We start from the raw sequence: 226,247 nt of genomic DNA, 5'->3' as shown, positions 1-226,247 counted from the left end.
CAAATTAACAATAATATGACAAAACACGAATCCTGACTTTGGTTTTCTATTTTGTGGTTAAATTATAAACCACTGTAAATTTTATTGAGTCATATCATAAGATAAATGGCGTTATTAAACTTTTTCTAAATTTGAAGCATTACAGACATGTCAACTTTGTGGAACTTCGAAATAAATTATACCCAATTTACGGCACAAGCGAACCTGCTAATGGTGAATGCTAATATAACACTGAGAGCCACGATAGTTATATACACCAAAAATTATTTCCATGATTGGAATCTAAATTAATGTAACAACCAGTTGTGCTACAACGACGTAGGTATTTTTTTTCATATTTTAATGAAGGTGACCCGGTTTAAAAGTATATATGAGAGGAGCGCTTTGACCTTCATGACATTGTGAAGAATTCATCACCATGACAAAGGTTGAAACGATCTTCGCATTCTACCTTGTGATCATCGGCGCTAAAGCACTCAACCTACGTAAGTTACAATAAAGTCAGTATATTTAGATTAATGTATAGTGAGTACTTCAAATGAAACTTTTTAATGGAATTTTTATAATGATATTATTTGTACTGGAAGAATTTTTACTCTTGTCAGTAATCACATAAAACCTATCAAAACAAATGACTGACTGATTAAATAATTCTTTGGAGCAAGATACGTTTACAAGCATTCAGTACCGGAGTACTTTCCCGGGGAAGAAGTAAGTCCAGGTCGTAAAGCTGACCCGCATCTTATGCCGAAGTTAAAATGTGTAGGGTTTTTGTACTCTCATCCCAAGCGCCTACATGACGTGTAGCGAGAGAGCTTCATGATTTTATTTTTTGTATCTATTATATTTTACAACAACAAAGATTTTTCTAGAGTCGCCATATATTTAGCCGGAAAAGTGAATTTTGCTTCACAACAATCCTACTCCTTGAATATCTTTTGCCGCTTCCGAAAAGGAAAAGCCGAACTCATCTACTCACCTATCCCATATCATAGTAAATGGGTACAAACTACCTAACAGGTTTGGATAAGACTCGATATAGCAAATATACATTAAATATCATGGGTCAGTTTCGATTTTGAGAGGGGGAACTCTTTATTTACGACTTTACTTAACTGTTTTCGTCCATACATCTTGGTGAAAATATTATAATATATAGCACGTCCATAATACGGATATTATCATTTATAAGATTCTTTATATTTAAGATATTTTAAGGACCACCTTGTAATTAGCCCCAAACTGAGATCCAAGTTTCTATTTTGAATCCTCTGACACATTGGAACAAAATATGACACGCTGGTCACTCTATAAAAGGGAATAATTGAATTTTCGTCACTGTGAACAGCATTTTATTAAACTAAATGCAAAACGTTTCTATTATAATGGTATTTATCTTCATGAGGGAGGCAGCAGTCTCACCACCTGCTACTCTGAAAAAAGGGCAAAGAATCCTAAGTGACTAGGATGTAATAAACGGCCAGAAGGCTGTAAACCGTTCGCTGTGATGATGTTAATTACCATGTGTCAGTTTTAATAACATTATTCGTTTTAACGTCTCTCTATACACTGCCAAAAATGTCTAGTGGATTTACAACGCATTACGTAAACACAAAAAGAAGACAGACAATAACGATGCCACTAAAGAAAACTGCATTTATCCATACTTTTCAGTCTGGTTCTCTTATTTAATCAGGATAGAACTTCTAGGGGTTTGATGCCAATATGTGTCCACTGTTTCAAAGTTAATTCCCTGCCACCAACAAAATCTTCCTTCACTGTAACTTGAAACTTGAAGTAAAACGATAAACAATTTTAGCTGAAATAAAGGGAGTTTTGCGTATTTTCCTCGATACGAATGCAGGACATTAGAATAGTTATTTCTGGAAGAAAATGTCTTTCATTCGACTGACGTGTAGGTTTTCTCGCCACTTTATGTGGTTCGAACCACATGAATTGCTTCACATGAAATTATATTTCTTTAATATATTACCCGATACCTAATTTCTATATTACACAAAGTGAAATGAAATTCACGCACATGGAGTCCATAGTGTCACAAAAAATAAGTGCAGAATGTTAAATAACATATATCCTGGGACGCTTAGTTTTCGAGATGGACGTCACCGTCAATATGGTTACACGCTCTTCTTCTGCTTCGCCTTTTTCTTATAGCGTTATAACCCTGTGTGGGTATTAGCTTGTTCGATGATTTTTTTTCCATTCTCTCCTATCATTTACAATTCTTCTCCATCCTCTCACTCCCATCGTCCTCAAATCCTCCTCTACGTCGTCTATCCATCGTTTCCGTGGTCTCCCTCTCATCCTTCTTCCTATCGGTCTCCATTCCATCACTCTTCCAGTTACCTTGTTTCCCTCCATTCTTGCAACATGTCCAAGCCTGCCTAACGTTTTGCTTTTAATTAGCCTCACAATATCTGCTCCTGTATGATATAACCTAGTTCATGATTCATTCTAATTTTCCAGGAGCCATCACTATTCTGTATTTGACCATAGATTTTCCGTAATATTTTGCGTTCAAATATTCTGAGTTGTTGCTCGTCAAAGCTAGTTAATGTCCAGGCTTCACACCCATATGTGACTACTGGTCTTATCAGAACTTTATAGATTCTCAGTTTAAGTTGTCTCCCCAGTATTTTAGATTTCATCAAATTCTGATAGGCATAATAACACCTATTACCATTCACAATACGTGATTTATTTCATTACTTAAGGAATTTATAGTATTAATCTGTGAACCCAGGTAATTAAAAATCTGCACTTGTTCAAAATTGTAATGTCCTATTCTCAATTTATTTGTGATATTTCTTGCTGCTGTTGTAACTTTCATATATTTTGTTTTCATTTCATTTATTTTTAGCCCCGTTAATTGTGTTTCTCCTATCAATTTTAATACTGTTTCTTCCAGTGCAGCTTTATTTCTGCTAATAATAGCTATATCATCTGCATACGCACTCACTTGTATTGATTTTATGCCTATATGTCATGATATCTCAAGTTTCCGAATAGATGCTTCCAGCGTCAGGTTGAAAAGTATTGTTGAGAAAGCGTCTACTTGTCTAACTCCCATATTAACATTAAATGGTTTAGTTAGCTCACCACCTACTCTTACTAGTCCTTGGAGTCTTTCAACGTTTTTTTAATGAGCCTGACGTATTTTGATGGTATCCCTAGTAGGAGAATATCGTTTAACATTTGGTCCCTATTGAGACTATTAAATGCTTGTCTGAAGTCAACATATACGTTATGTAAGTCAATATTATATTCATAGGCTTTCTCCTGAATCTCTCTCAATCCAAATATCTCGTCTATCGTTGATCTATCTGCTCTAAAGCCACACTAGTACTCACCTAACATCTCTTCTACATATACAATCAATCTATTACATAAAATACTGGACAAGATTTTATATATTACATTCAGAAGTGTAATTCCCCTATATTTGGTACACTCTATTTTATCTCCTTTTTTATGTATAGGTTGTATTACTCCTAGGGTCCATTCTTCTGGAATTTTTTCTTCTTTCCAGATTAACAATATCAGATAATGTATTCTCTCCCATAACTTGACTCTCCCTTTTTTTAGTAGTTCAGCAGTAATTCCATTACTTCCGGGTGCTTTACAATTTTTCAAACATTTGATTACTTTTTGTACTTCTTCAAACATAGGATCTTCAATATAATTATCCACAGTATATTATGTCGGATGCTCTGTCTCAATTATATTTCCGGTCAGGATACCATTAAAATACTCTTTCCATCTATTAACAATATCACCGTTCTCTGTCAATAAATTCCCTTGACTTTGAAGATATCCGTCTTCTGGGTTGTTGCGCTGTGTAGTTTGGTCGATGTTAACCAACGTTTCAGAGGTCATACTACCTCCGTCATCAGGGCGATGAATATGCCAATAGCCCACCGACCAACCAACCAACCAAAAAGCTAACTGAGGGCGGAGGTCTGCGCAAGCGCAAGCATCGTCCCTACCTAGGTGACACCATTCCTGCGCTCAAGGCGCATTGCTGGAAATGGTAAACGGTCTTAATATAAAAAACGGAAATTTTGCTGACGCTAAATGGGTTACGCCGTGGCTGGAGCCTCGACCATTCAAACTTGGATCTGTTGCTGCTGATGGGAGGTTATCCCGTCAGGCAAGTTGTCCGAAGGAATTTGGTTGGTTGGATCTCTGGGGTTTGAACCCAGAGAGGGATGGGCCCTTTCGGCTGAAGGCCTCTGCGGCATGGGGTGTAGATCACTTCAGCTGATGGCTTCCAAGATCGGGGAGGTGGCGGGTCGTATCCCTATTAAGTTATACCCTGGCATTCGCCTTACAACTGAGGAAAAGCACGGAAAACCTCAGTCAGGGTAGCCGAGTAGTCTAACCACTCGTTGTGCCGACTTGGCCGTCGTTTGGGGACGGCCTCGGCTGGCCTGCTGAAAATCGGTCGCCCTCGGTTGCCCTTGGGCGACCTCTGGCAGCCCTCGTTCGGCACGAGTGCCTCCCGAGTTGCCGGACTAAGGGGTTCCCCACACCAGCTAACCTCGAGTCAAATCTCTCAGTCAGTGCTCTGGTGTGGTCGGCAAAGAAAGCGACCCCCAGATCCTCATGTATTTACCTGTTACTAACGTACCAGGGCGCGTTAGTAACAATGCGAAAACACTTGGATTGCAGAACTTGTAGCTTCCGGACGTGGCTGCGGGCAGCTGACCTCCAGATCGCACATGCGTAATCCATCATGGGACGGATGAGCTGCTTATAGAGCAGCACACCGTTCCTGATGGACAGGCCACTTCGCTTATTGATGAGCGGGCCTAGCACACCTAATCGTTGCGCCGCCTTCTTTCCCACCTGGTTGACGTGCGCCGACCAGGTAAGCCCGGCGTCAAGGGTGACCCCCAGATACCGAGCTCTTTTGACCCATTCGATCGGCTGTCGGAGAAACTGCACCGCTCTGGGCTGTTGGATGCGTCTTCTCGCCGAAACGAAGAGAACCGCGGTGCTCTTCGAGAAGTTTATAGCAATCCTCCAGGCCCTGAGCCAGAGCTCAGATCTACTGAGGTAGGTCGCCAGATACCTAAAAGAGAAGCTACGGGACGTGGCTACTAGAGCCGTGTCGTCCGCGTACTGTGCTAACTCGACGAGGCGGGACGGGAATGTCGTTGACATACAGACTGAAGAGCACAGGGGAGAGAAGTCCGCCCTGCACAACTCCAGCCCGCATGGCTCGACGTGTGGACGTGGCCGACTGGAAGGACGTTTGGAACGTCCGGTCAGCGAGGTAGGAAGAGATGGTTTTCACCAAGTACGACGGGAAGTTGAGGACGGTCAGTTTGCATAGGAGGAATTGGACCCAGACTGTGTCGAAGGCTTTGGCCACGTCCAGGAAAACCGCGCCGGTTAGCCGCTTCTCATCAAGGTTTCTGTTGACCCTTTCGACGAGGCGAGCGGGCTTCAACGACGTGCTGTGTCTGGGTCGAAACCCAAACTGCTCGTCGCGCAGCAGCCCGCGTTCGCTGACCTCGTGTAGGACCCTCGTTAGGAGGATCTTCTCGCAGAGCTTTCCGACCGTGTCGAGAAGAGTGATGGGTCTATAGGAAGAAGGTAGCGTAGGGTCCTTCCCCGGTGTCAGTATGGACACCACGCGAGCGTGTTTCCATGCCGAGGGGATGTGCTGCCTGCGGAGGACCGCGTTGAACACTTTCGTGAGAAAGGTTACCGTGCGTCGTGGGATATGTCTCAGGACCCTGTTCGGTATACCGTTGGGGCCCGGAGCCTTGCCAAACTTGAGTCCCTTGATGGCCTGGGCGACCTCCAAGGGACTGGTTAATTTCGGTTCACTTGCGGGGGCATACTCGTATACTCGCATCGCCTCGTTAACCATGTCAATTGCAGCCGGGTCCGACGGGTTGTCTACCGGCTGGAATTGGACCTCAAGGCTGTCGGCCAGGGCTTCTGCCTTCTAGGGGTTCGAGAGAGCCAGTCCTCCCGGCACTATCAAGGGGGGCGACGGAGTGGGGACTCGCATCACCCGCTTGGTCATCTTCCAAAGCGACTGGTCCTCGCAGTCCAAGGATTAGAGCGTGTCGCTCCACTGTTCGTTCCGCCACTCGTTGAGACGGTAGGTCACCGACCTCTGGAGTCGATTAACCTGGGTCTTAAGAGCGGGGTACCTCGTGACCTGCCACCGCCTCCTCAGCCGGTTCATCAGGCGTATTTCATCCCGAATACTAGCGGGCAGAAGCGGCCGCCTGTCAACGCGGGGTCGAAGCTTGGGAGCGGACGCTGCTGTGGCTTCCAGGATAGCACTGGTCAGCTCCTCGACGCACTTGTCGATTGCCTCCTCGTTGTTTACCACGGGGTTCCCCGGGAGTCTGCTTTCGAGGCAAGCCTGGAATGCAGCCCAGTCCATTCTCGCGAATTCCGGGCGATCAGGCAGGTGTTGAAAGGACGATCGGCACGTGGTGTCGATGAGGACGGGCAGGTGATCTGAGCTGAGTGCGGGGCATACAGTCAGGTGAACCGGTAGGACGAAGTCCTTGATGAGGACAATATCAAGGACGTCGGGTGTGGCGTTGTGTGTGTAGGGAGCCGTGTTTGGGGAATCCGGCCCGTAGATCAAGCAGGAATATCTGTTGGCGTAATCACGCAGGAGCGAGCCCCTAGCAGAGATCAGCCTAGAATTCCAGTCCGTGTGCTTCGCGTTGAGGTCACCAGCCAAGAGGACCGGGAAACCCCCGCTCAAGCACTCGGTCAATTCCGACTCAATCCATGGCCGGGTGGGTGCGAGATATGCCGCCACGAGCTTGACTTTCCTGGTTGCCAGCACCAGGTGAATGGCGGTTGCTTCCAGTTGCTGCAGACCCGAGACCGGCACAGGGTATTGATCAATGCCCCTGCGGACAAGGATCGCTGTGCCGCCCCCCATCGTCGGGCGGTCCGTACGGTGGCAAACGTAGTTTGCGAACCTCAAGGCCCGACCCGACGTGAGGTGCGTCTCGTACAGAAGGCAAACATCGACTCCGTAGTCACCGAGGAACTGCTCCAGCTCCAGCTTCCTGCCGCAAACACCGTCGGCGTTCCAGTAAGCCAGCCGCAAGGCTTTACCACCGTGTCCTCTAGGCCGTGCAGTCATTGTCGGCCATGAAGAGGAGAACGGTTTTGAGGAGGGCTCGCGGACGAGACCCCCCGGATGGGAGGGAATGGATCGCGGCGAGGAGACGGCGTGTCAACTCGACGCAGACCCGTGGTGAGAGGGTCTCCAGGATGTCTGAGATGTCCTGGAGCGGCGACTGGCCCTTGGGTGGGGTGGGGTCTGTCTTTTTGGGGGCAGGTGCGGGCTTGTTGGGAACAGGTGCAGTGGGATTTGCCACCGGCACCACAGGACGAGCGGGCTTGGCACGGCCGGCCTTAGAGACGGCCTGCCGCTCTGTCCGTACAATGGCGCCAGATGGCGTTGGGGCGGAGTTCCTCATGGCCGCAGCCTTGACGACGCGGCCACCACGGACCACGTGGTTCCACCCAGGGCCCAAGTTCTCCTGGTCCAGAGAAGGCTTAGCTGGCGCCGATTTGGGCGCTGGCAGGCGCGTGGAGACGCCGTCCTTTCTGCCGCGATCCCCTTTCGCACGCTGTGCAGCGGCCGCCTTGGCTTCCTTCCACTTGCTGCAACCTCTATAGTTCGCAGTGTGGTTGCCTCCGCAGCTGCAGCACTTAAGCTGCTGCTTGGGGTGGCACACGACCCGGATGGGTGGGCGTCCCCGCAGGCCACGCACCTAGGTGCATAGCCGCAGTTCCGCTGCGTGTGCCCGAAGCGTTGGCACCGCTTGCACTGCGTGGGCCCCTTCGGTGCGACGTACGTCTGCACCTTGACCCGCAAGACCGCAGATCTCGTTAAGGGAACGCACTTTCGCCACGTCGTGGCCCCGTGCTACCGACACGATGAAGTGCGGCGTAAGGGGACGATCACCGTCCTGGTCCATGGCCCGGCGCGTCGATCGGAGTTGCAGGACACCCTGCACAGCAATGTGCATGGCGGCCAGCTCCTCGCGTATCTCGGCCTCGTGCATGCGCACGCCCAGGTTTTTAATCACCAGGCGCACGTACCGATCCTCGGGGAGGGAGAATGTGTGAAAACTTACACCCTCGCCCTCACCGAGGGAACGCAGGACCCTGACGGTGGCCTGGGACCCGTCGGCGGTCTCAGGCACAAGGGTCAGGTTTTCTCCCTTCATCTGCGCCACGATCCCGCAGGCCGACTCCGTGCGAATGCTATGCAGGAAACCGCGTACGTCCTTCACCCCATAGACGTACGCCGGGGTTTTGTTACGGCGCTTCCCCGGAGCCGTTTTGTCCACTTGAGCGTGGAAGGAAGAAGCGGCGTCAAATGACATGCCAGTGAGCGGCCCGGACAGGTCCCCGGAAGCCCGGGGAGGCCTGCGCCCAGGTGCCTCCTCCATCGAGGAAGCGGGTCCCGGCCGGGAGCCGGGACACTTGGCTGCGGGCTTCACTGTCCCGCTTGGCGGTTTCAGCGCGGCGGGGTGAGCGAGGGGAGGTCCGCGGGACGACTTCACGTCCCTCACTCCTTTAACCTCTTGCGAGGCCCCGGCTTTAGTGGGGAGCGGTGCCGAGGAATCCACCCCAGCAGTCGCCGAGCCATCGTGCCGATGAACTTTTGCCGGTGCCGGCAGAGGAGTGGACCCGGCTCCGGACAGTGGCCCGGGCGCCGGGCGCCTAGATGCGGGTTCCGTCGAACCGCCCGAGTTGGACAAGTCCAACTCGTTGGCCTTCCTCTTGCCAGCGTTGGCTCGAGTAGGCCCTCCGACCACGACTGTTGCTGCTGCTGCTGCCGCCCGCTGTTTCTGCTTTTCTGCGTCGATGGCGTCCAGAAGCTGCTTCCGCACCTGCTGAAGCAGCTCAGGGAGGTGGGCCTTCAGAAAGGCCAGGTCACCTCCGTCCATACCTCGCCGAGCGCTGAGGGTGTTGAACCAGACAATTCTCTCGACCAGTGTCGAAAAGTGAGATCCAATCCTTCGCATCCTCTACCCTCCTTCTCTATCTAACCGTCCGTGGACCCGGTGTGAGGAGTTGGATTTATAGGCAGGGAAGTAATAGGTGTAGCCTGCCCCGAGCCAATGGGAGCAGGTTTGGGAGTGGACCAATGGTAGCACGTGGGCGAGAGTGGGAGAGGGAGAGAAAGTAGAGAGAGAAAGGTGAGTTTGGTTTTATGGATAAGGGCCCTGAAAAGGGCCAAGTTAGTGGTCTGGTTGGTTCTGGCGGCGCACTCTTGCTCGTTCTCGGAGTCCTCGGAGTGTGTGAATAAGAGGCTTTCAGGACCGGCTCAGGTGAAGTCCATCTTCCCTGTTAAAGTTATCAGGATGAAGTTCGATCTCGATGGCTTCCCTGATTAACCGATCCATGTAGGCGGTTTTTGAGGAGAGGATAGAAGTGTCCTCTAGCTGTATGTTGTGTTCCAAGTTGAAGCGGTGTTCAGCAACCGCAGATTTCTCGGGCTGCCCGACCCGGATGTGGCGTTTGTGCTCCTTGATCCTGGCCTCAACGGAACGGCCTGTCTGGCCGATGTAGACTTTTCCGCACTCGCAGGGAACTCTGTATACGCCAGGCGTCCCTTGACTTTCTTTACATGCTACAGCTTTCGGTCTGAATTCTTGTGTTACTTCTTTAAGCTCCTTTTGGAATTTTCTACTTTCATTTCTACGATGGTGTTTTATCATACTGTCGATCTTTCTTCCTAACGCTTCTCTTTTCTTCTTTCTACATATTCTGGTGGCCAATATCCGTTTTTCATTATAAAGATTTCTATTAGCTTTCGTATTTCTTTGTAAACATTTCATTTTAGCTTGCTTCTTCTGTTCCAAGACAAATCTACATTCATCATCATAGCAATATTCATTTCTTGATCTCCTTGTATCTCCAACAGTTATATGTGCTGTATTTAAAAATGGCATTCTTTATGCAGTTCCATTCATCTTCAATATTAGGCCCTTTTTCTATCTTTTGTACTTCTAATTTTAAATTATATTGATACTCCTGTACTGTGCCATTATCTTCTAATTTCTCTACATAACATCTTATAATTTTTTCCAGTTTCCCTTTCATAACCATAGATATTTTTGGCTTCATTCTAAACCCAACTAAATAATGGTCCGAATAAGAATTTGCCCCTCGGAATGTGAGCACATTTTCCACTTCTGTCGTCCATCTCCTAGATACCAATATATGATCTATTTGATTAAAATTATTTGTTCCACGAATTTTCCAAGTACCCTTATGAATACCTTTCCTTGGGAAGTATGTGCTCATGACCCTTAAATTATTCGCAGCTGCAAATTGTGCTACTCTTAGGCCATTATTATTGATTTCTTCATGTAGACTATTCCTTCCAAATAGTTTGACATAGACTTCTTCTTTCCCAAGCTTCGCATTATAATCATATAATCACCAAGTACTTTTATCATGTCATGTTTCGAAATTTTATCACATACAGACTGCAATTCATCATAAAACCCATCTACTGCCACCTCTTCTGTCCCCTCGATTGGTGCATAGACATTAACAAGGGTTATATTATGGAATTTACCTTTTACTCTAAGTGTACATACTCTTTCACTTACTTGCGTAAAGGCTAGCATAGTCTTACGCATTTGTCTGGTAACAATAAATCCTATTCCACATTCTCCTTGTCTAACGTCTTTCCCAGAATAATATATGGAGAATTTTGCCTTATTAATTGCTCTTTTACTTTTCCATCTAAATTCTTGTATAGCAACAATTTCCATTCCTTTTTTCATAATTTCATCAGCTATACCATTCATCGCTCCTGCTTGTAACAAAGTGCGCACTTTCCACGTTCCAATATTTAGTACCATATTTTTATCTTTGTTCCTTGCTAATGTTCGTCCTCGTGAGGACAGTCCGGCTTCAATCATCAAATTATTCTCAACATTAACCTTTTTTACGAGGCTGGGTTGTTGGCCCTGCGCTTAACCCCCAACTTGGAGGACCAGGGACTCTTCTGTCTGGGTTACCATACCATAGCCAGAAGAACAGACTGCACGGATGACACCCAATGAAGACGTCATACTTGCAGCTGTGAATTGACAGCCGTGGAGAAGGTCACGCTATATCGCACAAGGATTCGGTCTATCCGAATCAAGATTCTTCGCAGTACTTTAAGAAGAGCAATTGCATCCAAACGATTACTTGCGGAGAGCACATCTGATTCCAAATAATCGTCCTCTATGCAGTTTTAGCGCTTTTTACATAATATTCCGTGGGCAGACGAAGAGTGTTTTCTGAAAATGTATAGTATGCCCCCACGTTCATAATATTTAGTTCCTGCAAGTACTTCTTTAGTATCAAAGAAAATATTTTTTTATTTTTCTGTGTGATAAGTATACGCATCATTCATTATTTCTAAATACTTGTTCATTAACGGGCTGGGTGTCTGGCATTCGATCCCCGACGGGGGCAGAAGATTTTTCCTCTAGCCTCTACGTCCAGACCAGCTCTGGGGCCCACCCAGCCTCCTGTCTAATGGGATTGGGGTTCTTTCCCAGGAGTAAAGCGCGGCCGGGGCGTGATGCTGACCACCTCACCGCCCCTAGTGCCGAGGTCAAGAAATAGTTGAAGCTGTACCTCCACTCCCCGCAAACACCTAAATTTTGTGTATCAGAAAAGCTTTACTTCACTTTTACCTGTTCATGAGCTGCAAAGCTAATAGTGTTAGATCTATTAAATAACTCAAGCTCAGTAGAGCAAACATATAACATGGAGGAATGCCATGAGAAAAACACGTTCTACATTTTTGTTTAAAAAATTCAGGACAAAACACCATTTGAGAGATCTAGGCACAGAAGGAAAAGTAAATAAAAAAAATATAGTTTGACTGCATAAGCTGGATTTAACTATCAGGTTAGGGTCGGTGGCGGGTTACTATGACCACGATTACGGATCTTTTGGTCCCATAAAGACAAATACTTTGACTAGCTGAAATTTTTCGGATTTTCAGAATGACTATGAAATATGGACTTCGTTACGTATTCCAGCATGTGGTGAAGGATTTGAGGTTATCACAACTGCACCTACGAAAATGGGTGCCTTTCGATTTGTAGTTCCGTGAAGTCTGTTAGAATTCTTCCGAAGATTCACAAGTACCTGCTGCCTCAATTATCAGCACTATTACTACGTTACAAACCACAAGACAGCCATCTTCATTATAAATATATTAATTGTTTATATTATAGCAATTTTATTCATAGTGAGGTACACTACAATTCCTATGACAGCCATGACAAGAACCTGTCGATATTTAATTATTTAAATAGCATTTTTAACGACTAAGAAAGAGCAGTTTAGCTTATAAAATAATCTTTTTCATTACACTAAAGAAAGAAGTTCCTTGAGGTGCTTCTAAACCCTTAAAATTCATCGAATAGAATTCGCGAAATTGCGTAGGACTCCGGTACTCATTGGGCAGGCGTTTGAGCGTTTCCAAAAGCGGTCTTGATGAAGATACTAGAAAAAACTCCCTCTGTCGTGGATCGAAACCCGGATCGCCCGGCCCGTAGCCACTGACTCACATAACAAAGCTGTACCGGTAGTTTAACTGAAACATTATGTCGCTCTTTTACTACTACGACTTCCACATAAAGCCCGGGCGATATATTTGCAAAATGCCACAAACATTGGTCAGGTAGTTGAAGGCTCCTTTTCGGAATAAAGCTGGAAATAAGTTTATTCTTCCTTCTTGTCTCAACTTTAAGCTAATCTTTGTTCAGACGTTAAGTGTGTTTATCATATCTTTTTAGTCTTCTTTTTCATAACCGTAAAAGACTTGGTGTAATTTCTCAAGCTGTGTCTCAGAAGTTACGCATTCAGTGTACACGCCTGCATTTAACAACGCTATTTCAGTTTGTAACGCTGCGTCCCACAGTATCACTATAGCGCCCCCATACCGCGATGTTTTGAGAGAGTCTTCATTCTGCTCCAGAGTCTCCTCTTCACAAACCATCAGAGAAACAGTCCCACTTAAAATATACGAGAACGATGAACAGTGAAGGAAAGTTTGTTATCGGCATGTTCTTGAGCAGATGTTTGTTATACTGAATTCTTTTCAGCGGACTACATTAAGCCATGTTCTAGAAATGATCCAAAGTTGAATGAATGGGCCCTAAGGAATGGTAGAGCTGCTATTCCGAGAATTATCAAAGGTGAGTTACACTGCAACACTTCCCAGCTGCAGTGATCATTATGAGACACTATATTTCAGATTACTTCCCAATATGGATTCTATTATATACGTCATAATAAATGCAAATAATTGTTTTCGAGGATGAAAGATTAGATAATATTTAGTCTTTCAAACACGTTGCAGCAGAATACGAAAAATACCGTTGCTGTTTTAAAGTTAAAGATGTTTTAAATTTTTCATATGTATTCATATAATAAATTTGGATTGCTCATTCAGAATATGTAAAAGTGTATATACTTAGTACAGCTGTCATATGTGTGAACCCGTGCTTCTCTTCGTCACAATCTGTAGGTAAGTTGGCAGGATTACAACTGGCCTCGGTAAGTTACTTGGACCAAGCTTCTAGTTCGTGACCTACGAATGTGGTTTTGTGCGTGAGGAATATTTAGCAATTATTCGTAGATGTCGAGGTCGCTGATACAGTGAAGCCCCTCTAAGTTGGACACTTGGGGTTCCACGAAAATGTGTCCAACTTACAGAGGTGTCCAAATTAGAGGGAAAGAGAAAAATCAGATTGTGTTCTAATGACAATATAATCTATTTACTTACATACACTAACTACTGTAGGATTACTTGAATTAAATATAACAGCCAAATAGAGGCAAGCCCAAAATTTAAACAATATTATATACAAAGAAAAATAAATGAGAAAATATAAATAATAACAAATAATCCACCTAGGAATACTAATATAAATGTGAAACGTTAAAGAAATACAAAAAACAAATAACCAAGCTAGATATCTATCAAGACAATAGTATTAATAATAATCTTCTAAAGCCCATTCTCATGCATTGCACATTACAACCCAGCCTCAATAACATTTTCTAAAGTTAATTCCACCAATTTTCACTTTCCCATAGCTGAACTCAAATGCAAGCACAGTACTGATGGAGTTAAAGCTGTGTCTTCTGCAATACTATAGTCCAGTTAAGGGTTCAGCAAAAGAATAGTTAAACACTTGCAACGCATTCCAATGATGGGTTCAATGTCCATAAGATAATCATCCAGAGAGGAGGCATTCATCAGTCAGAAATTCAAAATAACAAAATATGTAACTGAGAACGTTTCCCTGAAAAGCATTGAAGCTAAGTGCATGAACCTGTCCAACTTACAACAAAAGGGGTATTCAAGTTCCAGGATAAAGGAGTGTCCAAGTTATAGGGTACTGTGTACATGTAAAATTAAAGGATATTCGCCGGTTCCAATTAAAAGTGTCCAATATAAAGGGGTGTCCAGGATATAGGAGTGATCAACTTGAGGCGTTTTACTCTATCTGTTTCAAGATGATTGTTCATTTCTCAGGAGATCAGAAGTATGACATCCCTGTCTTGGATCCACTAGTGGTCGAGAACCTTTCTCTGACATACTCCGGTATAAATGCATCTTCCAGCAATTACACCATCGCGGGAGTAAAGGATGCCGTTATTGAAGATTTCAGGTAAAATTTGAATTATACACTGAAGAGTAAATGAATAAATATCTAGAGATTACTTTCCTTTCAAATCTTCCTACACACTTCAGAAATATCTGTTCTTTGGCTATACCAGGGCTTGTCAACAGGTCCACAGATGTTTTCTGAGCGTCGTGCGTATGCTTTTAATAACACTATGACAGCTTAAGTCAAAAAGACCGCTTTGTCATTTTGCGAGTGTTTCGCAGTAACTGTTGGTGTGAACAACTGATAAACTTAATAAGAAAAGTCAAATAGAAACAACAGTAGCTGTTATCGAATTACGTGCTTCGAGGCTACAAGAAATAGTACAGCACTGTAACACGAATATGGGATCCCAGGCGAGTCACTACAGCGCAGCACTCGCAGCGTAGCAAAGAAAAATATTTCTCTATTGATCACTTAGAAATGCGGGGTAGACATGTGACGTACTTTGCGGCACTGAAGCATCCAATTTGGTGACGGCTACTATAGGACGTATCTTACTTTTGAACTCTTTGAAGGGTACAACCACAAAAATTAAACCTGATACTGAAATAATTCACATGAAAAAGCAGTGTCAAATGCCTCACCAAAGATGGACACTGTCACAGAAAACTGAGTAAAATGTGAAACTGTCTCCAACAATAGGACTAATTTAGTAGCAGTTTTAAATAACCAACATTAACGATGGAGGCCGACTTTTGAAAGCCTCTGTTTATCTATTGTCACTGCCGTCGTGACACAGTCAGCTTCAGAGAGTTTATGTACAAATTATTCAGTTGCTTCAAGCGTGAAGCAGCCACCATTTTACATATATTTCTTTCTCTGCGCCACCTGTCTTCGTTCCCGTCGATCTGCACAGAAATAGTCGATTATCTGTCCAGATTAAACGGCTTGGTGTCCCAAATAAGCGAAGAAAATTCAGGTACCGTTCTCGATTTGTTTTGTTCATTAAGATTTCTCCCAAATTAACGGCTGCCCCGATTAACAGATGGCCCAATTAATCGGAATCTACTGTACATAACGAATTCTTTAAAGGCTACCAGCCCTGTAAGGTGTTTTCTTCATTAAAACACATAGTCGCCGTGAAAGCTTAAGATCACCAGTCAAATATACGATTATAAATGTGGTTTAACGTAAAGCTGAAAATAATAATACGTTGATTCAATTCAATTCGTTTATTTAAGTGCCTGACAGCAGCCGGATAATACCAATAACAGTCAAGCACTGAACAACAGTACAGGATGATGTATTATACAATAATTACATTCTTTTCGATAACAATAAAAGTAAAATATTTAAAATACTAAATCAAACAAATGAAACTAAACATATAAATTTACCATATTAATAATAATTTAATTTAATTCCTTTATTGAGTGATAATTCACAAGTAAATGAGCTAAATAATATGCCTAACTAATATAATAATTCAATTCATTAATTCTAAAAAAACAAAAAACAATAAAAACTAGAAAAAACTTACAAGATTAAATACCATAAAATATGGACAAAATGAAGTATTTTGAATATTATAAGTTCCTTGATTTCACTGTTAACAATTATAATTATTTAAAAACTTGATTGATATCGGTAAGCAAAATACAATCTTTGGTAAAGATGTCGATGTTCCTACAGACTGCTTTGGCAGCAGATACGCGTCTGCTTGAGGGACTGGCCTTGAAATTACGTTGTACATTAAAGGTAGAGTAGTCTCTGATAAACCTAGTGGATATGCGGGGACTAACTGTATCGTATACCGATGAGAAACTAATTTTGCCTTTACAATCATTAATGAGGGAAAGCGCATCTAGAAGCCTCCTCCTTAAATTTAGTCTGACTAAGATATCTTCATAAATATAAGCACACACGCCATTAAAATCAAGTGTAACATAGAGCTACAAATTTCCTTTCAATCCTTTCCAATTTACAGGAGTCAGTATTAGGAATAGAGTTCCAAGCAACGGATGCATACTCAATTTTAGAACGGACTAGGGCACTGTACAAAACCAAAAGTCTATCAAAGGTGGGGAAGGAAGCTTAAATTAAAGATATAGGTTAACAAGGGTGTAAAAATACCAGAACAACTCTTAATTACTAACGACGGAATTTCATCTAAACCCACAAAAAACAACAACTGGAGTTCGGTAATTCCTCGATAGGGCAGCCTCTGAATGGAAGTGAGGGAAATGGAAATAACCATGTATGTGTTACCAACAAACCGAACCCTAAATGCAACACTGTGTGTCACCAGATGGTGGAAAGGGGAATTCCCAGTAGATATACTGGGAAACTGTGAATTTACTGTATCAGCAGTCACGAATTAAGTAGGGAACCCGGCAAAAGGTATAAAGTACTTCTATAAGTCAACCCCGAAAGGAAAGATCCTAGAACCTAAGCTTTCCTACGAAATAAGCCAAAGTGCCTGGAAAATAATTTTTAAATTTTTATCGTCAGATTTTATCAGAACTTTCTCAACCAAGTAGATACCACTGTATTTTCTTTTTAAAATATCTGGTTCGCAAAATAAAACTTTAAATATTTAACCTTTTAAATTGTTTATTCAATATGTTGGCGGATTAGAAGAAATGACTTCGTGTACACCAAACAAATACGTTGACCGGATTGGTGTGTAGCCGCTTTCAAATAAACTATTTACTTTACTAATTCGAACATTGCCTCCAAATCTGAACTTTAATTTATAGGTTCATAAAGTGTTTCCTAAACAAATTTTACAAATTTTGAATCTGTGAACTCTACAGGTTTTATTCCTACCGTTCGGTGCTTTTTGTTACGACAATTACTAAACAATTTTAGAAGGATGTCAAACCATTTATACTACACTGAACAGAAAACGTTTTCCACATTTTCTCCTTGATTGTCCTATTGAATCTTTCGCAGATTGCAGCTTCTTTGTTACTAAATGTTGAACATTGGTTTATGTCACACTTGTTCATTAATTCAGACTCCTTCCTTTATTTATTTAAAGATGATTTTCCGCTCATTAAAATGATTTTCGTAAGCTTTTACGATACTCTGTCAGGATTTAACTTTTAGTTTAAAAACGTGTCGGTTGTTGTTAACATGTACTTGAATCCATTACTTCCTGTAATTTTAACCAAATCAGAATGCCGTCTATACTATTGTAATATTAGCTCCTGTAGGGTAATTTTTCCTTATCGGTAAATGTAGTTCGTTAACTATCTTTTCCTTGTTTATACATATATTTTTTACAGCGCGGTGCAGTACCGTCACTCACGAATTGACGTTTAGTCTTACCGCATATATTGCAGATACGTTTACGAAATATTTTACCGTTCTTAGTCGTTTCGGTATTTCCAGTACCCGCTTCTGTAGTAGTTATGTTTTTCATTTTACACAATGAATATATTTTTTTAAATAATAAATACTAAGAAAATATTAAGTTACAGGATTACCTTGTAACATGTCTCGAGGCTACATAGCAAGAAAGAGAAGGTATTTATTAACAAAAAAATTTCGTCAGCAACCTGTAATCGATGCGACACGAAGTACAGAAACCGAAATTGAGTACACACTTAAGGAACAGAAACAAGTTGATCCAGTCTACTTTACAAACCTGCGGACGCTGATGGGTTTATATATTATCACGAGGATAGTGACGTTGGTTCTGCTACCGATAAACGATAGTAAGAATATGTTATTACATTAAAATTATATATAGCTTACCACCAAAATTCTGGATAGAAATGTATGGAAAGGATTTGTTAACGATAACATCAATGCTGTTCACAACAAACTTCTTGTTGCCAGATACAATTTTCTAGGCCCTGGTCCCAAATTAAATGAAAGATTAGAAAGATGTGACTAGGGGATACATCCGTTAGATAATGCTGCAAGAGTGTATGATGTAGCTTACAGAGATTATAAGGATCTAGAATTGAGACCTGAAGCTGACATAATTTTAGAATACAATGCCTGGGGTAGAGTCTTTAGTAAACAAACATCGTTTTTAAAGAAGTAATTCAAGCTCTTGCAACGTAACTTGCTATAAACAAGAAACTGAAAATTGGATGGGGGTTTAGGTTTTTAAAAGTTGATTCCTTATAATAAAAAAGAAACTAAAATAATTTACATTCAAAATCGGACATAATAAACTAAAACAGCTCATAATATATTGCGTTTTAACAGATAAACAAAGTGAAGAGAATGATAAAAACACTGGTAAAGAAACTGGAATGTCGTTGAAACTAACATATATCCATTTTAAGAAAATTAAAAACATCCATGGAGAACATATTGGTGGATTTATTTTTACGACTCCAGCTATTCTAGCTGCGTTAGGCGCAATTAGTTCTTTAGCTAGAGGTGCTGCGGCTATTTCAGTAACAGTAATTGAAGCAAAAAAAATTAGAAGAACTAAGGAATGAGAAAATTCATAAACTTGCAATGGAAAATAAAATGTCGGGTTCAGTTCGACACCAGTAGAAATTAATATTGATTCTGTTGAAGATTGGAATCTAGATATCGATGATAAAACCCCAAAACATCAAATAAACTTATTTTTCGTTTTATTGCATGAAATAAAGCATGCTTTAGAAATATCTCACTCAAATGATAATACAGAGTGATTCTGAAAGGACTTTACAAATTTGAAAGTATATAGAAATTTATTCAGAAGGCTTACAGAATCGGTTGAGGTGTCATTTTATAGAAAAATAAATCACGTGTAACCTCAAATAGTCATTTTGGTTAGATGTGACTACTATTGGTGATACGGCAGACATCCCACCTGAAATCAATTTCTTGCCAAACACGATACAACATATCCGGTGTCACTTCTGCAACTGCGGCGGTGATTAGAGCTTTGAGCTCAGTGGGACTGGCAGGCAAGGGTGTAAAAAACACACGATCTTTAATGAAACCACATAAGAGAAAGTCGAGAGGTGTCAAATCTGGAGAACGAGATGGCCATGCTATCGGCCCTGTTCGACCAATCCACCGACCTGGGAAACGGTTATTGAGAAAATCCCGGACTTCTGTGAGGTAGTGAGGTGGTCCGTCGTCTTGCTGGAAGTGAATGCGTCCTTCTTGATCATCTTCGTCTAATTGTGGTATGAGAAAATTTTCGAGCATATCCAGATACACGATACCGTTGATGGTTCTCTCATGGAAAAAGAACTTTGCTAATGGCACAATACACATTCACCTTTGGGCTGTCACGAACATGTTCCAGAGATGTACGTGGATTTTAGCTGCCCCAAATCTTGCAGTTGCAGGTGTTCACCTTATCACTGACATTAAATGTCGATTCATCACTAAAGATTATGTAGTCCAGTAATGTTTCGTCTTCCCCTATCCGATGCAAACGTTCTGTACAGAATTCCTGACGAGCCACTTTATCTTGCACAATGGTAAATCTGTACGGTTTTAAGTGCAAACGTTTTCGTAACACTCGCCAAACGGTCGGTTGTGGAATGCCAGTCTCACGAGACGCACGTACCGCTGATTTCGCAGGACTACGGACAAAGCTCTCCCTCACTCGTCCAACGAGAGCATCAGAAACACGCGGGCGACCTGGAGATTTGTCATGGCGAACAGAACAACCAGTCGCAACAAAATTCTTGTGCCAAGAGTAAATTGTAGGACTACTGGGAGGATCCTTGTCATACTGGGTGCGAAAATTCCGTTGAACCATTGTCGCAGTTTTGGGTTCTTCAAACGAAAGCACACAGCAAACGCGCTCCGCACCTGTGAAAGAAGTCATTTCAAAATGCACTGCCGCTTGCGCTCGCGGTGACGGAATTCGATACTATAGCACAACGTTAGTGAAACTTGATTTGTTTTGCTACAAAATAACACCTCAACCGATTCTGTAAGCTTTGTGATTAAATTTCTATACACTTTCAAACTTGTAAAGTCCTTTTAGAATCATAATGTATATATATATATATATATATATATATTAGACTTGTAGTGTATAATTTAAAAAAAGTAATTGCATTAAAATAATATTTGAGCTAAATGGACAACCAGTTTAATATTGAAAGTCTGCCTCCGGAACCAATACGTGGTCTAATAAACAATGTCAAATGCCTTTAATCGTCAATCACCTTATGTAAGAATTTCACAATAAATGAGTTTATTCTTCTTTCTTCTTATACCCGTTTTTCTCCTACGTAGAATATAGGCGTCTCCTTCCGGGGCTGACTGATCTATTTTAGACATTTGGTGGGGACGTTTTGGAAGTTTGACCAGATACATGGTTGGGAAATTGTCGCTTAATTTTGCTTACGAAACATCTCGTTCATGCTCGTTAGGTTCATTTACATGCCGTAAATCTATGACATGGGACAGCCTGCTATACTTCCCAACCATGTGCAACGGATTTTTATCACCCTTAAAAATCCTTCGACCTCGGACGGGTTTGAACCCGCAAACCTTGTGTTTAGTTACAAGCACGCTATCACTAGATCACCGAGAGCGATAATAAATGATTTCGGATAGTAAATATTCAGTCACCTACATATAATAAACCACAACTTATTGCTGATTGTTATTACTTTTGCCACGTAATCAAAGATCTTCTGGCAAAATTCTGTTTTTCATACAAAATGCCATTTACGTGATTGAGTATCCTAACTTAGGACTAGAAAGTGGTTATCCGAAATCTACTAGTATGTTAGGAGTTGCATCAAACGCAAAAATACCTGCTGCGTTTAACACCTATTCTGGTAAGACTTCTGACTTTTACAATGTTGGATATTTCATCGAAATACACGAATGTCAGTTTAAAGATAATCTTTACCTGTCGAGCTATACAATATTTCCTTGAATATCATCAAATATTAAATCAGCTTATGCAGACACTAACTGTGTGTTATATTTTTGTCTCCTTAATAACACTTCCTTTGAATTTAATGAGTTCACCAAAGCAGTAACTAAAGTAAACTGACAAAGTCCTTCAGTATTTGGGATAAAATGCACTTCCCTCATAGAAAAACTTGAGAAATTGGGAAAAAAACTATTTTGAAAATAATTGGCATTAAAATAAAATTTATCTTTTTTTTTAACATTCTTCTATAATTTTCTTTTCACCACATCTAGTATAGTTAGAATCGTCCTGTCACCCACTGTTACTGTTGTACGTTTGCTGGTTTCCATAACATACATAAGTCGCAAATCTTTAAATTCATGTGGAATATCAATAAATTTTCCATCACCATCTCACCCGACCCTCTTGGAAGAAATACAAGATTCGTACATTTTTAGAAACACATTATTTGCGATATCGAAGTTCACCGACTCTACTATTTTTAAATGAATGTCCCTCACATTACAGTGTTCAAACTCACTGAATTTTTTTATCTTCAATCTCGTTCTTTCCCGTTTGGGAAAGACTATAACAAAATTGGGAATGCCAAATTGCCCTGAAGTATCTGTTTTTTAACATCAAACTCTAAATATTTACAAGTAAAGGTTTTTTGGTGGCACTAGTATATGTTAAATGCATAATTACATTCTGCTTTGAAAAATATTAAGCTTTAAAATCAAGTGCGTAATTCATATTGCACTTAACAACAGGCATTCTAATTGCGATAGTTGAAAAATTACATGTCCTTGATGTATTTCTTTCTTATTTTTCAATATAACATTTTCGTTGGTGATGTTACCCTTTTCTAAATATAATAAAAAAACATATAACGATATTATGATTGAAACTTAACAAAGTTAAGGATGAGTAAGTTTTGACCTTTAAAGAAATGTCAAAAAAATTTCCAGAAAGAAAATTTTAAAAAATATTTAACATTATTAATTCCCCAAACATTATTATTAAGAATGGAGAAATTGTTGAACTTAAAGATTTATATTTGGAGAAAAGAATTGCGGAAAATTGAAAAAATTGTACTGTGGTGGAGAAAAAGCTCTTTGTGAGAGTCTGGAAGGAACTGTTGTACTGGACGGACGTATAGACTTCAGAACTTTTTATCTGCCTGTGTGATCTGTTTTCGATCAAGCGACCCTTGGGTCGAATACACTGAGAAGCAGAGTAATCCGATTCGAAAAGCTGGAACGGTTATAATGGAGAATATACGTTCTAATGTATCATATAACTTCTAAAACATGCAGTTATCGGGTCTGACTCAATCGGCATACAGTTCTTTGAATGGAATCTTCTTGGAGACGTTCGAAAGAATTCTGTGCACTATGCTGCCTAAGGTGTAGAACACAGACTTGCCAAGGTCATCAATGACGAGATGTCAGTTTTCATTGAGAAATGTGTTCATGTTGTCACCTGTAAAGACACAAATATCAGCAACTGACTTCTCTCTGTTTTTACAAACCGGCCTATTTCACTAATTACATAATTGCTATAATATGATTTACCCTTAATTATATTAGTTAACTAAGTCCGCATTTCGCATTTAAACAAATAATATAAATCTTTCGTTAAATAAAATGAATTAATACTGCAGAACAGAATGCTAAATCCAAACACCCAAAGCCATGTATGTGTTTTCTTCCCACCATTAATATATGTTTGGGTGTCTATGTGGTACATTTAGATCATTACAATAAACATTGACTGGGAATTTAGTAACGAAACACAGTTACTTCGAACATGACGTCCAAGTACAAGCTACCATTACCTCAAAAAACCATTATTGTTTTTTGAAAGATTTTTCTCAGTCGAAGGGCCACATACATTTAAATAATGATTCGGTTCACATAGGCTGTATTTCCTGTAGTATATCGCGTCCATTTCCAACCCTAAATTTTCAGTATGATGTTCTTCATTCTGTTATGTATCCTCTTCGTGCTTTCTTCATTGCTCTTGTTGTCTAGACTCGTTCTTGTTCTGTATTATCTCTCCCCCTTTCCCACTCTTTATCAGCTCACTTGTTCCTGTTCAAAATATTCGTTTTGATTTCAGTTAAAAAGAGTATCCCATGGATTCATTCCCTGTATTAGCTTGAAAGACGTTCCGCAGTTGAATTGGAATTCCCTAATTAAATTCCTATATGTTGTCATAGTTATAAGTATGTTCTAGTTCAATATATAGGACCTCACCTAGAAATTTATTTCCGTTGAAAAGGTTTTCTAAGTGCAGTTTCATCAACTTCAAATTGAAATCCACGTCATAAGCTTGCGGAATCAGGTACACTTCACCGTCCTGTAACGTGTTCAGGGTGTAGTTTGTTGAATAATTGCCACTGAGCCCATCTGGAAAAAAAGAACTTTATTAACAAAAACAGATATTGTAGGCATTTAATAAGCCTAATAATTAATTCTATGGTTAAGGATCTCCTTATGCCCATCAAGAAGTTGAATCGTTGGCTATTAATGATATTGTTTAAGTTCAGAAATTAAAAATTAGATGAATATATAATTAATGTGAGTAAGTAAGAGCCTGAATGGAAGTGATCGTGATCAATTTGACATTTCTGTCCTCTATTCCTTTGGACAGAATGAGGAGGATAGAGGTCGCCAAGCCTTTTTCGATGATGGGAAACTAGGATAAGCTTAGAATTTGTATCCTGAGTGATATTAATAGAGAATAAAAGCGTTCTGAGTTGATTAAATTACTAATATTTTTATATAACTTCTACTGTTTTAACAAGACCTTTTAAAATCATTGGGCGCCCTCCATCTCACAAAAATAAGCCAGCTAAAAGTAGGTTACCTGAGTAATTTCCTCAGGAATGCAATTAAAATATCTTTAGACTAAGAGCAGTTTAGAAAAGAAATAAAGATAAAAAGTGATCTTCTTAACACGCACACCACGTACGTACATAGGACCACCGATTGAGAGATTTGTGCTATTACCGCTCTTCATTAGAGCAACCACCAGCAATTTTAAGCCAGTCCATTCCTTTGGAACCCAGGCTTATAACAACTTTTCACCTTATTTGAAGTTCTTTAGTCAGCTTTTGGTATAGATTTCTTGAAATCGCATTTCACAATTAACTTCTCTCTTACTTTATTCGTCCTACATAGAGCCAGCGCGAGGTGTAGGCAAGCATGGCTGCTGCTGAGAGCCTAGCGACTGATATTATTTCTAATTTCTGCACCGTATTACGTAAGTCGTTATTGTACTAATAGAATCGAGGTATTGATGCGCCTGACCTCCACGGTGGTGGCTGCTCCGGTTTCTCCGTGGCATCTGAACAATTACTCCATACTCCATACACACAGAAGAAGACAATGGCAAACCACTTCTGTATCACCTGCCTAAAAAACATATATGAACAGGTCTCAAACCCAGAAAATAATGGAAGGATCCTGTTCATAATATATCGCCAAACTCCTTTAAAGGAGGCGGCTTAATTAAGAAGAAGAATGATGCGCTTTATGTGATTCTTACACAAATGTCGCAGGTCATTGTTGTTATTTTGGTCATTTATGCACTCAATTTATGCTATGAAATTCTGGCACAACAGTGACTTCCGGTCAATGTTCTTAGGTAATATTTGCACTGATGTGATCCCATGTCCCATTGTTGCCTCACTGGAAACTTTGGATCCAATTGTTTCTTAGTAGTGGGTTTCATCAATGGCACCTTCGGTTTCAGTGTTTAGAAAGCGCTTCAGACAGACGGACCACAAGAAATTTCATTTGCATGAAAGCATGGTATATTCCAAGATGGAGTCTCGATATTTTACTAGAAATGCAGTAGCATATCGGTCAGATTAACCATATCTTCTTTTGAATTTCAAATCCGGATGCTTCGGAGAACTAGCAACATGTGTCTGTCAGCGGCAGTGAGAATAGCGGTAGGTACCTAAAATCACACTGACAGCAAAAGGAAATATTGTATTCGAGAGTTAAGGAAGTTCCTGTGACGTAGACAACCTGGTAGGCAAGTGATGATTTGCGGGCGAGTAACACCTTATACCTGTGTGGAGAACGTTGGTATTTTGTAGAACGATATTTCTCGCACCTCTTTGCCACCATTCGCTGACTATAGTATCCTCATTTATTTATTTGTTTTATAAAGCTCACTTTAATAACTTACAGCGTTTTGAAGTATTCCCAGCTAAGTTTACATCAATTTAGAATAAGCACGACGTTTTTCGGTCTGCTAGAAGTGCAGTACACTTAATTCTCGCGTACATTATATACTAGTAACACTAACCAAAGGAGCCATATATCGGCAGTCCTACCAACGTCCCAGCCATTGAGTAATTTCCATTCAGCATAGCATGCGGAATTAGGAACGAAACTCGGATGATCTGCTTCTCGAAGTCAATGCTGTCGACAGAAAGACAGACGGTGGTCGTTAGGAAAACACCTCATACGGTGTAGTAAGATTGAAAAAGGTTATCAAGTGAATTGTACAAATGAAAATTGTATTGTAACTGGTATAGCACTGATTACACATCGGTTTTTCATGACAAGAATTACAGGTAAATAGCCAATTCTAACGTATCCATTAATTTCAGCCATACATTTCCACATTACAATTGCTAAAATTGAAGCCGTGGTTGTTTCTGAAAATTCCGATTCCAAGAAAATGTCAATATGAAAATCGCCTACCAATTTCTAAGGCCGGAATATGACAAAAAAAATTTTATTCAACCATTCTCAACATTTTTTGCAGTCACAAAAAGTCCTTCTGATATATAGTTATGCAGAATTAAAATATTTTCTAATAAAGAATACAAATCATGTGTAGCAAAAATTCTCTTTCACTGGCATCTACTTTATTAAACCATTTCATAGGAATGAATAGCCGTGCCTCTAGGATGTACACCTGCATTCACAAAAAACTCAACAGCTGTGTCAGTCTCTATACATATGCACCATGTATACTCTCTTAAGGGCAACTCCACAATACTAAAATTGAGAAAACAATATCATGACCTGCCCACGCGGCCTTCCTTCAAAAGAATGACTAAAGTACAAAAAACACTTTGAAAGAATGTAACATTTGGGATTTGTGAAACTCATTAATCTTGCAAGTCATAGATGGCAAACAGATGCCAGACATCACCAATAACAGAATCCAGAAATCAGGAACTACCACATGTCACAAGTCATGAATGTCTAACTATTATAAAATACCAACAATAGAAGAGAAGTGAGCGCACGGACACCAAAATAAATTTTGCCCCGTTATACCATATGTATGTTATGTTTCCAATCAGGAACAATTATTTTATGACTGTGTCCATATTTAACAATATCACATTTCCTATTACAGAATTCAAATACGCTGGTGTTAATGCAGACCGTCTGTTAGAATACAACTGACTTTATGCAGAACAAAATTTATGGTTGACTAGAGTTTGAAGTTCCTTGAACTGATTCCTTTACTGGAAACAACATATAGAAGTTTTTATATTATTTTAATATGTGTATTCCTATTTCCTCATGTTGTTGCTAAGCTAAGTATTCTTAGATTGTTATTTAACAGCTGAAGTAAGTGTGTGTGTTCGTACATGCATGAACGTTTGTGTGTATCTACTAAAAACCCTAGTTATTCCTCTCATTGACACATTTTGTCTGTAATATGGAAGAAATGCGTTACAACATATGGCGAGTGGATGACGTCATTTTAAAATGTGAAATTCGAGCAACTACGACAAATGGCTGCTTGTTATACCACATACAGGGCATAAGATGTTTCTTACTTTAACTACCACTGCAAACTAAGTAAGAAAGCGTATATAATTCTTCGTTTGGATGTTATCCACGGCCAAAATGTTGTTCAATTACAATCACAGTGTTTCGTTAGTTGGTTCACAAATGTGTCTTCAGATGGTAGGACAACACCGCACTGTGTTGGGTGCCGTGGGGTAGCAACTCTCAGCCATTATCTCCGTGAACAACAAAGTATATTTTGTTTACCCAATTGAAGACAGGCGTAGAACCAACTGGTATGGATTTAATTAAAATACTGACATGGAAAAAGTAATAAAAACACCTCACTATCGTTATAAGCCGTTAGAAATATATATGTAGGGCTTTAGATTTTTCACATATGTTAAGATTACTCATGCATATAAAATCATGTATAAAAACAAAACTCATATAGATATCTATTCGAAAGTTGAATGTGTCCTGGGTGTTGAACCGTGTAGTCTGTTAGACGTTTAATGACGTTTCAAAAGTCTTGCTGCCTACCTCACCGCCTTCTGAAACGTCTGTAAACTCCTATAAGTCTACACGGCACAACAACCCAATAGAAACAATTTCTGGTCACACCAGCTTAAAAACCGCAAATATTACGATATTTATTCATTCCGTTCACAACAAAGAATTATCTTTAAAAAATTAGCGCCCCTTACATAAGGTCTCCGGGTAAACAAGTGTTCTTATACCAGATACTATTTGTATGATTGAATATATTAGTTTTAAATTCATAAGCCGATATCCTAAACCTGGTACTGTGATAGCAATCACATCAAACGTCAAAAAGCAGGCTGTTTTAACACCTATCTTGTATAAACTTTCATCATTTACAATTATGAATAAGTATCTAACTAATTAAATGGCTTATGAATCGCGAAGGTTCATCATCGAAATAATTAAAGCCCTCCACAAGTCTCTGTTCTCGGCCAACAAAATCCAGTCGCCTTCAACTAATACCTTCTATAGATACCGCTGTATTTTATCCTCCCATATGTACATCTAAATAGCCCGGCGGTCTTCTCTTTTCAGGCATCCCGACCTTTATCCGGTGTACACCTCTTGTCCCATCTGTAACCGCTCATTAATCACCTTGCCGGGTTATCCTATTTTTCTTTTTGTACTTGTCAGAAACCCAACTTTTGTCTGCTAGGTAATAAGGTTTTGTATTATCCACTTATTGTCCTGCTTCTCTTTTCTTAGTTTATGATTCCTGTGTATTTTATTTATTTTTATTTTTATTGTTCTGTCTGAAGACAGGTCCATATATTATGAACAGGATCCTTCCATCCTCTTCAGGTTGTCAGGGACCTGTTCATATATATATATATATATATATATATATATATATATATATACACACATATATAAATACATTCTTGGCAGATGATCCAGAAGTGGTTTGCCATTGCCTTCTTCTGTGTGAGTGTGAGTGGAGTAATTGTTGGGATGCCACGGAGAAACCGAGGAAGCCCCCAGAGGAAAATTCTGTGATGCCTTGCCCAACACAAGTTATAAATCTGAGCACCACCGGGAATTGAACCCGGGACCCCAGGATTACAAGGCTAGCGTTCTGACCGCTAGACCACCGTGGCGGCTTATTTTATTTATACACAGAACTATTGTAAGCTTGGGATCGACTGTGGACAGCCGATACTGAGTAATGCAGCGGTACTTGAAGTACGTGGGAACGCAGAGTCTTCCGAGTTCCTGGACTTGGATATTCCCTTGTGTCTGAATTACCTACATTTAGCCTAAGTGAGTTTTGTCGCTAGTTAGCGATGACCCTTTGGAAGTAAAAGTGTGGGAGGGATTCCCTGAGGATTGGGTGAAAAGGAGGAGGTATTTCGAACCTAACCTGGACCCACACCAATAGGAGTTGAGGTTACATTTTCTTTTGGGTAAAGCTGGGAATTTTGGTTGTGTAAAATTAAGGGGGCTTACGGTATAAAATGGACCATTTTGGCCACAGAGAGGGAAGGTCACCCAAGGGAAACCGAGGGGGACTGAAGTTCAGCAAGCCAGCCGAGGCTGTCCCCAAAAGACGGCCAACTAGGCGCAACGAGTGGTGAGTCCACTCGGCTACCCTGACTGAGGTTTTCCGTGCTTTTGTAAGTCGAATGCCAGGGTATAACTAATTGGGGGCACGGCCCGCCACCCCCCGAACACGGAGCCCTCAGCTGAAGTGATCTCCCCCCCCCCAAGTCGCAGAAGCCTTCAGCCGAAACGGCCCCTCCCACCCTGGGTTCAAACCTCAGAGAACCAACCAACTAAATTCTTTGGAAAAGTTGACTGACGGGATAATCTCCCATCAGCAGCAACAGGCCGTAGTTTGAATGCCCGCCACGACGGAACCCTGTTAGCGTTAGCAAAAATGTCCGTTTTTAGTTATAAGGCTCTGTTTACCATTTCCAGCAATGCGTTTCCTACGCAGGAATGCTGTTACCCAGCAAGGGACGATTTTTGCGCTTGCGCAGGATACCGCCTTCAGTTAGCTTTTTGGTTGGTTGGTTGGTTGGTACAGAGAGGGAGATCTGCTGTGCTCGACTGACTCTGCTTCCTGCTGACTGCATTTGGTGGTGTTGGAGAACCGCAGCGCAAAGGAAGGAAATGAAATGACAAAGTTGCGTGCTCTAAACGAGATGTGCGGCCTGTGGGTCAAGATGGAAACGTGCGTCGCACCGAAGGGGCCCATGCAGTGCAAGCGGTGCCAACGCTTCGGACACGCACAGCGGAACTGCTGCTATGCACCCAGGTGCGTGGCCTGCGGTGACGCCCACACATCCTGGTCGTGTGCTACCTCCAAGCACCAGCTGAAGTGCTGCAGCTGCGGGGGCAACCACACTGCAAATTACAGAGTTTGCAGTAAGAGGAAAGAAGAGAAGGCGGCCGCTGCAAAGCGTGCGAGAAGGGAACGCGGTCGAGAGGATGGCGTCTCCACACGCCTGCCGGCGCCCTCATCGGCGCCAGCTAAGCCTACTCCCGAACAGGAGAACCTGGGACCTAGCGGGAACCACGTGGTCCGTGGTAGCCGCGTCATCAAAGCCAAGACTACGAAGAAACCCACCCCAACGCCGTCCGGCGCTTTTGGACGGGCGGAGCGGCCGGCTGTCCCTTAGTACGGCAATGCTAATCCCGCTTGTCCTGTAGTGCCGAAGGTGAATCCCAACGCACCCGCTTCCAAGAAGACTGGCACCATCCTACCTAAGTGTCAGTCCCCGCTCCAGGAAATCGGAGATCTGGAGAACCTCCCGACAATAGCCTGCGTCGAGTTAACACGTCTTCTTCTCGCCGCGGCCTCTTCCCTTCCACCAGGGGAGACCCGTCCGCGAGCCGTCCTCAAAACCGTTATATTCAACAGGGCATAGATCATTACCCTGTGCCGATCTCCGCTCTACAGCAACTGGAGTCAACCGCCATTCATCTGGTGCTGGCAACCAGGAAAGTGAAGCTCGTGGTGGCATACCTCTCTCGGACTTGACCGATTGCTTGAGCGGCAGTATCCCGGTCCTATTGGCTGGTGAACTCAAAGCGTAGCACACGAACTGGAATTCTAGACTGAACTCTGCGAGCGGTTCGCTCCTGCGGGATTATGCCAACAGAGAATTCTGTTTGATCTACGGGCCGGACTCCCCGACCACGGCTCCCTACACATACAACGGAACCCCCCATGTCCTTGATATTTTACTCATCAAGGACTTCGTCCTACCGATGTATGTGACTGTCTGCCCTGCACTCAGCTCAGATCATCTGTCCGTCCTCATCGATATCACGCGCCGGTTATCCTTTTAAAACCTAACTAACTGCCCGGACTTGGCGAGAATGGACTTGGGTTCATTCCGGGCTTGTCTCGAAAGCAGACTTCCGAGGAATCCCATGGTAAAGGACGAGGAGGCAATCGACAAGTGCATCGAAGATTCGACCAGTGCCGTCCTCGATTCCACAGCGGCGACCGCTCCCAAGCGTCGACACCGCTTAGACAGGCGACCGCCTCTGTCCGCTAGTATTCAGGATGAAATACGCCTAAAGAATTCTTCTGATGAGGCGCTGGCAGGTCACGAGGAACCCCGCTCTCAGGCTCAGATTAACCGTCTCCAGAGGTCTGTGACCTATCGGCTCAACGAGTGGAGGAACCAACAGTGGAGCGACACGCTCTAATCCTCGGAATGCGGGGACCAGTCGCTTTGGAAAATGAATAAGCGGGTTATGCGAGTCCCTACACCGTCGCCCCCCTTGCTATTGCCGCGAGTACTGGCTCTCTCGAACTCCGAGAAGGCAGAAGCCCTGGCCGACAACCTTGATGTTTAGTTCAAGAAGGTGGACAACCAGTCGGACCCGGTTGTTATTGACATGATTAACGAGGTTATGCGAGCTTATGCGTATGCCCCCGCAAGTAATCTGAAATTAACCAGTCCCTCGGAGGTCATTCAGGCCATCAAGGGACTCAAGGTTGGCAAGACTCCGGGCACTCTCGGTATACCGAACACGGTCCTGAGACATATTTCACGGCGTGCGATAACCTTTCTCACGAAAGTGTTCAACGCGGTCCTCCGCAGGCAGCACCTCTCCTCGACATGGAAACACGTTCGCTTGATATCCATCCTGAAACCTGGGAAGGACCCCACGCTACCTTCTTCCCACAGATCCATTAGTCTTCTTGACAAGGTCGGGAAGCTCTATGAGAAGATCATATTAACAAGGGTCCTACACGAGGTGTACGAACTCAGGCTGCTGCGCGGCAAGCAGTTTGGGTTTCGACCCAGACACAGCACGACGATGCAGCTGGCTCGCCTCGTTTAAAGGGGTAACAGGAACTCTGACGAGAGGCTGTTTTAACCGGCGCGGTTTTCCTGTATGTAGCAAAAGCCTTTGATAGAGTCTGGGTCGAAGGCCTCCTATACAAGCTGACCGTTCTCAACTTCCCGTCGTACCTTGTGAAAACCATCTCATCCTACCTCACTTGCCGGACATTCCAAATTTCCCAGTCGGCCACGTGCACACGTCGTACCATGCGGGCCGGAGTTGTACAGGGCGGACTCGTCTCCCCTGTGCTCTTCAGTCTGCATGTCAACGACATACCAACACCTTCCCGTCATGTCGAGTTGTCGCAGTACGCGGATGACACGGCTCTCGTAGCCACATCCCTTAGTCCAACGCTTCTCGTTGGGTATCTGGAGGCCAACCTCGGTGGACTGGACCTGTGACTCTGGACCTGGAAGTTCGCCATCAACGGCTCGAAGAGCACCGCCGTTTTCTTCATTAATACTGGGAGTCGAATCCTACATCTCGGAGCGGTGTACTTTCTCGGACAGCCGATAAAATGGGTCAAAACAGAGCAGTATCTGAGGGTCAAACTCTACGCCCAGATTACCCGGTCGGTGCACGTAAACCAGGTGGGAAAGAAGGCGGCACAACGGTTGGGTGTGCTAGGTCTGATCCTTAATAGGAGAAGTTGCCTGAGCTTCAGGAACAGTGTGCTGCTCTATAAGCAGCTCATCCATTCCATGATGGATTACGCATTACCGATCTGGAGGTCATCTGCTTTCAGCCACGTTCGGATGCTGCAAGAGTTGGAATCAAAGGGTCTTCGCATTGCTAATAACGAGCCTTTGTACGTTAGTAACAGGCATGTTCATGAGGATTTGGGGATCCCGCGCTTTGCCGACCATATTAGAGCACTGACTGAGATATATCAATCGAAATTTCAGGTGTGGGGAACCCCTTAGTCCGGCAAATATTTAGACAATTGTCCCGAACGAGAGCTGACAGACGTCACCCAAGGGCAACCGATGGGAGATTAACTTCTGCCCTAAACTAGTATTAAAATTGATGTGTTCCGCGGGCAGCAGTAACGAAAATGTTACGGCTAATGAAGTGAATATCAAAATACGAATCTTCTGAATATGACCTGTGGCCATACGCAGTTTTCCGTCCACTTCTTAGGACTGTGTTGTCCTGTAACTTCGATGACCATTGATATACATGATTTTGCACCGCACACTTCTAGAAATCCGGATTCGGCCTGTGTATCTAAATTCCGTTTCGATTCTGTGGCGTTTAGCTCTCTGCTGTTGGTCCGCCTGTGGGGGCGCCCGCTGCAGAAAGTTCTTTATTTATCTTATAAAACTGTGTGCGTCTTACAGTGGAACTCGCTCAGGCGTATATTTTGTTTATCTCTTTTATTATCTCTTGTGTATGTTTCTCAGTGTATGATAATATATTAAATTGAATATTTTATGATCTTGCGCCTTTTCCTTATTGGTTGATCCACGCCTATACACATAGTTGACAAATGCATATAGAAGATGTAGCAGAGCGTATTTTATTATGTTCATGCGTTTTTAAATTATGGAAGCCTCTTTTATATCTGAAAGCGTACTTGGCCCTTATCCCAATGGTGGGTTGTTATGTTACATTTTTACTTGTTGAAGTTATTGTCCAAATATTATTTAATTATGAACCCCAATTACTTGATAAATGAGGAGGTCGAGTACATACTGCGTACCCGAGGGATTCAGAGTGATGTAGATTTGCATTTGCTCAGAAAAATATTTCGTTCCGTTATGTCGGTAGCTATCCCTATTAAGTTCGAGAACTTGGGAGAAGTTAACTTGCAAGGACTTTGGTGGACCATCTCATTTAACCGAGCGTAAGATAATGTGTGTGTTTGCTTCTTGACATTCCACTGAAATTTCAGTGCCCCATTTTGTAATTCAGCGAATCGACGATGAGCAACCGAGGCTAGCTATCTATCTTACCACCGTCTCTGTGCCACTACCTGTTGTAAGTACTGCGACTGTTGTACAGTCCAGCCCAGGTGTTTTATTCCAGCCTTCACTCATGATTTTCCGCTTCCTCCACTAGTGGGTTCTATTTCATCTACCCCTTCAATTTTTCCGTGCTTACTTAGCTTGCTCATCCACTTAAAATTATTTGTTTATCTTTATCAATGGTCATTTTTTTAAAATTCACGACGTTTCGGAGGCTGGTTCTGCCTCCGTTGTCAGGTGAGAGGTACCTACTCTGTTTGGTCTCTTAGAAAGAGCTAGTCTCTGTCATTGGACTAGCTCTTTCTAAGGGACCCAACAGCGTAGGTACCTCTCACCTGTAGACGGAGACACAACAAGCCTCCGAAACGTCGTAAATTTTAAAAAGTATTAATAGAAAAAGTCCTGACAATAAATAATTTTAAGTGTAAACTACCGTCGTCAAAGCCCTTTAGAATTGAATTGATCATCCAATTGAGAGGCTGTTACAGGAATTACCTGTAGTGGATGGTCTGAAAATCAATGTTTTGTTGGATATTTTGTGAACTGTAATCAAAATTCGTAGTTTGTTTCCAATCCCAAACAGGACACTTTTTGAAATTATTTATCCGTATAGTCGAGAACCTTTGAGTGCGCGTGTTAATGCGGCGTTAAATTCCGATTTGACCTTTGGTAAATTTCAAGCGAAAGAAATTTTTTTCTAAAACGGATGTTCGACTCCTTAAGACGGGATCTGTTTGGCCATCTTCAGAGGAAAGACGAATGTTTCTACTCGTATGTTAGTAGTATAAAGGACGCAGCGATTATATAAAAAACTGTCTGTGTTGGAAAAGGAATTTGTGGCAAATATTCAGGAAGGACTGAATTCCACGCAAAAATTCCGTCTTGTTTTTCAGGCCATACAGTCTAGAAGCTTTATACCATCCATGTTTCCATGATCAAAATATTAGCTTTTCTGATCAATTGAGGCCTAGGGGCGTGACAAATCTTGTTTCCTCTCCGGGAGTCTATTTTGGTGTTAGTAATAAACGTCAAGTCACAAAATCTTCCATTCCATCTGCAACTAATACTCCACCCGTAACAAAGACGCTTTTTTGTGTGTGTAAAAAGAACAAGACACATAAAGGCCCGTTTCGCACTGTCGACCAGCCGCTGAACGACCAAAACCATCAGTGAACAAACGAGGAGACCAGCAGGACGACCAGCGCAGACAGTGGCCTCAGCCTCAGTACTTTGGAAGCAGTCAAGCAGTATGGACGTCGAGGAGATCACTATAATGATAAAAATTCGTCAAACAATTCCACAACCTCTTCCCAATGACTTTTTTTCAACTCCCTGTTTGCATAATCGGGACTTGCAAGTTCCGAAATGGCTCTTCGTGACTCTACGGCCGAAATAAATTTTCAGTATCAAAACTCATGATATACTGTTCACTTGAGTGACATGAACAAGACGGGAGAAAACAAGAAACAATGGATATGTCACCTCTCTGAGCTCTGGTCGCTGACTGAGTCGCCCGCAATGTGAACACGTGATTGCCATCTATGTATCCCTTGCGTCGCTCATTGCTTGTTGGTCGACGGTGGTCATTGGTCGCGGTCGCCCTCGTGTGTAAGCTCATACTTTGCTTTTCTACCTAGTGGTCGTTCAGCGACTGGTCGTCGGCGACCGGTCGACAGTGTGAAACGACCATAAGAAACACTGTCGTAGGAGGCTGATTGACACGCCGGCCTGTGACCCAGACTCCGGGAGTTTCGTAATGACTAGAGGATCCTAATCGGAGTATAGTGCGTGAGTCTACCTTCCAGACGTTCCGCATCCAGGTCCAAGTGGCTAATCATTTGCTTCCGGCTGTATTAGACTTTTGATCGTTTAGGTCTTTGATTTGTTTACAAACCTTTAGTAGAATTCAGGAGGGGGTCACAGCAGGAGCGTTAAATATCGCGATTTCGGTCGAACCCATGTGCTGATGGGTCTTGCAATGCACACCATACTGAATGGTGTGTACTGGATACGAAAAAGAAATAGAATGCAGGATGTGATTCCTAATCTGAAAATGTCTAATATCAGGTATATGTGTGCTACTGCCTCTAGGAAACTTACGGAAGTGCTCGGTGAAGCATTTTGTCGGTGAAGGTCCGAAGTTACTCGTGGAAATTCCCCTTTATGGTAATAAAAATGTTAGTTGTTCCCCTTATTTTCGGGAACGAATTTTTTTATAAATACTGGTCTCGTACTGGATGTTGTGAAACTCAGGTGTTATTTTCATTTCGCGCCGGATACATACGTCCCGTTTTGTTCAATGTCAACATCGGATTTTGCTTTGAAGGGGATCACTCAACCGATGAAGTTCTCCGAAAATTATTTCAATTTGGGGCAGCTTTCGTCCATCCACCGTAGGCTTTTTTCAGGCTTTATTGGTCTGTACCCTGACGTGCTGAGTCAGAAGCTAGGACTGACCCACTTACTAGAATACCATATTCTCCTAACGGATTCCAAACCAGTGAGGTTAAAACAATGCTGTTTAGCCCCTACTAAAATGCAATTTCTGAGAAAACGAATCAAACAACTCTTGGATGTGGAAGTTATTGAACCCTCCTCATCGCGATACGCAAGTACTAAGTTTCTTGTCCCGAAACCAGATCAGACTTATAGAGCAGTGGTCGTTTTAGTGCTCTTAATGAGCGCATCGAGATTGAATTTGTGCCAATAGCAGACATCAATTCGGCTTTCAACTAGTTTTCAAAATCTACGTACTTCACGACATTAGATATAAATCAAGGTTATCTTCAAATTCCACTTTCCAATTCGTCTAAACATCTAACCGCCATTTGTACAGATTGAAATTTGTATCAATACCGCCGTGTTACTGGAGCCCAGGTGGAGCATTGGTCCCTGTCCTGGGCCAACAAAATCAAATCCTCTTCAACTCCTATCTCCCATACATCTCGCTTGATATTATCAGCCCATCTACATCTACGTGGTCTCAGCGGTCTTCTCTCTTCAGGCTTCTCGACCAATATCCGGTGAACACCTTTGCCCCATTTATGCACGTCACTTGCCCCAACAAGTAATTTTTCTTGACTTCATCACCCTGAATATAATTGGGGAGACTGCAAATTTTTAAGCTCATCATTATGCAGTTTTTCGCCGTACCCAATCTTCTTTCCTCCTAGGCCCAAATATAGTACTAAACATCTCATTCTCAAACACCCGCAATCTATTTTCCTCCCTGAGAGTCAGAATCAATGTTTCACGCCAGTTTAAAACAACAGGCGAATTACTTTACAAGTTTCAAACTTTCGGTTCTTCAGAATCAGACAGGAAGACAAAATATCTTGAACTTAGTAGTAACAAGCATTTCCTGAATTTACTCTCTTCCTAATTTCCTCGTGAATATCATTTTCATTTGTTATTGTTGTTCCCAAATATTTTAAGTTTGCCACATGTTCAAAGGATTTATTAGCCATCCTGAATTTCTTTTGCACGCCTGTCTGCTTGCGGATTAACAACTTATATTTATTTATGATTTTAAGCTTTCACGGTGGCTAAGTATAATAAATTCCCCTCGAGCTACCAGGCGTGTAAGGTGGCTTAATTAAGAAAACACCGACAACTCCTACAAATACAGTACCTGTGGACGATGACTATCATAGTTCTCTAAACGTTTGCGTTTTCTTCAGTAAGGGTACGTACAAAACGGAGCTTAGAAGGTCGCTGTTAAACTAGATTGTTGCCTTGCATTAACAATGAAACAGTGTAATTTAAATATGAATGAATCCGGCCGGTTGCTTGCCAGCTTGTGGTCACCGGAAGAATGAAAACTTTCATTCGTTCGGCCGCTTGAAGCGACCAGCTCGGAAGTCACGCATGCGCAAAGCATCTCAGTGCGATTTGTATTCCATGCGGGTAATGAATTTTGTATGTCAGTTAAGGATTTCGTGCAAAATGTACTTGGAAAAACTGATCGCCTTTGCGACTTGCAGACCACCTATATGGAATCACGCACACTCCACACTCCAACCACCAGACTAGATCTGTAATATTAAAACTGTGGAATGAAATCATAGCCGAAATGAATACCAAATGCAAATAAATCATATAAGTAAGCTCACAATAATGTGTCCATCCTTTGTCAGATTGACGTAAATTATGTGAGCGCCATGAAGCAGCGATGCTCACCAGTCGTAGACAATGAAATTTATTCGATTTATTTTTAATATATTGTTACAGAAGATACTGTACAAAAGAAGTGGAAATATTTAAGGGATTATTTCCGTGTGGAACATGTCGAAATTCCACAGTCACAGTCAGGAGATGCTTCCAACAATGTACGGCCAACATGACCATATTATAAACAACTGCTCTTTCTGAAAGACCAGATTAAGAATAGAATTTCACAGGCAAAATTACAAGCCACGCAGCCAGACAGCGAATCTAACAACTGCAGTGCATCTTTTGTTGTTGATGAACCTTTTCGTCCAGAGACACAGGAAGAGGTTCCTGTGTCGCCAGCATCTACAAGTAAATTTACTGGTGAACAAGTGGAATGTGAGCCACGTGTTTCACTATCGCAAGCGGTTCAAAACAATACTAGGAGAAGCATTGATAAACGTCGAGCAACAGAGACTTGATTTCCTTAAAGAAGTAATGGAAAGAAACAGCACTAGTTTTCCAATGAAAATGTAAGCTTTTTCGAAAATTTACTGCCTCAAGTTGGCACAATTACGTCGTGGAGAAAATTGCTTTTTTGGTGCAAGGTTCAAGACTTGTTACATCCGTTTGTTTATGAAAGACCTAAAAACAGCCCGACGTGCACGACGAGCATCCCTTCTCCCGAATTTACCCAGCATGCGGATTCATTGTCTGCGCAGCCATCTGGAACAGTACATGCAGAACCAGTTTAATTCGACCCTCTGGTCACAGGTTACAGTGGCGAGTCATCTTCGCACACGAAAAGTTTAAACTGAGATTAAATTAAGACTCATTTTACAGTTTTCAGTTGTTCAGTAAGCTTACATTTCCGTTTACCACAAGCAATCTGAGTTTTTAACAATTATTAATGTTCTGTAACTCTGTTCAGATAAATGTAAAATACGATTCCCGTGTTCAGCATTTCAGTATTTACATTCGGTTGAGTTATACTATAGTCGACAAATACCAGTCTCTGAAATGAGTAAGCTGGTATGATAAGCCGGAAACAAGAGTCACTATGTACGTCCTCTGTTTCTGCCACGCTACCTTCCAGCGACCTGCTAGGCTACCTTCTAGCCTCCGTCTTGTACGTACCCTAAGCCACCTGGCTGGTACGTACAGAAGAATTTATTTCTAGGCCCACCCTTCTATTAGCTTCTAGTAAACCTTGTGTGCTCCTCATTATTGTATTTATAACGTCACCAAATAAATGAACATAATTAGCATATATCAATGCCTGATGTGTCCCACTAACTTGAAAACCCTTTCGCTTATTGTGGACTTCCCCGGTGGCCATTCTAAATGGAAAATGAGACAGATAAATATTTACCTATACAAATTTTGCTACAGGATTCATTTAAGCACAATTTTATTAGACGTCTGGTGAAGTTAGTAAACGCTCAGCTATTCCACACCCTGTCTTCTAGTTTTATAAAAAGAATAAACGGCCATTAATGTGTTTAGGACATATTCCTACTGGTCCTTCCGCTTAGCAAGATAAATGTAATCATAAAGTTACTGATATCCTACTTCTAAGTGTCATTCGAATATCATCATTTCACCTATGTTTCTAGCTAGTGGTCCTTTTCGTCCATGGTTTAAATTAAGTCTTCTTAGTCTTTTTATTTCCTAACTCGCCATTCATGCTACATATCCCATCCATCACATTGTAATCGTTCTCTCTTTTATCTGTTTTTGTTCCGGTTATTTGTTGGGCGTCAGTAGACCTCTTGTTATCACCAGAGATGGTTGTTCAAGGTGGCTCCAGCCAGTAGAACACGTAAACTGTACTCTCAGGTTAGTGTAACGGACGGACTCATACAATATATACAAAAGTAATAAACACAAAGCCATCATTAACGAACAAAACAGTCAAGATTTTAACGTATTATTTAACCTGGAGTTAAACAGGAGAAAGTAAATTTTCAATAGTTGGCCACTCTGATTTCAAGCTTATATATACCCACGCATTCCAACTGATAGTCTCTCACCCACCGTTTTGAAGTTCACAGGTACAGACGACGCAACTACAGCTCGCCGCAGACCAGCTACGGCACCGGACCATCGGATAAATAAAGAATCTGAACGGGGAAAAAATATGAGTTTAAAGACAAGGTAATAATGTAAAATATCGACGACAATGCCGATGAATTAGTAAATATATAAATTAAGGAAAACCTGAATGTTGCAGTTTGTTTTGAGATCGGACAATAATGAGAACTTTAGACGGAGACCTACGTGAGTGTTTTATGTTATAGTGACAGGGATTCCCCTGTCCGGGAATCCGTCACTCACCAACAGAGGTAAATTTTGGCGAATTCTTCACAACTGAAACGCCATTCATGCGATTCCTCACTTGTTATCCTCATTTCTTCCCCCTTCTTTCCCCTGCGACTAAACATTTCTGGGAATTTAACACTTCTACTTCTGATTCAAAACTTCAGTTTCGCCCTTTTATCAATGCGTCATTTCCATGTACTAATCATCATCAACAATTCCTAAAGGCCAGGCCTTGTCGCTGCAGCCACATTCTTGGTCGTCCCCTCGGTTTTTTCCTTAACACCTTACCTTCAAAAATGTTTTGGAGGCAGGTGTCGTATCTCAATATGTGCCCAAGGAGCTTCGTTCTTCTCTTTCCTATGGCCTTCAGTAATTTCCTTTTCTCCTTTATTTCTTTTAATATTTGGTCATTACTCATCTTTTCGGCCCAACTTGTTCTTGTTAGCCTTCTCCGAACCACATTTCTGCGGCCTCAAGTCTTGTTTTTTCTTGTTGTCCTAGTCAAGTTCTCACATCCATACGTCAGCACACTCCAAGCGAAGGTTTTAACAGATTTCTTTCTAGTCCCTATACTGATGTGTCTAAGTAATTATAGGTTCCTGTTATTTTGAAACACTTGCTTTGACCTCGGTAAGGCATTTGTTTTCGGTGCCAATCACACTCCCCAGATAGCAGAATTCCTTGACTTTTTCTAACCTTGTTCTATTTATTCTTATATTTGCCTTCATTCCAACTTTCTGTTTGTCTACTACCATGATTTTTGTCTTCTTTGTGTTTACTTTTAGCTTCAACTTCTCTAAGGTTTTGTTAAATATTCAAAGTATCAAGTTCATATCGTGAGCCGGGATAGCTCAGTCAGTATAGTGACTAACTACAGGCTGGACAACCGGTGTTCGATCCCCGAAGGGGGCAGAGGATTTTTCCTCTAGCCTCTGAGTCCAGACCGGCTCTGGGGCTCATCCAGGCTCCTGTCCAATGGGTACCGGGATACTTTCCCGGGGGTGAAACGCGGCCGGGGCGTGATGCTGACATTCACTTCCCCCCAGGCGCCTACATGGCATAAAGTGGGACAGCTTTACTGTTGCAACGTATAAACTGAACCTAAAGAGCTAAACTATACTAATGAGAAAGTTACGTAAGATGTTTTCACTCTTTCACAGCGCATGTTACAAAACCCTCTCGGGCGATCAGCCGTGTCACTATTGAGCTAACAACCAACGTTTCGGAGATTAACCGAGTAACCATCATCAAGGTAACAGGATTTTATAAAATGAGGAAGCTATACACAATTTTCTAGTTAACGAAAATCAGGTACGAAACTTACCAACACGGAACACACACGCGCGACAACATGGCGTACGTTTCCGTTCTGACTTAGGAAACGTCCCTCAAAAATATTTTTAAAATATTCAAAGAATCGAAAAACGATTTCAGAATTGACACTCATCAAACTAATGAACGTTAAGTGTTGCGTTATAATTTCTTTGGTTGAAAGAAGGGCACGTTTTATCAATTGTTTCCAGGAAGTAAATTAGCAAACAAATAAAAAATAAAGTATCATAAATGGCAAACCTGAAAATTAAAGTATACAAAACAATAATCGTGCCTGTTGTTTCGTATGGGTGCGAAACATGGTCTCTCACTCAGAGGGAGGAACATAGATTGCAGGTGTTTGAGAATATGGTGTTGAGAAGGATATTTGGGCCTAAGAGGGAAGCCGATGGGGCATGGAGGAAACTGCATAATGATGAGCTTAAAAATCTGTACTCCTCCCCCAGTATTGTCAGGGTGATTAAGTCGAGAAATATGAGATGGGCGGGGCATGTAGCGCGCATGGATGGGACAAGAGTTGTGCATCGGGTATTGGTTGGGAAGCCTGAGGGGAAGAGACATCTGGGGAAACCAAGACGTAAATGGAAGGATAATGTCTTATTCTTCTTCATCTTAAAGTGTATATCCGTTCGGGATGTTGGCGATCAGCATAGCAATTTGAACTTTACTGGCTGCTACTTGAAACAGTTCTCCAGTAACATCTAGAACTAAGTTTTTAGGTTCTGAAGCCAGGAGATTCTTGGCCTCCCAGGTCTTCTGTTTCCGAATATTTTTCCCTGGATTATCAGCTGAAGCAGCCCGTATCTATCACTATTTCTGACCATGAACTTCGTTTCTTTGATGTTAAGATCTAAGCCGTGGTTGGTACTGGCCTTCACAATACGATCCATTAATTAAGAGGAAATTTGAAAGCTGTTTAAAGCTGTTTTTGCACATGAAATGGCTGCCTGAATATACAGGTTATTTAGTAATACATACTTCAAAATCAAATCTGTAAAGTATGATCTAACAAATTGTTTTAAAGAAATGTTATCAACAAGAACAAAGGCATATAACTAAAAGGTCGTGAAACTGCATTCATTACATTCTATTCGGCAAACTCAACATAAAATAATCTATTTAAATTTATATTTAAATCTTTTTTAACTTTCTGAAATGTTCTTTGGATTCTTCATGGAGATGATACATAAAACCTTTATGACTGTGACAATACAGAAATGTTTGTCATTATGTTTAATCCAAGATTATCAATTAAATGTAAAATAGTTACGGTGCTATAATATCTTTTGAGGTTCTATGATAGCTTCAAAGAATGTGTTTGGAAATCACAGAAAGGTGTTTAGCGACGGATGACAGGACCATCAATGAAAAATTACTTGGGAAGGGCATGGAGGAAGGCGTTTGTGGCCTACTTTTAAGGAACTGTCCTGGAATGTCTGAGGGACTGAAAAAAATCACGAAAACTCTCAGTGAATTTAGCCGATTACCCGGCTTCTATGTGAACGTGAGACCTCATTAATTTTGCAGTGGAGTGACATATAATTGCCCACGATATTTGATTGAAAGTTTTGAATCATACTGTAGTTTTCATAAGGCGATTACGCTGTCTAAAGAAGTCGTGTAAATTTATGTTAATTGTAGTGCAATGTGCAATGTAATGTGCATTATTTAAGAGGGAAGGAACAATGTAGAATTTAACAAGAAGTTGCTTCGCAAAAATATAAATGGGATGTCAGGAATGACCTTGAACTCAGTACACCGAATCACCTTGATAGCCCAGTCTGGCCACTACGGCGCTGCAGTGATTATGAATCAGAAAGCAAGTTTTTATACTTGAAGTGCTATTTAATGTCGTCAGTCTAAATTATCTCCTTGTATAGACGGGTCTTAACAAATAGCAGGTTTTCGCGTCTGGAGTTCAGTTTACAACTTCGGCTTTCCGAGGTTGAGCCAAGTTCAGTTTTGGAAACAATTCAGCATTTTGTGAAACATTACCGTTGCCATCATCAGGGTGAATATGTTAATATATTGGCCAAATCGAACAACCAGGCAGCCAAAAGCTAAATGTGGCCGGAGTCCTATGCTAGGTTTCACCATTCCTACTTACCGGACAGGTTGCTTCTATGGTTAAATTTCTCCGTATCATCCCCTGCAAAACTCTGGGACGGCTTTTGAATAATATGTTCTGCGAAAGGTCCTTTCGAGCCATAATGGGAAATTGTTGGAGCAGACAAAGACAATTATAGAACGGCTTACCACAGAGCTCCGTACTGGCTCCTACACAGTTTAACCTATACATTTCGGACATGCCACACACACACAGTATCGAGAAAATTAGGATATGCGGACCACCTGACACTGGCAACCTAACACAAGCATTTTGCAAATACAGAGACAATCCTCTCAAGAGACCGTACAACGCTTGGCACATACCTCAAGAATTGGCGATTGATCCCTAGCCCTTCCAAAACAGAAACCATGTTTTCACCTTAATAATAGGATGGCCAACAGAGAGCTCAATGTCTGTTATAACAACACTCTCGTTCGGTATAATACTTATCCAAAATACTTGGGTGCCACTCTTGATAGATCACTATCCTTCAAGAAACATCTACATAATACTGCTGCAAAAATAACAACCAGGAACAGCATTCTACAGAAACTATGCAGCAAAACCTGGGGTTTTTCAGCATCTATCCTACGGATCTCTGCATTAGGCCTGGTTTTCCCGACAGCGAAATAATGTGCTTCGGTATGGCTTAATAGTCCAAATGTCTATAAATTAGACTCACAGCTCAACATCACAATGAGGACTATAACGGGCTGTCTCACAAAGAGATCCTAATTTCCAAGCGATCACAGAGAAAGTGTAATGAAATAGCTGAGAACAGTTTCCTTTTAATTTTCGTCCGACGTTTTTAGTTCATAATAAACAGGCCTCACATATTTGTACACGTAAAAAATGACTGATACGACGTCGTTATAGTAGTAACCTGAGGATGGTAAATTCGAAATAAAGGAAAACTGTGTACATGTAATAGGAAAAATCGTCCATATTTGATTTTTAGTAGTAATTTCAAAAATTAAAAAATCAAACTTTGTCCAAGTATTATTTATAAAACGAACACCTTATTAACCGAAATAGCATATAATGAAGACTCCGAGGCAGTAAGTTAGTCTAGATCTGTGTAGTAATGCATATCAATCAAAGTTAGTCTATACAACTTGTTCTTGAATACATATATTATTGCATATTCAAATCGGTACATTCTGTTTTCAGAATACATTACAATCTTAAAACTCTACTCATGTTAGATGAATTATTGTATTGAAGAAACAGAAGGTGAAACATATTATTCCTTAACAGGAGTTGAGATAATCACAGCGGTAAAAACGAAATTTGCTTTCATCTGGGTTGTAGCTCCGTGCAGTCTGGCTGAATTTTACCAACGTTCAGAGTCTCTTCCTGCCTCCATTATCAGGGCTACAATTACTTCCTGCTGGCATCTTCAACAATCACCTGAAGTATGCTGCCTTCCAATCCTTGCCTTAAATCGAGTAATAATACGTATAGCGAACGGCAGAGGGTAATCGGAAAAACGGGGAATCGAACTCGGTTAAATCAGGGCGGGGACAAGGTGGAGAGCAACTACAACATGCCTGATTACACTGAACAGTATTTACGACTGGCTCAGTCCACAAGAACATTCGTGAATTAATATGAACTAAGTCGAAAGCAACATCACAAGTAAATAAATGTTCGATCGACAATAGAATATGAAATCTGAATGTTAGTTCCAAAATAACACCAGAATTGTATTAACGTAGACGCAGAAACGAAAACAAAAAAATTAATGCAAATAATAAAAATAATCGCCGAAGTGACCCTGTCAAATGAGTTTAATACAGATAATTAACTAAAAGCAGCTGACCCTCCGCCACAACCGTGACCTTGAATACTTGCTCAATATAATCATGAGACAACCTGTGTTGTGACAGTATCCCTAAGTATCTTGGAACGGCAGAGTTACTTACCATTGCAGCAATAATTTCAAAACCACTGATAAAATGCACACAGAAATTTGGGCCGAATAAGATGGACCTGACCGCGCATTGTCAGATGCCCCGAAGTACTACAATAAGAAATCTGTAATAGTGTTCTGAATTTCGTGATAGTGGAAAATTAAATTAAATGTTCACTTGTATTTATCCTTTCTTGCTGAAGAAGTCCAAATTCAGATTATCTTCAACTAGAACTGACTGACTTACAGCGTGGAGAAAAATTGAAGAAAAAAATCCTAACTCTGAAGTGAGTCAGTTTCTCTTGGCTCTTGTGTTATAGCCAGAGAGAAGAACAAAGCGAAAATAAGAAAGGTATAAACCCTCGTGCTGTTAAGTAAATGGGTGTAGTGACACTCTTCTCGGTTATGTTTGCAACTGTTACAGTGTTAAGCTACACACAGATCTGTAAAAGCTGACAAATTTTCAGAGAGTGATTTTAACATATAGCACCTGGCACATTAGTTTTATTTTGTAATCAAATTTCTTTGGATCAGGTCACCACTGCAACTAAGCTTGAAATACCTATTTTTCATTCACCAGGTAAAGTACAGGCAACTCTCGGTTTACGAACGATTTCCGTTCCAAGACGTTGTTCTTTATACGTTTCTGTTCGTTATGTGTATCTTGCACTCCTTAGCTTCTACGATACGCATCGTGTACGTTAGGAGTCATTTTAAAGCATTTAAAACCATATACTAAACATCAAATGGTCTATACCAGTGTTTTTCAACCTGGGTTACGCGAACCCTCGGGGGTTCGCGAAGACAACATAAGGGTTACGTGAAATTTAAAAAAATATTATTTTATGATAAACACTGAATAATCAATAACGTAATTTATGTAAGTTATTATAGATGTAGATTATATACTGTGCATAACTTGAATTATACATCAACAACTTTGGGGGTATAAATTTGAAGAGAAATTATATCTAGGGGTACGCGAATAAAAAGGTTGAATACCACTGGTTATACAATACGTTTCATTATAATGTATGTATGGGTCATGGTTTATCGTATACGATACGTAACCACTACTATGAGCACCAGCACTACTATTTCGCTTTGGACTCATGATCTCTTAGATTTTTAAAAATATATTCTTAAGTCATCAAATGCAGAACTACACTTGACCGTCTAAGGTAACCTAGGCAAAGCAAGTGATGATCCTATTATAATATAATTGGGGAAATCACCAATTTCTTTCCCACGAGAAAACTTTCTACGATGCGAGGCATGTAAACCAACTTTTTTTTCTGGCTTCATTAGTTTTATTAACCAAGAACAGTTCAGTATAATTATCATACATTAATTTTCTGATAATGATTGTAACAAATACATTTTTCAAAGTTTATTTATTTATATCTTACAATTATGTTTACTATACGTTTGGCATTTCGTTTCATAAGGGACTCTATCTATTGGCTACTTCAAGAAATTATGAATTAATTGCGTCGATCGTTATATGGAATTTTCGTAAATCGCACGTTCTTAAACCGAGGGTTGCCTGTAAATGAGGAAATTATAGTCTTTTGAGATACCTGCGGAAGGCCTTGGAACATCAAACCATTTGCAAAATGAATTTTCCTATAAAGAAATAGCCTAAAATATTAGTATATTGAAAGTTGACATATGTGTGAATGTACTTGATCACTTCCCTGTTATGGCTCACAACTTCATCCCCTCAGAGTTCAACGTAACATAAGATATTACCCACAAACATGTCTTCAGAACACCAGTATATTTTAATTAATTGCGAAAAGTAATTTATAAGCTTATATGCTTACATGATGCTTATATTTCTAAGTTAATACAATAAAACTACGTATATGACCTTCTCCATCGGAACAGCATTCATGAAATGGTCCCTCTTTGTCTGATTTTTAGTCACAGATTAGTAAACATAGCCATTTTTATACAGCATTCCCGTTCACTTAAAATACATAAAACACTTAAATATTCCAAGATATATTTAGGCACATATTTATCCAATTTCAGTTAAAAGCTTCATACTTGTCCACCTAGACATCGAAACTGTATTTGATAGCCTATCAACGTTAAAGAAATACAGAGATTAAAGAAAAGAAAATTTATCTACTAAAAGCATTAATATTTATTGTTAGTGCTTGGCTGTTATTGGCATTATTTGGCTGTTGTCAAGCACTTAAATAAATGAATTGAATTGCAATATTTTTGCACATATTCTTAACAATGAAGTTTCTTCTTTACTTATTATATACCATACTAAGAATGAGCTGTGGGAGCTTCAGTGATCAAGTCAACTAGCTTATGGACTGTTCTTCTACAATGCCAGCTTGTCCTCAGCTTCTGCTCCATTCAATCAGAAGATGGAGGTAATGGCCAGCCAACACAGCCACAAAAGTATGAAGAAGAAAAAGAATTTCACACACTGATGGAGCCAGTACAGCCTGTAACATGCAAGTAAAATTTAATCTTTACAAACATAGCCTCCAGTTTGACTCCCTAAAAACTTTTAGAGTTTTAATTATTTTCTAGCAGCTTTTAATTTCTTTATGTATACTCAAAATATATTAACATCTTTTAAAATTTTCAAGGAAATTGTCTGTGACACACATATTAAGGAAGAAAGGCAATATACCTGTATCTCTTCCTGATAGCTTCTGGGAGTGTCTTTGGGTCTTCCTTGAGCACAAATGTACGAATGCCCATGAGACCACGGCTCAAGTACAGATCCCAATTCAGGTTACTGATGTTAAAGTCAAATATCTTTTGGTCTTCTTCACTGAGATTTCTCCATACATTCATCATGTTCTGGTTAGAAAACGACCACTGTCTATTGCAGAAGAATGTAGTGATATCTAAAAGCTTGTGCATTTTCTTGTAAGTTCTCATCAACCTTGATCAAAAACAAATATACATTAATTGCTCTTCAGAATAAACATTCAATTCTGGGTCTAAAATTTCATCATATTTATTCCAATTCTAGTTACAATTCAACGCACCTGGGCTTTTGTTGCAAGACAAGCAGTGCAATGTCTCCTATTAGTGCCGGAATAAGGTGAATAAACAATGCATACACTTTGTAAAAGAAGCGTGTATGTATCTCGATGAGAGTCACCATCCACACTGCATTATCAAATGGTACCTGCCAGCTAAGCTTAATGTTCTTGTTCAAATAGTCACCCCAGCTTATCGGATTCTCGCAGGACGACACGTAATTGTATACAGGAATACCTTCAGTGCCTGACCTGCTGAAGTTAAGTAAAAAAATTAGCTTTTGTAAAAATTATTATCTTGCAAGACAACTATTTAATGAAGGTATATGAAAAGTGGTGTATATTTATGTATTCTTAATCTTGGTTCAAGACGGGGGGATGTATTTAAAGTTGAGGTCGTATTTTATTGGGTAACAATTCGTGAATGTTATTTGTCCATTATCGGTGTAATGAAAAGTCATTGCTAGCAAAATGGAGAGAAAACGTTTACCGTTTCGGACCAATGGTGATAATCCAAGGCAGTACCGCAAATGGCTAGACATATACAGCATCCTTCAAAAAAGATCACTAAGAATTACAAATATATTACGACGTAGAAAGTTTCACAACACATCAGCAGATTGTTCATTGCAGAAGAAAGAAGAAATCTTGTGCTGTGTAAGATTTGAGGTTTTTCACAATGGTGAGTATGAAGATTTCTGTCTTCTGGGTTGTTACGCTGTGTAGTACGGTAGATATTTACCAAAGTTTCATCACCCTGATGACGGAGGCAGTATGACCTCTGAAACGTTGGTTAACATCGACCAGACTGCACAGCGCAACAACCCAGAAGACAGAAATCTTCAAATCTTGTGCTGTTGGTTGGACTCACTTGATGAAGTGTCTGATTATAAATGATACTTGTGCCTTTATATAAGATTTACCTTCGCTGCTCATGAATGTGACAGGCAGAAGTCACGAGGGCATTAACTGCCATGTCACAGGGAACCATGTCCCCCACAACTTTTCCGTTGAAGTTTATGGCGCGAATCCACCCAAGAACTACACCAATCATTATTCCTGTCGGTCCATACCAGTTGTCAATCCACCCCGGCAGAGGATCACTCCTAATACAGTAAACTAAAAGAAGAAATTATATATCATTAAACATTTACAGAAACAAAATCAGCAAAGATGCTGCAAGGCAAATTTCCCTGCGTTCTAGAATATTACACAATACGTATATCTGGTAGATGTTGATCGATATTTCAGGGGAGTTTACTAACTCTACCACCAGTGTAAGAAGTAGTTAATTTATCTGCAATGATAGAAAGTATTTATCAATAGATCACATTATCTTATAAAAAAGCGGAATTTATTCTTATTGCTGTGAAGACCTCAATTTTGAGTGTATCAAGGAAGCTTTAATTCAAAAATACATCTGTTCCATTCAACAGAAGTTAAGATTGTTAGATTCGTAGCTTGAATTGTTCAAGCAAGTAACAGCTTGAAAATAATTTGTAGTAAATGTTTTCTTTTCTTATAGATGGAAATTGGATATAAAAATGAATTTAGATAAATTTTTAGACAGTGAACTATATAGAGAAATGGTTTATTTCTGATAACAGTGCTGAAATCTTCACAGGCCAAGCCAATATGTAATAGCTAAAGAACTTATACACTGTAAATATTCTCTAGAAATCTTTTTATTATTTTCTGTAGAAAAGCAGTCTGTGTTTGTTTTCTTCGTGTATCCTAAATGTCCTGCTCACCAGAATATTAATAATACTTACAGATCTCCTGTCTGTGTAATTATTTTCATTCCATTGAAAGTAAGTCCGCCTAGATCACAGAATTAGTCACTGTATTATTCTGTGTTATAAATTCAACTCACTGACGGAGGGTCTAAATACTCCAACAGGAAGATCCTTGCCAACGGTCCTCACTATATCTTCAGCTATTGCTTTTGTGTAAGTGTATGTGTTCGGCCAATCACCCAAAAGCCTGTGGAAATGATAGCAGGAAGCAAATTATTCAGAGCTGTATAATTTAAAACATAACCACGAGGCTTAAAGATTAATCAAACACTATTAATATTAGCCCATTATAAAAAAGGGTAAAACAAGTTTTTCCTGAATGAGTATATTCCTTCTCATCAACTTATTATTGAAGACTTCTTATTCCTTTGGCAGGCAAATAATCTCAGACGATATCTTATAACATACGTGAATATAATTTTTATTTTAAGTTTAATGGCTTAAATCACAGTGCCGCCTGCATGTCTCCTGTTTTACATTACATTGTCAACAAACGGAGATTAATAACGAATAACGAATAACGAATAACGAATTCATCTTTGTATAGGAGACACAATGTAATCATATCCTTTAAAGTACAAAATAAAGTTCTTAAAATTATTTAGATGAGCTTTGTGTATTTTTGGAAAGTTCAACTCTAACCAATTTTATTCCCCAGATGACCCCGTTTTTCTGCAGCTAGTTCACGGGTTTTGCCTATGGATGCAATGCCCTCTGATGCTTCTGGATGTGATGATGGGGTGTGTGGAGGAGGCGCCTCTTCCTGTTTAGTCGACCATCTCTCATAGGGGTTTCAGTATAGAAATGCCTTGTGATGACGAACTTGACATTTTTTATCAAAATGTGCGTGGCCTCAGGACTAAATCATCTGTAATTTATGATAATGTGTGCTCTTTTGGATTTAAAATTATTTGCCTAACCGAAACCTGCTTAAACGATTCATTTGCTACCCATATTCTTTCCCTGAAACTTACATAGTTCACCGTGCGAACAGAGTCTATGGCTCCAATTTACGTGGCGGTGGAGCATTAATCGCTATCTCCGACTTAGCTATGGGAGTCAAGCGTCGTGTCGATCTCGAATTATGTGAAGAAAGTGTATGGGTTTAGATCGTAATGTGTGATGGTCATAATTTACTTAGTGGTAATCACTATTTTCGCCCGACACAAAGGTTGATAAGTTAATTAATTATTTCAGCTTTTTAGAAAAATTCTTAGATACTTTTAACTTTCGCATCTTGTTGCTTGGAGACTTTAATGTCTCTGGTTTCGATTGGAACTGCAGTTTGTCATCCGCAAATTGTTATTATTATGTCAAGTTGAAAGGAGATATGATGTACCCCTCTATCTGTTTCCTTGGCTTAAGTCAATACAATCACTCATATGACGGCATCAACTTACTTAACCTTGTTTTTTTTTTTTCAAATTTTGCAAATATTACTCTTAATCCCGCTGAATATGGCATTGTTCAGCCGGATCACTACCATCCTCCCGTAATCATAGTTCGTGTAGTGCCTTCGCGTAGTTCCAAACAATCCACTAATATTCCTTTTAAAAGATACACCGTTGGCGACTACCTAATGTAATATGAGCCCTTATCCAATCATGACTGGACTCCTTTGTATAAAGAAACTTGCGTTGATACTCATGTTGCTAGGCTAAATTCCCCCGTATCCGATACCATGGATTTAGCTATCCCGTCCGGAATAATTAATAACAGTCAGTATCCCTCTTATTTTTCTGCCAAACTTAAATTTTATATCACAAAGAAAGATTATTTTATAGACGTTTTAAAAATCTAAGACTCAATATTTTTATAATATATTTCCTTCGTACCGTAAACTTGAGAAAAAAACTATAAAGTCCGACAGACTTGCATAACTCATATTTATTGATGGAAACCTTAAATCAAATCGTAAGCATTTTTGGAAATATATATCTAATTTTAGGGAGAAAGATGCTGGTTTGTTGCAATTAGAAGTAGACGGTGCTCTTATAACTGCACCGTATGAAATTGCCAATACTTTTTCCAAACATTTTCAATCTGCACATACAAATTCTTGTTCTGGGATTTTCCCTCCATCAGTTCCACTTTGGATGTGTCACCTTTATCTTCTGTCTCGGACATAGATGTTCATAATGCTATTAAGATTTTGAGGCCATCAAAATCTGTTGGACTTGATGGTATACCAAGTTTTATTATTAAGGGCTGTTCTGAAATCCTTGTTCCTATTCTTAAATTTATTTTCAATCTTAGCCTTTCTCAGCAACAATTTCCAACTTTGTGGAAGCAAGCAGCTATTGTCCCAGTTTTCAAAAGAGGCAAAACAGCTTCTATTAGAAACTATAGACCTATTACCATAATTAATAAATTCTCCAAACTATTTTAAATTATTGTACATGACCGAGTTTCTTATTATTTTAGGTCGAAATTAAACCCTTCTCAACATGATTTTACTAAATCCAAATCCAACACTTCTGATGTGGTTACGTTTCTGGACTTTGTTACCCCTTTACTTTGTTCCCGGTCTCAAGTTGATGCCGTTTATTTTGATTTTAACAGTGCCTTTGATGTTGTTTCGCGTGCCTTACTTTTGCACAAACTTGGTGACTATTGACTATCTACTGGTTATGTGAATTGGTTCTGTAGTTACCTAACCAGCAGACATTCGCAAGTACGTTATTCTGAAGCTTTGTCACTACATTTTGAAATATTGTCCGGTGTCTCTCAAGGATTTGTATTAGGGCTTTTGTTGTTCAATGTGTTCATTAATGATTTGTGTAATGTTATTAAATTTTCGAATTACCTGCTTTTTAAGGATTACATAAAAAAATTTCGGGCTCTTAAAGTCTCCTCACGATTGTTCTTTACCTCAAAAGGATATTGACTCCTTATGTGGCTGGTGCGCATCCAACCACAGGAAGCGTAATGTTAGTAAAACTAATGTTATTTCGAAGATTTCTGTCTTCTGGGTTATTGCGCTGTGTAGTCTGGTCGATGTTAACCAACGTTTCAGAGGTCATACTGCCTCCGTCATCAGGGCGATGAATATATATAATGTTATATATATAATATATATATATATATATATATAATGTTATTTCATTTACTAGGAAAACCAACACGTTTTGTTTTGAGTACCAGCTTTGTGGATCCCGCATTAATCGTACGGATACTATTAAAGTTTTGGGAATCATCCTTCATTCTAAACTGCATTTTCACCACCATGTTAACTTTGTATCTTCTCAAGTTTTGAAGTTATTGGGCCTTATTCGTACCATAACATTTTCTTTTTCAACCTCGGACAGTCTTTATATGTTATATTTTAGCCTAATAAGATCTAAGCTTGAATATAAATGAGTTGCATGGAATTCTTTAACTTCTGCTGACACTTGAAGCTTGAACGCATACAGAGCAAGTTCTTATTCTTGTGTTACAATCGTATCTTGTTCCTCATTCCCATTACCACTAAGCCAATGCCTTAGAACACCTACATTTTCACACTCTTGGCACTAGGAGGAGTCACCTAGACGCCCTGTTTCTTATTAACGTATATGGCGGATATAAATTTTGTCCCTCCTTAATCGAGACTGTTGGTTTACGTGTCCCATTTGGTAATTTTAGATATTTTACTGTTGGCCCAGCATGCAAAGGTTGTCCATCTGCTAGATGCGCATCAGATGCGAATATTCCGTGCAATGATTTTTACATCTTTAATAACCATGTGCTTACTCTTAGGCATATCCTAAAGTAGATGGCATTGTTTCATCTATAAATAATATTGTTCTATTGCTTTGTTTTAATTATTAACCTGTCTGTTTGCTAGGAATTTACTGCATTACGGAAACCTCGCTTAATGACTCTATATTAAGTTATAATATTTTCCTGAATCATCTTTCGTGTTTCCTGTCGATAGAGATTACTTAAGCTCCGATAAAGAAAACGGGGAGGCGGAGTGCTGACTGCAGTCTCAAAGTCTTTCCGTGGCGTTAAACGAAGGTATGAACTGTAAACTATTGAAAGTGTGTGTGTGTTGAAATTCCTGTTAGAGACAACCATGGTCTTCTTATCGGGAATCATTACTTCGCTCCGGATTGTGATACAAATGTAATTGAAAATTATCTACACTCTTTGAAAGTAAATCTATACTCGCAACTCTATCGGGTGGTCATGTTAGGAGATTTTAATGTCCCCAATTAAGATTACGTAAACGGCATCCCTTTTTCTAATTCTTACTACTATAATAAAACTAAAGGAAATTCTCTTTACGCCACCTCGTGCTTTATTTTCCTAAATCAGCACAACTGCGTTCCTAAGAATGCTCTGCTCGACCTTGTCTTTACAAACATCAATGATCTCAGCGTTTCTCTTTCTACTCACTCGCTGATCCTTCCTGACCACTATCATCCGCCTTTTTCCTTAATATTAAATTAATTCTTGACTGTCAATATACTTCGATTACACCTCGACACAATTACTGTAAAGGAGACTATTTATTACTTTACCATACCTTAGAAAACTCGGAATGGTCTTGCGTTCTTAATGAAAACTATTGATGCTGCTGTTAATAATCTCACGATTACTATGTCGAAGGTTATCAACCTAGGTATTCCCTTTGTAAAACACAAAATTTATGCCTATCTTTTGTTTTTCCAAAACTCTTGTCTATTACATTAGAAAGAAGAATGCGTTACTAAGAAATCTAAAAGTCTAAGTTGATTATCATTATAGCATTTTTAATATTATCGTAAACTTGTTAAAATGACTATTAAATCAGATAGATTGATTTGGTTAAAAGCAATTGAAGATAATTTGAGAACACAACCAAAGTAATATTGGAAATATATTTTCAAATTTAAAAAAAAAGGCCAGTCTATTACACAAATTAAAGCTAGAGAGAGATTTGTCACGGAACAGCAGTCTATCGCAGAGACCTTTGCAGACCGCGTTCGTTCTGTTTTTAACTGCTCTTACGACAGGTTCTGACTTTTCATATTCTGATATTTTGGATATTCCACGTAACCCTGCTGATGATGATGTTACGCGGGCAATTAGTCGTCTCCGTTCGTCGAAATGCGTCGGACCCGATGAAATCCCGACTTTCACTATAAAAAGTTATTCTGAGATATTAACTCCTCTCTTACGCCACATATTTAATCTTCGTTTACTTAGTGGGAATTTTCCTTTATCATGGAAGCAAGCGGCTGTAGTGTCTATTTTTAAGAAAGGCAACAGCGCCATAGTTTCTAACTACAGGCCTATTTAGATTTTAAATAATTTTTCCAAATTTTTTTAAAGTATTTTTCACGATCATATTTCATTTTATTTGAAATTCAAATCACATCCCAGTCAGCATAGTTTTCGTAAATCAAAATCTACGGTAACTAATTTAGTTACCTACCTTAATGATGTTCAGCTCAGCTGTCTGTTTGTTCACAGGGACAGAGCGACTATGTGTATTTTGATCTTAGGCAGGCCTTTGATTCAGTCCCGCATTCTATTCTTTTGAAAAAGCTTAATAATTTGGACTATCTTCTCCTTATGTCAAGTGGTTCCAAATTTATTTATCATCAAAATCTGCCTTTGTTCTTATTTTAGGAGAGTCTTTGACAAAATTAATTATTCTAAATTTCTCTTATTTGCTGATGACTTGAAATTATATCGTGATATTAAATCTGTGGAAAACTGCAAATCTCTTCAAGGAGATCCTGAATTCGTACATCAGTGCTGTGATGATAACAATATGCAAATTAACATAGATGAAAACAAAACTGTATCGATCACACGTAAAACCAACAGTATCTATTTTAATAAAATTGTTATTGACTTTTTAATAATGCGTACTAATTATATAAATGATCTTGGTGTTTTGTTAGATAATAAACTATATTTCAACTTTCATGTAAATTGTGTTCATTCTTAGTTACTAAGGACGATAGGTCTTATTCGTTTTATTACTTATATTTTTTTCTCTCTAGACAGCCTTGTTGTTTTTTATAATGCTTTATTTAGGTCAAAGCTTGAGTATGCCTGACAGATTCTCATAAATTAACACCATTTCTATCTATATATACGACCCACATCAGTACACCAAACCAGTCTATGAACTGACATTCACCTGATCAGACTTGACCAGCCGAGGACACACGACACATCAAACTCCTGGTATGTTATTGTGTTTCTATGTTTATAGTGAATTTTTATAACAATAGCCAAACTCATTTACATATAAATAATATTAATAATGTTAATTATATTGTTGATAATTTCTCAGAAATAATGAACAAATAACATAATACGCCACATAATATGCAAAATAATCAGAAGATAAAAGGAACATCCACAACTACAACCTACAATCTACAATTACTGAAAAGCGTGCATTAAAAAATATAGAATAGTTTTAAAAATAAAACCTGAAGATGATGCTGAGACATCGAAACATGTTGTAATCTATAGCGCAAATTGTAACATCGAGGAAACGATGAATAGCGCGAAATATTTATATCAATTTTAATTTTTAACATTAATATTATAATGGTTTGTGTATAGACTTGAAGAATAAATATATTTATCAATTGAAAACACAAACATGACGCATCTAAGCTATATATATGACTCCTTGCTGTTGGAAAACAAATAAATGAATTGAATCATTATTAATATATGATTATTGTATTTACTTTCTTATCTTTGTGCTGTATCTGTAATTGGTTGTCTGGCTGTTGATGCAGCAGTCTAATAAAAAGAATTGAATTTAAATGAAATACATTAAAGTATGTTCATTTCACCACTGCAACAAACTTGCCTCACATCACTATTTACCCATTTGAAATTCTTATAATGAAAATTCTAAAGTCAGGACAGAAACGACGCTTCATCCTACTCACTTGGGAGTAATGGTGGTCAAAGTATTGTCGTCGAGGATTTCGATTAACTGAACAATCTTCTCGCCAGTGATAGGCGGGTCGTAGAACTCCTCGTCGATGGATGTGCGTTGGCAGTGACTGAACGCGGTGGATACATGAACCACCACCTACAGGAAGAATGCAATTCATGTAAGAAGGAAAATTTGTTTCAAATAATCTTCACAGAGCCATCCCGAAACAACATATTCTCACAAAAATATATGAGGTTTCGTTGCATAATTTGTTCTGCACTTTACCTTCGGTAGCTTATGTTTCCAGGTGCGTCTTTAACACTTCTTCCTTCCCCATATTTCTAAAGTAATTTTTCTGCTGTATAAGACTTTATAAGACTTATTCAAACGTGAAGATCAAAAATCGTACAGAGTACAATTGCTATGCACATTTAGAGAAGCCTAATAACGGTTTTTACAGTCAATCTCGAAGACAGACAGATGTAGAGATTTAGGTAAAGAAAACTTATTGCACTGACCTTGATGTTCGAACAGTCTTGACATAACAGTAGAACCTCTCGAGTACCAACCACGTTGATTGCTGTGGCGATTTGCAGCTTCTCGTCGAATCGAACAGTGGCTGCCATGTGGAACACAATGTGCACATGCTCCACAATGCGCTCTCTGTCGGCAGGACTCAAACCCAGACCCGGCTTTGAGCAGTCGCCTTCCACAGTAAGGACTTTCTCTCTGAAGTCAGGCTGTTCTTCTTTCAACTTTTTGAACAGCTGCAATAATTCTGAGATGCTTTTCTCGTTTACAAAGAAGTACAAAGTGTTTTTGAAAAAAAATATAATGTAAAATCGTATTTACTATTAAGAGCGCTAATATAATATTTTACACAACAAAATGTTTAAATATTATATAATTTTTACAACACCAATAAACTTCAAACGTTTGTGTATAGACTGTACAAAATAAATATATTTAAAGATACGAAAGCAAATGGAGTGCCGCCATGTTAGTCGATTATTGTTATATGGTGGAAAGGGATGCTCCAGTAGCTAAATATACTAGCGAAAGGCGAACAGGCGAAGTGTTTGACAAATATATGTTCGTAGCTTTAATTCATTGCCATATTATTATTATTATTAAGTGTTCTGTCTTACGACAGGGCCATTGCTCTGCCCAAAAAGAGCTTTCCAGATGTCCCTATTCTCGGCTTCTCGCTTTAATTCCTGGAACGTCTTCTTTCCATGTTTAAGGTCGTCGGTTAGCTGTATCAATCTTCTTCCTAGTCCTCTCTTTCCTTCAACCTGGCCTTCGATGATATCACTCAGTAATCCATTCCTTCTCATAATATGTCCCAGCCAGTTAGCTTTCCTTCGTGTAATCGCCTGCAGAATGCTTCTTTGCTCGTTGACTCTCCTCAATACTTCTTCGTTGGTCACTCGATCCGTCCACCTGATCTTCTCTATTCTTCTCCAACACCACATTTCAAAACTCTCCAGGTATTTCTGTTCCTTCTTCCTGAGTGTCCAAGTCTCTGCTCCATACAGCGCGACACTCCATACATAACACTTCACTAGTTTCTTCTTCATCTCCAAGCCCAACTTGCTAGTGAGAAGTATCCTCTTCTTGACGAAAGCTGCCTTGGCCATGGCTATCCTTGCTTTTTCTTCCTTGGTGCACAGAGCGTCCGTCGTGACTATGCTTCCCAAGTACTTGAAATGCTCCACATTCTCCATCTGTTGGTTTCCAATTACAACGTTCAATGGTCTGCTCTCGGTGCTATCCTTATTACCTTTGATTTTTCAATGTTGATTTCCATTCCATACTCTCTACCTGTTTCCACTAACTTGTCCATCATGTTCTGTAATGCCTCCTCTTTTTTCGCCAATACTACTGGGTCGTCTGCATACTTTACAGTCTTTATCACTCTTCCTCCAATTTTGAAGTCTCCTGTTCCCTCCAGAGCTTCCTTGGCAAGCCATTCCCCGTACAGGTTAAAAAGAATTGGTGATAAGCAGCATCCCTGTCTTACACCTCTACCAATCTCCTGAATCCAGTCTCACTTTGACTTTTTGCTGCATGTACAGGTTTTTGATTAGTCTTCTGTCTCTCCAATCAATTCCAATTCTCTGTAGGATCCTCATTAATTTCTTCCATTTTACTCGATCGAAAGCCTTCTTCCAATCGATGAAGCACGCACATACTTCTTCCTTCACATCGAGAACTCTCTCTGAAATTATTCTCATAACTCCGATGGCATCTCTGGTTCCTCTTCCTCTCCTGAATCCAAGTTGGTCGTCTCCCATCACTTCCTCTATCTTGTTTTCTAGTCTTTTAGTCAGTATTCTCGTCATTATCTTTGCCGCATGTGAGATTAGGCTGATGGTCCTGTAATCGCCGCACTTCTTGGAATTCTTTTTCTTCTGTAATGGAATCATTGTTACTTCCAGAAAGTCCTTGGGCCACTCACCGGAGGTGTATATCTTGTTAGCGTGTCTAGTAAGAACCTTCACTCCTTTCTCTCCAAGTTCTTTCAATAAGTCCGATGGGATTTCATCATCTCCCATAGCTTTTCTTCTTCTCATATCCTTTATGGTCCTCTCTACCTCGCTCTTCAGTATCTCTGGACCTTTGTTGGCCTCCTCTACTTCTTCTTCTGGCTCCAATTCCATCTCCTTCTCATCCAGTCGGTTGGCCTTGTCATAGAGCTCTTCAATATAATTTTCCCACACAGCTTTAACTTCATTCTGGTCTCTGACTATCTTTCCTGATGGGTCTTCTATTTCCTGTGTTCGAATTCCTTTGTTCTCTTTCCATCCTAGTCCTTTCGCCTTTGCATACATCAAATCGTATCTTCCAATTCTCTGGAGTGTCATTATCTCATCACATACTTCATTGATGTAATTTTCTCTCGCCTTGTCTGTTTCTCTTCTCAGTTAGTTGTTCAGTCTTCGATATTTCTGTCTTCCCTCTTCACTGTTGATATTCTTCCATCTCCTCCTCTCATCCATCTTATCAAGCATAGCCTGTGTAATCCATGCCTTCCTTGGTATCCTCTTCATCCTACCAACCTTTTCTGCTAATGCCACTGTTAGGCACTTCTTGACATTTGTCCATTCCTCTTCAATGCTTTCGCCTTCACTTTCACTTAATTTTCCTTCCAATTCTGCTCTTACTTCGTCTCGCGCGCTCTTCAGGTTCTCCAGGTCCCATCTCTTCTTCCTCACCCCCCTACTCCTGATTTTCTTCATTCTGGTGCTGACGTTTGCAATTAACATATTATGATCTGAGTCGATGTCCGCTGATGGCACTGTTGTCACATTCTTTACGCTATTCCTAAATCATATAACTAAAAAATACATTGTATAAATATAAGGTATAAGGTATTGGCGGTACCCCAGTTAATATATGGATGTTAATATTGGTCTCTAACCCACACAGATAAGCGGAAGATTAAGACCAGTGAAATGAGATTTTTACGAAGTGTTGTTAGCTACAGATTATTAGATGAAAAAGCGAAGATATACGAAACGAATATTTAATCTCAATGAAAGAATTCAACAAAAAAAACAGAACTGGCACGAACACATAACAAGAATGGAGTCTGATATGTTGCCAAGGAAACTTTTAGATTAGAGACCGACTAGTAGGAGAAATGTTAGAAGACCGATGTTAATGCGGATAGAAGACATACAGAAAACAATCCTTGAAGTCGAAACAGGCCGCAGGTTTAAACCGTTAAGTTGAAGTATAAATATATCAAACTAGTTTTTTTTTTCGAAAACAGGAACTAATCTGTCAATTTAAGCACTGTTTAAGTGTTTAGTACTCCAGAATCTATGAAGTAAACTTACTTTCATACCCATATAGTGAAATTACCCAAAATTTGTTGCACAGTGTAGTCAGTTGTAGGTTAATTGCGTCCAGCATATTGCAGAACAGCTCAATGAAGCGAGCTTAAGCATCACGCTCAAATCGAATAGTGGAACTCAATTTCAATGTCACTCCCGCCACTGCCGTTAATTTGTGCAATGAGGAGTTACTTCTTCATTCGCTTTGTTTCTCTGACAAATACATTTCTTCCTCGAGCTCCATTTTCATACTGATGGATGGTGCCACAAGCGTTCGCGCGTTGTCGCTTGCAGTACTGCCGACCAATATCGCCCGACTGTCAATTCGCCTGAATAGGCGTAGAGTGTCCCCGCAGCGTAAGACATACAAAACTGTTGCTGTATAAAAGCGCAGAAATTAAATAGAAATAGAGAATGCATGAAATCGGCGCAAAAAACTACCACACGCGTTTAAAAATTCCAAATTTGTTACGATGGAACTCGTTCATAGAAAGAGTCGAAAGACTCATTTTCACAAAGTCAAATTTCCTTCTTTCTATGCACAGAATGCACCCCTAGAACTGACCCCACGTGCTTCAGAAGCACCTTGTGTATTCGCTGACATTAAAAGTATTAAAATTCAATTCCCACTCACCGGGTCCTGGAATAGTTCCTGCATCCTGAATCTCAAGTTCTTACCATTCTTGGCTCGGACCAGCAGGTAGATGCTTCTGAGATGTAGGCATGACCGGAGCAGTTTCTCCACCAGAACTTTGCCCATGAAGCCAGTTCCACCCGTGATCAGAACATTGGCTCCCCGGTAAAACTCCTGGATCGTGGTACCTCTGTCCTCTGACAAATGCATCTCTGACGTAATACACGTAATTAAGACACGAATTAAGAACTTCGTAGCATTTCTTAAGCAATATTTATTGGGAGAGACATAGTTTTCGGAAATTCCATACAACGGACATTCAGAGTTTTAATCTAAATTTGAAACTTCAGTTTCGAAACGATGTCTTTACTTCTAGCTCATTCTTTGTCACTCATATTTCCAGACTTCAGCTTTAATCCGCGATTTGCGTACTGAAGCAGTTCGAGGCGTTTAGCGTCATTTCCCTCGAGTTTTGTGCGAATTCATTCGGGCTATTAGTGTCGTTTCCATTTTATCTTATTCCCTCCCCCAAATTAGCCGTATTTATCGCAAAGTGCTGAAAGTTGTTCGCGATTCGAGCCTAGTGTCGCAGCCTAGAAACATTAAAATCAGTCTGCTTTTGTTACTTGATATGCTGAAATTTCTGTGGCTGTAGAAGCACACCCTCTCTTCAAGTTTTGATTAGGATGGAAATAGATCAAGGGGAAATTAATCTCCAATATGGCCAGTCTTGGAAGAAACATTTCCGTACAAATGTATCCACTCTTTATAAAAGAGAAAGTTAATTAAATTTAAACTTAAATTGCATTAACTTATTAAATTCACAGCCTTAGTAATTATTTCTAACATAAAGAGCACGTCCCTGTAAAATATGAGAATGACCTAGAATCACTCTGGATGGCCAAATATAAACAGCCTTACTTTGTTCAAGGTGTCTCAGTGATTGTAGTGGCGTGTGTTTAAACCTAAACTATACTTTCTATACTTTTTATTCTTTATACCCGCAGCGATTTAATATGATTATTAATCACCAATTACCCTGTGCACCCGACGTCGTTAATACGAGGTCTGACACAAAATAACGAGACTGATGCTGTAACTCTTTTTATACACAAAATGACAAAAATTAACCTTTGATCGCCCTCGAAATAGTTCCCTTCGGAGTTGGCCCAAAGCTGCATACGATTTTGCCACTGTTGAAAGCAGTGCTGTAGATCATTTTCTGTAAGGCTTCTCAGTAGCTACGTCGCTTTTGACTGTACCGCTTCTATCGTCTTGAAATGGGTCCATTTGAGCACGGATTTAATCTTGGGGAAGAAAATAAGTCACAGAAAGCCAGGTCTGGTGAATAGAAGGGGTGGTCAAGTAGATTTATGTTCCTATTTGTTAAAAACTGCTCCACAAAGCTGTGTGGGATGACGCGTTATCTTGTTGCGAAATCCACCCGTTTGTCCACAACTCAGGTCGTTTTATTCTCAGTCGTTCGCGTAATTTTGTAAAGATGTCGATGTAATATTGCTGATTTACCGTCTGGACCCGGGGAACACACTCTGCTGTTCTCTAGATATAAATGAAATTGATGTGCCTAAACGAACATGCAGCTCATCATTCTCCACACATTCCCTGCTCCCCAAAAATCGTTTGTGCCATTCGAACACATGTGCAAGAAACATAAAATCATCACCGTAAGCCTCAGGTAATAAATGAAACCTCTCCGTCGCAGTGTTCCTATGTTTAACTAGAAACATAATGTTAACGCGTTGTTCAAATTTAAGATCTGACATTTTTCTATGGAGCGTAAAAACACGTCTGGACAGAAACACTCCCACTGATGCTGAATGAAGCGATCAAGTTTAAACTTGAATCACTTGCAGAGGACAGATCAAGGTCAATTAGAGTTTGTTTATTATACTCTCACATTTATTGTTTGCCTCGTTATTGTTGTTGTAATGTGTGTTGGTATTGTGACAGCCCACTCTGAGTTCGATTCTCGAGCAGGCAGAACGGAGATGGACTTAGACTGGACTTTTGGCGATTACTCCAGTTTATATGCAAGGAAAGGGGCCTAAGTTAGTTTTGTTTCGGTAGCGCCTTCCTTAATCGGAATTTATAATCAAATTGTATTGAATTTTCCCGAGTTGACGGTTAGTATCGCTAGTTCGGGTCACATCTTGGGAGACTTGTATGTTCCACCGGGCGACTGCCTGGCGCCAGCTACGTGACTGTATGAATGGGTGATTTTATGATCGGTGGCTCGACTTGGTGGGATGAGTAAGCTCTTCCAGATGTGTTTTAGCCGTTAGAAGACTTAGGATAAATCACGTCACTAACCACCAATGGGTTTAAAATAAGCTATCGGCGGTAAATTTGTAAGGTTAAGGTGATGAACCACTCAGCCAATGAGAACACTCTCTTGAGATTCAAAAGTCTTGGGGGAGTCTTGCTGAACGCGGTGTGCGTCCAGCAAGGGGCTTTAGTCTCGGCGGCGAGTAGTCCTGCACTCGGCGAGGGAAAGTACGAAATTAATAAACGTGCCTGATGAAAGTGAACGAATACACAATTTATAACTGAACGACATCCCCTCTTATTCCACTGCCTCACAAGTTGATCCCGAAACCCCTCTTCACCAACCCGTATATTCCTTGAAGGCAAGAGTCCATGCAACACAAAACCCCTTGTAACCAGCCGGGCGTCCTGATGGAGAGTTTGGAGTGAAAGGACGGTTACAATATGTTCCGATATTCTCTTTAATAACGCATTTTTTGTATGAATGTATGTACAATGTGGTTCTGTTAGAAAGTTCTTAAGAAAATTTTTTTGAATCACAATAAAGGAAACGGCCATTTATAAACGTACAAGAAATTAACACAATATTAGACATTTGCACTGTTCTGTAAACAATTTTAGCTGTAATTACTGTGAGCACTTGGCGGTGAGACATGTAATTCCTGTCGGGAGTGGCGGTTGCGTTTAAGTTTATTAGTGGACAAATTGTATTTCTTTGAACAAAAATGTAAAAATAAATAATTCTAATCCTGCTTTCTTGTCTTCTTCTAGTTGACTAACAACGTAAATGGCTTGGGGAACCTAAAGGTTTGTGTTCGAATTAACCAAAGCTCTCCACCGAACCCAGTCTTGTGCCAGCTGAATCCAATCTCTTTTGTCTTTCGGTAAATCGGAAATGTAAAACAATATAAGCAGAGCAGCGGCAGAATTTGAACCAATGACACTCCCTATTATTTCTGTCTTTCTACAATTTTCTGTCTGTAATTGAGTTCCAGATTCTATTTCTATCGCGAAGTGTGTAAAGTGAATTTAAACTTATTTAAATCATAACTAATGAGAAACTTGGAATATACGATCAACACTACATGGCACACGAAGGTCAATTACCGTGTTTAAAAAACCCGACATTTATTTTTGTCCTAAAACAGGCGAAACCAATCGTTACCATCCCGTACTTGTTCGCTGATATTTATTTTAATATTATTCTCCCACAGACGTCTTCATTCAACCAGCCATCTCTTTCCTACTGGCTTGCCCACCAGAACTCTGTATGCATTTAGGGGAGCCCAGGGAAGAACAAGGAACATAGTATTTGGAGGCATGTGGAAGGTTCAATAATAAAGACAAACACATGGAGGAACCTTGTGCGAATTTATTGTCTATTTGAAACTTATAGTGAGATACTATTTTAGTTGTAATTTGCCCCATTTTGCCTCGTGTCCGGGGCAAGATGGGTTATGGCTGATTGAAAAAGTTATAAGAAGACACAGATTTTCTAATAATTATGACATAGGATATAAAAATTATTTAGCATACAATATAAAATGTTGAATGTTTAAACATTTGAAATCTACGTAGGCCTAACACAGACGGGACACATGCGCACGTCTTTATTGTCGTGACTACCATCACCTGCACATGAGTTATGGATTTATTTCAAGCAGTACACCTTATACACCCTTCCATAGACTGCGAATACACATAGCCACATTACAGGCACTCGTCATCTTGATCCTCTTCTCTATTTTCACTCGGGGCACAACTGTGTACCTCATTCTATACTATCCCATCAGAGTATACTCTTTCAAATTAGGTTTGTCCTACCAAATATGACATCTTTCTCTTCTTTGGCGCTACAGCCAGATGTGAGCCTTGGCCTCCTCAACGACCCTCGCTATCTCTTTCTGTCTCGCTCCACCACCCTCCCATATCTGCACCCCAACACTCTTGCATCCACCTCCACTCCATCAACCCATGTGAGCCGGTCCCGATTGATCGCAACGTATTGCTATCGAAATAAACCGAAACCCTGTTCTACCCCGTGTCCCCGTTCTGCCATGTTCTACCCTACCAATTCTCCTATATGTGCCACATGCCATGCCCATTTCTTTCGCCTTAAATCATTAGGCTTAATTGCATTTGACGAGGAGTACATCAAAGTGCAACTTCCTCCAGCCTTCTATTAATTCAACCCGATTTGGTGCAAATTTTCTCCTCAGCACCCCGTCTGAAACATCCTCAATCTATATTAATCCCTTAGTGTCAGAGAACAATTTTCTCAACCATACTATAACATTGGAGGCAAAATTATAGCGTCAAACATTTCAATGTTTAAATTTTATTTTTGTTACCGTCGCTGTCAAATATCTGAACTTTACTACATTTTTAAAGAATCTAATAGCTATCTTTTTGTTACAATTTCGGCCAGCATTCAGGAGACTAAACATAAACATAAACTTAGTATTATCTTTGTTTACTTCCAGTCCACCACTTTATTACGTTTACACTTTGTCTACACATTAGGAACCCAAACTGTGGTGTTACATAACTCTACTGGAATACTGGGAACGACCCGTTCTTCAAGTGCCTGAGCACTGCGGGTCCCAACGTTTCGTTGGCTTTGATCTATTAGACATTCGGTAGGACTCCTTGGACGAGGGATCGGCCCGTCGCAAGGCCTCTACCTGTACACAGGACAGCACAACACAGAAAATGCGGACAAACATCCATGGCTTGAGTGGGATTCGAACCCACGGTGCCAGGGACCAAGCGGCACAAGGCCCACGCCTGAGACCGCGCGGCCACTGCGAATCCCACATAACTCTACTCAGATTATAATGATATTGACAACGGGTTATGTCAGAATGAGTAATAACACATGTTGTGTAATTGCATTTAACTGTTTAACTCAAAACTGTAGGCAGCAGGTATGCATTGGCGATTAGTTACGTAAACACTACTAGATTTAAGAAGAATGGTAAAATACACGAATTCATCCATCCCCTCGCCAACTATTATGATCATCCTAACACACATCCATTGGTAGTGACTACTCATCGTGTGGAAGATCAACGAAGCAGCTGTGTTCCAGTCCAAGGAGTGGATTTTTAGAAAAGAAATACAAACACTTTAAAGACACTACCCCATAATTTATAATCCAAGTCGAATAGGTATAAACTCAAGAACATTTGTATACTTTAACCGGGTAATCTATAGAATAATTGAGAGGTCGTGATGTGTAGAAAAAAAGCATTTTCTATACTTCTTGCAAAGAGTCAAAATGAATTTGAAAGATTAGGAATTTTGGTTGCAATATGTTAAGTTATATTGTGGGTAGTATCGAATTGTTACACTTACAGACTTTCCTATGTAATATATAAAAACCACAGCTCCACTCTACACACTTTATGCTCTCAGTTAGTTATTCTACAGATTATCTACAAAATGTGAAAAATGTGTTGACTCTAACTGATCTAGATTATGGTAGGTTCTCATAACTCGTTGTTTTTGTTTCAACTGCCCGTAGAAAGAGTTACTTGAAGGATTAAGTAGGTATTTTACAATGCAACGCGTAAATCGTATCGTTATATTCTTTGCTTAAACCACTTGGTCAATTCTATGGCATGAGGATCACGACTTATTTATTCTATAGCTCACAATGGACACTTACTTTTGCTGCTTTGTGATGAAGAAATTTTTTCACAAGAGGCTGGACCACGCACTTCGGACATTATTTGATTAGACACAGCGCAATTCAAAATGTTGCTCACCACTTCCTTTTGTCTCACCTTGAAGGTCTAGACTGAAGTGTGGCATGTAGCAATTGTTTTGAATAGGTGTCCACAGTCCACAGACAAGGAAATAAATCTTGCTAGGAATTCGATGTACGCGCATGCGCAAGATTTCGCGGAGAGTGACGACCCATCCTACAAGCATAATTTCCACAACCAATGAACGATTAACAGACAATAGGCTTTCATGTGTTCTAATGGGTACAGCTTTAAGATTACCTTACAGTATCCCAGTGATTTAATGTAGAATATTATCGCAACACCCACAGAAAATATTAGTGTTGCATTCACTACATCCTACTCTTAAATAATTGATGTTTTTCGTCTGTGTAGTAGTGTAAAACTCTGACGTATCACACTTCCCACCAATAGCAGCCCTCTAGTCCACTAGATAGTTAAAATTCCCCCTGCAAACTACAGAAACTAGTCACTGCAGTGCTTTTCTCATGGTCTGTGAAGAGAACCACATAAGTTTTTCAAGGTCCCTAATACATTGTCGTTACAAAGTGGGTGTGGTTTCTATCCTTTCCAATAACCTTGTTATTTTTCCTCCGTCAACCAGAAGAATACAGTTTATCATGTTCATTCTCCAATAATATCCAGTGGAATATATATACTCGAATGGAATTTAAAGAAGGCTTTAAAGAAATTCACAAATTTTATTTTCGTGACACGGTTGTATCGGTTTTAAATTCTTGGTAATATTTCGGAGTATTTTTCGGTGCCCTGCTCGCATGAGGAGTAGCCCGTTGAAAACCTTTAAACTTAAAAACCAAATTACAAAGGAGATTTTTATCTAATCCTTCGTTTTTCTTATAAAGTTTAACGACTTAAAACATTACGCAGTAGCAGGAAGATCATTATATTGGAATATTTATGAGCCTAGTTGAAGGAATTGACCTTAGCCTTGTTTAATGACGTCATACTAAATACTTTGGAAGTCCAACAAACTTCAGAGACATCAAAAATTGTGTAATTTTAATAATATTGCCTGCTGGAAGTTCAGTCAAAAAACCCAATGATAATCAAGTGTGAGTATAAAAAACAGGGGAAAAGTTGTCAGTGGAACCAAGGTTCCGGAGAATTTGACGTAAATAAGTCTATACGGAAAGGAATTTTATATATTGGATTTATTCTAAATATTTTCTTTATACATGATTTACAATTAAATAAAGTTTGATTAAGACATTGCTTATTTAACTTCAAATAGTAAGGCTTGAGATGGGTCTGTTGTAGATGAATGTAATGTAAGGTAAGGTAATGTGAGGTAAGGTTAGGTAAGGTAAGGTAAGGTAAGGTAAGGTAAGGTAATATAATGTAATGTAAGGTAATGTACGAGGTGCGATCGGAAAGTTTCAGACTGCGCGTATAAAAACCCGTACACTTATCTCAGGTATTAAATTCATCTATCACCCTCGACGTAGTTCCCCTGGGAGTGAACACGACGATTCCAGCGCCGCTGCCAAGCCTGGAAGCATCCCTGGAAATCTTTCTTTTTCAGCCTGTCAAGCACCATCTGCGATTCTGCCTGAATCTCTTGCCAAAAACTCGCCAAAACGGCTACGGAAACCTATGAAATGCTAAAGCAAGCATTTGGGGAGTCCGCAATGGGTCGTGCACAAACTTTTGTGTGGCATTCACGTTTTAAAAATGGCCGAACCTCTGTCGATGACGACGAGCGTTCTGGACGACCATCTTCGAGCATAACGCCCGAAAATGTTACGAAGATTCGGCAGGCCATTCACGAAGATTGACGTCGTACCATCAACGACTTGTGCGACATTGTTGGGATATGCTATGGGACCTGTCAGCTGATTCTAAAGGACGGAAGCGGCCGTCAAAGTGGCGCAACCACAACTGGCTGCTGCATCATGACAACGCGCCAGCGCACACCGCCCTCAAAGTTCAGCAGTTTTTGGCCTCAAACACCATGGCCGTCATCCCGCACACTCCTTATTCGCCGGATTTAGCTCCGTGTGACTTCTTCCTCTTCCCAAAGATGAAAATTCAGCTAAAGGGAAGGAGATTTGAGACGATAGAAGAGATTCAGGCAGAATCATAGATGGTGCTTGACAGGCTGACAAAGAATGATTTCAAGGGATGCTTTCAGGCTTGGCAGCGGCGCTGGGATCGTTGTGTTCACTCCCAGGGGAACTACTTCGAGGGTGATGGATGACTTTAATACCTGAGATAAGTGTACGGGTTTTTATACCTACAGTCTCGAAACTTTCCGATCGCACCTCATATATCAACTTCAGACTAATTTTGTAAAGGATTATAATGGAAATCTGTTTCCAGATCCAATAAAAATTGTGAATAAGTGGAAAAATTTCTTCAGTCATCTCTTAAATGTTCATGAGACTGATGTTGTTAAACAGATTAAAAGAACATACAACTGAAATGTCAGTGAAAGAAACTATTTTAGATGAAGTTGAACTAGCCATTGGGAAGTTGGAAATATATAAATATTCATATTGTAACGTGGGTCGGGTTTGCGACCTTGGATTGTCAACCCTGATTTATTCACGTCAAATTAAATGACTTACAGTGGTCTGCACATACAGTCATCTCTCTACAACAACACACTCGAGTCTCTCTCTACAACAACAACACACACATTCTCTCTCCACTGTCCATCGAGTCTATCTGGTCCCCGAGCTCCGCTCTTCACACTCTTTTCTTACACGTCGGCCCGTAGCACCCCACTGGACACACGCTGGCTCCTCAGCCGCCCCGGTCCACGTACCCGGTGCTCGTTCACGTAGCCGACCCGTCCTTACTCGGCGTCGGCCCGTAGCACCCCACTGGACACACGCTGGCTCCTCAGCCGGTCCACGTACCCGGTGCTCGCTCACGTAGCCGACCCGTCCTTACTCGGCGTCGGCCCGTAGCACCCCACTGGACTCTCGCTGGCTGCTCAGCCGCCCCGGTCCACGTACCCGGTGCTCGCTCACGTAGCCGACCCGTCCTTACTCGGCGCCACACCAGACCTCTCGTTGACTCCACTCACTCGACTCCACCAATGTCCGCAACAGCATATCGCTTGCAACTAACTTCTACATCCTGACTCACACTCTCCTCACAATCACTCTACTCTACAACACTCTCCCTTTCTTACTCTACTCCACTCTACAACACTCTCTCTTTCCAACTCTCTCAAAGCCAACCAACCAAACCAACCAAAGAAGCTAACTGAGGGCAGAGGCCTGCGCAAGCGCAAGCATCGTCCCTACCTAGGTGAAACCATTCCTGCGCACAAGACGCATTGCTGGAAATGGTAAACGGTCGTAATATAAGAACGGTAATTTTGCTAACGCTAACGGTGTTTCGTCGTGGCGGGAGCCTCAACCATTCAAACTGGGATCTGTTGCTGCTGATGGGAGGTTATCCCGTCAGGCAAGTTGTCGAAGGAATTTGGTTGGTTGGGTCTCTGGGGTATGAACCCAGAGAGGGAGGGGCCGTTTCGGCTGAAGGCCTCTGCGGCATGGGGGGAAGATCACTTCAGCTGATGGCCTCCATGACCGGGGGGAAGGGTGGCTGGCCGTGCCCCTATTATGTTACCCTGGCATTCGCCTTACAACTGAGGAAAGCACGGAAAACCTCAGTCAGGGTAGCCGAGTAGTCTAACCACTCGTTGTGCTGACTTGGCCGTCTTTTGGGGACGGCCTCGGCTGGCCTGCTGAACATCAGTCGCCCTCGGTTGCCCTTGTGCGACCTCTGGCAGCCCTCATTCGGCACGAGTGCCTCCCGAGTTGCCGAACTAATACAAATACAACAATGTGTATGCAACAATGCTAAACTCAACAATGCTAAACGCAACAATGCTAAACGCAACAATTATAAATGAATACAACAATGTCATTAAACAGACACAACAATGCCAGACACAATAATGTCTAACGCAACAATGGCTATAAACAAATACAACAATGCCAAATACAACAATGTCTATAAACGGTTACAACAATGCCAGACGCGACAATGTCAATAAAAAATAAATGTGGTAAATACCGAGGAATTTCGCTGCTATAAACCTCATACAAAATTATATCAAACATTTTTTTGGCAAGATTAACTCCATATGCGAATGAAATTATTGGGGACCGTACATCAATTATTTATAGATTTAAAGAAAACCTATGACTCTGTGAAGAGAGAAGTTCAATATAATATTCTCATTGAATTTGTTATACCAAAGAAGCTAGTGAGTCTAATAAAAATGTGCTTAAATGCAAACTGTAGCAAAATTAATGTATGGAAATATTTATCTGAGTCATTCCTCATGAAGAGCGGTCTAAAACAAGGAGATGTTTTGTCTCCCTTGCTCTTTAACTTTTAGCAAGAATATACCATCAGAAAAGTCCAAGATAGGCAAGAGGGTTTCCAATTGAATGGGACACTTCAACAATTGGCATATGTTAATGTTAATTAATTGGGGGACGATATAAATACAATAAAGAGGAACACACAAGTTTTACTAGAGGCTAGTAGAGAGTTGGGGCTAGAAGTAAATTCAGAAAAAACTAAGTACATGTTAGTATCTCGTCTGTCACCAGAGATGCGGGCAGAATTATCTTAGGCTGGGTAATAAATCCTTTTAAAGTGTTACTAATTTCAAATGTTTGGGAACAACAATAACAAATCAAAATAATACTCATGAGGAAGTTAGGAGGAGACAAAATTCCGGAAAAGCTTGCTACTTCTCAGTTAAAAATATTTTGTCTTCCTCTCTGATTTATAAGAAAGGAAAATGTAAGTATACAAAACAATAATTTGACCTGTTGTTTTGTATGGGTGCGAAACATGTTATCTCACTCAGAGGGAGGAACACAGATTACGGTTGTTTGAGAATAGGGTGTTGAGAAGGATATTTGGGCCTAGGAGAGAAGACGATGTGGTATGGAGAAAACTGCATAATTACGAGCTTAAAAATTTGAACTTTTCTCCGAGTATTGTCAGGGTGATTAGGTAAAGAAGAAAGAGATGCGTGGGTCATGTAGCGCGCATGGAAGGGACAAGAGGTGTGCACTGGGAATTGATTGGAAAGCCTGAGGGGAAGAGACCGGTGGGGAGACCTAGACGTAGATGGTAGGATAATATTAGGCGGGATCTATGGAAGATAGGTGTTGAGGGAGACTGGATTATGCTGGCCTGGGACAAGGTCCGGTGGAGGCCTTTGGTTAATTCGGTGATGAATCTTCGGGTTCGGTAAGCCATTTAGTTAGTTAGTTAGTTAGTTAGTTAGTTTTCCTTGCGATAAAAGAATGGCCTGAGAATGCTAGAAATAAATATTCTATGTAAGATTTGTTTGCTATCATTTAAACCACATCTGGAAATGATCGGCATCTGTACTACCATTCTCATGCCTAAGTCGGTAGAGACCTTTACCTTAAATTGTAGTGTATGATTTTATGGTAGTCTCTAGGGTTAAATTAAGTGCAGCACTGGGTACAAAAATGTGTGACGCGCACCAAAGTTGTGGTAAAAAATAGAGAGTGGAACATATAAAATAATAGGAATATAGCATCAAAATTTAAAATGGAGGTCTCAAAGCTCAGGTTAGAAATCGCCGGAACTTCAGTTTGTCAGAATTCCCTGACAGTACTGGAGAAATGTGTACAGTTTAAATTCTCTTTGATTAAAAATTGGTTTATGGTTTATGCGCCTCTTGCGAACAAACCACTAAAATTCTTAGACCGAAAATGAATAAAATCGCGGAAACAGCTAACTTAATGAAAGTAGCAAAGATACTTTTAGGCATATTTCAGATTTAATATGTAATTGCTCAAAATAAATACCCACACCATTGGAGAGACATTGTTGTTGCTAATAGCGAACATAATAGCATGATAAAATCTAAGTCCAAGCACTTAAAGCAGATTTCTTTCTGTTGTTGTTATTAATATTATTATTATTAAGTAACAAATTGAATTAATGTGAGAAGATGTCAATTAACAGTTGATAATCGCATTTAAATGTAGTCTAATATTTTCACCTCAAATCGATACATCAACAGACCTCAGCGATTGTGAAATGAAGAAAATATTTTTTAATATTTCATGTTACGTCGATCGCTCATATAACGGAACGCAGGAATCAATACGGTCAGGGCTATGAATTTATCAGTTCGTTCCATATCTGTGCTTGTGGAAATTGCAAATTTTATAAGTTGTAAGACAGGCTTTCAAGTCAAGTTACTCGTCACGCAAGCTTTATACATACCATAAAATATATCGTGGCTAAGGCATCATGAGACTCTCAATCAAGGAAATATACTGTGTTAGAAGATGCCGCAGATGTTAAGAATCGTGTTAACTCTCTTCTATTTGTAATATTGCGCAAGGAAATACAGGCAGACCACAAATAATTTCTGTTGCGGTAGAAGGTAATGCGTTTATCAAGACATTAAGTTTGCAAAGAACTAACTGAGCTGAAAAATAATATATCGAATTTTCTATATACATTTTTGATCAGAATTGCCCTGCTGTGCCATATTTATCAGATAGCAGAGCCCAGAGTATGGCGGGGAACTTAATGTTTTGAGTCATGTGGAAGGGACAAAAATAAAAATAAAAACATGGAGGAAACCTGCGTGGATTTATTGTCTATTTGAAATTTATAATGAGTTATTAGTTTAGTTCTAAGAGTTGTAGTTTTTTAAATATTAATTTCTATAGAAGAATGTAACTTGCCCCATTTTTCCCCGTAACCGGGGAAAGACAGAATATGGTTGATATATGCTTGAAAATTTGTAAGAAAACACGGATTATCTAATAATTATGACGTAGGATATAAAAATGATTTAGTGTACAATGTAAAATGTCGTAACTTTACACATTTGAAATATACTTAGGCCTAATGCAAACGGCACATTTGCACATCTTCATAATCGTGACTATCAACACCTGCACATGACTTATGGGCCCTTTTCTAGCAAGACGAATACCGGATCTACCGTTCAATAGACTGCAAATAGACATCGCCACATTACAGGCACTTGTCGTTTGATCCTCTTCTCTGGATACCCCATTGTGCCCTACCCCATCCTGCCCCGAGTATACTATTTCAGATTAGGATTGTCCCACCAAAAATGATATCATGAAAATGAATAAAAGTATTGTATTTAAGACGTTCAAGATAGCGTCATGTAACATGCATCATTCTACAAAGTAGATATGAATACTGAATGAGTTTAACCTTCACTGGAATTTGAGGAAAAATTGTAAAATATAGGAGCAAAATCCAGCATAGGTGATTATTTCGGAAACTGTAACCACAAAATGGCTCGGACTGACATAACATGACCCCGTGCTGTATGCTAATGGTATTTCACCCGGTCCCGATAGATCGCAACGCCTTTCAGACGAAATAAAGCCGATACGCTTTTCTGGCCCGTGGCCCCGTTCTGCTCTGGTCTCCGCTATATTTGATAGGTTCAACGTACCCAACACCTATTTAAATATCCAAGTGATACAATTTTAGGGTTTTTTTTACAAAGTTTCGTTATTCGTCTACACTACTCTGTGAAAAATCAATTGTTAAATTGGCAGCAGAAAAATATTTGTCTACAGGAAAAGATTATGAATTCATATAAATTAATCCTTAGTTCCTTAACAGTCCCACTGAGTTTGACGGCAGTTTTAAAAGAAGTTTCAATACCGATCTGTTTCGTAGCACTAACAGGTTCAAAGTCCTTCTGCATTTGGAGTAGGTAAGAAGATAATTCATTTCACCTACTATAAAATCACTGTGATCCTTAATGGAATTTGGCTGTGATATAGACTATCTTTTAAAACTAATTTTGAAGCTCAGCAATAGTTTCCTGATTTTTAAATGAGCATCCTAGATGAATACGTAAAACTCTCAAAACTAACCATCGACTAATTACCACTTCTTAGCACAACATACCTGTGTGAAAAAGTTTTTATCAGTGGCAATAAATACGTCAAGGTGCCATAAGAAACTCCATCTTGTACAGTCACTATGAATTGCTGTATAAAGCAATCACAATAGGAGGATTCACTTAGTCTCAAATTCTAGGTACTGTTTAGTTTGTATGATATGAAATGTTCACGGCGAGTAAGTATGTTAAATTCTTCTCGGCCTACCAGCTGTGTAATGCAGTCCTCGACCTCAGGATAATGACAGTACCTTGAGGACGAGGAAGAAGATGGTTCTCCAAATTGTAACGGTCCAAATTACATTTGTCGAGTTAATTTAATCATACTATTTAATTTCTTGTTATTTCATTAATCCAAATTTATTATAAGTTTCTTTTCGAAATTTAAATTTTGTAACTTCAATATGTCGAAATTCAGTTTCGACTTTATGGTTCATTGTCACTTAGGAGACGAATGTCACTGGGCAATGCATTGTATGGTGTGAGTGAGGAAATTTTAAAGAGGTAATTAGACACATGAACTGTATTGAAGTACCTACTTCACTGGGTTTTGAATATTTCGAAACAGGGACAAGACGCTTCCAGCAGCACGTTGGTTTGGTATTCTACAACAAACTTTGAATATAGTCGCACGCAAACTTTCAAGTGTAATACAATTCTGAAATCATCTTCTTGCAGCTAGAGCCAGTTAATATTGTAACCGTCCCTTTCCTTCCACCACACGTCACACTGCTTGTTTAGTATACTCGTAGTCGTAGCCTGGTTTGCTCATATGGTTACAGCTTCTTGACGTGGGATGTGTAAAGATACAGAAAGGGATTGTTGATCATGGTGTGAGGTTGTCGGTGAGCACGAGTTTCCGACTCCCTGGGAATATACGGGAATTAGAAGGTGGAGCAGGTTTCTGCACAAATGGACGACAAAGTCTTTCTGAGTTGCACTGATCGACGACACTATATCCTAAGCACTATTCACGGTGGCAGCTGGATGGCTCGGCTGTTCCTTTGTTCTTTCGTACGTTTGTTAAGAAAAACACCCCCGCTCGACCGAAGGACCAAAACTTTTTTTGAGGGCGCCCCGCAACCACGGTTGCGCTTAAATACCCCTGCATTACGTAATTTGTCATTGAATTTGGCTTAACAGCTGCGACCTGATTCGTTCCTCCACAACGGCGGGAACGCGCCTTAAGCTGAGCTCAAAGTCAATTGGTCCATCGCAATGATGCGATGGTTGTAATGCAGTCATCACCCCGCATCTGGAAGGGATGCACGCCATGTGTGGGGTGGCTTAAGTATTTCCTTTGTTCGTTTATGTTTGCCCATTTTTTTGTTTCTACTTCAGGCTCCCTTGGGACAGAAGGAAGGCCGAGGAGGGTGACCCGCAAGTGGCCATCTGGGCCACATTCCTTCAACTCAATGTGTTCCACAAAGCCAAAATTAAGCATTCAGTCTAATATAGGTGAAGTAAGGCGTTCCAGAAATCATGTAATTACACCTTCTTCGTTTTTCTTATAAGCCAGATCAACATGCCGAAGCCTGGTTTACCTTTCATCTCAAGGCTCAGTCCGTTCGGGAATTGAACCACAGACCTGGACTGGCACAATATCTGTATCATTCGCAAATAAATAAATAGTGTGAAATATTCAGCAATAGCGGCAGCCTCTAGTTGTCGGCAGTTACATGCCGTAAACACTACAGAGTGTCTACCGAGGAGCCAAACTCCTATCACCGAGCGGTTATAAAACGTTGGTGTTGTCTTCAGTAAGCAACTTTATAGGGCTGGTAGCCCGATAAAAAATTATTATACTTTTTAGTTTATATTTTAACTGTAAAAGAATGTGTTTCTTGTAAAAAATTATGCTTTCTGCCTCCAGAAATAGTATCCGCTCTTTGCTTTCAGTCTTATAATGTTCCTTTTACGTATTTTTTTATTTTAAAACGATTACCATTGTGACGCATTGTATTCCTATCACAAAAAACGGATATTTCGCTTAGAACATATTTCTAATTTTTTGTACTCTATGGAATACACATTCCAAGTTTTGGTTAGCAGTTTTGATTTGGTTTACAAAGTCTAAATTTTCAACCAAAAGTTTGAGACCTGTGGAAGGTTTACTAAAATAGCATGGTGGTCTTAAATTTTTGGTTGACACTGTATATTCTTTAATGCATAGATTGCTCCGTCTAAGAACAATTCTTTTAAAGAAGATATTTTTACACAACGTTTTGAGATATTTATGGAAACAAATATGGGTCTACTCATTCTTCCCTGTGTTACGAAATTCACATACAGTACAATTATTTATATGTTACACAATTTATCAGTGTCTTTGTTGTTTTTGACTCAGTGGTTACAGTGCGAACAATGACAGTGTCATATTTAAAAAATGAACATTTTCTGTTGAATTGCTTTCTTCTTTAAATTATTGGGATATCTGAGAACTCCATTACATTAACTTTATTACTTTTGTCTTTTACTCAAAATATTAAGCAACAAAGTGCTACATTACGTCAGTACTGAGTGTTACGTGACATTTGTAAGTGAAGCAACAACTTTAAAGCAATGCAGATGTTGGAAGATCGCCAATAAACTCAGCCCTCTTCAAGGTCGAGTATCGATAATAACACGTACCAGGTCCCCAGATCATCAGCTGAGATAAATGGACGTAGACGAGACAGCGAAGGATATTTTAGAAGTTCGTGGGTTTGCCGCCTAATAACAGACGTTTAGTTCAATGAGCTAATAGAATTCTATCAATAAGTGTTGTGTAATCTGTAAATTTCTTTTTTGCTTCGAGGCAGTGTAATAAATCAAATATCGATCAAAGTGATTAATATGTATTACAGTGTACAATAAGGTGAAATGTCGCAGCAACCTCCTAAATTGTCCCTTCCTTCATTTACAATCCGCATTTTTGGTGCCCCAACACCCGTGAGGAGCGAGATCTTATGCTGTTGTCGATTCCTTTGCGATATTAATCTGCGCCCATCAACCTTTAATAAAGAAGTAATCAAAATGGCTAATAATAACGCTCTTTCATTGCCCAAGGTTAACGCTAATTACAAACACGAGATACGCAGGGGGCTAGGAACCTTTCCACGTTAATTGAAATCAGCAAAAAACATCAGGAATGACAGCCATTACTGGTTCTAGAGTTGCCAGTAATTATTCTTCATAAGTTTCACAAATAGTTCTTTGCTTTATAAGGTTTTTACAAAAGATTAACGTACATGGAAGCAGGAAAGACAACTTATATATTTATGTGCTAGTAATTGACTCAAATATCCCCAGATACATCCTAAAATGGTGACTCTTAAGTGCACGAGGCCGCTTAAATTACAGTTACCTCCTCTTCTCAAGAGGTTGCTATGTCCCCTTAAGATGCTTGCTGATTTAATGGAATGGTACCATAGAAAGTTAATTTTCATTCCACTCCTGTCGGCTTAAAAATACCTTCCCTCTCTGACTTCGCATTGCATTTTACTAACGGTATGTTATGTTTTGAGTAGAATGTCGATCAAATACTACCCTGATTGCTCAGAAAGTTACATTATGTATCACGACTTTTATCTTAAGGTGGGGTTTGCACAATAAGAATAGTAAATAAGCTGTGCAATAATAGTTTAAACGGAATAAGGAAATCTGGGAACTCTAGACAAAATGTTTTTTAATGTAAAGGCTGATACGCAAAGAATAGTTCAATTAGCGTGTAAATAGTTTTCAAAACATAAAATAAATTTTCTTTTAATCTTGGGTGTTATTCACACAAGTAAAGGAAAACTCTTTATAGCCTCGTTCTGTACGTCTGTCTGTAACATCCATTAATCCAGATATTGTTTTCTGAGGTCTTTCGAAATATAGGTTATGCCATGTAAAATTTCTTATGTCATTCAAAGCTACTAAAGACTAGTAATTTTCAATTTTATACAATCGCTAATGCCAAAACGACGGTATCTCGATATATTGAGGTGGGAGGATTATGTTCCACCATGTCTCCACTTCACGTGATTGGCTGTGACTGATGACACCATTGTCCTTAACATTATGCATCAGTCATCACATACGTTGGAACAGTGACGACTCCATCGCCCATTCTGCCATCTATCAATTGGCATTCAAATTAATCATGTTGCAATTTTTCTCTGCCTTGGCTACGTAGCATAATGCATTGATCCAGCATAACATAACAAAGTCGAATTTGTTAAGGAAAGTAATCGCTATGTCCTCATAGTAGGGGCAAAAATTCTAGTTTGTTTAGAAAAGGGGTGTTCTTATTTCTCTCAATAATGACTAATTGCGTTATAATGGGCACTTGTGCATTAGTCTGTGAAAGTATCACTACCACATATTATGACAAAATATACAGAGTGCGTCAAAATATTTTTAGAAACTGGTGTGCATGTTCCTGGATCAAAAATAAGAAAAAAATGTTCCTTTATACATGTGGTCGCAAATGTTTTTTTTTCAAAATAATAACTAAAAATAATTTTCAATGCATGCCTTTATTGCCAAATATAAAGACAGGAATGCGTCTTTATAACTGATGCTCAAAGGTTGCTACTCCATTCTCTACGCATGCCCGAGCACGACGTACAAAGGATGACGGATTCGTTGGTATACACTATAATATCTTCTAATAATATCGCATGATCTCTCCACACGTTCCCATAGGTCATATTCATTGTTTATGGCTGTTGACTCCACAGATAAAAGTCAATTGGAGTCATGTCCGGTGACCTCGATGGCTATGTTGCTAAACCACCGCGTCCAATCCGTCGCTGAGGATACTGTTCATTGAGATGATCTCTGACTTAATGGGAGTAGTGTGCTGAGGCTCATTCGTGCAGAAACCACATTTGTCTTCTTGTATTCGCGGTGCATCATTAAGGAGACGTGACAAGTGTCTTCTTAAGATTCGCCGATATGAAGTTCCTCTTAGACGTGTAGGAAACATGTGTGTACCAGTAAGCTTGTCGCCAACAATTCCTGCACAAACGTTAATTCAAAATATTTCCTAGAAGCTGGCTTCAGGAATCGCATGTGGATTGCTGTGTGTCTAGACATGCTCATTGTCAAAAATTAAGCACACCTTCTGTCGTAAAGGATGCTCTATCTGCAAATAACACACAAGTGAGGAGTGTAGGGTCCACTGCCAACTGGTCTAGGAACCACTGGCAGTAATGTAAGCGAACAGGACGATCAGTCGGAAGGAGTGACTGTACTGGCAGAACGCATGCCAGATGATTTGAGGAAACCCTGGTGTGTACGAACGAATTCGTCAGCCTTGTGTACGTCGTGCTCGTGTATGTGTGGAGAATGTAGGAGCAACCTTTGAGCATCTGTTATAAAGAATCATTCCTCTCGTTTTACTTGGCAATAAAGGCATACATTGATACTTATTTTTGTTTATTATTTCGAAAATTAGGAATAATAGAAATAATATTCTTATTTTTGGCCCTTAAAAACGCACATAAAGTTTGTAAACATACTTTTTACTCACTCTGTATGTCAGTGGAAAAAAATGGTGGCAGCTGACTGTTTTCTTTTATTTTGAGGCGATGAGGTTAAGTAGTTTGTGATCTAAAGTTATATTTGGAAATTTTATATACGTCAGAGAATACAAAATTCTAATTGTGCTTTGCTTACATAACTAAAAAGGGATCTATCGACAGTTGGTTACATCCAGGTAAGTCTCTTCTTTGAACGTGAACTATCATTCACCATGAAAAAAATGAAGCAGTTACATTTCGAGAGCTGACTCAGCTTCAGTCTTCATGTAAAAATCTCTGATTCGTAGACTGGGATTCCCTTTCTATCGGACCCAACAGATTCGACATTTTGAACTGAAGACGGAAGCAGGGCCATACCCGAAAAATAGTAGTTTTATACTTAGATGTTGAACTGTGGATGAAATTCAGAGAAATAGTAATACTACATCTTTGTAGATTCTTGAATTCCGAAAAGAAATGTGACAAAAAATGGGGGAGACCAGGGCAGAACGGGGCAAAGGGGCAAAAGAGGATATCAGCTTTATTTCGTCTGCAATGCGTTGCGATCTATCAGAACCGAGGGAAATATCATTAGCATACAGCACAGAGTCATGCCATGTCAGTCAGCACCTTTTTGTGATTACGGTTTCTGAAATAATTACCCATGCTGGATTTTGCTCCTACATTTTACAAATATTTCTCAACGTCCAGTGAAGGTAAGATCTATTATTCATTACTCATATCCACTTTGCTGAGTGATGCATGTTACAAGACGTTTTCTTGAAAGTCTTAAACACAATATTTTTATTTATTTCCACGAAGTCATTTTTGGTTGGACAATCCTCATTTGAAATAGTATACTCTGGGTAGGATGGGGTAGGGCAGAATGGGGTACCCAGAGAAGAGGGTAAAATGACAAGTGCCTGTAAAGTGGAGACGTTTAATCGCAGTCTATTGAAGGATGTATCCGGTATTTGTTTTGTTACAAATGGGCCTATAACTCGATAATGAAGACGTTCACAAGTGTGCCGTCTGCATTAGGCCTAAGTAGATTTCAAGTGTGTAGAGTTTCGACATTTTACATTATGTATTAATCATTTTTATACCCTACGACATAATTATTAGATAATATGTTTCTTCTTACAACATTTCAAACATATAAGTCGCACTCCGTCTTGCCCCGGGTACGGGGCAAAATGGGGAAAATTACATTCCTTTAAAGAAATTAATTTTTAAGAAACTATAACTCTTAGATCTAAACTAATAACTCATTCTAAAACTCAAATAGACAATAAATCCACACGAAATACCTCCATGTGTTTATCTTTGTTATTGTCCCTTCCATATGCCTCCAAAAATTAAGTTCCCCGTTCTGCCCTGGTCTCCCATAATTGCTGTTTGGCAAACTCAGTCGGTGTCGGAGAAAAGCTCGTTGTAGGGCACTTTCTCTGATACGTGTCTTAGGATTTGGTGTACGATGTTACCCAGTGCTTTGTATGACGGTTTCCCAATCTGATCGAAAATAATGCGCCAGTTCTCCTTAATGAAGTTGTTCATGGCGTCACCTGTGACAGAAGAACAACGTTTGTACGACGTCGGATTGTATTCTTAATCTAGGGGAATATATTAGATGTTTTTTCTCCATTTGTACCATATAGACAAATATATCAAATTTATTCTTTTAAACTGCACTATCTTAGTAGGTCGTAATGTCTCTTGACTGAAATTTACCTGAGATAACTATCCATTTTTATAATGTTCCACCTAAGTCGATGTGACTCAATTCAGTAACTTTCTTTCTGAACTCATACCTTACACTTCTTCTGTTCAGCTGTTCCTCCTTGGGATATTTAATTTCTCAGAGCTTTAATCTATCATCCGTCCTGATATAGCTTGAATGAACTCAATTATTGATATGTGTCTCACCCAACAATTTGTTTCCATTGAAGAGGTTTCCGAAGTATAGTGATGCATCTTTCGGATCAAAAGACATTTCGTAGTCATAAGGCTGTAGGTATGTGTTTCCATCGTCGTGCTTCGTGAAATTGTAGTATGTTACGTATTTTACTTTGAGATCATCTGAAACAGATGTAATTAAAACGTTATGGTTTTGTTAGGATATTAACATCAGCAGTACACGCGTATTACATTAAATGTAGCAGTACTAAATGAAAGGTAATGTCTTCCGTGTGGTTTATCATTGCGCAATGAAGACGTACGGAGGAATGATGGGAAGATCCATGCACTGTTAACCTTGATGTTAGAGAGTGAATTGTGGTCAGTTTGATATTTTGTATATTCTAACGGATACTGAGAAAAAGCGAAAGGACCCCTGTACCCCGTAGATATGAGCGTGGGTGGACCTCAGTAGTTGTCTCGACCCAGAGGCTGGAGGAAACTCTCTCTGCCCCTGTCGGGAATTGAATCCTGGTGACCCAGTTTTTAGTCAGGTATTATTCTCTCTGAGCTTTTGGCAGAGAGTAACGAAGAACTTTCATTTAGATGGAGAGAGAAATGAACAGTTCAGGGATATGAGAGAGGACGAAGCACAATGGATGATATACCAGCTGAACAATTAGTACTGTATGGCCATGTAAAAGGAATGGGAAAGGACCGTTGTCAAAAGAGGATATGAAATAGTATTCAGAATGTCGTAGACGTGGAGTTAAAACTGCGAAGGCAGTGTCAGAAAGTCTTTTATATGAAAGAGACTATAGTTGGATAGAAAGCTGTGGATAGGTTCGAAATAATAATTAGTAAATGCCCAAGGGCGCCCTGACCAGCATATATATATATATATATATATATATATATATATATATATATATATATATATATATATATATATATATACGTAGAAGAGAGATTTTTCGGTCCGAAGAGGCAATTATTAAGTATGTAAGATTTGAGGTTTTCACAGCGGTGAGTATGAAGTTTTCTGTCTTCTGGGTTGTTGCGACGTGCAGTCTGGTCGATGCTAACCAACGTTTCAGAGGTCATACTGCCTCCGTCATCAGGGCGCTGATGGCAGAGGCAGTATGACCTCTGAAACGTTGGTAAACATCTACCAGACTACACAGAGCAAAAACCCAAAAGACAGAAATCTTCAATTATTAAGTAAATAATTTCTTCCATATTTCCTAAACCATAAAATTGAACCAAAAATTTACACAAGAGCCATAAATATTTTTTTTAAATTATACTTTTAATTAAGTCATTAATCTCGATTTCTCATCAACTTAAATTAAATCCATAACTTCTCCGAAATTCTTTCCGGAAAATTTTCCTTATGTTCTTATGGGTTATTTATCTAAAAAAAAATATTGGTACCTTTCCGAGTTTACTTCCGGGTTTTTTGTGGTGTAATTAACTAATTCGAAAAATTTCCTACCTGGTTAAAATTTTCGTCCCGATTTATCCCGATTCATGTCATTTTTTTTCAAGCAACTCGCAAAATTTCCTTTATTGCTATAATATGTGCTCCGATCATCCGTTCCGGGCAAAATTTCCGTCTCTATTTTTGTTTCAACCGTTTAAAACTAAGCATAAATATAACAAAAATGTCCAATTGCCCCTAAATATTACAAATGTTACCACGTATTTTCACGTTGTATTAAGTTTCTGGGTCTTCTTTTTCGTTCTCTTCTCTCGATTGCCTCTATATGTTATATGTAACCCTAGTTAGATCCAAGCTCGAGTATGCTTCGGTCGTTTGTAATTCTATTACGACTACTGATGCCAACAAACTGGAACGTATCCAGCAGAAGTTTGCAGCTCTTTGGTACTATCGTTTCCTCCCCCCAAGTGCATTACAGCTATGCTGATGCTTTAGAGCAGTGGTATTCAACCTTTTTCGTTTGCCTACCCCCAGATATAATTTCTATTCAACTTTGTACCAACAAAGTTGTTGGTTTATAATTAAAGTTATACATAGTATATAATCTACATCTAAAATAAATTAAATAAATAACATTACTGATTATCCAGTGTTTATTTATATTTTTTAAATTTCACGTACCCCCTAAGATAGCTTCGCGTACCCTCAGGGGTACGCGTACCCCAGGTTGGATACCACTGCTTTAGAGTATTTAAAACTCCATACCCTGCGTAAAAGAAGGCTTGTAGTCATGCACTTTTCCTTCCGCAGGTTTGCCGCGGTTTTAGATGCTGTACTTCCCTTCTAGAATCTGTCGGTCTCCGCATCCCTGCTCGGAATCTGAGAGATTTTTCTATGTTCAGTTTTAGTCCTTTGATCAAAAACAGTCCTTCTGCTAGATGCGCATCAGTTGCTAATGTCGCCTGTTGTCTTGGACATATTCGAGACGAAAATTGTCACACTTCTTCACATTCTATAATAGCATAATTTACTTAATTGATTTAAATTATTTTTACAAATATGCAAATATATTTAGTTGAAATTTTCTTGTGTATTGCCTGTATTCTTTCTGAGAGTCGTAAAATCTCTGCGTGTAGCTGTGGCATATTTAATTTTAATTTGTGTTTCATAATTCATGTTTATTAAAAATACACGGATATTTATTAAATCTGGTTAATTATAAAAGTATGGTCCCAAACCACATTATTGTTATTTTCAAGGACATTAATTATTTTTCTTCTTATGGACAGTATTACACAAAACTGAAAGTATGTAATCAATAGGAAATTCAAGGTATTCCGCGTGAATTTATTCCTCAAATCGTGTAGTTTCTTTATTTGTTATCGTTTATTTTTAATTTTTAAATCGATTAGTTTTAAATATACGGAAACCTTTGAACCAATTTAATTAAAACGATAATTCGCGGTTATAAAAGATTAAAATAAAATACTTCCAGTTTTTGTATTGTTGTCAGTTCATTCCTCAACAACTGGTGAAATCGTTATAAAACAACAGAGGATCTTATATATGGAATGAAGGAATCAGACGACTTTCTAAAATTATTTGGTAGTGATTATTAAAAGCTTTTGAACATTATAGTGGAAAAATACATTTTACCAATTGAACCATATTCCGCCTATTTCGATAAAAAGAATATTATAGATCCACTGTTTGCAAACTACCTTATCAACGTTGATAGAAATAGAGGTTGGGCCATTAAAGAAGCGCAGTATTTCATATTTAGCATATAACTGTAAACATTTTACAAGATGTTACCTTTTAAAAATTTTATCACAAAAGATTGCGAAATTATTCACATTATTGGTTTAGAATATATTTGAAAAGATAATAAGCACGGAAATGTTACCAGGGATGGAATTTTTGGGAAAGTAGTTAATTAAAGTAAAGAAAATTCTAGGCGGAAGTTGCCAACGGAACGAATAACAAATTTCGTTTGAATAATCCACAAAGAGATACCGAAAAATCGGAATAAAATTGAAGAAACTCTCAGGAAAAAAATTATGTTATTTTATTCTGAAATTGTTTCGGTAAAATAAAGGAAAAATTCGGATTTCAATTTATGGTGATATATATATATATATATATATATATATATATAAAAAAATATGTTCCGGTGATGTGGGGTTGAGGAACAATATATGCAAGACAGTGATTAAGGTGTGGAATTTTTATTGGTTTCTTTTTAAAGAATGAGGGAGATCAGTTCAGCATACAGATGTCCACATCTCTCAATTCAGTCTTTCCCTTTGGCACTATGCGGATTAATTACGATAAACAAGAGTAGTATGCTATTAATGAAACTTACTATATATATATATATATATATATATATATATATATATATATATATATATGAATAAAACTGCCATAAGGAAAGTAATATAGATGTATGGAGTTCAGATGTGTGCTATGTATGTTTCTAAGGTTTAAACGATATCTGTACATATATTTATAGACTTCTTCATGCCCACAACTATTTACATTAATTTTCTCGCGGAAGTCTGTGTACTATAAATCCCAGATTGATGATTATTTGGTTAATTATTTGCGCTAAAAGAACAGATATTCATATGGGTGCCACACATAAGGAGAATCTTAAAAGCTCATAACACATAGGGCGGTTAATACGGTTCCATGACAAAACCGCACACGAAAATTGCGCACAGAAAGAAGCACACTGTCATAAATGCTCACACTAAAATTATTCACACGGAAAAATGCTCACAAGGACAAATGCTCACACTGACGAATGCACAAACTGATAAATACTCATACTGACAAATGCTCACACGTACGAATTCTCACATGGACTAATGCCCATATTCACAATACTATAAAGTAATCAGCCGCGCTAGGTGGTTACCGTAGTAAACCGACGTTTCGGGAACAAACCCTGAAGATGGGGACAGAGTTTGTTCCCGAAACGTCGGTTTACTACGATAACAATCAGCCGCGTTAACTGGTTATCCTAGTAAACCGACGTTTCGGGAACAAATTCAATAAAATCTTCTCGGGCAATCAGCCACGTTAATTTTTTACCGTAGTACACATTCCATGGTAAACCGACTTTTCGGGAAAATGTCCAATACAATCTTCTCGGACAATCAGCCGCGTTAACTGGATACCGTAGTTAACGGACGTTTCTGAAACATATTCCGTAGTAAATTTTTACTGATAAATGCTCACACTGACAAATGCACACACGTACGAATGCTCACATGGACGAATGACCATATTCACAATACTATAAGTAATCAGAAGCGTTAACTGGTTACCGTAGTTATGTTTTTATTCCATAACTATGTTTCGAAAGAAACTTGAAATGTACACAACCTAAATTTCTATTGGTGATAGAAGAGAAAGTACTGCTTGCAGTGGAAGCATGAGATTTCATTTTAAATAGATTGGGTTGCAGTTCGCATTTAATTGATACTGTAATTACCTTACCCCAAGGCAAATTAATAACAGAGTTTGAGTTTCTGGAAAGGGCGCAGAAATATGCTACGTTAGTAAAAATCCTCCATTTAGCCTGAAAGCTAATTAAAAAATTATTAGTAGCGTCAGGGGTGTTATTATAATATTGACGATATACCATACCGAAAGTTGAGTTGAAGTTGCCTTTGCCGTTTATAGGCAGGGCTACCAACTTTCCAGATATCTCGTACGATCCGCGGAATGTAAGTGTTGGCACTTGAAACTGGAGGCTAATGGTCAGCTTTTCGAAGTCAACACTGCGGCAGAGACAAATAAATATTACTGAGAACAGTTAAAACCAGCTTCCTATTCTATTCTACTCTGTATGAACAGAACTCGCAGTTTAACACCACTCATACTAAATCTAGTCACCAGACCGAGTTCTTCCAACACCTATTACCAATAAAATATTTCCAATATCCATCTTAGTCTCATCCTCTCTCTTATTATTCATTGGATAGACTTTTAAGAATATTCTATATGAATTAATATCTTTCTAACATTAGCTGCACGTCGTAATCTAATTACGTTTGCGAATATTATAATAGGGAGTGGCCTGGTGGCGGTCGTAGTGGCCGCGCGGTCTGAGGCGTGGGTCTCGTACGCTTGGGTTCGAATCCCACTCAAGGCACGGATGTTTGTCCGCGTCTTTCTGTGTCGTGCTGCCCTGTGTTCAGGTAGGAGCCTTGCGACGGACTGATCACTTATCCAAGGAGTCCTACAATTCGCTTTAATAGATCAAGAAACCTCCGAAAGGAGGCCACTATGATCCACACATCAGCGAAAAGTGTATAAAAGAGAATGTGAATTGTTCAGGTACTTTATCCTCCTTAGGTATGAATTTATATTCTTACCTCAGAGTGAAAGATCATTTTTGACACATGAAATGGTAAAGCTTTCCTTTGCACGCCCTAACATTTGCCGTTCAGGGAATTAGACGGTGCGACCTCAGTTTTAAACTGATAAATACAAGCATTTGTGAAATTTAATCCTGTTTTAATTGCACTTTTTTTAGTCGTCAATCCTAGGATTAGTTGGCACCCCATTACGGGGATTTACATGCGAAGATCCCACGGTCGCCTAGCCTACCGTGGCCAGTCTTAATAAACCAGACAGGAAGAGAAGGACGGACAAATATCCGTGCATTGAGAGGAACTCGAACCCACGATCGCAGCGGCCAGGCGCACGGGGATCATGCCTCAGACTGCGTGGATTATTTGCATTATAAAATTGAAAATTGTAACCAGGTACACAAAATGTTGAGCACACTTAAATTAGTTATTGCGTACATAAACTTCATAAATACATTTAATATCCCTTTAATTGATTTACACATGATTAAATTGATAACGTCCAATAGGAAGGTGATATAAATGACGTTTGCTTGACGTCCGATAGTTTATAGGCGCTCAATATCATCCTGATCACTGTTTGGTGATTGAAATGTACGTAACACATTATAATAAAGTAAATAAGCAACTCAAAATTTGATATGGATATATATTCTCAAGAAAGTAAATGATGCAGAATTTAAGGAACGATATCTGATCGACATCTCAAAATAGGTTGCATCTTTGGAACACTTGGATGATAATGTGGACATCCGTAGCACTTATGAAAAGATTAAAGAGAAAATAACACTTTTAGTTAATGCAAATGTAAGCTGCAATGACTTAAACGTGTACAAACACAGTTTTGGTGGAGAATGGAACAATATCAGAATCGTTACATAATGCCATGTTTTTGTATTAGCGGTATTGAATCATCGAGTATATTACGAGAGTGTTAGTTGTAAACTGGAAGCCTATTTTTCTGTTAACTGCCTGTCATTGGGTTTCAGTTGTAATAAGCCGCTCGGATTAATAGCTGGATAAATGTGTAAGTCATTTAGCCTAATTACCTCACGTCCTGCAGGACAGCTTCCTTGGCTCCTTCGATGGTGAAGTTCCGAGCAGCGATTGTAATTCCTGAATCCCGGACTACTACTTCTTCGACAAGGACTGGTTCTAGGACAGGCACGCCATACTTCGGGTCGCCTAAAAATCAGTGTCTTATTTACAATGAGCATTTATAATTAATGTGAAACTAGCCACTTAAAAAATTCTCAAGTTACCAGAACATGATTATGTTGATTTTCCTTTAAACATCCTTTAATTGGCTGAATGAACTTCCTATTACTGTCTTCTAATAAAATCACAAAGTGTCGAGTCGCGTTTTGTCTTTGCATCATGATCGTTATTCTCTAGGTGTCCAAAATCACAGTCTCCTCCTTATATTTTCAGGTCGGCAGGCTGCTTATTGAAACATTTCTCACATCTTTAATGTATAGCCTGTTAGTGTCAAACATTATTTTGGAAAAAAATACAAAAGGCTACAGTGGCTTCGATAGTACATTGGAGAGAATGAGACAGTTACCTTTGAGAAGTGTAGGAATAGCCTCTCTGCCGTGCTTCAGCGCGCAGTCGCTGAACTTTGGGTCATTTTTGGAACAGGGTTTAATATAGTCGGCTGAAATGCAGTAAAATATGAAGATAGTTGATTTATAAGTTTGAACAAAGTAAGCACACAGTAGGTATTATTAACGTAACTTATTTTTTTACATAATCGTCCACTAAATGATGATTACTCTGAACTGCATGTGTGAATGAGAGTTTCTTGTTTCAGAATGATGGTTTAACGTTGAATTTTACCGAGACATCATCAATTTGTAGAGATGGTGCATTTAAGTAACATGGGAACGTGTTGATAAAGCCTTGTAATTAATGTTTTTTGACGAATCTGTTTCCAATTTAGGCAAGGAGGTTTCCTACTCACAGCCTCCAAGAGAATGTTGAGGTAGTTCCTTAAAACAGTCACAACCGCTTCCAAACTGCCATCATATCATCCCACTAATACATTTCTGCAGCTTGACGCTACAGAGCGTTTAAAATTGAAACAGCGCAGTTAAATGAACCGACAATTCGCCACGTTCAGAGGTCATAAGGATGCATCATTATTCCTTCAGATATGCTGGAGAGAGAATATTACGTGTATGCCTGCTGACAGAAGTACGGCACTTACACTGGTTTCTTGACAATTATTGCAAAGCTTGACAGTTTTCTGAAAGTTAAGAAGAACGTAACTGGAAATACATTTTAAATTTACAGAGTTTCCACTTACGTTCACATTTTTATTTTAAATGCGCCTAGCCCTCAGTCTTACATAACCACCCTCATCGTAAATACCGTAAGCTAACACATAGCTAAACGTAAAGAAATCTAATCCAACCTAATCTGACCCAGATTCGTCTGGACCCTATGAGACATATTGCCTCTCTTGGGGCTCTCTTACACTGGTTAACCTCCGCTCCATAATGGCATCGCCGTCGCTGTTAGGCACGTGACCCCACAAAAGGGATTTCCACATGGGGTTTGTTTCCAGCCTTGGACCTTGGTCACATTGGCTATTATAGTTCAATTGGTTAACCCGTCTTAGTGATCACTTTGTTTACCTTGGTAACCATAGTTACAATTGAAAATTTCTGTCTTCTGGGTTATTGCGCTGTGTAGTCTGGTCGATGTTAACCAACGTTTCAGAGGTCATACTGCCTCCGTCATCAGGGCGATGATGACGGAGGCAGTATGACCTCTGAAACGTTGGTTAACATCGACCAGACTACACAGCGCAATAACCCAGAAGACAGAAATCTTCATATTCACCGCTGTGAGAACCTCAAGTCTTACATAGTTACAATTGTTATTTTAGTTGCCAAGGTTGAAATAGTTTTTAAGGTCACCATCTCATTTTTATTTTGGTTGCTACAGGTATATCCATAAGACTTTACCATAAAAGTAGGATTAACTTCATGACTTCAGTAATTCAGTGCAGTCAGTGATAGGAAATCCTTTGGAGAAAATTGAAATATGTAACATAATGAACAGTACTAGCATACTTATCCACAATTGACTGATGTAATATGATCCATAAAATATTTTAGCTGATACGCTATTTCCTTAAATCAAATTTTAGTCATAACTGTCATTTATTATCGTATAGATCAGCGGTCGCCGAACTGAGAATTGAATCGCACTGAAAAGTAGTCATGTTGACCTTGCTAAGAAATAGACCGGTCGTACTCTCTATCCTTCTAAATGTACGATAAACACGACGCGGTGCAAGTTAATTGCATCTGCTTGGAAATATGTCTCTGAACATTCGCTTAAAAGCCATGAGCGAGATTGGAGAATTAAGTTGGAGGATACGAATCAGATAGAAAGATTCAGGGTTCTATAAACATAATACGGCACTGAAGGTTTTGGGAAGAACGTAAAATAGTAAGGGCAGTTTTATTCGTGGTTTATCTTAAAAGTGATGCTGACAGAACTGTTAAAGATGACGGGTATATACAGTATGAAACTTCAATTATTTGCACGTAGTTGATTTTCATTGTCTTTTTGGGTACTGATGAATACTAACTGTGACGCGTTTAACCTTGCTGCTCCACTGCAGAATTCATAAATGAAGAAAACCGATTTCAAATCCGATTTTATGCTTAACGAAAGAACAATAGTTCTGTATGGCAATGACTGTTTGACCCAGATGATAGTTTATTACTTTTTGGGATATTAAATGAAATAAAAGAACCAAAAGAGATTTTGTGCAGGTTGCATGTCGCCTTTGGGAAAACACGACAGACAGACGATCTCATAATGTTTTTTTATCTCACGTTCAAAATTAATTTCACCTTGTCCATGTTAAGTACGTTCTTTTGTTCGAAAGCGTTCTTACCAGTTTGCGCATCCAACAGAAAAAGTAAATTCCATTCGATTCGGATCGATTCGAAAAATACGTTTATGCTACAATTCCGTCCCGTTTGCTCCCTGTCGATTAGCTTTGTTTTATACTACACTGCACTAGCTCTTAAGGAAATGTCACATTTATTTAAATATTTTAATTACGCTCTTAAGATTTTAAGTATTTATGAGTGAAACGCTTGATTTAATGATACCCCGCGGGTCTGAATTAAGCCTTCTATTACGAAACCATTCAGAAGTGACTGGAGGCCATTGTTGCGTAACAGTGGAAACAAGTCAATGGAACACATTATTGCACAAAGGTGACCTAGGAAAGGATTACCGTAGCAATAGTTTACGTTACGTGACGTAATAAGCACACATGGATTCTCACTGTACTCCAAAGAGAATATCTTTCAAATCTTATTTCCGTTCATTGATCCCAATTATTCCGATATTTCGATCAGCTGGTCAAAGATTATGAAAGGAAAGCGCCTGGGGAGAAAATAGAAACTTCTGATGTTATGATTTAATTTAATTTATAAGTTAATATTGATATATTGAAAGAAAAATATATTACAACTGACCTCAGAAGGTGGGGATCCTTCTGATTAGAAAGCATTTAATATGAGCTTGTTGTGTATGTTTAAGGTATTAAGAATTTTCCTTTAAAGGACATTTTGCTAATTTTAGTCCTTTTTATGAACGTGCTAACTCAACCGCAACAAAAGTCAAATACGGAGTTAGAACAAGAATAGAAACTAAATACAAAGAACAGAAAAGTATAGAAAAGAGCGAAAAGAAAAGAAAACACAGGTCATTCCGAAAGTTGTATACACAAAACCATTATAGTATACATCAGTTTTGTGAGGGGGGCACCTGAAAATAAATACAGTTTAGATATATTATTCTGTCAAGAAAGTGTTATAAAATTAAACATAATTTTTGTCAAAAATGTCAAAAATTTGTATATGCAATTAGCAGCAGCGATGCACGTAGACGAAGGACAGTCTCAATAAACTGTTCTCGCTGAAAATAGAAAAAAATCCTCTTAGACATACGAATATTAATAGTGTCCATGATGGACGGTATTTATTTTGCTCTTGGAAACATTAATAAAAATATGGCATCGATATGTTACTGAAAATGAAATTATAATCGCGTAAGACGTCCAACTAAAAAAATAAAAAAAAAATGAAAAATCTTTATACTTTCTAAATTGGAGTCGGTAGTTATGAAATTTTTTCATACTTAACTCATGCTCATTAAGCCTTAAATTCCTTTTGCTTCTTAATAAACTTGTTCTAACAGTACCTCAGAAATTTTAATTGAACTTTTTTTTTAAAACAATTCAGAAATTAATGCTGGAAGATGCTTTTGCTAGTTTATTTCAGTTCGATTCTGTTCGGCTCGATGTACGAGTGGTGTATGTCGCCCCTAAGAATTGGACCAATTGGCTGTATGTATGTATGTATGTAAGTAAGTATGAATGTGTGTGTATATGTGTATATATATATATATATATATATATATATATATATATATATATATATGGGAGATCAGGGCAGAACGGGGAACTAAATTTTTGTAGGCATGTGGAAGAGAGTTAAGAATTAAATATTTAACTTTTCTTAAGACCTCACACATAGCAGCAAATCAAACACTGAGTGAACAGGGCGGAGTTTTGGAATGAGTCGTAACTGTATCAGTGTAAGTTCGACGTACAATACATTGAACATATATATATATATATATATATATATATATATAATTTTTTTGTGTTGGAGTCAGAATATTTACAGACCGTTCTATCAATTGCATTGAAAATTATAATATTTAAGGAAGAAACAAAACATGTCCAACTACTGTGGCATTATTTTGTCAAAATTTGTAAAACAAAATTGGGTTTAATTTGTACACATTCTTGTAGACTTTTAACAGAGACAGTGCAGGGTGTAATATAATTATAATTAAACACTGTGGTGTACGTATATAAATAAAGTGGAATTTTCTATTTTTCATTAGCAGTGCCATCTCTTGTCCAATATTTGTGTTCCTTAAGGGAAAAACAAAGTAGGCGAAAGTTGTATTGGGCCCCAAGTACTCCCGAGGACGATCAATCGTTAGCTCGAATGCAGAAGTAAACAGAATTCCTTAAATAGCGTCTTAGAACCGAAAATTTTATGGTTTTACGATACACTCATTTGACAGACAGACACATTCTATCCACACATATCTGCTGATAAACAGTCTCATGAAATTGGGTAGTAGTTAAAGTACGTATTATCCCTGTGAAATATGTACAACTTTTGTCTTAACTGGACAATATAACATCAACGATATCACACATAAAATGCTACTTACATTGAAGGTATTTCTACAAAACCCTTATTATTGTAGTTATATTCGCACTATACATTTCAGCCTTAATTGGCGCTTGACTTTTATGTCCGGTTCTATCCATACACAAGGGCACACCATCAATGCTTCGCCGCTGGCGTCAGACGAGTCTGGATAATCTACGTTGGCCAAGACCGATATCTAATGACTGCCGATGTGTACACACATCATTCGTTCATTATTACACATACATTTACGTTTTTATCACATTATGCTCTTTCAGGAAAATATTAACAAAGAGAAAATTAAGAGACACGGTACCACGCAAGTTAATGCGTAACAGAGTAATCAAGACGCTGTTGCGGATTAACTTGCGTGGTATCTTTGGTTTGCATGAGCGAATCTCCGGGACGAAGAGCGAGCGAAGGACGCAGGAGAAGCAATGTAGTGTTGAGAGCTGGGCTGATTATTTATGCTCTTGCAAATGCTGAATAAAATAAACCAAGTGGGTTAATCAAATGCAGATGCAAAGGCTAAACACGCATTAGGGTTTTAAACAGCATTCGTATTTTTCTTATACTAGAATGGGATATTCTGCGTTTGACAAATAATCGTTTGCACTTATTTTGACGCGTATAATTAAATCCGCGCTGAGGAAACCTGCGTTGAAGGAGAATTTATCTTAGTACAACGAATTTGTTCTTTCATTTTGTTATCACTGCTTGTAGAATATTTAAAAGTACGATTTTGAAAACAAGCAGAATAACACAACAACACGTCAAATTTCATCCAGATTCGTCCAGTAGTTCTCAAGTTTAATCGACTGAAAAGACGGACGGACAGACATGACGAGCCAATTCTTGGCAAGCACTTCGTGCAAAGAACGCATAAAAGCAACACTTAAGTCAAAGACGTATTTTAACAAGGTGCATAAGCATGATGTGCATATCGCCTGCTAATGTTAATATTGAATATTATTTAATTCACGAAACGGAAGATGGAATAGTAAGGTTGAAACATGCAATGTGTTTGTATATATATATATATATATATATATATATATATATCCGGTTTAACAATGTTTCTACATTTTTCCGGTTTCCATCTTTATCGTTGGCTCGAACTATAGATATTCGGTAGGACTCCTTGGACGAGGGATCGGCCCGTCGCAAGGCCTCTACCTGTACACAGGACAGTACAATACACATTCTTAATGTACACGAGGATGCAATCCCTGAGAATAATTCTCAAGATACTCTTGTTTATTTTGCTCCGTCATTTTATGTATCGTTTTGTAGGTAATGAGAATGAATACCAAACTGAACTTTAAAACACACATTTACAAACCGTGATTCTGAGGTTCATTTTGCCAACACTTTTGTACAGAGCGACCAATGACAAGAAATTATTTCGTTCGTTTAATAATGTTAACTTCTTGGCATACTACAACATGGCATCTATTCAAAATGCCTATATAAAATTGTCTTTATACATACACTACGAGTAAGTTTTTTGTCTTCTATGAAACTTATCGACTTAACTCGGTCACAGTAAAGACGTCAGAATTAATTATTCTTACTGCCCACTTACACGAAAAAACGTTTATACTTACTGTTATTGTAAACGTGTTTCAAACACGGGAAAACTTTGCGCAATTTCGAACCTATTTTTAAAATATGTTGAAACTGTAAATGAACGAACTTCTACCTGGTTCTATTTTAAAAGTAAGTTATTTTAGGGAGGTATATAAGTATGTCAGCCTTTACGTTTTACGCTTTAGCTGTACATCAGTAGTAGTATGTGAAGAAACACCCTACGTTGAGTGAAACTAATTTTAGGACAAATAATATATTTTGTCTTTGAAGAAAGAAGCGTGTGTCAGCGAAAAATTAATGAATCCTTTAACCAAACAAGCAACATAGTGAGTCGGCTTATGAGAGAACTAGTTGTATACCTGCAGGCAGAAAGTGTGTTTGATGTAAGGAAGTGTTCTCTGAAGTGTAATCTGGTGGTTGCGTGCATTTGCGTGTGTACCATATCAGTAAAGTAACACTTTGATTTTTATGATACCGTTTATATTGAAATTATAGAAATGGTAAAATCATAAATGCCAGGACTTAATTCGTTTTAGAACCTACCTGGCATATGGACTAGGGGTTTGAGTATTCCCCACCTCCAACGCATTTTAAATAGTGCGTTTATTTATCAAGTATTCAATACAAGTGTAAGTAATGATTTATTTGTATTAATCCTATAAACGTACGGAAAGAAAATTTTAAACTGAGTTATACTCACAGAAATATCCACATCCTATTAAACGGATTTTAACCTTCCTGTTATCCGCATAAACGTTGTCCGTGTTTCCGTTTTTAACGAAACCTCGGAAAATGAATAGTCCTAGTCAGAAGTTAACAGAATTTGCAGCCGTCATAGAATGCTGTGGTCTATCGGGGTAGACACAATCTCTTTTTTTTTAACAAATTGGAAGTTACTAAGTGACCAATAGCGTAAACAACAATTAATTTGTATATATTTATTTATTTATTACGAAGAAGGATTTGAGCTGTTCACGGCGGTGACCACGAAGTTGGCTATCTTCTTACTTGCTGCTTACTTGATTTCGCAACCAGTAGTTCAGAATATACAAGTTTTCACTCGAATATGGGACGATGAATCAATTGTCAGTGATACTGAAGGATGTGGTATTGAACTTATTTTAATGATTTGTCCGGTATTTTCCTGCACGGATTGTCAAAAACCACTAAGAAACTCGGTCAGAATATTTTGTTCCTGTGCCGGGGCTTGAACAAAGTGTTATTGGTTACGAAGCAGGAACGCTAATTACTTAACCGAGACTTTCAGTTATTCCTGTGATACAGTTTCTGATAGATAAATGACGTTTAAAGGTGTCCTTTAACCTACGCATTACTTCATAAAACCGCGTGAAAGTTCTTTTTTCTAGGCCTAAGTTTTAGATAAGTTTCAAGTGATAATCTTCACGTCCAGGCCGCTCCAGTAGCCACAGAATATGAATGATATAGAATTGGTGGCGAAGAGGGAAATACAAAACATAGTCACGGATGATCCATATTTTAACAATTTTATGTTACTTACGTAATTTGAGAGCGCCAACGCTGAAGATTACAGTGCAGGCTACGTAGAGATTGCAAAGCTGCATGATTAATGATTTAACTTGACTTAAATAATCACAAAACATAAGAAATTCCAACATTTATATAGACACAAGCATTGGATGACCTTGGTAAAAGTCCCTCCCTACGAGTATGTAATACAGCTCGGTGCGTGATGCGTATATTTTACAGTGAAAGTGCTGAAGATGGAGAATGGCATTGCACTAGCTTGAATAAAATTAAGTGTAACTCTATCCTGTACAAAATGCATTCGGTTAGTGAAGGGGTGGCACATAAATAACTGGCCGGTCACAGTGACCACGCGAACTCAGACGTGGTTCTCGTGCACTTGGACACTGTGACCGTGGGTTCGAATCCCACTCAAGGCGTGGACGTTTGTCCGCCTCTTTCTATGTTGTGTTATTCTGTGACCAGTTGGGGGCCTTGCGATAGGCTGATCACTTGTCCTACCGAATATCTAAATAGATCAACAAACCTCCGAAAGGAGACCCCTGTGCTCCACATCAGAACGAAATGACTATGGGTGATATGCAAATTGAGTATTTTGTTCAAACCTGTTTCATATATCTATGTGATATATGGTGACCTCATGATCATTTTTGACATTCTTTTTATCTCTTAGGTTTTAAAATCATTTAATAAGTTATTTTCTTATCAGAATTCTGTATTTTATCTATTTTCTTCATTGCGAACTATGTTGGTATTCCAGCGTGAGTAGTGATTTGATAATCACGAATATCACGCTACCCACAACCAGAGCCAGAAGAACCCTACTGATTAAAATGTGTACACGTGTTTCCGCCTTCTTCAGAGTAAAAATGATAATCTACCAAACCCTAAAGGATAGTCACATTCTGGTTGCCTGATAACTGAATTATTTACAAGTTAACCGACTGACTGCATGGCTTGTTATATGCGTTGTTCTCTGACCGACGTGAAATTATCCGACATTTATCCTATTTCGTTGAAATCTAAAGGTGTATCACCGTTATCAAAAAAAACCCCACAAAAACGGTAAACAGCCCAAATTCGATTTTTGATTTTCTGAGAGAACGAACGTCGCAGTCCAGTAATTAGAACTCCAAATTCGTATTTCATAAGCCCCAGATTAAAATCTACATTTCCTGACCATCTACCCCGGCTGAAGTCATTCTCGGTTTTCTTCAGTCCTTCCAGGACATTGACAGGATAACACCTTAGCCACATCTTCCTTCCGCATCCTTTGCCATTCATTATTCCCTGCTCTCCATATCACTAGATGAATTTATAAACGTCGGTAAGTAAACAAAGTCATCCCGAGCTCAAAATTGATGAACTGTAATTCCTGTCATCCATTTACCATATTGAAAGTTTCTTAACATTCGAAAAGTTCGAGAAGTTGTACCAAGCCCTTCTTATGTAACGAGGCGTTATTGTTCCAGTGCCCCTCCACTAAGGTAGTTGATCAGTCCTCCTTGTCGTATTTATGTCGTCATTTCACGCCTTGGCAATGACATACCTCTGTATCATTACTACATGTTTGGAAAAATGAATTAAATAAACTTTTTACATCCTTGCGTATTGAAATGCCATAATTACTTTACATGTGCTAAATTTATTATGTAGAATAACTTGATTTACATTCTTCAGCTTTAAAAAAGAGCTTGTTAAATACATTTTTCGACCGTTGGAATCTTTCATACGAATTACGTTAAATTCTAAACCGGAAGACCTTGCCGCGTCATTCTTATTTGGAAATTATTTCATTTAAATTTTTGTTTTAATAAGTATCCCGGAATTGTTATTATATAATCAATTTGTAGGCTTGTTTAATCTATGACAGGCTTCGTCAAAAATTCTAAATCTTTTTAATTATTGATTTTGCTTTCACCTATTTATCTTAATCTGACCCATATACAGCGTGTATACTTTAAATGTATGCCACTTTAACATTGCTCTTGAATCAAAAGCCACAATAATGAAAGATAAACGTGTAAGACTTGAGGTTCTCACAGCGGTGAGTATGAAGTTTTCCGTCTTCTGGGTTGTTGCGCTGTGTAGTCTGGTAGGTGATAACTAACGTTTCAGAGGTCATACTGCCTCCGTCATCAGGGCGATGATGACGGATACCGTCTCTTAATATCGGACACACAACACATCAATTACAACCCGATATAAAACATCCAAGTACAACCTCCAAATTTAAAGGAAGAGACAAAAAACTTAAAATTAAATAAATCAAAATAACCAATATACGCAACGCAAAAATGTACAACAATGTTTAAAATATATTAAATTGATAGACCTGATGATGATTGAAACATGCCGTCGATACAAAAAATGTAACAAAATGCAGTATCTACTGAGAATGTTATAATTTTAAGTAATTTTAAACAACATTATTTTAAGTTTGTGTGTAGACGGAAAATAAAATATTGTATCAATAAAACACAAACATGACGCAATTAAGATATAAATGAGTTATTATTATTATGACCTTTTCCACATCCTATTGTCATCTGACTGTCTTATGGACCCATGGAATGTAAAAAATATGTATGTATGTATGTTCAGCCCGTTCGGGAATCGAACCACGAACCTGGACTGGCAAAACTTCGACTTCTCACTTAGAATTATCACTTGGTATATTTTGGAACCTTAATTAGAAAACTTCACAAATACAACTAAATGTAAAGTTTCGAATCTACAAAGAGCCACGCAAGTAATTTAAAACTTGACTGAGGTACTTTATAAATGTATCATTTACCACCGATTGTTATCTGTAACCTTAGTGTAGCAAGTACTGAATAAATAGTGGTAATTATCTCGATATCAATCTTGTGTTATTATTAGCTGCTACGAACGGACCGTTAACACCACCCGAGGTACAGAGTTCACCTACCGACGAGCTGGGACACAACAACCGTATTTACCCAGAGATACCACAACTCGATCACCTGCTCCCAAACTTAAACAAACACATAGATGGCCCTGGGAGCAGATGTAGTTCAACATCCATTCCCAGACAGCTACAGCTTTACGGTGTTCAACCAGCGGCACATTCGAAGCTGAACAGTGGACAGTTACAATAGAGACAAACATTCCTGTCGCTGCAGCAAGCTTGAAGGCTCTAATAGCCGTCCGCTTATGCAACCCATATTAACTGTGCTGTTCTGGCCCATGATGCACTAGGACAAATTAACATATCAGTCTGTACACTATTATGTTTAAAATACGTATTGTTTATTATGTCATGAGATGTACGAAACAGCACTTATGTGCTGAACTTCGCAATTACAGTCTGTAACTGTTTGTATGAGATACGTAGACTCCAGTGTCTCTTCAAATCGAAACGTTTCTGGAACTCATCCAGAATATAATAATAATACGAGGAATTATAACGCAGTTCCCTTCAAGGTTTCGCTTTGACCATAACCTTGTCCTTCGAAAAATAAAAGTATTAAAGTTTAACAGAACCTTGTGTGTACCCACGCATTACTTTAGATCGTAAGCATCTGTCTTCTCATGATCGCCAAGGACTACATACTTGTGTCTCCTCCAGGTCACAATCATTTAAACAGATGGCGTAATTCCTTAGATGCAGAAGGACAACTGTTGTTCAGAGTGATCGAAAAATCTCTTAACGCTTTCATGACACATGACCCATTTGTTAAAAAACAGCGAATTAAAAAAAACAAATGCATTGTCTTGTTAAATGTTGGAAATGTCCACCACGTTCAGTGAGTCATGAAATCATTCTTTACTTTATGTCAAAAGCACCCTCGTGAAGAGTTTCTGCAGTGATGTGTGAAATGCACAATTCAATATTTTGTCTCAGATCATAGGCCGGTATGATTTATTGCGATGTATCATGTTTTGTAATAATGTAGCATTAATTTATCGACGTTGCACGCAGAGCAATTAATATGGATGTTATTTCTAATGCTTAAGGATCCACTAATTTCCACTAGGAGTTCGGGTATTTTTATTACTTGATCGGAAAAATAAAATATAAATGTATCAGTAGATGGTGAAGGAGAGTTATATCAACGTGTTCTTAGGGTAAACATTTGTGAAGGTAGAAATAAAATTATACTTAATTATTATATACAGAATATGAGGATCTCATGGCGGTGAGTGCAATGATGCTGTCTTAAGTGTTGTAGCGCCGCATAGTCTGGTAGAAGTTTACACGGCACTACAAGCCAGAAGAGAGCCATCTTTTATTATGGTATGATACAGTGGGACAGGTTTCGTTTATGGTGGCAAATCTTTGGGTTCCATAATAGACAGTTTCATAAAACTTATTATGTACAAAATATGGCCAGTTTGTTGGTTTGTTAATCTATCACTGAGTCAGGCAGAGAAGCATTTAGATAAGCATCGTACTTAATCACCACGTCACGAAGACTTGTGGAGGAACGTAGATAAAGCTCCGTTCGGTGTTAGATCTAGGTGTGGTGTTGATGGTCATGTAGCTCTCATGGGAGAGCCGAGAATGCATACAAAGTTCTAGTTGAAAACATAAAGATAAGAGACTCTTTGGACAGTTATGAGTGGTGGGTGAATAAAATAATAGAGCATCTGAGAGGAACGAATTGGGTGAATTCAGCTGCAGCTGTTACTGAGACACACGGACGAGTGTGACAAATCTACTTGTCACTATGCAACGTCCTCAGGTTGCGGACGGAGGAGGCGGTCTCCTGGTATGAAGCGGGATATAACATGTATGAACAAGGCCTCTGTCTTGGATGGATTCTTTGTAATGGCCTCCGCCACGTAAAATGGAAACGGTATTCGGAACTTGGAAAGTGAGGAGTCTGTGCAGGTCAGGTTGTTTGAAAACCGTTAATTTATTGGAAATTCAAGGTGTAAGATGGTATAAACAGGCAATTTACATTACTTTACCGAACTGGTAATGAGTAAGTCCGTTCCTTGTACCTGCACTACATAGAGCGTTGTTAAATTTTTAGAAAAATGGATACAGAAATGGGATAATGTTGAAAAGATATGGGAAGATAATTAGCGTTGTTTGTTCAGATCGGCATACAAGAAGTAGATTACACATTTATGATAAAGTTAGTTTTAATTTCCGAACTGGATATAAATGGGCCAATACAGCTCAATTTTGTGGTCTTTAGCAGTAAATATTTGTGTTCCACAAAAAGTATTTATCTTATTAAATACGTCTTGAGGGAATATTGTGTAATATAGAGTTCATTTTTGCTGTTTTTTAGTAATGCATGTTGAAGTTTTTATTTTTGTAATTGCGTTAACAAGCTTTTCAGGTGACGTAAACTTCGCTTCCGGGGACTCAAATAATGTAAATAATTTTCTCATTACATTTCAAATGATGTTATGTAAAGGCGAAGCCTTACTTAGGAAAACAGAATTATTTTCTGTAAGTAAGGACACAGTAGTTACACATATACAGTGTTTCCAGGTAATCGCAGTACTTCAATACATTTAGTCCAACTGAGATTAAAACTTTTTGTGTATTATATGCCATATTTGAATCGATATTACCATGACAGCTCATTTCCGACGCAGTTTTATGAACGTTATTTCTTTGGTTGCTTGAATATGTTAATATAGCTGAACATACTTGAACACATTGCAGTCTCTGGACGTCCAAACAGATTTGTGTGCACCTTTCCAAATCTTGTCACCATTTCATAATATTATATCTGGCTATTGTATCTATGCCTTCTCGAAGGTATCACCACCTTGTCGAAGGCAATCTGCCGGGTGAGGAGGCTTGCGTGCTCAAATGACCCTTAGGGCTATGCCGGCCTGAGCTTCGGCTCATGGTAGGGTCACCCAAGCCGGACAGGTCTAAGGAGATGCGCTAGACTAAGAGTGATACCCTGGTCCTCCAGGTTGGGGGTTGGGTGTAGGGCTAACAACCTTTCACCTTTAAAAAAAATATGTGTTACGAAAAAATCAACCAAGCCTCGGATCAGGACGGACTCTTTGGCACGACCACGGCAATTGAAAAAGGACATGAGATTTGGTACCTGGAACATTAGGAGCCTCTATAGGGCTGGGGCACTGAAATCAGTGTGTAGGGAATTAGGGAATTATAAGTTAGACTTAGTGGCAGTGCAGGAAGTGCGATGGGAGGGGGAGGGCACGATCCCAGTGGACAATTTTACATTTTTCTATGGAAAGGGGAATGACAATCATCAGCTAGGGACGGGTTTTTTTGTTCATAGCAGAATTAGGGCAGCAGTTAAGAGAGTAGAATTTGTTAGTGACAGGTTGTCTTACGTAATTTTGGAAGGACGTTGGTGCGACATCATTGTCCTTAATGTTCATGCCCCAACTGAAGACAAAAGCGATGATATCAAGGATAGCTTTTATGAAGAATTGGAATCAGTATTTGATACATTTGGCAAGTATCACATGAAAATTCTGCTAGGAGATTTCAATGCAAAAATTGGGAGGGAGGATGTCTTCAAACCCACAATAGGCAGCGAGAGTCTCCATGCACTTAGTAATGATAATGGCGTCAGAGCAGTGACCTTCGCTACGTCAAAAGATTTAATTGTAAAAAGTACAAAATTTCCACACCGTGATGTTCATAAATACACTTGGACTTCCCCAGATGGCAGAACACACAATCAAATAGATCATGTTTTAGTAGATAAGAGAAGGCAGACAAATGTAATTGATGTGAGATCATTCAGAGGAGCAGATTGCGACACTGATCATTATCTGGTGGTAGCAAAAGTGAGGGAGCGGCTTCCAGTAAGTAGACGAACTAAACAAAATTTTGACACAGAAAGATTTGATTTGAAAAAATTAAGTGAGGGAGAGGCAAAGGAACAATATCAAGTTGAAATTTCGAATAGGTTTCAAATTTTAGAGACAAATGAGGATAATGAAAGTGTGGACATCAACAGGGAGTGGGAAAATGTCAGAAACTGCATCAAAATTTCAGCAAAAGAGAAACTAGGATACTACAGGAGAAAGCAAAATAAACCGTGGTTTGATGAAGAATGTTCAAAATTAATAGATCGAAGGAAGCAAACAAAATTTCAATGGTTGCAGAACCCAAACAAAACAAATGCGGATAATCTATGTAACGTGAGACGTGAGGCTAGTAGAACCTTTAGGACTAAGAAAAGGGAATACCTGAAGGGCAAAATTGCTGAACTTGAGACAAATAATAAGGAAAAAAACATCAGAGACCTGTACAGAGGCATTAATAACTTTAAGAAAGGATATCAACCCCAGACTAATTTGGTAAAGGATGATAGTGGCAATTTGCTTGCAGATCCAATAAAAATTGTGAATAGGTGGAAAAATTTCTTTAGCGAGCTCTTAAATGTTCATAATACTGGTGATATTAGACAGATTAAAATGCATACAGCTGAACTGTTGGTGCCAGAACCTAGCTTAGATGAAGTGGAACTAGCCATTGGGAAGTTGAAAAGTTATAAATCTCCAGGAATTGATCAGATTCCGGCCGAATTAATTAAAGCAGGTGGCAAAGGGTTGCATATGAGGATCCATAAGCTTATTCAGTTAATTTGGGATAAGGAAGAGATGCCACATCAATGGAAGGAATCCATAATTATTCCTATTTATAAGAAGGGGGACAAGACTGAGTGTGGTAATTACCGAGGAATATCGCTGCTATCAACCTCATACAAAATTCTATCCAACATTCTTTTGGCAAGATTAACCCCATATGCGAATGAAACTATTGGGGATCATCAGTGTGGGTTCAGACGAAACAGATCAACGATTGATCAGATCTTTTGCATTCGTCAGATACTAGAGAAAAAATGGGAGTTCGGTGGGACTGTACATCAGTTATTTATAGATTTCAAAAAAGCCTATGACTCTGTGAAGAGAGAAGTGCTATATAATATTCTTATTGAATTTGGTATACCAAAGAAGCTAGTGGGTCTAATAAAAATGTGCTTAAATGAAACCTGCAGCAAAATTCGAGTAGGTAAATATGTATCTGAGACATTCCTCATCAAGAACGGTCTAAAACAAGGAGATGCTTTGTCTCCCTTGCTCTTTAACTTTGCGCTAGAATACGCCATCAGGAAGGTCCAAGGTAGGCAGGAGGGTTTGCAATTGAACGGGACACATCAGCTATTGGCATATGCTGATGATGTTAATTTATTGGGGGACGATATAAATACAATAAAGAGGAACGCAGAAGTTTTACTAGAGGCTGGTAGACAAGTGGGGCTGGAAGTAAATTCAGAAAAAACTAAGTACATGTTAGTATCTCGTCATCAGAAGACAGGCGGGCAAAATTATCTTAGGGTAGCTAATAAATCCTTTGAAAGGGTTACAAAGTTCAAATATTTGGGAACAACAATAACAAATCAAAATGATACTTGTGAGGAAGTTAGGAGGAGACTAAATTCCGGAAATGCTTGCTACTTCTCAGTCCAAAATATTTTGTCTTCCCGTCTGATTTCTAAGAACCTGAAAATTAAAGTATACAAAACAATAATCTTGCCTGTTGTTTTGTATGGGTGCGAAACATGGTCTCTCACTCAGAGGGAGGAACACAGATTGCAGGTGTTTGAGAATCGGGTGTTGAGGAGGATATTTGGGCCTAAGAGGGAAGACGATGGGGCGTGGAGAAAACTGCACAATGACGAGCTTAAAAATCTGTACTGCTCCCCCAGTATTGTGAGGGTGATTAAGTCGAGAAGAGTGAGATGGGCGGGACATGTAGCGCGCATGGATGGGACAAGAGGTGTGCACCGGGTACTGGTTGGGAAACCTGAAGGGAAGAGACCGCTGGGGAGACCTAGACGTAGATGGGAGGATAATCTCAGGCGGGATCTATGGGAGATAGGAGTTGAAGGAAACTGGATTTTGTTGGCCCAGGACAGGGTCCGGTGGAGGGCTTTGGTTAATTCGGTGATGAACCTTCGGGTTCGGTAAGCCATCTAGTTAGTTAGTTATTGTATCTATGTCCATGCTGAGCTTAACAGTCTTCCTCGAAAATGCTCACTTGTCGCGCGCTTTCTGGTCACAAAAGTCGGGTCGCTGATTGATGTACATCTTATACGTGTCACAGTATTATCACACTAACGACAACGAAAAGGAAATACACATTACTGAAGGTTTATGGAATTAGAAAGCGCAATATTTTTCAGTGCTATATAACATTATCATGGACCTTAGGGAGATAGGAATCGACGGAGCGAACTGGATGCAGCTGGCTCAGGATAGAGTACGGTGGCGGGATTTTGTGAAAAAGGTAATGAACCTTCCAGTTCCACAAAGATAGTGAGCTATTATTTGACAAGCTGAGTATACAATGGACGTTTCGAAGAATTTCCTGCTCTACAGAGTGGTTGTGCTATAATAATCACTTCAGAATGAAATAAAATGGCTTAATTTTAGGCGTTTTATTCTCCAGTTCGAGAGAAGAACATTTTATGGCACTTTCTGTCCGTCGTATCTTGATTCCAAAAAAATGTGCTACTACATATCATTGACAACAAAAACTACTTGTGCCTATGGATATATAAGAACTAAAGGTGGTAATAGATTGGTGTTTCTAATGACGTTCTCTGGATCCTGTCATACAATTTCTCTACCACATCGTTCCTCAATGATTACGTCACCAAACATACTTTCCACCCACACGACTATTATCCCGCTACAGAGTACGGAAAATATAAGATTCTGAAGCCCAAAAATTATTATAAAATTGTACTTACTAATGGTGATGCATTTACTTACTTACTTTGTAACAGGGGCTAATTTTTCTGGTTGACGTGATGTAATGCTAATATTTGTCATCTCAAGCGGCATCAGACTTTTAAATATTGTACCCATATATGACAAATTGACTGAAAGAAAGAGCGGGTGGAGATTGGACGTTTCATTCGGTTCGTCCCTCTTCCTTTCTAAATTCTTCATGGGTCACTACATTTCAGATTAGTTAGTTTTTGTATTCCTCATGGAGGAATACTTTGAAAACAATCATTTCGTCTGACTATATTCAGACCTCCTATGTCTGTTTGCCGTTTCAAACACTGTCTTACATGTTTGTGTAAATGCAACACAGATTTTACGTAAAAACTTTCCTTATATCCACGGCGATTTGTATTAGATTTGTGTATGCCGTTTCATTCTATAAACATGATACGTTTTACGAAGATCTGGTTGTTAATCTTTTTATTACATAACCTTGAAAGAAAAATACTGCATCGTCAAACCTGTACATACGGTTTCAGATATAGATTTATATCAGTTCAGAACCCCTGTAACTGTCTGAATTCAAATTTTAACTGGCCAGCCAATCATGTGTGGAGATCCCACGCTTGCAAGAGAACTGGAAAGTAGGCCAAGAACACTTTCAGTACTCCAGTGGTAGCCCTTCAGCCATTAAACCAATCAATCGCATCCAATAACCGTTGCAACTGTTATGGGAATTGCGTATCAGAGGATTCAATTTTCAAGAGTAAAATTATTTTGTGTTCTTCTTTAATTTGTTGTTTCTTTGGATTTATATAATCAAATTACCACGTCAACCCTGAGGTGATCCTTGTTCCCCACTGACACTAGTTCGGGATATAACTATTTCTTGCCGAAGGAACAAAGGAAGGAGGGCAGTGGCAGAGTATAATTGTAGATTATTTCTTATCTGTATCTTCCATTGGTCTTGATGGTCATTTAACACATTGGTATTGCTGATGTAACAAAACGAAGCGTCATTACGTACTGCAGGCATTTAAGTTTCCATTGCTGACAGAACTTCTTATGTAAATATTTTACAGCATATTGGAAAATTGTTCAAGGAAATCCTTGAAAAAATAAAAAATATAGAAGCGTTTGATTGTCCGTTTATAAAACTTTTACATTTTTATGCCTACTGGATTGATACTAATCAAAGTTAACCGTATGTCTGTCTAATGCCTATAGTTCAGGATTTAGCCTTTTCAGTGCTTTTAAAATTTCTCCTTTCGATGACACAACTAAAAGGAGATACTACACAGCCTACTGCCATGAACCATCTCTCCTCGCGAGCATCATGAGACGTCCGTCTTTTTTAATGTGTTAATCGTAAACATACATGCATACATACATACATTCCATGCATCTAAAAGTTGCTACACTGACTAAAAGATATGGAGCAAGTTATAAATAAAACAAACATATGAGAATTCTATAATTTAAAAAGTTATTTACGTTTTACACCCTATCTAAGTTTAGCATAAAAATACTAAAATGTAGCACTAAATCTGCTTTAAGACAACAGATACGTTAATGATGATTTATGCTATCTACGTATAATAACTTCTAAAAGGAAAATAAGTCTTTTTAAACTGTATGAATTCATTAACATAATCAAATTTGTTTGCTGTTAAGTGTCTTTATAATATTGCTTTAAATTTGTCCTCTTTGTCCGAAATAGTTTTGCTACGAAGCGTTAGGCTATAGAACGTTCTCATCACAGCTTATTGAGCACTCTTCTAAAAAAATAAAAGGTAGGCATTTGGACGATGAACATGGTACTTATTCCTTGTATTAATACTGTGTATGGTTGAATTTGACTGAAAATTTTCTAGGTCCTTTTGACTAATATCATTAACGAACAGCTATTCTTTCAGTGCATGGAGTGCTTTTATGTTGTCCTGTATGAAATTCGAGGAAAAAAGAGAGGCTCTGCAAATAAGGTCTTGCAAGTAGAAGTGCTGTATCTTCTTCCTAAACTTGCGCTAGAATCAGTTTAAACTGATATATTTCAGGAAGATACTTCTTAATATTTTGCTCGTAACTAGTCAGTGTCTAATCAGATAAGCGATCGCATTCCATGAAATATTAGAATAAAAATTATACAAATTTATTTCGTCTCATGCGTTTTACAACCTTAGTCTGTCCCTTAATAATTATAATGTCATTAGATGATAAATAAAATTCATAAAGTAGGATTTCACCGCCCTGATGATGGAGGCAACAAGAACCTCTGAAACGTTGGTAAACTTATACTAAACTACACGGCGCTACAACCCCGAATTCAGGCATCCTCAGAAGTGACAAAGTTAATCTATTTTTGACTTTATTCGCATTTCTCTATTAGTTGTATTGTTAGGTTCTTTTCGAATAACTTCAAATCCTACATGCAGAGCTGTTCGGTGTAGGCCGTTAATCGTTGACATGTATACGGCTGACACGCGATTACGTAAAACGTGGCTTATTTTACGATCCTCTTAGAACTTGACATACTATATAGACTTGAATGACGTGAAGAAATATGAATGGTTTAATCAGTATATAAGCTTCTACAAGGAGAAGAGAGACGGTGTAGCTCAGTCAGTACAGTGAGTGACTATGAATTGGACGACCAGGGTTTAATCCCCGACAGGGACAGAGAATTTTTTCCTCTAGCCTTTGCGTCCAGACTGGCTCTGGAGCTCATCCAGTCTCCTATCCAGTGAGTGTCGCGCGGCCGAGACGTGACGCTGACATCTCACACCTATCTAGTGCCGAGGTCAAGAATGAGTAGAAGTTATATAGCTCTCCCCCCAAGCGACCTACATGATGTGCAGCGGGACTGCTTTATTTTAAACGTCTGGAAAATCAGAGGAAAGCCACGAGAAACCTCTCATGACAACTGGCAACCGGCCGAGATACAAATCGTTCCCCTTCGTCAACAAATGTCGATCATGACACTAACTCGCTCTGTGCCCGACTACAGTCTCGGTCGTAACGCACTGTCCTAGTGCAGATGATTTATGTTGTGTGTCCAGTGCTAAATTAACTGTACGTGTCCTGTAACTTGCTGGACGAGACGTAAAAAATCTCAACACATGACCGGCACACTTTACTGACTGAGTTACGGGCGTCGGTACCTGCAGTTTAGATAAGACAACTTAATCACACAAATTCACAAGCCGTTGTCTGTAATAAGGATACATGATACTATCAATGAATTGCTTATAAATGCAAATAAAATCAATTAAATTTATAATTATCCAATTATATAAAATTACAAGTACGAAAATACAAATAAAGAAACATGTACTTAAAATACATTAAAAAGTCATAGTTATGTCACGCTATAATTGACAGACTTAACAAAAATAATCATAAAAATACAAAACATAAGAACCACGCTCTTTTAAATCCAAATGTATTTTACAGAAATAATTCTTCCTTTGTATGAACAATATTACCTTCTTTTTCCTAGTACTATCTTCATCTAAACTGTGACAAGAAGCCAAGATTTTAAGTCCAAGTTTGTAATGAGCATGAATGTCAAATTTACTGTATTTTTTTTAAATACATGTTAATAAAATTTCGTTAACTAGTGCTATTGTTTTGACATGTGTACAATTATCAGTCGGGAAAAGACTGACATCAGATAAGATACAGTTAAAACGCCTAGATATCTGTTTGTGCTCTAAAGGTTTTATTGTCCATAGCTACCTTTACTTGCAATAAGTTTGTATGAGTATAAATAACATTTGTGAAGATAACTGTCTTCTAGGTTCTTCTGCCAGACTACACAGCGCAACATCTCAGAAATCTATATTTTCGTACTCACCGTTGTCTGAACCTGAAGGTTCACCAAGCATATTTATAAGTACACTACATTGTTCAGGCTTACAGTAGCAATTTTAGTCTCAAGATAACTAAACTCAGATACCAGCGACTCTCTGCGTCCATTTTTGCCTGCCTAACGTTGTTAACTCTGCGTACAATTAGTAGCTTGAAGCAGTAATAATTCCGTTTGTTGAAAATACTTTTGACGTGAAAACGTCTTTAAAATCGATGCAGGGTGTGGGGAGGCAATCGCGCCCAAATGAGCGACAGTTTCTGTCGAAGTAATTTCAAATTTCAATAACTCGGCTAAAAATAGACATAGCACCGCCATCTTAGTCTCGTTTTAAAGAGGAAGGATACACGTTTATGCCAGTACCGCTCCGATATTCATGGCGGCCGGATGTCGCGAACTGCGCACGCGCAAATTTAACCCACGATTTTCGACTTTCCGGATTCGACACGTGTCCATAAACGGGATCATATCTCAGAGACTAATTATCCGATCCGAGTGAACCAAGTGTTGTTTTGAAGAGGAGTGTATATGTTACTACGCATTCTGACCTCTAAGTGTGTATCTCAAAAACTCAAAAAGATACGAGGCTATGAATTTGAAAAAGTTTGAAAATTTCCCGATTTTCTTAAAATGTCGCGATATATGAGGGCAAAGTACAACCAGAATTACAAAAATCGGGCACGAATGCGTAGAGCACAAAATTCTAAAGAGAATGACACCGAGAACGCCGGGCCCGGACCCAAAACATTTGCAAGAGGTATTAAAATAATTTCAAAGCCATATGTATCCTACTTCTCATACCACTACCCTGTATTCAATAAATGTAAGTTGCAAATGAATTAAACTATTCAAAACAAAAATTTTGTTTAATTTCAATATACTATACACGATTGACGTTTTCACGAAAATAACTGCGGCAGTGTCCGACACTGCCTATCAATTTTTTAATCTGCAAGCAGATTATTATTATTATTATTATTGTTTATTAAATGAATTGAATTGAATTATTATTTATAAATTTCTTGATCGGCAATTCTTCTTAAAGTCACATTTATTTTGACAGTTCTCTAAAATTTTTGCAGGCTATTTGGCTTTTTCTTTTTAATTGATTTTATCTTTCAAATATTACCTGATTTATTCTTGAAAGTATTTAGTAATTTCAGGTCTCACATTTTTCACGTTATGATCATATATTTGGGCTGAATTCTGATACAAGTGCAATTTAGTTTGCTTCCCTTTATTTAATAATAGTACATTATTCATTAAGCCGTGGTTCATGCTGCTTTATCTCGTAATGGACAAGGCTCCCTCCGCCTGAATATCGATATTCTCCATAATACCGCATTTCCTCGTTTCTAAGATGCCGTCGATTGTAAGACGCACCCTTGAGTTAGCAATAAAGTTTCAGGAATAAAGACGCCATATAGATTCTTAGACGTCATCAAATGTAAGACGCACTCAGATTTAAGAAATCTTAAAATGTGAAACAAGTGCATCTTAAAAACGAGGAATTTTATCTCACAATGAAATTTCGGCTACATGCTGTTCCAACTTCTACATCGTTCATGTTATTGAGTTTAAAGTTGTCGTTTTAAAGTAGTTTGGTTTGTTGTGTACCAGACACAGGAAAACCGTGCAAAGTACTGTGTGGATTCGATAAGTTCGTCGAGCGGATTTGATGGTTGGTTATCGGTCGCCGAATGGAGTAATAGCTGCTATAGAGTATACTTGTACAAGAGCTTTATTACTAATAAATAACAATAAGTAAAACAATTTGCTTTAGCAGTGGTCGGCTTTAGACTGACCGGAGTACCCTCGTCAAGACTAAACTCGTTACAGATCAAAAAGCGTTTTGTAATGCTTTTGCTGCTATATAATTTGGTCAGCAGGACACAATATAAGTACTCCGTACTCTTTATAGATTAAAAGCTTCTAGAATGTTCTAAAGTATTTTTGAAGTTTTCCTCTGGCACTTGCCTCACTCTCGGACTCTGGATGATTCTTATTAATTATTTAGAAATAATAAATTTGTGGGGTGACAGTGTCACAATGTCACAGTGTCACCGTTTTCTTGAAAAACAACTTAATTAGCGAAAGGGGATAACATCGGTGAAAGTCCGAGTTACAGAATTGGCCAAGAGTGTTCATATATATGACTTAATATTCATGTGCTACAATTATAATATGCACTAGCGACTAATAACAATATCATATTACCTGGTATAACAATATCATATTACTTAATATCCTTATAAACCGGTTGCTCGTTTACTTGCCGACTGTATCTCCTTTTGTTTTACAAACACTTAATAGATGTCAGTATTGTAGTCAGCTTCCTAAATTCCTATTTTCACCTAATAAATTTAGTTCTCATCAACTTAGATTAGGAGGTGATGTGTACCATTTATTTCTAGTTTCTTCTGATTTCTTGCAATGTTCTAATGATATATTCTAAAGCGAATCTGAAAATGAAGAATATTTATTTAGATATAATTTAAAGTCTTATATGATTATCAGAATAGTTTACTTCGGGCCAGTCTTCGACTTGAATGATAAATTATAGTAATCGTCTAAATATGAAGTTTCATTGAAATCGTTTAGTCAAGGATGCCTTATTATGGTCCAACAAACAATAATAATAATAATAATCCGTGGCGTAACAGCTCCAGAGAGCCAAAGCAGACTAGCTTGACTGCTGGCCTCACGTTCACATGCCTAAGCAGAGGTGAACGATCAGCCAACCAGATATATAGAGTGACGTGTGGTCAGTACGACGAACCCCCAGCCATTGCTAGTTTTCCTGACCGGATTAAGCTACTCATTGTAGCTCCCCAATTTCCTCACGATGCTGGGTTGGCACCGGTCCCATACACTGGTCGAAAGCTCATGAGAAAATTTCTTCTCCCCCGAGACTCGAACCAGCGCGCATTCCGTATCGCCGGTCTGAAGCATGATGCCTCAGACCGCGCGGCTACTGCGCGGGAAAAGGAAATAATTGCCAATGATTAAATAAATACTGTGATCTCCTGATCTCCTCATTTCCCCAGTACGTATTTTTAGTGTTACTAGAACTAAAACCGTCCTTGAAAGTGTCTATTTTGTGTAATTCGAAGATATTTAGAGAAATCTGGCGGCAGTATTCAAATTAATTATGAAAAGTGATTTCCAGTAATGTTTTCAGGCGTGGTAGAAACGTCAGAATCCGTTTGTAACTTTATAAGACCAGTATGATAATTTTAATATGATCATACACAGAGATTAGTGTACATATTTAGAATCCGTACAGTTTTTTAGTCTTTCAGACCTAGTATAATGTAATTTCAATTGTAGGCTTTGCAACTTAACGCCGTACCATTTCTACTGCTTGTTGTTAATACTCTGGGAATAAAATCCAGAAAGGAACCCTCAGGAACATCCTGTTAAACAGTCCCCTCAAGTACTGATCCCATCCCTCTGCTGCGTAGGGAAGTAACTCCTTGTAAAGCGGCCGCCAGTAGAGGTTGACGAACTGCAAGGCGGCTTCATCTGTAAAATGTTAGTTCAATGTCATAAATTAGTAATGAGGGTGTCTACGTGAAATAGCCAGCGAAAATGTGGATAAGGACGTAGCTACGTTGTTTCATGGATGGCAAAATATATACGGTCATTTAATAGTATTCCACAATATACAATGACCTACCTTTTTGCCGAAGATGTGTACGAACTGCATAAACTATTAATTTCGTGATATTCTTACTGTATATTCGTAAAAATAATTACAACCAGGCGGGAATAAAACGTTCTACATCTAAAATTTAAAATTTTTCAGTCTTCATATAACTATTAATAAGGTCGGGACTTCAGGTTCTTTCAGTAGTCACTGACAGAAAATTCATTACCCAACCTTAAATTCAATTAAGTTCTTCATTATTAGTGTGCTACATCGCAGTCAGAAAGTCAATTACAAATACGTCACAAGAGCAGAACACAAGAAGAGAGGAATGAAAACAAAAAGGTAATAAAAGAGATTATAAAAAAATTACACGAGTTTAGGGGATATTTATACACAAAGACAAATTTCTACTGAATAATATAAATATCTTTAATTCAAATAAATAAAGTCAATAAGATTGCAATTATAAGAAAATATGCAAAGTAAAAAGGTACTAAATCAGTGACTTCATATAATTAGAATGATGACATTCATTTAGTCAATTATGAGTAGATAAGGAGAGAAGGGAAAAGTACATACTTTTATTTTGAAAGTAAGATCGCAAATTTAGCTGGTGTGGGGAACCCCTTAGTCCGGCAACTCAGGAGGCACCTTTGCCGAAGGAGGGCTGGCAGAGATCACCCAAGAGCAACCGAGAGAGGCTGATGTTCAGCAGGCCAGCCGAGGCTGTCCCTGAAAACACGGCCAAGTCGGCGCAACGAGTGGTCAGGCCTCTCAGCTACCCTGACAAAGGTTTTCCGCGTTTCCCTCAGTTGTAAGGGAAATGCAGGGGTACAATTCCAGAGGGAAACGGCCCGCTACCCCAATCACGGAGACTCTCAGTTGAATTGACGCCTTCAGCCGAAGCGACCCCACACTCTCTGCGTTCAAATCCCAGAGAACCAACTAACCAACAAAATTCTTTCGGGCAAGCTGTCTCCCATCAGCAGCAACCCACCCTAGTTTGATAAGTTCTGGTTCCCGCCAAGAAAACATCCCCGTTAGCGTAAGCAAACTCCCTTTTTAGTTTTAAGCCTCAGTTTACCATTTCCAGCATTGCGTTTCGTACGCAGGAATGGTGATACCTTTCAAGGAAAGATGTCTTGCGCTTGCGCAGGAATCCGACCTTAGTTAGCTATTTGGTTGGTTGGCAATTGGCACATTCATCGCCCTGATGACGGAGGCAGATGACCTCTGAAACGTTGGTTAACATCTACCATACTATACAGCGCAACAACCCAGAAGACAGAAATCTTCATACTCATTGCCCTGATGACGAAGACAGCATGATCTCTGAAACGTTGGTAAACATTGACCAGACTACACAGAGCAACAACCCAGAAGACAGAAATCTTCACACTCATCGCCCTGATGATGGAGGCAGTATGACCTCTGAAACGTTGGTTAACATAGACCAGACTACACAGCGCAACAACCCAGAAGACAGAAATCTTCATACTCATCGCCCTGAAGACAGAGGCAGTATGACCTCTGAAATGTTGGTAAACATCGACCAGACTACACAGAGCAACAACCCAGAAGACAGAAGTCTTCATAATCATCGCTCTGATGACGGAGGCAGTATGACCTCTGAAACGTTGGAAAACATCTGCAATACTACACAGCGCAACAACCCAGAAGACAGAAATCTTCATACTCACTGCTGTGAAAACTTCAAATCATACACCGCTATATTATCCAGTATTTTAAGTATAATAATAGAAAATAAACATGTGGCATTTCATCAGGGTCCAGATTTTATGAGCGTTATAATGCTAATGCAATACTATTATCTCTAGGTAGTGTACAGGAGTTCTATAAACCATATTAAATTTAAATGCTTTCTGAATGTGATGAGATTAAACTTTTTTAAATAATTTTGTTTTTAATATTAGGTCCATTTCTATCTTAGCATACATCCAACTTGTAATTGAACTGTTGCCATGTGTACACCAACATATCTTAGGTAACTAGCTGTAGCAGCTGATATTCTTCTTTGTAATTTTTGTACTGATATCAGTTTTGAGGAGTGCATTTTGTTCTTTATGTAACCCCAAGGAAATACAACCGGGTGAATGATGAAGCTAAAAGCAATCTCTCTGCTCCCCCAGTTGTTTATCATCAATGGGTATTCGGTGATTGCTGCACAATATTAGTGGTAAGTGGGGGTTGTTCTGTGTTGCTGAACGATGATGACAGATACCGCAAGGAATGGAAGAGTATAATTAGCTAGCATGTCCAAATATAATTTATTTATTTCTGAGTGTTTAGAGTGCACTGAACTCATTCATCTTAGGATAATCTCCATGTGTTAGGTAGTCAACTGGATGAATCTGAACCCCAGTTTAGGAGTCATGCATATTTACATCCTTGACTAGCAGAATGTTGCTTCATCAGAAATAGTCCTCTTCACACACACCAACACAAGAAATCTGAAGCAAGATTGTCTGTCTGCTTTAGTATTGTGTTATAAGATCACTTTATGAAAGTAGACTGCTAGTACCACTCAGTGTAGGATGGTCTGTAAGATTTTGTATAATTCAGGATTTTTTATAAAGTTGAAATTATTATTAAGGTAATAATTTTATTCACCGTCTTTACACAAGCTTATAGATTGTTAAAATCACATAAAATTATAACATTTCTTCATTTGATATTGTTACATTTTAAAATGACGACATGTTTCGATGTTCATCCCATCATCGTCAGGTCTATCAATTAAAATTTAAAATCTGTTGCACTTGCTGCCCTGCGTATACTGATTTGTTCTACCCATTAGATTTTATTTGTTTAACCTTCAGGCTTCTTCCATTAAATTTGGAGGCTGCGTCTAGATGCCTTAAATCTGCAAAATCAATTTTAATTTTCATATCGTGATTCTGGATAATGACATAGGAAATGGAATAATTTTAAAGAATTATTACGCAATATATCGTAATACAAGCAAAAGAAAAGTAATCACAAAATATTTAAAGTATTATAACATACCGGGTTGTGTGTGATGTGCGTGTCCGATATTACGGAACGGTAGACTGCAACTAAGCTGTGTGTATCGTGTGTGGCTATATATAGTAAGTGAAAGTTGTTCAGGGGGTTGGGTCGATGTACTGTAGAATATTAAAGATCGGATTGTTTGTGTAGATGTTACTGTCGTTTAATGCAAGATTTTGTTTATGTGTTCTTTGTATATGATACTTTCACTTAATATATATAGCCACACACGATACACACAGCTTAGTTGCAGTCTACCGTTCCGTAATATCGGACACGCACATCACACACAACCCGGTATGTTATAATACTTTAAATATTTTGTGATTACTTTTCTTTTGCTTGTATTACGATATATTGCGTAATAATTCTTTAAAATTATTCCATTTCCTATGTCATTATCCAGAATCACGATATGAAAATTAAAATTGATTTTGCAGATTTAAGGCATCTAGACGCAGCCTCCAAATTTAATGGAAGAAGCCTGAAGGTTAAACAAATAAAATCTAATGGGTAGAACAAATCAGTATACGCAGGGCAGCAAGTGCAACAGATTTTAAATTTTAATTGATAGACCTGACGATGATGGGATGAACATCGAAACATGTCGTCATTTTAAAATGTAACAATATCAAATGAAGAAATGTTATAATTTTATGTGATTTTAACAATCTATAAGCTTGTGTAAAGACGGTGAATAAAATTATTATATTGAAGAACACAAGCATGACGCAATTAAGATATAAATAAAATATTATTAAGGTACTTATTTTATAAAAGAAAGAACACTATGGTGGCTGTCCAAAATATTTCCAATGTAGTGGCCGATAACCAGTGTAGCTAGGAACTTTAAATTTATCAGTATTAATGTCTGTTAACTTCTTTGTTTGTTGAAAAGTGACATTTATTAAGGCTTCAAAAATCTTTTGAGTTTATGTTTTCAGACACAGGAATATTAAAACTTGGAGGTTTGAATTAATCTGCTTTAATTGCTTATTTAGCCTGCAGATTTTTAAAATGTAGTAAAACTTAACTTGCACTGCTATGAAAGGGTTTACAAAATATTAGGATCAAGTTACCTTAGTTATAGCCTGAGCAATTGCAGAATAGTTGACATTAAGAAAAACAGCTTTTATGAGGTGATTCAAAATTCTGTACTCTTTATGCCAGTTGTTTGGGATTTCTGACATTGCACTTTCAAATTCATGTCTTGTACATTTTGAAACTTGTTGTAATTCTGAACTCTATTTTAGGCATTGACGTTGACTAAGACAGCTCTGAGGGAAACAACTATAGGCCAAGCAGTCAATCTTATGTCCAACGATGTGAACCGGTTTGACCATAGTGTCAATTTCTTTGTGTACCTCTGGTTTGGTCCATTACAGACACTTGTTATATCGTATCTGATGTGGTGTGAAATTGGCTTTGCTGCAGTTATTTGAGTTGCAACCATTGTGCTTGTTATTCCATTACAAGGTGTGTATTTTGTAGGAAATTCTAATCACGAAACTACAAATTATTGTGTATAAGTACATGCATGGGCCCCTTTAATAAGATGACCCAAGCCTCTATGAAGATGTCTGTTTAACCCATCAACATTATGGAAGTCACACTGCTACCATTTACTGCTGCAGATTCTAATGTGTGTTGGATTCATACAGCTCCAGCTTTGTGCGGCCATCTCATAAATTGTCTTTAAACTACATGAATTATACTTTCATAACCAAGCAGACAAAGGTTGTGTGTTTCATTTGATGTATGTATTGACCAGATCTGTAGATCTCTTTTATAGATAATGGTGGAATATTGTCAATTTTAATTGGCTTAAACTGCTAAAGTAATTGTACCCAGGCATTTTGAATTATTATCACTACAAACTCAGAAATGCAATAGCATTTCCTTTCTAAAAAGAGGAGAGGAAATTAAAAATAATAATAATATTAATGAAATATGATTATTTTTGCCTGAATTTAAATTTGCCAGTGGGAGCTCATCCTGCAGAAGGTTTGGTACTTGGAATCTGAATTCCCGCATGCAGAAAGGCTAAACAAGTGATTGCAAAGCATTGGCATAAATTGTATGATGACAAATTTAATGGCTTAACGAATTTATGAAGGACTGCTGTAATCCTAACCTCAATTCTGCCACTAGTTCATGATTTGCATTTACTTTATGTAATATGATAAGTTTAAGAATTTGATGAAACCGCAGAATTTATAACTTAATTGGGGCCTGAGAGAGGGTTAAGCATATTAACATTAATTGTTTGCCATTTACACATCATTTATAGGACATCATTATTTTGCATGATAGGTAAAGATTAAAATTTATACACTTTGGAGATCAGATAACTTGAATATTGTCCCACATCCAGGAAGCAGTAGCCCTAATATGGTACTTTATATTCATGGAATTTGTATTAGTTGGTTAAATGTGCAATTTTTAATTTATCACTATATTTTGGAAAGTCGCTGTCCACTTTCCGTCTCTGCACCGCCAAGTGAACTGATGTATGAGTTAGATTCATGAATGAGATTATTGTTAGCATACAGGTTATCAAGATGTGTGTGTGGGAGAAACAATTTGCTTTTAATGTCTCTGTTGCTCGCATGTAACTCCCTTTTAGTGATTTAATAACTTACTGCAGAATCTTGTCTGTCAATTGTTTTCCTTCAGTCCTCTTAACCTCTGCATTTAGTCTACTTACCGTCTAATGCTGAAGCAAAGCATCTGTGTTTATCTGACCATTTGTGTGTCTCATTCACTGATTATGAACAGGACAATTAGCCATCAAATTTTGTATGTACAGTAGGCACTCAATTATTCATTTTTTTTATTTGCTACTGAACATTAGATTCATAGGAACAATTTTGCATGTGTAGTTCAAAAAATTGAGTGAGATCAAACAATTCATGTTGTTGCAATGGAGGCCACAACTGAATTTCAGGTGTAACTAATTCCAGAGTCCTTGAGAAATTTATAGCTTCTCAGCTATTCAAGAATTTCATGAGTTTTAAGGACATTAATATTCTTTACTATGTTCACTAAAGTCTGCTTCTGATCCCTATCACAGCCCTTTTCAATACTGTCCACATCCTATACCCTATTTCTTTAAGATCTATTTCAGTATTATTCACTCACTTCTGCTTAGGCGTTGGCGGTATCTACCTGCTTAACAAATAAGTGAGTCAGAACTACCACATTGCATGTGGAATACAATATTTAGTCTTGTAAAATCATTCTCAGAACTTGTTGGACATTCATGTCAAATTCAGCTTTACCTATTTAAATACTTCACACTTTGTGTAAGTCATGTGACTGGGAATCAGAGTCATTCTGGAAAAGGTTAAGTCCCAATAGCTATGGTGGGAGGTGAACCCTAGCTACATATTCCAGAAGATAAATGCTATCTCAGGATTGTAATAATAACATGTTTTAAAAGCATTACTGATTCAACATAGAATTTTTTTAAATGGATTGTTTCCACCATATTAATTTACCATGTCTGATACAGTTTTATTTTCTTGCAGGAATGAAATTCAAACAATTAGGGCTGCATTTTATGTGCGTGGTTTGCTCTTGTTGATTGGAAAGTTTTCAATAAAGTTTGCCATATTTATTGCTATAGTGTCATATGCTCTATTTGGGAACAAGATAATGGATGAGTCATCAAAAGACAATTCTGTAATTAAAGATATCTGTTATTGTGAAGCAGAACCAAGTAATTTATTTCAATGAAAGTGTAAGAAGTTTTCCACTTTCAAATGAGCTATTAATTACAAAAATTAAGTATTTTATCTTTTCCATTTGTGTCCCATTTTGAATCTAGAAATACAGTCTTTAAAATTACGAGAGAATTTGAAACTTTTTTATCACTTACCAGTCTACAGAATATCATTGATGGATTGAAACACAACTGTCACTTCCGAGCTACTGACCAGAACTACATGACTCACCACCAGGCACAAATGGTAACTGCTACTGAAATTATTCACACACAACAGTATATCTGTGTTTAACATCATGCTAAGTAATGGTAATTCTTATGTGTGTGGATATGTATGTATATACTGTTGAATAGCATGCTTTTTGTGCAAATTGTATGTGAAATATGGTTTCACTGGAAAGTGTCAGGGAATCATATATTCCCTGCACAACAGGTGTCTATAAACTTATTAATAAAGGCAAGTATGCTGGGTCACATCTTGACAGGAAACCTCCTAAAACACTGTATGCTTTCTAAACAAAAACTAGACGAAATAAGGGCCAAGGGATAAGGGATTCAGCAACTGCCTACATTGCAGCTTTCCAAGGGGTGTTTGCTGAAAGAATAATAAGTTGTGGTTTATGGCCTGCATATTCACCTGATCTTCCCTGTGTGGCTTTTATTTGTGGGATAATTTGAAATACAAAGTCTAAAGAGCAAAACACGATACAGAAGAGTTAAAGGAAAACATTTGAGGAAACTTTTTGGAAGTTCCACAGGACCTAACCTATTAACCTATTAAATGGTAGAGAGGGTGCATGTGTGTACACAGGTATATTTTCAGAACAGATAAGTTGATTTTATTGTATCTTGGAGTAATTCTTGATTTGTATTGTTAGAATGTTGCAACACTTGCACAGTGAGCCATGCAGTTCCTTCCAGGAAGTCAAAGTGTTATGGCTTATCACTGAATGCACTGTATTCAACAACAGTTTTATCTGAATTGTACATAAGAATGGATACCATTGACTTTTGGTTGAATATTTTGATATCAAAATGTATACAGATATCACTTTTTTAGCAGTGTGAAGTTCTAATCTTAGAAGGCAATTTAAAAATAATGTATATTACAAAAGATACAAATACAGATAAATATACAATATTTTTGAGTTTTGATCACTTTACATCACTCTATCCACTTAACATAGGTCTTGCAGTCCACAGCTTTTATGTATCAATTTCTCTTTGCACTACCATCTAGCTATACAAAACATTACTCTTTCTGTACACTGAACTAATTTTTTGCCTTACAAATTTTGTTTTCTTCTGCATCTATATATAAATATTGACTTTCAGTGTTACATCTATACTTTAGGGCTATTTACAAGCAACCTGATCTATATATACTGGATGACCCACTTTCTGCAGTGGATGCCCATGTGGGTCATCACCTGTTTGATGACTGTATCTGCAACTTCCTGCATGGTAAAACTCGCGTGCTGGTGACACACCAACTGCAGTATCTTCAGACAGTGGACAAAATAGTCATCCTTAATAATGTTAGTATCTGAAATCATTCATGATCTATAGTTACATCTGTAATATTCAGATTAATATCTGGAGATGTTCATAAAAAATAAATTTATATATATATATATATATATATATATATAAAGACGGGATACATCAGGCATACTGAAAATATCATTATGGTAAAATGTAGCAGACCACAAAAATGTCTTCATTAAAAATGATTTATATGTGATGAATCTGTGGAAAAATGTGAAACAGAACTTAAAATGATGGAAAAATTGCTATCTTCTGGGTTATTGCGCCATATAGTCTGGTATATTTCCACCTACGTTTAAGAGGTTATACTGCCTCAGTCATCAGGGCGATAAATTTACAGTTGAACAGACATTGGAATGGACATGTCCATTGTGCAAACCTTTGATATGCCAGCTGGAAAGACAAGCAACATAGAGGGAAGCCATGAACAGCAATCAACAAGGCTCACTGAAACTGTGTTGATAATCAAGTAGAATTATACTGTTTCTTAGCTGGTAGTAGCAAACAAAATGCTGCTTCATGTGTGCAAGTGCAGGAGGTAATTTCTGATCCCAGATAATGATATGTATGTGCTCACAGCAGGTTTCCAGAATTTTCATTGAGGATGTGAATGTGAAGGTGATGAATTCTTGTGCAACTTTGTCATACGATGAAGTTAAGACAGTGATGAAGATGTGGCTCCATTAATAAGGTGCACAGTTCTTTTGTGATAGAGTCCTGAACTACCTGATTGTTGGTGGACATGTATATACTGTAGACGTGATTACGTTGAGAAGAAGTTATTTATAGAATAAATTTCAAGAAGAGTACCCATTTTTGTTTCAATAAAATATCTGTTACTGTTATGAGAAAGAAAAAATAGGATTTTTAGCATGCTTCCATATTTATTTTAACAAAAATAATAAGGTGTTAGTAGTTCACATTAAAAGTAATGTACTAGCATTATAATATCATGTATATATTGATGTTTTCAGAGTAATGAATAAAGCATCCTTAATACCTTTAGCATCCATGTAGCCCAGTATGTTTGAATTTTCCATCAGTGTTTAAATACCAGAGTTTTGTTAAAAATAGTTTGTGCGTATACTAGTATTTTGTTCAGAACGAAACTTAGAAAATTTCTGTTGATGATGAAATAAGCTGTGTGTCACTTGTGTTGACATACCTCTCTATATAAGGTAGACTTATTCCACTTTTATAATAAAGAGTGCTGGTGCTTTATGTAAATATCTGTTTCCACATATGAATAATATATTTGTATTTTAGGGTATGGTGGAAGCAACATGTACATATGCTGAGCTACATAACTCAGGTCTCAATTTTGCCAATCAGCTTGGACACAGAAAACAATCAGGAGAAGCACCATAGTGACTCAAAACCTACCACACCAAGTTGTAGCAGTTTAGATCTTTCACTCTGCAGCACAAAGCGTCAGAGCTCAGGGACATCAGAGCATGTGAGTATGTTTTCTGTTAAAAATGAGGAGCCATGATGGTATAGGGATAAGTCACTGGGCCCTGATTTTTAGGATAATTTTAGTATTATTATTCCTGGTTGAATATACATGGCAGATTTTCTGTGCACAGAACAAAGCCTTCAAATCTGTTGCTTTTCATGCTTAAGAGGTTAGGAGTTATGTTCCCAGATTAATTAATAATTATTTTTAACCTATCTACTCTGGAATATTTAAATAAAGGCAAATAACCCAAAGGCAGAAAATACGTCGTTTCAAATTCACCAAAATGTTTATTTAGACTGAAATGGTTAAACTACTGCAATGTTAATCAAATTTCAAAATAATAATTTGTAGGTAGGTCATAACAAACTAGATGGCTTACCGAACCCGAAGGTTCATCACCGAATTAACCAAAGCCCTCCACCGGACCCTCTCCTAGACCAACAATATCCACTCTCCTTCAACTGCTATCTCCCATAGATCCGGCCTGACATTTTCCTCCCATCTACATCTAGGTCTCTCCAGCGGTCTCTTCCTCTCAGGCTTCGCAAGCAATAACCAGTGCACACTTCTGGCCCTATCCATGTGTACCACATACCCCGCCCATCTTATTCTTCTTGATATGAAAGTACTGGGATAAGAGTACAAATTTTTTAACTTATTATTATGCAGTGTGCTCAATACCACAACCTTTTCTCTCCTAGGCCCAAATACCCTCCTTAGCACCTTAGCCATGTTTCACACGCATAAAAACAACAGGCAAAATTATTGTTTGTATACTTTAATTTTTAGTTTCTTGGAAATCAGATGGGAAGACAAAATATTTTGAACTGAGAAGTAGCAAGCATTTCCGGAATTTAGTCTCCTCCTAACTTCCTCATGAGTATAATTTCGATTTGTTATTGTTGTTCCCAGATGTTTCAACTTTTTAACACTTTCAAAGCATTTATTAGCTACCCTTAGATGATTCTGCCTGCCAGTTTACTGATGAGATACTAACATGTTCTTAGATCTCTTCTGAATTTATTTCTAGCCCCACCTTTCTACTAGCCTCTAGTAAAACTTCTGCGTTCCTCTTTATTGTATTTGTAACGTTCCCCAATAAATTAACATCATCAGCATATGCCAATAGTTAATGTGTCCCATTCGATTGGAAACCCTCCAGCCTATCTTGAACATTCCTGATGGAATATTCTAGACTCTAGAAGTGTTGCTCTTTAACTTTGCTCTAGAATCTAGAGCCAAGTTAAAAAGCAACGGAGACAAAGCATCTCCTTGTTTTAGACCGTTCTTGATGAAGAATGTCTCAGATACATATTTACCTACTCGAATTTTCCTACAGATTTCATTTAAGCACATTTTTATTAGACTCACTAGCGTCTTTGGTATACCAAATTCAATTGAAATGTTATATAGAACTTATCTCTTCACAGAGTCATAGGTTTTCTTTAAATCTATAAATAATTGATGTACAGTCCCACTGAACTCCCATTTTTCTCTAGTAACTGACGAATGCAAAAGAATTGTTCAATTGTCGATCTGTTTCATCTGAACCTACACTGATGAACCCCAATAATTTCATTCGCATATGGAGTTAATCTTGCCAAAAGAATGTTGGATAGAATTTTGTACGACGTTGATAGCAGAGAAATTCCTCGGTAATTACCACATTCAGTCTTGTTCCCATTCTTATGAATAGGAATAATTATGATTTACTTCCATTGTTGTGGAATCTCTTTATTAACCCAAATTTACTGAACAAGCTTATGGATCCTCATATGCAACCCTTTGCTACCTGCTTTAATTAATTCTGAATGAATCTGATCAATACCTGGAGATTTATAACTCTTCAACTTACCAATAGCTAGTTCCACTTCATCTAAGCTAGGTTCTGGCACCAACAGTTCAGCTGTATGCATTTTAATCTGTCTTAATATCACCAGTCTCATGATCATTTAAGAGCTGGCTTAAAAAATGTTTCCACCTATTCACAATTTTTATTGGATCTCCAGCAAATTCCCATTATCATCATTTACCAAATTGGTCTGGGGTTGATATCCTTTCTTACAGTTATTAATGCCTCTGTACAGGTCTCTGATATTTTTTTCTTTATTATTTGTCTCAAGTTCAGCAATTTTGCCCTTCAGGTGTTCTCTTTTCTTATTCCTAAAGGTGCTACTACCTTTACGTCTCACGTTACATAGATTATCCGCATTTGTTTTGTTTGGGTCCTGCAACCATTGAAATTTTGTTTGCTTCCTTCGATTTATTAATTTTGAACATTCTTCATCAAACCACGGTTTATTTTGCTTTCTCCTGTAGTATCCTAGTTTCTCTTTGGCTGAAGTTTTGATGCAGTTTCTGACATTTTCCCACTCCCTGTTGATGTCCATACTTTCATTATCTTCATTTGTCTTTAAAATTTGAAACCTATTCGAAATTTCAACTTGATATTTTTCCTTCGCCTTTCCCTCTCTTAATTTTTCAAATCAAATCTTTCTGTGTCAAAATTTTGTTTAGTTCGTCTACTTACTGAAAGCCGCTCCCTCACTTTTGCTACCACCAGATAATGATCAGTGTCGCAATCTGCTCCTCTGAAAGACCTCAGATCAATTACAATTGTCTGCCTTCTCTTATCTACTAAAACATGATCTATTTCAATGTGTGTGCTCCCATCTGGGGAAGTCCATGTGTTTTATGAATATCAATGTGTGGAAATTTTGTACTTTTTACAATTAAATCTTTTGACGTAGCGAAGGTTACTGCTCTATCACCGTTATCATTACTAAGTGCATGGAGACTCTCGCTGCCTATTGTGGGTTTGAAGATATCCTCCCTCCCAATTTTGCATTGAAATCTCCTAGCAGAATTTTCATGTGATACTTGCCAAATGTATCAAATACTGATTCAAATTCTTCATAAAAGCTATCCTTGATATCATCGCTTTTGTCTTCAGTTGGAGCATGAACATTAAGGACAATGATGTCGCACCAACGTCCTTCCAAAATTACGTAAGACAACCGGTCACTAACAAATTCTGCTTTCTTAACTGCTGCCCTAATTCTGCTATGAACAAAAGAAACCCGTCCCTAACTGATGATTGTCATTCGAAAAATATAAAATTGTCCACTGGTATCGTGCCCTCCCCCTCACATCGGACTTCCTGCACTGCCACTAAATCTAACTTATAATTCTCTAATTCCCTACGCACTGATTTCAGTGCCCCATCCCTATAGAGGCTCCTAATGTTCCAAGTACCAAATCTCATATCCCTTTTCAATTGCCGTGGTCGTGCCAAAGAGTCCATCCTGATCCGAGGCTTGGTTGAGTTTTCGTAACACGTATTTTTTTAAAGGTGAAAGGTTGTTAGCCTTACACCCAACCCCCAACCTGGAGGACCATGATTTCACTCTTAGTCTAGCGCATCGCCTTAGACCTGTCCAGCTTTGGTGAACTTACCATGACCGGAAGTTTCGGCCGGCATAGCCCTAAGGGTCACTTGAGCACGCAAGCCTCCTCACCCGGCAGATTGCCTTCGAGAAGGTAATTTTCTCTATAGGTGAGTAAATTTAATACTACGAATCAAATACTGATACAGCAAAGAGCATGTTAATGGCATAAAACCAGATGAGAAACAGAGTTTTCTTGCGTCTGTATACGTTGTTAAGAAGATTTCAAGATTGAACAATGCTTACACCTGACATTAAGGCAATGTCCTACGTAAGCGATAAGAAGCGATCTCTGCGAGCTGTATAAGCAGCCTCGTTTGTCATATGAAGCGAGGTAATCGCTTGTTGTTTCCTACGTGAGAGACGCCTGGGTGGGGGGCAAGACATTAGTATCCACGATGGCTTGGCCAGGCAAACGTGACCTTTTGCTCGCGGAAAGTGCGTTCTTGAAAAGGTTAATAGTTAGGAAAAGGAAGGCAGCCGAAAGGAAAAGATCACCAACAAACACCATTTACTTGGGGAGGGAATTGTATGGTGAATTTCACCACTTGTTTGAGCAACTCAGAAGCAATTCCAGAGAACCAAAACTGTTTTACGAGTATTCAAGAATGCTCCCTAGCACATTTGATTACATTGCAAATGCTATTAGGGATCAATTCGATTATCGTATGACAAATTTTCAACGATCTATATCATTGGAGGAGAGATTGATGTTGACTCTCAGGTAAGAAAATGAAACGGTGATTGCTGTGTTCTGGGTTGTTATGCCGTAATGTCTGGTAGATGTCCATCAACGTTTCAGAGATCCATCCGGGATCCATCATCAGGGCATGGCTTATTCATCGCCTTGATGATGGATCCCGGATGGATCTCTGAAACGTTGATGGACATCTACGAGACAGTACGGCATAACAATCCAGAAGACAGAAATCTTCATACTCAACGCTTTGAAAACCTCAAATCCCACATCACAAAATGAAACACTCTTATTTGCAATAAGTCTGTTTTTATTAAAAAATACAAATGAAAGAACTGAACATTCTTAACCCTTTGCGGTCCTATGTGGGACTGAGTCCGCCACGTCCATACATAATTTATACATGATCTGGAGTAAAGGTGAGGCTGGTAAACAGTGTGAGCATATTATTTAATCCTTATCTGTGCACTAGTGCTATCCAAGTATTCGTGGCAATACTATGTGACCGTCGTTTTATTCTGTCACGTGTCCATGGAAGCCAGGACTCCGCACCAAGTGTTTTGCCATACATCATATAACGAAGGAATACCATCGTGAATATTTCTGTCTTCTGGGTTGCTGCGCTGTGTAGTCTGGTCGATGTTAACCAACGTTTCAGAGATTATGCTGTCTCCGTCATCAGGGCGATGTTGCGCCGTACTGTCTGGTAGATGTCCATCAACGTTTCAGATGTCCATGCCGCCTCAATCATCAGGGCATGGCTTTTCAACTGTGAGAGCAGACCCAAGGGCATATATGACAACACCAAAGAGGAACAATGCGTCGTCACGAAGGGCTGCTCCTACAAGGCACGAATTTTGCAGGTTTTTCAAGCTCCACCCTTTGAAGCGAACATAATTCGGCTTCACCACTTCACGTTATAAACTTATTATTTTTAATGTAATCAGTTTTCAAAAAAAATTAATTTGAAAAAAATACTCACTTGTTTCTCGTACATTTTCAACGATCTTGCTCCATTCCCTGTCCACAAGCATCTGATTATAATAACTGTTGTGTTTCATGTCCCAAAGAATGCGTCTGCTTTTCACTTCACTAATTATAACTTCCGCTAACGTTTCTACTATTGTCATGAGATGCAGCGCACACAACTTTCCATCGCAAGAGCCTTCCCTGTACTGGGTCAGAGCTCTCCTACGCATGCGCCTTCCCGGCCAGCGCTGCGATTCGCCCGAAAATATCAAAATATTTAATCTCGGAATCCGGCCGCTTCCCTCTCCTGACCGCTTCGCTGTAACCTAGGACAGCGCCACACAAACAGCCAGTTTGATATTTCCGCTTCACCCACGCAACTCGCACCGCTCGCATTTAATCACTCACGTAGGACACCGGGTAAAGCAAAATATTGGTGAGATTTTAGGTTCTTACGGCGGCGAGAATGAATATATGAAAGACAGTCAATTACGTTATCATATTCTCTCGCAGTTGAAGTAATGTGCCACTGTTGAGCGCTTGTGCATTTGACGGATAATAAAAATTATGTAATCTCTTATTGTTGTTTGTTGTATCATTACTGTTGGAATGTGTATAATCTCCCGTGCTTACTTGGGCCATGTGGCGCTTGGTCACTGGGACCGTGGGTTTGAATCCCACTCAAGTCGTGGATGTTTCTCCGCTTCTCTTTATGTTGTGCTGTCCTGTGCACAGTTAGAGGCCTTGCGACGGGCTGACCACTCGCCCAAGGAGTCGTACCAACTGCTTAGTAAATCAAAGCCAACGAAAATTTGGGGCCCGCAGGTGATTAAGGCACTGGAGAACGGATCGCCTAAGAACCCTAAGTATCAGTATTAGTAGTCAAACGACACTAATAATCCAGTTAAATTATTTTAGTGTCAATAAAACAGCAAATAGCCTATGACAGGTAAACAGTAATATAGGCTACAGTTTGAGCACAAAAGAAACTTACATTTTCAAAATGATGCAGAAAACAAATGCGGTGTACTGAGAACATCGTACCCAAACTGGTTGATAGGAAAACTCTCAAATTTTTCTCGGGTAACTATTGTGCCTGCCTCAGGTAATCGCCACTAGTTTTGAAAATGGTTTCCCCACAACAGAGGAGTTAGTATGTTCTGCAGTTATGGAAGGAGTTCGTTACAACTATGCAACAAGCATTTTGTACACAATTCCACATGGAACCACACTTTCAATTATACATTCACATCCGGTTCAAGAAATTTGAATCACATCTGTCAACACCAGTGACACTATGAACAAAGTTTGGGACGAGTCAGGTTGTAGTCCCTACAACTGCCGTTTAATTCGCTGAGAACATCGAATCTCTGTAAGGTGTGAATAAAACTTAGAGAGTTCTTATGCATTTTGGTGTAGGTATAAACTTATAAGTACACAATAATTTTTCTGTATTATTTGGAAATCATAAAGTTTTTTATACTATTTTTTTATACAGAGTATCACAAAATTGTATACACATACCCCATGAATGAAATATAGACATTATAATAAAGTGAACCATTACATATTTCAATATTGACACTTTATGAATTAGCGAATCTGGTGTAGGTATTCAAAATACCACACTTAGTGTCGTGGCACAGTTGGCATAGCAGAGTAAATGAGTGACAATTGGCCACCAAAGTTGCCGTTGTGTATACATTTTTGTGGGACATTCTGTAAATAGACAAAATACAATTACAATAAAAGTAGAAAAATAACCACTATAACCACTTCCCCGAATGGAGGAAATGTCCACAAAGAAGACATTATTTTTCTAAAAATAAGAACAAATTTTTAAATGTAATTTGAAGCAATGGCGCACCTAGCTGAAGGACTGTAGGTCCATGTCTGATTATTAATGTTCAAAGTTTTACCTTGAAGGTGTAAATTATTTTATATGCCTTGTGAGTGTGCGAACACCAGCGCTGCCAATAAATGTGGTAATTTATTTTGCCCTTGAAAACACTAATAAGAAATATGGTTCGGGAGGTAGTCGTCTGGTATGAAGTTCAACATTTCAAAACCATATTACGTAGTATTTTAATTGCACAAAACGACAATGAAACAAACTAACATATTTTATTTGTATTTCTGGTTTTCTGTTTTATTAGAATCATTTTAAGTAAGTTTGTACCTAAATGGGCATTCTTCTACAATTGTATCAACAGAAGACAATTAAAAGTGTGTGTAGTGAGACGAATAACACCTAATGTCTGTAGCGCCCGAGAATATAGGCCTACATAATGATTAATACGATGAAGATGGAATTTTAATAAATAACACCAGAATTTTCAATTTTATAATTAGTACACAATAGTAGAATATAGGCCTACATAATGATTAATACGATGAAGATGGAATTTTAATAAATAACACCAGAATTTTCAATTTTATAGTTAGTATACAAAATTAAACATCATTGATGTAGTAATTAAAATGAACTCATTTTGTTTTAAGTGTGAAGCCTGTAATTTTAGTAATCTTAAAGTTGAAATGTACATTCTTTTTGACGTAAATAAGTCTATATTTTAGGGTCAGTGTCATTCGGCAAAAAGTGAAACGAAAAAGTGGAACGAAAAAGTGAAAGAAAAAAGTGTAATAATGGTTTATCAACAAATAAACAACAATGGTTACCTAGTAAACTTCATCTGTTTATCAACAAATCGACAATAATGGTTACCTAAGGAACATCTATTTACTTGGCATTTTTGTTACCTAGGAAACGTCACCTGTTTACTCGGCATTGTTGTTACCTATAAAACATTTCATTACATTACCTTACCTCACATTACATTACCTTACCTTACATTACCTTAAATTACATTACATTACCTTAACTTACATTACATTGCCTTACCTTACATTACCTTACATTACATTACATTACATTACCTTACCTTACATTACATTACCTTACCTTACATTACATTATATTACCTTACCTTACCTTACCTTACCTTACCTTACCTTACATTACATCACCTTACCTTACATTATATTACATTACCTTACATACATTACCTTACCTTACATTACATTTCATTACTTTACATTACATTCAGCTACCACAGACCCATCTTAAGCGTAACTAATTCAAGTTAAATAAGCAAAGTCTTAATGTCTTAATCAAACTTATCTCAGTTGTAAAGCATGTAAAAAGGAAATATTTAGAATAAAGCCAATATATAAACTTCCTTTCCATAAAGACGTATTTACGTCAAATTCTCCGGAACCGTGGTTCCACTGACAACTTTTATTGTGCCTCTCTTCTGATGAATGTGTTGGAAGACAGCGGTCAGAATAGTGTATGACTATGGACAGGACGGCCGAGGAAGGTTTCCCGGCAGGGGAAAATAACTTTTCTCTGCCTCCAGATTGGATCTCGAGCCCAACCAAATTCCTATCCACCGGGACGTGATGCGGACAACTGAATTCGATCAAGTGCTGAGTTCAAGATCCCCAAATTTCGTCTGTGGCCTATAGCTGGCCAGTGTTACTACACTGCTGAAACGAATAGATATTAGCTTGAAGAGATTTAAAATCCTATGAATCAGCAAGCAATAGAAATTTGAATAATTTATTCTAACTTGAAGGTAGTTAATACTGGTCTAAACTAGATACGTCCCAAAATACAGCACTGTGATACGACATGAATAAGTGAAAAGGAAAATACTGTTATCTAGAATAAGAAGGAAGGAGGATATAATATAATACTTAAGTAGCTTTGGAACCATTTAATATACTCCAAAATTATTAGGCGTATCTAGTAGAAGAGTACTATAGACGTATCAATGCCTCAGCTAAGTTGAAAATAGACTGTCCTTGTGAACAAGCAGATAGTATAATACCACCATTTGAGTAAATAAGTTACCGTATATTTCAGTTGAACAAAGTAATGGCGCACTAATCTTCTCGGATTACAAGCTTTGTAAGGTGGCTTAATGAAGGAATCACCACCATTCCAAGAACCATCTTCGTCCTCGTCATTAGGGCAGTGTAGTTTAAGTAATGGTGCCTTGCGTGTAACATGGATTTAAATTGGAAGAAATTGTGATCGTGAATAATATTTTAAAAATTTATGAAACTTTATTTGAAATCGAAATAGATCTATAATTAGCAACAAAAGCGCTGTTGTCTTTCTTAGAAGTATGCAGAACAACCGCTTGCTGGGACAAATAGGAAGCGCTTTCAGTTAATGACTCAAATATTAAAGTTTGGTAACATATTTCTTGATCAGAAGTGTTCCGGTAGATCTGATTCTATTAATGAGTTCATGGATAGATGTTGTGTTTGGAACTCTGACGCTGGGAAATTTACGATAACATTTTCTCCAACACTTAACAGCAGGACCACATTACATATACAGGTCATACAGACAAAAGATGTTAAAAAGTACATAGGACCTTACACATACATACGCACTCATACAAACAGTGACAGCTACTTTAAGCTACATGAGACACAGCTGCACTCTTGTGAGAATGATTTTAGCAGGAGTTGCAGTAAGCTCTTGGCGATGAGTCGTTGAGCTCTTCCAGTAGTCGGAAAACGACACTTGCGTTCCGGTGTATCATTAAACGCTCTGTATGTAAAATATCTGGTAACCAAGTGAGGAAAGATAGACATTTTGGGCACAAGAGAAGAAATGGCTACATTAGCACCTTTTAGGCACAGTAGCAGTGAGACTGCAACTGCTGCTTGAACGAAAATGAATGGTCGGAATTTATATTTTGTTGCTGTACGTTATACAACAGTGGTCTTGGGGATAAAGAAAAGGCCTCCATACTAATTTGAGTGGGTCGCCTAAATACTGGCTGACATTTTATTTTTACAAGTTATTGAAGCAGAAACGTGACACTTGAAATTAAAGGAGTATGCACGGAGGCAGAAATCGCATGATGAAGTATGTAAGGCAAGCAGAGCGTGCGAAGAGAGACAAAGAATAAAGAGAATCCATCAAATGAAGGAACATTACAATAAATTAGGCCATTTCAATCTCCTCCGAACTTTATGTAACACCTGTGATAATCTTCATGTCTTTCCATTCCGATTTTACTTATGAACTCCTGAACAGAGAAAACCATCCAAAATGTGTTGTACGTTGTGCAATTCTCGCAACTAGAAGAAGTCTGCTCAGGCTTTTAACAAGATTTACGTGTCCTGTGAACAAAAACCGGTAGAAATGCGGAAACACATGAGTTTCACGAAATAGCAGTTATAACTTCCACACAAGTACTTCTAACACCATTTGAAATCCCAAATTTAATTTCTAAAAACAGAAAAACTAATAACATTGCAGGGTCATTGTTGCTAGCGATAAATGTCAAGGGCAGAAAAGGGGGCTTAACTTTTGGATACGTGTGGAAGGTACAATAATGAAGATAAACACATAGAGAAACATTGTGTGGATTTATTGTCTATTTGAAATTTAAAGTGAGTGAAGAGTTTAATTCTAAGAGTAATAGTTTTTTAAAAATTAATTTCTTTACAAGAATGTAACTTGCTTCATTTTGCCTCGTGCCGGGGGCAAGACGGAGTATGGTTGATGTATGTTTGAAAAGTTGTTAGAAGACACAGATAATTATGATGTAGGATATAAAAATTATTTGGCATACAATGTCAAATGTCGAAATTTTACACATTTGATATCTACTCAAGCCTAACGCAGACGGCACACATGTGCACCTCTTCATCATCGTGACTACCAACAACTTCACATGAGTTATGGGCCCATTTCAAACAAGACGAATACCGATCCACCCTTCAATAGACTGCGAATAGACATCGCTACAATACATGCAATCGTCATCTTGAATCTCTTCTCTACATACACTCGGGACAAAACGGGGTACACCATTCTACCCTACCCCATCCTGCCCGGAGCATACTCTTTCAGGTTAGGATTGTCCCACCAAAAATGACATCATGAAAATGAATAAAAATATTGTGTTTAAGATTTTCAAGAAAACACTCTGTAACATTCCTTAACGACAATAACATTTACCTTAATAATCCCATTTTTAATGCCCTCCAGTTCCTTGACCCCAACCCTGACAACCACCTTTCACCTACTCCCCACTAGCAACCGCATTCAGTAATAAACCTTGATCGGATACTGTAATACTTCTGGATCACCTACAGACACAACTGTGTTGTCTACTATTTCATCTCTGGTATGTTTATTTTACTTTCCTTATAATATTATTTATTTATTTAATTGTTTTCTATATTCATCCATATTCATTAATGTTTCTTTGAATCATTTACTTCACAGACGAATGTAAACATCAAAAGCATCACTTCAAACAATAAAGTTGATCCATTATATGAAAATATCTGGACACGACCTCCAAAAAACTACACTACGAAAAATTGTAAAAAAAATTGTAATTGAGTTTTAAATTTAATATAATTTTACACCTGATGATGGTTTAATAAACCCGAAACATGTTGTAACTGTTCCAATTGTAAATCGATTATTCGATATGGAACACAGAATGATATTTTAATTATTTTAATTATCTTATTTTAAATACATTGTAATTTGACGGAATAACCAAATAACTTAATTTTAAAGAAAGTTAAAGTAAAAAACCCTGTTAGAGTCCTACATGACAACATGAACAGATTTATCTTGCAACATAAAAGTTGTAAATACTTTTTTAATATTGTTGTGTGAGATTCTGTTGAAGTTCCATTGTTTGGCGCTATTGCAACTACAGTGAAACCTCTATCCATCGTTCCCGGAACTATCGTTTTCCCGGATGCATCGTCCGTTTTGTTCGGTCTCGGATACATCCCATATAAAATAATGTTACATTTTCCCGCTTCTATCGATCCTCGAACTATCGCTTTATCGCATCGATCGTTCAAAAATCCTAGTCCCGGCCCACAATTTTCCCGCAATGATCGTTTCTGAGAAATTATAACGAAAGTTACGGGATGTTTTTAGAATTTAAAATGCCGGGTTTTGAGATAAATTAATACCGAAAGGCGCACAATGTTTTTGGAATACGCAGTAGCGGTAACCTGTTATATCGCCCAACCAGCACAGATTTTACGTATTATAAGTACAAAGGAAAGGCGGGCGACACTTTTCATTCTTCTGGTTCATCTCGTTTCCAGCGGTTCAGGGTCTTCTACAGCTACGTTTCGTTGAGATCGGCAGTAATAGTATTTCCATTCTTCCTGTTCGCAAAGGGGGTGGGAGTGAAGAGGAAGACGACGAATGCGAGCCCGAAGCTGTGCCGAGTTTTGCCGAAGCACACGCTGCATTGGAGAAAGTGAAGTCGTTCTTTTATGCGCGTAACATTAGTGAACGTGACGACGAAAACATTTTGAACGTGGAAAGTGCTCTGTTTGGTCTAAAACGTAAAGTTTCGACAAACTAGTTGTCCATTAAAGACTTTTTTGGTAAAAAGAAGTAACTTTGAAAGAGAAACATTGTTTTTTTAAATTTTTAATGCTTTCCCGCATCTATCGTTTTCCCGCATTCATCGTTTTTATTTCCCACCCCCGCCAAAAACGATGCATCGAGGTTTCACTGTATTCGCAACAGATTGCATGAATTTAATACTACTGACGACTATCCTGTGATTCTTTTCAGAGCCTTTCGTCAGTTTCTCCAGTTAAGTGACTTGAAATAGGCCATATCTGTAAATTTATTTATGGGTATCGTTTAATCTTATTCGAAATTACCAAAGGTATAACAGCTATAGTTGAATCATTGCCGTTTAATAGTTTGAAGAATTCATTTATCTATAATTCCGAGTAAAGTCTTAGAATTTTATGACGTTTAATTTCCGCCGTTTTGAGGTTATAAGTCGGTGAAAAGTGTGTATATTTGACTCATTACTCCTCTTGAAATGCCACGGGCCGTGACTGGTTTTCAAGTCTCCTACACTAAAATCGAGTAGGAAGTTCCACCGAAAAGTCGACAAACTTTGACAAATCTGCGTAGTTTAAAAACTCAGAAAACCGCTATCTTAATGTTAATCTACATGAAAAGGTCGCTTCTCTCAATTAGTAAATACGTTTAGGGATATATAAGTGTTGGATTACATATATTAAAATGTAAATCTCGTTGTTTCAGCTCCTATTGCATCAGAGAAAAAACATAAACTATATACAAGTGTTTTTACTTAAGAACCGTGCAATAATGAATTTGATTTTGAGGAATGGAATGTAGTGTAACATTTTGGCCATGTGGTTTCGACATTATTATTCTGCGTTGCTGGGCAATCGGATCATATATCATTCTATTATTCAATTCAATTCAATTCATTTATTAAAGTGCTTGAAACAGCCAAAAAGGCCAATAACAGCCAAGCACTAACAACTATTCAAAGAGGCTAATGAGAGAACAACTGAATGCAGTGTAATTACTTTACAGGTTTGGGTCGTGGCGGGAGGGATGTCGAACTGTCTAGCTGCTACCGCCAAGACCGTTTCGAGTGTCCACATCATTGCTCAGTTTCAGAGAAAATACGGTTATATTGCCGACAGTAAGTCACACGTGGCCAGTACTACCGTTGTAATAGAAATGTTACCTTATGTTTTGCAGAACTGCGTCCTTTAACCCTTGCATTTTCACATCTATTGCCGCCATGGTCAGATAACTTTCGACTGCCCGAACCTCCTTCACAATCAGTGGATCCAAGAGTGGGATGTTGTGCTTCTTTGCTCCTGAAATGAACAACTTTCTTGAAGCACAGAATTTTCCTAGGATTTGAGATTTTTACGGTGGTCAGATTTAAGATAGCTGTCTTCTGGGTTGTTGCAAAGTGTAATCTGGTAGACGTTTACCGACTTATAACCTGATGATGGAGGCAACAACGACCTCTGAAACGTCGGTAAGCTTTTACGAGACTACACGGTGCAACAACCCAGAAGACAGTCATAATCACAGAAACTTTATTTCTCAAAACTTCTTCAAGATGACGGTTTTTATCAGTAAAGAAACCAACGAAGTAATTTATTTTCCAGACACGTTTTCCTCTGCTTTGAAAATAAAGTTCAAAGAACGTAACAGATTTCATTATAAAGTAATGTTTGAGCCGAACATTGTTTAAGTAATTATTAAAAATTCCATCATTACTGCAAATAAAACACAACTTCTTATATTTAATTAACTAACTAGATGGCTTACCGAACCCGAAGGTTCATCACAGAATTAACCAAAGCCTTCCACCGGACCCTGTACTGGGCCAACAAAATCCAGTTTCCTTCAACTCCTATCTCCCATAGATCCCGCCTGAGATTATCCTCCCATCTACGTCTAGGTCTCCCCAGCGGTCTCTTCCCTTCAGGTTTCCCAACCAGTACCCGGTGCACACCTCTTGTCCCATCCATGCGCGCTACATGCCCAGCCCATCTCAATCTTCTCGACTTAATCATCCTGACAATACTGGGGGAGCAGTACAGATTTTTAAGCTCGTCATTGTGCAGTTTCCTCCACTCCCCATCATCTTCCCTCTTAGGCCCAAATATCCTCCTCAACACCCGATTCTCAAACACCTGTAATCTGTGTTCCTCCCTCTGAGTGAGAGACCATGTTTCGCACCCATACAAAACAACAGGCAAGATTATTGCTTTGTATACTTTAATTTTCAGGTTCTTAGAAATCAGACGGGAAGACAAAATCTTTTGAACTGAGAAGTAGCAAGCACTTCCGGAATTTAGACTCCTACTAATTTCCTCGTGAGCATCATTTTGATTTGTTATTGTTGTTCCCAAATATTTGAACTTTGTAACCCTTTCAAAGGATTTATTAGCCACCCTAAGATAATTTTGCCCGCCTGTCTTCTGATGACGAGATATTAACATGTACTCAGTTTTTTCTGAATTTACTTCTAGCCCCACTTGTCTACTAGCCCCTAGTAAAACTTCTGCGTTCCTCTTTATTGTATTTATATCGTCCCCCAATAAATTAACATCATCAGCATATGCCAATAGCTGATGTGTCCCATTCAATTGCAAACCCTCCTGCCTATCTTGGACCTTCCTGATAGCATATTCTAGCGTAAAGTTAAAGAGCAAGGGAGACAAAGCATCTCCTTGTTTTAGACCGTTCTTGATGAGGAATGTCTCAGATACATATTTACCTACTCGAATTTTGCTACAGGTTTCATTTAAGCACATTTTTATTAGACTCACTAGCGTCTTTGGTATACTAAATTCAAAATCACTGAATAATCAGTAATGCAATTTATTTAATTTATTTTAGATGTAGATTATATACTATGTATAACTTGAATTATACACCAACAACATTTGGGGTACAAAGTTGAAGAGAAAATATATCTGGGGGTAGGCGAACAAAAATGGTTGAATACCACTTTTATTGTCCACAGACCAGGAGCAAAGCCCTGCGGGGGGAAAATCGTTTCTGTTTCTGTGCAGGGAGAATGTTTCATATCAGCTGGACTAGAGGGCTGCTATTGGTGGGAAGTGTGATACGTCAGAGTTTTACACTACTACACACAGACTGAAAACATCAAGCATTTAAGAATGGCTTATAGTAATGTGTTCTGAGGGTGTGGTGAAAATATTCTAGATTAAATAACTGTGCCACTGTGAGGTAATCTTAAACTTGTACCCAGGCATGAAAACCTGTTGTCTGTTGTTCGTTAAGTGGTTGTGGAACGAATGCTTTTAGGATAGGTCGTCACTCACCGCGAAATCTTGCGCATGCGCGTGTATCAAATTCCTAGCAGGGCTTTTCTCCTGGTCTGTGGACTGTGTAGACCATTCGATGTTTATTATATGGTTTTAATGCTTTAAAATCGCTGCGTATCGTAAAAGCTCAGGAATTCAAGATACACATACAACGAATGTCTTGGAACGGGACTCGTTCGTAAGCCGATAGCTGCCTGTAATCTGAAATTATATTCCTTGTATAGTGAGAGAGAGACTATTTACTCGCCTTATGATATAACAGGTTTTAGACATGAGACGGTTGTGCAGAAAATTCTGAACTGAGTCTTACCTAACATCCTGAATGTAATGCGCTGTTAGTTCCTTCGTGGCGTAATTTTAATTTCTTACTATCGGTTTTTAATATTCGTTAATTTATGTTGTCAAATTTGGAGAGGAAATAAATTTCTTACTTTCATAAGGCGTCAGAATGAAAAATTTAAACAACACGTTTTCATGCAGGTCTGAAAACCGTATTCAGCGAAAATAAGGCGGATGGTTCGTGAAGTTGTTCCATCTAAATTCTCTGGCGGTTAGGTGAAATGTTCCTTCTTGCCCCGTTTTGCCTACGATTTCATGTTACCTTATGTACCTTTTCTTTTATACACAAAGTATAATTTGTGACCTTTTAAACTTGATTGAAAGAAGGGTGAAGTGTCATTCCAATCAGATAACAAAATGTGAGCCGAAATAGTTCGTTCTTATTAAGAATTCTCCATTGGTAAATTAATGAAACCGTCCTTGACCACGTAAGGAAAATAAAAAACCCTTAATTTCTAATCCATGATTAAAGGCAGTTGTTGTTTTGCAATTGTTGCATAGTTTATCATAATGCTTTTACATTCTGCCGCAGTCTAGTACTGTCATGGAGCAGAAAATCGTGAAGGAGCGTGAACGTCACGTCAGCAACCAAGGGGCGTTCCCCTCCTTGTGGATTTGTTTGGGGGCTAACAATTCCCCAACTTAAAGAAATATTGTAGGGCGTTTCGGAGAAGAACAGGCGTCTTGAAACGACCTAAGAAACGGAAATTTATATGAGATTTGGAATTTGGAATGTTACGAGTCCCTATTGGTTAGGTTCTTTGAAAACAGTATCAAGAGAATTGCCATAGCAGTTAAAGGAATGTATTATTGTAGCTTTCTGTAAGAAAATACAATAAATGTGAATAGTGAATATGGAGGAATATCACTGTTAGGAACTGCATAAAACGATTATTTATTACCACTTTTCTGTCAAAGTTAAATTTAATTTAATTTAGTATAACCATGAAATAACTTGGGCTAATAAATTTGTGTTTTAATGAAATCTACAGTATTGTCCGTATTGGTAAATATTTGTCTCATGCATTTCCTAGTCAAAATGGTCTGAAACATGGAACACAACTTTCACATCAAATTTCAACCAGATCTGTCCAGCGGTTCCCAAATTGACAGACAGCAGACATGGTTAGGCAGTAATGCGTTTTCAATATGCACTTCGTGCAAATAACGCGTAATAACTGGAGATTGGCCGACCGAATTTCATTCAAATTCGTTCGGATTTTATACAATCGGATAATACTTGAAACTCATAGTTCTTAATTCTCTAGTTTAGAATCCTGGTATTTTTACTTTCACAATCAGTCACCATCATTTTAACACCAAATTATTGGTTAAGCCTCACTTCTTAACAATTTCTGAAATGTTCACCGATGTCGATTCTTATCTCTGGACTATATGTTTGGCCCAGAATCTAACTATCTTCAAGTTCACTATGAATTGTAGCCAGATCACTTCACAGTTAGTGCAAGAGAATTTTTTATGCCTGTAATGACGATTAATAACTGTCTAGGGTTGAGTCGTAAGTACGGTGGTGAGAGGATGTGTTTCTGTAGCTCGAGGAAGGATGTGTGCTACTGTCGAAAGCTATGTGGCCAGAATAGGAGCGTTTGCAGCAAGTAGAAAAAGGAAGCACTCGGAAGGGAGCTGGAATGATGAGATGGCAGGACAGCAGATGTGATATTTGGGTCTGGTACTGTCGACTCTTTTGGTCATTGGAGGAGCAGAACTAAACCCAGGGCTGCCAGTCGACTAAGAGAAGATCGACCAGATATCATCACATGTGAAGAGCCAAGCGTGGGAGAACAAAGTTTTTAAAGAACTGTTGGGGAAGCATAATCAAAAGATAGGGGACAGATCAACCAGGTAGTTAAAGAGTTGGAGGAGCAGAACTAAACCCAGGGCTGCCAGTCGACTAAGAGAAGATCGACCAGATATCATCACATGTGAAGAGCCAAGCGTGGGAGAACAAAGTTTTTAAAGAACTGTTGGGGAAGCATAATCAAAAGATAGGGGACAGATCAACCAGGTAGTTAAAGAGTTGGAGGAAAGACAGCAGACGATGGACGGTAAAATGTGGCAGCTGAAAGAAGGGAACCGGAAGATCAATATACTTATTTTCGGGTTGGCGTAGAAGGGAGAGGAGGGTTAGTTCGGCACGTTTGACATGGTGTGCACATTGTTGTAGGAAATGATGAAACTAGAGATTCCGAAAGGAAACATGTATTACGTAGGAGGCTGGGACGAAGTAGGGGGGAGCGCCCAATTTTGGTTAAATTTACGAATTTCGCAGCAGGAACACCAAGTACCTGATCGGCTCCAACATACGGGTAGACGAGGATTTTGCTCCGGAAGTAAGGAAGTTTAGAAGGAGCTGTTTCCCTATTTACGGGACGCTAAGAGGGGAGGAAACAAGGCAGTTTTGAAGAAAGATAAATTGGTGGTAGACGGGAGGTGATGTCCTGGAATACTTGTCGAGGAATGTGCAACTGGAAACGGAGGACAGGAGTGTGGACACCCCTGTGGTCAGAAGGACAGCGAGCACAAAGGGAAGTACTCATCAGAAAACAGGGAAAACTTGACGGGATGCCAATACCCAGTAAAGGAGCCCGGGTGAAAGGTGAAAACAGCCCGAAAGTATGCACGCTGAGCCGGGCGGCAGGGAGGGGTCGAACACCGCGCCGCAAGATGTGATGACCACGCCTCGGTGGTGTGAAGCCGCCGCGGGGCGGGCGAGACCAACTGGTCGCACGGAAGATATTGGCTTGTCAAGTAAACCAGAGGGGAGAGGGTCTGTAGACAATACAAAATGTGGAGCTGGCTTACGAAGTCCTCTGATATGTCTGGCTAGGCGAGAGGAGGAGCAAGGGACAGCAGTGGCCCAACATAGACCTACGTTAGTGTGGCAAGTTTATTGAGGGTAGGACTAGTAATCTGCACAATGAGGGAATGAGCAGAAAGGTAATTGAAATACTAACGGGTATGAAGGAGGTAATATGAGTAGGCGTGAGAGGGCACAGAAGCCTGTATGTAAAGATATGTATGGACTTTGTACATAATGCGCGCCAAATCTCAAGGTAAGTAAAAAAGTAAAGTTTGTCCCACTATACGCCATGTAGGCGTTTGGGGTGAGTGGAGGTATAGCTCCTCTCTTCCTTGACCTCGGCACTAGATGGGGGTGAGTGGTCAGCATCACGCCCCGGCCGGCTTTACCCCTGGGAAAGGACCCCGGTACCCATTGTAGAGGAGGCTGGGTGGGCCCCAGAGCCGGTCTGGACGCAGAGGCTAGAAGAAAAATCCTCTGCCCCCGTCGGGGATCGAACCTCGGTCGTCCAGCCCGTAGCTAGTCACTATACTGACTGAGCTATCCCGGCTCATAAATCTCAAGGTGGAGGAAAACATGAAGAGTTTGAGTGATCAGTTCGCTGAGACGGAAATTTTAGTAGTGGGGTTCATGAACAGTCGGGTAGGGATGAAACGATTCCATGACAAAAGCCCACAAGAAAATTGCTTACAGAAAAAACCCACACATGAAAAATGATCACACGGAAAAATGCTCCCACAGAAAAATACGCACATAAAAAAATTCTTACATTCACAATACTATCAACTTATACACTCTTAATAAAGCGATATGTGCTTGCTATGAAGTGAAGTTCAAACATAGTATACATACTAACCTAATCTAACCTAACCTACCGTTGGTCTCCTTTGGCCAAATTTGTATTTTGTAAACCAAAAGTAATGTGGGAAGTATTCTATATGCGTATTTTCTGTGTGAGCTTTCGTCCGTGTGAGAATTTTTCCGTATAAGAAATTTTTCGTGTGGGTATTTTTCATGTTTACATTCATGACATTGGGGTTTTGCTGTGTGGAATTTTCGGGTGGTCGTTCTTCATGTGTACATTTATCTGGTCACCAGGACGAAAGAATTAAAGCTGACACAGACGTGGGGCTGTTATGAGGTGGAGAAAGGCTATGATGATCTGTTTTGTGGTAGATCGAGTAATGATCGAGTGTGTAATGAGGAAGGAAGGATGGTCGCCAATTTCTGTGAGAGGAACCTGCTAGAAATGTCGAATGGAAAATACGGCGAGGACACAAAACGCGATTTTACTTTTGTCAGCCAGCTGGGGTGCAGTGACATAGATTATGCTCTGTTGTCGGAGGGTTGAGGGGGGGGGGGGGCACGGATGAAAAATTACGCTCATTATGTGGGGAGGAGGAGAGTGAGATTCACATACTATTAAAGTGTATGGCAATGCGGAGGTTGAGGGAAAGGTTTCTGAGGAATATGTGGTTTAACGTTTGTAAAGTGTTCACCTTCAAGAAAATAATAAGCTGTACGAAGGATATGGACGTCAGGAATGTAGGGAATATTCTGTACAAAATGAGATGCAAAAGACAGGGCAAAATTAGGAATTTAGAACTGTCACTGGGGTAGAAGGCCCGGTAGTAATAAGGAAAAATTATGTACAATAGTATTAAGGAATATTTGTAGTAAAAATGTTGTCCTAATAGAGCTAGAAAGGTAAGGACTGTGGTCGTGAAAACCTGATGTTAGGCAACCACAGATCACTGTAAAGAGTACACAACCAAATTTATATATGACATACATTAAGCAATAAGCAAGATTTTGCCAAGTGCATTGATGATGAAAAATGGTTGCAGAGTCTAGCCTACTTAGCAGACATTTTTCATCACATGAATCAGCTAAACAAGTCACTGCAAGGCCCTGGAGAAAATATATTGACATCAAGTGACAAGATTCTTGAATTTAAAAGAAGATTGATTCTTTGGAAAAATCATGTTGCAAAAGGGAATCTTGAGATTTTTCAAATATGGTGGGGATTAAAAGTAAAGAAGGATATCAGCAAATTTCAAGTCTTATTGAAACCCACCTGGAAGAACTGTTGATCAAAATCAAACATTATTTTCCTTCCCTTTCAACACAAGTGTATGATTGGGTGAGGGATCCATACTCTGAATCTTCTGCTCATCCTGAGAACTTGACTTTAAGAGAAGAGGAAGAAACTTATGAGCTGCAATCTGACCGTACACTCAAGATGATATTTACTGACCTATCCCGGACAAGTTCTGGATTTCTATGGAAGAAGATTATTCTGCTATTCATAGGAAAACAATAAATATATTGCTGCAGTTCTCAACCTCTTACATGTGTGACCAAGCTTTTTCTTATTTAACAAGTATCAAGAACAAAGACAGAAATCGTCTCCTTTCAGATAAAGATGAAATCCGTGTGTTTATATAAAGCTCGATCCCGAATTAAGTATTTGTGTACCAAAAGACAAGCACAGGTTTCATAATAGAAAAGTAAATTTTATTATATAAATTGGCTTCAAAAATTGATAGGCAGTGTCGGACACTGCCGCAGTTATTTTCGTGAAAACGTCAATCGTGTATAGTATATTGAAATTAAACAAAATTTACGTTGCCTATATTCGCGGCAGTACTGCGAGTTGGTTTTGGGTCCAAGCCCAGAGTTTTCGGTGTCATCTTCTTTGGAATTTTATGCTCTACGCATTCGTGCCCGATTTTTATAATTCTGGTTGTATTTTGCCCTCATATATCGCGACATTTTAAGAAAATCGGGAAATTTTCAAACGTTTTCAAATTCACAGCCTCGTATCTTTTTGAGTTACTGAGATACACACTTGGAAGCCAGGATGAGTTATAACATATAAACTCCTCTTCAAAACAGCACTTTGTTCACTCGGATCGGATAATTAGTCTCTGAGATATGATCCCGTTTATGAACACGTGTCGAATCCGGAAAGTCGAAAATCGTGGGTTTAATTTGCGCGTGCACAGTTCGCGACGTCCGGCCGCCATGAATGTCGAAGCGGTACTTGCACAAACTTTCATCCTTTCTCTTTAAAATCAGACTACTATGGCGGCACTATGTCCATTTTTAGCCGAGTTATTGAAGTTTGAAATTACTTCGACAGAAACTGTCGCTCATTTGGGCGCGATTGCCTCCCCACACCCGACATCGATTTTAAAGACGTTTTCACCTTTCCTTGACACATATATTTGTTCATGTGAACATTTTACCTTGATTTATTATATGCCTTTTCAACATTGTCAATAAACGATTAAGATGTTGTAGTTTTCGTTCTGTTTATATGTTATTGGTTTTTGGTTATTTATGTTTATTTTGTGTGTTTAGAGATATGGGGTTAATTTTTTGTGTGAATGAAAACCCCCTTATGAGGTCTCTTGAATAGGCATAATGATTTCAGGTTTTCTTGTATTGTCAATAAACTTGAGAAAAACCTAAGTTATTTTTTGCTTAAACCAGCTATCAGAAAAAATATAAAGATATCCGTCTTCTGGGTTATTGCGCTGTGTAGTCTGGTCGATGTTAACCAACGTTTCAGAGGTCATACTGCCTCCGTCATCAGGGCGATGACGGAGGCAGTATGACCTCTGAAACGTTGGTTAACATCGACCAGACCACACAGCGCAACAATCCAGAAGACGGATATCTTCATACTCACCGCTGTGAGAACCTCAAGTCTTCCATAGAAAAAATATACTGTTTTCCTTATGAACTTTAAGTTTATAAAAGAGGAAGAAAGATATTAATAATGATATATAATAATTTTTGTGTAGGGATTCCCTGAGACATGAATATTATTTCAAGGGTTGCGCAAGGGTAAGAGGGTTGAGAAACGCTGGTCTATATGATCTGGAGCTTTCACGGCGACATAACTCAATAAAATCTTCTCGGGCTATCAGCCGCATCAAAAAACAATAAAACCGACGTTTCAGGGACCGTCACTCTCCGCGGCTGATTGTCCGAGAAGATTTTATTACGTTAATCTAATTGGTCAAAAAGATTTTTACGTGTAATGTGGATAGAAATAATTATTGAAAACTATTAAATTGAACTTATTAAATTGATTATGAAAGCATTGAAGTTAAATTAAAAACAAGAATTTTTCAGCTATTCAGGGATATCTGTAAGGGAAGGGCAAGAACTGAAAGAATGAAGATATCCGTCTTCTGGGTTATTGCGCTGTGTAGTCTGGTCGATGTTAACCAGACTACACAGCGCAATAACCCAGAAGACGGATATCTTCATACTCACCGCTGTGAGAACCTCAAGTCTTACAACTGAAAGAATGTTTCTGTTTCCTTTGATATTGAGATCGTGTACTCGCTGAAGAATTCAAAGAAAGTGTTATCAATGAAGACATACATCATAGCCTAGTATATCTAAAATCTTACTCGATATTTGATGGTACTCTAGGAAATCTTCTGTATGTCATTCCATAACTTTTGGCTCTAAAGTGAAATTCATCTATGTTTTTACAGTAGCAAAATTCGTACCTGTAAATATTTGTGTAATTTATTTTCCATCAAGAACAGTGAGAAGCAAGGAGATATTCTGTCCCTATTGCCCTTTAAATTTGCCTTATAGTCGGATGTCCAAGATAGGCAGGAGGGTTTGCAATTGAATAGGACACATCAGCTATTAGCATATACTCATGTTGTCAGATTATTGGGTGAAGAAATAAATACAATATACAGGAACAACAGAAGTTTCACTAGAAGCTAGTAGAAAAGTTGGCCTAGAAATAAATTCAGAAAAATATAAGTAGGGGAGCCCAGGGCATAACGGGGCCACGGGCCAGAACAGCGTATCGGCTTTGTTTTCTTTGCAATGCGTTGCGATCTATCAGAACCGGGGGAAATATCATTAGCATACAGCACAGAGTCATGTCATGTCAGTCAGCGCCATTTTGTGGTTACGATTTCTGAAACAATTACCCATGCTGGATTTTGCTCCTACATTTTACAAATTTTTTCAACGCCCAGTGAAGGTAAGACCTATTATTCATTACTCATATCCACTTTGCTGAATGATGCATGCTACAAGGTATTTTCTTGAAAATCTTAAACACAATATATTTATTTATTTTCATGATGTAATTTTTGGTGGGAAAATCCAAATTTGAAATAGTATACTCAGGGCAGAATGGGGTAGGGCAGAATGGGGTACCCAGAGAAGAGGATCAAATGACGAGTGCCAGTAATGTGGCGATGTCTATTCGAACTCCATTGAAGGGTGGATCCGGTATTCGTATTGCTTGAAATGGGCCCATAACTCCTCTGCAGGGGTTGATAGTGACGATGATGAAGAGGTGCACACGTGTGCCGTCTGCCCTTGGCCTAAGTATATTTCAAATGTGTAAAGTTACGACATTTTACATTGTATACTAAAACATTTTTATATCCTACTTCAAAATTATTAGATAATCTATGTCTTCTTACAACTTTTCAAACATATATCAATCATATTCCATCTTGCCCAGCGTACCGAGCAAAATGGGGCAAGTTACATTCTTGTAAAGAATTTAATATTTAAAGAACTGTAACTCTTAGAACTAAACTAATAACTCATTATAAATCTCAAATAGACAATAAAACCACACAAGGTTCCTCCACGTGTTTATCTTTAATTTTGTCCCTGACGATCTTAAACATGGAAAGAAGATGAAGTTTCAGGAGTTAAAACGAGAAGCTGAGAATAGGGAAAACTGGCGAACACTTTTTGGGCAGAACAATGGACCTGTCGTCAGACAGAACACTAAATAATAATGCATGCCTTCAAAAATTAAGTTCCCCGTTCTGCCATGGGCTCCCCTCAGTTTTAGTATCCCGCTGACAGACAAGCGGGCAAAATAATATTAGTCTGACTAATAAATCATTTGAAAGTGTAACCAAGTTCAAATATTTGGGAACAACAGATATAAATTAAAATTATATTCATGAGGAAATTAGAAGGATATTAAATTCCGGAAATGCGTGCTACTTCTCAGTTCAAAATATTTTGTTTTCCCGTCTGATTTATAAAAACCTTAAGATTAAAATGTACAAAACATTAATTTTGCTTATTGTTTTGCATGGGTGCGAAACATGGTCTCTCACTCTCAGGGATTAAAGGTGTTTGAGAATACGGTGTTGGGGAAGATGTTTGGGCATAGGAGAGAAGACGATGGGGCATGGAGAGAACTGCATAATGATGAGCTTAGTTATATACTCCTCCCCCAATATTTTCAGTGTGATTAAGCGAAGAATGAGACGGGCTGGCTTGTGACGCGCATGGATGGGACGATAGGTGTGCACCGGGTATTGGTTGGGAAGCCTGAAGGGAAGAGACCGCTGGGGAGACCTAGACGTAGATGGGAGGATAATGTCAGCGTGATCTATGTGAGATAGGAGTTAAAGGAGACTGGATTTTGTGGGCCCAGGACAGGGTCTGGTGAAGGGCTTTGGTTATTCGGTGATGATCCTTTGGTTTCAGTAAGCCATCTAGTTAGTTATATAGACGGCGATGATGTAGGCAGCAAAGACCTCCGAAACATCGTTAAACTTCTACCAGACTACACGGTTGAAAACCCAGAAAACAGCCAACTTTTGAATGGATATCCACATGAGTTTTGCTTGTATGCATGATTTTATATGCATAAGTAATGGTGGTTTCTTATAGTGGTTTGAATCTAAATATATGTGAACAATCTAATGTGCCTACATATATATATTTTACGGCTTATAACGATAGTGAGGTGTTTTCATTACTTTGTCCATGTCAGTATTTTAATTAAATCCATACCAGTTGGTTCTACGCCTGTCTTCGATTGGGTAAACAAAATATACTTTGTTGTTCACGGAGATAATGTCTGAGACTTGCTACCCCACGGCACCCAACACAGTGCGGTGTTGTCCTACCATCTGAAGACACATTTGTGAACCAACTAAAGAAACACTGTGATTGTAATTGAACAACATTTTGGCCGTGGATAACATCCAAACGAAGAATTATATACGCTTTCTTACTTAGTTTGCAGTGGTAGTTAACGTAAGAAACATCTTATGCCCTGTAAGCGGTATAACAAGCAGGCATTTGTCGTAGTTGCTCGAATTGCACATTGTAAAATGACGCCATCCACTCGCCATATGTTGTAACGCATTTCTTCCATATTACAGACAAAATGTGTCAATGAGAGGAATAACTAGAGTTTTTAGTAGATACACACAAACGTTCATGAATGCACGCACACACACACACTTACTTCAGCTGTTAAATAACAATCTAAGAATACTTAGCATAGCAACAACATGAAGAAACAGGAAAACACATATTAAAATAATATAAAAACTTCTATATGTTGTTTCCAGTAAAGGAATCAGTTCAAGGAACTTCAAACTCTAGTCAACCATAAATTTTGTTCTGTATAAAGTCAGTTGTATTCTAACATTAACACCAGCGTATTTGAATTCTGTAATAGGAAAGGTGATATTGTTAAATATGGACACAGTCATAAAGTAATTGTACCTGATTGGAAACATAACATACATATGGTATAACGGGGCAAAATTTATTTTGGTGTCCGTGCGCTCACTTCACTTCTATTGTTGGTATTTTATAATAGTTAGACATTCATGACTTGTGACATGTGGTAGTTCCTGATTTCTGGATTCTGTTATTGGTGATGTCTGGCATCTGTTTGCCATCTATGACTTGCAAGATTAATGAGTTTCACAAATCCCAAATGTTACATTCTTTCAAAGTGTTTTTGTACTTTATTTATTCTTTTGAACGAAGGCCGCGTGGGTGGGTCATGATATTGTTTTCTCAATTTTAGTATTGTGGAGTTGCCTTTTAAGAGAGTAGACATGGTTCATACGAGTTGAGATTGACACAGGTGTTGAGTTTTGTGTGAATGCAGGTGTACAGCCTAGAGGCAAGGCTATTCATTCTCTATGAAATGATTTAATAAAGTAGACGCCAGTGAAAGAGAAGTTTTGCTACACATGATTTGTATTCTTTATTAGAAAATATTTTAATTCTGTATAACTACATATCAGAAGGTCTATTTTTGACAGAGAGTCTGGAAGAAACTGTTGTACTGGACGGACTTATAGACTTCAGAACTAATTATCTGCCTCTATGATCTCTTTTCGATCAAGCGACCCTTGGGTCGAATACACTGAGAAGCAGAGTAATCCGGTTCGAAAAGCTGGAACGGTTATAATGGAGAATATACGTTCGAATGTAACATATAACTTCTAAAACATGCAGTTAACGGTTCTGACTCATTCGGCAAACAGTTCTTTGAATGGAATTTTCTTGGAAACGTTCAAAAGAATTCTGTGCACTATGCTGCCTAAGGCGTGGGACATAGGCTTGCCAAGGTCATCAATGACGAGACGCCAGTTTTCATTGAGAAATGTGTTCATGTTGTCACCTGTAAAGACACAAATGTCAGCAACTGACTACTCTCTGTTTTACAAACCGGCCTATTTCACTAATTACATAATTACTATAATATGATTAGCCTCTTATTTTATTAGTTAACGAAGTGTCACATTTCGCTTTTGAACAAATAATATAAATGTTTCGTTAAATATAATGAGTTAGTGCTGCAAAACAGAATTCTATAACAAAACACCCCAAGCCATGTGTGTATTTTCTTTCCATCGTTACTACAAGACTGAATTTCCATGTGGTGCACTTAGATCATTACATTAGCCATTTACTGGGAATTTAATAATGAAATACAGTGACATCGAACATGATGCTCAAGGGCAAGCTACCATAACAGCAAAAACATTACTATTTTCTGAAATTATTGCTCCTTAAGTAACTTGAATATATTTTTCATGTAAAGATTTCTTGCTTCGGATATATTTTAAAGGGCCACTTCCTTCCGAAAATTATAAATCTATCTCTAAATAACATCCCAAATAAGTGATTACGGAAATGCCTATCAAAATAGATTAACAAACAGTCTAAATTATTAAGTGACTAGACATTTTTCATATAGCAATCCGGATTCGCTTTTATTCATATTATGTATTTATTATTACCTGGCTGTTGTCAAGCACTTAAATGAATTAAGTGAATTGAATTGAATTGAATAAGTCCAAGCAGGCACCTTCAACATTTTTCTGAGCCAAAAGACCACATATATTTATATAATAATTAGTTTCACATAGGCTGTGTTTACTATAGAAGTTAGTGTCAATTTTCCACCGTAAATTTGACGGTATGATGTTCTTCATTCTGAACTGTCATACACTTTGTACTTACTTCATTGCTCTTGTTGTCCAGACGTGTTCTTGTTTTGCATTATTCCTCCCCCTTTCCTAATATTTATCAGTTCAGTTGTTCCTGTTCAAAATATTCGTTATGATTTCAGTTAAAAAGAGGATCCCATGAATTCTTTCTCTTTATTATCTTGCAAAATTTTTCGCTGTTGAATTGGAAGTCCCTAATTGAATTCCTATATGCAGACGTACTTATAAGTATGTTCTTGTTCAGTATATAAGACCTCACCGAGAAATTTATTCCCGTTGAAAAGGTTCTCCAAGTGCACTTTCATCAACTTCACATCGAAATCCACGTCATAAGCTTGCGGAATCACATACAGTTCACCGTTCTGTAACGTGGTCAGGGAGTAGTTTGTCGAATAATTGCCACTGAGCCCATCTGAGAAAAAAGAACTACATTAGCGAAAACTGGTATTGGAGACATTTATTAATCCTAAAAATTGATTCCACTGTTAAGGAACTTCTTATGCTCATCAAGACGTTGAACCATTGGTTATTAATGAAATTGTTCAAGTACACAAATTAAAAATTAGATGAAAATATAATTAATGTGAGTAAGTAAGTGCCTGAATGGAAGTGATCGTGATCAATTTGACATTTCTGTCCTACATTCCTTTGGACAGAATGAGGAAGATAGAGGTCGCCAATCCTTTTCCGGTGATGGGAAACTAAGATAAGTGTAAAATTTGTATCTATACGGGCTATTAATATACAATAAAGGCGTGCGGAGGTGATTAAATGACTAATATTTTTATATACCTTGTACTGTCTTAACAAGACCTTTTCAAACACTGAACACCCTCCATCTCACAAGAACAAGCCTGCTAAAAGTAGGTTACTTTTGTAATTTCCTCAGAAATGTAATTAAAATACCTTGAAACTAAGAGCAGTTTAGGCGAATAAATAAAAATAAAAATATAACTGAACTCGCAGTCCACGTAGGTACATGTTGGGACCACCGGTTGAGAAATACGTATTTATGGTATTGACACATAGCGACTGTTACTCATTAATATCAAATCTAAAACTTCTTGACGATGGTGAAGAGTCAATTGAATAAAATTTTTCTTGGATATTATCCATCGTCTAGTAAATATAAAACGTAAAACGACGTTTCGGAGATGGGAATCTATCTCCGTCTTCAGGTTTCTACTCAGTTGGGCCCACTAGATAGAGCTAATCCCTATCTCCGGACAAAGTAAAAAGTGAAAGTCCCAGAATAAAAAGGCATTATCACACCATCCATCCGTGGGACGTAAAAGAATAGTATGTATAAATCAAAATTCATAAACACGATAAAGCCAAAAAAACAAAAACTCACAAAAGGTGGGAATAAATACACATGAAAATCAGCTCGAAACTCGATGCCCAACTTGGATTTCTTCAGAAATTACAGGTATCCAAATAGGAGATAAATCCAAACTAGGCTGGCTGATAGGGTTGGCGAGTAGTGCCATGTGTGCCGCCTCCTTGTATTTTCTGTAGATGGTATTAGGTTCTGTTAATAATACTCTGGCTCCATCCCAACAGACATGATGAACTTCTTCGTACGCATATTGGGCCAATCTGGATTTCTCCAGCAGGCCCTGTCTGAAATTATATATGTGTTCTTTTAAGCGTACCTCCAGAGGTCTGCTGGTTTCGCCGATATACACTCTACCGCAACCACACGGTATTCCATACACACACTGCCTAGTCTGTCTCTCGGCTGTTTTTGGTCTCATGGAACTCAATAAACCACGGAGAGTGTGTCCGGTTTTAAAGATTGTCCTGATGTTGTATCGGTTCCCAATTCTTCTAAATTTATCAGACACACCTCTGACATATGGGATAACCGCCGTACCCAGAGGCGTTCTGTCAGGAGAAGGGCGGAAGTTAGTTTCATTACTTTCAACAATTTCTCTATTCTTTAAAATAATGTTTAGGGTGTTAATAATTTAAGTATCTTCTAAATTTTGTTTCTGAAAATTTTTTGTAGTTTTTTTAAGGGTCAAACCATTCTCATTTTTAAATTTGTTAAGTTTCAATCATCATATCACTAATATACTTTTATATTATATTTAAAGAAATGTGACAACATCCACGAAAATTCACTATTGAAAAAAAGAAAGAAAAACATCAAGGTCACATAGATTCTAAGACGATGGAAATACGAATGCCTAATGTTGCGTTCAATATGAACAACGCACTTGATTTTAAAGCTTAATTTGTTTAAAAACCGAATATAACTATGTATTTTAACATGTAGTAGTGCCACCAAAGAGCTGTTACTTTAAATATTTAGAGTTTTATATTAAAACACAGATTACTTCACGGCAATTTGACATTCTTAATTTCGTTATAGTGTTTATCCAAACTGGTAGGAACAAGAATCAAGATAAAATTCCAGTGAGTTTTACCGCTGTAATTTGAGGAACATTCATTTAAAAATGGAAGATGCGAAGTTTTTCCTCAAGAATCGGTGAACTTCGATATCGTAAATAATGTGTTTCTAAAAATGTACTAAACTTGTACATGTTTCAAGAGGGTCGAGTGAAGTGGTGATAGAAAATTTCTTGATATTTCGCAAGAATTTGAAGATAAGCGACCTATGTATGTTATGGAAACCAGCAAACGTTAAACAGTAAAAGTGGGTGACAGGAAGAAACTAACCGTTGTTGGCTAAGGTTAAAAAGTACCTGTGGATACATTTTATTATGTCATTTTAATTGGAGAAAATAATTATATAAGACTTGAGGTTCTCACAGCGGTGAGTATGAAGATATCCGTCTTCTGGGTTATTGCGCTGTGTAGTCTGGTCGATGTTAACCAACGTTTCAGAGGTCATACTGCCTCCGACATCAGGGCGATGAATATGCCAATAGGCCAACCAACCAACCAAAAAGCTAACTGAGGGCGGAGGCCTGCGCAAGCGCAAGCATCGTCCCTGCCTAGGTGAAACCATTCCTGCGCACAAGGCGCATTGCTGGAAATGGTAAACGGTCTTAGTATAAAAAAACCCGGAAATTTTGCTAACGCTAGCGGGGTTTCGTCGTGGCGGGAGCCTCGAACATTCAAACTGGGATCTGTTGCTGATGATGGGAGGTTATCCCGTCAGGCAAGTTGTCCAAAGGAATTTAGGGTTTGAACCCAGAGAGGAAGGGGCCGTTTCGGCAGAAGGCCTCTGTGACATGGAGGGAATATCACTTCAGCTGATGGCCTCCATGATCGGGGGGGGGGGAGGGTGGCGGCCCGTGCCCCTATTAAGTTATACCCTGGCATTCGCCTTACAACTGAGGAAAAGCACGGAAAACCTCAGTCAGGGTAGCCGAGTAGTCTAACCACTCGTTGTGCCGACTTGGCCGTCGTTTGGGGACGGCCTCGGCTGGCCTGCTGAACATCGGTCGCCCTCGGTTGCACTTGGGCGACCTCTGGCAGCCCTCGTTCGACACGAGTGCCTCCCGAGTTGCCGGACTAAGGGGTTCCCCACACCAGCTAACCTCGAGTCAAATCTCTCAGTCAGTGCTCTGGTGTGGTCGGCAAAGAAAGGGACCCGCAGATCCTCATGTATTTGCCTGTTACTAACGTACCAGGGCGCGTTAGTAACAATGCGAAGACACTTGGATTGCAGAACTTGCAGCTTCCGGACGTGGCTGCGGGCAGCTGACCTCCAGATCGGGCATGCGTAATCCATCTTGGGACTGATGAGCTGCTTATAGAGCAGCACACCGTTCCTGATGGACAGGCCACTTCTCCTATTGATGAGCGGGCCTAGCACACCTAATCGTTGCGCCGCCTTCTTTCCCACCTGGTTGACGTGCGCCGACCAGGTAAGCCCGGCGTCAAGGGTGACCCCCAGATACCGCGCTGTTTTGACCCATTCGATCGGCTGTCCGAGAAACTGCACTGCTCTGGGCTGTTGGATGCGTCTTCTCGCCGAAACGAAGAGAACCGCGGTGCTCTTCGAGACGTTGATAGCAATCCTCCAGGCCCTGAGCCAGAGCTCAAGTCTACTGAGGTAGGTCTCCAGATACCTGACGAAAAACGTTGGGCTACGGGACGTGGCTACTAGAGCCGTGTCGTCCGCGTACTGTGCTAACTCGACGTGGCGGGACGGAGTGGGTATGTCGTTGACATACAGACTGAAGTGCACAGGAGAGAGAAGTCCGCCCTGCACAACTCCAGCCCGCATGGCTCGACGTGTGGACGTGGCCGACTGGAAGGACGTCTGGAATGTCCGGTCAGCGAGGTAGGAAGAGATGGTTTTCACCAAGTACGACGGGAAGTTGAGGACGGTCAGTTCGTATAGGAGGCCTTGAACCCAGACTGTGTCAAAGGCTTTGGCCACGACCAGGAAAACCGCGCCGGTTAGCCGCTTATCATCAAGGTTCCTGTTGACCCTTTCGACGAGGCGAGCCAGCTGCAACGACGTGCTGTGTCTGGGTCGAAACCCAAACTGCTCGTCGCGCAGCAGCCCGCGTTCGCTGACCTCGTGTAGGACCCTCGTTAGGAGGATCTTCTCGCAGAGCTTGCCGACCGTGTCGAGAAGAGTGATGGGTCTATAGGAAGAATGTAGCGTGGGGTCCTTCCCCGGTTTCAGTATGGACACCACGCGAGCGTGTTTCCATACCGAGGGGATGTGCTGCCTGCGGAGGACCGCGTTGAACACTTTCGTGAGAAAGGTTACCGCGCGTCGTGGGAGATGTCTCAGGACCCTGTTTGGTATACCGTTGGGGCCCGGAGCCTTGCCAACCTTGAGTCCCTTGATGGCCTGGGCGACCTCCGAGGGACTGGTTAATTTCGGTTCACTTGCGGGGGCATACTCTTATGCTCGCATCTCCTCGTTAACCATGTCAATTGCAGCCGGGTCCGACGGGTTGTCTACCGGCTGGAACTGGACCTCAAGGCTGTCGGCCAGGGCTTCTACCTTCTCGGGGTTCGAGAGAGCCAGTCCTCCCGGCACTATCAAGTGGGGCGACGGAGTGGGGACTCGCATCACCCGCTTGGTCATCTTCCAAAGTGACTGGTCCTCGCAGTCCAAGGATTCGAGCGTGTCGCTCCACTGTTCGTTCCGCCACTCGTTGAGACGATAGGTCACAGACCTCTGGAGTCGATTGACCTGGGTCTTAAAAGCGGGGTCCCTCGTGACCTGCCACCGCCTCCTCAGCCGGTTCTTCAGGCGTATTTCATCCCGAATACTAGCGGGCAGAAGCGGTAGCCTGTCAACGCGGGGTCGAAGCTTGGGAGCGGACGCTGCTGTGGCTTCCAGGATAGCACTGGTCAGCTCCTCGACGAACTTGTCGATTGCCTCCTCGTTGTTTACCACGGGGTTCCCCGGGAGTCTGCTTTCGAGGCAAGCCTGGAATGCAGCCCAGTCCATTCTCGCGAAGTCCGGGCAATCAGGCAGGTTTTGAAAGGACGATCGGCACGTGGTGTCGATGAATACGGGCAGGTGATCTGAGCTGAGTGCGGAGCAGACAGTCAGGTGCACCGGTAGGACGAAGTCCTTGATGAGGACAATATCAAGGACATCGGGTGTGGCGTTGTGTGTGTAGGGAGCCGTGGTTAGGGAATCCGGCCCGTAGATCAAGCAGGAATATCTGTTGGCGTAATCACGCAGGAGCGAGCCCCTAGCAGAGATCAGCCTAGAATTCCAGTCCGTGTGCTTCGCGTTGAGGTCACCAGCCAAGAGGACCGGGAAACCCCCGCTCAAGCACTCGGTCAAGTCCGACTCAATCCAGGGCCGGGTGGGTGCGAGGTATGCCGCCACGAGCTTGAATTTCCTGGTTGCCAGCACCAGGTGAATGGCGGTTGCTTCCAGTTGCTGCAGACCCGAGACCGGCACAGGGTAATGATCAATGCCCCTGCGGACAAGGATCGCTGTGCCGCCCCCTAGCGTCGGGCGGTCCGTACGGTGGCAAACGTAGTTCGCGAACCTCAAGGCCCGACCCGACGTGAGGTGCGTCTCGTACAGGAGGCAAACATCGACTCCGTAGTCACCGAGGAACTGCTCCAGCTCTAGCTTCCTGCCGCGAACACCGTTGGCGTTCCAGTAAGCCAGCCGCGAGGCCTTACCACCGTGTCCCCTATGCCGCGCCGCCATTGTCGGCCATGAGGAGGGCTCGCGGACGAGACCACCCGGATGGGAGGGAATGGATCGCGGCGAGGAGACGGCGTGTCAACTCGACGCAGACCCGTGGCGAGAGGGTCTTCAGGATATCTGAGATGTCCTGGAGCGGTGACTGGCCCTTGGGTGGGGTGGGGGTCAGTCTTCTTGGGAGCAGGTGCGGGCTTGTTGGGAACAGGTGCAGTGGGATTTGCCATCGGCACCACAGGACGAGCGGGCTTGGCAAGGCCGTCCTTAGAGACAGCCTGCCGCCCAGTCTGTGCAACGGCGCTAGATGGCGTTGGGGCGGAGTCCTTCATAGCCGCAGCCTTGACGACGCGGCCACCACGGACCACGTGGTTCCACCCAGGGCCCAAGTTCTCCTGGTCGAGGGAAGGTTTACCTGGCGCCGATTTGGGCGCTGGCAGGCGCGTGGAGACGCCGTCCTTTCTGCCGCTATCCCCTTTCGCATGCTGTGCAGCGGCCGCCTTGGCTTCCTTCCACTTACTGCAACCTCTATAGTTCGCAGTGTGGTTGCCCCCGCAGCTGCAGCACTTTAGCTGCTGCTTGGGGGTGGCACACGACCCGGATGGGTGAGCGTCCCCGCAGGCCACGCACCTAGGTGCATAACCGCAGTTCCGCTGCGTGTGCCCGAAGCGTTGGCACCGCTTGCACTGCATGGGCCCCTTCGGTGCGACGTACGTTTCTACCTTGATCCGCAGACCGCAGATCTCGATAAGGGAACGCACTTTCGCCACGTCGGGGCCCCGTGCTACCGACACGATAAAGTGTGGCGTAAGGGGACAGTCACCGTCCTGGTCCATGGCCCGACACGACGATCGGAGTTGCAGGACGCCCTGCATGGCGGCCAGCTCCTCGCGTACCTCGGCCTCGGGCATGCGCACGCCCAGGTTTTTAATCACCAGGCGCACGCACCAATCCTCGGGGAGGGAGAATGTGTGAAAACTCTCACCCTCGCCCTCACCGAGGGACCGTAGGACCCTGACGGTAGCCCGGAACCCGTCGGCGGTCTCAGGCACAAGAGTCAGGTTTTCTCCCTTCATCTGCGCCACGATCCCGCAGGCCGACTCCGCGCGAATCCTATGCAGGAAGCCGCGTACGTCCTTCACCCCAGAGACGTACACCGGGGTTTTGTTACGGCGCTCCCCCGGAGCCGTTTTGTCCACTTGAGCGTGGGAAGAAGAAGCGGCGTCAGATGACACGCCAGTGAGCGGCCCGGACAGGTCCCAGGAAGCCCGGGGATACCTGCGCCCAGGTGCCTCCTCCATCGAGGAAGCGGGTCCCGGCTGGGAGCCGGGTCCCTTGGCTGAGGGCTCCACTGTCCCGCTTGGCGATTTCAGCGTGGCAGAGTGAGCGGGGGGAGGTCCGCGGGACGACTTCACGTCCCTCACTCCTTTAACCTCTTGCGAGGCCCCGGCTTTAGTGGGGAGCGGTGCCGAGGAATCCACCCCAGCAGTCGCCCCTTTAACCGGTCGCCCGGCCACTACCCCGGTGTACGCCGCGCTCACCTCAGCATAACTGCCGAGTTGCCGGCCACACGAGGTAGCTTGTTCGCCCGTGGAAGCGGTGGTGGAGGTTGCTGCCGCCGCCGGGCCATCGGGCCGATGAACGTTTGCCGGTGCCGGCAGAAAAGTGGAAACCTTCTCTTCCTACCTCGCTGACCGGACATTCCAGACGTCCTTCCAGTCGGCCACGTCCACACGTCGAGCCATGCGGGCTGGAGTTGTGCAGGGCGGACTTCTCTCCCCTGTGCTCTTCAGTCTGTATGTCAACGACATACCCACACCGTCCCGCCACGTCGAGTTAGCACAGTACGGGGACGACATGGCTCTAGTAGCCACGTCCCGTAGCCCAACGTTTCTCGTCAGGTATCTGGAGACCTACCTCAGTAGACTTGAGCTCTGGCTCAGGGTCTGGAGGATTGCTATCAACGTCTCGAAGAGCACCGCGGTTCTCTTCGTTTCGGCGAGAAGACGCATCCAACAGCCCAGAGCAGTGCAGTTTCTCGGACAGCCGATCGAATGGGTCAAAACAGCGCGGTATCTGGGGGTCACCCTTGACGCCGGGCTTACATGGTCGGCGCACGTCAACCAGGTGGGAAAGAAGGCGGCGCAATGATTAGGTGTGCTAGGCCCGCTCATCAATAGGAGAAGTGGCCTGTCCATCAGGAACGTTGTGCTGCTCTATAAGCAGCTCATCCGTCCCATGATGGATTACGCATGCCCGATCTGGAGGTCAGCTGCCCGCAGCCACGTCCGGAAGCTGCAAGTTCTGCAATCCAAGTGTCTTCGCATTGTTACTAACGCGCCCTGGTACGTTAGTAACAGGCAAATACATGAGGATCTGCGGGTCCCTTTCTTTGCCGACCACACCAGAGCACTGACTGAGAGATTTGACTCGAGGTTAGCTGGTGTGGGGAACCCCTTAGTCCGGCAACTCGGGAGGCACTCGTGTCGAACGAGGGCTGCCAGAGGTCGCCCAAGTGCAACCGAGGGCGACCGATGTTCAGCAGGCCAGCCGAGGCCGTCCCCAAACGACGGCCAAGTCGGCACAACGAGTGGTTAGACTACTCGGCTACCCTGACTGAGGTTTTCCGTGCTTTTCCTCAGTTGTAAGGCGAATGCCAGGGTATAACTTAATAGGGGCACGGGCCGCCACCCTCCCCCCCCCCCCGATCATGGAGGCCATCAGCTGAAGTGATATTCCCTCCATGTCGCAGAGGCCTTCAGCCGAAACGGCCCCTCCCTCTCTGGGTTCAAACCCCAGAGATCCAACCAACCAAATTCCTTTGGACAACTTGCCTGACGGGATAACCTCCCATCAGCAGCAACAGATCCCAGTTTGAATGTTCGAGGCTCCCGCCACGACGAAACCCCGCTAGCGTTAGCAAAATTTCCGTTTTTTTTATACTAAGACCGTTTACCATTTCCAGCAATGCGCCTTGTGCGCAGGAATGGTTTCACGTATTTATAAACTGATATGATATTTAATGATATTCCAGGAAATCTTCTTTATAACAACCCGTTAAGCTTTTCTTTAAATTGTCATTCATATACTATTGCCATAAATTATGCATCATTGTGTACGACAGAAGTCTTACCAGAATAGGTGTTAAACGCAGCATGTATTTTTGCGTTTGATGCAACTCCTAACGTACTAGTAGATTTCGGATAAGCACTTTCAAGTCCAAAGTTAGGATATTCAATCTTTTAAATAGCATTTTGTATGAAAAACACAAATTTTCCAGAAGATATTGGATTAGGTGGTAAAAATAATAATCAGTCAGTAATAAGTTATGGTTTATTATATGTAGCTCATTGAATATTTACTACCAAAATCAATTTATTATCGCCCTCGGTGATGAAGTGATAACGAGCGTGTCACTGAACCCAGGGTTTGCGGGTTCAAACCCGTCCGAGGTCGACGGATTTTTAAGGGTGATAAAAATCCGCTGCACACGGTTGGGAAGCAAAGCAGATTGTCCCATGTCGTATATTTACGGCATGTATGAGAACCTTAGGAGCATGAACGAGATGTTTGGAAAGCAAAATTAAGCGGCCATATCTCACCCATGTCTCTGGTGACTCGTCGAAAATCCCTACCAAATATCTAAAATAGATCAGTCAGCTCCGGAAGGAGACCCCTATGTTCCACATAGGATAAAAAAGGATATATAAAGAAAAAAGAATAAATCCATTTATTGCAAAATTCTTACGTTAGCTGATTAACGTTTAAAAGCTTGTTGACATTGTTTATTAGACCACATACTTTTGATTCTAGTTCTGGAGACAAATTTTCATTTTTTTAGCTGGTGGTACATGTAGCTAAAATATTATCTCCATGTAATTATTTTTTTTAAAATATTCGCTGCAAGCATAACATATCATTTGAATGAGATATTCCTAAAGCATGCCCTATTTATGCAATAAAACAATATTCCTTTTTTTTGAAGTTTTGGGATTTTATCATCAAGTTCCATTACAAAAGCTCACAGATAAAAGCCTACATGAGAATTGTTTACAGAAAACCCCCAGTCATAATACTCACATGGAAAAATGCTCACACGAAAAAATTCTCACACGGATAAATGCTCACCGGACTGCTCACACAGAAAAATACGAACATAGAAAAATTCTCACATTCACAATACTATCAAGTAATACACTCTAAATAAGGCGTTATATGCATGCTATGAATTGAAGTTCAACTATACTATACATACTAACCTAACCTATACTTGGCCCCGTTTGGCGTTTTGAAATATGGAATTATTTGTTTTTTGTAAACTAAAAATAATGTGAGAATTATTCTATGTGCGTATTTTTCTGTGTGAGCATTTTTCCATATAGGTATTTTTCATGTGAGCATTGATGACAGTGGAGTTTTTCTGTGCGGAATTTTCGTGTGGGCTTTCTTCATGTGAGCATTTATTTGGTCACCTTATCATCAATATCTAGATTCCAATCTTCATCCGAATCAATATGAATTTCTCCTGGGGCATATCAGGTGTTCGGTTAAAAGCTTGTCCAAGAACTCCCCCTTTGCCATCAAACGTGTTTGTACAATAAGCAACTGACTTGAAATTTATGCAAACCGCGTTGGAGATTTAAAATGTCATATTGAAAAAATGTATCAGCATGCTATTGCCACGTATCAACTGCTGTTTTATTTGTCTGTAAATCGTTTGCGTTGGCTAATGAATAATGCCATTTTATATTCTTCTTAAACCGCTTGTGTGAAGACGTGCTGATGAAAGTAGAAGGATTGTCACGAACTCCGCATCTTCGACTGTAGATTAGTGTTTTTTCGTTATTTGTCTGTCAATCTATACTTATGCCATAGTATTCTTGAAATAAATATAATACATTTATAAAGGTGGTTGCGTCAACAAATTCTCTTTCATTGGATGGTGTACATTTATAATTGCGCAGATAATCTCTAATCTGTGATGTCTGGTTTATGCATTTTTCAGGCTTTGCTGCTAATAAGAAAGAAATTAATAATATAGTCATTTTATTATATAATAAAATGTCAACACAACAAATAACATTAAATTGGATTATTCAATCAGTGCTTGAAGAATAATAAAGGCACCAAAAGAAAAAAATGGCGATTTGCTACCTGACTGTATAAGATGTATAATTGTTCGTCCCTCTGAGTGTGGTAAAATGACACTCATAATTGACAATTTTATTCATTCGCCTGGTTGGGTAGGCTTTCATAATGTTTATATTTAATCAAAAAGTCTGGATCAGTTAAAGTACAAACTGTCTATGTTTATTCAGACAAGACACCACTAACATGAAACATGTTTATAGAACTTTATAGCAGGAGACTTCTCGTTTAACGAATTCCAATCTATGTGTATTAAAAGTTAGAATGAAGAATACTGGCGTTTAACAATAGACAAAAGGTAGAAGATTGGTAATGGGAAGTATAGAAATAAAATTAAAAATTTTCTTTGAAATTTAATGGACGAAAATTTTTAATATCTTAATAATTTTAAAATTATTTAAATAATAAATTTAAAAAACCTATACGTATCAAATATTTTGAAAATTATTACGCCTGTTTTTTCATAGTAATACTTTCTCTCGGTTCAAATGAAATTCAGTTACTTTCAAATCGCAATTGCATCTCAACATCAGCACGTGCAATTGAATTTCCTCTTTCGCATTGCAGTCTGAGCAAAGTTTTAAGTGATTTATTGCAGGTAATGTTTCTCTCCTAACAATTGTTAAAATGTATGGGAACTAAACGTATTCCAAGTTTCTCATTTTAAATCAGGCTGACGTAGCTAGCTGCCCTGTAAAATGAAGAATATTGGCTCTGTTTGTGTTTAAGTACTCCAAGTTAACAGCATCAAAAGGGGCTATAGGTCCACTAAAGTTTCTTTATCTTTTATTATCAAAACCAGCATCATTGTCAACTACAAATGGTAAAAATTGGATATCTTCTGTTGTTGTTTTCTTTTTATGTAAAGTCGGTAAAACGGTCATAAAAATCTTGAGTCAATACTTTCTTTATAAAATAAAGTAAAATAAAATTGTCCCACAATACGCCAAGCAGGCGCTTTGGAGGAGAGGTATATACCTCCTACTCATTCTTAGCTTCGGCACTAGATAGGGGTGAGTGGTTAGCTTCAGGATCCCGTTAGTAATGGGTTAGGATTCTGAGTGGGCCCCAGAGACGATCTGGACGAAGAGGTTAGAAGAAAAATTTCCTGTCCCCATCGGTGATCTAACCCGGTCATCCAGCCCGTACCCACTCAGTAACTAACTAACTAGATGGCTTACCGAACGCGAAGGTTCATCACCGAATTAACCAAAGCCCTTTACCGGACCCTGTTGTGTGCCAACAAAATCCAGTCTCCTTCAATTCCTATTTACGTCTAGGTCTCCCCAGCGGTCTCTTCCCCTTAGGTTTCCAAACCAATACCCGGTGCACACCTCTTGTCCCATCCAAGAGCGCTACATGTCCCGCTCATCTCATTCTTCTCGACTTAATCACCCTGACTATAGTGGGGGAGGAATATAAATTTTTAAGTTCGTCATTATGTAGTTTTCTCCAGACCCCATCGACTTCCCTCCTAGGTCCAAATATCCACCTTAATAACCCTATTCTCAAACATCTGTGTGAGAGACCATGTTTCTCACCCATGCAAAACAACAGGCAAAATTATTTTTTGTATAATTTAATTTTCAGGTTCTTAGAAATCAGACGGGAAGACAAAATATTTTGAACTGAGAAGTAACAAGCATTTCAGGAATTTAGTCTCCCCCTATCTTCCTCATGAGTATCATTTTGATTTGTTAATGTTGTTCCCAAATATTTGAGCTTTGTAACACTTTCAAAGGATTTGTTAGCCACCCTAAGATAATTCTGCCCGCCTGGCTACTGACGTCATACTAACATGTACTTAAATTTTTCTGAATTTACTTCTAGCCCCACCGGTCTACTAGCCTGTAGTAAAACTTCTGTGTTCCTCTTTATTGTAGTTATATCGTCCCCCATTATACTAACATCATCAGTCTTAAAACTTTGCATACCGTGTAGTGTATTAGAATATAGAGTAAACAAACCAACAACTATTAACACTATAATAGACACTATTGCCATACGCGTTTTGACCTCAAGAGGTGGCATCACTGAAATCAGGGAAATTAATACATTTAGTCAAATGGTTGGAACTAGATTCAGAATTAAAAATGAAAAGGTACTTGACAAGATTTTTGAAGTGACACTGCACTAGATGCTGTTATTCACAGGAGTAAAACTTTTACTTAGCTATTAATCCCGATGTGCGTTGGCCGTAGCTGGTCTCGGCGAGCTATAGTTGCGTCGTCTGTACCTGCGAACTCCAGAAACGTAGGTGAGAGAGTGAGCCACTGATGATGCTCTCTTAAGGTCGAAACGCGTATGGCAATAGTGTCTATTTTAGTGTTAATGGTTGTTGGTTTGTTTACTCTATATTCTAACATCATCAGCATATGCCAATAGTTGAAGTGTCCCATTCAATTGCAAACCCTCCTGCCTATCTTGGACTTTCCTGATGGCATATTCTAGCCCAAAGTTAAAGAGCAAGGGAGACAAAGCACCTCCTTGTTTTAGAATGTCTCAGATGCATATTTACCTACACGGATTTTGCTATACCTTTCATTTAAGCACATTTTTATTAGACCCACTACATTCTTTGTTATACCAAATTCAATAAGAATATTATATAGCACTTCTCTCTTCACAGAATCATATGCTTTTTTGAAATCTATAAATAACTGATGTACGGTCCCACTGAACTCCCATTTCTTCTCTAGTATCTGACGAATGCAAAAGATCTGATCAATCATTGACCTGTTTCGTCTGAACCCACACTGATGATCAACAATAATTTCATTCGCATATGGAGTTAATCTTGTCAAAAGAATGTTTGATAGAATTTTGTATGAGGTTGAAAGCAGAGAAATTCCTCGGTAATTACCACACTCAGTCTTGTCCCCCTTCTTATGAATAGAAATAATTATGGATTCCTTCCATTGTTGTGGCATCTCTTCCTTATCCCAAATTAACTGAATAAGCTTATGGATCCTCATATGCAACCTTTGCCACCTACTTTAATTAATTCTGCTGGAATCTGATCAATACCTGGAGGCTCATAAATTTTCAACTTCCCAATGGCTAGTTCAACTTCATCTAAGCTAGGTTATGGCACTAACAGTTCAGCTGTATGTATTGTCTAACATCGTAGCTACTCACTATACTCACTAATCCATCCTAGCTCATTTTAACTATCTCTAAATCCTGAGACAATTCTTTATTTACAACTACCTCCCGATGTTGTTGCGTGTATTTGTTTATAACTGACTTATTTTTTTCCATTTGTAAAACCAACTCATCTAATTGTCCTTTAGTGACCTCATCCTTAAAACCTACAGCTGATCTAATGTTAGTAAGCAACTTCACAATTCATTGAATGTTTGAAATAAAAAAAAAAAAATTGTCAGTGGAACCACGGTTCCGGAGAATTTGATGTAAATACGTCTATACGGAAAGGAAGTTTATATATTGGCTTTATTCTAAATATTTCCTTTATACATGCTTTACAATTGAGATAAGTTTCTTAAGACATTGCTTATTCAACTTCAATTAGTTACGCTTGAAATGGGTCTGTGTTAGATGAATGTAATGTAAGGTAAGGTAAGGTAAGGTAATGTATTGTAAATTAAGTTAATGTAGAGTAAGGTAAGGTAATGTAATGTAAGATAAGGTAATGTAAGGTAAGATAATGTAAGGTAACTATGTATTGTTGTTTATTTGTTGATAAACAGATGACGTTTCCAAGGTAACATAACAAATAAGTTACATTTTTTCGTTTCCCAGGTAACATAACAATGAAGTTTGACGTTTCCTAGGTAACATAACAATGAAGTTACACCATTTTTTTTCCTTTTTCGTAACAATTTTTCGTTAATATTTTTGCCGAATGACACTGACCCTAAAATATAGACGTATTTACGTCAAAAAAATACTGACTCGAATATCCTTTATTTTACTTTTTAATTTTGATTTCCTTACACTGCGTTAGGGAAGACGATGGGGCGTGGGGAAAACTGCACAATGACGAGCTTAAAAATCTGTACTGCTCCCCAGTATTGTGAGGGTGATTAAGTCGAGAAGAGTGAGATGGGCGGGACATGTAGCGCGCATGGATGGGACAAGAGGTGTGCACCGGGTACTGGTTGGGAAACCTGAAGGGAAGAGACCGCTGGGGAGACCTAGACGTAGATGGGAGGATAATCTCAGGCGGGATCTATGGGAGATAGGAGTTGAAGGAAACTGGATTTTGTTGGCCCAGGACAGGGTACGGTGGAGGGCTTTGGTTAATTCGGTGATGAACCTTCGGGTTCGGTAAGCCATCTAGTTAGTTAGTTAGTTACACTGCGTTCATATCTTCTTCTGAGCAACATAGCTTGTCGGAACATTTAAATAAATCTGTCTGTTGAAATTTATTTCATTTAAAATATTTTTAAAAACGACTTTATCTGGTAGCATCCTTGGAGCAAAAAGATGTATATGACCACAATTTGCTTCATCAAAGTTTTGTATTTTTGCATCATTATAGTAGGGGATACAAGCCTATAATATCATATCATTTTGACATTTGTAAATAAAAAATATATCATTATTTAGAACCCAATTTTGATGTTTTTTACAGTCTAATAGAAAAGGTAATGACATGATAGCTGTAATAAAGCACAGAAATAAATAATTCTTGCCTGTTTATTTGTTTTATATTTTGACTCTCTATTTCATTTTAGGCGTTTTACTCGGGGAAAAATGACACGGACATTGAAGACCAAATTAACAATCTTTCTAAAATTATATCTTGAATTTTATTGGTATTGAAAAATAACTTATATTCACAGTGATATCTTGAACAAAGGGCTTTTACATATCATAACAGTGTTCACATAAAATGTTTCTCTTTCCATTTCTCTTTCGTTTGCATACGTCACAGATGAACTTTTTTTCTCTTTTCGAAACGTCAGTTCACTCAGAGGATAGCCATAACTTGCATTTAGTATCTAACTGAAACATTTCGCGCACTTGCCTTCCACACTTTCTCGAATCCTGTTTTATCTTTTCAGTAGCTTTTCCTACACTTCATTTATTTAAGGACTGCTGGTTAATACAGCGGATCCATGATTTTGTTTTTCTCTTTCTTTTTTGGCTTCAGACATTGCAAAAACAGCTCATCGCTCATCCAACCGGTCTCATGGTCAATTCCTAAGATTCCTAGAGTCAGGGTAAATTGACATAGTATGTAAATTTGCCCTGAACGCAATATCTTAGTTTAAATTTTTTCCGTTTTAATAGGTACCAACATTTCATATTTTATAGTTGCAATGAATAGAAGAAACCTAATTTGATATATATAGTAAATTATGAAGCACGAAAATATATGCATCGCATCTGTCCACAACGACAGTCTGATGACGAAATTTTCAAATACTTTTTCACTCTTCGAGTACAACACCGTTACACTTCTGCCATTAACAGAGACATACTCTTGCCAACCTACAATTCTACTAGTAACCTTCAGAGGAGCGCAACGAGCGGCATTTCCCTGAAACACCAAGTATTTACATTTTACCATGGCATGTCTCCCCTACTAGTGGCTTAAGGCGGTTACCAGCAAAGGAATCAAATACGTATTTCTCAACTGCACGCACAAAATAACATATTCAACGAATACCTACGTTTTTGGAAATGTCAAAATTTACAACACCTCTCAAATGTCTAATTTTAATTTTTTTAACAAAACGTTTCATTCCAAAATCACTTAAAGACTCATCTTCTTTTTTTATACCTGGACCCGACATTTTATTTTCCGTTGCAAGTTTATGAATTTTCTCATTCCTGTTCTTCTAATTTTTTTTGTTTCAATTACTGTTACTGAAATAGCCGCAGCACCACTAGCTAAAGAACCAATTGCGCCTAACGCAGCTACAAAAGCTGGAATCGTAAAAATAAATCAACCTATATGTTCTCCAAGCAATTTGTTAATTTTCTTAATCTGGGAATGTGTTAGTTACAACGGCATTCCAGTTTCTTTACCAGTGTTTTTATCATTCTCTCCACTTTGTTTATCTGTTAAAACCCAATATATTTTGAGCTGTTCTAGTTCATTATGTAGGATTTTGAATGTAAATTATTTTAGTTTCATTGTTTATTATAAGAAATAAATTTTTAAAAACTTAAACCCGCATCCCATTTTCACTTTCTTATTCATAGCAAATGCCGTTGCAAGAGCTGGGAATGATATTTTAAAAAAACGATATGAGTTTACTGAACACTCAACGCTGGCCTAGTCTTCTGAAATTATGTCAGCTTCAGGTCTCGATTCTAGATCCTTATAATCTCTATAAGCTACATCATATTCTCTTGCAATAATTTTTATCAGATTTATCCCCTCGTCAGATAATTCTGTTCTTTCATTTTATGTAGTACCGGGGCCTATGAAATTGTAACAGCATTGACCTTATCGATAGCAAGCCCTTTTCCATATTATTTCTATCCAGAATGTTTGTGGTAACATATTTATAATTTTAATGTAATAACATATTCTTAGTATCGTTTACAACAAGATCAGTTAATCTACTGCAAACATATTCATTATGCTTACTATTTCGTTGTAAAATTGTCAATTCCTAGCTTTATCTTCTCCAGAAATAACAAATAATCTATCAATTAATGATCCTACGTCATTCATCCAAATGAATTATAGGGGGAATTCTGTATACTTCTTTATACCTTTTCCAGTTCGAGGTGAGGAAAAACATATTTTTCTCTTTCTTATAATTTTCCCAAATTGGAGCCACATAACTCTGCCATTCATGCCTCATACTCAATTTAGACATATCTGTAGACGGGTCATTATTTTGGAAAATAGCACCTGGAGAAATTAAGATTTTACCATAATCCTTCAAGGCTTCAGGTAGTATTGTAACATCACCTACTTATTTCAAAGTTAATGAAGCTAATAAACCATTTCTCCCTTCATTAGTCTTTCCATTTATAATCGAAAACCCCCCATTAAAAGTTACTTCAGAATTGCCGATATATATCTTTTTAACAACAGGCATTAAACGTAACGTTTTATCACCAGCCATGTTTATGTACTCTGTCAACTTTGGTTCGATAAAATTCGCGGAATAATCGTTTACTGCAGCAGCAGCAGCACTAACGTACGTGTGATCGTAATAATATATAAACACATCATCGTCCGTAGGTTATTTATGGTAGACTGGATCACATTGTTTCTGTTCCTTAAATGTGTACTTTATTACGGTTCCTATACTTCGTGTCGCATCGATTACAGGTTGCTGACGAAATCTTTTCGTTAATAAATACCTTCTCTCTCTTCCTATGTAGCCTCGAGGCGTGTTACAAGGCAATCCTGTAACTTAATTTATTTCTTAGTATTCATTATTTCAAAAAAATATGTTCATTGTGTAAAATGAAAAACGTAACTACTACAGAAACGGGTAATGAAAATACCGAAACGACTAAGAACGGTAAAATAATTCGTAAAGGTATCTGCAATATATGCGGTAAGACTAAAAATCAATTCGTGAGTGACGGTACTGCACCTCGCAGTAAAAATATATGTATAAACAAGAAAAATAAAGGAAAAGATAGTTAGCGAACTTCATAAAACGATAAGGAAAAATTACTCTACAAGAGCTAATATTACAAAAGTATAGACGGCATCCTGATTTGGTTGAAATTACGGGAAGTAATGGATTCAAGTACATGTTAACAACAACCGACACGTTTTTAAACTAAAAGTTAAACCCGGACATAGTATCGTAAAAACTTCCGAAGCTCTTTTTAAAGAGCGGAAATGAAAACATCTTTAAACTGATAAAGGAAAGGAGTTTTACAAGAAACCAGTTTCCGAATTAATGAACGAGTATGACATTAACCACTGTTCAGTGGCGGCTTGTGAGTCTGATCACTGGTAGTGCTGCGCAAGGGGGGAAACTGAGAATAGATTTTCAACACAATAATATAAATATATGAAAAGTAAATTTATATCAGGAAAAAAACCCATATGTGATCGACGATGTTTTAACTTGCTGTAAATCCGGAAGAGGCCGGCCATGATTTTTTACATAATTTTTTTGAGTCAAAGACAACTTAGAAAACTTAGAAAAAGTAATTTGCTGTAACTATGATACATATCCTTTGCTCATTATCATTATCAGAACAAAAATGTCAGCACACAGAATTATTTAACACTCATTAACAATAGGCACGAAAGAGATTGCGATACAGAAACCAGTCTAAAACACGTGGTACCGTCCAAGCGTGCTTACTATAAGCCGGCTGCGGGGACCGCAGCCCCGATAAGCACTGTATCAGTGAAATGTCCCTCACTCCACCACCCGCCGCGCTCGCTAATTTTGACCGGCTAGCTGCGCTGAAATCCTTGCAGCCAGATGATGGACCCGTTCTTCTTCGCACTCCTCACCAGCCTCAGTTCAGTTGATTAGTGGATAATGACAACATAAGGGGCAATATTAAAATAATATTATAGAGGAAATAGAATTTTGCAAATTATATAAATAAAAAAAATAATTTTTCAATTTTTAAAAAATTATATGGGGTGCTGCAGCTCTGCAGCTCTTATGGACTGGCCACAACTGCCACTGTTCAACATTTAGTAACAAAGAAACTGTAATCTGCGAAAGATTCAATAGGACAATCAAGGAGAAAATATGGAAAAAAAATTCTGTTCAGTATCTTATTATACTATAAAAATTTGTGATTCCTCGTTGTCTTCAATAAATTACGCCATCAACAATGTCAACAGATATTTGTTTAATCGGCATTGTTGTGGACCACAACAATGCCGATTACAACACAACAATGCCGAGTAAACAAATAACGCTTCACTACCAAGCCAGTCGCATTATCACTGCTCCAGAAGCAGCACGTTGCATTATTAAAAATTGACTGACAGTTGGCCTAAAACATCAGAAAAGTGAAAAAAGAAGTTATCAACTATTTGAAGTACCAAATCCAACAACTGCAACAAGGTAAAGTGATACTAATAATACTACTCATATACTCTATATATTACGATTACGAAAACTATTATGATCGATTTTAAGACGAAGATTTGCAAGGGTGGGGCTGGAAGTAGAAAGTTTACTGACCAAGAATATTTGGCTTCTGAAGAGCGACGTAAAGAACTACTACATCAGACCTATTTAAGAAAGAATACTTACAATGATAGACGAAACCATATTAACGACACACGTAGAAAAACTTATTCGGTAAGAACAGAGGAGAAAAGAAACAAGACGCTGAAAAAGAAGGGGGGGTTGGTCAAGTGTTTTAACCCCCATTGGGGGAGTAGCTTAGTTTCTTACTCAAGGGTTAAAACACTTGAATGAGACACTAAACTAATCCCCCCAAAGGTGGGGTTGGTTTAGTGTGTTACTTAAGATTTTAAAACGCAGCGAACTTTTAGAACACTTGAAACTAGCCCCCCCCTTCGAGGGGGGTTAATTTAGTGTGTTACTTAAGATTTTAAAACATTAAAACACAACTCAATTCGGGGGGGGGGGGTAGTTTAGTGTATTACTTAAGATTTTAAAACGCAATTCCCCCCCGAAGTTGGTCAAGTGTTTTAACCCTCCATTCGGGGGGTTAATTTAGTTTCTTACACAAGGTTGATTGCATTTTACAAACTTGACCAACCCCCCCTAGGAGCTCCGAAAGGAGCGCTCTGCTCTATCTTATTATTATCTCCTTATAAAAATTTGTGATTAGTCGTTGTCGTCAATAAATTACGTCATCAACAATGTCAACTATTAACAAACTCGGCATTGTTGTGGAACACAACAATGCCGAAAAAACTAATAACGCTTAGTACCAAGCCAGTCGCATTATCACTGCTCTACAAGCAGCACGTCGCATTCTTGAATATTGATTGACAGTTGGCATAAAACATCAGGAAAGTGAAAGAAGACGTTATCAACTATATGAAGTATCAACTCTAACAACTCCAAGAAGGTAAACTGATACTCCTTAGATATGTTATGATTAAGAAAGTATTATGAAAAACTGACTTTATGATTACGAAAGTATTATGAAAACTGACTTTTGATCGATATTAAGACGAAGATTTGCTAGGGTGGGGCTGGACGTAAAAAGTTGACTGAACAAGAACTGTTGGCCTCTAAACAGCGACGTAAAGAACTACTACATCAGACCTATTAAAGCGAAAGAAGACTTACATTGATAAACGAGACCATATTAAGAACACATGTAGAAAACTTATTCAACAAATCAGAAGAGCAAAAAACAAACAAACTAAGATTTTCAAGAGTAGGGTTATATGCAGAAAGGTGACTGATCAAAAATTGTTGGCCTCTTATCAGCGAGGTAAAGAACTAAAACATCAGACCTATTTAATAAATAAATAAAAGCGAAGAGAGACTTACATTGATAAACGCAGAAAAACTTATTCAACAAAACAGAAGAGCAAAAAACAAACAAACGAAGTTTTGCAAGGTAGGGTTGAACGTAGAAAGTTGACTGATCAAGAACAGTTGGCCTCTGATTAGCGACGTAAAGAACTAAAACATCAGAGCTATTTAACAAAAAAAGAAAAGCGAATGGAGACTTACATTGATAAACGCAGAAAATCTTATTCAACAAGAACAGAAGTGCAAAAAACAAATAACGAAGATTTGCAAGTGTGGGGTTGGACGTAAAAAGTTGACTGATCAAGAACAGTTGTCCTCTGATTAGCGACGTAAAAACTAAAACATCAGACCTATTTAACAAATAAAGAAAAGCGAAGGGAGACTTACATTGATAAACGCAGAAAATCTTATTCAACAAGAACAGAAGTGCAAAAAACAAATAACGAAGAGTTGCAAGTGTGGGGTTGGACGTATAAAGTTGACTGATCAAGAACAGTTGTCCTCTGATTAGCGACGTAAAGAACTAAAACATCAGACCTATTTAACAAATAAAGAAAAGCGAAGGGAGACTTACATTGATAAACAAAAAAGAACGTATTCAACAAGAACAGAAGAGCAGAAGAAAACAAACGAAAACTTGCAAGGGTGGGTTTGGAAGTAGTTAGTTGACTAACCAAGAACAGTTGCCTCTGAACAGCGACGTAAAGAACTAAAACATAAGACCTACTTAACAAATAAAGAAAAGCGAAGGGGGAATTACTTGCAAGGTTAAGGTTGGGGTTGGACGTAGATAGTTGACTAACGAAGAACAGTTGGACTCTGAACAGCGACGTAAAGAACTAAAACATCAGACCTACTTAATAAGTAAAGAAAAGCGAAGGGAGACTTACATTGATAAACGAAAAAGAACGTATTCAACAAGAACAGAAGAGCAGAAGAAAACAAACGAAAACTTGCAAGGGTGGGTTTGGAAGTAGTTAGTTGACTAACCAAGAACAGTTGGATTATGAACAGCGACGTAAAGAACTAAAACATCACACCTACTTAACAAATAAAGAAAAGCGAAGGAGGAATTACTTGCAAGGTTAAGGTTGGGGTTGGACGTAGATAGTTGACTAACCAAGAACTGTTGGCCTCTGTTCAGCGACGTAAAGAAGTATAATATCAGATTACAAGAAGCGCTCCGAAAGGATTAGTCGTCGTTTTCGTTAAAAAATGACGTCATCAACATAATCACCTTATATTTGTTTATACACGGAATTGTTGTGAAACAACAATGCAGAATAAACAAATAACGCTTAGTACCAAGCCAGTCGCATTATCACTGCTCTATATCGTCTCCGAACAGCGACATTAGACTATTTAAGAAATGAAGAAAAGTGAAAGAAGACGTTACCAACACCAAAAAGGTAATCTGATAATAATAATAATAATAATATTCATCCAAGTCATACTGTTCTTCAAGGGTTAAAACACTTGAATAAGACACTAAATTAACACCCCGAAGGGGGTTAGTTTAGTGTCTTATTCAAGATTTTAAAACGCAACCAATGGGGAGTTAGTCAATTGTTTAAAACCCCCATTCGCGGGTGAGGGTTAGTTTAGTTTCTTAATCAAGGGTTGAAACACTTGAATGAGACATAAACTAACCCTTCCGAAGGGGGGATATTTTAGTGTCTTACTCAAGAATTTAAAACGAAACCAACCCCCAGGAGGGAGGTTCGTCAAGTATTTTAACCAAAATTCGGGGGAGGGGTTAGTTTAGTTTCTTACTCAAGTGATAAAACACTTGAATGAGACACTTAAATAACCCCCCGAAGGCCAGTTAATTTAGCATGTTACTTAAGATTTCATTACGCAACGTAACCCCTAATGTTTTAACCGTCAATTCGAGGCGGTTAGTTTAGTTTCTTACACAAGGTTGGTTGCGTTTTACAAACATGACCAAACCCCCCGTAGGAGCTCCGAAAGGAGCGCCCTGCCCTAGTACTATAAAAAATTTGTGATTAGTCGTTGTCTTCAACCAATTTGTCGTCAAAAAATGACATCATCAACAATGCCAACAGATATTTGTTTACACGGCATTGTTGTGTTCCACAACAATGCCGAGTAAACAAATATCTGTTGGCATTGTTGAAGTCGACACAACAATGCCGAGTAAACAAATAACGCTTCACAACAAAAGAAATCAAAGAAAATCAAGTCAGTCGCATTATCACTGCTCCAGAAACAGCACGTCGCATTCTTAAGAATTGACTAACAGTTGTCCTAAAACATCAGGAAAGTGAAAGTAGACGTTATCAAGTATTTGAAGTACCAACTCCAACAAGGTAAAGTGATACTCATTCGATATATTACGATTATGAAAACTATTATTATATAAACTGACTTTATGATCGATTTTGAGACGAAGTTTTGCAAGGATGGGGCTGGACGTAAAAGGTTGATTGAACAAGAACTGTTGGCCTCTGAACAGTGACGTAAAGAACTAAAACATCAGACATATTTAAGAAATAAAGAAAAGCGAAGGGAGACTAACATCAATAAAGGTAGAAAAACTTATTCAACAAGAAAAGAAGAGCAGAAGAAAACAAACGAAAACTTGCAAGGGTGGGTTTGGGCGTAGATAGTTCACTAACGAAAACAATTGGCCTCTCAATAGCAATGAAAAATCTTAAGAATCTGAACTAACAAATGAAGGAAAGAGAAAGAAGTCTTACATTGATAAACGCAGAAAAACTTATTCAACAAAAACTGAAGGAGAAAAAAGAAAACGAAGATTTGCAAGGGTGTGGTTGGACGTAGAAAGTTGACTGACCAAGAACAATTGGTCTCTGAATAGCGACGTAAATAACTAAAACATCAGATTACAGGAAGCGCTCCGAAAGGATTAGCCATCGTTGTCGACAAAAAATGACGTCATCAACAATATCAACTTATATTTGTTTATACACGGGTGTTAGTTTAGTGTCTTACTCAAGATTTTAAAACGCAACCAACCCCCTTAGGGGGGTTGGTCAAGTGTTTAAAACCCCCATTCGGGTGGGTTAATTTAGTTTCTTACTCAGGGGTTAAAACACTTGAATGAGACACTAAACTAACTCCACTTTGGGATTAACCAAGTTTGGTTGCGTTTTTCAAATTTGACCAACCCCCCCCCCCCCCCCCCCCCCCCCCTAGGAGCTCCGAAAGGAGCGCCCTGCTCTAGTAGTATAAATGGGTTGACATCCTTCTAAAATTGGTTAGTGATTTTCGTAACAAAAACACCGAAGGGTGGGGATAAAACCTGTAGAGGTTATAGGTTCAAAATTGTTAAAAGTCGTTTACGGAGAACCTTATGAACCTGTAAAACTAAAGTTCAAACTTCGAGGCAGGATTCTAATTAGTAAAGTAAAGGGTATGTTTCAAAGCAGTTACACACTAATCTGGTCAAGCCATTTATTGTAATCCACTAATATATTGAATAAATGATTTAAAAGGTGAAATGTTTAAAGGTTTATTTTATGAACCAGATCTTTTAAAAAGGAAATGCAGTGGTCTCTACTTGGTTGAGAAAGTTCTAATAAAATCTGACGAAAACGTTTTTGAAAAACCATTCTCCACGCACTTTAGCTTGTTTTGTAGTACAGCTTATATTCTAGGAATTTTCCTTAAGAGTTTGACTTATCTAAGTACTTTATACGTCCTGCCGGGTTCCCTACTTGGTCCGTGACTGCTGATACAGTACATTCACAGTTGCCCAGCACACTATTGGGAATTCCTTTATCCACCACCGAGTAACACACCGTGTTGCATTTAGGGTTCTGTTTGTTGATAACACACCCATGGTTATACCCGTTCCCTCACCTAAGTTCAGAGGCTGCCCCATCGTATATGTGACTTATGATTTGAAGCTTTCACTGCGACTATGGGTTTTAACGAAAAAAACTTCTTACAGAGCTAGTAGCCCGAGAAGAATTCGTTATGTACAGTAGATTCCGGTTAGGTCACCGGTTAATCGGGGTATCCGTTAATTTAGGACAAATCTTATATGACAAAATCAAATCGAGAAAATAACCTGAATATTGCTTCTCTTATTTGGGACACCAAGCCGTCTAATCGTGACACTGAGTGCTACATGGCGCGCTTGTGGCATGGAGGTGTCAGTGAATCATCGCTGATTCACTCAGTAACGAACACGTTCGTATTCAGACAGTGCACTGTCTGAATACGAAGCAGAATCGCTACACTGCAGTGTAGCGATTAGTGTAGCGATTCTGCTTTCGAGCAATAAACAGCAAGACCTTTCAGAAAGGCTCTGTTCACTGTGGTTTTAAACATTCGGGCTTGAAGATGCCAGATACGACGTATAGTGAAAATGACGCCATTTGGAAGTGCAACACGTCAGAAACAACTAAGAGTATGGATGCATCGACTATACTTTTTAATGTTACAATGAAAATGAAGATTATGAGGACGCAATTGTTCAACACATTGCGGCAAAACACCAAAATACATCAGAAGACCAGGAAAGTAATGAGAACGACACACCTGAGCTTGAGCGATGTGTCCCAATTACTGGAATCCACTGTATATGTGACTATTAATATGAAAATGCCGGTCAGAGTGGCCACGCTCTCTGAGGAGTGGGTTTCCTGCGCTTGGACACTGGGACCTTGGGTTCGAATCCCATTCAAGCCATTGATGTTTGTCCACGTTTTTCTGTGTAGTGCTCTCCTGTGTACAGGTAGAGGCCTAGCGACGATTTGATCACTCGTTCAAGAAGTCCTACCAAATGTTTAAATAGATCAAGAAACCTCCGAAAGGAGGCCCATATGCTCCACATAGGAGCGAAAAAATACGAACAAGAAGGAAAAGATTTTGGAGACATTTTAGTCACGTTAAGTCTCTTATTAATCCATTTTAGAGGGAGGCATTTTGTTCACCTCTATCTTATAGATGTTTCTAAAGGAAAAATTAGTTTCTCATCTGTTTTGAATACTGTTGGTGTACTCATAACCACTAGGTCAATAAGTATAGTAAATCTATGAGCTGTCATCACCAGAAACGTTTTATGAAAATATTTTCGTCTTCAAAAAAGACACCACAAATTGCAAACGCGAAGCTTTCGGATCCAGTAAACTTGATCATGATATTAAATTTAATCGTCAGCGCAGAGGAACGTAATGTCGAGACCTCAGTAATTCGTCAGAGTGAACTGCATGCGACTTCAGTGCAAGTTTAGATGAAGAGAAATGTACTAGATGCTGTGCCATACCTCGGGTGTTTTTAAACTTTTCCAAACCAGGGACCATACTCTAATATTTCTGTACAGACCGACACGAACGAAGACAGGTGGCGCAGAGAAAGAAATATATGTACAATGGTGGCTGCTTCATGCTTGAAACAACAGAATAATTTGTACATAAACTTTCTGAAACTGTCACAACGGAAGTGACAATAGATATGCAGAGGCTTTCAAAACTCGTCTCCTATCGTTAATGTTGGTCGTTTAAAAAACTGTTTGTTTGTTAAAACTGCTACTAAATTAGTCCTATTGTTGGAGACAGTTTCACATTTTACTCAGTTTCCTGTGACAGTATCCATCATTGGTGAGGTATTTGACACTGCTTTTTCATGTGAATTATTTCAATATCAGGTTTAATTTTTGTGGTTGTACCCTTCAAAGATTTCAAAAATAAGATACGGCCTGTAGTAGCCGTCACCAAATTGAATGATTCAGTGCCGCAAAGTACGTCACATGTCTACCCCGCATTTCTAAGTGATCAATAGAGAAATATTTTTCTCTGCTACGCTGCGAGTGCTGCGATGTAGTGACTCGCCTGTGATCCCGTATTCGTGTTACAGCGCTGTACTATTTCTTGTAGCCTCGAAGCACGTAATTCGATAACAGCTGTTGTTGTTTCTATTTGATGATTATTATTAAGCTTATCAGTTGTTCACAGCAACAGGTACTGTGAAACACTCCCAAAATGACAAAGCGGTCTCTTTGACCTAAGCTGTCATAGTGTTACTAAAAGCATACACACGACGCTCAGAAAACATCGGTGGACCTGTGACAAGCCCTGGTATAGCCAATGAACAGATATTTCTGAAGTGTGTGGGAAGATTCAAAAGGAAATTAAACTCCAGTTATTTAATCATTTAATCTTTAGTGTGTAATTAAAATATTACCTGATATCCTCAAAAAAGGCATCCTTCACTCCCGCGATGGTGAAATTCCTTGAAGATGCGTTTAAACCCATGTGTGTCAGAGAAAATTTGTCGACCACTAGTGGATCCAAGACAGGGAAGTCATACTTCCGATCTCCTGAGAAATGTAGAATATTCTTGAAACAGATATCAGCGACCTAGACATCTACAAACCATTGCTAAATATTCCTCACGCATAAAATGGATGTACAATCGAGCGGAAATGGCTCGATTGGCACATTCATTGCCCTGATGACGGAGGCTGTATGACCTCTGAAACGTTGGTTAGCATCGACAGACTACACGGCGCAACAACTAAGAAGATGGAAATTTCATACTCACCGCTGTGAAAACCTCTAATCTTATATATACATTTTTCATATGCTGAATGAGCAATCCAAATTTATTTTATAAATACATATGAAAATGTTAAACCATCTTTACCTTTAAAAGAGCAATGGTATTACAACGTGTTTGAAAGACCATGTATTATCTAATCTTCCACTTTCGAAAAATTATTATTTGTGTGTATTATGACGTATTTAATTGAATCCATATTGGGTACACCAGCTTTAGAAAAGGATTTATTTTACATATATTTTTAGTTTACGTTCCTTGATGTTACTTTTAAGTTTTGTAAATGGGACACACGTTGACTGCTAAAGCTCATTTTGCAGTGTTTGGATATGGTGAGGGAGACTCGGGTTTGATTCTCATTTACGGCATTTATTCACCAAATTTGTAATGACTTTAGAGGTTGTATAATTTATTTTATTTTTAAGTCTTTATTTTATTTATTTTCTTTCTTCCATTATTTTCGTTTGCTAACAACAGGGGACGAAGATAATTTCTCAGCTTAAAAGGTTAAAGATTTACCAGTTTTTTGCATCAGTGAAGCTTTACATTTTCTAAAAACATGTTACGGTGTTCATGGCGTACTGCCAGACTAGTTACACCACATTATGATTTTTGAAATATAAGTCAACTTGCATTCCCGGCTGAAGAAAGAACAGCAAAATACGAGTGCAGCAGATAAGCAGCAAAGATTGCTGTCCTCTTGGTTATTGCATCATGCTGTCTGGTTGATTTCCACCAACGTTTGAGAGGTCATACTGCCTCCGTCATCAGGGCGATTAATGTGCCAATCGAGTGGGAAAGGCTCGATTAGCACATTCATCGCCCTGTTGACGGAGGTAGTATGACCTCGGAAATGTTGGTGAAAATCTGCCAGAATACACGGCGCAACAACCCAGAAAACAACAATCTTCAGACCCACCACTATGAAATCTCATATCCTACAAATAAGCAGTAGTTACTGTAGGAGAACCAAATGACAAGATTTTATTTGAAAAAACCGGAAGTAAGATTAGAATTAAGTTATTAGCACATCTTTGAATACGTATTTACAATAATAGCAATGTCTTTTGCCGTTACTGTAGCATTATAAAAATGCGGAAGGACAGGTACAACTTTAAATTATGATTATACGTTGTTTATAATCGAACAATAATAGTTTATACAAAAGACGTTGGATGCTTAGCTGAGAAGTTACATTTAATATAGACTTTTGAACGTATCTGAAATATAGTGTCTCATAACGATCACTGCATCTGGGAAGTGTTGCGTAGTAACTCACCTTCGATAATTCTCGGAAAAGCAGCTCTACCACTCTTTAGTGCGCATTCATTGAACTTGGGATCATTTCTGGAATACGGTTTGATGTAGTCAGCTGAAAAGTATTCAGAATAACAAACATTAGCTCAAGAACATGCCGATAATAAACTTTTCTACACTGTTTTTCGTTATCGTATATTTTAAGTGGGACTGTTTAGCTAATGGTTTGTGAAAAGAAAACTCTGAAGCTGAATGAAGACTCTTTCAAAACAATGCGGTATGGGGATGCTCGCCGGCCGCAGTAGCCACGCGGTCTGAGGCATTATCCTCGTGCGCCTTACTGCTGCGACCGTGGGTTCGAGTCCAACTCAAGTGCGGGATGATTGTCCACTACCAACCAGCACTGGTCAGCGTTTTATTGTATGGCTAATATCCTCAAATAGGGGACCTAAGTCCAGTACTGGACATTGAGAGGTTAAAGGGAAAAATGGGGACTCTATTGTGGTACTGTGGATTGTAGAGGTACAAACTGAAATAGCGTTGTTAAATCTAGGCGTGTACACTGAATGCGTAACATCTGAGACGGAGCTTGCGAAAGTACATCAAGTCCTTTACGGTTTTGAAAAAGAAGACTAGAAAGTTATGAGAAGCACACTTAATGTCTGAACAAAAATTAGCTTAAAGTTGAGACAAGAAGAAAGAATAAACTTATTTCCAGCTTTATTCCGAAAAGGAGCCTGCAACTACACGACCAATGTTTGTGGCATTTTGCAAATATATCGCTCGGCCTTGATGTGGAAGTCGTAGCAGTAAAAGAGCGACATAATGTTTCAGTTAAACTACCGGTACCGCTCTGTTATGTGAGTCAGTAGTTCAGCCAATACATTGACTGACTACGGGCTGGGCGATCAAGGTTTCGATCCACGACAGATGAAGATTTTTTCTAGCTTCTTCATCCAGACCGGTTTTAGAACCACTCAACTTCCTGCCCAATGAGAACCGGAGTCCTATGCAATTTCGCGAATTCAAGTCGATAAAGTTTAAAGACTTGAGAAGCACCTCAAGAAACTTCTTTTTGCTAGAGTCATGAAAATGTTAAATTTGGAAGCTAAACTGCACTTTCTTAGCCGTGAAAAATACTATTTACATAATGAAATATCGACAGTTTCGTGTAATGGCTGAAATAGGAAATGTAGTGCAACACGCTATGAACGGAAATGCTATAATTTGAACAATAAACATATTTATAATGAAGATGGCTGTCTTCTGAGTTGTAGCGCCGTAGTCGTGCTGATAATGGAGGCATCAGGTACTTGTGAAACCTCGAAAGAATTCTACAAGACTTCACGGCACTGCAACCAAGAAGGAAGTGAGAACCTCAAAATCTCAACAACATGCTGGGATACGTAACGAAGTCCATAGTTTATAGATCATAGTCCATAGTCATTCTAGAAATTAGAAAATTTTCAGCTAGTCAGATTATTTGTCTTTTATGATACCCTAAGATCCATTTCCGAGGTCATTATAACCCCCCTCCCCCCCCGGTTCTAACCTGATTGTTGAATCCAGCTTATGCACTCAAACTAGATTTATTTATTTATTTTTCCTTCTGTGCCTAGATCTCTCATATGGTGTTTTGTTCTGAATTTTTCAAACAAAAATTTTAAATATGTTTCTCTCATGACATCCCTCCATGCCACATGTTTGCTCTACTGAGCTTGAGTTATTTAATCGAACTAACACTATTAGTTTTGCAGCTCATGAACATGTATTTAGAAATAATGAATGATGCGCATACTGATCACACTGGAGGCGCAAAAACCTCTTTTCTTTGATGCTAATGAAGTACTTACAGGAACTAAATATTAATATTATCAAAGTGGGGGCATACTATACAAGTTCATAGAACACTCTCCGCCTGTCCACGGAATATTGTGTAAAAATAGCGAAAAACTGCTTAGATGACGATCGTTTGGAAACAGTTGTGCACTCCGCAAGGAATCGTATGGATGTATTTGCTCTTCATAAATTACTTCGGGGACCTTCGGTTCGGATAGTCCGAAGTCTCGTGCGATATCACGTGAATTTCTCTACGGCTGTCAATCCACACCTGCAAGTATAGGGTCTTCATTGGGTGGCATCCGTGCAGTCTGTGGGAAACCTGCATTCATATGTGCCGTAGAGTTCCATTTAAGGTACGGATGACGTCGACTAGGATAGTACCGGTTCGACTGTTACAGGCACCGAGGCTTATGAGCATTCGCTGTATTGGTCGTGTTTTTTCCATGATCATTCGATTTCAGTTTAGCTCTGCTGTGCACTGTCTTGAGCACAACTAACAACGAACTCTACGTATCGTCATGATAAATAACAGATAAGAAATGTGTTACCATATTGAAGGTGACGTTCATCTCGAAAACTATGCGTCCCAGTACATATGTTGTTTAACATTTTGCACTTATTTTGTGACACTATGGACATCATATGCGCGAGTTTCGTTTCAATTTGTATAATAGAGAAAATACGTATTTGGTAATATTTTAAAGAAATATCATCTCCATCTGAGGCAATTCATGTGATTCGGCCCACATAAAGCGGCGAGAACACCTACACGTCAGTCGAATGAAAGTTTTTTCCCAAGAAATAACTATTCTAATGTTCTGCATTCGTATCGAGGAAAATATGAAAAACTTCCTTTATTACAGCTAAAATTACCGATTGGATCTGAGTGTAGGTCTAAAAACAAGGTTGTCCTTAAAATAGCTTAAATGTAAAGAATCTTATACATCATAATAACCATATTATGGAAGTGCTATATATTGTAATATTTTCACCAAGATGTATAGAAGGACTCCGAAAACAGTTATGTAGAGTCGTCCATAAAGTTATCCCCTCCCAAAATTAAAATTGGCCCATGAAATTTAATATATGTATCCTATATCGATTTTGATCCAAATCTGTTAGTCAGTTTGTACCCACTTACTATGCTATGGGATAGGTGAGTAGGTGAGTTCGGCTTTTCCTTTACGGAAGCGGCCAAAGACATGCAAGGAGTAGGATTGTTGTGAAGCAAAATTCACTTTTCCGGCTAAATAATTGGAGACTCTAGAAAAATCTTTGTTGTTGTAAAATATAATAGATACAAAAAAGAAAATCATAGAGCTGTCTTGTTACACGCCATTTAGGCGTTTACGGTGAAAGTAAAATCTCCTACTGATTTTAAGTTCGGTACAAGATGCGGGTCAGTATTACGTCTGTGCAAGGGGGAAGGGAAATTGGAAAAGGAAGACAGATGGTTCATGAATGGCGAAAGAATAGAATCAGTAAAGGCAATATGTTACCTTGGTGTGACCCTGGAAAGTACAGGAAAGTGGACTAAACAAAAGGCTAAAGTGGTAGCAAAAGGGAAGCAGGCCTTAGTGGCGATATACAAATGCTTAGCAGGAATGGCTCATATGAGGATAAATATTTTAGAAAATGTTTACGAGATGGTATGTATGGGGCGGAAATTTGGGGATTAGAGGAGGGATGGAATTAAGTTGATATCATCCACGGGAGATTTTGCAAGAAGGTCCTAGGGATAACAAAAGTTGTAGCAAATGGGGTAGCCGTGCTGAAGCTGGGGACAGATAGCAGGAGGAGCAAGGTTTGGGGGGGTGGTCACAAAAGTTTGGTTAAGGATCTTGCAAATGGACAAGGAGGATTTAGTAAGAGGATGGTACGACTGGCAGGTAACGAACTTGAAAATTGGGAGATGGGCTAAAAGGGTAAAAGATGAAATAAATAAATTGGGGTTGGGGATATATTTGCAAGGATCCACAAGTAAGAAGCGTGGGTAGGACATGTGAAATTTTAAAGGAGAGGTGCTATGCCATAGAACGACAGAAAGTTTTTGCTAAAATTAGAGAAAAGTGATCATCGGAGTTATACGGTGAGATGAAATCAGGGTGGGTTAGACAGGGATATATTCGTTGTCGTACAAGGGTCGAGAGGGAGGGATCGGAATAGTTCAGAGCGGGTTTTTGTAAGCTGAGAGGTATGGGGGAAGGGGCATGGATGAAAGAATTTACCTTTTATAGGCGGCGGAGGAGAACGAGATTCACATATTATTAAAGTGTACGGAAACTGGGAAGTGGAGGGAACGGCTTCTGAGGAACAAGTGGTTTACTGTTTGTGAAGAGTTTACTTTTAAGAAAGTACAGTAAAAACCCTCTAGTTGGACACCCCTATATCCTGGACACCCCTCTATATTGGACACTTTTAATTGGAACCGGCGAATATCCCATAATTTTACATGTCCACAACAGCCTATATCTTAGACACCCCTTTATCCTGGAACTTGGTCACCGCTTTTGTTTTAAGTTGGACAGGTGCAAGCATGCACTTAGCTTCAATGCCTTTATGGGAAACGTTTACAGTTAGTATTTTGTTCTTTTGAATTTCTGACTGATGAATGCCTTCTACCTGAGGATTAGCTTATGGTTGAGGGTGTGAGACATTGAACACATCATCGGAATGCAGTGGAAGTGTATAGTTATTCCTTTGTTAAACCCCTCACTGGAGTTTTAACTTTGTCAGTACAATGCTTACAACTGAATTAAACAGTGTTAACATAAATTGGAACGGTATGCTTTCGCTCATAATCAACAAGGAATGGTTGAAACTTTATTCCAATTAATTACGGCAAAAATTAGTAAGAGGATGGCAAATTCCAAGATAAAAGCAAAAAAAGCAGTGTGTTGTAACGGTTTTTTTACAACATATAAGTGACATCTTATGTTGAGCTTAAAAAATACATTCTGAACGTTTAAAATTTCATTGAGTCTGGGATGTAATGTGCAACAATGAGAGTGGGTTTCAAAACATTATTATTATTGTCATTAATTCTTCATTCAAGCAAGCCTACAGTGGTTAGATTATGTAAGTAAATAGATTACATTATCGGTAAACGTAAAGTATCCATGCAAGTTTAATTTACTCAAAACAAAATTTGTAAAAAAATAATTTACCTTTTTGATTTTTCTTATCAATAATTTCCTTTTTGGGAAGGGCTCCATAATACTCTACAATTACCACATTGTCATTACACCACAATTTGAAAGGATAAGTTTCCCCTTTCCCTCTATCTTGGACACCTCTGTAAGTTGGACACATTATCGTGGAACCGCAAGTGTCCAAGTGAGAGAGGTTTTACATAAAGGATACGGAGGTCAGGGATTAGGGAACTTTCTGTACAAAGTAATATGTAAAAGACAGATTAAAATTAAGAATTTAGAACTGCCACTGGAGTAGAAGACACGGGTGCAATAAGAAATAGTTATGTACAGTAGCAATAGGGAATAGTAAGAATAAGTGCTAATAGTGCTACGTATGTAAGGACTGTAGTCGTCAATCCTGGTGTTAGGCGGCCTCAGAACTCTGTATATAGTTCTGAACCAAATATATTATTATTATTATTATTATTATTATTATTACGTCTTGGACGCACTTCATCCCCGGGAAAGTATCTCGGAACTGAATGCTTGTAAAAGTATCTTGCTCCAAAGAATTATTTAATCAGTCAGTCATTTGTTTTGATAGGTTTTATGTGATTACTGACAAGAGTAAAAATACTTCCAGTACAAATATTATCATTACAAAAATTTCAGTAAGAATTTTAATTTCACGTAGTCACTATTCAATAATCTAAATACACTGACTTTATTGTAACTTACGTAATTTGAGTGCTTTAGCGACGATGAGCACAATGTAGATTGCGAAGATCGTTTCAGCCTTTGTCATGATGATGATTTCTTCGGAATGACATGAAGGACAAAGTGGCTCCTCTCATATATACTTCTAAACCGGGTGACCTTTATTAAGATATGAAAAAACATACCTACGTCGTTGTAGCACAACTGGTTGTTTAATTAATTTTAATTATCTTCATGGAAATAATTTTTGGAATACTTAATGATCGTGGCTCTCAGTGTTATATTAGCATTCACCAATAGCAGGTTCCCTCGTACCGAAAATTGGGTATACTTAATTCGAAGTTCCACAAAATTGACATGTCTCTAATGCTTCAAATTTAAAAAAAGTTTAATAACGACATTTATTTTATGATATATCTCAATAAAATTTACAATGGTTTATTCATTTAGCCGCAAAACAAAAAACCAAAATCAGGACTCGTGTGTTGTCATGCTACTGTTTAATATTACAGGTACATACCTTGGCAAATTAGCATAATTATTAAGTAGTAATATAATGCTATCAGTTTTACTGTGGGGAATTTCGATAGATGGTTATATGCTTTTAAATATTACTGTCGTTCTGTCGTGTGTAGTTAACAGAGCAGCAGAATCCATTTTCATCAGAACTCGAATCTGTGGCAGAGTTTCTTAGTTAACTTTGTTTTGCGATCTAACCGAGAATCCATTATAAGACTTACCATGACAACTATTATAACTACGCATCAATAAAACGTGCATTAATGATCGGTAGCCAAGACAGAATGTATATGTATCAGGATTCATTCGGATTAAGAGGAATTCGGGCTTAGTTGGTTTATGGGCAACATATTTGAAGGTAAACTTCGGGTTTGAGCTCGGTAAGGCCAATGGTTCTCGGGTCAAACAGGGCAAACCTCTAATTTAAGATGCAATTCTACTTACGAGGTAGCACACAGCCCATTTCAATTCTAGTCTGTGGGTCCAGTGGGCGGCGGCTGTGATGAATGTGCCATGACTTTCATGTGAGGATGATACAGGCTTAAAACTCGAACCGCCTACATTGCTCATGTCGAGGAATAGAAAGAACTGTGTGGTATAAAAATGAAAATAATAATGTTTGAATATGTGTAATTTACTTAATGATGCTGTTAATACAGATCAGACTACGAGGTGCGATCGGAAAGTTTAAAGACTGTGTCAATAGAGAGCGAACCGGATGTAGTACGAGCTTCTGCCGCTAGGGGGTGCGGCCTACATTCATAGTGAATCAGTGTGCTAGCCGGCATCATCGAATTAGCATTTGTTTCTTAGTTACGGGCGTTTTGGTAGTGCATTACACTGACCCTCCTGCGATTTCGGAATGGCGGATTTTCATGAACAAATCAAATTTTGCCAAAGACTCGCCAAAACGGCTACGGAAACATATGAAATGCTAAAGCTAGCATTTGGGGAGTCCGCAATGGGTCGTGCACAAACTTTTGTGTGGCATTCACGTTTTAAAAATGACCGAACCTCTGTCGATGATGACGAGCGTTCTGGACGACCATCTTCGAGCACAACGCCCGAAAATGTTACGAAGATTCGGCAGGCCATTCACGAAGATCGACGTCGTACCATCAACGACTTGTGCGACATTGTTGGGATAGGCTATGGGACCAGTCAGCTGGTTCTGAAGGAAGAACTCCACATGCGACGCATCATGACAACGCGCCAGCGCACACCGCCCTCAAAGTTAGGCAGTTTTTGGCCTCAAACACCATGGCCGTCATCCCGCACCCTCCTTATTCGCCGGATTTAGCTCCGTGTGACTTCTTCCTCTTCCCAAAGATGAAAATTCAGCTAAAGGAAAGGAGATTTGAGACGATAGAAGAGATTCAGGCAGAATCGCAGATGGTGCTTGACAGGTTGACAAAGAAAGTTTTCCAGGGATGCTTCGAGGCTTGGCAGCGGCGCTGGGATCGTTGTGTTCACTCCCAGGGGGACTACTTCGAGGGTGATGGATGAATTTAACACCTGAGATAAGTGTACGGGTTTTTATAGGCGCAGTCTTGAAACTTTCCGATCGCACCTCGTATATGTTGTATAGTCAAAGGATGGGATGATTAATAAAAGACGAATTGGAAAGTATATGAGAAGAGGATATTGTGGCCTATTTCAGTGCATTATCTAAGAACGTTCTGAAGATAATGAGAAAAAACAGACCTCAAGTAAGACAAAACTATCTGCGGGTCCAGATTTGAGCTCGGAGGTCCTATGTATGAAACATGAACACAAGCTACTCCGAATCATTTCTGTAATTTTGTTGAAGGAAAAATACATTCGCCTCTTTATTGTTTCCGACTCTTCGTTTGAACATTTACTGGTGAAAACAAAAGATTGCGTAGGGATTTGCGTTGTCAAATATCCCGGGATTTCTCGTCGACGTACTTCAGCGTGGACTAGGACAATATGTTTTAAACTAATTAATTGAAGTAGGCGCTTTCAGCTAACGTTTCCTACATATGAGGAAAAATGACGTCAAGATATCAGTATGTACATTTCGCGTGTCTCGCCTCGTTAAGAACTTTCGATCCGCTTAACCGTTATTAACAAAACTTGTAATCATGAAATTATAGATAACTAAACATTAAATATTACATGTATTAAATATAATCCCAACACAGCAGCCGTTGTCCGACACGCATAATTTACGATAATCCTTCAACGACGTATTTAACTACAATGTAGGAATATATGTGGTTATTCAGCATTTGAAGAAAGGAGCAAAGAGATGGGATGCCAAGTTATTAAGTTGTTATTTTTAAATATTTATGGGAGAGGGCAATTGAAAAATCTAAGAGGAAATAAATGCGGTGAGATTCGTTTCTGGAGTCTGACTGTGTCACAATCATAGATTAAGCGCGACTGCCAGTTGCTCTTTCCTGCAATAAAAGAATGACCTGAGAATGCTAGAAAAAAAATTCTATGTAAGATTTGTTTGTTCTCATTTTGACCATGTACGGACATGAACGTTATATGTTACTAACATACTGATGCCTAAGTCGGTACAGACATTTTCTTTAAATCGTAATATATATGTGGCCGCGCGGTCTGAGGCGTGTGTCTTGTGCCGCTTGGTCGCTGGGACTGAGGGTTCGAATCCCACTCAAGCAATGGATGTGTGTCCGCGTTTTTCTGTGTTGTGCTGTCCTGTGTACATGTAGAGGCCTTGCGACGGGCTGATCCCTCGTCCAAGGAGTCCTACCAAATGTTTGTAGATCAAGCCAACGAAAAGTTGGGATCCGCAGTGCTCAGGCTCTTGAAGAACGGGTCATTACCAGTATCCCAATATCCAGTATGATTTTATGGTAGTCTCTGGGGTTAAATTAAGTGCAGCACTGCTTCCCAAACTGTGTGACGCCCACCAAAATTGTGGGTAAAAAGTAGAGAGTGGTACATACAAAATAATAGGAACAAAATAGTAACAAAATGTAAAATAGAGGTGTTAAAGCTCAGATTAGAAATCGCTGGTACTTCAGCTTGTCAGAAACATCCGAGAGTACTGGAGAAGTGTGTACAGTTTAAATTCTCTTTGATTAAAGAATGGGTTTATGGTTTATGCGCCTCTTGCGAACAAGCCACTAAAATTCTTCTAACGAAAATTCATAAAATCGTGGAAACAGCTTATTTAATGAAAGGAGCAAAGATACTTCTAGAAATATTTCAGATTTAATATTTAATTGCTCAAAATAAAATCGCACACCATTGGAGAGACATTGTTGTTGCTGATAGCGAACGAAATGTTCGACTGAGAATGGTGAAATCTAAGTCAAAGCACATAAAGCATTTGTTCATTGTTATTGTTATTTCGCTGTACCGCGCCTTAGCCGCGCGGTCTGAGGCATCATGCCTCGGACCGGTAATACGGAATGCGTGCTGGTTCGAGTCTCGGGGGAGGAGAAATTTTCTCATGAGCTTTCGACCAGTGTATGGGACCGGTGCCAACCCAGCATCGTGAGGAAATTGGGGAGCTACAATGGGTAGCGTAATCCGGTCATGAAAACTAGCAATGGCTGGGAGTTCGTCGTGCTGATCGCATGTCATCCTATATCTGATTGGATGATCGTTCACCTCTGCTTAGGCATGTTAACGTGAGGCCAGCAGCCAGCTAGTCGGCTTTGACTCTGAGAGGGTTGTTACGCCACGGATAAAAGAAATATTTTTACGCGACAAATTGAATTACTGTGAGAAGATATCAAGTAACGATTGTTAATCCCATTTGAATGTAGCTGAATATTTCAGCTGAAATCGAAACATTCTTTAATATTTTTGTTCTGTCGATCGCTCAGGAAGCAATGCGTTCAAAGCTATGAATGTATAAGTGCAGGCCATATCTGTGCTCATGAACCCGCAGATTTTAAATGTTATAAAATAGTTTAGCACGTCTTTAGTATCACGAGACTTTCAATCAAGGAAATATACTGTGTTAAGAACCGATTTAACTCTCGTCTATATGTAATATTGCGCGAGGGACTACAGGCAGACCACAAATCACTTCTGTTGCATTAGAAGGTAAAGTGGTTACCAAGAAATTAAATTCCCAAAGGACTAACTGAGCTGAAAAACATAGTACCGAATTTTATATACACATTTTTGATCAGAATTGGTTTGCTGTGTCATATTTATCAGATATATTTGACAAATGCTACTATTTTAATCCCCCCCTTTTTTCCCCAAAATTTTCGATATTCGTCAAAACGACTCTGTGGAAAATCTAATGTGAAATTAGCAGCATAGAAATGTTTGTTTCCAGGAAAAGGAATATGAATTCATACAAATTAATCCTCAGTTCCTAAGCAGTCTCACTGAGCTGGACGGTAGTTTTATAAGCATTTTTACTACCGAACTCTTTCGAAGCATGAACAGAACCAAAATTCTTCTGTAGTTAGAGTAGGTGAGAAGATATGTCATTTACCTCACTATAAAATCACTGTGATCCTTAATGGAATTTGGCTGCGATATAGACTATCCGTTAATACTAAATATGAAGCTCAGTATTATCTTCCTCATTTTTTAGATAAGAATCCGAGACAAATATGTGAAACTCTTATAACTAACCATCGCCAAATTACTACTTCTTGGCACCACATACCTGTGTGAAAAGGTTTTCTTATCAGTGACAATAAGTACGTCGTAGTGGCATAACAACGTTCATCTTGTAAAGTCACTTTATGAATTGCTGTATCAAGCAATCACAATAGGACAATTCATCTGTTCTCAAAGTCTAATAACCGTTTAGATTGTATGTTATGAAGCTTTCACGGCGACTAAGTATAATAAATTCTTCTCTGACTACCAGCTGTGTATTGCGGGATTCGAGGAAACAATGGTGTGCACAAACGAATCCGTCAGTCTTGTGTACGTCGTGCTCGGGCATGTGTGGATAATGGAGGAGCAAACTTTGAGCTCTGTTATAAAGAAACATCCCAATTCTTACACTTGGCAATAAAGGCAAACTTTGAAACTTATTTTTGGCTCTTATTTCGACAATTAAACATTTGCGACCCCATGTTCATAGGAATATAGATCAAGCACACAAGTTTGTAAACATAATTTTGACTCACTCTGTATGTCAATATAAGAAATCAGTGGCAGCTGAATGTTTTTTATTTTATTTTGACGCAATGAGGTTAAGCAGTGTGTGATGTAAAGTTATATTTGGAACTTTTGTATACGTCAGAGAATACACCATTCCAATCTTGTTTTGCTTAACTCCGTACATTTATATAACTAAAAAGGATTCTAATGATTGTGGGTTACGTCCAATAAAGCTGCTTCTTTGAATGTGATCTGTCATTCACTATTAAAAAATGAAGCCGCTACATGTCGGGAACTATTCAGCTTCAGTCTTCATGTAAAAACCTCTGGTCTAGCGACTGAGATCAGTACCTTTCTATCGGACCCAACACATTAGGCATTTTGACCTGAAGACGGAAGCAGGGACAGCCCAGAAAAGTAGTAGTTTTGTTCTTAGATGTTGAACTGTGGATGAAGTACATAGAAATAGTAATACTAAATGTTTGTAGATTCTTGTATTTAGAGAAGTAATGTGAAATAAATAATTGCTTTTCGGGAAACTCAGTCGGTGTCAGAGAAAAGCTCGTTGTAAGGCACTTTCTGAGATACGTGTCCGAGGATTTAGTGTACGATGTTAAACAATCTGATCTAAAACAATGCGCCAGTTCTCCTTATTGAAGTTGTTCATAGCGTCACCTGTGACAGAAGAACAACGTTTGTACCACGTCGGATTGTATTCTTAATCTAGGCGTGTATATGAGATATACAGGGCTATTCAAAAGGATTGTCGGGGATTTGTGAATTTTTGTGGGGCAATGCATTAAACATACGTCTAATATCATTACACTGGTGGATAGAGAAACTCTCAAAGTTTTGTTCTGTACTGCCCGCCATCCAGTAGTTACGCGTTTGGCCGCCTGGTGTCAGCTTTTGCAATATGGCGGCTAACGGTAAAGAGAAGGCCTTTGTGTACTCTCGAATATCATCAAAGTCGGTCCGTTACCATTGTCGAGTGGCATTTTCACACGAAATTTGGGAATGATCCGCCCTCCGACAATTCCATTCGCAGGTGATGTGCACAATTTGTGGAGACGGGGTGCCTGTGTAAAGGAAAAGCAGTGGGCGTCTTTCCGTGTCGGAAGCGAAAGTGGGCCAGATCAGAGAAGCTTTCCAACATAGCCCTAGAAAATCAACAGCGAGAGGCAGCAGGGAACTCGGCATACCGCAACCCACGGTTTGGCGTGTGCTACGGAAGTGACCAAGAATGAAGCCATATCGCCTAATGCTGCTTTAAGCCTTAACACCTGATGACCACCACCGAAGGGGGGCTTTCTGCACTGCACCGCAACAACTAATGGAAGATGATGGCTTTTGCGACAAACTGATTTTTAGTGATGAAGCAAACTTCCATTTGTGTGGAAAAGTTAATATACACAATGCTCCAGTTTGGGGGACGGAAAATTTCCTTTGTTACGTTGAACATCAGCGTGACTCCCCCAAAGTGAATGTGTTCTGCGCTGTTTCCAAAATGAAGGTTTACGGTCCGTTTTTCTTCGCCGAACAGCCAGTAACAGAACTAACTTATCTGGATATGGTCACTGAATGAGGACAGAGCTGATTTCATTCTGCAACAAGATGGCGCCCCACCTCATTTCCATCGGGAAGTTAGGGCATTTTTAAACCAGCACTTACCGCAGCGATGGATCGGACGCTGGACCGACGTTGATCAGAAGCTCCTGTCTTGGCCATCTCGTTCACCGGACTTAACACCATGTGATTTTTTCTGTGGGGCTACGTGAAGGATCAAGTCTTTGTCCTCCCTCTACCTGCGACTATCCTTGATCTGAAGGTGCCTATCAAAGCCGCCATTCTAAACAACACCGCTGACACGCTGGGGTGTGTGTGGGAAAAATGGACTATCGTGTAGATGTCTGCAGAGTGACAAAAGGAGCACATATTGAACATTTATAATGCATGTAAAAATCTTTGAGAGTTTTGCTACACAATAAAACAAGTTTCGTATTCCTACCTCAATTGTACTACGTGTAGTGATTTTTTAAAACCTCGACTGTACTATCTTGGAAACTTGAAATGTCTCTTGACTGAAATTTACCTGAGATAACTAGCCATTTTTATAATATTCCACCTATGTCGATGTGACTCAATTCAGTAACTTTCTTTCTGAACGCATACCTTACACTCCTTCTGTTTAGCTGTTCCTTCTTGGAATATTTCATTTCTCAGTGCTTTAATCTATTATCCATCCTGATATTAGCTTGAATGAACTGAATTATTGATATGTGTCTCACCTGATAATTTGTTTTCATTGAAGAGATTTAAGAAGTATAGTGATGCAATCTTTGGATCAAAAGATATTTCACAGACATAAGGCTGCAGGTATGTGTTTCCATCGTCGTGCTTGGTGAAATTGCAGTATGTTACGAATTTTACTTTGAGATCATCTGAAACAAATTTAATTAAAACGTTATGGTTTTGTTAGAGAATTTCAGCCAGCTCGCCCTTGCAGCGTTGCTCCACAGGACTCTAATGTCTAGACGCTTACAGTTGCAACTCTTAAATTAGTTATTCCGTACATAAACTTCATAAATACACTTAATATCCCTCTAATTGAGTTACACATTAACAAATTGATAACGTACAATAGGAAGATGATAAAATTGACGTTTGCTTGACGTCCGATTATTTATTGGAGCTGAATGTCATCCTGATCACTATTTGGTGATTCAAAGTACGGAGCAGATTATCATAAGGTAAATAAACCACTCAAAATTTGATATTGACAGGTATATTCTCAAGAAAGTAAATAATGAAGCATTTAAAGAACAATATTCGATCGACATTTCAACATATGGCGCATCTTTGGAACACTTGGATGATAATGTGGACATCCGTAGGATTTACGAAAAGGTTAAAGAGAATATATAAATTTAGTTAACGCAAATGTAGGCTGCATTGACTTAAACGAGTACAAAGACAATTTGAGAAAGAATATTGACAGTTATGAGATAAAGAGTAGCAGACTAAATTGGAATGTTTGCAGAAACCAAACCGAATAAATGAAGACATTATGGAACTAATAGAGTTTTTAGGAAGAAAAGAATAGAATATGTGAAAAACAAAATCAATGCGATTTGAACAAACACTAATAACAAAAATATTTAAGACCTCTACAGAACCAACTTATTCCGTGGCTAGGAGTCCTTGTGCGCTCAGCTGGTGAACAAATGTCTGCCCTTTAAGGAAAACGGATTTTCGTGACTGTGTTCATAACAGTCCACGCGCTGTTTCAAGCGAGATAAATCTAATTTATACCCTCACACACTCCCTAAGATAAATTTTAATGTTATCTTCTAATCTCTGCCTGTGTTTCCTGTGTGATATATTTCCTTCAGGCTTCCAAACGAAAACTTTTTATGCATTCTTCATATCGTACATTCGCATTACATACCCCTCCATCTGTCGTATTTCATATCACTAATATTTTTTGAAAATATTACAAACTACGGAACAGTACATATTGCATTTTTCTTCTTCTTCTTCTCTTAATCTATTTTTGATACAGATATTCTCCTAAGAACTCTCTTCTCGCACACGTTAAATCTTTGTACGCCATTTGAAGTGTAAGGCTAAGTTTTACACTCACTCAAAGCAAAAATTTAAATTATAGTTTTAATCTTTACAATTTTACGTAGAATTTTGCCCGCTTTAAATTTATTCATGAATGCAATTTCAATTTGTCAACTTCTTTCCAGATGTTCGAAATACGCAATATTTTCTAAGAATGTATTAGCTACCTTTATACCGTGAGTAGGTAGTGTAGTCCGGTGACATATTCTCTGTTTTTACTTGCCAATTTATTTCCCACTTGAACAGTTATGCCTGTCTTGTTTTACTATACTTCCGTGTGTACGTAACCGATGAAAAGGCAACTCAAATACGCCTGTGTGAGTATTTTAAAAAATTCCAATATATATATATATATATATATATATATATATATATATTGGAATATATATATATATACAACAAGTTGCATTTTAATTGCTTATATCACGTAAAGAAAAGAAATGCAACTCCTTGCTTGAGCAGGGCACTATAAAATTAGCACTTAGATGGCCACTTAATAATCTAAATTTAATTTTTGAATGTGGTATAAGTTAATCCGTGTAAGAATGAGGAAATGATAGGATAATTGTAAAATGAATGGTAGTGAGATATGTTGTGAGGGCGGGTGGTGAATGGAATAAAATCAAAATCACTACATAAAGTCATGTTTTTGTATTAGCGGTATTGTATCATCGAGTCTTTTACGAAAGAGTTATTTGTAAACTGGAAGCCTACTTTTCTGTTAACTCTCTGTTATTGGGGTCCAATTGTAATAAGCCGCTCGAATTAATGGCTGGATAAATGTGTAAGTCATTTAGCCTAAATACCTCACGTCTTTCAGAACAGCGTCCTTGGCTCCTTCGATGGTGAATTTCCCAGCAGCGATTGTAATTCCTGAATCCCGGACTACTACCTCTTCGACAAGGACTGGATCTAGGATACGAGGTGCGATCGGAAAGTTTTAGACTGCGCCTATAAAAACCCGTACACTTATCTCAGGTATTAAATTCATCCATCACCCTCGAAGTAGTTCCCCTGGGAGTGAACACAACGATCCCAGCGCCGCTGCCAAGCCTGGAAGCATCCCTGGAAATCTTTCTTTGTCAGCCTGTAAAGCACCATCTGCGATTCTGCCTGAATCTCTTCTATCGTCTCAAATCTCCTTCCCTTTAGCTGAATTTTCATCCTTGGGAAGAGGAAGAAGTCACACGGCGAATAAGGAGGGTGCGGGATGACGGCCATTGTGTTTGAGGCCAAAAACTGCCGAACTTTGAGGGCGGTGTGCGCTGGCGCGTTGTCATGATGCGTCGCATGTGGAGTTCTTCCTTTAGAATCAGCTGACAGGTCCCATAGCCTATCCCAACAATGTCGCACAAGTCGTTGATGGTACGACGTCGATCTTCGTGAATGGCCTGCCGAATCTTCGTAACATTTTCGGGCGTTGTGCTCGAAGATGGTCTTCCAGAACGCTCGTCATCATCGACAGAGGTTCGGCCATTTTTAAAACGTGAATGCCACACAAAAGTTTGTGCACGACCCATTGCGGACTCCCCAAATGCTTGCTTTAGCATTTCATAGGTTTCCGTAGCCGTTTTGGCGAGTCTTTAGCAAAATTTGATGCACACGCCATTCCAAAATCGCAGGAGGGTCGGTGTAATGCACTACCAAAACGCCCGTAACTAAGACACAAATGCTAATTCGATGATGCCGGCTGGCACACTGATTCACTATGAATGGAGGCAGCACCCCCTAGCTGCAGAAGCTCGTACTACATCCGGTTCGCCCTCTATTGACACAGTCTTTAAACTTTCCGATCGCACCTCGTAGGCCTAAAAATCAGTGTCTTATTTAAAATGAGCATTTATGATTAATGTGAAACTAGCCACATAAACAGTTTCTCAATTTATCAGAAGATGATTCTCTTGATTTTCCTTTAAACATCCTTTAATTGGCTGAATGAACTTCCTATTACGGTCTTCTAATGAAATCACAGTGTCGAGTCGCGTTTTGTCTTTGCATCATGATCGTTATTCTCTAGGTGTCCAAAATCACAGTCTCCTCCTCATATTTTCAGGTCGGTAGGCTGCTTATTGAAACATTTCTCACATCTTTAATGTATAGCCTGTTAGTTTTTTGTAGTGTTCTGTCTGACGACAGGTCCATATGAACAGGATCCTTCCATCCTTCTCTCGGACTGGGACCTGTTCATATACGTTCTTGGCAGATGATCCAGAAGTGGTTTGCCATTGCCTCCTTCTGTGTGTGAATGGAGTAATTGTTGGGATGCCACGGAGAAACCGGGGAAGCCCCCGGAGGAAAACTCCGTGTTGCCTAGACCACGGCCTTGCCCAACACAAGTTATAAATTCGGGCACCGCCGGGAATCGAACCCGAGACCCCAGGATTACAAGGCCAGCGTTCTGACCGCTAGACCACCGTCGCCCACAGCCTGTTAGTATCAAACATTATTTTGGAAAAAAATACAAAAGGCTACAGTGGCTTCGATAGTACAATGGAGAGAATGAGACAGTTACCTTTGAGAAGTCTAGGAATAGCCTCTCTGCCGTGCTTCAGCGCGCAGTCACTTAACTTCGGGTCATTTTTGGAACAGGGTTTAATATAGTCGGCTGAAATGCAGTAAAATATGAAGATAGTTCATTTATAAGTTTGAACAAAGTAAGCACATAGTAGGTGTTATTAACGTAACTTATTTTTCTACATAATCGTCCACTAAATGATGATTACTCTGAACTGCATGTGTGAATGACAGTTTATTGTTTCAGAATTATTATATAACGTTGAATTTTACAGAAACGTTTTGAGTAGGTATCATAATTTTGTAGAGATGGTGCATTTAAGTTACATGGGAACGTGTTAATAAAGCCTTGTAATTAATGGTTTTTGACGAATCTGTTTCCAATTTAGGCAAGGAGGTTTGCTACCCACAGAAAATGTTGCGGTAGTTCCTTAATACATTCACGACCGCTTCCAAATTGCCATCATTCCACCCCTCTAATACATTTCTACAGCTCGACACTACACAGCGTGTAGAATTGAAACAGCGTAGTTAAATGAACCGACAATTCGCCACGATCGGAGCTCATAAGAATGCATCATTGTTCCTTCAGATATGCTGGAGAGAGTGAGAATATTACATGTATGCCTGCTGACAGAATTACGGCGCATACACTAGTTTGTTGACAATGATTGCAAAGCTTGACAGTTTTCTGAAAGTTAAGAAGAACGTAACTGGAAATACATATTAAATTTACAGAGTTCCCACTTACGTTCACATTTTATTTACAATGCGTCTAGCCCTCAGTCTTACATAACCACCCTCATCGTAAATACCGTAAGCTAACACATAACTAAACGTAAAGAAATCTAATCCAACCTAATCTGACCCAGATTCGTCTGGACCCTATGAGACATATTGCCTCTCTTGGGGCTCTCTTACACTGGTTAACCTCCGCTCCATAAGGGCATCGCCGCCTGTGTTAGGTACGTGGCCCCACAAAAGGGATTTCCACATGGGGTTTGTTTCCAGCCTTTGACCTTGGTCACATTGGCTATTATAGTTTAACTAGGGCAGGGCGCTCCTTTCGGATCTCCTAGGGGGCGTTGGTCAAGTTTATAAAACGCAACCAATCTTGTGTAAGAATATAAACTAAACTCCCCAAATTGAGGGTTAAAACAATTGACAAACACCCCCTCCTAGGGGGTTAGTGCGTTTTGAAATCTTAAACACGTTAAACTAACTCCCCTTGGGGGTCAAGTGTTTAAAACGCAACCAACCCCCCCCTTCGGAAGGGTTAGTTTAGTGTCTCATTCAAGTGTTTTAAACCTTGAGTAAGAAACTAAACTACCCCCCGAATGGTGGTTAAAACAACTGACCAACCCCCCTTCGAGGGGTCGGTCACTTGTTTAATACGCACCAACCCCTCCTTCGGGGGGGTTTGATTGCGTCTTAAAATCTTGAGTAAGACACTAAACTAACCCCCTTCGGGGGGTTAGTTTAGTTTCTTATTGGATGAATATTATTATTAGTATCAGATTAACTTTTCGGTGTTGGCAACGTCTTCTTTCACGTTTCTTCATTTCTTAAACAGTTTTATGTCGCTGTTCGGAGGCGATGTGCTGCTTCTGGAGCAGTGATAATGCGACTGGCTTGATAGTTTTTGATTTCTTTGTTGTGAAGCGTTATTTGTTTACTCGGCATTGTTTTGTTCCACAACAATGCCGATTTTGTTTATAGTTGACATTGTTGATGACGTAATTTATTGATGACAACGACTAATCACAAATTTTTATAGTAGACTAGAGCAGGGCACTCCTTTCGGAGCGCATTCTCTAATATGATATTTACTTCCTTACTTCGCTGTTCTTAGTCAGTTAAATTTCTACGATCTAGTATTCGATAAAGACGTATTGTTGCTGTTAAAATACTATGAGAAATAACGGAAGGAAATTTTTGAAGGCAATATACCAACACAACAAAGAGAGTAAAGAAATGACGTAACATATTTTATTCTATGATTTTTTCGAATAATAAGAGTCTTACACTTTTACATTTATCGATAATTTTTTTAGATTTTGTAATGCGATTATCGTCGAAGATAATCCATTCATCGTTATAACGTCGCCACGCCTTGAAATGTCCGTCGTTTCCAGTACCGTTAATGTCCACAAATTCTGCCGCACTTTGCAATTTCCAATGTTTTCCATACATTAATTGGTTGTTTTGTCTCATTCTCATTATTTCAAATGTGCGTAGTCCATTTAGAGTCAATCTATTTATTTCCAAAATCATGTACTTTTGACGGTCACCAACAACAATTTCTGTCGTTCCACGTATGTAGTGTTGTTGACATTCCGTACACGTTCCGTTCACATCTGTTTTGGTTTGATACTCCAATAAGTCTTTGAAGTTTATCACGTTCGTTTGTGGTAAGTTCATGAACAATATTTGGTTTTTATAACGTTCCTCAAGTTGATGACCATTTCTACATGTTTTTGTATTCACCGTCTCATACTCAAACATGTTTTGCATATCAATTGGTAACTCCTCGAATATGTTGTAAATTGTTTCGGACACACTTTGAAAATCTCTTCTTAAATGTTCTTTAAGGTTTTGTCGTATTGAAATGACATTATGTAAGTTTTGAGGATGACTGTATGCGTCATAAAATATCATAAAATATCGTAAAATATCATATTAGAGAATGCGCTCCTTTCGGAGCGCATTCTCTAATATGATATTTTACTTCTTTACTTCGCTGTTCTTAGTCAGTCAAATTTCTACGATCTAGTATTCGATGAAGACGTATTGTTGATTTTAAAATACTATGAGAAATAACGGAAGGAAATTTTTGAAGGCAATATACCAACACAACAAATAGAGTAAAGAAATGACGTAACATATTTTATTCTATAATTTTTTCGAATAATAAGAGTGTTACACTTTTACATTTATCGATAAATTTTTTAGATTTTGTAATGCGATTATCGTCGAAGATAATCCATTCATCGTTATAACGTCGCCACGTCTTGAAATGTCCGTCGTTTCCAGTACCGTTAATGTCCACAAATTCTACCGCACTTTGCAATTTCCAATGTTTTCCATACATTAATTGGTTGTTTTGTCTCATTCTCATTATTTCAAATGTGCGTAGTCCATTTAGAGTCAATCTATTTATTTCCAAAATCATGTACTTTTGACGGTCACCAACAACAATTTCTGTCGTTCCACGTATGTAGTGTTGTTGACATTCCGTACACGTTCCGTTCACATCTGTTTTGGTTTGATACTCCAATAAGTCTTTGAAGTTTATCACGTTCGTTTGTGGTAAGTTCATGAACAATATTTGGTTTTTATAACGTTCCTCTAGTTGATGACCATTTCTACATGTTTTTGTATTCACCGTCTCATACTCAAACATGTTTTGCATAGCAATTGGTAACTCCTCGAATATGTTGTAAATTGTTTCGGACACACTTTGAAAATCTCTTCTTAAATGTTCTTTAAGGTTTTGTCGTATTGAAATGACATTATGTAAGTTTTGAGGATGACTGTATGCGTTTGCAATCTCGGAGATCAGTTGTGCACCATTGTTGTCGCCCTCGTAGTCATTTAATATCATTTCTTTCAGACTTTCAACGAACGCAGTAGCTGAATGCAACATGTTTATTGAGGAAATCAAGAAGCAGTCTGATCCATTGGCATTCAAGAGTTTGAAATGTTCGATAGTTGGTACAATTTCACGTGTAATCGTCATTTCATTCTTCTTCACTCTCCGTATAGGCTGTTCATCCTCTGTAACACTTATTGTTCTTATATTCCCTTCAACTTTTACACGTTTAACTGCATGTTCAACTGCTTCACTTTTAATTTCGTCAAGATTAATTTCAATTTTTCGCTTTCCTTCTTTTTGTTTAATGTCTTGTGTTATCCTGCAACTCATACTCTGTTCGTTCAATATTTCTTTATAGACAACGTTTTTAATGAGATTATTTTTTCGTCCCTTTTTTAGATAAACAAATACACAATTATCGCTTGGTGCACGTGAAAATATGACGTAGATTTGTCCATGTGCGAAAGCATCCTGTTCCAAATAAATGCCAATTCTTTTGAACGTTTGGCCCTGAGCTTTGTTGATAGTGATTACGAAGGCAGGCGTTACGGGGAATTGGCGTCTCCACATAGTAAATGGGTATTCACTGTCACAATATATTTTTATACGTGGAATGAAAACAATTTCCCCGCAATGATCTCCCGTTATGACCATACATTGAAGGAGGTTGTTGGTCATCTGCTGTACTAATAAACGTGTTCCGTTAACTAATCCTTCGCAAACGATTAAGTTACGTACCAACATGACAATAGCGTTCTTACGTAGACGCAAATTATGTGGGGGCAGTGATCGTGGTCGCAAAGTGTTTAAGTATTCGGGTGTCACCATTTCACTGAACTTTTCTTTGTCCGAGTCTTCGACACCATCAATGCTCGAGTAGATTCGCTCAGTCTTTTCGTCGAGTAAGTCAACAACTCTCTCATTTATTTCGTCGACGTCACAATTTCTTGCAGCAAGGATTGCGGTAGTTTTGAGCATTTCGATGTCATTGTTTCTTATGATATCTCCGCAAATCTTTTCGACTAAATCGTCCGTACAAACCATGTTTTCAGGCACTTCTACCATGTCGTCGTGGTCGTTGAGGCGTCCTTCGCCGAGGTCGAGTAAGAATTTAGTCCATTTTATAGCTTGGGGTGTGGCGCGCATGTTTTCAGACAATGACGTGACCTTAAAGTGTTTCCACAAAGTCGAATATTTTATTGTTGAATACAGTGTTGACGTTTTGTTTGAATTGCGTAAGACAGGTAAAATCTGTCTAAAGTCTCCACCGAGCAACATAACTTTACCTCCAAAGGGTAAGTTACAACGTGTGAAGTCTCGCAAAGTTCTATCGAGAACATCCATACAATACCGTGGTGCCATTGGTGCTTCGTCCCAAATAAATACGTCTGTATCTATCAATTCTTTTCCTCTGTTATCCGTTATCGAAATGTTGGTGTTAGAGTCAGGCAAAACAGGAACGGGCAGCCCGGCTACTCTGTGGACAGTGTTTCCTTTAGGCAACAAACTTGCTGCAATACCTGTATAAGCCATCGTAGTGACTTTCTTTTGTCGTCCTACTAACAAATGGTACAATGTTTTATATGTGTAAGTTTTACCGCATCCTCCTGGACCATCAATGTAGAAGTACGGGTTTTTGACAGTTGGTTTTCCGTCTATATGATTAAGTATTATGTCAACGATTTCCTTTTGTTTCTTGTTCAATGATTTGTACATTTCTCTACCAATTCCAATGTGTTCATCAACAGTTAATTCTTTGTTACAAACTGTCTGTAATTTTTTAATTTCCTGAGGCAGTGTTGGAAAGTCCTTCAAACTTTTCCCTTCAATAATTAACAATTCATTAATATTAGCATGAGCTTTGTCACGTGCGTCAGAGTCAGAAATTTTATCTTGTTTTTTAAAGTCTTGCGCCATTATATCAATGAAATCATTGAAAAGCTCTTCGGGGTGCAATGGGTGACAATGCATTAGAATCTGAACAAACAAAACACGTAGCTGATAAGGCATTTGGTAGATCGCACCTTCTTGCATGCAACGTTTCCATTCAGCGTCATCTTCGATTAGTCCACGTGCTAAACAGGCTTCTGTGAATGTTTGGTAAGTGACATTGTCGTAAGTCTTTAAGTCCTCATAGTTTTTTGCGCCTTTCACATTCATCAAAAGAACACGAAGATGGAATGTTTCTTGATCTCTAGGGCTTACACTATAAACGCGTCCGATTGTGTGTTTACCATCTCTTCGTGGAAACCATGACTTCTGTTTCTTCAAGTTCGTCTTTTGTTCGTATTCAACAGTGGACGCTCCCTTTTCTTCTTCATCATCGATACCTTTCATTTCTGCTCTCCACGTATAGTGCTTTGGAATTTCGAAATAATAATACTTTCGTGCGTTTTGGTCCTGTTTGTTCAATTCGAAATATTCAAGGAGCATTGTTGAACCGGCAATTGCTTTTCGAATGTCTTCGTATGAAGCTTCTTCTCCAAATTCGACGGTTTGTTCGTTCGGCAAATGCACAGGTAGACGTATGATTGCATGACTGCGCCTGTGCATTTCATTCTCAAGAATGCGATGTGCTGCTTCTGGAGCAGTGATCATGCGACTGTCTTGGTAGCTGGTGATCTCGTCGTAGTGAAGCTCATCTCCTTCGATGATTGTATAGTTTGTCAAATCACCACCTTTAAAAGCATATTTGAATAGGTACTTTACTGAAGTAATCGATGATACAGACTCAACATTGATGTGACAGTTTAATTCCTGCATCAAATACGGACAGTATGGAACAACGTCTTGATTTGTTGCAACAAATCCATTTTTTGCTGAGTAAGAGCGTCCATTATTTTGTCTTTTGTAGATTGGATAACCGTCTTCGACGATTATTGTGCAAGGAGAATACTGTTTGGGAAAACCTTTAGTACACTCATTTCCCTTCATGCAACGCGGACTACATTGATGAATCATGTTACGCGTAACAATGTCGTAAAGATTTGGTTGTGTTTCGGGGTCTGGTAGTTCAGCGCAAATGAATTTGTCAACATCTTCATCAGTCTTGATTTTTGATCCTTCTTGGAGATTTAAAAGGATATGTGCATGCGGAAGTCCTCGCTTCTGAAACTCAACTGTGTACATGTAACTGAATGTTTGGTCAGCAAATCCATCAAGTGTTTGAGTTTCAACTTAAATACTCTGTCAACGAAGTCGGGTCTGTCTGGTGGTGTTTCATGTGGTTCGAGATTTTCGCAAATTTCACTCCAATTAGGATTGGTCGTAATGGTGATGAATAAACACGGCGTGCCGAAAGCAGCGACCATTGCCATTGCGTCTTGGTACAGTTCCAACATGTATCGTGGCGATCCAACGAACGATGAGTTCAAAACTTTAATGCGCCCGAGTTTTTTCTTCTTTTCTTTTGCAAGCTTTTCCAAGTTTGCTTTCAAACTACTGCACTTATCTACACGTTTACCTTGTTGGAGTTGATACCTCAAGTAGTTGATAACGTCTTTCTCACGTTTAATTTCAGTATCAACCAAGTATTGTTGGAAACGTTTCCCACTTTTTGTGATTGGATTAAATTCCTTTTCGCGAGTAGCGATTCTATAGCGAGCGAACATTCCTCGTGTTAGACGATCACGAACTTTAGCATCTTTCAGTTTCAGATCTTTATGCCATTGCATTGTGCCGTAAGGAAACAGAAGGGGATAGACGAAGGGTTCAACGAATGGATTCATTGTCGAAAGACGTCTGAGTCTTTGCTCCTTGGTACTGTAAACAACAACATACGAATCAGCAATGTCACCGTCGTCGGTTTTAGGACACACAACAGCGACGTCATTGCTCCATTTCGGATTGTACCTGTTTTTGTCGTCTCCAGGAAGCATCGACATAACCAAGTTTAGCTCCGGTTCAGACTCGTTGTTACGCTCAGCGTTTTCTTTTTCAAGCTTGTATTGGTAGTTTATCATGCGATAGGATTCTGAGTGGACGTTAATGCGCGAAATTATATTAGTTAATTTCGTGTCAATTTCTTCTTTGATGTCATCTTTGGTGTCGCCTTTCGAATTCTGACGTGCATTTTCGATTCTTTGTTTGACGGCTTCTTCTTCGTCGATCATAAACAGTTGACCAAAAGTTGCATTCTCATTATCTTTCGGAAAAGATGCCGCATTCATGTTATAATAAATTTGGCCATGCAATTTAAAACAATATGGCCCTGGTCGATTAATTCCGAAGTCCATGAGATTCGCTTGAAATGATGCGAATGCAAGCATGTTGTTGTAAACACGACATTTGTTGCGAAAATGTCGAAGAGAAAAGAGTTTTCTAAGTTCATCAGGATATTCAGGCAACGAATCAAGCACAACCTTTCCATGTGCACAACAATCATAAAACGATTTACTGGAACGTTGAGTCGATTCATCGAGCCAGTGAAGCGCTTTGCAATGAATACATTCATAGTTCATAGGTCCGAGATAATGTTGTTGATGTTCGTCGTTCATAAAATGTGCTGCTATTAGCAGTCTTCCTCGGTTCTTCATTACTAATTTACTTTAATATCTAATAATTTTCTTTTCAGCGTCTTGTTTTATTTTCTCCTCTGTTCTTACCGAATAAGTCTTTCTACGTGTGTCGTTAATATGGTCTCGTCTATCAATGTAAGTTTTACTTCGCTCTTCTTTATTTCTTAAATAGGTCTGATGTAGTACTTCTTTACGTCGCTGTTCAGAGGCCAACTGTTCTTGTTCAGTCAACTTTTTACGTCCAGCCCCACCCTTGCAAATCTTCGTCTCAAAATCGATCATAATCATAATATATCGAATGAGTATCACTTTACCTTGTTGGAATAGGTACTTCAAATACTTGATAACGTCTTCTTTCACTTTCCTGATGTTTTAGGACAACTGTCAGAAAATTATCAATAATGCGATTCCACGTGCTTCTTCTGGAGCAGTGATAATGCGACTGGCTCGGTAGTGAAGCGTTATTTGTTTACTCGGCATTGTTGTGTTGTACTCGGCATTGTTGTGTTCCACAACAATGCCGAGTTTGTTTATAGTTGACATTGTTGATGACGTAATTTATTGATGACAACGACTAATCACAAATTTTTATAAGGAGATAGTAATAATAAGATAGAGCAGAGCGCTCCTTTAGGAGCTCCTAGGGGGGTTTGGTCAAGTTTGTAAAATGCAACCAACCTTGTGTAAGAAACTAAATTAACCCCCCGAATGGAGGGTTAAAACACTTGACCAACTTTGGGGGGGAATTGCGTTCTAAAATCTTAAGTAATACACTAAACTGCCCCCCCCCCCCGAATTGAGTTGTGTTTTAATGTTTTAAAATCTTAAGTAACACACTAAACTAACCCCCCTCGAAGGGGGGGTTAGTTTCAAGTGTTCTAAAAGTTCGCTGCGTTTTAAAATCTTAAGTAACACACTAAACCAACCCCACCTTTGGGGGGATTAGTTTAGTGTCTCATTCAAGTGTTTTAACCCTTGAGTAAGAAACTAAGCTACCCCCCCAATGGGGGTTAAAACACTTGACCAACCTCCCCTTCTTTTTCAGCGTCTTGTTTTTTTCTCCTCTGTTCTTACCGAATAAGTTTTTCTACGTGTGTCGTTAATATGGTCTCGTCTATCATTGTAAGTATTCTTTCTTAAATAGGTCTGATGTAGTAGTTCTTTACGTCGCTCTTCAGAGGCCAAAAGTTCTTGGTCAGTAAACTTTCTACTTCCAGCCCCACCCTTGCAAATCTTCGTCTTAAAATCGATCATAATAGTTTTCGTAATCGTAATATATAGAGTATATGAGTAGTATTATTAGTATCACTTTACCTTGTTGCAGTTGTTGGATTTGGTACTTCAAATAGTTGATAACTTCTTTTTTCACTTTTCTGATGTTTTAGGCCAACTGTCAGTCAATTTTTAATAATGCAACGTGCTGCTTCTGGAGCAGTGATAATGCGACTGGCTTGGTAGTGAAGCGTTATTTGTTTACTCGGCATTGTTGCGTTGTAATCGGCATTGTTGTGGTCCACAACAATGCCGAGTAAACAAATATCTGTTGACATTGTTGATGACGTAATTTATTGAAGACAACGAGGAAACACAAATTTTTATAGTATAAAAAAGATGGTTAACCCGTCTTAGTGATCACTTTGTTTACCTTGATTACCATAGTTACAATTGTTATCTTAGTTGCCAAGGTTGCCTTAGTTTTTATGGTTACCAACTTATGTTTATTTTGGTTGCAACAGGTATATCCATAAGATTGTACCATAAAAGTAGGAATAACTTCATGACTTCAGTAATAGGAATCAGTGATAGGAAATCCTTTGGAGAAAATTTAAATATGAAACATAATGAACAGTACTAACTTACTTATCCACATTTGAGTGGTGTAATATGATCCATAAATAATTACCAGCTGAAACGCTATTTCCTTAAATCAAATTTTAGTCATAACTGTCATTGATTATCGTATAGACCAGCGGCTGCCGAACTGAGAATTGAATCGCACTAAAATGTAGTCATGTTGACCTTGCTAAGAAATAGACCGGTCGTACTCCCTCTCCTTCTAAAAGTACGATAAACACGACGCGGGGCAAGTTGATTGCATCTGCTTGGAAATTTGTCTCTGAACATTCGCTTGGAAGCCATAAGTGAGATTGGAGAATTAAGTTGGAGGATACGAATCAGATAGAAAGATTCAGGGTTCTATAAACATAATACGGCACTGAAGGTTTTGGGAAGAACGTAAAATAGTAAGGGCAGTTTTATTCGTGGTTTATCTTAAAAGTGATGCTGACAGAACTGTTAAAGATGACGGGTATATACAGTATGAAACTTCAATTATTTGCACGTTGTTGATTTTCATTGTCTTTTTGGGTACTGATGAATACTAACTGTGACGCGTTTAACCTTGCTGCTCCACTGCAGAATTCATAAATGAAGAAAACCGATTTCAAATCCGATTTTATGCTTAACGAAAGAACAATAGTTCTGTATGGCGATGACTGTTTGACCCAGAAGAAAATTTATGCATTTTTTTGGATATTAAATAAAAAAATAACCAAAGAGATTTTGTGCAGGATGCCTGTCGCCTTTGGGAAAACACGACAGACAGATGATCTCATATTGTTTTTTTATCTCACGTTCAAAATTAATTTCACCTCGTCCATGTTAAGTACGTTCTTTTGTTCGAAAGCGTTCTTACCAGTTTGCGCATCCAACAGAAAAAGTAAATTCCATTCGATTCGGATCGGTTCTGTTCGGTTATTTTCGATGTAGTGTTCCGGACGTTCGGCTTCACAATACGGTTGAAATCGCAACGTATCGCTAATTTATGGAACAGAACTCTAGCCAAACGACTGGATTCGAAAAATACATTTATGCTACAATTCCGTCCCGTTTGCTCCCTGTCGATTAGTTTTGTTTTATACTACACTGCACTAGCTCTTAAGGAAATGTCACATTTATTTAAATATTTTAATTACGCTCTTAAAATTTTAAGTATTTATGAGTGAAACGCTTGATTTAATGATACCCCGCGGGTCTGAATTAAGCCTTCTATTACGAAACCATTCAGAAGTGACTGGAGGCCATTATTGCGTAACAGTGGAAACAAGTCAATGGAACACATTATTGCTCAAAGGTGACCTAGGAAAGGATTACCGTAGCAATAGTTTACGTTACGTGACGTGACGTGATAAGCACATATGGATTTTCACTGTACTCCAAAGAGAATATCTTTCAAATCTTATTTCCGTTCATTGATCCCAATTATTCCGATATTTCGATCAGCTGGTCAAAGATTATGAAAGGAAAGCGCCTGGGGAGAAAATAGAAACTCCTAATGTTATGATTTAATTTAATTTATAAGTTAATATTGATATATTGAAAGAAAAATATATGACAACTAACCTCAGATGCTGTGGATCCTTCTGATTAGAAAGCAGTTAATATGAGCTTGTTGTGTATGTTTAAGGTATTAAGAATTTTCCTTTAAAAGAAATTTTGTTAATTTTAGTCCTTTTTATGAACGTGCTAACTCAACCGCAACAAAAGTCAAATACGGAGTTAGAACAAGAATAGAAACTAAATACAAAGAACAGAAAAGTATAGAAAAGAGCGAAAAGAAAAGAAAACACAGGTCATTCCGAAAGTTGTATACACAAAACCATTATAGTATACATCAGTTTTGTGAGGGGGGCACCTGAAAATAAATACAGTTTACATATATTATTCTGTCAAGAAAGTGTTATAAAATTAAACATAATTTTTGTCAAAAATGTCAAAAATTTGCGTATACATTTAGCAGCAGCGATGCACGTAGACGAAGGACAGTCTCAATGCACTGTTCTCGCTGAAAGTAGAAACAATTCCTCTTAGACATACAAATATTAATAGTGTCCATGATGGATGGTATTTATTTTGCTCTTGGAAACATTAATAAAAATAAAACATCGATATGTCACTGAAAATGAAATCATAATCGCGTAAGACGTCCAACTAAAAAAATAATAAGAAAAACTGAAAAATCTTCTTTATACTTTCTAAATTGGAGTCGGTAGTTGTGAAATTTTTTCATACTTAACTCATGCTCATTAAGCCTTAAATTCCTTTTGCTTCTTAATGAACTTGTTGTAACAGCACCTCAGAAATTTTAATTGAACTTTTTTTTGAAAACAATTCAGAAATTAATGCCGGAAGATGCTTTTGCTAGTTTATTTCAGTTCGATTCTGTTCGGCTCGATGTACGAGTGGTGTATGTCGCCCCTAAGAGGTGGACTAATTGGCTGTATGTATGTATGTATGTAAGTAAGTATGAATGTGTGTGTGTATATATATATATATATATATATATATATATATATATATATATATGGGAGATCAGGGCAGAACGGGAAACTAAATTTTTGTAGGCATGTGGAAGTGACAGTTAAGAATTAAATATTTAACTTTTCTAAGACCTCACACACAGCAGCAAATCAAAAACTGAGCGAATAGGGCGGAATTTTGAAATGAGAGTATTTTTCAATTCGATTCGAACTGGTTCGGCTTAAGCTGCAAAAATCAGTCGTAACTGTATCAGGGTAAGTTCGACGTACACTACATCGAACATATATATATATATATATATATATATATATATATATATATATAAATTTTTTGTGTTGGAGTCAGAATATTTACCGACCGTTCTATGAATTGCATTGAAAATTACAATATTTAAGGAAGAAACAAAATATGTCCAACTACTCTGGCATTATTTTGTCAAAATTTGTAAAAAAAATTGGGTTTAATTTGTACACATTCTTGTAGAATTTTAACAGAGACACTGCAGGGTGTAATATAATTATAATTAAACACTGTGGTGTACGTATATAAATAAAGTCGAATTTTCTATTTCTATTAGCAGTGCCATCTCTTGTCCAATATTTGTGTTCCTTAAGGGAAAAACAAAATAGGCGAAAGTTGTATTGGGCCCCAAGTACTCCCGAGGACGATTAATCGTTAGCTCGAATGCAGAAGTAAATAGAATTCGTTAAAAAGTGTCTTAGAACCGAAAATTTTATGGTTTTACGATACACTCATTTGACAGACAGACACATTCTATCCACACATATCTGCTGATATACAGTCCCATGAAATTGGGTAGTAGTTAAAGTACGTATTATCTCTGTGAAATATGTACAACTTTTGTCTTAACTGGACAATATAACATCAACGAAATCACACATAAAATGCTACTTACATTGAAGGTATTTCAGAAAAAATATTTTGAAGTCATCAATATACATAAATTTCCGTCTACAAAACCCTTATTATTGTAGTTATATTCGGACTATACATTTCAGTCTTAATTGGTGCTTGACTTTTATGTCTGGTTCTATCCATACACAAGGGCACACCATCAATGCTTCGCCGCTGGCGTCAGACGAATCTGGATAATCTACGTTGGCCAAGACGTAGTCACGGATGTTCCATATTTGAATAATGTTGTGTTACCTACGTAATTTGAGAGCGCCAACGCTGAAGATTACAGTGCAGGCTATTGCAAAGCTGCATGATTAATGATTTAACTTCACTTAAATAATCACAAAACATAAGAAATTCCAACATTTATATAGACACAAGCATTGGATGACCTTGGTAAAAGTCCCTCCCTACGAGTATGTAATACAGCTCGGTGCGTGATGCGTATATTTTACCGTGAAAGTGCTAGCTTGAATAAAATTAAGTGTAACTCTATCCTGTACAAAATGCATTCGGTTAGTGAAGGGGTGGCACATAAATAACTGGCCAGTCACAGTGACCGCGCGATTTCAGGCTTGGTTCTCGTGCGCTTGGACACTGTGACCGTGGGTTTGAATCCCATTCAAGGAATGGATGTTTGTCCGTCTCTTTCTATGTTGTGTTATTCTGTAACCAGTTGGGGGCCTTGCGATAGCCTGGTCACTTGTCCTACCGAATATCTAAATAGATCAACAAACCTCCGAAAGGAGACCCCTGTGCTCCACATCAGAACGAAATGACTATAGGTGATATGCAAATTGAGTATTTTGTTTAAACCTCTTTCATATACCTATGTGATATATGGTGACCTCATGATCATTTTTGACATTCTTTTTATCTCTTCGGTTTTAAAATCATTTAATAAGTTATTTTCTTATCAGAATTCTGTATTTGTATCTATTCTCTTCATTGCGAACTGTGTTTGTATTCCAGCGTGAGTAGTGATTTGATAATCACGAATATCACGCTACCCATGACCAGAGCCAGAAGAACCCTACTGATTAAAATGTGTACACGTGTTTCTGCCCTCTTCAGAGTAAAAATGATAATCTACCAAACCCTAAAGGTTAGTCACATTCTGATTGCCTGATAACTGAATTATTTACAAGTTAACCGACTGTCTGCATGGCTTGTTATATGCGTTGTTCTCTGACCGACGTGAAACTATCCGACATTTATCCTATTTCGTTATCAAAAAATCCCCACAAAAACGATAGACAGCCCAATTTAGATTTTTGATTTTCTGAGCAAACAAACGTCGCAGTCCAGTAATTAGAACTCCTAATTCGTATTTCATATGCCCCAGATTAAAATCTACAATTCCTGACCATCTACCCCGGCTGAAGTCATTCTTGGTTTTCTTCCGTCCTTCCAGGACATTGACAGGATAACACCTTAGCCACATCTTCCTTCCACATCCTTTGCCATTAATTATTCCCTGCTCTCCATATCACTGGATGAATTTATAAACGTCGTTAAGTAAACAAAGTCATCCCGAGCTCCAAATTGATGAACTGTAATTCCTGTCATCCGTTTGCCGTATTAAAAGTCCCTTAAATTTCGAAAAGTTCGAGAAGTTGTACCAATCCCTTCTTATGTACCGAGGCGTTATTTTCCCAGTGCCACTCCATTAAGGCAGTGATCAGTCCTCCTTGTCGTATTCATGTCGCCATTTCACGCCTTGAAAATGTCATAATTCTGTATCATTAATAGATGGTTGGGAATTTGAATAAATTAAATTGTTTATTTCCTTGCGTATTGAAATGCCATAATTACTTTACATGTGCTAAATTTATAATGTAGAATAACCTGATTTACATTTATCAGCATTTAAAAAGAGCTTTGTCAGATACATTTTACGACCGTTGGAATCTATCATACCAATTAGATCAAATTTTAAACTGGAAGACCTTGCCACGTTATTCTTATTTTGAAATTAGTTCATTTAATTTTTTTGTGTTACTAAGTAGCCCGTAATTGTTAATATAGGACCACATTGCAGGCTTGTTTAATCTATGATTGACTTCCCTTAAAATTCTAAATCTATTTAATTATCGATTTTTCTTTCACCTAGTTATCTTAATCTGACCCATATACAGCGTGTATACATTAAATTTATGCCACTTTAACATTGCTCTTGAACCAAGAGCTCAATAATGAAAGATAAACGCTTTTGTACAAGTAACATAATCAAGTTAATAATTAGTTAATAATGAGTTTCCACATCTTTCCACCTGAAGAACAACACTCACGGTTATTAAAATGGCGTCTCAAGTAAGAAAGCTACATTGAATTGTTTATCACGAGTGTAGGTAGTATAAATACTGCTTGACAACAGCCAAATAAGGCCAATAACAGCCAAGCACTAAACCAGAGTACAGGATAAATGTAATAAATAATTAAATTCATTTCAATAATAATAAAAGTAAAATATTACATTTAAATACAAAAACAAACAAACTAACAAATGAAACTAAATACATAAATGTACCATATTAATAATAATAATAATTCAATTCATTTATTGAATGATTTTTCACAAGTAAATGGGTTAAATACGTTACCTAAGTAATATAATTCAATTCAATAATACTAAAAACACATTAAAAAATAAAAAACATAAAAAACTTACAAATTTAAATACCACAAAATAAGATGCAGTCAGCACAGCAAGTAAATATAATAAATGAGGTCTAAATAATAATAATAATTCAATTCAATTGAATTCATTTATTTAAGTGCTTGACAACAGCCAAAAAGGTCAATGACAGCCAAGTACTAAACTAAAGTCCAGAATAAAATACTTATATAATTAAATTCATTTCAATAATAATAAAAGTAAAATATTACATATAAAAACAAACAAATAAAATGAAACTAGATATAGTATATACCATATTCTATTCATTTCAATACTTTTTATTATTTATTTTTATTTATAATATTAACAATTCATTTCATTTATTGAATAATATTTTACAAGTAAATGGGCAAAATACGATACCTAAGTAATATAATTCAATTCAATAATACTAAATAAAAACATTAAACAATAAAAAAAGAAAAAAGTACAAATACTCGGGGTGTGGCTGTGTCGGGGACACGGCCGTGGGTTTTACGTGAATATGTCTGCGTTAGCGGGTAATATTTTCTTTGGGATATGGAATAAAATGAAAGTAACGTAATGGATACATGACTTTTATTTAGCATAACAAATATACAGAGTCTTCAGATATTCCGACGTTCCCGAAGCCGTCTCACTCGTTCCGCCACGGATATGTCGGTACTGATCGATGGCTGATTAGACGACCTTTCCGATGAGATGCGTTGCTTGTATTTCCTCTGGGCTTTTCGGTGAGTATGGGAAGACATCAGACAGTTTAAATTTTTCACGACTTATTTTTGATTTGTCAGAAACAAATATTTTGCAAAGTTCATGGCTTAAATCGACAGATCTAGACGTGATCTTTCGTTTGGTACCAAATACAGCGCGCTAGCACATCGGAATCGCTAGATATATTGCCCGTAATTTTCGCCCGCGCCCAAAATGGCCGCCAGTCGCCGCAGGCACCCCACCCGCGCCTCGCACATGCGCGGCGCCAACTCAAGGTCATGCTCGCATCGTAGTTGTATGCCCGATCGAACGAGACATTTATTTCAATCGTGTTATTAGTCACGAAGTTATAGTGTCGGAATGGATCACCATGCAAACGTTATATCGCCGTTTCCGTCCTGGTAACTCATATGTCGGTCTGATTTTAAAGACGTATTCACGTCAAAATTAAATACCACAAAATAAGATGTAGTCATCACAGCAAGCATATATAAGAAATGAGGTCTAAATACTACTACTACTACTACTAATAATAATAATAATAATAATAATAATAATTCAATTCCTTTATTGAGAGTTTGCCAACAGTAAAGAGCCATTGACAGGCAAACATTAATACAAAGATACAAATTAGGTAAAAAGAAAATAATCTAACTAAGTAAACACTAGTATAAACGTAAAAAAAATAATAAAATAAAAGGAACAAAATAAAAGCAAAAATTAAATTAAAACAAATAACTAAGCTATATCTAAACTAGGCCACTCTCTAAATTATTTCTCCTAATGAGAAAGTTCCCTTAAAAAAACAATGTTTATACCAAACACGCCCAAAAATTTACATACGTCATTTGCAACAATGACACACCTGGTTGAAGGAATATGTCTTAGTGCACTGATCACACTAAACGTAGAAAATTCTCTTATTTGCCTTGACGGCACACGAATACCAACAGTGTCCATGATGGAATTGCAATTTATTTTGCCCTTAAATACATTAATAAGAAATAAAGCACCAAGATATCTTCATCTGGAATAGAGTGTTCTGAAATTTAAAGCAGTTAAAATCAATTCGTATTCACGTGTAATATTAAACCGAAAAAACCTGTAATTGCACAAACTGGCAAATTTCCTTTTTATATTTTCTAATGTATTAGAATCTGTCTGCGTAAAATTATTCCATACAACTAAACCATACTCAAGCTTTTACAGCATTGTATAAAACAACAAGACTGTCTAAAGAGGAAAAATTGTATGTAATAAAACGAATGAGCCCTAAGGTCCTTGGTGCCTGTGTATGAACAAAATTTACATGGCAATGAAAGTATAGCTTAGTGTCTAACAAGATACCAAGATCTTTTATACAGTCAGTACGGAAAATTAAGACATCACTGACAAAGTAGTTAAAATGAATACTGTTGGTTTTCCGTGTGAAAGATATAATTTTGGTTTTCTCAATGTTGAGTTCCTTGTCGAAGGCAATCTGCCGGGTGAGGAGGCTTGCGTGCTCAAATGACCCTTAGGGCTATGCCGGCCTGAGCTTCGGCTCATGGTAGGGTCACCCAAGCCGGACACTTCTAAGGAGATGCGCTAGACTAAGAGTGATACCCTGGTCCTCCAGGTTGGGGGTTGGGTGTAGGGCTAACAACCTTTCACCTTTAAAAAAATATGTGTTACGAAAAAATCAACCAAGCCTCGGATCAGGACGGACTCTTTGGCACGACCACGGCAATTGAAAAAGGACATGAGATTTGGTACTTGAAACATTAGGAGCCTCTATAGGGCTGGGGCACTGAAATCAGTGTGTAGGGAATTAGGGAATTATAAGTTAGACTTAGTGGCAGTGCAGGAAGTGCGATGGGAGGGGGAGGGCACGATCCCAGTGGACAATTTTACATTTTTCTATGGAAAGGGGAATGACAAACATCAGCTAGGGACGGGTTTTTTTGTTCATAGCAGAATTAGGGCAGTAGTTAAGAGAGTAGAATTTGTTAGTGACCGGTTGTCCTACGTGAATTTAGAACGACGTTGGTGCAACACCATTAACCTTAATGTTCAAGCCCTAACGGAGAACAAAAGCGATGATATCAAGAATAGCTTTTATGAAGAATTGTAATCAGTATTTGATGCATTTGGCAAGTATCACATGAAAAGTCTGCTAGGAGATTTCAATGCTAAAATTGGGAGGGAGGATATCTTCAAACCCACAAAAGGTAGGGAGAGTCCCCATGCCCTTAGTAAAGATAACGCTGTTAGAGCAGTAACTTTCGCTACGTTTAAAGATTTAATTGTAAAAAGTACAAAATTTCCACACCGTGATGTTCATAAATACACTTGGACTTCCCCAGATGGCAGAACACACAATCAAATAGATCATGTTTTAGTAGATAAGAGAAGGCAGACAAATGTAATTGATGTGAGATCATTCAGAGGAGCAGATTGCGACACTGATCATTATCTGGTGGTAGCAAAAGTGAGGGAGCGGCTTTCAGTAAGTAGACGAACTAAACAAAATTTTGACACAGAAAGATTTGATTTGAAAAAATTAAGTGAGGGAGAGGCAAACGAACAATATCAAGTTGAAATTTCAAATAGGTTTCAAATTTTAGAGACAAATGAGGATAATGAAAGTGTGGACATCAACAGGGAGTGGGAAAATATCAGAAAATGCATCAAAATTTCAGCAAAAGAGAAACTAGGATACTACAGGAGAAAGCAAAATAAACCGTGGTTTGATGAAGAATGTTCAAAATTAATAGAACGAAGGAAGCAAACAAAATTTCAATGGTTGCAGAACCCAAACAAAACAAATGCGGATAATCTATGTAACGTGAGACGTGAGGATGGTAGAACCTTTAGGACTAAGAAAAGGGAATACCTGAAGCGCAAAATTGCTGAACTTGAGACAAATAATAAGGGAAAAAACATCAGATACCTGTACAGAGGCATTAATAACTTTAAGAAAGGATATCAACCCCAGACCAATTTGGTAAAGGATGATAGTGGCAATTTGCTTGCAGATCCAATAAAAATTGTGAATAGGTGGAAAAATTTCTTTAGCCAGCTCTTAAATGTTCATGATACTGGTGATATTAGACAGATTAAAATGCATACAGCTGAACTGTTGGTGCCAGAACCTAGCCATTGGGAAGTTGAAAAGTTATAAATCTCCAGGAATTGATCAGATTCCGGCCGAATTAATTAAAGCAGGTGGCAAAGGGTTGCATATGAGGATCCATAAGCTTATTCAGTTAATTTGGGATAAGGAAGAGATGCCACAACAATGGAAGGAATCCATAATTATTCCTATTCATAAGAAGGGGGACAAGACTGAGTGTGGTAATTACCGAGGAATATCGCTGCTATCAACCTCATACAACATTCTATCCAACATTCTTTTGGCAAGATTAACTCCATATGCGAATGAAATTATTGGGGATCATCAGTGTGGGTTCAGACGAAACAGATCAACGATTGATCAGATCTTTTGCATTCGTCAGATACTAGAGAAAAAATGGGAGTTCGGTGGGACCGTACATCAGTTATTTATAGATTTCAAAAAAGCCTATGACTCTGTGAAGAGAGAAGTGCTATATAATATTCTTATTGAATTTGGTATACCAAAGAAGCTAGTGGGTCTAATAAAAATGTGCTTAAATGAAACCTGTAGTAAAATTCGAGTAGGTAAATATGTATCTGAGACATTCCTCATCAAGAACGGTCTAAAACAAGGAGATGCTTTACCTCCCTTGCTCTTTAACTTTGCGCTAGAATACGCCATCAGAAAGGTCCAAGGTAGGCAGGAGGGTTTGCAATTGAATGGGACACATCAGCTATTGGCATATGCTGATGATGTTAATTTATTGGGGGACGATATAAATACAATAAAGAGGAACGCAGAAGTTTTACTAGAGGCTGGTAGACAAGTGGGGCTGGAAGTAAATTCAGAAAAAACTAAGTACATGTTAGTATCTCGTCATCAGAAGACAGGCGGGCAAAATTATCTTAGGGTGGCTAATAAATCCTTTGAAAGGGTTACAAAGTTCAAATATTTGGGAACAACAATAACAAATCAAAATGATACTTGTGAGGAAGTTAGGAGGAGACTAAATTCCGGAAATGCTTGCTACTTCTCAGTTCAAAAGATTTTGTCTTCCCGTCTGATTTCTAAGAACCTGAAAATTAAAGTATACAAAACAATAATCATGCCTGTTGTTTTGTATGGGTGCGAAACATGGTCTCTCACTCAGAGGGAGGAACACAGATTGCAGGTGTTTGAGAATCGGGTGTTGAGGAGGATATTTGGGCCTAAGAGGGAAGACGATGGGGCGTGGAGAAAACTGCACAATGACGAGCTTAAAAATCTGTACTGCTCCCCCAGTATTGTGAGGGTGATTAAGTCGAGAACAGTGAGATGGGCGGGACATGTAGCGCGCATGGATAAGACAAGAGGTGTGCACCGGGTACTGGTTGGGAAACCTGAAGGGAAGAGACCGCTGGGGAGACCTAGAAGTAGATGGGAGGATAATCTCAGGCGGGATCTATGGGAGATAGGAGTTGAAGGAAACTGGATTTTGTTGGCCCAGGACAGGGTCCGGTGGAGGGCTTTGGTTAATTCGGTGATGAACCTTCGGGTTTGGTAAGCCATCTAGTTAGTTAGTTAGTTAGTTAGTTGAGTTCCATATTGATAACATCGAACCACTGATGTACAGAATCAATATCTGCTTGAAGAAATTTACAGTCATTTACCGATTTTATATCACAATATAGTTTCAAGTCATGAGTAAATAAGTGATATTTAGAATACTTAGTTTTGTCGCAAAGGTCGTTAATAAGAACATTAAATAAAAGAGGTCCCAAGGTAGAGCCTTGCGGCACTCCAGATAACACCGAGTAAAAGAAAAAAGACTCTACTAAAATGCGAACAAAGTAAGATCCAGTTCAAAAATAATTTTGGAACCACTTGACGTAAGGAGAAGATAGTCCAAAATTATTAAGCTTTTTCAAAAGAATTGAATGAGGGACTGAATCAAAGGCCTGCCTAAGATCAAAATACACAAAGTCGACCTATCCCTGTGAACAAACAGACAGCTGAACATCATTTTGGTAGGTAACTAAATTAGTTACCGTAGATTTTGATTTACGAAAACCATGCTGACTGGGGTGTAATTTGAATTTCAAATAAAAGGAAAAGTGATCATAAACAATACTTTCAAAAATTTTGGAGAGGTCATTTAAGATCGAAATAGGCCGATTGTTAGAAACTAAGGCGCTCTTGCATTTCTTCAAAATCGGCACAACCGCCTATTGCTTCCATAACAGAGGAAAATTCCCACTATGTAATCTAAGGTTGAAAATGAGGCGTAAAATAGGAGTTAATATCTCAGTTCAATCTTTTATAATGAAAGTCGGGATTTCATTGGATCCGACGCATTTCGACGAACGGAGACGACTAAATGCCCGCGTAACATCATAATCAGCAGGGTTACGTGAAATATCCAAAATATCAGAATAAGAAAAGTCAGAACCTGTCGTAAGAGCAGTTAAAAACAGAACGAAAGCGGTCTGCAAAGGCCTCTGCGATAGAATGCTGTTACGTGACAAATCTATCTCAAACTTTAATTTGTGTAATAGCCAGGTCTTTCTTTTTAAATTTAGAAATACATTTCCAAAAGTATTTTGGTTGGGTTTTCAAATTTTCTTCAATTGTTTTTAACCAAACCAGTCTATCTCATTTAATAGTCATTTTAACAAGTTTAAGATAATATGAAAAAACGCTATAATGATAATACGTCCTGACACATTTTTTAAATTTCTTAAGAGATGCATTCTTCTTTGTAATGTAATAGGCAAGAGTTTTGTAAAACCAATGAGCATGGGTACAATTTGTGGGTTTAACAAAGGAAATAGCTAGGTTGATAGCCTTCGACACAAAAGCCGTGAGATTATTAACTGCAGCATCAAAAGAATTTTCATTAAGAACGCAAGACCAGTCCGAGTTCATAGTGTGGTATAATTATTCATGTTGGTAAAACACAAAACGTAATATGAAGCCTTAGACTAACTAGTTCATCAATGTGGATAGAAATTAATTGGAGAGAAATAATTGCGCCGGTTATAACACGCCAACTTCTATATAATGTCCGTTCTGAATTCTTTGTGGTTTGTTGAAAACTGTTGCCGCTTAACTCTACTAACTTGTGACATATACTCAGTGGTACTTCGCGGAAGACAAACGGGGAAGATGAGGTTGTTGGCTTAAACTGAACGTTCGAAGCCAGACAAGAGCCCTTGATGCGTCTAGCAAGCCACAGGCTAATAGTCATGACCGATCGGTTCTTATTTGATGTTAATTATTTGGTAGTGGAAGCCGTGAAAGTGTTCTGTGATAAAATTTAATGTTACAAAACACTGGTGATATTTAGTTGTGGAAAATGTAAGACACGAAACAAAAATATTCCTTACGAGACTTGATCTTTTAACGTCAATCATGGGTCAGGAATTACTGAATTTCTTTGTAGAGATGTAACACGTGTTTCTTGAAGATTCAGTAATGCAAGCATAGTCGCGCAGTAAACATTTGTAAAACGAAAAATGCTCTTCGTGTTGCCTGAAGGAATGTTAGTGAGGCGGATCTTTTGCGTTTGAATCCACGTGCGAGTGTTGATTATTTTTTCAAATTTCGATTTTTTACAAAGTTATTATTAATCTTATGTTTCTTTGTTATTTTTTTTGTTTTATTTTACATTTTTACTGCGTTTATGTTAGTGGCACGCCCAGTAGGATAACCCTACGTCCTAACTATAAAGTCCCTATCGATAGTACATAATGGCTAAAGTTCAGCTGCTGTAAATCGAGTTAAATATCTTTGTTTCATCTTAATTTACGTCGAAGGGTACTTCTCCCGTTCCGTCTTGCTGCCGTACACTATATCACTTCTTTTTAACCAGACGTGGATGTCTTCATTCTGTGTCGTCGAATATATCCTTGTAGGGCACCGTTTTTGTGGCTGTACTGAGTATGGTGTGCACGATGAGACTTAGGGCGTCGTAGGTAGGCTGCCCAACTTCTTTCAGCACGGCTTGCCAGTTTTCGTTAATAAACGCGTTCATGCTGTCTCCTGAAACAGTCATGTTTTCAGTTTGCGCGTCTGTGTTGCCAGGTTTGGAACTGCGGTGGTTGTAAGCTTACCTAGTAATTAGTTTCCGTTAAACAGGTTTCCTAATTTAGCTTTCAAATTCTTGGGTTGGAACCGTGTATAATAGTCGATAGGAACAAGGTACACTTCGCCGCCATCCATCATCGTAAGGTTATAACCAGTTGTATACTTGAAGTAGAGGTCATCTGGAAGACAACAGATTGGGTTATCTACTATAGAAGTGACTTCAGCAAACATCGTATCGCCAAACGTTCATATTTATAACTTTATCAGCCTTTATTCATGAGGCCTCGATACAACTGTGATCGAGAGCTTTGTGTTTAAAAACAAATAATTTGTTACGAAACCTAACATTGTCCATTACCATCACAAAATTATTTTGCTATGAGCACGTTCAATGCAGTTTCACCTTTGGAATTCATTTCTGTAAGATAAATTTTAATGTGCTCCAACTGAAGTCTATGACCGCCATAAATTATGTTGTCACATTTCCACCCCTTGCGGATTTCAGGGTTGTAGCACCGTGTACTCTGGCAGAAGTTTACGCTGCGTTACAATCCAGAAGACAGCGAATTAGGTAAAAGTATATGTGTGGATCTGGACTGCTAGCGGATAAAATGTCTATTCGCCAGATGATACATAAGTGAACATGGAGAAATGGTGACAGGTGGAAACGGAAAGACTCGAATACGGAACTGTCTCATTACCACTTATTCCGCCACAAATCCCGTATGGAATGCCCTGGGAGAAAACCCTAGTATCCCATATCAGAAACAAGCGATTACTCGCCTGAGACATGGATCTGCCTTTCCTTTATCGAGATATTCTCATCAGGGTATTTTCATGAACACCCTCAATCCGATCTTTCACACACGGGTGTAATGGTTAACATCCAAAGCGAAATTGGCCCATATAGCCCAAGCCACTCGAAAACAAGTTAAAGATATGTAGATGGTAAGACGATTAGTTTGTAACTGAAAATTATTGGAGAAACGAACCTGTTTTGTCTGGATCAGATACAATCGGAATGACATTTTACCGACCTAGTAGACAGACCGAAACGCCTAGTGGATGTTCATGTCCGCTTTGCAAAGAAACGACGGACCTATTGTCAAACTTCATGCGGATCAACTCATTCGTTCACGGACGACACATCTAACAACTACGCAAGAAAGTTCAAGTAACGAAATCATGTTATAGTCCTACACGACATCAACAGATTAATATTGTAACATAAGAGTTATAAATACATTTGTTATTATTATTGTATGAGATTGTGTTGCAGTTTTATAGTTTGTACTCTTGCAAATATCCACAACTGGTTGCATGAACTGAACACTACTAATGACTCTGCTGTGTTTATTTTCAGAGGTTTTCCTTGGTGTCTCCACAACCATGAATCCATTTATGAATAAACACTGACAAATCTGTGTGGTGTAAAAACTCAGAAAATCGCTATCCTAATATTCATCTATGTGGAAACCTCGGATCTCTCAATTATGAAGAATTTGATTTTGCGGAATGGAATTTATTGTAACATTCTGACCACGTGTTTTCGACATT

At 38.9% G+C, this 226,247-nt stretch overlaps 5 protein-coding genes and 1 long non-coding RNA gene across 19 annotated transcripts; 1 reads left to right on the top strand and 5 right to left on the bottom strand.

Annotated features, from left to right (window-relative positions):
- Positions 1-408: 408 nt before the first annotated feature.
- Positions 409-40,473, top strand: LOC147874225 (uncharacterized). 6 transcript variants are annotated; one of them, XM_087346476.1, is made up of 5 exons: positions 409-485; positions 13,155-13,247; positions 14,594-14,729; positions 40,022-40,093; positions 40,309-40,473. In XM_087346476.1, exons 1-5 carry the CDS (start codon positions 419-421, stop codon positions 40,370-40,372), a joined length of 432 nt encoding a protein of 143 aa, XP_087202602.1. In that variant the 5' UTR covers positions 409-418; the 3' UTR covers positions 40,373-40,473. The 6 variants fall into 6 exon arrangements, with proteins under 6 accessions (XP_087202602.1, XP_087202600.1, XP_087202601.1 ...); XM_087346474.1 differs by having other exon boundaries at positions 40,302-40,473; XM_087346475.1 differs by having other exon boundaries at positions 40,019-40,093.
- On the bottom strand, positions 25,454-189,180 carry LOC110838466 (uncharacterized). Of its 4 annotated transcripts, none has more exons than XM_087346471.1 (5): positions 189,088-189,180; positions 183,396-183,488; positions 181,742-181,877; positions 139,354-139,489; positions 134,524-135,964 (listed from the first exon to the last, which is right to left on the bottom strand). In XM_087346471.1, the coding sequence occupies exons 1-5, from the start codon at positions 189,152-189,154 to the stop codon at positions 135,956-135,958; spliced, it is 441 nt and encodes a 146-aa protein (XP_087202597.1). In that variant the 5' UTR covers positions 189,155-189,180; the 3' UTR covers positions 134,524-135,955. The 4 variants fall into 4 exon arrangements, 3 of the variants coding, with proteins under 3 accessions (XP_087202598.1, XP_087202597.1, XP_087202596.1); XR_015534519.1 differs by lacking the exons at positions 134,524-135,964; positions 139,354-139,489 and adding exons at positions 152,641-153,096; positions 154,188-154,340; XM_087346472.1 differs by lacking the exons at positions 134,524-135,964; positions 139,354-139,489 and adding an exon at positions 25,454-25,955.
- Positions 45,134-68,215, bottom strand: LOC147874224 (fatty acyl-CoA reductase wat-like). 3 transcript variants are annotated; one of them, XM_087346462.1, is made up of 9 exons: positions 68,056-68,215; positions 62,100-62,311; positions 58,142-58,390; positions 57,634-57,779; positions 50,821-50,930; positions 49,871-50,066; positions 48,954-49,202; positions 48,590-48,847; positions 45,134-48,398 (listed from the first exon to the last, which is right to left on the bottom strand). In XM_087346462.1, the coding sequence occupies exons 1-9, from the start codon at positions 68,114-68,116 to the stop codon at positions 48,311-48,313; spliced, it is 1,569 nt and encodes a 522-aa protein (XP_087202588.1). In that variant the 5' UTR covers positions 68,117-68,215; the 3' UTR covers positions 45,134-48,310. The 3 variants fall into 3 exon arrangements, with proteins under 3 accessions (XP_087202588.1, XP_087202589.1, XP_087202590.1); XM_087346463.1 differs by having other exon boundaries at positions 48,954-49,199; XM_087346464.1 differs by having other exon boundaries at positions 62,100-62,296.
- On the bottom strand, positions 82,492-98,762 carry LOC147874223 (protein takeout-like). Its single transcript, XM_087346465.1, has 6 exons — positions 98,663-98,762; positions 90,852-90,944; positions 90,337-90,472; positions 88,560-88,693; positions 83,492-83,644; positions 82,492-83,130 (listed from the first exon to the last, which is right to left on the bottom strand). The coding sequence occupies exons 1-6, from the start codon at positions 98,724-98,726 to the stop codon at positions 82,973-82,975; spliced, it is 738 nt and encodes a 245-aa protein (XP_087202591.1). The 5' UTR covers positions 98,727-98,762; the 3' UTR covers positions 82,492-82,972.
- Positions 115,261-133,545, bottom strand: LOC147874222 (uncharacterized). Of its 3 annotated transcripts, none has more exons than XM_087346483.1 (2): positions 130,773-131,757; positions 115,261-115,756 (listed from the first exon to the last, which is right to left on the bottom strand). In XM_087346483.1, exons 1-2 carry the CDS (start codon positions 130,987-130,989, stop codon positions 115,602-115,604), a joined length of 372 nt encoding a protein of 123 aa, XP_087202609.1. In that variant the 5' UTR covers positions 130,990-131,757; the 3' UTR covers positions 115,261-115,601. The 3 variants fall into 3 exon arrangements, with proteins under 3 accessions (XP_087202609.1, XP_087202611.1, XP_087202612.1); XM_087346485.1 differs by lacking the exon at positions 115,261-115,756 and adding an exon at positions 130,100-130,631 and having other exon boundaries at positions 130,773-133,545; XM_087346486.1 differs by lacking the exon at positions 115,261-115,756 and adding an exon at positions 130,100-130,559 and having other exon boundaries at positions 130,773-133,545.
- A 7,191-nt stretch (positions 189,181-196,371) lies between the features above and the next one.
- On the bottom strand, positions 196,372-214,453 carry LOC147874221 (uncharacterized). Of its 2 annotated transcripts, none has more exons than XR_015534523.1 (4): positions 214,412-214,453; positions 200,804-200,896; positions 196,953-197,105; positions 196,372-196,574 (listed from the first exon to the last, which is right to left on the bottom strand). It is a non-coding gene; the product is annotated as an uncharacterized LOC147874221 (long non-coding RNA). The 2 variants fall into 2 exon arrangements; XR_015534522.1 differs by lacking the exon at positions 214,412-214,453 and adding an exon at positions 210,232-210,398.
- Between the last annotated feature and the right edge of the window lie 11,794 nt (positions 214,454-226,247).

This window comes from Zootermopsis nevadensis, unplaced genomic scaffold, assembly GCF_977971745.1.
Source record: "Zootermopsis nevadensis isolate Lab colony 2312 unplaced genomic scaffold, Znev_1.0 Znev_ptg000010l, whole genome shotgun sequence".
NCBI classification, from domain to species: Eukaryota; Metazoa; Arthropoda; class Insecta; order Blattodea; family Termopsidae; genus Zootermopsis; species Zootermopsis nevadensis.
The sequence above is the reverse complement of the archived record's forward strand: the minus strand, read 5'-3'. Positions and strand labels throughout refer to the sequence as shown.

What these genes read in the sequence shown, in the direction of transcription:
- LOC147874222 (XM_087346483.1), bottom strand. Translation starts at nt 130,989, where the DNA reads ATGCGTAGGAGAGCTCTGACCCAGTACAGGGAAGGCTCTTGCGATGGA. An exon ending in TGAAAATGTACGAGAAACAA is followed by an intron (nt 115,757 to 130,772) that starts GTGAGTATTTTT and finishes AACATTTTACAG; the next exon opens with ATGAAGCCGCCTTGCAGTTC.
- LOC110838466 (XM_087346470.1), bottom strand. Translation starts at nt 189,154, where the DNA reads ATGACAAAGGCTGAAACGATCTTCGCAATCTACATTGTGCTCATCGTC. An exon ending in CGCTAAAGCACTCAAATTAC is followed by an intron (nt 183,489 to 189,087) that starts GTAAGTTACAAT and finishes AATACTTTTCAG; the next exon opens with CTGACTACATCAAACCGTAT. An exon ending in TTTTCCGAGAATTATCGAAG is followed by an intron (nt 181,878 to 183,395) that starts GTGAGTTACTAC and finishes TACATTTCTCAG; the next exon opens with GAGATCGGAAGTATGACTTC.
- LOC147874225 (XM_087346473.1), top strand. Translation starts at nt 419, where the DNA reads ATGACAAAGGTTGAAACGATCTTCGCATTCTACCTTGTGATCATCGGC. An exon ending in CGCTAAAGCACTCAACCTAC is followed by an intron (nt 486 to 13,154) that starts GTAAGTTACAAT and finishes AATTCTTTTCAG; the next exon opens with CGGACTACATTAAGCCATGT. An exon ending in TATTCCGAGAATTATCAAAG is followed by an intron (nt 13,248 to 14,593) that starts GTGAGTTACACT and finishes TTCATTTCTCAG; the next exon opens with GAGATCAGAAGTATGACATC.
- LOC147874223 (XM_087346465.1), bottom strand. Translation starts at nt 98,726, where the DNA reads ATGCAGCTTTGCAATCTCTACGTAGCCTGCACTGTAATCTTCAGCGTT. An exon ending in TATTCCTACACTTCTCAAAG is followed by an intron (nt 90,473 to 90,851) that starts GTAACTGTCTCA and finishes ACTGATTTTTAG; the next exon opens with GCGACCCGAAGTATGGCGTG. An exon ending in CAACTTCAACTCAACTTTCG is followed by an intron (nt 83,645 to 88,559) that starts GTATGGTATATC and finishes CATCTGTTTCAG; the next exon opens with ATGATCTCAAAGTAAAATAC.
- LOC147874224 (XM_087346462.1), bottom strand. Translation starts at nt 68,116, where the DNA reads ATGTCCGAAGTGCGTGGTCCAGCCTCTTGTGAAAAAATTTCTTCATCA. An exon ending in CACATTCATGAGCAGCGAAG is followed by an intron (nt 49,203 to 49,870) that starts GTAAATCTTATA and finishes ACTTAACTTCAG; the next exon opens with CAGGTCAGGCACTGAAGGTA. An exon ending in GCTATCAGGAAGAGATACAG is followed by an intron (nt 48,399 to 48,589) that starts GTATATTGCCTT and finishes TGCATGTTACAG; the next exon opens with GCTGTACTGGCTCCATCAGT.